The sequence below is a fragment of the Desmodus rotundus genome, chromosome 7 (assembly GCF_022682495.2).
Source record: "Desmodus rotundus isolate HL8 chromosome 7, HLdesRot8A.1, whole genome shotgun sequence".
NCBI lineage: Eukaryota > Metazoa > Chordata > Mammalia > Chiroptera > Phyllostomidae > Desmodus > Desmodus rotundus.
This window is the reverse complement of record NC_071393.1, coordinates 91,703,999-91,992,356: the sequence shown is the minus strand read 5'-3', so window position 1 is coordinate 91,992,356 and position 288,358 is coordinate 91,703,999. Positions and strand designations below refer to the sequence as shown.

The 288,358-nt window shown below is 38.3% G+C and overlaps 2 protein-coding genes, 1 long non-coding RNA gene and 1 pseudogene across 7 annotated transcripts; 1 reads left to right on the top strand and 3 right to left on the bottom strand.

Moving 5' to 3' along the window:
- Positions 1–48,860: 48,860 nt before the first annotated feature.
- LOC123480520 (uncharacterized) lies at positions 48,861–56,802 on the bottom strand. The gene is made up of 3 exons (XR_006656556.2): positions 56,716–56,802; positions 54,311–54,444; positions 48,861–51,274 (listed from the first exon to the last, which is right to left on the bottom strand). It is a non-coding gene; the product is annotated as an uncharacterized lncRNA (long non-coding RNA).
- A 7,555-nt stretch (positions 56,803–64,357) lies between these two features.
- C2CD4A (C2 calcium dependent domain containing 4A) lies at positions 64,358–67,919 on the bottom strand. 2 transcript variants are annotated; one of them, XM_053929141.2, is made up of 2 exons: positions 67,738–67,919; positions 64,358–67,230 (listed from the first exon to the last, which is right to left on the bottom strand). In XM_053929141.2, the coding sequence occupies exon 2, from the start codon at positions 67,183–67,185 to the stop codon at positions 66,082–66,084; it is 1,104 nt and encodes a 367-aa protein (XP_053785116.1). In that variant the 5' UTR covers positions 67,186–67,230; positions 67,738–67,919; the 3' UTR covers positions 64,358–66,081. The 2 variants fall into 2 exon arrangements, with proteins under 2 accessions (XP_053785116.1, XP_053785115.1); XM_053929140.2 differs by having other exon boundaries at positions 67,638–67,821.
- A 7,194-nt stretch (positions 67,920–75,113) lies between these two features.
- VPS13C (vacuolar protein sorting 13 homolog C) lies at positions 75,114–251,375 on the top strand. Of its 4 annotated transcripts, XM_053928698.2 has the most exons (85): positions 75,124–75,551; positions 86,937–86,980; positions 89,081–89,123; positions 92,158–92,253; positions 93,647–93,748; positions 100,157–100,219; positions 109,176–109,241; positions 109,514–109,623; positions 112,553–112,612; positions 114,951–115,010; positions 116,108–116,188; positions 118,173–118,230; positions 119,700–119,827; positions 120,830–120,936; positions 121,494–121,665; positions 122,882–122,944; positions 126,910–127,039; positions 127,557–127,651; positions 133,304–133,446; positions 134,285–134,477; positions 135,433–135,547; positions 136,169–136,305; positions 137,262–137,385; positions 138,756–138,873; positions 141,455–141,584; positions 142,399–142,477; positions 144,826–144,965; positions 148,397–148,550; positions 150,557–150,636; positions 151,782–151,841; positions 153,271–153,433; positions 154,547–154,663; positions 155,295–155,398; positions 155,593–155,760; positions 156,243–156,547; positions 158,078–158,225; positions 158,756–158,864; positions 162,359–162,495; positions 165,194–165,350; positions 166,786–166,865; positions 167,295–167,354; positions 168,010–168,166; positions 169,648–169,764; positions 171,262–171,365; positions 171,760–171,927; positions 173,171–173,475; positions 174,369–174,516; positions 179,930–180,080; positions 182,882–182,991; positions 185,601–185,770; positions 187,099–187,358; positions 188,469–188,698; positions 190,089–190,181; positions 192,376–192,741; positions 193,091–193,177; positions 194,441–194,596; positions 194,763–195,027; positions 195,782–195,942; positions 196,961–197,082; positions 197,583–197,877; positions 199,466–199,855; positions 201,483–201,587; positions 204,523–204,687; positions 206,388–206,516; positions 206,798–206,931; positions 209,110–209,236; positions 212,819–213,054; positions 218,709–218,850; positions 219,902–220,042; positions 221,769–221,850; positions 221,965–222,034; positions 222,689–222,800; positions 222,918–223,031; positions 225,524–225,663; positions 227,653–227,734; positions 228,698–228,811; positions 230,021–230,096; positions 230,477–230,640; positions 231,902–231,947; positions 234,346–234,469; positions 235,778–235,892; positions 240,903–240,991; positions 247,671–247,794; positions 249,107–249,190; positions 249,447–251,375. In XM_053928698.2, the coding sequence occupies exons 1-85, from the start codon at positions 75,452–75,454 to the stop codon at positions 249,546–249,548; spliced, it is 11,271 nt and encodes a 3,756-aa protein (XP_053784673.1). In that variant the 5' UTR covers positions 75,124–75,451; the 3' UTR covers positions 249,549–251,375. The 4 variants fall into 4 exon arrangements, with proteins under 4 accessions (XP_053784674.1, XP_053784672.1, XP_053784673.1 ...); XM_053928696.2 differs by lacking the exons at positions 100,157–100,219; positions 109,176–109,241 and having other exon boundaries at positions 75,161–75,551; XM_053928699.2 differs by lacking the exons at positions 240,903–240,991; positions 247,671–247,794; positions 249,107–249,190; positions 249,447–251,375 and adding an exon at positions 236,616–240,896 and having other exon boundaries at positions 75,114–75,551.
- On the bottom strand, positions 127,685–131,852 carry LOC112311586 (large ribosomal subunit protein eL36 pseudogene; annotated as a pseudogene).
- Positions 251,376–288,358: the final 36,983 nt, after the last annotated feature.

Genomic DNA, 288,358 nt, shown 5'->3' with positions numbered 1-288,358 from the left:
TTGGTAGTGTGGCCTAATGTAGTAGTAGGTGTCCTGTAGGGTCCAGGGGCACAGCCTCCCCTATCACCCAAGCTGGGTATTCAAGGTGCACTCTCTATGCGGGCTGAGTACACTTTCCTTTTGTAGTTGAAACTTGGTTGCTGTTGGCAGATCAATGGGAGGGATTTACCCAGGCCAGACAGCTGCAAGGACTGGCTGACCACTGACCACCAACCTCCACCATCCATGGAGGATGAGCTATGCAGGGGCAGGGTGATGGTACCCCAGCATGGTCTGTAGCTGTCCACTGGGTGCACTGACCCTGGGGTTTCCCAGATGGTGCAGGATCAGCTCCCACCTTTGTTTTGCCTGGGGTACCCAACCTAAGCCCTAAAGTGATCTGAGATGGCTGCTACTTATGCTGGGCTTGTTGATTCCCAGGTGAAGCCAAGCTATGAATCTAATCTGGCTGCCATTAGGGCTCACTGAGGCCAGCTGTTGCTTGTTTGATAGGATTTAGGAGCCAACACCAGCCATTCTTTTGGAGAAGCAGCTTGGGTGGGCCTGTAAATTTGGTGAGGAAGAGCCTCTGGGGATCTCCAGGGCAGGTCAAACAGTGTTAGCTGGGTTAATGGAGACTCAATATATGGCACCAGCTTACTGGCTCTGTGGAGGTGGGTTTAGCAAAGGGACAATGGCCTCTGCTTGCCTTGATGCCAGACACTTCAGTTTCTCCCTGTATGCCACCTTTCAAGCTTCTACCCCAGTGCTGCAGCTCAGAGGGAGTAAACCTTAGTAGGTAAGTCCATGCGTGGGTTCTGTAAGAGGAACTGCCTGGGGATCCAGCAGTTTCTTCCACAGACTCAATCCCCACTGGTTTTTGCAGCCAGAAGTCATGGGGACTTATCTTCCTGGCACTGGAATCCAGGGCTGGGAGGCCTGGTGTAGGGCTGGGACTCCTTGCTCCCGAGATATCCCTCCCATGTGGGTGTGGGGCCAGGCCATTCCACATCTGTGCCCCTCCTACCAGTCCGGATGGATGTGGTTTCTTTAATTCTGTAGTTGTGAGACTTCCACTCAACTCAATTTCGTAGTTGTGAGACTTTCATTAAGCTCGATTTCTGATGTTCCTGAGTGATGTCCTATATTTGAGTTTCAATTTTGACGCGGTGGTGCGAAGAGGTGGGCCGTGTCTGCCACACTGCCATCTTGACTGGAAGTCCTCAGCGTTGTCTTTTCTAAAACACTGGGTGTTAAGATGTCAGAGGTTAAATAAAATAATAGCATTTAGTCACAGGAAGATTCATAGTTACAGGGGTAGAGACCCTTTTGTTTTAAAATATAAATTGAACCTCCCTTCATTAGCTCATACAGATAAGTATAACTTTGCGGACTAGTTTTTACATACATCTGCGGTTCTAGCCTTAAGTCTGTACAAAGGTCACTGTACTGGGAACATGTTTGGGTGACTGCACTAAATGACACAAACAAAAGAATTACATCTTTCCATTCCACTGGTTGTACACTGCAGACTCCATCTGCCATGTTCCAGAGAGAGAGGAACAACAGCTCAGCTGATGTGTGCTTCTAAAATCCAACCACTCCCACGAGTTTTTCATCATTCGTGAACATCAAGGGCTTGATAAGATATATCCTCATATGACCAGATACTAATATTTATTCTGACAGGGAAAATCCATGTTATTTTATTTGGCAAAAAGAAAAGCATTGGTTTTTCAGATTGGTAAAAAAGAACCACTATCTTCTGTTTCTGTCTGTGTCTCAGGAGACAGTGCTTCATTTGTCTCAACTGCCCATACAGCGTCCGGGCCGTTGTCTCTTCCTCCTCCTGGTCACCTGGACCAGAGCCACTGTATCTTCCTCCCTTATTCAATCTGCCCTGCACAGCCGTCTTCACCTGATCAAGTTTTTTACTTCTAGACAATGTGAGGTTTACAGAACAATCACCAAAACAGTACAAAGAATTCCCAAATACCCTTCACCCGGATTCTATAAATCTTAACATTCTACCGTATTTGTTTATATTATTATAAAGTTCCTTTATGTAGGAATAAAAGGAGCACTTCAGTATGTATTTCCTAAAAATGAAGATATTCTCTTCCATAATTCCCTCATAGAAGTTGGGGAATTAATATTAGTTCAATACTATTAGGAAAGCCTACAGATTCTATTCAAAATTTTTAATTGGCCAGTAATAGATTTTTTTTTTTAAGGAAAAGGAAATCCTGGATCATAAGTTGCATTTAAATGGTGTCTCTTTAATCTTCTTTAATCTCAGCAGCTTTTGTGATCTTGATATTTTTTATAAGTTCAGGGCAGTTGTTTTAATACCACATTTAGATTTGTCTGATGCTCCCTTGTAGTTAGATGCAGGTTGTGCATTTCTGGTAGAAGTGCCACAGAATAACGTGTCTTCTCAGTGCATCATATTAGAGGCAGACATACCAATTTGTCTTATTACTAGCAATGCTAACTTTGATGGCTTGATTAAAATAGAGGTGTTTATCAGGTTTCTGCACTGTAAGCTTATTATTTTCCTCTTTTTAATTCATCTCTATGAGCTTCAGGTAGTGGGGAAAAAGTGGGAGGACGGTCAAAGCAAACTACAGTCTTATCATCACTGACCTTCCTTTCCCCATTCTGCCCCCGACTTTCCATGCTACACACAAGGGGACGTCTGGGTGCCCATCTCTAGGCTGATAGTGGACAGTCACTAATTTTACCACTCTCTGCAAAGTTTACTATAGGAGGCCCTTGTTTCCAAAACTCCCTTAACTTAAAAATTAAAGTCTATATAAGTAAAAAATAAACAAACAAACAAACAGAAAAACCCAGACTTGATGTGGTGAATGATATGGGAGAAAAAAGAAAGACACAAGAATAAAGTTCATATTTTAACTTTGGTTTTGGTTTACTAAATAAATTAATAAATATATGAATGGATAATGTGTCTCCATGATTTTGACAGTTCACAGTACAGTATTTTGATGCAGTGTAGTTTTGATTAAGAACTAATGGTTCAGAGATATTGCTTAAGGGTATAAACCTGCAGTTACAAGACAAATAAGTTCTGGAAACCTAACACGCAGCATGGTGACTGTAGGTAATAATGCTATGTTATGTATTCAAAATTTGCTAAGGGAATAGATCTCCAGTGTTCCTACCACACACACACACACACACACACACACACACGAATAGTAACTATGGGAGGTGATGGATTCATTAATTAGTTTGATTGTGGTAATCACTTCACAATGTATACATACATTAAAATAACGCATTGTATACCTTATGTGTTAAATATAAACAATTTGTATTTGTAAGAATAAATGAAGTAAAAAAATATTTAGGTGACAGCTCAAAAAGGCTCTGATTTGTCTCCAATTGGACACTTGCTCAACTCATTATTCTCATTTGATTATATTTTCTTTTCCTGGGACCAAAGTATGGTCCTTCTGGATTTATTACACAGTGGCTCTGGAAGCCCTTGGTGGGTGTTCAGGGCCATCCCAGCACTGTGGTGGGCAGTGCTGTCAGTGGCTCTAAGTTGGGAGAAAGGCCGTCCCTGCAGAGATGGACAGAGCCTCATAATATACTACCTGACGTGAATATCATTGCTGTGCTGGGATGATCGGATTGGGTAATATGTTTTCTTTATTCATGATGTTTTCCAGAGTTGAGTTTATAGTTTAAAAAATAAAACACAGTGCTCAATTTTACAGAGATATGCCTTAGAACTTGAAAGAATGATCCTTAGAACTTGAAAGAATGATCCTTAGAACTTGAAAGAAAGAACTGGAAAATACTTAATCTGGATAAACCTCAGCTCAGTTGACATTACAAGATTATTTTAAAGATCAAAGGAGATGAAAGGGTGCCCATAATTGCCTGGAAACTGAAGTGGAGGCAGCTAGGGAGTAACCGTGAGCTGCCAGGGGCCCACCTGAGGGCAGGGAACAGACGAGGGAAAGGGTGAGAGGCAGGCAAACCTGGCAACATGGATTTGTGGGGATCCACTTAATATTAAAAACGCGGATAACGTTAATAACTAAAATTTAGTGTGTGTTTTCTGTTAAGGTGCCATTCAAGAACTTTGCATGCATAATTTTCTTTAATTCTCACAACAGTCCTCTACTCATGAGACAGGCGTGGAGAGAAATCAAAGCCTAGATTTTCGAGTGAAGCAATTGCAGAGCCAGGCCTATAACCCAGGTTGTTCGAGGTCATGGTTAAGAGCATAGATTTTGGAATCCAGCTGTTACTCTTCTCCATATGAGCCTTGTGACCCTCAGAGATTTACATTTTTCTCTGTGCCTCAGTTTCCTCATTTTGAAATAGGGATGTCATATCATCTACTTTGGTGGTGCAAGTGGACAGGGTGAAAACAGGACGGCTGATGGGTAGAATGAAGGAGCCCAGGAGCAGCTATGTCTGGGTGCTACTGTCAAATGACGTCATTGGGGTAAGGGATGAAGGCGGGAAGGAAAGGAGAGTGTGATCTGGGATGAGATCAGGACTGTTGAGAAGGACGATTTTCGGCACTGCTTTTGGAGGTTTGATCTGGGTGGGGTGTTGCAGTTTTAAAAAATACCATTATTATTTATCAATTCATTCTGAGTACCAAGCATTGTTCTAAATGCTTTAAATATACTAAGGTATTTCTTCCTTGTTTTTGCAGATGAGCAAATTGAGTGACAGTAAAATCTAGTATGTTGCTCAAGGCCAGACGACTAGGAAGGGGCTGAGCCTCCATTTGAAACCAAGCAGGCTGGCGTGAGAGGTCAAGGTCTTGCCACCAGCTCCTCTCTGTGGAAGACCAGACGGGAGGGCTGCGGTCCTGCTGCAGGCTGGGACAGGCGGGTCGGGGAGTTGCGGGACAGTGAGATGGTAAAACGGAGAGGATTTAGAAACAAACTTCATCCATCTCACCATGTTCTTCCAGGCACTAGCCTGAAAAAGAAAATCCCACACAAATCAAGGCTCAGAGAGACTGTCTTAATGCAGTTCACCCTGCACCAGGAATCAAACAAACGTTTTCTGAAGATGGCTATCTTAAGGACACTTTAAAATAAAATAAGAAGTAGCTGCATTCTTTGAAAGAAGACAAAAACACATTAGTTAACAGAAGAGGATAAAAAACATGAAGGGCCATGAATGGAACAACTGATGGAGTTTTGTTTCCATGTAGATCACATGACGGGAAACTCCAAACAGCTTAATCAGTTCTGCTTTTTGTGTTTCCATTCACCGTAATGAGGCCATGGCCACAATGTCGTTTTTGTTCCAAGGAGTAGAGATACAGAAAGGGAGAGGCGAGAAAAGCGTGAGGGTGGAGGGCGGAGAGGAGGGGAGGTTTTCTCACGTCCTCAAATGTGCTGTAGTCTGTACTGTGTTTTCCTTCTACAACAGGCCGCTGCTGGGCTCCTCCTGTTTTAAAGAGAAGTTGGGGTTCTTCTTGTTTTAAAGAGAAGTTGGGTTTCTTCTTCTTTTAAAGAGGAGAGAATGTTTATGGAACATTAGAGAAAGTTTATGGAGCACTTACGCTGTGCTACCTTCAAGGCACTTAGCATGCTGTGGGAGAGAAGGCATGACCACAAGGCAAGACAAACTGGAAGCTCTCCGACAGAGGCAGATGTGAAGGTGAAGGCTGATTAGATCTGACTTTCAGGGGCCCCCTCGGGGGGCTGGGCTGTTCTGCTTTCTCCCTCTGTGATGTGAACTCAGTTCACAGGGGCTTCCCTTCTACCCACATTGAGGGCATCGTAGGGAAGGCGACGCAGGTAGAGAATTCGATTTTCCTGGAGGTTCACTTAGAGGGCTGAGTCTGCTCAGGGCACGGGGAGGCCTGGACTGACAGAATGGTCCCGGGGTAACCTGTGTGTGCCTGGGAAGCCAGATCCAAGCCAAGGCCTAGAATGTAAAAAGGGGGTTGACATCTTGTTGGAAGGTTGGCTTACTGGGGGCTGGAGAGGGCACGTTCAGTTTCAGGGTGTGAGGAACAAGGGAAGAGAGTCTGGTGAGGAGGAGGGTTGGGGGTAGTGCCTAGTGTAGGATCTGTGCCCACAGAACAGTTGCAACAGGTCTGCTTCCCTATCTTCTCCTCCACCCTCTCTGTTCCCAGGAGCCTATATGGGAACTGAATATTTGTAAAATGGAGTCTGTTTTTGCACCTTCCTGTATTATACACCCTGAGATGTTTTTATCATTTTTGCTTGTTCCTCAGTTGTGTTTCCACAAATTTCAGCTTTAACAAACTTTCTCTATTTCAACCTCTCTTCCCCAAGCCAACCTTCTTCCTAATTTCTTCCTAATTACTCTTAAGGGTAAAGGCAAGGTTTTTATGTAAAGGAACACTTCAAGAATCCCTACTTGTAATTTAGCTTTTCTTCTTTTATTATTATTTTTTTAATTTTGCTTTTTTTTTTAAATGGATTTTTCTATTTATTTGTGGGAGGTAGAATGACATCAGACTACCTGAGCCTCCCATTAAGGCTCATCCACTTAATACCTGTGTGACCTCAGGTAATTTACTTAAATTATATTAATCTTAATTTTCTCACTTGCAAAGTGAGGCTGATAATAATAACACTCACCTAATTTAGGATTGCCCCAAGAATTAGAGATAATACACTCAAAAACCCTTGCATATGCCTGGCACATATTAAGCACTCAGTGATGGATAACTATTTATGTTGTCTTAAAAGAGGTCCTTTCTGTACATTTTAACACCCTGGCAAATAACCCACAGCAAATACTGGGAATTTGTAACTCCTACATCGTGAGAATCACTCAGAACTTATAGAGCTTTCAGAAATGTCCTGTTTTGGTGATAAGGAAGTTTAATATTTCATGGGTTGTTTGGATATAAGAATCAAAATAAGCTCAGTTTTCATCGTGACATGAGGTCTTGTTTAGCGTCTGTGTTAACACAGGAGAATCAAATTTCCACGAGATCAGGATTCACGCTGTGTCTTGCTGATTACTGTATCCCCACACCTAGAATGGTACTTGGAACATGGTGGGCATTCAATAAACACTTCCTGATTAATAAATGTCAGATTATTTCTAGTGAACTATTTGAGGAAGCAAGGAAATGTGTCTGTATCTACGTATGTCCATTCTTTTTAGATCTCTGACAGCATTGGTAATCACACTAAATGTAAATAAATGAATGCCTCCTCTTGGGGGCCCGTGTGAGTGTCAGCTGGTGGACCAGGGGAAAGCTTACCGTGTGACATGTTCTGGGAGGCCCAGGAAAGAGTCATAGAATTCCCATGGCAGCCAAAGAACGGCTCCGAAGTAGCTGAGAGCTGCCAGCTAGTCCACCATGGGAGTCCTGGTGTCAGAACCAGGAAGAAGTTGAGTGAGGGGACCCGGTGGCCAGAGGCCACGGTGAGGTATGACCATCTGTGAGTGAGGCCAGTTCATAAAGACAACCAGATGAGGACCACGAAGCTACTGAGCAGTAGATCCAGCCACCCCTGACCATGGCTCTTGGCACAGACACCTCCCCACTGGAAGGAGAGACAAAAGGTAGAAAAGGTGGCAAATCTTGAACTGAGTTTAAATCTGAATTCACCATGTTTAAATATGGAATTACTGGGTTATCTTAAACCCAACACACATATGCACACACTATATGCAGGAATCCTGCTAGACAAAAAACTTTCATGATATCTAAAGTATTTGAAATCATGTGATTTCAAATGGGCACCAAAACAAAATCTTAAAACTGTGCTCCCTAAAAATGTTGTGAATTGATTTGGTGTGGCAGGTGCCAAGGGCACAGTTAATTTGATAACTGATTATTTATCAGAAATGCAGCTGCTTGTTGGAGTTATAACCAGGGTGAACTTTGGTCTGAGTTGGCAGTTTCTAGAGAAGCAGGTGGCTGAGGAAAAACCTAGGGTTGTGTTACATAAGCCAGTGTCTGGCTTTGTTTTCAATGGCGTATTATGACATTGAGGGCAATGACATGCAGTGGCTGCAGGTGCCACTTGAGCAGGTTTTTGGTGCTCACATGGGTAACATGAGACCCTTGGGTCTCAGTGGCTGCTGTATCTTAGCATCTTGTTGCTCTTGTGGCAACAAAATGTGTTCAGCTGTAGGCAGAGCATGTCGACTGGAAATCTAGGTTTGGGGATACTCAGGAGTTCAGGAGGACAACTGGGTACCATGAATAGGAGGCTGGGGATGGAGGAAACCTCTAGTCTTCAGAATTCAGTGGGAAATAATACAAAAATTGACACCAGAGCAAGAATTGATGTATTCCAAAAGAGGACTGCTTGACACCTCCGCAGGTCTGTTATCAGACCTGGGGCTAAACAGGCTTCTCAGATGCATTGATGCTGAACTCCATAATATGTGGCTGGTCTGGTTAAGTTTTTTCACATTGGGTCAAGATAGGGCTTTGGAGCTGGGAGCAGGGAGGACCCTGCTGGTGCAGCCCCTGCAGCTTTGGCCAGGAAACGGGCTGTGTGCCAGAGTCTGGAGCAGCATCTGTTGTTTTGAATTGCAATGTAACAGTGTGATAAGAGTCCCACAGGCCTGGGTGCCCTATTGCCCCAAGACTGCTGGTCAGGGACCATGTTGCGTATTTCTTTCTGTCAAGCACATAATTTGTGTCTTTGTTGATGCCCAGGAAATGCATGCTGTGAATTGGTGGGTCTTGATTCCTTCGAGTTACAAAAAAGATTGAAAAATCACCTTCTAGGTGGTTTGCTAAAATCACATGATTTTAAACACTTGACTTTAGATAGCATTTAAGAAAAGTTATTTCCCTGGTTCCTGCCTGACAAATGACAAGAGAATAATCATGGAGCTGGAAGCTGGGTCTAGGAGTTCTCACTGGGAAAGGGAGGTATATGAGACAGGGTGGCTTGTGGCCAAGGCAGGGACCATGAGGGACACTTTGGAGATGCCCTTGCTCTTTCCTGCCACAGGCTCCCATGGATCTGGACTCCTCTGGAAGATGACTCTAAAGTCAGTGGGGGATGCCAGCCTCTGCCCCACATCCCAGACCCTTTCCATTTACAGCCATGGCTCACATGTCTTTCATTTGAGGTTTTGCTCACCAAGTGTTCCATGTCCCCTATCTCCCAGAAACCCCATGCTCAAGGACCTCTCTCTGCACTGAAACTTCTAAATCCCACCAGCTTGAGTGCATAGGACAAGGCCCAGGACTCCTTAATTCCCCGTGATTGTCATTGTAAGGGAGGTCTAGACTTTGCCTTGCCATGAGTCAGAAACAACGGGAGAGAGGGGGAGATTCTCCATTTGGGCTCAGGAAGGCCAGAGTATTTGGTGTGGCCTCCCCTCTGAAGCCCCTGTAGGGACCACAGCCAGAAACTCCAGATCAGGGCTGGGCCCAGAGGAGCTGATTCCCTCTGCCTCCGGATCAGTGATGGAGGCAGAGGGAATCAGGGAATGGGTATGGGTCTTAGCGAGAGCCTGAGGTCAGACTAAAATGGGTGAGGGTTGGAATGGAGGGTGGGGTTCATCGGGTAAGTTGGCTCAATTCAAAGGCAAAAGGTCCAGAGAGACACCAAAGCTCTGTCTGACAAGATCATGGTTCTCTTTTGAAACAGTTCTGTCTTTAGAAGGTGGAAAGAACCTATTTGAAGGTCCTAGTGCAGAATCTGAGAAAAAGAATTTAGATTTACACCTGCAGGGATTCTTTTGCTGTCTGTAGCCTCCATGTTATTGCCATGGTCCTATCTCCCGACAGCCGGTGTGCAACGTGCAGAGTCCCAGCCAGCATTCAAGGGGCCTGGTCTCTTCCCTAAAAAGCCCCTTACCTCTCTGATCCTCCATGTACTCACCGAATATAAAATAGGACTGCAACGAGGCTCTCAATGAACTGTGAGAACCCGATGAAATGAAGTAAGCCAAGGTATTCATTCCTTAAGCCCAAGGGCCAAAACCATTGTACGAGAAAGAGTTAATTCCCCAGCTATGGAAAGATACGGATCTGGAGGGGTTGTTGTGCTCAGAGATCTTGTGGAAAATTATTTCACCTATTTGTTTTTTCTCTTTGTGTCAGATAATAGTAGGGCCTCTGAGGCCAAGTTTTAAAAAGGTAAAGAAAGACATTAATGAAATGTCTGATAGACTGGGAGCAGAACTTAGTTTCCTGATAAGATATTTACATTTCCACTGCATATTAATGGACACGTGTTTTAACAGAGGGAAAAAAAAGAAGCTTTCAGGTCTTGATAACAAATTACCGTACTTTTCCATGTGCAATGTGCTCCTGTGTATAGTTGTGCGCTCAAGTTTTTGGCCTGCACTTTCAGGAAAAAAATCTTTCATTTTAATTTTTTAATTTAATTTTTATTTATTTACATTTAGAAACAAAACCAATTATGATATTCCAGGGTATTATTTTGCATATGGACATCTATTGCTTTCTTGAGTTACACTTTTAGTGCATAAGTGTAAATAAAAGAACTTTATTTTTTTGATATATTTATTGATTATGCTAATAAAAGAACTTTAAACATTAATATAGATACAGAGTTAGTACCACCCATGTATAATGCACATCCTTATTTTTCCCTCACAAATTTGGGCAAAAAAGTGCACATTATACATGGCAGAATATGGTACCTGAACCACATTTCCTAACCAACTATCTTTCTGCTTGCCCAGGGAAACAAGGGCTCTGTTGCTATTGATTTTTTTTTTTCTGGCTGGTTATGTTGATAATCCTATTACAATCCCACCATATTTTGTAAATAGTATCCTTATGGGATATTTCGAACAACAAAGGTTTTAAAGAATTCTGATGACGTAGCTGCACAGCCGGTGTCACCAGTGTGGACTCGTATCCAGGTGGAGATTTGTGATGGACTGGAGGCTGGGGGTTTAACCACAAATTGTCAAAATGCGAAGGAGAATGACAGAAGATGTTTGTTAATTAAAATAAAAAGAGCTCTTCGAGAGATGGGTTAACCTGAATGAGAAAAGTTTTCCAGTGTCACACCGGGGGAAGATCTGATAAAACCACCAGGAATCCTAGTAAAATTTTTAAGAAGAAGAATAGCAGAAGTACCATAAGTTTGGGGGTCTCCAGTTATAACTAATATGCCTTTATCTGTATTGTTTTTATCAAAAATAAAGTACTGAAGTTATTTTAATTTGAAGGCTATGCTAACATTGCTGGAAGTTTAAAATTAGAGGAGTTATGTGCCACATTTCTGCTACCACCTTGCCACAGCAGTTAGAATCTTTCACATTCCCTTCCGTGTTTGTCCGTGTGCTTGCTGTTCAAAGTTACACTTGTATGCTTCATACCATGTTACACACTTCCACACTGTTACAGTCTTCATACTACACTTTAAAAGGACATATTTTATTTTTTGCTTTCTTCACTGGTTTCTTCCCCTTGTCCCACAAATATATTCAGATGTCTTCATTGTAAAACATAGGTTTTCCTTAGCTTTTTATTTTAAATAAAAAGATTCAGTATATATTGCCAAGTGAAAAAAAAAAAAAGCAAAGCTCAGGGGGGAAAAAAACATGGAAGGCTGCTTGCCCCTTAGAAGGAAGACATCCTCTTTGGTGGAGGCAAGTTATTGATTCTTGAGATTCCATTACTTAGGAAGGGTTATAATTCTACCAACGGCAAAGCTTTTGTGCTCTTGTTAGCAATTTTTTTGGCAGCTTTCTCTTCCCCCTAGGAATTCTTGTCTTCCCCAAATTGCTTCTTAATCTAATGAAAAATTATTTCCATGTTCTGCCCTGGGAGTCACATTAATAAAGTCATAGCCTCAACTTTCTAATTCAACATCTACTATATACCCATTGTTAGAGGATACACTGAGGAATATTAAAATTTTTAAGAGTTGCAGTGGAGAGAGAAGGACAGAAGACAAGAAGGGTCTTTTTTGACCAGCATTACCTGATTTCATTTTCCTCTGACCTTGCAAGTGTTTAAAGATGATTTTCTCTTTTGTGGATTCTTGGAGGTACTAAAAATCCTTTCCCTGCCACCCCCTTGTTAGGGGTGGATATGTGTCTTCTGGCTAGTCACAGGCAAGCTGGGGTCCCCATCTGGACCTGGGCAAACTCCAACTCATACTTGGACCTCCAGTTCAGCCCACTCTGCTGCCCGAGACTGCTTCCGCCAGCCTCTCTTCTTTAGCTGTCTCTCCCACAAACGAAGCTCTCTGAGCAAGCCTTTCATGCCCCTAATGAGGCTGTAGGGGGAAAGAAATCTGCCCCTCCACCCCGTCCCCACACCCCTTCCTCTTTGGAGTGGGTGCTGGGACTCAGCACACTGGCAGTTCTTGCAAGAGATGCTCCAGTTTCCAAGTTCCCTCTAGCTCTCCCAGTGCAATTCCAAGGTTTGCAAGAGCTACCAGGGTTTCAGCCACCTCCTTTGAAAACAAAATCGACACTTTGCCCTGCTGCTGGCTAAGTAACATGACTCGTTTTTTTCACAGTGGGGGCTTGGGGTACCCAACCAGGTTGCACTGGGAGATAAGACAAAAATAATAAGCTCACTATGTCAGGTTCTAGACCTTTTACATAAACAAAGCCTTGAACTCCTCCAGTAAAGATAGGTTTCCAGCCTCTGTAATCCCTTCCTCTCCCACTGGGGTGGGGGCTGTCGTTTGACTTTTGCCAGACTCTAACAAGAACTCTACCTTGACTTTTGCAATGCTGACATCTGACCTTTTGTTATTACTTTGAGGATATGATAATCACATCCTCAGTGAAAAAGTCGGTGTTGTCTACCATGACAGGCTAATATAAACTAGGTAACCTTGCTAACATTGAGGGGTTTCCCCCTGTAAATATCTACTGTGAATTTATTTTTATTTTTTATTTTTGCCAGCTGGTCCTTCTGAAGTCTCACTCCTTTGAGCTCATTTAAAAGTACACTTCTTTTCTTCCCTAAAGGCTTTTGTCTCTGAAACTTCTTTTCTCAAATCCCACATAGCTGTCCAGTATTTCACATTGGAATGTGGGAGTGACGGCACCTACTCTCTTGGAATGTCGGCCAGAACTGAGACTGACATCATTCCGTGGTTACTCCTGGCTGCAAGAGAGGTTGAGGCTGGGATTCAAAGATGGGTCATTCGAAGCCAGTCCATTTTCCACCACGCTGTGGTCTGCTGGCTGTCATGGAGTTAAAGTGTCCAAGTTTCTCCTCTCAGCTCAATTGGGTTTAGACTTTCACCTCTTCTGGAGCAATGGAAGGTGTCACCAGTGCCTCCATTTCCCTTCGATGACTTCAGGGAAGGAGGCTACGGGAGGCAGTTGTTATAGTGTCTCTGTAATTCCATCCTGGAAGAACTTCAATGCTGGGAAGAAAAGTCAGTCAACACTAACCTAATTTTACAGATGAGTTTTAGCTCAGTTTGAGATCACCCAATAGTGTCAGGCCCTACCTGGGTTCCACCTTCTGCAATTTGCTCTCCTTCCATAGCTGGGGGTTGCTTATTTGTACACACAGGATTCACCTCAACCTCAGTTACCTGGTCCAATCTAAATGGAGGCAGGTGATCTTCAACCACCTGTGTTCTGGTGGCTGAAAGTCCTGTGTTCAGTCCTGTGTTCTGGGCACTGAGACCCTCTTGATGAGCAAGTGCACTCTGCCTTCCCATATACCGCATTCTTTTCACTGAGCCTTGACCTTGGTCTCTATACATAAACCTCTCTTCTAGACAACTTCCCTGAACCCTGTTCTCTTCAATGGACTTTGACCCAGAAATCGGGGAGAGACCTACCTCTTCTGCCTGTCTCAAGTTTGTCTCCGGCCTCCACTCACTGGTTGGGATGCCCTGATAGTATCACGTGAGCCTCCTCCCTTCTCCTCCATTGCCAGCACTTGCCGGGCTGCGCCGGATGGACAGCATACCCGCTCACCAGGAGGAGCCTTCCTGGGTGCTCAGTTCTCAGAGGCTATGCTCTGCTGGGCTCTGGGATCCGATACAAAGCCTTTGTCTCAAGTACTTATAGTAAGCACCTCCATGATGTCTCGTTATCTAAGCAACTAGCAGGGCATTTTTTCTTAATATGGAGGTGAAGAACATATTATATATTAATGATTTTCCAGTTACCTGCCCAGGTGGGACTGATTTCTTTTCCACTTTGCTTCCAGTTGGCTATTTTTTAATGATTTTATTTATTTATTTATTTATTTATTTATTTATTTATTTATTTTTAGAGAGAGAGGAAGGGAGGGAGAAAGAGAGGGGGAGAAACATCTCATCAATTGCCTCTCACATACCCCCAACTGGGGACCTGGCCCACAATCCAGACGTGTGCCCCAATAAGGAATCAAACCAGTGACCATTCGGATCTCAGGCCAGCAATCCCGAGAGCACTCTTGCTAATCCACTGAGCCACACCAGCCAGGGCCCAATTGGCTATTTTTAAAAGTTGTTTAGTTTCCCACTCACTTGTTGGTGCCATAACTTCAGTAAGGAGATAGGACAGCCATAGTACGAAGGGCAGTTTGAAGGGATTATCAAGAATCGTAGTGTCCGTTCTTTTCATTCCAGTCTCTATTCCCACCTAACAGCCTCATCTCACATACATTTTGTTCTTAGACCTGTGGGCTGGATGGAGCAGAACGCCTTCAAGATGATGTGCAATAAGAGGAGTCCAGATAGAACCATCCCTGGTGGAAGGGCCCCCATTAGCCTTTGTGAATGGAGGCTGCTCTTCCTTGTCCAGACCAGGTGCTGTCACACCACTGCCTTGCTAGCATCGTCCATCAGCTCTGCCATTTTTCAGCTTGGGCCTCTCCCCTGCTCACTCCAAGATGCCTCCTGGCTCAATACTGCCTGTGTACCTCTACTTGATACCTAGTGCCCAGATCTACCTGCTGTACCTCAGTGTGTCTGTGCACACCTGCTCCCTGCACCCCAACCAACTGAGTCTGACCTGAAGGGTTGTGAGCTTACTATTAGCTGAGCAGAATTAACGTTAGCATAATAGCCCTGGCAAGGTGACTGAAGGGCAGTCTATCTGTCTTTATGCATCTCAACCTCATTTTTTAAAATGAGGTGTGCCCTGAGGATCCATGGTGTGCAAGGTACTCTGGAGACCTGATAGCTCACAGCCCGGTGAGGGGAGCAGACTTGGCCAAATAATTGCCATTCAGTGGGATAAACTGTGGTGAAGTTCATTTACAAAAATTGATGGTGACCTTAAGGTGGTCTCTTTTCCGGGTGAGGCATTGTATGGGGTCAGGCACTGTGCCAGGTGCTTTGGTTCATTCGATATGAGTTTAAAGTGGAATGAGCACCATGATAGTTGTGTATGCATGTCACACATGTGTGTGCACTCACTCACACATCTCCTAGAGCCAAATGGTCAAAGCCATTTTTCCTCTCTGTGATGCCAGGTGTGGGAGCAAGAGCACAGGATTTAGTCAGAAGTGTTAAATTCCCCTCCACTGCCAGGTGATTGGGAAAAGCCACTTAAATTCTTTGAGTTTTGGCTCCTCATCTTTGAAACAAAAATGAGATCCTGCTTCATTAGGTTGTTGTGAGGATGAAGAGAGGTAATAGATATAAAAATAACTTTGTAAAGCCTGAAGCCTGGAATACATGTGACTTGCAGTGACTTCGGCCAAGGGTCGAAATGCTTATTAGAGCAGGTTCACCCCCAAGACCAGTCTCATAAATGCCTTTGGCTCTTGGAGAACTTGAGGCGCAGCCCACGCCTTGTGTCCTGCCCACACCTGGGTGGGAACTGCCTGCCCTGTGGCTCAAGTTGCAGGGGATGTCGGCTGCTGCTGGGAAACCAAGAGGAGGCAGTGAAGAGGAAGGGGCAGCAGGCCAGGAAAAATAGGAAGTTGGTGCATTTGGACAATGATGGGGATTTTTTTTTTTGGCTGGGAGATAAAATTGTTTTTGTTAGTTTAAGGGCTCATGGCAGTTGTCTGAATGGGCCTTGTTTATAGATGGCTCTAGACTTTGAGACCTGGCAAATGCTGGCACTAAGCAAAATTGAAGTGTTTTTAACACGGAGGAAAATCCCCTAAGTCCTGATTATCGCTGTAGTGCCTGAGTCTGCAGAAGGAACAAGTACCCAGGCCAGGACATACCTACCTGAGGAGGTCACAGAGGTGCTGCATAGGCCCTGTCACTTCTGCTGGGCTTTTGCAGAGATAAACCTGGGGGGTGGGGGGACCCTGAGAGCATCAGGGTAGCCTATTCCTCTCTGGTCTGCAGTGAACCACCCCCAACCACTAATCAGGCATCAAGGTAAGGGTTTGCCATGGCCCCAGGGCATCAGGAGTGAGTTTTTAGGCATAGACTCTGCACCTCTCTTGTTGATCAGCTCTCCAATCCAGGGGCAAAGTCCTTTGTGAGCAAGCCTAGTCTAACCCTCTCTCAACCTCATGTCCGCCACATGCCCTTCACTCTCCGCCATTCCCTGATCTTGCAGGAGCCCTTTTATGTCTCCATCCCTTTGCCCTCACTTGGCACACCCTTCCCCTCTCCTGAACCTGCTGACTTTCTCATTTGTGACCCACACGTTCTATGAAGCCTTCTCCATGCTCCCAGGTAGGTTTTACTGGCTTTGAGACTCCTCAAAGACTCCTATTGAGACTCCTATATATTGAGACTCCTATTACAGGATCACCAGAATAAATTAGAAGGGTCTTAGGCTTAAAAATGCAAACAATTTTACGTTTACATGTTAACATGAGGATTCATGAGTATGACTGATTGGGATAAAGGGGAGAAGGGAGCTTGCTGTGCACTTCTGGTAATAATCACAGTTACACCCAGATAAGCTCTTGACAAAGGAAGTGCTTACCTTAGCAATGACCAGCTCCCCAGCTGTGCTAAGTGTTCAGTGGAGTGCTGCCAGTTCTGGGAACTCGGGATGCAAATGTTCTGTGTCCCCGAGCAGGAAGAAGCTGCTCCTTCTCTTTAGGATGCCTGAAATCTGTCTCGCTGAGACCACACCTGGATGAGTAAAATTGTGCAGGTGTTTTCTGGCTTCCTTGTTCTACTCCCAGCACTCTGGATCAAAGGTAGTGAAAGGCAGCAATTAAGTACGCTTGGTTTTCATTGAAACTCTTGACATAAGTATGAGCTCCTTGTCATTAGGTCTAACCCAGCGTAAATGAAATCAAAATACATCGTAGTGAAGCAGCAGAAGTGGGAGGACACAGACAAAACCTTCAAAGGGGTGAACGGGAGGAGAGGAGAAAAGCAGCAGGTGATAGCTAGAGGAGGGTTAGGGAAAAGGGAGTTGTTTTAGGTTTGTTTGCTGGTTTTGTTTCTGAAGACGAGAGTGATTTAGGCTATATATGCAATGGTTTAAAAGGTTTTAAACCTTTAAAGGTAGAGGAGAAAATATTCTCCAGAATATCCTCAGTGACCACAAGGCCAACAACCATTTAAGCTACTATTTCCAGAACTCTCCTTCAAGATCCATATTTTCAACCACCTACCTGACTTTAGCCTTATCTCTGATATCTTAATTTCTTAAACAGAGAATTCATTAGTGTAGTGAATTCATTAGTGTAGTGAATGAGTATTTGGAAGTTAATTTAAAACCACGATCCCCAGTATAGGAGGAGAGCAAGGTCTGTTAAAGCGAGAGGTCCAGAGCATAGATGACGTAAGGGTTAATCTTGTATAGACAGGAGTGGGGTAGTCATGAATAAGAACAGAAGAAAATTAATGTACAAAAGACAGCATCTTCCTCTGTGCAGTAGCTTGCCCGTCATTTCACATGCTGGGCATCCATGGGAGGGGAGGCTGCTTCTCAGGCTTCGTTGAAAGGAAGTGTGACCAGGTCCCGTGCTCCACCTATTGGTCAGTTGAATTTGAAGAACTGGTCTGATGTAGCCGTCTCTGCTAACTCCTCAGGCTGACTTCTGTGAAAGCAAGCCTCTTCTGAGCTGAGCCTAGAAAAGTTGCTAGCAGTGAGGCTTGCCTTTGTGGACTGGCACGGAATGATGCCCAAGTGAGTCTCCTTGGCATAAAGGGCTGGGAACAGAGTGGACACATGAGAGAGAAGATCGTCTGCTGAGTGTCAGGAACAGAGAGGGGCTAAGGATGCTGTGCCGTAGGAGAAGTTGCCAACCAACCATCCAAAACAGTCGCCTATTTCACTGAGGCCCCAACTGAAGTCCCCCTTTTTTTTTTTTAAAGACTTTATTTATTTTTTGATAGAGGGAAGGGAGTGAGAAAAAGAGGGAGAGAAACACCCATGTGTGGTTGCCTCTCACGCACCCTCTACTGGAGACGTGGGCTGCAACCAAGGCATGTGCCCTGACTGGGCAATCAAACCAGTAACCCATTGGTTCTCAGGCCAGCACTCAATCTACTGAGCCACACCAGCCAGGGCCCCTAATGAAGTTCTTAACCATTCTCTCCATATATAAAGGGGAGATAAAAAGCAATTTTCTGTCTAAAATATCACAACTTCTTTAACCCATACTACTGAAAAATGACTATACATCTATATTTTCCCAGGGACGCACGCATTTCAAATAGCTTACCTATAATTTTAGTGACTCAGGAACAGTCAATACTTGTACTGTGGTGCTTAACGTTGCAAATCATTCTCAGTAAAATACTGAAAAACAAAGCAGTTTCCTAACCCCTGAATATGCTTACTTTTCTTCTATTGAAGGCTTTATCTTAGCTGTTTTGTTGAGAAAGACGTCAAAGTGCAGCGGCTACTTCATCATAATGGTTCAGAACACAGTTTCCGGAGAAAACTCTCAGAGGGAATCCTGATTTCACTGTTATGGCCACGTGACCTTGCGAGCCATTCAAGTTCTGTGAGTCTCAGTTCCCTCATCCTGTGCAATCTGAAATATAGTAGCAAAGGTCCCACAGCAGTGTTGTGAGGATGAAATGAGACAATTTTGCGAAATATTTTGCAAGGTTCCAGGATCTAGTATATACTAAATGCATCTTGGCCATATATAACACGCGTATTATAAATGTTAAAGGATACTGGGTAGTCCATGAACTACTAACAAATAAATCAGTTTAGAACTTAAAAGGGATGCTTGAGATTTATACCAGGATGGCAAACATCCAGGCTGTTTCCCATCATTCTTTTTCACCAACACCCATGACAGATATTACTAATTAATTCCAGAAATCTTTCCTAATGCCACACTGTTAATTAGCGTCAGAGCCTGAACAAAAATATTCTCTTGTTGCATTGTTCACTATACCTGTTGCTGTGTAATTTATAGCTTTATATAATATAAACTCGTAAAAGGATCTCAAAATCAAATGCTCTTTGAAAGAAAAGATTATTTGGAAGAAAAATTTGTGGACTGAAGAAAATGGGAAGTTGTCTATCTTTCGACTCTTTGCAATCTTGATTTTTGGTCATGGTTTGGCTAATGGAAGAAATTAACATGCTGCAGGAACCACATGTTCTGCACCTTTCCAAGAGACTTTGTTTGCTTACTTATTCGACAAACATGTATTTGGTGCCAGCTTTGTAACAGGATTTATACTAAGCACTGAGAAGATAAGATGACCCGAATACGAACTTTACCCTCAATAAGCTCAAGAAACAGTGGGGGAGACAGACATGGACCCAACTGCAGGCAGCAGGGGCACACACTTCAATAAAGACACGGGCGGGGCCCCGGAGGAAACAAGGTGGTCCGTGCTACCCACCCAGGGGCGTGGGAATCAGGAAGGCTGCCTGACCTGACTCTTCAGCGAAAAAGTAACCTCATAAGCAAGAGATTTGGGAAAATGTTAGTAACTGATACTGGTAAACCAGAAGGTGCATTTTTGGATAATGACATATTTGCAGACTTGAATTTACTCTGTTAAAAATTGCTCTTAACAGCCTATATATTAGTTTTGTTAAGAAAAGGTCATAGTAAATGTTGTTTCCTGCGCTAAGACTAATGGCACAAAACAATGTTTGCCACAGTCACATTTTCAGGAGCAGAGTATTTCATATATTTGCCTGAGAGGCAAATACACTTCCTCGTCTAACAGACTCTCTTTGTGTGTGTCTGTAGGACGAACGTCAGGGAGTTCAGTCTGACACTGGGTGAACCAGCGTGGCTCAAACCTGCATGAAACCACATGCAAAACAAAACCGACAGCTTATTCTGTTTGATGTCATGGCCTTAAAATCACATTTGTTTACCCTCCTTCTTTTGTTGTTAAACACACTCTGGTGATTGGTTTGCTGTTTAAGTAAGGGGGAAAGATAAAGAGCCTCTATCCCGAAAACACTGGGTTATAAACTGACTCATGGAAGCTGCAGACCAACCACCCCAATGCCCTTTGGTAAGTGGTGATCAGTAAAACCTAGCGCCAAGCAGGTTGCCCAGCTTGTTAAGGCTGATATTGGCAGACGGACTTCTAAACATGTTTTTCCACTCTCTTTGGCAGGGACAAAGGGAAATGTGTTCATTTAAAAAGGTCAAGGAAACCAAGCTTGACTGGATCCACCCTGATGCGTACAATGGCAAAATGTCATTGACCGAGATTCTGCGCTGAATCAAGGTCATTAAGAGATGCTGACCCAGTTTTCACACCGCCTTTACTTTCTTTTTTGCTTTTGGATTGCCTGGGTTACTGTGGGTACTAGGAAGCAGAAGTCCCACTGGGTGGGAGATGTGGTGTGACTTGCCCACTGGCTCCATGAAGAACCTGTGAGATGAAATCTGAAGCTGAGCCTGGGATACTCTTGGATAGTATCAGATGTCGATTGGACTTTTACCCCCTATTTTGAGGAAATTTGGCTAAAACAAATGTCATTGTACCCAGCACTAGTTCTGAGCACCTGAAACCATTATGGGGTTGGGGACAAGACTGGAAGTTGAGATGGAAGTTGAGAGGAATGACCTCACTGTGAGCTACGGTACAAGGTGGGGTGGACAGGAGTGGACTGAGGTACACGGCACCCCGGCACAATAACAGTTTACGCTCCTTCAAAGAGTCATTCATTTAAAGAAGCGGCCTGTGAACCTAATACAAAATAATATAAATATAAACTATAATTGGAAACAATTTTAATTAAAACAAATCCCCCAAACAACGGCTTGCCTGGGAGAAGTGAAATGAAGCAGTTCTGTCGCCACCAAGAGCCTCTGCTCTCTTGGCCTGGGCAGGTGAGCTCTGGATCCAAACTTGTAGACCTCGCTAGCAAGCCCGAATCCAACGGCAGGCAAGGTACCTACTGCCTGTTGTTACCACAGCACACACCTTGGGGTTTTATGCACTATGTCAGGCCTCTTATCACATATGGTGGCACTGAGGGGAGTTGCAGTAACTACAACGTTCTCCACATCATTGCATTTCTGGTGGGACTTCAGTGCCCCTTATAGGGGCTGCCCTGGGGTACCAACTGGCTGACCCCTCCCCGCTATGCTGAGGGGCCAACTAGTAATGAATGCCAGGGAGGAAAATCGTGGGTGCCTGTTCTGAGTCGGCACTGGGGCTCAGCCGCCAGAGGGGAGGGTTCTCGGAGGGCTCCCAGGCCCGCTGAGCATGCGTGGGCCAGCCCGAAGTCCTGAGAACAGAAGAGTGGCTGGGAGGTTGAAGCACCCACCTCTAGCTCTGAGGCTGGGCTCACCAAACAACGGTCTCATTGTGCTGAGTGTAGAGTACAACATTTTAAAACATGATACAAATACCAATTTTAAAGAAATGTGAGCCTTGACATTCAGAGCTTCTCACATTAGTGACAAACTCTTCTGTGTTAAATTTTGGCCATTGACTTCATGCCACTTTCTCTACTTTCCTGACCCTCTCTCCTTTTATTCAGCACACATTTACAGGGCATCCACTCTGCGTCAGCACAATTCTAGGCACTGGAGGTGGGACAATCAGGAGGAGAAGCCCACTCTCTGCTCTCCTGGACACTATGTTCCAGTGAAGGGACAGACAAAAACAAAGATGTACAATATAATATGCAATATATAAGATAACATATTGCATTATATTTATATATTTCTAAGGCGATGCTGAGTCTCTGACCTAGGAGGAGGGAAGGAGGGGCCAGAGAGAGGTGTCCCTTGCCTACAGTGCCTCCTCAGGCTTAGAGCATGAATTCCTTTCTCTCCATGAAAATGTGAGCTAGGGAGTAAGTGTTCCCTTCAACAGGAGCAATGCAGGAAGCGTGGGTGACATCAGAGGCTGACACTTGTGTCCTAGGTGAGCACCCTGGCCTTGTGCTCAGCCAGAGGGGCACTGTAGTGTTGCTAATCCCTCAGGCTGATCTTACATACCCTGGAGGCCTGTGTCTTGAGCAGGGTTGGGCTGCAGAGAACCATGCCAGCAGTAAGGGGTGGCCGACACTCAGGTTTCCTGGCCCTCTCTGACTGCCTACACACCTGTTAACTCTGGAAATCAGTTGTAGCAACATGGTGGGGCTTCTCCATCAGGGATGACTTTGCACTGGATGGCAGAGTCACCTTATAGGTAGTGAAATGACTACAACCCTGGCCTTGCGCTCAGCCAGAGGGACCTCATCTCTGGTGACCTGGCTGGTGACAACTAGGGAATTCAGGGTGAGGGGAGGTAGGGTGAGGAGGAGCGAATGAACATAGATGGGGCTGACGCAGTAAAGCGGCATCGGGAGGGGCTGCTGATGAGTAGGTGGTTACTTTTGGGGGGTGATAAAAAGGTTCTGGAATTAGAGAGTGGTGGTGATTGTACAATTTTGTGAATATATAAAACCATTGAATTGTACCCTTTTCAAGCATGAGTTTTATGGTATGTCAATTACATTTCAATTAACACCAAATTCAGCAGAAAGTAGTCATCTGACTTCAGCTCTTACATTCTTCCCATCACACCACAGACACCGCTTACTTACGTTATTTTGTTTCCTTATTTTCCATCAGAGGAGAACACCTTAAATTCAAAACCATTTGAGCAATTCTGCCCCAGGGTTTCCAAGGACTCTGGGTTCCACTTTTGCTATAGGATCAGTCATTTAATCCCAGTTTGGGTAAAAATAAGAACACTACGTAACAGAAATTCCAGGCACCTATACACAATAGCACAGTGTGAATTATCATAAGAACAACAAGTTTCTGAATCATTGTTGTGATGAGTAAGTGGACAGAAGGCAAGTAGGGTCTCAGCACTGATGGAGGTGAGCGCTGAATTACAGTTTACAAACTGCTGGATTCTGGAGGGGCCAGAGAAGGGCTGCAATTACAGTCAGTAACCCCGTATTCTAAACACAGCACGGCAGAAAGAACCAGCTTGATAGAAGAGAGAAGGGAAGGAAGCACATTGCGCAGAAGGTGAAACTCTTTTTGGGAGGATGAAAGGGTGTTCTACTGCTTCCTACCACCACCGTAATACCTGTAATCCATTGGTGTGTGGAGCCTCACCACCATAAGCCCGGGAATTACTGGGAAATTCAGGTAAGGAATCTTCTGGCTAAGCCACTTAATACTGTTAGACCTAAAGGAAGCCACATCCCCTCCATAAACCTCGATTGCTTCACCTTTATAGTGAGGGTATTAATAAGTCACTCCTGCTAAGGTTGTTATGAGAGTTAAATGAGACACCCCATGTGCACACTGCCTGCACACAGTAAGATGTCAAAACTATGGCAGCTCTTCTTGGCTGTGAGGCGGCTGGGGAGGTATTATGGCCTGACTTGACAGATAGAGAAACTTCAGCCAGAAGAGTGATTCATGGCTTCTTAGAGATAGAACTAAGGGAATTCCTGCTTTATGGCCTGGCCCAGCAGGCTGTTGATATTGTCTTACAGATAATATACGAGGGAGGTACCCGAATGCAAAGCCAAGGACGGAGCCCCCAGAGCTACTTTCCAGAGAGCACAGGTTACAGACTGTCTCCTGACTTATCTTTTTTTTTTCTTTTAATTCTCACTCAAGGATAGTTTTTCAGTGATTTATTTTCTTTTAGAGAGAGAGAAAGGAGGGTGGGGAGAGAGAGTGAGAGAGAAACATCAATGTGAGAAACATCAATTGATTACCTCCTGCACACAGCACCCCGAATGGGGATCAAACCCACAACCTAAGTATGTGCCCTAACTGGGAATCGAACCCTCAACCTTTTGTTGTACAGGACGACGCCGCAACCAACCTAGCGACCTGTCCAGGGCTCCTGCCTTGTCTTTTGAAATAGCAAGCCAAGCTGGCTTAAGACATGCTACCCTGCTCACCAGTCCTGCTAGTCGAGAAATCCCAGGCTCCCTGCTGTGACATTGGAGGCCCTGTAGAGATTGGCCCAGTGCACTGCCAGGCCTCCCTCCTGCAGCTCCTTCCCTTGGTGGGCTCTCCGCCTTTCCCTTCACGTGCCATGCATGTTACCCTACATGCCTTAGCGCTAGCCGGGACCTCTGCTTAGATTGCCTCTACCATAAGTGGTAGATGATGGTTTCCCTAAACCATCCTTAGAGGTCTATTTCAAATGCTGCTGCCTGGAGAAGCTTCTTCACTCACACAGCCCTCATTAGTTCCTCCAACCACCATGCCCACGTGGCGCCCAGACATAGATACATCAGTGATGTATCTATGTGCCTGAAACCCCCAGAGGATGGGAGAATTCTGCAGTCAAATAATTCAAGGCCTTGGGAAAACAGAATTTCAGACACCGAAGTCACAAATCAGCAAAAAACCTTATTTTTCTTTTTACACTTAACTAAAATAATAGGAACTGTACCACTACGAAATCATCAATAATATTTTTGTACATTAAGTAATAATTCCTTAGAAATGTTTGAGGATCTGCCTCCATTGCAGTTTTAATGGTGGGCTTATGTACACATTTACTTCATATGCATAACTAGAGGTATTTTTTTTCCTTCTCTGATTTTATGACTTAAAATGGGCGACTCTTTTCATCAGTACCCACCTTGTCTCAGAAGCCCACTTAAATGCACATGTTAACTCTCTTCCTTTGCATGAATGGGGAAATGCAGGTAAATGCCAGGGTTTACTTTTTCTTGTCTTTTTTTTAGGCTTTCCCCAGGATGCTTTGTAAATACTTTTCCTCCTGCCCTGCCATGTGGGCTACCATCCTTTTCCCTCAGCAGCCCTTTTGTTTTTCCTAATTATATCCAAGAGAGTGACATGTGATTCTCTAGTTGCTGAGAAGGCGTGTAGAAGGAAACATGCAAATCCCCAAATCTGGCAAGTGGAAAATGCATCACTAGGATGTAATTACCTTAATTATCTTAACTGGGGACAAGAGGGAGAAATGCTGATTGAATTATGAGCAAGTTACATGTAAGAATCTATCTCCCTGCTCTTTGAGAACATCCAGCTCTGTATTTCTAGTGCAAGGCCTGGTTCATACAGATTTCCTAATAAAAGTTTGTCTCATATTTCACTTCTTTCTCTCCGCTGCGTAGAATTCCATTGTGTAAATGTACCATAGTTTTTTGATCCACTCATTTGCTGATGGGCACTTAGGTTGCTTCCAGTACTTGGCTATTGTAAATTGTGCTGCTATGAAAATTGGGGTGCATAGGTTCTTTTGGATTGGTGATTCAGCGTTCTTAGGATATAATCCCAGCAGCAGAATTGCTCGGTCAAATAAGCCAGGCAGTGAAGGACAAATACCATATGATCTCACCTTTAACTGGAACATAATCAACAGAAGATAAAAGCAAACAAAATATAACCAGAGACATTGTAGTTAAGAAGAATCTAACAATTGCCAGAGGGGAGTGGGGAGGGGTAGTGGGGAGAGGGGTTTACAGGAACTACTATAAAGGACACAGGGACAAAATCAAGGGGGAGGGTGGAGATGGGGGAGGGAGGTGGGTTTGGCTGGGGTGGGGTGGAAGGTTGGGGAGAAAAGGCAGACAACTGTAATTGAATAACAATAAAAAATTTTTTAAAAAGTTTGTCTCCTAGATGAATGAACAAATAAATTTGTAAAATAGAGTCAGGATGACTAAAACACAGGATAAACTTAGCCTTGAAGAGCTATAGTAACTCCTGTTTTTATTTGGTTCAGAGCAGGAAGAACAACAAAAGCACCAGCCTATTGTTTGGGGAAGATGATGTAATGTTTACAGGTGACAAAGAGAAAACACAACTGTTTTTCAACTTTGCCACTCTATCAAGATTTCCTTGATAAAATCTACAGACTGAAAAACATGGGGACCAGGAAATGGAAGCTCAAAATATGGAAAAGAAAGGCAGAAAAACACCTAATTGTTTTGAATAAATTCATATCCTGGTTCAGGCAAATTACATACAAATAGACTAGAATGCCTGTCGATTATATTTGGGGATTTATGGGAAAGAGGAAAGTCCTAAAAGATTGGAGACAGGAAAACACTGCCCAAATTGTCATAAAGGTAAAGAAAGTGAAGCCTAGAGACTATGCAACTGATTGTTAAATGGATGCTTTGCGACCCCAGTTCAGTGCGTAGACCTTCACCAAGAGCCAGAGTGGTTCACTGCGAGCCAGGCCCAGCGACCCTATTTCCCTTTTACACAGGACAACGGGCAGGTCCGATCGGTGGTACCCAGCAGGCATGGGGTGCCTGGATTATAAGAAGGCGTTAAACAGACGCTTTCATAATAATTTTGGCACAAGATGAAGACATGCTGATTGAATTAGAGAGACTGATCTGTAAGTTTTTGAAAGATGGAGAGATTGATTGAAGAATGGATGACAAATTGGAAGACTTAGATACATTCTAAGAGCTTTCATCTTAAGCAGACATATTCAGTGTTCATATCAATGACTTGGATTCATGCCCTATGTCTTATTAAATGTGAATTTTATATAAAAATGGATGATGTGAGTTTGGTGGTAGAATTAAGGCCTAAAATAATTTCAGCAAGTGCTACAGTGGCCTGATTTCAACAAGGTTTTAAGCATTAACTATCCTAGCAGAGGGTGGGAGACATGAGGTGTGAGGGTAGTCCATGGGTAAGTGAGTTAGGGCTTTAATTGATAACTAGCTCTGTGAGAGCCAACAATATGTTCCAGCTACCAGAAAACTGAATTTAAACCTCCGAATCTTATTGGAAGTATTAACATCCAATAACCAGAAAATAATGAATGACATTTTTAAAAACAGGAGTATAGTGTTTGGATAAAAAAATTCCATCCTTTGTTTTGTGGGATAGACAACATCTGGACACGGGGTTCAGTTTTAGGTGGTGCAAGTTAAAAGGGACTTTGACACACTGGAGGACATCCCAGGGACGGCCACTGGGATGACCTGGGGCCCTACATGCACCCTTCGAGGAACTATTGAAAGTCCTGGGAATGTTAAGCTCCTAAAGGGGAAGACCTATGGGAAAATGAGAGACGTTTTCATGAATCTGGATAAAAAGGCCATGACTAGAGGAGAATGAGAGTGGGGCTCAGGGCAGGGAGGACTTGCCTGAGATACTGGGGTTCTCACAGGGCAGGAAGATGGCCGGGCAATTGTGGCAGGACCAGGTTCCATTCCAGCAGGTGCTGGAGGACTGGAGGCATGGACCAAACTGAAGTTTGGAGAAGAACTAGGTCTGAACTCAGGGAGGTCAGTATAAACACCAAGCCTGGGGGGCGGGGGGCATGGGGACAAGGGGTCATGGTATGGGCTGTAGAGCTAAGAGCTGGGAGTCCAGTGGAGATGCGACCAGAGCAAAAGTGGGTAGAAGCAGGTATTGGGTACAGTCTGGGCCACTTTAAGGACCAAATGCGGGGGATGAATGGATGGTGTGTTGTATTAAAGGACCAGCAGTAGGATGGACAGACATCCATAGGGCAAGTAGCTGCTAACAGAGGGATAGCAGTGCCTGCTCTGTGTTCATGTGGGGTGATGATGGTAACTGAAAGGGTGAGATGCAAGGGGGTTGCAAGTTAATTGCCACTTGACAGTTAGACAGGAGGAATGAGATAATCCCAGGCAGTGGAGACAGTGACTAGTGTTCACAAGCTTTGAAGCACGAGTGACTTATGTTTATTTATTTTATTAATTAAATATTTTTATCCCCACCCTAGGGCATTTTTTAAACTGCTCTTAGAAAGAGAGGAAGGGAGAGAGGAAAGTAGAGAGAGAAACATAGATGCGAGAGAGAAACATTGGTTGGTTGCCTCCCCTACATGCCCCAGCCAGGACTGAACCTGCAACCTAGGTATGTGCTCTGACTGGGAATTGAACCCGCAACCTTTCAGTTATGGGACAATGCACCAACCAACTAAGCTACACCAACCAGGGCCAGAGTGAGTCAGGTTTAAATCCTGGCACTGCCGCTAGTCAACTCCGTGTCCTCGGGCAAGTTCATTTAACTTCTTGAGCCTCCCTTTCCTCTCCAGTGTGAAGGGGACAATGATGCTGAATCGCATGTTGTCAGGGGGAGTAGTGGATTCTCAGGTGCCTTGCTTTTATGTTCTCCTTTCTTCTTTTTCATTTATTTTCTTAACTGTGGTGGCCTGACTGCAACTGAATGCAGTGCCTTGTTTCTAAGCCATGTCAGGGGCAAACACTCCTACAGGAAAATCCGACAAAGAGGGTGGCACCAGGGTTGACAGCTCTGTGCCTGGCAGGTCATGGCCACCAGCTGTCCTTCCAGGGTTGTTATTTCAATAGACTATCCCCTTGTCCAACAAATGGAATACAGTCTCTGGCAATGTGGTAGTTGTACCTAATAACCCCCTTCCCTTCAAGGGAACTACCGAGAGCTTCAGGGAGTTAGTTTAAATGAGATTTGTCTGTGTTTTCTTTTCAGAGGGCAAGGTGTCTCTAGACACTAATCATCTTCCCCTTATTAGCAACCACGTAGGCCAACTTTCTTGCCTTGACCACATCCCCTTTCTTCTCAGACTGTTCCCACATCCCACCATCCATGCATCCCACCCATTCAGCCAATAAGGTGGCCCAGACTGTACCCAACACCTGCTCCCACCCACTGTTGCTCCAGTCCCATCACCATTGGACTCCCAACTCTTGGCTCTATGGCTTGTACCATGACCCCTTGTCCCCACCGCCCCCACACTTAGTGTTTATAGAGACCTCCCAGAGTTCCAACCTAGTTCTTCTCCAGACCTTGGGCATTTTTCTGTTCTCCTCAGTTCATGAATAGTCTTGGTTCATATTTTTAGGAATGCCTTGGAAAAATATATACACCTTTTCAAAATAAATAAACATACTTTTGAAATGGTGAAGAAACAAAACCTTAAATTCAAATGCATATGTAGAGACCACACCTCCCAGCATGAGGGAACACACCTTAGCAGCACTGGTGTGCACTGCATGAATGATGCAAAGCTTCCTTCTCATCCTGTGCAAGCTTTTGGTCTTCCACTTTGGGGGCAGTGTAGGCAAAACTACTTGTACATAGAGTCATAAAATCAACCCCAACAATAATCAGGCAAGCTTTTAAGAAATAATTTAGAGTAGTAAGGAGAGAAGCTAACTGGATTCTAGGGAGTTTGGGTTTTCCTGGAGCCCAGGGTATGGCCACCGTCGACCCTGGGGAACATCAGCTCAGGTTTTTACAGACAGAGGCTTTGAGGCTTTCTTTTCCTGTGGTGGAACCCTGGGTTGTGTGTTCTGTCTCCCCAGTTGTTCCTCCCAGTTTATCTGCATGCAAATGTGGGACCGCCCGGTCCTCCAGCTGCTGCCTCGCTCTCCCAGTCTGCCAGCCTCCACCTTGCCTCACATCCTCTCCATCCTTGCTGCCCGTCTCTGCCCCTCCTGCCAGTCTGGATGATTGCTTCTTCTTTAACCCCTTGGTTGTTGGACCTCTATACCATTTGATTCTCTGTCAGTTCTGGTTATTTTTTGTTTTTAAATTTGTTGTTGTCCTTCTTTTGGTTGTGTGAGGAGGCAAAGTGTATGTACCTATGCCTCCATCTTGGCTGGAAGCGGCCGAAAGCCATTTAAATAGTTGAGGTGTGAACAAAGGTAATTCAAAGTTTAATAATCATTCCTTTGTTCCATGATTAGAAAATGTGGGCATACCCTTTGAAAACAGGGCTTCACACATTGGAAATGATTTGTATTTAATGCTCATGTTTACCACATCTCAGCTCAGCAGAGAGAAAACAGCTCATCGGTGACTTTAATATTAATATGTACAAAGGGAAACATGAATAGTGTTTGACTCAAGCAGAGAACATAAAATAATGACAGAAATGTAAGTAAATTATTCTCACAGTGACTCAGTAATTTTGAGGCCCCACATGAATCATTTGTAGAGGCCATGCAAATATCAATACAGGAGACATTGTCCCAAACAGAAGGACAAATCTGACATTCTGTAATAGCTCTCTTTGTTATTTATGGTCAAAGACACATGATCTTTGGAACATGTAATTTTATTGCTGAAATCTATAAAGGCTGGCCTCCGGCCAGCGCTTAGAATAGCTCTTGCAACTATCTGGCAGATGGAGAGATTATTGCCACAAGCCTCCTGGGCTTGGCCTTCTTCTCTTGGCACAGACTCAAACCTGGCCCCTAAGCCCCCACCTCCCACCCCAGTCAAGAGCAGAGCACCCCTTTCCCCACATTACTGAGGGGCTTCCCCAGCACAGACCCAGCACTTCCACACATTGGTGCCATGTATCTTGGCTTCTCTTTTTCTCAAACACCAAACCAAACCAAAACAAACCAACCAACAAACAAAAACTCATTATTTCTCCATGCTTCACAGCACAGGCTGAGTCATAAAGACCTCCAGTCATTTCAGGACTTTTCCACAGGGGAAAGGATTTCATGCTGACTGCATGCTGGTGTTTCCCACTGCCTCTGCTGCGGCGTGCAGGGAGCCTCCTGGCACTGTGGGGCAGAAGAGGCTGAAGGTTAAGTTTTCTTTGTGGTTCTGCCACTAATGGGCTGTGTGAGCTGGGCAAGACCTGGTGCTTCTCTGGGCCTTGTTTCTCCCTCTGTATTGGGCTGGGATTGGGTAGGGATCAGAGGCTTCCAAACCATTGAGCAGAGATGCTTCAGGGGATCTGCAAACTCATTGAAATATTCAAGTGTCTTTAAACAGTAATAACACAGCAAGAATAATCAAATAGACCACATTCTAATTTTAACCATAGAAGAGATGAGCACATTAATTTGTGGTTCCATGTAAACTTATTCTGTAGCCTTGGAAAAATCTTATCTGGACACGTCCCGTGAATACATTTAAATATCTTATAGATGTGCACCGACCTGCACAGTTGTCGGTGCTCACAGGTCTTATCTCAAGATCAGGGCTCTGCACGTAGTGAGCAGAGCTCCTGTGTGCCACGCTGGATCCAGTCCTTGCCAAGCTCAGAAGCATCTGCCTGGCACACGCTCTTGTTACAGAGTAATTCTCACTTGTGCCATAATTAGTGAGTGCCAAACATGTTTCAATGTGAAAACACTATGTTGTTGTGATTTCTGGGTGCTTATTGCCACATATATAATCTTCAAGCTTTAGGGACAGATTTGTCATGGTGTCTCCTAAGGTTGAGAGAAAGTTGTTAAAAGGGTGGAACCATTTAACAGTTACCCGTGTGGCGGGTCCTTCTTGAGCTGAGCAACCGAAACAACAAGTTATTGTAGATAGAAAAATACAACTTTCATCTCATGTCCCAGTTTCAAAATAGTCTCTTGTTTATACTTTTTTCAGGTTATAATAAACAAAAGTTATAAGTTTGAATTAACATAAATTTATATTACTAAAATATATGTATATATTTTGCAAATATCAGGATCCAAGGTAAGATTTCATTTGAAAGAAGAGAGATGGTTCCTCCTAAAAGTGTTTGCAGCCCCCTGGGAGGATGGGCCTTTCCATTTCCACCATTCCAGCTGAGGCCGCCCCTGGAAGAGAGAGATGCCCATTTGGTGTGATTAGGGGCCATTAGAGGGGTCTTTGGTGTTGATGTGGTTTTCTTTACCAAGAGGCAAAGTCTTCCCTGTCCTTGATGAGAGTGAATAGTTATCATGCCATGCTTTTAGAAGAAACTTCCAGAGAAGTAGCATTAGGTGGGAAAGATCAACATTAGCACCTTTCCAGAGTGTTGGTTTTGGTTTCAAAAATGGAATAGAAAAGGGAAATTTCCAGGACAATGGAAACAGGAGTTTTCTGATATTCCTCCATGGTTTTGACAACGGAATTTTTGTTCTAATTCTAGAGAAGGTAATTTCTTGGTAATCAGGTAGGGTGGGAGGCTCAGGATTTATAGAGTACCAGCTATGAGCTCACTTTGCTAGGGGACCTTGTCACATGTGTGATCTCTTCATCCTTGCCACAATTTTGCAAGGTAGTTACTGTTATTTCCAAATTACAAGTGAGGAAGTGGAGATGCTGAGAAATTATATAATTGGCTGTAAGTATTCTGCCTGGTAAAAGGTAAATGGGGATTGAGAACCTGGCCTTTGCTTCACATTCCACAGTAAGGCAGAGGAGAAGCCCCGTAGCCTTCCTTTGGCTCTAACTAGAAGGTGATTGTGCTCACAGCCAAGATGGATAGACACCAGATGAAATTGGAGGTGGCAGGGTATGCACCGTAGAGCTGAACTCATTAGTACTTAGGTTTGTCCTTTGCAGGGAATCACACTGCACCCTGAGCTGACTCACATCTTCTGGTTTCCCCTGGAGAAAAGTAGATGGAGCCCCTGGGAAGGAGAAGTTGAAGGGGAAAGCCAGATGAGTCTGATTCTCTGAACCTATTCTTGTGGAACTTTATATTTGTTACTGATTGATAACAGCCACAACAACTCTTTCTTGCAGCCAGCTCATTCTAGTTACTGATTTAACTGGGGTGTGGTAATGCATGTGGCTGCTATTCCATACACAAGGCTCTGCAGACGTCATGTCCTGGTGGGCAGAGGCTGCCCATTCCCACTCCCAGCACCTGACACACCAGTGCTCAAGCACAGTTACTCCCTGCAGAGATGGGCCCCAGAAAAGTGCACTAAAAAACCCCAAAATCTCCACTGGTAATTTTATTGTAATACAATCAGGGTTGAGACCCACTTACCTAGTACCTAATAGATGGTCAATTTATTTTTGTTGAGCAATTTAGTAAACAAAGATCGAATGTGCAGTGACCATGGAAACGTGCCACGCAGATCTCCTGCTGTAGGAGTATAATTAGCTGATGGCCCCAGCTGTGGCCTCTTTGCATCCAGCACTGTGTTTGCACAAGACCACACTTCCTGTGGGCTGCTTCCCATCCGTGACAGAGCACGGTGGGGGTACTCGTGGGGGCCCATTCTGTGAGATGCAGGACTCCTCTGATGGGCAGCTTTGACCTGAGGATACCCTACCTGGATTTTGTCCCCCAAATTCATATGTTGAAGTTCTGCCTCCCAGTACCTCAGTATGTGACTGTATTCAGAGATAGGGTCTTTAAAGAGGTCATTTAGTTAAAATGAGGTCATTACAGTCGGCCCTAATCCAATATGACTGGAATCCTTGTCAGAAAGAGGGGGTTAGGACACAGACCTACACAGAGGGAAAATGACGTGCAGACACAAGGAGTAGACAGCCATGTACGTGCAAGAAAGACCTTAGAATAAAACCAATCCTGCCAACATTTTGATCTTAGACTTCAAGTCTCCAGAACCGTGAGAAAATGCCTGTCGCTTAAGCCATCCAATCCATGGTCCTTTGTTTTGGCAGCCCTACTAAACTAATTTCAGCTTAACCGAAACATTCTTAGAACTGTGCTGCGGTCTGAGCCTCTTCCACCCCCAGCCCTCCTGTGCTCCCTCTCCCCTTTCACAGGTGGCACACCGCGCTGGGGCCTGAGGGCTCCACCTCCTCAGGCTCCCCCGACACACAGGTGTTTCCCGAAATCAGCCTCTTGGCTATCATCTGCTTCTCAGAGAACCCAAACTACTACAAATGTGAAGAAAAAATTATTTGCAAATACAATATCTTCCTGAGATTTTTAAGAAATAAAATCTACTACTAGGTGATATATTTGTGGGGGGGGAATAATAAGCCCAAATGTTTTTTGGACATAAGCCCCTCTTGCCAGTATAGCCAGGTTTCTGCCCTGACCACATTTCCTGCCCTGATATTCTGGGTGCCACAGCTGTCTTGGGCTGCTTGGAAAGGGAGAAAGGGAAGTGACCTCCATCTGGCCAAATCAGAGCATGCCAGAGCTGGAAAGGACCTCAGAGATGATCACACAAGCCCTGCCCCTCACCTCACACCCGGGAGACTGGGTGCACAAAGGGGTGAGTGTCCAATGGACTCATCTAGGGTCACAGAACTGACAAATGAAGCGCTACTGGTAATTCTAGGGTTGCATTTCTTAGCATGAACTAGAGGCTATTATTTAAAATGATGTATTTGGATAACATATGAGTTACTAGTCACTTCTACTGCTTATCTCTAGTCCTGTTAATGAAATACTGACTTTCTACAGACCAGTAGGAAAGATGTCTTTCTCCCTTTCACCAACACCTGAGGCTATTTGCAGGTACTCAGCTTATGCAGAATGAGAGTAGGTTGACTTTTCATGAGCTGTCACAGAGGGAAAGCCTGGCTCAGTAACTTGAGGCCACGATGTACCCATAGCAAGAGCAAGGCCTGCCTTCGGATGACCGCAAACGGAGGAGAGTCTGCCTCTTCGCCCATCCGTCTGCAGCACATCTCACAAGCCCTCGTTAGCTTGGGGCGGAGCTAGAGACAGAGGCTTAGCTTGAGTCCAAGGCCCCAGACCATTCCTATTTCTTCAAAATCATTTGTTAGTGAGTGGCGTGTGCTGTTAATATGGGAGACAATCCTCATTGTTAGTGAAATGGGTCATCCTCTGCTTTCACACTTCTTTCTGAAGCAGAAGGCCAATTTAGAGCAGAATCATAGGATAAGAAAATCCACAATTCCTGGGTTAGAAGAGGCATCAGGGCCCAGACACTTTCTTCTGAAACTGACAACTTTACAGGCAATGATGAAGCAGAGCCTGTCTTCCAAAGGAGGGCATCCAGCCACTGTAATAAAAGTTTACTTATAAAAACGGACAGCTGGCCTGCAGGCTGTAGTTTGCCAGTTCAATTTTTTAAAACATTGCATGAAATATTATTTAACTTGTGGTTGAGTTTTTGGTGCCCACTCAGATTTCACACACGAGGTGAGTCCCAGCTCTGGGGTACCTATTGCTTTATGTCCAGCATTCATTCCCCTCTTCCCTGGTACCATATGCCAAGTTTCCTTTGCAAGCAATCCCCCTGTCTCTATTCTTAGCTACGTGGTTTGGGTGAGATCTACCCTACCCCAGTTCCAGGAATAGGCAGTGATTGGCTTAAACCAGGCAACATATCCCTTCCCCACAGGATGGTTGGTTCAAGGGGTGAGCAATTAAGCTTGGCCAAGAAGAGTGAACTTAGGACTGAAGCCGAGAATGCAGGAATACAGACCCTTTCTCCTCTTGGGTTATGGTGTGAAATTGTATGGCCAGGAACAGCTGGGACCACTAGAAGTGAACTTGAGACTCCAGGCCACCCTCTGGACCCTGTCGTCAAGGAAATGTAGGGGTGGATGCAGGTTCTGTGAGGTCTATAGCTTACACAATTTTGGCATTCTCTTCAAGAAAGCAAACACATAATTACAAGTACATGAGAAAGTATAAAAGTGAATTCACTTGAATGAGAGAAGAAATCATAACAAATCACAAATTGGAAAGACCTGACAAATGCCATAAACATCACAAAATCTGGGTAAATAGCACACCATTTTATTAATTAATATCTGACACACCTCTCAAGTACTTTTTCCATGTTTTTGGCTGCATATGATTTGATCTTATCTTTATATGACAAGATTTAGTGATATTTTTAGATAAAGGACAAAAAATACTCTTTGTTGTTCTAAATATGTTTACTGATTTTAGAGAGAGGAAGGGAGAGAGAGAGAGAGAGAGAGAAACACTGATATAAGAGAGAAAATCAATTGGTTGCCTCCCATACACACCCAGACCAGGGACTGAAACTGCAGCCCGGGTATGTGCACTGATGAGGCATCAAACCCCCAACCCTGTGGTGTACAGGAAGACTCTCTAGCCACTGAGCCACCCAGCCAGGACATACTATAGTCTTTCCTTTAGTACGGATGATTAAAGTATTTTAGTAACGATAGTGTAGAAAAGTTTGTTTCAGTGTCCTTACTTGTTGTCGGTAATGTCATGCAACACTTTTAGAGTTACTGTAAATTATGGGTAGCTTTAGCTTCATTAGCTTCGTGGTAACTCTATCTCTTATCTACTTCCTTTCTCCAACATAAATTGTGTATTAGATAATGTCTCCCTGCCTCCTAAGATCTATGTAAGACTTAAGCTCAAATCCTGTTCCAGACTTTGTAAAACGTAAAACGCCCTCTCCAAGGTTTCTGGAATACCTAGGTAGGGCATTATATACTTGTGGTAGATATTTTGGGGTAGCCCAGCATCTATTTTTGGTCTCCGCCCCCCCCCCCCCCGCCATTATGTAGTTGGATGGGACCTGCCTCTGAAATTCCAGATTGGAGCACATACCCCATAGTCAAAAGCAGCAATTACACTGCATTCCTCCCGGCCCATCACCTGTGACTCTGGGATGGGCGTGAGACTCAGAGTTTTCCGTACTCTATTAGTCTGTTGTTAAAACTTGGGGAAGAGACGCTTACTCCCTCCTGAGAAAGTGTGAGGTCTGAAAAAGTATTCCAAGCATCCCAAGGATTGCAGGAGTATATGAACTAGGTTGGGGGGAGAGAGAAACTGAGCTAAATTTAGCCTTCTCTGCTACTTTTGCAATATTTGGGAAAGAGAAGTCATGTTCCATTGTGAGACCAACAGATGAACAATGTTAGTCAAGGTTACTGCCAAAGGAAGGAAGACACTGAAAGGGAACTGAGGAGGATGAATAAAGAGCAGAATATGATTCTCTTAGAAAGGGAGAGACATCTAGCTTCTTGACCTTTTTTTAAATCCTCACCTGACGGCATTCTTTTTTCATTGGTTTTTATAGAGAGAGAAAGGGAGGGAGGGAGAGAGAGAGAGAGAGAGAGAGAGAGAAATACTGTGAGAGAGAGACATTGATCAGTCACCTCCTCACATGTGCCCCAACTGGGGATCGAACCCAAAACCTGGGCATGTGTCCTGACTGCAATGGAATGGGAATGGAACGGGAATGGAATCTGCAAACTTTTGGTCTATGGGACAACACTCCAGCCCACTGAGCCACACCAGCCAGGGCCAACTTCTTGACCTTTAAAGGTAAATGATGGGCCTAGCCAAGGGCAAACAACGTGGTGTCTTTATAGCCAAAAAGGTTTATAAATATTAGCCAATGGCCCATCTACTTCAAGTCACATAGAATGTTTCAGTCGGGAGGGCCTCTCTTATAAGCCAAGGTTTGAAAATACTTGGTTTCATTACTAAAAAATACATTTCATATTCAATGGGAGTCTGATTTTTTATTTTTTAAAATCCTCACCCAATGATATGTTTATTGACTTTAGAGAGAACGGAAGGGAGAAAGAGAGAGAACATCGCTGTGAGAGAGAAATACCAATTGGTTGACTCCCATGTGCACCCCATCCAGTGCTGGAACCTGCAATCTAGGTATGTGCCCCGACTGAGAATCTAGCCCAAAATCATTTTGGTGTATGGGACAATGCTCCAACCAGGGCCTGACTTATAATTTTTATTAATCTTGCTTATGAAACTTCCCATGCCATGGGGAATCTTTCTCATTTTCCAACTGCTTCACTTAAAAACATTTTTATATACCTCCTCTCTTTAGTTTCAAAAGTGTATGTCCCTCCTCCTTTCAAAGGTTATCCCTTCTACCAGTGCTCTTAATCTCATTCCCTCATGGACAAATTATTTCAACCTTTATGAAAGCTCCCAGTACATGCTTTGTGCAAAATATATGTTATTTCCCCTGAATAAATGAAACTATGGAAAAAATTGATGATTTTCCAACAAATTATTAAGGATAGGTGTGACAAGAGTCCATGACTTTTGGACCCTAGACCCAAGAGACTTCTGTGCCCATCTTTCTCAGTCAAGAGGAAGTCATTAGTGGAACTCACCTCCCAAATCCAGCTTTCTCATATTTGACAGGAGAGCTGTAACCATAGCAACTCCTAGCCACAGTGGATAGAATGCTACACAGAAAGAACCCACACACAGCTGATTAAATATTTGAGCAACTCATTTTGTAATGTGACTTCACTAAGTGCTTACCTATTGCACCAAAGCTGTTGGCAATTAGAGGGCCCAGAAATTGCCTCAGAATGCAAAGGCATATCCTTCTCTGCTTAAAATAGAAAAATCACTAATGCTCTCCCGAAGGACGCACATAGAGATGTTGGGACATATGCCATGCTTTAATGACTCAGCCAGAGAAAAGTTCATGTCAGTTGGACTGCTCTGAGGTTGCCCAAATGTTGTAAAACATGATTTAGCACTTGTAAAGCATGATTTGGAACTTGTGTTCTGGTGGTAAAACCCCATGAGTGTAGCAGCTAAGGTTGGGGTTTCATTCATGGTAAGTTCCTGGAGAGCTTATGAGTTATCCACAGCTGCTTGACTTCCTCTGACGTCAGTGAATTAGGCAGACTTCCTTTTAAACACATTTTAAAAAAGAATCTAATGAGTGAGAATTTTCCGCTCATGTGGAGCATGAGTCTGGGTCATGACCAGAATTTTTCTTTTTTTTCAGGAAATGGAATGGAATGGCATAGAATAGAAAATATCAGCATCCGTCACATGTAGTAAGAGTAAGGAATATTCCTTGCAACATTTGTTTTGATTTCATACAGGAAATGTATTATGATATAAATATATTATTTATTGTGAGTCATGCTAAAAAAAATAGAAAGCCACTGAGTTTGAGGGCTCTTCTGTTTTTAAGGTGATTTAACCAAATGTTTGTCTACATCTATTGCCACAAACATTTCAGTGAAAATGAAATACTGTCACAGCTCATTTTGGTAATAACACCTACTGTTTGTTGGATACCTATTATATCCTGGCAGTTTGGAAGAGGCTCGATATCCCTATTGTAGCATTGAGAAATCTAAGGTTTGAAACTGTTAACTTTCAGATGTGATGTGTGTACAACATCACATCACCAGCAAATATCTCACTCTAAGCTCCATCTCCCTTTTCTTATGCATAGCAATTTAATTAGGTATAGCATTTTAATGAAAGAATTATTAAGTATAGCATTTTAATGGAAAATAATGAAGGCACTCTTAAAATCTGTTGATCTGGGTTTGGGAGAGATATGGGCCTTTTGGATTTGATTGCTAGAAATTTGCCCTCCCCCCCCACCCCCCCAGGAATCTGGACCTATTGGGAGAATGCTGGGAAACAGGGGTAAAAAGGTAGATGTACAGCTGCCTAAAGACTGACTCAAGTGATGGAAGGGAGATAAAAATTGGAGGCATTATGCATCAACTTTGAAACCAGAGAAAGGTGCCCTACATTGTATGCTTGGAGGAAATTCTGTCACATGAGATCACCCAGGGCCAACCCATAGCTCTATTTATTCAGAAAGTAGCCCTATGTCATGGAAAATCCTAGCTCATCTCCCTTGCTGGCTCCTACATTTCTTAATTGGGAGCAGCAGTTTTCAACTGGTACGCCACAAGAATTTTTAAAACATGCAATACCTAACTATTTAGTCAGGGCCACTGACCTCTTTTCCCTTAGACTGTCAAACAAAAAAAAAGGCAACAGCCAACACAACAATAGTTGTCCAGTGAGAATGAATCAAAATTATAGCTATTTTTTGTCGGATAGGCAAAAAATGTATTTTTTTGGTGTGCCATGGAATTTTAGTAATTAGTTTATGTGTTCCATGAGATGAAAAAGGTTGAAAATCACTGATTTAGAGGGTTGATAAACTACCATCTCTAGCTCTAATCTCTCCCTCTACCTCCTTATCAACACATGCCAAGAGACACCCGTGTGGGTTGGCCTATCCTGGGCTTGCTTGCTCTTAGGAAGTTTCCTTCTGCTCTTCCCCTTCTTCGCTCTGTATCCCTGGGGAGGAGGGTTATAGAGAGCAGAGTAGCTGGGTCGGCAAAGGTAGCTGATCCCTGCAGGTTGTTTCTCAAGTTCCCACACCAGCGGGAGGTACAGGTAGAAGAGATTGGTGGGTAGAAGGGAGAAGCTGGAGTATTTATTCGACTTCCTCTAACTCAGGGGGCATCTCCGGCAGCAGCTGTGTTTCCTCAGTGGCTCCAGCTCCTGTAGGACAGGCCCACCATAGTCCCAGTTTCGCCTGTCTGTCCCTCATCTAGAGGTCGTAGTGCTTGCCTGCTGTAGCTAATCTCTGAGTTGCCTCATCACATTTTAGTGGCTCTTTGCTTTTACAACACCTGTGTAATTTGTTCCCTCATTAAAGTCCCATGGTTTTAAATACTCAGGGTCATTTCTGTTTTTCTGGTTGATCCCTGACTGGTACAGGGGCGTGGGCGGGCCACAGGCCCAGAGCCATGTTCAGAATCCTAATTGGGTTCAGTTGGAACACTTTGCTGCATGTTTACCTGATATAAATAACTACAACCAAGTGAGTGGATAGACAATCAATAAAGTGTCTGAGAAAATACTAACATGCAGGCTCTGGGCCTTGGATGACCTAATTCATTATGGGCAGCATCACAACGGCTCTCTAGGTCTGATGCTGTGTGGTGGCCTGACGTCACTGCTGGGAGCCCAGGGCTCGCTGGACCTGCTACCACAGTGGGAGGAAGGGAGGAAGCTCTCCACCACCACCTCCACTGCCCTGTACTTAATTGCTGTTTAGTGACTATAGGCCAAAGAAAGGTCTGGCCTGGTTGTAAGAAGGACAGGAACCCGGACACCCGGGGGGATTCCAGCCAAAGTGTATTCTTCACCTGGCCTTGGCAGTTTGTTTCTTTTGATTTTGTAACAAATGACTTATGTGCAGAAATAAAATTCATAGGTAGTTAAACCTACCTATGCTTCTAACTTAAGAAAAAGGAATGTAACACCACAACTATAATACAATGGAGAAATAAAATAAATGCAATGATGATGAAATATATTTTTACATGTAAATGTAAGGTACGATTTCTCTAGAAGACATAATGAATTGGTCAGGTGATTGCACTTGTGCATAATAAATGAGTTGGGCTTTAAGAGAAAGAACCAGATAAGATACCACTCAACTTTCAAGATGTACAGGAAGTGAAAGAGCAGTAAAGGACACTGAAGTAGGAACTAGGGTTAGGATACCTAATAACAGCAGACCAGAATTATTTATCTGTGATAAGAGAAAGCGGGAAACAACCGTAATTGAAGTAGGAATAACATGCCGAGATAAACTACGCGCTGACATAGTGGAGGAAAGGAGGAAGTCTCACTAGTGAGCTGGGGCCTACTTTAGGTGTAGCACCAGTATTGCCTTTGTTATGAGAGGGGCTGAGAAGTGACATAGTTTCATGGAGAACACACTTCCTATCTTGAAATCCTGCCCTGGGTGGAGCTTATTTTTATTCCATCTCTAGTACATTATAAAGACTCTGGGGACCATATACTTCAATAAGTGATAAAGATAGACTGGAAAAAAGAGCAGTGACTCAGGAGTAGACAGTGAGGGTCGTTACTAGGGTAAGATGGAAAAAAAAAAGCACCCTAAAATAAAGCTATAATTTCAATACAGTACTAGATTTCCTATCATTGTTCTAAATAATTATAATAATGATGATAAATTTTAAATAGTAAAAACTTTTATTAATGAAATGCCATGAGATTCTTGCATTTAATGTATAACCATATTTTAATAATATTTAGATAAAAATCTGCTAAATCTGCTAAAGGAAGTCTCAGATCTCTCATTACACTTTTACATGGGACAGCTCCAAGTGCAGACTAACACAGGTGTGTACAGCACACAGCAAGCATGTGGCATGATTCCCCACAATGATGAGCATCTCTTGGTATACTTCCAAATAAAACAAAGAACAAATGTCCTTTGATTTACATAAAGTTGTATTCTTGGAAAAATCAGTGTACATATTAAAACACAGCAGAAACGATTTCATGTTATATGTAAAACAGGGGTTGTAGGCCATATCAATATAAAACCGTTTTTTCTACTATATGAATACCAGGTGTAACATTAATGAAGCCATACTTGAGAAAGTTCTTTGTTGCATGGGACTGCCCTGTTGCTTGTAGGTCATTTAGTATCCTCAGTCTCCCCACCAAACGTGGACAGTGTTCCTCCAATCATTGTGCTGACCAAAAACTCCTCTTCAAATTAACAAAATGCTCCCCGAAATATACCATCCCACTGAGAACCACTGCTTTAACCCATGAAATGATCTAATCTGCCTGTTCCCCAGTGGTGTCATACACAGCCCATCTCCCCTCTCTCCCGCTGTGGGCAGCTCCAAGGACTGGGAGGATAGCTGTTCCCCAGTGCCTGGTTGATGGGCTTTCTGGGATGTGCTCAGCTGCTGTGGCTCTGCACATTATTAAAGGCCCACTCTCTCACCTACACCTCCGTTTGGGAACGGTGGGGCGCACATAGAGTGAGGAGCAGACATTTCTGTCTTGTGGCACCTGAGATGATATAATGTGAGTGTATCAGCCCCTAAACTTTTACCGCAAGTGTGATAATTGCTAATTCAGCAGGATTCTTCTTGCTGCCCCTCCCCCCTTCCAGTGATTTAAGGGACTTTGAAGTAAATTAATAAGCACCTATGAGTCATCTGTTATGTGTAAGGCTCTGTGCTCAGCACTGAGAAGGAAATATAAAAGAGATCAAGACATAGCCCCTTGAGAAACTCGTAATTTAATTTTGTGGAAAGAGAGCGCACTGTACATTGCCGTGGTTGCTGCTTTTATTAGCAATGTGATGTTAGATAATTTACTCGACCTCCCTGCAGATGGTTTTCCTATAGAGACTCAACTGGTCTTCCAATATCACAGTAATTGCATGACATATGAGGATCTGGAGAAAGATAAGGCAACATAGGTCTGAAAAATGACAGGGGCTTGCATGATTTCCTTCTACACAAACACAACCTCTTTAGAATCTGAGTCTTGCTGGAAAAGTACAACCTCTTGCCTTTTAAGAGACTTAATTTTAATGTGGGGCCAGCTGAAAGATATAGCACTTTTTAGAGTGTCCATCAAGCATTTTCTCCTAGTAATTTCCTGGTGAGTTTCTCTTATTTTTCAGCTGAGAATGTACACAGGATGTGCCCTTCTCGGAGAAAACTACAGGCTGTGATAAGGAAAAAATGATGGGTTTAATTACTTCTTCAACATAAATATAGAATCTTCAACACTGTACTCATGATTCAAGTGCACTAATAAAGTTGCCCCATCACGGGGAGATGAGCAAACCATGCAGAAGTCCCTAGGAAGCCTGGCATGGGATCCTTCACTGTACTAGTCAAGGGTCTCCATTGCAAACAATTGAAACAGACTCTAGTCATGTAAGCAGAAAAGGAATTTATTGGCAAAATATTCGTTTCATGTAGGATTTCTAGGAAGACTGGGGAATCAGTCTTGCAATATGAGGGAAACAGAGAATCTATGTAGTGAGCAGAAGAGCTCAGGGCACACCCACTACTCAGTGAGTCCCGATTAATGAAGATGCTGGCACAGCCACCTTATGAGCCCTGATCCTGGCACTGCTGCCACTGCCACCACTGTCCCCACTGCCATGGAGAGCCTGTGCCACTGTGCCATCCTCTGGTCCTGCTTCTCTGAGTCCATATCTGGAGACGTCTGATTGGCCACGTGAATTGGGGCTCCTGCTGTAGTTACAAAAGAGGCTGGCAAAGTGAGTCTGGCCCTTTGGGCTTCTGCAGTGACAGCTAGGCTTTGTGTTCTACCACGCCTTAAACCCGAGGGGATTCTGATACCTAGGAGGACGGTTCAGATGCGAGGTCGTTAAAGACATGCAAACATTTATTTCTCTCAGGGAATGATTAAGGAGAGTAATTGGATCACGGATGCGTTTTATCTTACTTTAATCTTCATCGCTTTTTAAATCTTCATTCCTTCTTTCTAAAAAATGTTTAAAAAATCCAAGCAGCATTTGGCTATGTTTCCTCAAAAGCATACATTTGGAAATAAGTGCCTTTTTATTTACTTAATTTTTAAAATTAAATTTATTAGGATATCATTGGTTAATCACATTATGTAAGTCTCAGGTGTACAGCATTCTAATAGCTGTATTCTTGGAAAATCAGTGTATATACTGTATACGCTCTTGTGTGCTCGCCACCTGGAGTCTAGTCTCCATCTGTCATCTTGTATTTGGCCCCCTTTACCCTCTTCATTCTCCCTCAACCCCTGGCCCCTCTCATGACCACCATTCAGTTGTGGGTAACTATGAATTTGTTTTCTTGTTTGTTTCATTTGTTTATTGTTACTTTTAGTTTTCTATCCCACATATAATTGCATGTATTATAATTCTTATATTTTAACAATGAAATATCAGAAAGAAAAGTGAAAAGAAAAATAACAATCCCATGTCCAATTGCAACAAAAAGGATAAAATACCTAGGAGTAAATATAACAAAGTGAAGGACTTGTATTACAAGACTGTTGAAAGAAACTGAAGAAGGTACAGAGAGATGAAAAGATATTCTGTATTCGTGGTTTAGAAATATTAACATTGTTAAAATGGCCATATTACCTATACATATCATGTTCCTTGCTTAAAGAAGCCAAGACCTGGGAATATAAATTGATTCAGCCACTATGGAAACAGTATGGAGGTTCCCCCCAAATTAAAAATAGAACTCTGACCCAGCAATTCCACTTCTGGGCACGTACCTGCAGGAAACAAAACACTCGGCTGAAGAGATGTCTGCACCCCCACGCCCATCGCGGCGTTATTTACAGCTAAGAAGTGGAAACTACCCAAGTGTGCATCAGTGGATGAATGAATCAGGAAAACAGTGTACGCTTACACACCCAGAGGAATAGTATCTGACCATAAAAATAAGGTGATCCTGACATTTGCGAACATGGCAGGGATGAATCTTGAGGGACGTACGTACACGAAGTGAAATGAGTCAGACAGAGAAAGGCAAATACCATGTGACCTCATTTATATGTGAAATCTGAAAAAACAATGACCTCATAGAAACAGAACCAGATTGGTGGTTGCTAGAGGTGGGGGCTTGGGATGGGCAAAAGGTACAAACTTCCAGTTTTAAGATGGGTAAGTTCTGGGATCTAATGTACAAGAGCACGGTGACTATACTTAACAATACTGCATTATATATTTGAAAATTGCCAGGAGAGCATCAAAGTTCTCATCCCAAGAAAAAAACTGTCATAAGTGTGTGATGGATGTTAACTAAACTTACTGTGTGCTCATGTATTACATTTATTACATCATTACATTGTAATATATAATGAAATAATTATACAACTCACCATAATGCAGAATCAGTGGGAGCCCTGAGCTTGTTTTCCTGCAACTAGATGGTCCCATTTGGGGGTGATGGGAGACAGTGACACCCAAAATGTGTTGCTTATGTCCAGTCTACTCTGTAATCTCGTTTTGGTTGCTGTCACTGCAGAAAACCTTGCATCACAAAGACAGGGTGTTGGAAAGGGAAGCAGGCTTTTCAGTGCTTTTGTGGCAACCTCAGGATGTTCCACCTTGACTTTAATCAGAACGTATGGAGATTTGCAATTGTCTCGAACACACTTTCAAGGGCACCATCATCTGCAATCTCAAGCAGCTGTTCCTCTTCTAGCACAGACAAGGTCGATTCACCTGGCCAATTCACAAATGGGTATCGGATCCATTCCTTCCCAGTTCAGGGGTCTTTTGTCGTTGGGCAGTCATGCTCAAACTCTTTTGAAAGCTCAGAGAGGTGATCATGCACCAGCTGGGAGAGAGAAGGCCCTGGCTCAGTGTCTTTCAGAATCTCTGCTAATGTTTGACACATGTCAAACACATGTCAAACATCCCCGTGTTCACTCATCGCCCCCACAATTCCAGTTTGGCTTTGAATGCGGTCACTTTATCTGCTGACTGGAACACAGTTGTCGTTCTCCCCTGAAGGGACAGATTGAGTCCACTGCGCAGGTTGAATGTGTCACAGCAGTAAGCAAGTTTTTCGACCCATTCTGTGACACTGAAATGTGCTGCCAGTGGTGACTGTTTTTCTAAAAGCGATCTCTGCAGCGGCTCTCGTAACTCAGAAACTCTGCCAGTGATCTCCCTTTGGAAAGCCATCTCACCTCTGTGTGTAAGAGAAGACGAGTGCTCTGCGCCCATCTCCTCACAGGGCTGCGCGAATAGACATGAGTTAAGGGCAGGTACTTAAACATGGCTGATGATTTTAATCACATCCTGCAAAACACCGTTAGGTTCAGGTGACATTTTCCAGCACTTCCCTATGGATGGAACAGTGCACAGACTCACATTCAGAAGCGACCTCTTCGACCCAAGTAGTGACACCAGCAGGCTGTCCAGTCATGGCAGCCACTCCATCCATGCATATACTGACACAAAATGACCAATTCAGGGTCCTGATGTGTAATCATTCAAAGACTTGAATAGTTCTGCAGCTGGGGTGTTGGTTGGCAACAAAAGTGCACATAGCATGTCCTCATGCACATCCTCCCGAAAAACGTATCACACAAAAACAGGCATTGTCACCTTGTTGTCAACATTGGCAGACTTGTCAGCCCGGATTGTGAACGATGGGGATTCATTAACCCTCTCTAAGGACTGTGCCTCAGTGCCCTCTGCTATCTCATCGGTTCATCTAGTGCTGGCGCTAGCCGAACCAGGAACACACACCACCATTTGAACTGCAGCTTCTCCTAAAAGGTCACGACAAGTGTCCTTAGAGCAGGCAGGATCAACTCTTCCCCCATAGTACAGGGCTCCTTAGCTTCAGCAATGTGGTCGGCCAATAAGAATGATGTTCTCAGTTCAGATACATTAGATGAAGTGGTGGCCTTCGATAATTGTTTCTGTTCTTCACGTTCACGTTTTTTTTTCTTTTGAAAAACTCCAAAGGCTTGTCTTTTAACTCAGGGTGCTTGGTCTCCATGTGGTGAAAAGTTTTGAGGGTCTCATGGCTTCATTGGATGGACAGTCACCCCATATTATACAAAGTGGGCTTGGAGAATGTGAATCACCTGTTGCAATAAGCCCATAATTTAAGTGGGATTCTTGGTGTTTTCTTTTAAATGCAGCTTTCTTTCTGCTGGCAGTCTTAGTTTTCTGCTGTCTCATCATTGGGTCTTTCCCCCTTTTCAAAGAAGCTTCCCAGCGGTGTTTGTTTTTTACTCACTTTGGCTAGGGTTAGCACGTGGGCTTCCCAGAACTGTGACTGAGAGAAGTGTGCAGTGCGGGAAACAGGCGTGGATGGAAGTGGTAAATAAAACAAGGGGCAGGCCATGCACAGACTACAGTGAGTGTCGGAGCCTGCCGCTGGATGCCACTGTACAAATGAAGTACAGCAACGCACTTGCCACTATAATGCCTGCCACCGGATGCAGCTTCATGGTCACTTCCCACTCAGTGATAGGGTTTGACATGAATCTGCAAGCAATTGGTTTATTATGGTCTCCGTGCAGTCAAACCTCTCTGCTAGTGATAATCTGTATTTGCAGCCGCTCCCAGCATCAGCATCACCACCTCAGCTCCACCTCAGATCACCAGGCACTAACTAGATTCTCATATGGAGTGTGCAACCTAGGTCCCTCCCATGCGCAGTTCACAGTAGGGCTCGCGCTACTATGAGAATCTAATGCTCCCACTGATCTGACAGGAGGTGGAGCTCAGGCAGTAATTCGAGCTATGGGGAGCAGCTGGAAATACAGATGAAGCTTTGCTTGCTCACCTGCCACTCAACTCCTACCCTGCGGCTTGGTTCCTACACCCCTCAGCCTGGTACCGATCCATGGCCCAGGGGTTGGGAACCCTTGGTATAAATTTCAACCATCGAAAGGATTGTTGTATTTTGAAATGAGAATGGAATTAATTATATTAGTCCTAAAACAAAATTGTACTTGCATAGACGTCAACGTTCACTACATTTTCTTTCGGCTCTGGCAGTCACATTATGGCCCCACTACACACGTTTGGATTTGGCTTTGTTCTGTCATGAGGACGGAGGAGGAAATGTCAAAGCACATCTGTGCTCTCCTCTAATGGCAAAGGCAATAAGCCCTCCAGTCGTTGCGTGGGAACCTAAGTCGTTCCTCCCTAATTTCGAAGTGACCGAGCAGTGGCAAGACCAAATCGTACAGCGCTAATTAAAAAGTTAAGAAGGACATTGGTCACTGTATTACTCTAAAATTCGGAGTTCCTCTACTGCTACCGCAATCTGCCATTCTCTCATTAGTTACCCCTCAGGACATTCCTGGAATAGAGTAGAGCCCACCGGGGTGACTTACAATAAAGAAATCGAAGATCCTGCACCCGTTTCACCAGCAAGTCCAGTGCTTCTCTTAAAGCGCTTTGATCTTTGTCAGCCTTTTCGGCAGAGCTTTTGTCCCAGCCAGCAAAGATAAAGGTCTGTCACAGTGCTGGGCAGCCCTTGGATGCGGGGCCTCTTTTTTAGTCCAGGGGATACAGAGGTCTTTGTTAGAGTCATATAATATTATAAGTGTATGGACTAAATGGGAATTTATTTTCCGTGTTCTAAGGCCAAATGAAAATACATTTTCAGTCATCTCCTTCCACAGAAAATTTCCCTTCTTTGACACCAACCAGACTCAATAATATTTTAAATCCTCCTTTATTTAACATCCTAGAACAGTGATTTTCAACTGGTGTGCCACAAGAATTTTTAAACCATGCAATACCTATTTAATTAGGGGCACTGGCCTCTTTTCCCTTAGATTGTCAAATAAAAAATTGACAACAGCCAACACAACCATAGCCATCCAGTGTGAATGTATCAAAGTTATATTTATTTTTTTGTCAGATTAGTAAAAGTATAATATTTTTCTTGGTATGCCACAGAATTTTAGTAATTAGTTTATGTGTGCCATGAAATAAAAAAAAGGTTGAAAATTGCTGTCCTAGAGAAAGAAGTACAAGAAAGAAAAGGCACATACCATAGATTAATCATAAGTCAAATACCACCCATGTCAGGAAATGAAACATGTTTACACCACAACCTGCACACAAGTATTTCTAGCAGCTCTTTTCATAACAAAACTGAAAACAACACAAACGGACACTCAATCATTAGGTGAGTGAGTGAATAAACAAACTATAGTGTGTCCATACAATGGAATACTACTCAGTAATAAAAAAGGACTAACTATTGATACATGCAACAACTTGGATGAATCACCAAAGCATTATGGGAAGTATATAAAAGAAGGAGGTGTCAAAAGGCTACATACTGTATGTGGAGGATGGTGAAGGCTGGCACCAGAGCTAAGGTTGAGTGCTTGGCAAGGCCGCATTCGACTGCTTGCATCTGCAAGGTGGATCAAGCCAGCAGCAACAGCAGTGGGGACCCTCAGGGGTTAAGAAGGAGATAGCAGAATGCGGCTGTAACTTTTGCAGAAGAAATATTTATCATTTAGATAGCCTGGGAATGGAGCAATTATGCCTGCAGTTTTCCCCTGAGTCTGCAAAACGTCCTTGAGCTTTATCTAACTAACCCTTATAAAATAAACATGGAGACCACGTTCAGGGTCATTGTCACTCCCTCAGAGGACAATGCCCCACCTGGCCCCCACTTTTCCTTAAACCGTCTATATCTGTGTCTTTCTTAATCTCCTATCGCCCCTCCTCAAGGACCTCCTCCCCTCGCTGGTCTTGGCAACTGTATAATTCCGTTTATGTGATGTTCTTGAAAAAGCAAAACGATGGTGATAAGGGACAGATCAGCGATTGCCAGGAGTACAGGTGTGGTGGAGGATGTGGCGGTGAAGGGCTAGCAGGAGGGAGTTTTTTTGGGTGATAGAACCTCAGAATCCTGGTTGTGGGGGTGTTACAATCTGTACGTGTGTTAAAATTCATATACTGTACACCAAAAGAAAAAGTCAATTTCACTGTACGGTAACTTTACGAATTAAGTTGAAAGAAATGGAACAGGGCAAGCACCCAGAGCCCTCCTGGTTCCCCTTTCAGTGCCTACCCTGCCTTTCCCCGAAGAGAGAAGGATTTATTCATTGATACTTTAAATACTTTATATCACCTGCTCTGGCCAATCAATATGCTTAGATCTAGTCTGATCGCTTTCCGGCGCCCAGCAGTGTTTTAATTCCAGGGACTGCTCAGAAAATCACAGAAGTTCAAGGGCTGGAAGTGCTGACTTGCTTGCATTTCCTGCTCCAGCAGATTTCATTCAAACTGGTAAAAGTAACATAGTACAACTTTAAGAAATGTTTATTGAATCAGTAAATAAAAACTTGACAAAAGCTACAAAAGATACTTTCAAACCTGCAAATCATATGAATCCCATTACCACCTTACCCCAAATCATCAAAAAGAGAAACTTTTTACAGATGAGAAAATCATCTGTAAATTTGCTGTGATAGCATTATATACCATGAAATGAGTTTTTGAGGCATATTCATTACAAATTTACTTTTGACAACTTGCATCACTGTATCTATAGCACAAAGTTTTCTCTCTTCCCAATATAAAAACTAGTTAAGGAATTCTGTAGGACTAGAAAATTACCACAACTTAGTATTAAACCCCAGGCAACTAACAAAAGGAAGTTATAAATTTAAGAATGATCTGACTTACAGTCTCAAATTTGTTTTATATTGACAAAATATCTTCTTCACTTCTTTGTTGCTTTGGTTTTAAGCTTCCAAGCTGATACACATGGTAATTTTTCTTTCATCACAAAGAATGTTATTTGGTTATTAAATTTATGTACCCAGGTGTGGCAAAGTAAGCTTGTTTTTATGTACTAAGGGTGGGTGTTGGAGGACTAACATCTGTTGTTTTTGTCTCCCTTCCCTGCCGTCTCTCTTTGGGGACAGCACCCCCTTCCTGAGATGAACTGTCCCTCCACTTCTTCTTGTAGTTCTTGGTACCACTGCCAACTGCTGTACCCTTGGTCACAGTGATTGGCCAAGAAATGCCACATGACTAAGCCAGGCCAGTCAAAGGCTTCCCTAGGGAGTGTTTGCGTTGCTCTTCTTTCCTCTGGGGTCACTAGTCAAGTTTGATATATGCTGGAAATTTTGACACCACGGTCTTCACCCGCTTACCCCACCACTCCCTGGAAAAAGCCAGATCACAGTAGGAGAGGAGAAGATGGAGACAGCGGGGGAGGGGGGGTAGAGAGAGAGAGAGAGAGAGAGAGAGAGACATAGAGTGTCGTTGCTATAGCTAAGCTTCTTTTGAAGATCCAAGCTTCTGCCCCGTTTGACAGTAGTTCCCTTGCGCACCTTCCTGCCAGTGTAAGGCAGCAGTTATCCACACCCTGTAACCGATCATAAACAATAATAGTAAGGAGAACAACAGTGAATACTCAGTGAACTTGTCGGATGTATTAAGTTTGCTAAGCCCTTTACCTCCAGTGTCATATTTTGTTCTCACAACCAGTACAGAATTTTTATAGATTCAATCACTACTTCTAGTTTATAGTTGAGGAAACAGTCACAGAGAGATTAAAAAATATGTCCAAGTTCACAAACATAGTAAGAGGTGGAGCTGGGATTCAAGTGGAGAAAGCCAGATGCCAGAGCCTCAGCCAGGTGTCTAAGCTTCCGATGAGAGAGAGATGCAGACGCAGGGATTAATGCCTCCTCCTTGAAGCCCTCCAGCATTACACAGGCTACACTGAATTTCTGTGTCACAGCTTTATTTGTGCATATGGCCACTTTATCAAGTAATTAACGTGAGAGGCAAGACAAAGTTGTGGTTGAGGTCTGGGTTCAAGTTCTAGCTTGGCCTCTTACTAGCAGTGTGACCTCAGCCTCAGTTTACTCAGTTGTAAAGTGGGAATAAATATAGTACCTAATTCCTGATTAAACATATGAATTAAGTATTAAATATGTTAATATATGCAAGGTATTTAGAGCAGGATCTGTCATATAAAAAATAGCTATGTAAGTGTAGGCTCTTATTATCCACATGTTCTCCAAACATACTAGCTGTCCATGTTGCCTCCCCAAGTGGACTTTAAGTTCTGTGAATCCTGGGTCCCTTGCTCACCTGCCATCCTAAAGATGCTGGTGTCGCAGGGATCACACAGTAGGCACTCACGGGTTAAATGCTTGTGGGCAAGGCCTGCCATGTTTTAACTCAGTGTCTCCACTTGTAAGCATTATTAAAGATACATAGGTAAAAAAAAAAAAAAAAGCCCATTTGGAGTTTTGCTTTTATTCCCTAAAATTATATTATCTATGTCAGTGGAATCCTCCAATTAAATGTTTCTGTTCTATAAAGATAAAAAACGCAGACCTGAAAATCAGGCATACTTTCTAGGGAACTTCCCACTCCTGGCTCAGCATTTGGAAACCTGCCCTTCTTCCCTGCAACCACTCCACAGGAGGTGACTTAGGGAGGAATGGGAAAGGGAGGGGGCCAGGAAGGAAACGTGAATTCCGAGAAAACAGTCACATCCTTTAAAATATCAGGGCAAAATGAGGCACGTCCCTCCAGCTGACATTTACACTTTATTGAAGAGATGCAAACAAATGATTGGATATGGGGCTTCAGCCTTTATTGAATCAGTGTTAATTACTCTCAGGGCTTAGTGAAATCACAAAGATCACCAGGCTTAAGCTTCTAGAGTCAACTTTGAGATGAACAGCCTCCTCATTTGTCAGCTGGTGACAGCCATTAGTAGATAATTTCCCTCTGCAAGAGGCCTCGCGTGAGCTCATAGGGCCGGTTGCAAATGTTTTTAAAAAGGAAAGAGTTAAATGTTAGAGGTGACCAGAACTGGCTTCAGAACCTTCATTTGCCTCCCGTAACTGTGTGACATTCCAGAGTCTTCTATTTAACATGGACATGAGTCACACCTGCTTTTCTGCTTTGACGTTAGAATTTGAGATAATATAGGGAAACCCCGTAAACTGTGCCTTGCAAATAGGGAGTGCTGAAAAAGTAACTTTCATAAAAGGTATGGTGCCAAAAGGCAATAGACGAAACAGTGGAGTAGATGTTACCAGTTTTGCATTCAACAATTATTTCCTAACTGAGCAGATTTAGGCCAGGTTATAACCAATTTAAGGATTCATACTTAAGAAATGGAGTTTGCTCTTCAAAACATTCATAATGTTTGGCCCTGGCTGGTGAGGCTCAGTGGATTGAGCACCAGCCTGCAAACCAAAGGGTCCCGGGCCAGGTTCCCTGGTGCAGGGTACACGAGAGGCAACCACACATTGATGTTTCTCTCCTTCTCTTTCTCCCTCCCTTCCCCTCTCTCTAAAAATAAATAAAATGTTTAAAAAAAACATTCATAATATTTGAATGAATGTTCAATGAGCTCCTTTACCAGTAATGTTTTCTGTTCATGTTTGTATTTTCACTGGTGCCTTCTGAATATAATGTAAGAGGGAGGTTTAAAATGGGGATAAAATGTGTAATAATACCTTCTAGCCCTGTGCCCGTGGTAGACTTAATTAATCAATTAGAGTAGTTTTTTTCTTGTAGAACCTGGATGTGGCTTCTCTATCCTCAATGCGTTGCTCCAGGTAGCCTCAGAACTGATCACATTTGATGTTTGAAATAAATCCTATTTGACATCCTGGCTTAAATTCGGAGTATTCCAAAAGTAATAGAAGCCTGTGGGTTAGATAATTTAGGCATCTGGGCTCTCTGGGCCCCTCAGATCATATCATCAAGCAGCTGCCTGTAAGATCTGACTAAAGTGAACAAAAACAAACATCCATCTACTCTAAAACTCTCTGAAATTTTGCTGCTTATAATACTGTTTAATTGTGGAACTTTTGCCATAGATTTGAATCACAACAACCTACTTCCTCTGAGAAGCTGCTATATGGGATAGATGGGAGTATCACGAATACGACAGTGCAGGAAGCACAGAGGCAGCCTGTGGAGGGATCTGGGTCTTGAGGTGACAAGTGGGTACTGAACCCTTGATATCATCATCCAGAGGAGAAGCAGGGATGGAACCTGCATACCAGGGACCACCTGCCTCAGTGAGGCACGTGAGGCTATTCTCAAAGCCAGAACTGCTGGTGTCGGGGTGAGTTTGGGGTAGACTTTAGTGATGATTTATAAGCCACAACATTTCTCATTATCCGAAATGTGAATGTTTAGGCTGGAAAAAAGTTAAATCCATCATATCATAGGGAGGTCCTTGAACGCTAGTGTGCGAGCTCTCCTGGAGATGGGCACCAGAGCCAGTAGGGAGACTTGCAGGTCACAACATCCACAGATTGGCCAACTGTACTCCTACAAGTCAGGGGCACTCCAGGGGGTACCCCGGAAGCAGCTGTAGGACTGAGCAGGAGGCTGAGGGGTGGAACTTGGACATATTTCTCACCATTTCCGCAGCTAATGCCCTGGTCTGAGCCACCTCGTTTCTGGCCTGAATCAGGCAACAGCCTCCTAACTGTTCTCTTTGCTTTCATCCCCATTGCCATCTGGTCTCTTCTCAGTGCGGCAGCAGGAGCAAACCTGTTAAAACAGAAGTCACACCAGGACACTATTTCTTGGCTCAAAACCCTTCTGTGACTCCCCATTTTACTCTGCATAAAAGCCAAATTCCTGGCAGGACTCTTTAAGGCCTTGAATAATCTAGCCCCCCATTACCTCTCTAGTCTCCTCCGCCATTATGCTCCCCCTTGCTCCCTGCACTCCTGCCATCCCAGCGTCTCACTATCCCTCCAACGTGCAGCACCTTTGCCCAGGCTGTTCTCTGCCTGGGTTGCTCTTCTTCCAGACAAGTGCTTTGTGGTTTCCTTACTGCCTTTTAAAATCTTTGTTCAAACCTTTCTTTCCCATGAGGCCTTCCCTAACTTTCTTCTCTGTTTCCCCCACACCAAGTGGGCACTCTGGATCCCCCTTCCTCTGGTTTACTTTTCTTTTTTCTAGTATATGTATCACCTTCTAACATACCACCTAATTTGTTGATTTACAAGGTTTCTTGTTTGTCTGCCCCTCCGCCCCCTACCGTTGCTAACAAATAAGTTCCATAGGGGCAGGGATATTTGTCTGATGTTTTTCAGTGATGTTTTCCAAGCATTGGAACACTGCCTGGCACATAATAGCATTTCAAAAAATACTCGATGAATTAGTGAATGAATGAATGAATGAATGGGTTTCTGGGCCCACCACCTCTTCGTCAACTAGAGCAACTTCATCTTTAAAATCAGCTTTGATGTTAAGCTTCTGCAAAAAACTTCCATTTGAAGAAAAGATTCAGCAGCTAAAAGGTCGATTCAGAAAGCACCACTCTGGTCCAGTCCTCCCTTTACATAGATGGGGAAACCTGGACCCAGAGGTTCATACATCCAGTTAGAGCAGAACTGGAAGACAACTCATGTCTCCTGATACAATCTCAGCCTTCCTCAGTCTGTTTCACACTCATCATTCCCACCTAAATGCCTTCCCTGCTCCTGCCTTAAATCTTTACGCCTGCTTTTAGAGAAACGGCATTTCTCAATTAGTCTAATCAAGAGTTTCACTGCTAGGATGCAGTAACATGAGCTGTGCCCTGTTCCCCTCTCCCCCCTTTTTTAAAGCTCTGATTACCGCAAGTGACAGGTTTATAAGTAGGTGATAAGCTCAGATTTCTAATTCCAGCTCAACCACCCCAGGTGTGATTAAGTTTATTGATGCTGTTATTACTAATAAATCACTTTTTTTTCTTTCTGGCAATGCCCAGTTCCTAGAAATTTTGCAAGCATTGCTCGCATATGCAAAGGTGAATGCAGTGGTAAACATCGCCATCTGTTCTGTATTATCTTCCCTCAAACCTTCCCCACCTCCCCACTCTTCTTCTCTCCTTTATGGCATCTTACCGGGAAGCAGCTGGGCAATCATCCAACCACAAAGTGGCCATTGTACTGTTTCCAACTTTAAATAAAAAAGAAAAAGAAATTCCACATAGGAGTAGCGAATGTGTACTTCAGTGAGATTTTGTTGTTCAGGAAACAGTTTGACAAAGAGGAGCTACAGCGTGATGCGCTCACAGCATTGTGATGGCGGTGCTCCCTGCAGGTGTCCTCATCTACGCGCAGGCTCCGATCTCACAGAACAGAGGCCCTTCGGGTGTTTTATTTAGAGATCCATAAATTATATGGGTTTCTAGATTGTTTGCTCAGTAAGGCTATTGGAATTATCTACATATTAAGTGTTTTTAAATTGGCAATTTAACATTTTTATTTTTTCCTTATTAAATCCCTCAGTTCACACTTAAGCCTATTTATAAAAAGAGAGGACAAATTTCCCTTTTATTTCAGTATTAGGTTCATCCCAGAATACTGTTTGAAATGATCTGAACTCTATTTTTTTAGTTTACCAATTTAAAAAAATATATTTATTTATTTTTAGAGAGAGGGGAAGGGAGAGAGGAAGAGAAGGAGAGAAACATCAATGTGTGCTTGCCTCTTGTGTGCCCCCCAGAGGGGACCTGGCCTGCAACCCAGGCAAGTGCCCTGACTGGGAATTGAACTGACAACCCTTTGCTTCGCAGGCCTGCACTCAGTCCACAGAGCTACACCAGCCAGAGCCACACTCTTACACATTTAACAAGAAAAAAGATAATCTAGAGCAAAACAAAAATACATAGAACAAGACTTTGTACGTGCAGACAAATAACAGCAAAAACAATGCAAACAGCAGGAGAATAAGATGGTTTATGGTAAAAAATATTTATCAAATGATATACTTTCAAAACAAAAATGTGTAATGACTTTATACAAAGACTTCAGTCTAATTACTTACCATGGAGTGCACCTCCAAACCAAGAGGTCTAATTGCTTCATACAAAGACCTAAGCCTCGTGATCTAAGGAAGTGACCTAAGCAAGGCACAGACCTACTTACTTATAATAAGCAATGACAGCTCAGTGAAACTAGTTAACACTTGGATTGTTGGTCAGACTCAGTCACCTGGCAACAGATTCTGAAAGCCCAATGGGGTTGGACACGGGGGCCCAGTGGGTGCCCATGTTGGCCCGATGGTTCCCTGGAATACTGCCAAGCCAGTTTTCAAGATGACCTTAGCAAACCTCCAGAAGCATTAAAAGATCATAAAAGAAACATTCAATATGTGAAAAAAAAATTTTTTAAGCTGAATTTACTGCTTACTATAGTAAGAGAGAGCTATGCTGAACAGGCACACCCTTTCTGAGTACGGTCTGTTAATACGGTAGAGGAGTTTGGAAAAGCATGGCGTTCGGGACTGGAGGCCTTTTAGAAGCATAAATGTGTTGAAGTTGTCTGCAGAAGCTTGGTTACAGAACGCTGCTGCTTGGCTGTCACTCACAGGAATGTTTCTGAAATGAGTTCATCCCTGACTGGCTGCCCTGATTGGATTGGCCTGCAAAAGCATGTTTACCTGGAGCAGGTTAGTTAAACAGGTTTAACACCAGTTTTGGTGTCTTCTCATTACCATGGTTATACAACAATGAGTCTTTTCCTAGTTAGTGGGACTTTTTTTTCTTTAATCCTCAACCCTAACTGGTAGACTTACCTTAGTCGAAGTCTAGATTGTGGGTCTATTTACCACTATGGACCTTATTAAGTTTGTGACATTTCTTGAAAAAGTCACTTACTACTAAACATCAGGCTCCTCCTCTGTATGCTATGGCTAATGATACCTACTTCCAGGATTATTTTGAAGGTTAAATGTTATAATGATTATGAAAACTCTATAAATTATGAATATCTTGAAAATACAAAACACACTTGAAATCCTCTCATAATTTGATAATATGTGTGGAGACGGTGCACGCCCTGTTCCTCAAGACCCGACTTCAGTGTTCTTTCCTCCGAGAAAATATCCGCGATTATCCAAATCTTTACTGATCTTCCCGTTCTCTGGATCTTGACATTTATCATCTGTACCGTTCATTTTAGGACTTGTAGTTATTCCATCTTGATTTATTCACTGTAATTTCTGGTTGTTGACCTTATTTTCCCAAACTAGTTTAAAGTTACTTAGGGCAAGAATCTCATATCTTTCTTAACATCAAGGACTATCAGAGCCTGAGAGCTCAGGATCCCAGAGCCCGTAAGTAGTAGCAGCATGCACAATCCAGTGCGAACCTGTACAGACGTAGCTAATCAATCACAGAGCTCTCTCCCCCACCCTCCCCCAGCCCAGGCCTTTGTATTCTGAATTTCACCACAGCACTCTTGGCAGCCACTATCCCTGCAGGGTAGCTTACACTTAGAGGAAAGCTGCTAGCTATCCTGGAACTACTCCAACTCTGCCATTTCCACAACAGGAAATTAAGACCTAAAGGGGGAGTGACTTGCTCTTGGAGTACAGAACCAGAACCAGTGTCTCTTCTTCCTTGTTCTCATTCCTTCTTCAGTGTCACCAAACACGCTGCACTGTTAGTATGCCCAAGGGTGCCCCACACAGTTGCTGAGCTCAAACTTGGTGCTCGACAAACACCGATGACCATCTTTCCTAGGGCTGAGTTTACTCGGGTATTTGGAAAGCAGGGCATTTCCCCAACACTATTGACATTTTGATTTAGTATCGTTGGGTTGGCCTGGCATGGCAGCTTAATTCATGATTAAGAATTATCTAACATTTCAGTTCAAGTTTTTCGTTTTCAAACTCTTTCTTCTATAATGAGGTCCACAAAGGATATCCCAAATCTGTTAAAGTACATGTTCCCCTTCACCGTTTGCCAAAATCTGCACCATTCATACAAATGAAAAGAGTCACTAATTGCACAAAACACCCCTGGTTAAATATTGCAATGGGAAAAATCCATCAGTCACATTCACAATGAAAATTAGATTTAAAAAGCATGAGTCTAAAATCACATTTGCAATGGAATTAGTTTATTCTCCTCAGATTATTTAATACTGAGTTTGATGCCTTGGAGCTAATTGTTCTTCCTGGTTCTCTCCCCAGGCACTTAAGTGGGCACTTAATAAAACAGCAATTAAAGGAAGTAGATTTTTTAAAACCCCAATGTAAATAGCATCTTTGCTCTTTGGGGGCTGTTATGTAAACCAGACCCTGGTGTGAGAGAGAGGGGAGGTCCTTGCTCAATAGCAACACAAACCAGCTGATCCTTTTAAAAAGAGTTTCTAATACCCATTAATATGTAACAATAATAGTTTTAGTTACCATAGTAACCAAGCCATCCTCATTCCTTTTCACTTGCTATGTCGTCTCTGGGGAAACTGTGCCCTCTATAAACAACTTCAGTTCTTTAACCACAAGCGTGAAATTTAGAAATTTTCTTTCCCTCCCCCCACAGCCCTTCCTTTCCCCATTTCACTTTGGAAAAGAAAATACAACCAGCCAGAAAGGTAATTTTTCAATATGTATTAGGAGCCATAGCAATGTTCATAGCCTTTGATCCTATAATCTCATCACTTAGAATTGATTCTTAGGGAAAAAGTCAAAAGAAGAAAAGTAAATAAATCGGGAAGAGTGAAAAAAAACTCAAAAAATAAGGGAATACACACATAATTATTGTATACATACTTCAAGGGCAATGATACCAAAGACGAGTAGAAACATGAGCAACTCTTAAATTACAATCATAAAAAAAGTAGAAAAAAATCGGTATGTGTATATACTATCCTTGAAACCATGTAAATACAAGCATACTTATAAACAATGGTTGGAAAGTAAGTAGTGGACAACGACAAAAAATAATTTAAATAAAAGTGGCAGGGGAATGGTTGTGTTGTGGTGATCATTTTCCAAAATGTTTTTAATAATACAAAAAATGAATTGTCCACCAGGGTAGTTAGTATTATGGCAAATGAAAGCAGAAGGCGCTCCAGCTGGGGAGTTAGGAAATGCCACTAACCGGCAATGTCTTCCTGGAAAACCCTTCCCTCACGGATCCTACTTTTTTCATCTATAAAAGGAGGATGCTGAGCAATGTTTTTGAAAGTTGACTTGTAGTTTTAAATTCTATTATCCTTCATGGACTTTCTACTTCATTTAAGTTGATGTTAGAAGTGTTTTAAAATGTTTGAATATGGCAAACATTTGTCAAATTTCAGGGCTGTGGTCCAGGAAAGACAGTTTCAGGCTTAGAGAGATGTGCTGTATAAAAGAAAAAGTAATATATCTGTCCTGGTTCAAAACTGGTCATAAAGCTTCGATTTATCCACTCTTCAGAAAAGCTCACATTTCTAACCTGCTGCTTATTACATAGTTAATCATGCAGTAAAATATATCCAAAGGCTGGGGAAATAGTGTTATCCAAGAACCATGTGATATTATGAGTGAATAAATCATAACTGTTGACAAAGGATGAGCTGCTCTCTTCTAATTGTTTCAAGGCACAATGATACCTGTAGTTTAGTTCTCTGTGCTAGTAAGTCAGCAAGTCAAAGTTATCAACAGGTGGCAATATGATCACCAAAGATACTCCCAGGAGCTGTTGGGGACCAAAGAAGCAGTGTTTCCAGGACACATTTCACGTACCTTGGATCCAACACAGTCCCTTATGCAAGTCTACCATTCTCTCTTTTCTCTTTAGAACCGATTCCAGCCCACCTCGCGGGCACCCAAGGTCTCGCAGAGGCTTTGTGGTCATACACACGTGGCTCCAAATCATCGTCTTCCCCGTTGCCAGCTGTGTGACCACGCGCCTTCCCGGAGCATCAGGGCTTACTTATAAAGTCCTTCCTCACGTAGCTGTGGAATAAAGAGATTGAATACTTAATGTGTCTCTAGCATAGTGTTGAAGTTAGTGAGTAAGAAATTAATGTCAGAACCTTTCTCATTTCCCGATTCCATCTTTTTAAGAATCGTTGTCTAGAGCACTGTCATTTGTAATGATTACTTTGGTACTTTGTAATGTTTTTCAAATGATTCATAGAAGTATAACTTACCTACTAAATATCTTAGATATAGGATTGCAGCTACAGGTTATGCACCTATCGAACGGTCTAGAAGCTTGCAGGGGAAGTCCAGTAACATCATCCATTATGAAGAAGCCAAAAATAGAACTAAAATGTATTGAGTGGTTCTACATAATAGGGACTGTGCTGAGGACTTTGAATACATTATCTCCTTTAATCCTCACAAAAGATCCCATGCTGTGGGTAATATTACTGCCTCTCTACTAATGAAGAAAAGACATTTAGAAAGGCTATTTAACAAGACCCAGTGACACAGGTAGAAACGATAACTGAGATCTGGAATGCACATCTCTCTAAGTTGGAATACAAACGCTTCTTAAAACGTGAATTTACTAGTAACGCCCAGCACTAGTAAAGTTGCTAGTACCCAGGGCCCATTATTCAATACCAGCTTTGCAGGTGAAGTAGCTTTCTGACCAATAACTGTAGAAACTGGCTCTGCAGCAGCGCTCTAGCTCTGATGTCACTGAAGAGCTCATGTTTCTGCTCCACCAGCTGCTGCGTGATACAGAAAAGAAAGGAGGGATTGTTGACTCCTTACCAAAGGTGATCTTCATTAGCCTACCTAGAGGAAAAGCAGGTGTCTACAAGCCCCATCTCCATTCAGACTTTTCTCTAATGATACAATTGTTATTTCCTTTCAGAGACTCTCACAAAACTGGATCCTGTGCAAAGATAAATTTCTTTTATATGCATTGGTTTTATTTTTTTGTAATTTTATTTTCTTAATTTTTACATCATTTTTATTGTATTTTTCATTGCTATTTATTCCCCCCATACCTCCTTCCACCTCCACCTACCCCCCTTCCCCTCTCAATCACCACACTGTTCGTGTCCACAAGTTCTTTCTCTCTGTATTGGTTTTAAATGGCAAAATAAATGGTTTTGGGGAAGAAAGTCAGTAACTGTTATTGAACTTTAAACTATTTCATAGACATTGGGGTTTGGATGGGTGTGGGTAGCATACTTTTTATGGGTTTTACCTCCAGGAACTCCACCAGGTTCTTATGGTGAAGAGCTAGCAAAAATCTTAGTAGTGACCATTTTGAAATACTCTCAGTGCATTCTCCATAACAAAAAACTACTTTATGGGCAAAAATATTTTACCAAAACCTTATTGACTTTGGGAGAAGGGCAACCCAACTCTAACCTATGTATTAATTCCATCTCACCTAAAGAAGAAAAAGTAAAAAAAAAAAAATTGTGACGGTCACAGCCCAGGGACAAAGGCCCATGAAAAGACTGAGATCTAATCATAGGATTATATACTGCCTCCCCACCCCAGGATTTATAGTACTATACCAACAGGGTTTAATGTTGTATCAGTGGGTAAAGGCTGGAAAAGCTGCAAGGCAGATACCCTGTTTAAGAAGGTATTCTTAGGGAAACCCAAAGACTACAGATAAGACAAGAACAAGGACACTAAAGGAAATCAAAGCCTCAGGCACCCACACCTATAGCAAGCAGTAGACATAGCATAACTCTGCCAGATAAATATAAACTCTCACACTGAAAGCCTATTTACCTCAGTTACTGTTATCCGGTATGTCACGTCTAGCTTTCAATAAAACATGATAAGGCATGCTAAAAGGCAGGAGAAAGTAGTCTGAAGAGACGAAGCAAAGACTTAGAACCAGACTCAGATATGCTACAGATTTTGAAATGATAAGACAGGGAATTTATAATAACTATGGTTAATATGTTAAGGGCTCCAATGGAAAAGTAGAAAAGGTGCAAGAACACGTTGGTAATGTAAGCAGAAAGATGGGAAAAAATCCAAAGGAAATTCTAGAATTGAAATCCTTTAACAGAAATGAAGGAAGATTCTGATGGGTTCACCAATAGACTGGATACAGGCAAAGAAAGAGTCAGCGAGCATTATGATATGTCCATAGAAGCTTTGTAAATTGAAATATAAGGAGAAAAAATAATGAAGAAACTCCCCAGCAGAGAACACCCAGAACTGTGAGATAATTTCAACAGGTGTAGCTTATGAGTGGTTGGAAAACCAGGAGGAGAAGAAAGAATGGAATAAATGAAAGAGTTGGTTACCAAAGAACAAATACAGGAAACTAAGAGACCACCAAGGAGCATAAATACCAAACAATCTACATGTAGGCATATCTAATGCCAGAACTCAAAGATCTTAAAGATGTGTGCTAACATCAGATTCTATTATACCCACATACCATATATTATGGCTTTAACATTATAGAGACCCTTGGTACCCACTTTTTGCTCTGTCTTTTAACATTTTTAAGTGTCGTTACCAAAAATAGCATTTTGACCTAAGTCCTGGAGAAAATATTTATTGCTTGTTGAAGTCTGTGTAAAAGAAAATCAGATTCTAGAGAAGTAACCTTCTAGTCAAGTTTGAGCCACATTAAAGCTAACATTTTAGGTGCAGAATGCATTATCTTGGCAAAACCAAATGCCAGAGCTGTTCATTTTATCTTTAAATTCATACTTAAGTAATGCTTTTAAAACTGGTATACTGCCAGTCTGTTTTTCTTTGCACACACTCATATTCAAGAGGCAAGACTGTGCCCTATCATTTGTGGAGAAGATGCACATGCCTAAAGCCCGGTGAGAAACATGACCACTCTTAACAGTTTTCTGCAACCTGCATGCCATTGCCACACACTCCCAGCTTCGTTACTACCGGGAAAAGTTTTTCTTCTATTTTCTTTTTTAATACAAATATTTTTGGCACCTTCTACATTCAGGTAGCTATATTTAGTTATTTTGTGATGCAAATCTTCATTACAATCTGATGCTAGCACACACCATCAAGGTTATTGGGTTCTGGTATTAGATTGGTCAGTTGAGATGGTCTTATACTGACAGACCCAGTTACAAAACACATGAAGTATCCACTAGAGGGCAGCAAAGCACAAACCAAACATAAATGTGTATGTGGGGTGGGAGGGTTGGGGGGTCCAAAGCTGATGTTATCACACACCAAAAATTTATATTGCAAAGACTTCTTAAATGCAAAAAATTCAAATTAGTTCAGTGATATAAAATAATTTATGTACAAATGTTTCTCCTTTTATGAAACTAGTGATCCAAGGTAGAAAAGCAAAATGAGAATAGAATTGGTTCCAGTCCCAGGAGGGAGCCCAGCAGCAGCTCGCCCTGGCCTCTTTTACTGATTGTGATTTGAGGTACAATTTGCCTCTCTGGTCCTTTTCTCTGATACACAGATTTGCACAAGATGATTCTTACTTTTTTTTTTACTTTAAAATTCCACTGTTTTGTGGTTTATGATTCTATTTTAGTCATTTTAAAATTATGTTGTTCAGGCTTTTACATTACTTGACCAACCATAACTTGATGATGTTAGCTGAAATCATTTGGAAATACCCACTGTTATTTCACAGAAAATTCAGGTCCCTGAAATGCACTGATTTACCTTCTTAATGAAATCACACCTCTGCCCCCAAACTATTATTTGTATATAATCTAGTGACAATAGTGATTGTAATGTTTTCTGGAGTAAGATTTTACAATTTAAGCCATCAAAGTATTTTTATTTGCAAAAAAAAAAAAGCAGAAAAATGAAGCCCAACAATCGTCTTGTATATAGCCAAGTGGTTTTCACTCTCCATTTATCTCCCTTTTAGAGTATTGTATGTGTGGAGTCAGTATTACTTACTCAACCAAAGTTCTAAAATGAGGAAGGTTAATTATTTGAAAAAATAATTGTTGCCTTGAAGGCCCCCCAAAATGGTGACTTTGAGTACAGAGGAGCACGTGATAGGTCTGAACTGCTGTGGGTCCACCACTCATTTGGTCGACCCCTCCTAGCTTCTGGATGCGGTTGATTTTGACAGTCAATGAATTCACAGTTACTCTTCACATGTACTGTGATGCCCAGCACAACAACCCATTTTCAGTTTGTACCTGAGTTGTGACTGCAATGGAAACTCTCTAAATAACATTTTTCATGAGCACCAATGGATAAAACTGTCGACAGTTTAATGAAAGCAGAAACCATTTCTGCATAAAGTCTGATAATGTAGTCACATTTAACATCATACCACACATTTAAATATTTTCACTTAGGACACATTTTCCTCCTGTGTGCATTGGAAAGGAAGAAATATGCCTGGCTGGCAAAGAATGTGATGGATGAAGGAAAATCATCCTTTAAAACAAATTAAACCTATTATTATCATCAAAAGTCAGAGGTGGAACACTGTTGTGGGTACACTCTTGACTTCTTGCCCTGACACGTTAGCATACGTGGTGCCAATACGACTGGCACCCCTTCCCCTTTGGAGGCCAAGTAGTTTTCAGAATCTTAGACTCCGCTCATCTCAATGGGTGAAGTCATTATCAGGAGAGAATTCCTCATTTGACTGACTTGCTGGGACACAGGAGGGTGAGGAATGTGAGGAGACCCCAACCTCAGCATTCACGATGTTAGCTAAAGCTGCATTCTCACAATACTAGTGAGGTGAGCCCTTGAGACACTGCGGTATTACTTACAGAGAGCAATGAGTACAATACTGGTTGAGCAGGTGCAAACCCTGACTCTGCTCCCCATTCTGTGCCTCAATCTCCTCATCCTAGAATGAGATTGCAATGCCTCCTTCTTAAGGGGGCTTTTAAGAATTGCAAGTTAATACTTGTAAACTATTACGTTATTTAAGCTTAGAATACGAAAATGGTTTTAATTCCTCCAATGCTTTTCGAACAAGATGTTGCCAAGAGTATCAGCTTGGAATTCCAGCTAATTCTCTGTTGAACTTGGACAAGTCACTTCAACTCTTGTTCTAATCTAGGGCCTTAAACAATGCTTCAAAAGCAGTAAGTCCTCTAAAATGGTTTCAGGGGATGTTGTGGGATGAGCAAACGGCAAAGGGAGGAGAGTGGAGCAAACAGATCGACAAGAAACCCTCTGGTTTTAAGATTTCATGTATCTCCCAATATAATTGTACAGAACAAATGAAATGCAATTAATCACCTATCTGCATTTGGAGATCCTACTGCAGAACACCGTGCCATTTGCTAAAAAACAATTTTGAATGTACACAAAATACAACATCCTTTTCCGTGATAATTAATGCAGTATAATCTCGGAAATACCCACTGTTATTAATACCCAATATTACACTTAAAGGCTTCAGTAGAGGAATAAATGACATTTCGTACAAAGCGGCTGCCAGTGTCCGAGAGCCCCCATCAGGCGGAAAGCACCCCGCGGGCAGGGCCTGAGTCCTGGGCGCCCTCAGGGCAGAAGGAGGGAGCCCAGCAGCAGCTCGCCCTGGCCTCGGCCGTTCTTCTCAGCCTTCACACGCACGGCCAGGCGGCGCAATTCGTCCTCCGAGAGTCCGTCGAAGCAGAAGTCCTGGTCGAAGACGGCCTTGTGGCTCCCGCGCATCACGGCGCTGCGCAGCTGGCGCGTCTTGCCGGGTGGCTGCAGGACCAGGCTGACACGGCAGCCGAGGGCGCGGGGCTCGGCGGCTCCTCCCGCCGGGCCCTCAGGGTGGAGCAGGCGGAGTCGGAGGCGCCCGCTGGCCGGACTGTACTCAGCAGCCAGGCGCAGGGCGCTGCCGGCGCGACCCAGAGCCACGGTGCCCTCGGCTTCTAAGCGCTCTGGCCGCGGGCCGGGGGACAACGGAGGGGACGCAGAGAGGGCCCGGGCCGGCGACCCCGAGCCAGCGTCGCGCTCTTTATTCTCATCCTCGTCCCCGCTGGACACAGAGCCGGCGCAGGCTGGGTCGTGACTCCTCGAAGTCTTCAGCGCGCGGTTCAGCAGCCTTTCGGAGGCGTGCAGGAGGCGGTGGCCGCGGGAACCCAGAGCGAGTGTATTGCCGGGCGGGCGGGGGCAGCCGGGAGCCGCGGGGGTGGTGCCTGGGGCTCTACCGGAGGGCTGGAGGGGGGCGTCTCCTCCACAGCCGCGGTAGGTGTGGGCCCGGGGGTGGAGCGCGGGCGGGGCGGCGCGCTGCGGCGGGAGCCCGGCGGCTCCAGGGTCCCCGAGGAAGAGCGACTCCTTGCGGCGGGTGTGAGGACTTTCCAGCAGCGCGCAGAATCCAAAGGCGGTGCGCGCGCGGGGCAGGTGAGGCAGCGAGAGCGCGGCCTGCGAGCGCGGGTCCCAGTCAGTGAGACCCGCGCCGTCGTCCGCCCCTGCTTTTTTCACCCAGGAGTTTCGGAGTGCAGTCAGGGCGGGGCAGGGCGCGAGTCTCGGGGGTATGCAGAACTCAGGGATGCTGTCTGGGGTGAGGACGTTTGCGCACAGGGCCGGGGTTCCGCCAGCCCGACCCTGGAGACGCCAGTTTCCGCCCCGCAGGAGGCGCGGGGGGCCCAAGCGGTGTCGCTCCAGGCACGACATCAAGAGGCAGGTGCCGGATCTGGGCGACTGCTGGACCTGATCTGCCTGCAATGTACAAGCGCATAAGGGTTGTCAGAGTGAGCCCCACTCCCAAGGCACAGCAATTACTTTCTCTATTCTTCTACTTTTGGGGTGCCTTCTCCTGCCTCCCTCGGGACTAGGTAAACTGTGTCCTCCCGCTCCCCCACTAACCCTGCTGCTATTGCAAACTTGTTTTGGTAACTGAAAAGCAATCGTTCTTCTTTTATTCTGTCTCCATTCCGTAGTCTTGTACACTAAGGAGCTTATTGCTTATTGCTTTAATCTCGATCTATCCTAACTGGCCCGAAGCGGAGATTCTCAAAATGTTGGCCTCGCGCTGTCCTCGTTGCCAAGAGGTGCTTTGCTTGTGCAACTGTTTCCTGAATCCTTGGATTACTGCACTAGTCTTCAGAAAGAATTAAAATAATTACCCCCTCCAGGACGTTCGGCTTGGTCTCCCTTTTTAGGCGCAAAGAACCTCGGATGAATCAAGGAGGAGTTAAGCAAGGTCTGGGGTCCCATGTAATGTACCTGAGATCCAGCGTCCGATGGGTCTCGCACCGTTCTGCTTGCGGCACTGACCCGGAGGGACTCGCAGCCTCTGGGAAATTCAAAGGGCGCGCGGCCGGGTTCAGTACTAAAGTACAAGGACAGCCGGCCTGAGCCTTTATACCTGGGGCCTGGAACGCCCGCCAATGAGCAGGCTGGAGCGACACTGCTTGGTAACCTGACTCCAGGCCTCCCCCAGCCGAGTTTCTTCTGCCACGTGGCTGGGTCCGCTGCGCAAATTCAAGAGATGCAGTTCTTTTCCTCTCCTGCTTGGGGTGGGAAAGAAATTCCCTCAGAAATTCTGAACAAGTTTTATTTCCTTGCGTGCAAAAGAGGGCTAAATCTTTACTATGTGGCAGAGTCGCTGCGAGGATCCAGGGACACAATGACTATGAATGCACAGCCCTGCACTCTACATCCACTACTGAGAGAAGATGAAAGTCGCCGTTGGCTTATTCTTACTTAGTACCATCTCCCAAATTGGGCCTTCCCGTGCCCAGCTTTCCAAGTCTCTTAACTTGTTTTCTGGTTTTCCTTTCTGATTTCACGTGATTTATCTTTGTTGATTATAAATCACTCTGCGTACGGGAACTTTATGGGGTGGCTGGAAATATTTCACATCTTAATCTGGGTGGGGTTACAGGAGTGTATCACTATGTAAAAAATCATCTAGTATGCATTAATGATTACGTATAAGATTTTATATATCTTATACCTCTATTTTCAAAAAATCACGACCCACTTGAGGCCTACGGGTCCCAGTCCGTGTGCCCTGCTAGGCCATCGGTCCCTGCTTTTTTGACCCAGGAATCCCAGAGTGCTGATTTTTGATTGGGAAAATATATTCCTGAATAAAACTGGGCTGTTGGAACCATACTCTGCAGGCACCCTGACCACATCCGGCTTTCCTAGGCCGTGCCCACCTGAGACCCTTTTCTTTCCTTTTGAAACTTACACGTGTTAATTCAGTATGAGGGCTGCTTCCAGCTAGCTCAGGTTAAAAGAGATCTGGAGCATTTGTTCAGTGTTGCGTGTATGTAAGATACTGCCTTGCCCATTAATTTCTTCTCCAAGTAATTTGTAATAAATTAAATCGAATTCATGCAAAGGTGATTTCAGGATGGGATCATGCATTTTTATTTACAGGATATACATACACACACAGGCACTATGTTTGATGATTTACGTAAGTCTCTAGAATTGTCACATAAACCCTGCAAATTATGATTACTCTTAGTAACTTATCCAAGTTCACAGAGTAATGGGAAATGGAGGAAATGATACATACTAGTGATCGTAAATGAGTTGTTTGGGGGAGTAAATAAATCTGATCATGTGAAATAGCACTGTGCTTGTCTGGGACACGGTAAGGGCTAAATACATAGAAGCAGTGATCATTATTACTAATAAACAGAAGGGAGGTTGTAGAATGTAGTGATTAAGAAAACAGGGTCTGAAATCAAATTTGGTTTTGATTCTAGAGTGGTTGCTCCCTCTGTGACCTTGAACAAGTTACTTAACCTTTCTAAGCCACAGTACCAAAGGTAAAATTAGGAGGTAGAGCCTTTGGGAGGTAATGGGATTAGTGACCTTATAAGAGAGACCCATCATCATCATCATTACAACCTACCTTAGAGTTGTGTGAGTATATCATTAAGACAATGCATATAAAGAATTTAGCATAGAGCCCCCGACATACACAGTGTGAGATATTTATTATTGTTACTGAAGAGAGCAAAAATTCATTAATTCAACTATTCATTCAAAGCAATATTTACTGAATGCTTCCTGAGTTCCAGCCACCACACTAGGCAGGTGGATCCAGGCTGTCCAAGATCACATTGGCTATGTACATCGCTCAGATGAGGAATGAAATGATGACGGTGAAACATTTGAACTCCATATGGCGAAGGCAGGAATGAGAAGAGACTATTGAACATTAATTATATGTTTAGTCTAGGGGGCAGGGTTGGTGAGTCCCTGGGTTTACCAGGACCTTGACTAGCTACTTAAGGTCTTTATATCATCTCCACTCCTGGTCAAAATTCTGGAGCCAGTGCTAAATCTGTGGGAGAATAATTACCAAGTTATATACTTGTAAGTCCCGTGCATGTGTTTTGACTTAACTTTTCTCAGAAGGCAAGATGCTGTTCGCTCTACATGTGAGAGCCCAGAGAGCTCTCGGTCAAAATGGTGAGACTCACACTCTGAGGTGGCTGAGAAGTTGCTAAGAAAGCCTATGTGGTGGTGGGAGAAAGGAAAAAAAGCACCAGGGCATGAGAAATGATGCAGGGGTGAAGAAATACATACTTTGGAGTGAATCTGTCCTGGGTTCAAATCTATTATGCGACTTTTTAGCTATAGGACTGTGGGAAAGTTAATTAACCTGTTTGAGCCCACATTGTATAATGGAGGTAATAATACTTATCACATGAGATTGTTGTGAGGATCAAAAATGCATGAAATCCCTCTCACACAGTAAGTGCTAGCTAACAGTTACCAATTATTGTTATAAAGGTTTGCTTGGCCAGGGATTAGCTGATTCACTAGTAGATTCCTTTAAAAACAATTCTCTTCTTGGCCAACTATAGCGTACTTGCTTTATTTTTCTTAAGATTGCACCATCTTTGATAACACTTTAGAAGCATTTCCTGTATAAGATTTCTTGAAACAGCTGAGAGGTGCCCTTGCACGGCTAGTCAGTGTGACCGCAGTAAGCCTTATGTTTAACTTACTTTGGAAGCATGAGCCATGTGGTGCTTGGGAGGATGGTGTAAAAGCGTGAGGCCCTGTGCCTGGAACACACAAATCTACTCAGAGGAAGACGATGGTCATTCTGAGCTCAGAGCCGTAGCCATGGGGACATCCAGTGATGGAGCCGGCGGCAAACAGTTCTGTGACGTGAGCATAAATAGATCACCAACCATTGAGGCCAGAGGTGCTGTTGGAGTAGAAAGAAACTGAATAATTTAAAACAGACTTAAGAAAAATATATAGAAGGTTGGATGCCAAGGGAAACAAGAATGAGAAAGTTTACAACCCAATAAAATGCTGGAATTGTGACTTATCCAACTCATTCACTAGCACTAGAGTATGGTGTAATGGAAAGAATGCAGACCAGAAGTCAGGACACTTGGGTTTTAGCTCTGATGGTCACTAACTTGTGGGACTAACTTGTGGGACTTAAGCAAATCCGTTAATTCTCTCTTGCCACTCAGTGTCTCCATCTGACAAATAAGAGGGTTGGATTAACCAGATGATACTTGTTTTCCCCTGGCTCTAACACTTTCATGGGTCATGGGTAAGGGGAAATAAGAATTTCTTATTTTTCTATTTCTTAAGAGCATTTATTTATTTACTTTTTAGAGAGATGGGAAGGGAGAGAGAAGGAGAGGTAGCAAAACATCAATGTGCGAGAGATAAATCAATCAGTTGCCTCCTGCATGCCCCTCACTGGGGACCTGGCCCACAATCACATGCCCTGCCTGCCTGGGAATCAAGCTGGTGACCTTTCAGTTCACAGGCCAGCGCTCAAGCCACTGAGCCACACCAGCCAGGGCATATCTTACTTTTCTGTATTTAAGCAAGAGTTGTGACTTTTTAAAGTGTCACTAATTTTGACTTTTGTTTTTAACAGAAAAAGCTATTTTGCTCCTTTGTGTTTATTGCTTGATCTCTCATTGTGCTTTAGTTTTGCAACTGCCTTTCCCCCCCTCGGTATTGTTTCTATTTTTAACGGAGGGAGGGAGGGAGCAAGAGAGGGAGAGAAACAGCAATATGAGAAATAGACATCATCCGTTGGTTGCCTCTCCCATGTGCCCCGACCAGGGCCTGAACCTGCAACCTAGGCTTGTGCTCTGGCTGGGAATTGAACTGGCTACTTTTTGCTTTGCCAGACGATGCCCAGCCCACTGAGCCACACTGGTCAGGCAGGGCCCTCTCATTATTCTTGGTGAGAATTAACTTAAGAACTATAATTACTAGAATGTTCCTTTCCTTTAGATAACCTCTGTATCCAATTCTGGGAAGTGAGCATAAATAGATCTTTGGGTATTGAGCTACACAGTGGTGTTTCTTGACATTAGTTATAGTTCATTTTGGGTAAGGACTGTAATTTCTTCTTCAAGAACGAGGGACGTGTTCCATTGTGTAAATATCCCATGGTTGTTTTATCCACGCGTTTGGATGGACACTAGGGCTGCTTCCATATCCTGGCGATTGTAAATAATGCTGCAAGTTCTTTCAAATTAGTGTTTTGTGTTCCTTCAGAATATTCCCAGAAGTGGGATTGATGGGCCAAAAGGCAGATCCATTTTTAATTTTTTGAGGTATCTCCATACTGCTTTCCATACTCGGCCCTAAAAAGGAAAGTTTTACCCTTTGCAGCAGTATGGATGGAGCTGGAGATCATTATGCTAAGTGAAACAAGCCAGTCAGAGGAAGACAGATACCATATGATTTCACTCATATGTGGGATCTAATGAACGGACTGAACTAACAAGCAAAACAGAGACAGACCGCGAGCAGGATGACGGCTAAGGTGGGGATGCTGGAGGATGGAGGGACTGAACAACAAGGAAAACGGACTACTGCACGTGGTCAATAGTGGGGTGACTGCAGGGGGGAGGGTGGTGTAGGGGCTAAATGGTAATGGAGAAACACAGTAAAAAATTTAAAAAAATCTTTGAGAAAACCAATAATAAATCTTATATGTATCTATAATTACACTTAAAAAAAGAAGTAGGGAAGATTTGGGGCATTACTGTGTGCACATAATAATCAATCCCTCAAAGCATACTTAAAAAGGAAAATATTAAAATTCAAAAACTTTTAATACTATATAGTAACTGCATTATTTGTAGTGACAATTTTGAGCTGATTTTTCCACCCTGAGATTTTCAGTTCCATCATTAACCTTTCAAAGTAAGAACTCTGAGAAGTACTACTAGCCCAGCGGTGATTTAACTATAGTTACCGAAAGAGAAAAGGGTGGCAGTGCTCAGGGAGCTGGAGGAAATTAACGCCTGCCGTGTAATTTCGGGTGAGTCACTTAATATTTCTGACCTTAATTTCCTACAAAATGGGAATACTACTACTTGCCTTATTTATCTTACAGATCGTTTGTGATGATTACATGAAAGGACATACCTTGGCATAATAATGGCGTGAGAGCTCATGCTGTATAACTGAAGAAGTATAATAAAATGGAATAAAGAATATAAATGTACCCACATGCTTTATTCTTTCAAAAGCATAAAGTGGCATAGAAGTACAAGGAATTATTATTGTAGAAGGATTAATGTTTTCCACTTCTCCAACCAGATCCCACCTCTGTTCCATTTACTTGATCTTTTTATTCTGCCTGTGGCATCTTTCATATCTTGTTACTCATCCATTGTTTCTAAACTTTTTATGATGCGTGAGACCAACCCAACCAGAACTTATGTTTTTTTGCATTCCCCTCAGAGCATAGTTGGTGGGAGTGTGCAAGGAGAGAGGGATTGTTGAAGGACAGGTGTGGACCAGGAACAACTTGGGCACAGATTGAGAAGGGCTTTCTGAACACTGTAAAGTTATTGGGTGGTTTTTTTTTTTAAGATTTTATTTATTTTAGTGAGAGGGGAAGGGAAAGAGAGGGAGAGAAACATTAATGTGTGGTTACCTCTCATGCACCCGCTACTAGGGACCTGGCCTGCAACCCAGGCATGTGCCCCGACTGGGATCTGAACCCGAGACCCTTTGGTTCATAGGCCAGCGCTCAACCCACCAAGTTACACCAGTCGGGGCTACTGGGTGTTTCTGATCAGGTGACTAACCTGAGCTCACCTGTGCTTTGCGGAAATAGCTCCAGTGGCAGGGTGCCGATGGTTGGTGAAGGGCAACACTGAAGGCCAGAAAGCCAGTTAGATGGTGATTGCATGGTTCAGGTGAGACATAGAGAATTTGGGAACTATGGCAAGAGCTAAATGGACAGCTTTGGCTGTTAATAGGTTGTGGATTGTGAAAGAAAGAAGTGCAAAGTGGCTCCTAGGTATTTTGTGATTGAGCTAGGAAAAACAAATGGTTAAGAATTCATTTTCTGGAAAAAAATACAATAAAGATTAAATAAAAAAAACAAAAAATTCATTTTCTGTGTGCAGGAATGGAGGACAAAGGTGGATATTGATAGTACTGGTTAGTATTGGTTCTTTCTTTTATATCCATTTACATAAAATCAATTATAGACATTTGACTTTGTTTTCTTGTCCAATAGACTTTAAATTTAAGAAATTTTTCTTTTTGGTCCTTAGTCCTTTCAGGCTGCTATAACAAAGTTTCATAGACAGGGTGGTTTAAAAACAATGCAAATTTCTCTCTCACAGTTTTGGAGGCTGCGAGGACCAAGATCAGGGTGCCAGCCAATTCAGTCCGGTGAGGGCCCACTTCCTGGTTCTTAAATGGTGGTTTTCTTCCTATCTTTTCACATGGCAGATGGGGGAAGGAACTCTCTGGGGTCTCTGTCCTTTGGGTACCTTCCATTCATGAGGGTTCTGCTAATCACCCACCCAATTAGGACCTCCCAAATGTCCCAACTATTAATATCATCATATTGGGAGACAGGATTTCAGCTTATGAATTTTGGGAGGACACACATTCAGCCTATAGCAGTTGTTTAAGAACAAATCACACATAGTTTCTCAGATGTAATGTGTGGAAAAGCATTTCATAAATGCTAGGGACTACAAGGAACCTATCATTTCTGAGGTTTATTAGCTTACTGTACCTCCACAGCTTTTTGAAATATATTTTAGAAAACAAGTCCAGTTCTCTAGAGAATTAAATTTCCGTAACATAAAAAGTTCTTTAATTATAAAAGCACTCCTTTCAATGTCTTGCTACATCAGACAGTTCAATGATAGCATGAAAGAAAATGACATGTAAATAACCCACCTGTGCAACCCGCATGTAAACTAAAAAAAGGAAGTACCACAGTTTGTTCTTTATTTTCTTAATGAGGCAGATAACTAAGGAGTGGTTTTGAGTTAATTAAGAGCGAATCAAACACAGAGGGAGTAAAAGAAAGAGTTAAGAACAAAATGCAGATTCAGTTCCCATTCTATCTGCCACCTCCTGGTGCGGCTCTGTTCCTGCGCCTCCCACTTTTAAATAGTTAAAAGTGTGTTTTAAAGAAGCCCAGGGAAGGGGAGACCTTGCCCGAGGCGGGGTTGATCTGTAGCAGAACAAGCGTGCAGAACCTCCCATTCGCCACCCGAAGGGGTGTTTGCTCAGGTCTGAGAAGCGCCCAGCCCGGTCCGCGGACCCGAGGCCAACAGAAGGCGAGGGCGAGCAAGCAGGGCGGCCACAGAGCTGTCCCTGTGCTCAGTAACTCCTGCCGGCCTTCCATTAGTAAAAATCCTTTTTCTCCAGTATAGGCGCTCGGGTGCAGCCGCCAAGGCAGGCCCCAAACCGGTTTCTCCGCCGCCCCTCCGCCCGCCCTGGACTGGTCGGCGCGGAAACCCGCACGAGGACGCGAGACCGGCGCCGGGTCTAGGCACCGCGCAGTCCCCGCCGGCGGCGCGCCTGCGCACAGGCCGGGTCACGCGCGCGGCGGCGGGGCGGGCCGGCGCCGGAGGGGCTGTCATTCGCCGAATTTTCACCGCCCACCGCTGCACCCGGCTGTTCCGGCGCCTCCCTCTCGCGCCGCCTCAGCCCCACCATGGTGTTGGAGTCGGTGGTCGCGGATCTGCTGAACCGCTTCCTGGGGGACTATGTGGAGAACCTGAACAAGTCCCAGCTGAAGCTGGGGATCTGGGGCGGTAAGCGAGAGGGCGCGGCCGGTGGGTTACCGGAGCGGCCTAACGGGCCCACGGTGCGGGCTCCCCGCCCGGGCTCCAGCCCCGGCCCTGCTCCCTTTGCCGCCCGAGACCCCGCCTCCGAGGAGGGCGGACGGCGGGGCCCTCTCTCTGGGCGGCAGGTGCGAGGCGCCGGGAGGCCTGTGCCTGCCTCTGCCTCCTCTAGGTCTCGGGTGATCCGGTCCGGCAGGGGAGATCGGCAGGGTCGCGCTCGCGCTGCCCGGGGTTCTGAGGCCCAAGCCCCTGCCCTGTCCCGCCCTGCCTACCTTGGCGGGGGGGGGGTCTCCCCTCGCAGCCCTCAGCATGAGCCCTTCGGCTCCATAGCGTAAAAAAACCTTTTCTGCCCCTGTGCCGCGTGGAGTGAGGATGGTTGCGCGGTCGCACACGTTCAAATAAAGTGTCATCAAGGAAAAAGAAAATTGCGTTTCGCAGTTATCTTCGCTGAAATTTTATAGCGATTTGGACCTGGCTTCGTCCCCTGGGATTGCAGGGTTTGGGAAGGGATGGGCAGGGAACACCATTGCGAAAGGCGTGTCGGCAGGGCTTCTGGTTTTTAATACTGCCAGCTTCCGAAGAAGTGATTTCTTCTCATCGCGTTTACTTTTCCCTCAAAGAGAAGAGGACTTTCAGTTTTGTTTTGGAGCAATAGAAAGGGATTCGAGCCACGACCGGAAGCCTCGTTAATGAGGTGCATGCCCAAGAATATGCCAGTGTGTCTGTCTGTAGGGGTTAACGTGGATAGAGGTAGACAGTAAGTAGTATGTTTGCACTCTTAACTATTTGCAGTAATAACGCGTCAAGCTTTGGGGACATAGGTAGGGATACTCTCTAGCTCTACCGAAGACTTTTGGGAATTTTTGTCAGTTTTGGAAGGAAATCGAAAGAATGGCTCAGAAGGATGGAACTGCTCTTAATTCAGTCAACAAATAGACTGTGGCTGTTGAGCGCCTGAAATGTGGTTATCGTGAATTGAAACGTGCTCTAAATATAAAATACACACCAAGTTTTGGAAATACTGAGGGGGAAGAATGTAATATATCAATTTCTATGTTGATTATGTGTTGAAATGATAGTATTTTATATTGGATTAAATACAGTGTAGGAAGGGGGAATCAAAGAAAAAACAACCCAGAATTATCTTCTGGGGGGCGGGCCCCTTGTACCGGGCCATCTGAGTGTTCAGGATCCCGTCGGTATCGGTGAACCAGGCGGCCTTGTTGGGAGAGACTGGGTTCAGCGTCAGTGGGTTTTTTTGGAACACCCTTTCGACACGTTTGCCCATTTCCTGATGGGTAATTTACTAGGCCCTCTCCATGCCGAGCCTTTGGCAGATTTTGACCCGGATCTCTCCCCAGAGTGCCTTTTTTGTTTGTTTGTTTGTTTCCCTGATGAAAAAGTCCTCAAAGGGAAACATTTTGTTAATGTGGAAGATGTGAAACAAACGGAAGAAGCACTAGAAGGCATCGAAGTCAAGGAGTTCAGAAACTATTTTGAGCAGTGGAGAAAAGTCTCGATAGGTGTATTACATCAAATGGAGAGTATACTGAAGGTGACTGAAGTTTAAGCATGTAAGAATAAATGCACAATTTTTAATAAATAAATTCTGGTTTTGGGGGTCCCTTCTTGTATTAAAGTTTATTCCCTGTGTTTCTTTTTACCTTAAAAAACAACCTGACCCTTGAACATGTTTGAACTAAGTGGGTCAACTTACACTCAGTTTTTTTAAACCTGTCTTGTTCAAGGGTCGACCGTAATTACTTGTGTGAACAGTATGTATTTGTATGGGCAGTGTTGTTAAGAGAACCATGGAGTGCTACCTTGAAGTGTGCAGCGGCCTGCTTTTAATCCCGATCATTTGGTTCAGTGTGGTTTGCCCAACAATACATACTTTGTTCACATGCACCAAGGAAAGAAGGAGACATTTAAGGAATTAAATATCCAGTGTCTTGTGCAGGAACCAAGTATTTCTTCAACATACTGTGAAATAATACAAATTATTCCTTCTAGTTTGTAAATGTTACTTGAAATCTGAAAAGGCACTGGGCATTTAGGAAACCTGGATTCTAGTTTGTGTTGGACAAGCACCTTACTGGGCTTTAGTTTCTTCACCTGAATTTAAACTTTAATAGAAAAAAATCATACCAGATAATATGACATTCATATATAATCACTATTCAGAATCACTTAGTTATAACGTTGTGCCCTATTTACCTCATAATTTTTTTAAAAGAAATAAAGTTTATTGATGATTTTGAAGATTTCCTCCCTACCAAATCTTATTTTCCTTTTTATTTTTCTTCAAAATTAGGGATTAGAGTAGGGTCTGTGCACTGTCAATGCTCTGTAATTCTAATGTAAATGTTTTTTACTGTGAAAATTTGAAGTACACTGCTTGAAGATTTTGAACTTTTTCACAACTGAAATTAAAATGCCATAATTTTACTTCATTTACCCCACTTTTTTTGGCAAAATGTATGAAAACAGACTTTTTTTTTCATCTCATTTTCTTCCTTTTAGAATAAAGTATTCTGCCAATGGCCAACATCAACTTCATAATAGGCCTGAGCAAATAAACTTTTTCTTTTTCAGGAATCATATCCAACGGAAGTCCAATCAGAGATCCCTCAACTCTATGAGTCCACTTCTGTAATGTTTTGCTGCCTTTTATTTTTGTGGTGGTTATAAAGGAAGCTCTAAGTCATGACCTTTTACCGTTATTGCTCAGAATATTTTATTCATAACACAATTGCCGCATTAAAGTAGAAAGGTAAAATATGTGAGTTGGCTATTTCTAGTCTTTGAAAATATCCTTGAAGAAATTTAGACTTTTTATGGTTAACAAGTGAGAATATTAAGTCAATTTAATAAGATAGCTGATCTTTATACATCCGTGGTATAGACAAATTTGATAAAGAATTGGAATTTTTACATAATCTTATTTGAAAGCTATTTGCTCTAGCAAATAAGGTTTATATGCCATAAAGTATGGCTTTTCCAGTTTTTTTTGGTGTTGTTAAATTTTAACATCTTGAGAAAGGGAAGAATTCAACCGGTTGCATTTCACATAGGTGATCTTACTATTCCAAATGATAAACTAAGTTGATACTTCTTCACTGGAATGTTTGGCTAGGCTAAGGCAGTGATTTTCAACCAGGGATAACTTTGCCCCCTCAGGTAAATTAGGCAATGTCTGAGACATTTTGATTGTCACAATAAGGGGTGGAAGTATGCTACTGGTATCTAGTGGGTAGACCCCAGGACAAATAATTATCCAGCCCCAAATATTTGTTCAGAAACCCTAGGCTAAGGAAAATACTGAGATTGTTTTTGCATTTATAGGAGACCATCAAGGGGCTGACCAAGGTGTAGAAAGAAGTAAATAAGGACTTAAAGAAAGTGTATCTCATGCAATTTATAACTAAGAAACAGATGTCTTAAGAAGTGACTGAAAGATGCAGTGTTAAAAAGGCATAATCTTTGCTTGGATGAAATCAGGAAGTAGTTTTAAGAATCAAAATGAAAAAGATTGTGCTGTATATACATTCATATCTATGCATATACACACACACACAGGTACATACATATACACATGTATATTTCACAGTGAAATCCACAACGAAAAGTTGCAGAGTGAGAAGGATGGGGAAATTACCTGAATGTGTAGAATCAGGAAGTATTATGTGGATATTATCTTTAAATTGGAGAAGCATTCTTTAACTGTCAGTTTCCTTATCTGTGAAATGGAGAAAACACTGTGAGATAAAAAAATGTGAAAATGCTTTGTAATTATAATCATTAAAGTGTTAATGCTGATAGAAATAGTGATACTAAACAAACCTAGCTGAGTGATGGAAAACAGCCTGCTTTGTTTTACCTTATTTTCATGAGTATGTTTCTTCTAGACTTTAGACTGTAGGTTTTTCATAGTCTGTAGTGTGATGATTTTGTGTAAAGTCAACACCATGTAGATAAACATTTCTTATTTCCCAAACAGATTTCTTAAAATAAACAAAACCAAACTATTTGCATTTAAATTTACATTTAAAATGCTTTTATTACCTGCCAATAATACTTTGTAAGTCGGGTTTTCAAAGTTTGAGAAAAGTGCCTTGTGGGTATATTGCTGCCTACGCAGCTAGGAAGGTTTATCTGGACATGTTGCACAGCCCTTGGCGGTTTGAGGTGTGTCCAGGATATAATTGTTTTAAGAGTAACAGATATTTGAAAAGGCATGTTGAAACATCAGATCTTTGACGATTTGGTTTAAGTAGTAGTGTTTGTTATGTAGAACCTTTGTCAATTTGATTTTTCAAAATGATTTACTGTGTAAAGTCAGGAAAATCCTCCATTCAGAATTCTGTTTCTCTTATTTCCATTTGACCAGTAGAATGTTACTTATAAGCCTTGATGTGTTGGATGTCAGGTGTGGCTATAGGGACCAAGAATAGTTGCCAGGTGGAGTGCTCTCATAGTTTGAAGCTCTGCAAACCAGGCGGAGCCTGTGCTGATTGATTACCATACTTGTCCTTCACCTCACCTGCCAGTTATTGTTGGAGAGGAGCAGCCTACGGAAGGAGGAAACCTGGGATCTAATTCCATCTTCGATGCTGTCCAAGTGTGTGGCGTTTGGCAAGTTACTGAACAATGATCACTGGCTTCTTTATATAAGTGAGAGGGTTATTCAGGGTAATCTTTTCTGGCTTTAAACTTTTGTGATTTGAACAAGTTCAGAGCAGCGTGTGCTGCTTCATTAGATAACACTGCTACTTGCTCTACTTCTACAGTAGGAAATGGTAGTCAAATAATGTATCTTTCTGTTATGTTCTTCCCTCAGTACTGGTGAAGAAAGGCCACAGTCATGAAATATGACAAGATAAATGAGGATAAATTGCAATCTTTTGGTGATGTTTGCAAATCCAGATCTATATATTATACTATCTTAATAGGTGGCTGTAGGGAGCAAGAAAAAGCAGGCCCCTTTGCTTCTTTTTAGCTTGACACATAAAATATGGCACATCTAAGTATTTCTAAACTTGCAGAGGAATAGAGGAATTTTTTTAGTCCTATCGTCCCAGTCAACACTTGATGTATTGAAGTCCACGTTTCTTATTAGCTTGTCTATAGCATGTAAAATAAAGAACAAAAAGTTCAATATTGTAATGTATATGTTTAGGCTCAGTTATCACCGGTTAAAGCAATGCTTAAAAGTTTACATTGAAAACACCTTTCCACAGATTTAAATAGCATCAAACATTTAAAATTTACCCCTTTTTTGGAAATAAAACTGGAAGTTGGTACTTCGGTAACCTTTCTGCTTTGCCACACTGCTATGAGATCCCTGAAGTACACTTGAAAAGGGGAAAGTTCCGTGGTCACATGGCAGACTTCCAGCTTTCTTTGCCCAGACTTGTTTCAGTAGGGAAATGGAAAGAGTGAGAGTTAATTGTTTCCTCCCCCTCTCCCACTTTCCCCTTCCCAGACAAAGTCACTCTGAACTCCTATTAAAAGGTGTCTAGATTGGTTAGTTTGGGTTGAATAAGTTACATTCAACAGAAATGAATTGCTACAATATTTCACTAAAACATTAGTTATTAAAATAATTTGATTTATTCTTAAAACAACTGATCAGTCATTTAGCTCACTTCTGTGGAAAATGAATGTTTAAATATTTTGATACTTTTAAATAAATTGATGTTTATTTTATAGATACATAAAGGAAATCTTTAAAAATAAATACAAAGCACTACATATTCTTTTTTTCATTATTTTACAGTATACAGAGCTCGTTTCATATTCTAGGGCATGGCATTTTTGTTTGTTGGTTTATTTATTTGTTTTTAATCACAGTTTTGGAATAATTTATGTGTTTTATTTTAGGAACATTGACCAGGCAGTCAGGAGACATGGGTTTTTGTTCTTAGCGCTGCCACAAATTAATTGTATAATTTTAGGCTTTAATTTCTTCATGTACAAGTGAGAGGAGATTAGGTTTTAAAGATCTTTATGGTCCTAAAGGGTCCTAAATCATAACTTGTGAATTTTTGTCTTTTATTTTAGGAAAAATGCAAATTTTGAAAAAGTACTAACACGGCCATTTCACAGTGTTAGCTTCTGCTTGTGTGTTTTCCACTGTGGTACTATACTGATGCAAACCTTGACTATCCAACTTTCTGGTTATTTTCTTGTTAGTTGCACTGATTTTAGTTACCATTTTGGTTTTTGAATTTCTTCACACTCTTAAAATACAAAAACCAGAAGTGAGTCCACCAACTACAGGACTCTTAATGCTGAGTCTAATTCTTATATGGCATTTTTTTTTTCCTTCAAGGGGGATAGAATTGTCTTCTGAATTAAAACCCTTTTTGCTGTGCTATTTTTTTGCAAGGGGGATTGTGTGATGTTCTGAACACAGCATTGGCATCAGATTTGAGGCCTGGCTCTACCACTTACTACTGGGGTGTCAAACTCATTTTCACCAGGGGCCACATCAGCCTCGTGGTTGCCTTCAAAGGGCCAAGTGTAATTTCAACTCCTTAACAGCAAAGGAGTAGTTACATTTGTACAGTCCTAAAATTATTTCGGCCTTTTAAAGGCAACTACGAGGCTGATGTGGCCCCTGGTGAAAATGAATTGGACACCCCTGACTTACTAGGTTGACTTAGTATTCTTAGACTAGTCATTCAGCCCCTCTAAGCCTCAGTTTCTTTGCTTAATCTACCTGTCTTGCTTCCTTCACAGGAGGCTGGTAGGATCGAGTAATGTAAAAGATCTGAGAAGTGTTCTCTAAAATACAGGTTTATAGTCTTATGGTTGTTTCTACCCCAGTATAATGTGCATCCTGAATCAATTAAGTCAATATTTATGGAGCACCTACTATGAGGAGAATCAGAAAGGAGTTTATAAATCAGGTTGGGGATTTATATAGTTCAGCACCATAAGAAAGGTACAGCTAAACCTCTGTGAAAGTTCAGACAGATTATTTCTGACTGAAGGTATTGGACATCAGCACTATATTTCTTACATTTACTGCACAGGCTCTTATGTGTTTTAAAAGCCATTCTTGGACCGAGGCAGGCTTGTTCCATAGTATGCCAGGACCATTTGATTTTTATGCATAAATATACTAACTTGATTATTTTCTATAATTTAGCAAACATTTCTTTTTCTATTATGTTTGTTGAGATGACTCCAATTCTGCTTACCTTGGTGTTATTTCCTAATTTAATGGATTTACTTCCATTTCTGTGTTCTGGTTCACTGGTAAAAATTACTAGATAAATTTTGATTTAGTATTTACCCTTTGAAGGTACTTAAAATATCCTTCAAGAGTAGCTTTGAAACTTACGTGTTTTACTCTCCAGCCATGTATGCTCATCCAAAAATGTTTCTAGTTTATTGCTGAGAACTATACAGGGTCAAAATCAGAAACCTTCTCTTCTGAAGCACTGACTACATTTACTGCTTACTCTCACCCTTTAGGCCTGTGAGTCCATCATAGAAGAAAATTACTTCGTAGAATTTCCTTACTTGTTTGTTACCTTGGTCTCTTCCAAACTGTACGGAATTAGAGATGCTGGATTGAGGGTTTGGCTTTAGTGCCTTCTTTGCTGGCAGAGTTAAGTTTATCCATCCCCACAATTATTCATCATTTCCCCCACCCCACTTTTAAGGTTAGACACAAATATTTACCCTTCTTCCAGTTCTCCAGGAACTTCCTATGGCCTCTATGTATTCTTAGCCCAGGTAATCTGGCTATGGCAGTACGTGACTTGCAGGTGTATGAAATTATGATGTTAATCTTGATGTAGAAATGTAAAGTAAATATTAACCTTCTCCTCAGTATTCAGTTAAATATAAAATGGTTGATATTTAGGAAGGGTATTTAATTTTAGGCTTCTAAATTATCTTATTTTAACGGAATTTTTGACATTCATAGGCTAGACGGTGAAATTCTTACGTACGCATCTGCAGAAGAGCACGTACTTCAGTGGAAGAGTAGTTGTTAGCACAGAGCCCTACCAGCTAAGGCATCTTCTACTGGTTGAACAAATGAATGCACTTTCCCCCTGGTGTTAATCTGAAATATGCTGCTGTTCCTCCCCTTTTCTTTGTATTAGGACTAGTGGCTCCTCCTTCAGTGCAAATAATTTTTTGAATGTATCATTCTTATTTTATTGTTATATTTACTGTTTGTCAGATAATATTCCCATTTTTCAGAGAGGAAGTATACATTTGTTTGCTAGATGCTAAGTAGCAGAAATAGATATTTTTTATGTGTCTGTAGATAAGATAGATATGAGATATACAAGCAATTTATATAAAACATTGGGATCATATTGACATTAGAATTTACCTTTGTTTTGTTTTTCCCCATTATAATTTGTATAATTTAATAATATAAAAGTAGTATCTGGTTATTATAAAAACTGAACGTACTGGAAAACATTAGTAAGAAAATCCTTAAATCCTAGCCCCTAGTGATACTGTCTTTTTCTTTATCTTTCTAAATATACTTGTTCAACTCTGTTAGCCATATTGGAAGTTTTCAGTGTTTCACATCTTATGTAAATACCGTCTACTCATTAAAGAACCAGAGTGCCGCAGCAGTACCGACAGCCCACTTTTTATAAGGACATTTATATTTTTATACAAATTATGTTAGTGCCTTAACCATTGTTAAAAAAAATGCTTCACATGTAATGCAGATTACTTCAGAGCCCTTCTGGTGGACACTTGACCCACTAGTTGAGTATCACTGGGTAGAACAGTCAAAATTTATGAGCAAGTTTGCAAGTCTCCATATGGGCCTTAGATCTTGTTAAACTAGTTTGGATTGCTTTAAATACGTATAGCATCTGTGCAGATCCCGTCTTTTGCTTTGTATAGAGTTCCCAATTGTAATTTTTTGTAATTCATTATCTGAAAGGATTAAATCCAGGAGTATTTTTCTATTCTATGTAGTTTTTGTTCACATGTTACTTAAGACTTTTTATCTTCAATTCACAAACACGTCAGTTTTCCATGAGTACTTTAATATCCCTACATTTGGTTAGTGACAACATCTTAGTCAATTCTACTTCCAAAATAACATTTTACTCTGATTCTACTTCAAACCTGAAGTTACTGCCTATTTCCACTTTTAATTTCTCTTCAGTATATTGTAGAAGCTACCTGGCTGCCTGTATTTTTTTTCTTTCCTTTTCTGTCCAGTAGTAGAAAATACTACTTAACTGCAGTTAAGTAGTATTTTCTTCCCATTTCTTACCTCCTTGTCTCCTTTAATTACAGTTTTCAACAATTTATTTTAGAAAAATGTAAATACACACAGAAAATGAGCTTTGTTGTGTGGAGATAGCCACTGTGATTATAGTGTCCAGTCTGACAGTTGTTTATTCTCTGTTTATGTGTGCATATGTAATTTTTAAATTGGATTGATGTGGGCATTTTTTAACCTTTTTAAAAATTTGATGTTTTGTGAACATTTTTCCATATTTGTCTATTTTTTCCTCTATTTTACAGATTTATTATAATTTATCCTTGCTTCTTGGACATTTTAGCTTCTTGGAATTTAGTTCCTTAGGTCCTTCCTCCCTCCCTCCCATCATCCATCCTTCCAGCCATTCTTCCTGCTATTATAACCAATGTTGCAATATCCTTGTAGCTAAATTGTTTGGACAGTTTCATGGTTATTTTGAGGATTCTAGAGTAATGGTTCTAAAGCAACTCTGATTTTGTCATCTCTGTTATACATATTTCGTCTCTCCGTTGTCAGCAGTCTAAACTTTTCGTCCTAAGAACTGTCTGTCTGTCCTCTTCCGGGCTTTCTGACTTTATCTCTCTATTCTTCTCTCACACCCTCCAGCTCCACCAAACCTTTACTTGTGGTTTCTAAAATGTGTCTTACTCACGGATGTCTGCTTGCCCTCTTTTCTCATCCACCTGGTAAATATTTCTTCAGCTTTCTAGCCTAAGCTTTCTTGTGAAATTCTTGATCTCCTTAGGCGCAGAGTGAGGTGGTTCCTTCTTTGCATCCTGTAAACTCTTAGTTTACAATAGAATATTTCCAAAATTTTAGAAATTTAGTCTCCTTTGCTAGGCTGTGAGCTCTTCAATAGAAGGGATGTTGTACTAGTCACCTCTTTCTGTCCAGGACCTAACTCAGAGTGGGTGCTTAATAAATGGTTGAATAAATCTGAGGTCTGGAGAAAAACAAATCTCTAACAATGGCATAATAAAACTAAGTATACTTTTAATTCACTCCAGAATACTGTGAGGAAAAATTTACTTTATTGAAAAATATTTATGGAGAATATAGGAAGCATAGGATTTTTTCAAAATAAATGTGGCATGAGTGATGAAGAATATATATATAAAACTGAAGAATTTATGATTATATTTAATGTTGAAACTATAGTTTTATTAACCTTGAGAGATGTAAGTGAAAGAAAGGCTTTTGCTTACGTTTCTATGTAAGAATATTTAAATATCGTGTATTGACAAGTATAGGTACAGTATTTAAAATTTGAGTCATGTAACAGTATTATTATGGCTTTAGTTTTACAACTTAACACCTGAATATATTTAAGAAAAGTTGGATTAATTAAAGAATGTTAGAACCAATAATCATTGGGAAGGTAGGGTGTTTAGAATTTTTAAAAAAGGTTTTATTTATTTATTTATTTCTAGAGGCGGGGATGGGAGGGAGAGAGAGAGAGGGAGAGAAACATCACTGTGTGGTTGCATTTCGCATGCCCCCTACTGGGGTACCTGGCCTGAAACCCAGGCCTGTATCCTGACGGAATCAAACCATCAAACTGGCGACCCTTTGATTCCCAGGCAGGCACTCAATCCACTGAGCCACTCCAGCCAGGGCAGATATTTAGAGTTTTAAAACATTAAAACCAGATTCCTGTAGAAAACATTCATTGACAACATAAAGAAAAATTCGTGAGTTACAGGATCATCGATCTGTTCTAATAGTCTTCTCTTTATGTCCTCGTTTTGAGATTTTGGCTTACTCATTCAACATGCTGGATTCTTTTTTTTTTTTTTTTTTTTTTTGTTCTAAAGTTCTTTCAGTGTGAAAGTCTCCAAATTCTGTCTATTTAAACTGTCCATTTAAATGTTAGGCATTTTAAATATTTTGTAATTTCTTTTGCATTGGGCTGATCTAAAATATGTTATAGCTAATAAGTCCTGTCCATGTATAGCAAATCTTTTGTGCTAATAGCTTTTTAAGTTCTTGAAGTTTGCTTTGTCATCATTGTCTTCTTAGCACTTAGCACAGTGTTTGGTACTGACAGGCTTTCCTCACTGGTATATTAACTATGTTTTCTTCTTTTTTTAAAGGTAATGTGGCTTTAGATAACCTACAGATAAAAGAAAATGCTCTGGTAAGTTTAAACTGTATTTATTACTCATTTATTTTGGTAAAGTCTTAGAAACCCTTCGTTAGTCAGTGTCTGGTACCAGGTACCAGATACAGTGGTTGAGTCGCTCAAAGAAGGATTATTTGTTTAACTGTTTGCTGTAGGAAAATCTGATGTTAAAGATGTATAAATTTTTTTCCTGCTGGTCAAAATTGTATGTCTTGGAAATGGAATGTTTTTCCTTGACCTAAGTTGACTGTGTAGTTTTATAGTAGGCATTTGTCTTACTGAAAAAGTTTCTTCAGAATTATCTTTGTTTTTCAGCTAAGGGCTTGATTTTAACAACTTATCTAATGAATAATAGTATTTTGGAAATATATTAAAAGTCCAGTCATATAATATTATGGTAATATTAAGAGGTTAAACAGATTTTTTGGACTTTAGCTCCAGAGAGTAGTTTGTGTAATTTACTACTGAGCTAAAAACAAAAGAATACCCCATTCTCCCAACTCCTGACCCCCTGTTAAGCTTTAGCCAATGTATTAGACTTAATTTGAGTGTGTGAAATCACTTAAGAATTAATTTGTTCTTTAATTTATTCTTTAATTTAGTAGGTCACATTTCTAATTAACCTACAGTATGTTTTAAAATCCTATCTTTGACTTCTGCCTGATGAACTGTTATGCGGGAGAACATTATACATAGAATGCTTCCATGACATGTCCCAGGGAGGCTGATTTGGGATATTGAAGATGCTAGGAGTAGGACTTTGTCACAAGGAGTAGTAACATTTAATTTTGTTAAAAAGTTTGACATAGTGGAAAGGGCATGGACCTTGAAGTCTGGAAGATTTGGGTTTGAGTGGTAGCTCCACCTTTTACCAGCTCTGTGTCTTTTGACAAGTTTCTTAAGTTATTTGAGCATTAGTTTAATCATCTTTTAAGTGGAGTTAATAATACAAAGCAATATAATATCGCTGCCTTTGTGGCTTGAAAAAGATGAGAGGTAGAGTCTGGCAAGTAGTGGGCATTCAAAATATTTAAATTTTCTTTCCCTCTCTATATAGGGTGCTACAACTTTTAAACATCTCAAAATTTAGAACTTGATTCTATTGCCAGAGATGGGAATAAAGCTTATTTTTCTCTATTTATTTTATTATATTTATATTTTTTTCTCTATTTATTTTAGAAGGAAATAAGTGTAAATAGAGTTGCGGTGACAGGATGCGTATTTAACCCGCATAGAATTGTTATGAACTCGGTGTTAATTGTTGTCTAAAGTACTGCATTTCATTCACCAGGTTTTGATAGTACCAGTATGCACTAAGGTGCACCTGACAGAAAGGCTACTCTGATTGGTTCAATTTTTAATAATTCTAAAGACTCAAGTGATCACCGTGAATATCAGTTACTGTTTAGTACTCCGTGCATAAAAAAGTTATACTTTATAGTGGTTTGGAATCTAGAAAGTGAAAGTTTATTATTATTGATCGGTAATTATCACTAATCTACAGTAGATGCTAATTTGGTTACTAATATGTTGGGAATCTGCCTTTTCTTTAAAGATTGTTTTGTTTATTCATTTACTAAATACTATTTGAGAAATAATTTTTTAGTTACTGTTTTCAACCTATTTACGGGAAGGAACTCTTCCTTTTCCTGTTCTAGTATTTCAGATAAATGGTGTTCACCTATTACTTTAAAAGTTTATGGGATTTCCATCTGGCTTGGTTTGGTTTATTAAAACAACCAGTTCACCTAATTACTTTCTGGTTTTTGTGTGCGTACATTTTTAAAGTATATTTTATTGATTATGCTATTACAGTTGTCCCATTCCCCCCCTTACTCCCCCTCTGCCCTGCATCCCCTCTGTGAACTTTTTTTTTATTGTTCCTATTTATAATGTTGCTTTTCTCATGAATTCTTTCTTCAAAGTCAAAGTTTAAGTTAATAAAAACTCTTTGTTTTGGCTATAAAACATCCTTTATGAGTTATTTAAATATAGAAAATTTGTTTCATGTTTTTCCTTAGGGATGATTGTGTATTTAAGTGATGAGACAGAGGTGATTTTGAGGGAAGGGCTAAGAATTCAAGATGTCCTTGAAACTTTTTTTTCCTTCTGCAGAGTGAATTGGATGTTCCTTTTAAAGTCAAGGCTGGACAAATTGGTAAGTACTTCAGTCTCAATTTGAGTTATTTTTAGTCCTTTTAGTTTTTATTTTTCCTGTGTTATTTAATTTAAAATACCTTTTTTATCTTGAATAAAAAAATGTGAGAGTTTTTTTGACTTATTTTGACTAGAACTTTTGTAGTTCTGAACCTAATGTGTATAGTGTATAGTACATATAAACTTCAAAGTTTTTGACAGTAGGGTGGAGACTACCGTCCAAAATGGAAGGATATTTGAACTGCAGTGATACCTTTCAGGGTTCGATTCCACTGTACAAATAATTGCAAAATTGGTATGCATATTTTGTGCTTTTTCTTTGTATGTGAAAGTAGCATATTCTGGTAAATAAAATTTAAGTGTAGCTTATTTTTCTCATGTTTTATTCAACCATTTCACTTGATATATTATGCAGCAATGTGGTATGGAGGATATGTTTTGGTAAGTAGAAAGTCTTTCTTTGCAGCTAAACTCTTATACTAAGATCATCCATAACTGAGCATACATTTCTCGAAGAAATTTTTCAGTAGTAAATTTAATCTGTGAAGTCCACTTGTTCATACTACCTGATTTTTACTTTTTAAAAAATACAAACTTTAACTCTAGATGACATACTGTTATATTAGAATTTTCACTTATGCCACCATCGTCCTTTCCACTTTGACTTCCCTGCTACTTCACCATGTCACTTTCCTTCTTCATATGTCATTGTATTCAAGGAAGGCTTGGCTTTCACTACTCTGGCATCTCTTAACAATTACTCGAATACTTCAGTTCGAGTCCAGTTTTTATCACTTATATCTGTTCATTTTAATATAAAGTAACACTTTCATGTTCTTGTCTCTCTCTTTTAAATTCTTATTTATTGACTAAAGAAAGAGAGAGGGTAATATAACTAGGTGAAGAGTAATATAGCTAGGTGAGTTTCAGTGGAATTCAGGATAATGAAGGATGAGAGGATAATGGCTTAGGGTAAATGGACAGAAGAATAGAGAGCAGACAATCCCTTTTTGGTATGCTAGTTAAAAGGGTGTTTTCTACTTTTTCAGTCTTATGCTCACCTAGAAGGTAATCAAATCAGTCTTTTAGTAGTTTATGAGATAATTATACATATATATATATAGTATCTGCTATAAATATAGTTGGTACTCACTGTGAATGAAGCCACCAGACTTAGGCCCTGACCAATATGGCTCAGTTGGTTAGCTGTTGTCCTACAAAGTGAAAGGTCCCTGGTTCAATTCCCCGTCAGGGCACATCTGGGTTGTGGGTTTGTTTCCTGATTAGGGTGCATAGGAGAGGCAACCAATTGATGTTTCTCTCTCACATTGATGTTTCTCTCTCTCTCTTTCTCTTTCCCTTCCCCACTGTCTAAAAATAAAAAAATTAAAAAAAAAAGAAACTCAGTAGGTTTAAAAGTTGAAGAAAAATAAAAAATAGAGAAGTAATTTGAGCTTTTAACCCTGGGAATAGATTCCCAGGTAAAACTGGCTTGCCTGCATAAGCCATCCAGGTGAATCAAAATGTTCTTACTTACACTGCATTATTTCTCCTTAAGCTTGTTACACTGTTGAACAATTCTTTGAACTTTGAGCATCTTTATTTAAAACTGCCAGTGATTCTGGTGGTGTAAGTAGCTTAGTCATTCACATACTAGCCTGATCTGGTTGAATCAGAATTATTTATTTCTCTGAAGTGTCTTGATCAAAAACAAGAGAATTAGGGCTTTTTAGGGTTGTTATTTTAAAAATTGTGGTAAGAGAAGGTGTTTGGTTTCAGAACATGGAAAATTTTGGGTATTAGAAAAGGTTTGGATAGAATTGCTCTGGCATTGCTGGGGACAGATCAGGACATTGGCTGCTTGGAGACCCCGAAAGAGGGTATACTAGAGATTGGGAAATGAGTAGAGAAGGGGGTGGGGGATGCCATGAAAGATGGTGAAAGGCTTAATAGAAGCACTTTTATGCACAACCATGGACATCGATGATAATACGGGGATTGGCTGGGGGAGGGGAGAAGGTGGGCCTGGGGGGAGGTAGGGAAAAGGAGAAAAAGCAGGAGCAACTGTAACATCACAAAAAGTAAAAATAAAAATAAAAGAAAGGAATGTGGAAAAATACCAAAGACAGATTTTGCCCATTTTAAAATTTAGCTGAGAGTGTGCTCTTTTTGTCTTCTCCCTACTGCTCTGCATAGCCTTTCCCCACAAAACCCCAAACTTGGCTTAGTGACAGTTAGAGCCAAAGTTCATCTATATTATGAGTAAAAAATTTTTGCAGGCTAGTCTCTGAAGGATCTGATAATAATACCATTCATTGTTTCTAAGAGAGAAAATGTGTTCTTTCTAGTGATTTGTAAGTAGAAATTTGGAATATAATTTGTCTGAACTGTCTGTAACTCATAATGTTAATCATAAAACAGCATACCTTGCCTTTAGAGCTGGCCTCATCCAATTGTAGCAATAGGCATACTATCAAAGTCCTTCCCCTCCTCCCCTCCTTTTTTTTTTTGGTACTCTGTTGCTGCTTCAGTTCCTGGGATCTAGTGCAGATACTATTTTACATTTGAGCTGTAGAGATGTACTTACTGATGTGTATAGATGAGCATACACAGCATTCAGATCATCATCTAGCTGTTGGATGAGGAGAGTACCGATTCAGGTTCCCGCATCCTCACCGATGACCTGGGTGGTCTTAGGCAAGTAATTTAACCTCTCTGGGACTGAGTTCCCTTTTTTTTTAAGAACTGAAGTAATAGCTGCCTTATTCTTCTTACAATTTGGGAATATAAATAAAATAATAGTTATCAAAAATTTTGAAAAGTATAAAGCACAATGTGAATAGTCACTTCTAATAGTAATATAATATGGAAAAGATGTTTGTAAACTTTAGTGTTGAATTTTTTCATTTTTTTCTAAGTGATAAACTATATGCATGACCAGTTTCCTTATACTTTTTCTTTTAATGGAAAGTGAGAAATGTGTATCTTTTTGCACAGCCAGATAGGAGTTTAAGGTTGAAATTATGTTTCTGCAGATAAATTAACTTTGAAGATTCCTTGGAAGAACCTTTATGGAGAAGCAGTTGTTGCAACCCTAGAGGGATTATACCTGCTTGTCGTTCCTGGAGCAAGTATGTTACTTTAGGCTGTAACCATTTAGTGCCATCACAGGGAAACTGAATGTTACATGGGTTAACTATTTATTATGTCTAGCAAAATAGAAGATAATTTAAATAAACAAATCATATACATACATAGGCATGTGTCTACAACATGTATATTTTACATATATACCCACATATATATCATCACATTTGTATATAAAATAGTTTTATGTTGGTGGAAAAAATAATTTCAACCATTTTTTAAATTTATTCTGTTCTGTATGAATAATTATTTTTTAACTAAGGCTTCCTACTAAGTTAAGATACATTAGGCAGATTTACAATGGGGGAATGAAATGAAGTAAAGTAAGGTTTTAAAAATGTACTGATGTGCTAATCTACAGGTTTCAATATTGAAAAATTTTCCGCATTATGTTTCTTCTGATTTTGAGTGATACTCTCTCAAAAATGTATGCAAAATAGGTAATTTTTAATTATAAATTATAGTATTTTAATTTTAATGAATGTCTTAAAACTGTGATGTTTATTTAAGTAATACCTTTCATCACTAATATTTTTTTCAGTTGTAAGAACAATATAATGTTAAGGAAAGTTTGGGTATTTTAGGGAAAAACTTTATTTTTTCAATCATAAAACAAACAATTTTTCTTTCTCCGTTTTGCTTTATAGTCTTTACCATATACATACTTGATTTGATCTAGCATTTATCCCATTATATGTTCAACATGGAACTGGCTTTTTTACTTTATGTGTTTTGATATGTTTCAGTTTTTATGGTGACAGTTTTGAAAGGCTGTGATATTCCACTGTGGGCTGCCCACTGTTTTTGCTATTACAGTGGATATTATAACTGCCTCCTTTGTACAGATATCTTCTTTATTCTTTGAAGTTATTTCCTTAGGATACATTATCAGAAATGAGATTACTAGAAAAAAAGGATATGTATATTCATGATTGTTGATACGTATTCTTAAATTACTTTCTAACAGTATTTTTATCTGTACTGATACGAGCTGATATTGGATATTTCATATTTTTTGTAGTTACTCAAAATTTTACCACTCATATATAACTGGACGTATTCTGATGTATTTTCTGCTCTCCCTGTTTCTCCCTTTTACTTTTATACTCACTCTTTTCTTTACTTATCCTTTTTAATATGTTTTTCTCCCTTTGAATTCCTTTCTTCCCTTCTTTCCTTTTTGATATGAGCTTTGTAAAGAAATAGAAATCACTTATTGTTTAAACTTTTTGTAAAACTAATCTAAAAAATGCAATTTTTTTTTTGACTTAACAGAAAATGACATGTTACATACACACAATTATGAGGCTGACTGAACTTTTCTTATTTATTTATTAACTACATTTCTTTATTTGTGAATTAACTGTATACTTTTAGGTATTAAATATGATGCTGAAAAGGAAGAAAAGTCTTTGCAGGATATTAAACAGAAAGAGCTGTCACGAATTGAAGAAGCCCTTCAAAAAGCAGCAGAGAAAGGTACATAAGTTTATGTTTTAGATAAACGTAGATATACCTGTATTTTAGATACATTCAGTGCACTGTTAACAGGAAGCGTTTATAAACCTTCATAAACTGTAGTTCCAAAGAAAGAATCTTTTTTTAGAATTATATCTCAAAACATTGATGAGAAATATGTTAATGACTCACATTAAGGAATTGTTGCCTTTCTCTGTGATTGTTTCTCTTGTTGCTAAGGCATTTCTCTTCGGTCTCTCAAAATGTATGACAAATGTTGAGTAGAAATGACAGAAATATTTAGATATAGTAAGGTTTCTTTTGTAGCTTAAGCTGCTGATATCTAATTGAATCAAAAAGAAATCTGTCTTTAAATAGCTTGCTCATTAAAATTCTTTTTTTTGATATATTTATTGATTATGCTATTACAGTTGTCCCATTTCCGCCCCTTCACTCCACTCCATCCTGCCCACCCCCTCCCTCCCACATTCCCCCCTATAGTTCATGTCCATGGGTCATACTTATAAGTTCTTTGGCTTCTACATTTCCTACACTATTCTTACCCTCCCTCTGTCTATTTTCCACCTATCATTTATGCTCCTTATTCTCTGTACCTTTCCCCCCTCTCTCCCCCTCCCAATCCCCTATTGATAACCCTCCATGTGATCTCCATTTCTGTGGTTCTGTTTCTGTTCTAGTTGTTTGCTTAGTTTTCTTTTCTTTTGGTTTTAGGTGTGGTTGTTAATAACTGTGAGTTTGCTGTCATTTTTACTGTTCATATTTTTTATCTTCTTTTTCGTAGATAAGTCCCTTTAACATTTCATATAATAATGGCTTGGTGATGATGAACTCCTTTAACTTGACCTTATCTGAGAAGCACTTTATCTTCCCTTCCATTCTAAATGATAGCTTTGCTGGATACAGTAATCTTGGATGTAGGCCCTTGCCTTTCAGGACTTGGAATACTTCTTGCCAGCCCCTTCTTGCCTGTAAGGTCTCTTTTGAGAAATCAGCTGACAGTCTTATGGGAACCCCGTTGTAGGTAACTGTGTCCTTTTGTCTTGCTGCTTCTAAGATTCTCTCCTTATCTTTAATCTTGGGTAATGTAATTATGATGTGCCTTGGTGTGTTCCTCCTTGGGTCCAGCTTCTTTGGGACTCTCTGAGCTTCCTGGACCTCCTGGAAGTCTATTTCCTTTGCCAGACTGGGGAAGTTCTGCTTCATTATTTGTTCAAATAAGTTTTCAATTTTTTGTTCTTCCTCTTCTCCTTCTGGCACCCCTATAATTCGGATGTTGGAACGTTTCAAGATGTCCTGGAGGTTCCTAAGCCTTTCCTCTTTTTCTGAATTCTTGTTTCTTCATTCTTTTCTGGTTGGATGTTTCCTTCTTCCTTCTGGTCCACACCATTGATTTGAGTCCCAGTTTCCTTCACATCACTATTGGTTCCCTGTACATTTTCCTTTGTTTCTCTTGGCATAGCCTTTGTTTTTTCATCTGGTTTTCGAACAAATTCAAGCAATTCTGTGAGCATCTTAATAACCAGTGTTTTGAACTGTGCATCCGATAGGTTGGCTATCTCTTCCTCACTTAGTTGTATTTTTTCTGGAGCTTTGAAGTGTTCTGTCACTTGGGCCTTTTTTTGTTCGTTTTTTTTTTTTTTTTTTTTTGTCTTGGCGAGTCTCTTACTTAAAGGGGCGGAGCCTTAGGTGTTTCTGGGGCGGGGTAACGCTGGTTGCTGGGCTGTGATGCTGTATGTAGGGGAGGGGCTGAGAGGGAGCAATGGCGCCTGCTCTACTCTCCACCAGATTTCAGTCACTCGCTGTGCTACCCACAATCAAATTGGGCCCCTCTGGTGCTGGTTCCCGAGTGGGTGGGCTTGTGCACGCCCTAGGCCCCCGTGGGTCTCTCCAACGACCTCTCCTGTGAGGCTGGGAGTCTTTCCTGCTGCTGCCCCAACCCCCATGTGCATTTTCAATCAGAGGTTTGAGGCTTTATTTCCCCCTCGCTGGAGCCCTGGGTTGCATGGTCTGCTTCGCTCCCCGCAGTTCTTCCCAGTTTATCTATGTGCGAATGTGGGGCCGCAGGGTGCTACCCGCCGCTCTGCCTGCCCGTTCTCCCCGTTCTCCACCACGCGGAGTCCGGCCCTCTGGGTTTATCTGTGCGCGAATGTGGGGCTGCGGGGTCTGCTAGTGGTCAGACTGCCTGAACCGTTTGTCCCACACTCCGCCAGTCTCGGTCCCGCCACAGCCACGCGAGTCCTCTCCACCCCGGTGCCCATCTCTGCCCCTCCTACCGGTCTGGATGAATGTTTCTTTTTTATCAACTTGGTGTCGGACTTCCTTGCCGTTTGATTTTCTGTCAGTTCTGGTTGTGCGAGGAGGCGCAGTGTGTCCACCTACGCCGCCATCTTGGTTCTCTCCTCATTAAAATTCCTTATGATACTAATTCCTTTTGCCCCAAGGATTTTCTGTTAAGTAGAATTATTTATTATTTTACACAAAATTACTAAAATACATATAATATGGAGTTGCTCTTAATGGAAGAAATTTTTAAAAGACTAAAAATATTTTTCCTTTTTTCATACTTAAGCATATTTTGTATTTTTGTTAAGATTTTATTTATTTTTAGAGAGAGGGGAAAGGAGGGAGAAAGACAGAGAAAGAAACATCGATGTGAGAGAGAAACATTGATCGGTTGTCTCGCTCATGCCTCCAACATGGGACCGGGCCTGCAACTGAGCCATGCACCCTGACTGGGAATTGAACCACCGACCCTTTGGTTTGTGGGACAGTGCCCTACCCACTGAGCCACACCAGTCAGGGCAGCATATTTTGTATTTCTGCTAAGCTCAAGAATCTATATTTTCATGTAAAGCTTTCTTCTATTCCTTTTATGTGCCAGATAAAGGAAGGTGGGAATGGTTTTATATTATGACAGTTCAGTATAATTATTTCTTTTTATTCACTTTTAGTTAATTAGCATATGTGGAAATAGTATTATAAAAATGAGGAGAAAAACTTGAAGAGCACTAGAATTTAACGTTTTCCTTGATACAGTTTGGATTAAATGTATTTTCTTGACACACACATATTCATCAATAGTTACTTTCACATATACTTAGATATACTGATACAACAATTTATTTGATATATATCATGAAGTTATATTTTTCTCTTTTGAGAAACAAACCCCAAAAGCCCTCTGTTTTGGGGGAGGGGGATGGAAATAAGAGATTACTTAAAAAATATTGTAATGTTTCTAAACACTAAAGAAACCTGTAAGAAACAGCATGGTATAGTAGTCTTATTTTAGTAGTTGACAGCTTAATTGACAAAACTATACCTGTTACACATTTTGTGTTGAGTATGTATGACATTTTTATTCCTGGGTCTTCAGTGCTTAGAAAATTTACATGTTTGGGTCTGGCAGAGATGCAAGTATGGATTATTTGATATTACTATAGGGGATGAACATTTGTAGTATTAAATTTATATCAATAGAACTATGAGGCTTATATAATATATAATAATTACACTGTAGCTTGGATGATAAAAATTAAGTTTTGAGGAGAGAGAACTAAGATTCAGAAAGTGAAACACAGTTTTAACATTATTAGATTTGTCAGAAAAGTGTTTTGAGTAGATAGAAGAGATGAATTTAGAATTGGGGAAATACGTTGATAGAGATTGTTAAGAAATATAGTTAGTTATCTTGACTGAATATAAATATTGTTTTCTAGTTTGTATGAATAGGGGTCATCTCCTTTAACACAATATTATTCACATGAATGATAGAAGACAACGTTGGCCTTTGAGGTGCTTTGCATTTCACCATTATTAATAGTTATTACTTAATCATCATACTTTGTTTATTTTTCAGACTTACTATTTTCCCAAATACTTTTTGATTTTAAAAGCACAAAAGCACCATCATACATGTATAGAGATTCATGTGAGAAGAGGAAGTGATTCAGTTCTAAGCAGCAGATGATAAAATGAAAACAAAGGCCTTATGCTGATATGCTCTAAAAAACCCTTTTAATAATTTGTTTCATTTGGTAAAACAATGCTGCCCACCATCATGTGGGGAAAAAAGAAAATTGAAATATAACTATGAGTTCATTTCTAGAGAATTTGTGTACTTGTAAAAATAAACTTGATGTTTTTCTCCTTTCATTTCATTGTAGTAAGTTTATTTTCCATGAAAGTCTATTTTAAAGTAAAAGATTAAATTCCTTGTGAGGCCAAAGGATTCTCAAATACTATAGATTGTGTATTTAAACCCTTAAATTTATCAAGGTAATATACACACACACTTTATAATCAAACAGTTTTGCCAAAAAGACTTCCAATGGAAAATGTCAGTCCCTTGTTCCACCCTTCTCTACGCTTTAGACACACTCCTTAGAGAGACTCATCATTTTAGAAATGCTAACATTCTGCCCTTATCCCATTTACTAACGTAAGACATTACCTGGGATTTCCTATGGTAGTCAAGGGGTTTACCTCTTTCACCATGTCCTTCCACCCTCAATTTCCTTCCCTGTTTCTTCATAATATAGTTCTGTCATAATTTTTGGCCAATTACTAGTAAAAACTTACAGTATTATGACAGTATAATTATTGTTCATTGCCTAGGTCAAATGATGGACTATGATTATATTTCCTTTCTTATGCAATCTTGTTTTTTTTTTCATTTGTGAATGCTTCTTTTTCTATTTGCTTAGTCTTCTGTGTAAAGTTGTAATTCTTTTCATGTGTTATTTGAAATCTGTTATATGACTGTCATCTTTCCCAGTTGCCCAAACCCATTTATTGCTTTCCTCCCCTGTTCCCCTTATTCTCATGGAGATCTTCAGTTGAATTGATTGTTTTTTTAGTCCTGCTACACAGTTGTTATCCTGGGACTGGTCTTCTTTGATCTTCCTTGTTTAATTAGTTGTTTTCTGGGTCTCTTGCCTTTTGTTCCTTTGTTTTGATAGAAAATATCTAATAGTGTTTAAGAAAGGATGCACTGGATGTAATTTTTAAAAACCCTTTCAAAATTTTATTTTGTATTTGTATTTTACTTCCACACCTGCTTGATTTGGCTGGAGATAGAATCCTAGTTTTAAAAGTAGAATTTTGAAAGCAGTGCCTTTTAGGTACTTTTAGGTACTGTAAGCCTTATAGGAACTTGTGAGAGGTCTGATGCAAATGTGCTCGACACATTGTTGGAAACATAAAAATTAGAAAATCCCTGAGTCCTACTGTCTATGACCTTATATTTTAGGGGGGGAAATGAGACGTGTATAATAATAAACAGGAGAAGATGTTGAGTCCCATCAAAGAAATACAGATAGAGTGTTAAGGAGTTCAGAATGGGCATAGGTTTAGCCAAGGCGATCAGCACAGACACCAAAGGTATATGTTTCAGCAGCGTCTAAAGGATGAGTATGCAGAAAGGAGAAGAGGGCATTCTAGGCAGACAGGTCAGTGATGGTGGAGAAGTATAGAGCATGTATGGGAACAGCTAGGAATTTGGGAATTTGCTAGAGTGTAGTTAGAGGTAAGTTAGAAAACTGTTTAGGTCAATTTTAAACTATTTGAATGCCATGATGATGATAATGACAATGATAGCAGCTACCATTTATTGAGCACTTACTGTTTGCCAGTCATTCTTCAAAATGCTGTATAGAAGTTGACTCATTTAACAATCATAACTCTGTGGTATAAAAGCTGTTATTATTCCCATTTAATATTTGAGAAAAGCTGAAAGTTAAGTAACTTGTCCTATGTCACACAGCAAGAATTGATGGACATTCATGTAGCCCATGGGAGAGTCAGTAACTTCCCTTTGCTTTCTTTAAAAATCCCAGGCGTGATGTGATGAGAGCTGTTTGAGGAAGGTTAAACCTGCTGTGTCTAGGCTGGATTTGGGGCGGGGGAATGGGAGATGATACTATCTAGTCATCATTAACCAGGATGGATAGAAAGGATTCAGATGAGACAAAAGTAAGGTGAGTTCATTTCAGCTAACTCTAAAATGAGTATAAATATGAAAGTTATATTTCATTCTGAAAATGGACAAAGCGGTAGTCAAAAGGGGAACGAAAATAGCAGACTTGCTCTGTTTGAAAATGTGTCAAATAATTTAATGAGACATTAGCCATAATTGATATTTGTCTGCCTTGCTTAATTTGAAATTATTACAATTTTAGTTACTGAGAATTTTTGTTTTAATATTATGAAAATAGCTTTTATGTTGAAATAATAAAAATGGTGTCATTGAATGTTACCTTAGAAATAAATCACTTTGGTGCCACTGAATTTTGCTTGTTCTGTTACATTTCTAAGTCTTTGAATTAAGTTTAGACATGTTTTACATGTGAAATTAAAGGTGTCATTTAAAGGCTTTGCATTTTGGTTATTGCTGCCATGCGGATGCAGGCGCACATTCAGGGGAGTTCATATATGGCTTGGAAAACTTTGTTTACAAGGACGTCAAGCCTGGTGGGTATGCATGGTTAATTATATTTAACTATATAAAAATTATATTCCTATCCATGCTTGTGCTTGTAATGGAGTCCATCTGATGACATGCCACCGTTTTAGAAAATATGGAAATGTAATTCATGTTTTTCTCCTTTCCCATCATTTCTTTTTCCTGCCTTCTGCAGTCATTTATTCATTCACTGTACATTTAGTGCTGTGATCGTGCTGAAGGTTCATGGGGTAGGACAAACACAATCCACTGCTCTTGTGGAGAAGCTTACAATTTGATCTATGGATAACTTTCCTTTTAAGAAAATTCTATGACTTTTTTATTGAATTATTGATATGATTGACATACTACATTCTATTAGTTTCAGGTGTACAACGTAATGATTTGACATTTGTGTACACTGCAAAGTTATCACCACAGCAAGTCCAGCCACCATCCGTTGCCTTAGGAAGTTACAAAAATTTTATTTTTCTTGTGAAAACAACTTTCAACACTTACTTTCTTAGCAACTTTTAAATTTGCTGTGTGGCATCATTGACTATAGTCACCATGCTGTACATTATGTCCCCGTGACTTATTTATATCTGGAAGTTTGTACCTCGATCTCCTTCACCCATTTCATCCCCCAGCCTCCCTTCCATGTGGCAGCCAGCACAGTTCTCTGTATCTTTGAGTTTTTTGTTATTTTATTTATTTATTTTTTAAGATTTCACATATAAATGAAATCATATTGTATTTATCTTTCTCTGTCTGATTTTTTTCCCTTAGCAAAATCCCCTCAAGGTCCATCCATGTTGTTGCAAATTGCAAGATTTCTTTCTTTTTTTTTTTTTTTGGCCGATTAGTATCCCATTGTTTATATATACCACATTTTTTCTATCAATTCACCCACTGATGGACATTTAGGTTGTTCCCATGCCTTGGCTGTTGTAAATAACACTGCAGCAAAATGGGGTGTACATATCTCTTCAAATTAGTGCTTTTGTTTTTTTTTCACTGAATATCCAGAAGTGGAATTGCTGGGTCTTGTGGCAGTTCTGGTTTTTCTTTTTCAAGGAACCTTCATACTTTCCCATAGTGGCTGCACCAATTTGCCTTCTGACCGACTGTGCCTGAGGGTTCCCTTTTCCACACACTTTTGCCAACACTTGTTATTTCTTGTTCTTTTGATAACTCATTCTGATATGTGTGAGACGATACCTCATGGTGGTTTGCTTTGCGTTTTCCTGGTGATTAGTGATGTGGAACACGTTTGCATGTGCATATTGGCCATCTGTAATTCTTGTTTGGAAAAGTGTGTCTTCAGATCCCCTGCCCGTTTTTCATTATTGAGCTGTATGATAAGTTCTTCATATATTTTGAAGAACTTAAGTCCATAAGCATGGAACATCTTCCATTATTTGTGTCTTCAATTTCTTTCATCAGTGTTTTACAGTTTTCATTGTGCAGGTCTTTCACCTCCTTAGTTAAATTTTTTCCTAGGTATTGTATTGTTTTTGATGCAATTGTAAACAAGATTTTTTAATTTGTCTTTCAGGTAGTTCATTATTAGTGTTTGCAAACACAACAGATTTTTACATGTTGATTTTGTATCCTGTAACTTTACTAAATTTATTTATTCTAACAGTTTTTTGGTGGAGTCTTTAAGGGTTTCCTTTTTTTATTTTTAATAATGTAAAGTATTATCATTTTTTAAAAAGATTTTATTTATTTATTTTTAGAGAGAGGGGAGGGGAAGGAGAAAGAGAGGGAGAGGAACATCAATGTGTGGTTGCCTCTCACATGCCCCCCACTGGGGACCTGGCCTGCAACCCAGGCATGTGCTCTAGACCGGGAATTGAACCGGTGGCCCTTTGGTTCACAGGCCTGTGCTCAATCCACTGAGCTATGCTAGCCAGGGCTAAGGGTTTTCTCTATATAAAAACATGTCATGAGCAGTTAGTGAGTTTGACTTTTATCTTTTCAATATGGATGCCTTTATCTCTTTGTCATGCCTAATTGCTGTGTCTAGGACTTCCAATACTGTGTTGAATGAGTGGTGAAAGTGGGTGTCCTTGTCTTGTCCCTGGTCTTAAGGGAAAAGCTTTAAGCTTTTCACCATTGAGTGTGATATCTGTGGGCATGTTATATATGGCCTTTATTATGTTGAGATATGTTCTGTCTATATCCAGTTTATTGATTTATTTTGTATGTTCAAGTATTTTATTCATATTTCATTTTACATAAATGGAATACCATAAACACATGTGTGCCTAGCTTTCCTCATTTAATAGGCACAGCAAGGGGGAGGGTAGAGGTGGGGGAGGGAGGTGGGACTGGCTGGGGTGGGGTGGAGGGAAGGGGAGAAAATGCAATTTATTGATTTTTTTATAAATCATAAATGGGTGTGGAACTTGTCAAATGCTTTTTCTGCATCTGTTGGAGTGATCATATGATTTTTATCCTTCATTTTGTTAAGACGATTGATTTTGTGGATGTTGAACCGTCCTTGTGTGATTTTATAATTCCCACTCAATAATGGTGTATTATCCTTTTAATGTATTGTTGAATTTGGTTTGTTACTACCTTGCTGAGGATATTTCTTGCTGAGGATATTTATATCTATGTTTGTTAGGGATATTGGTCTGTAATTTTTTTTTCTTTCTGTGGTGTCTGTCTGGTTTTGGTATCAGGGTAATGCTGGCTTTATAAAATGTGTTTGGGAGCATACCTCCTTTTTAAGTTTTTTTAAAGAGTTCAAGTAGGATAGGTATTAAAATCTGCTTTGAATATTTGGTAGAATTCACCATGAAGCCATCTGGTCCTGGACTGTAGTTTGTTGGGAGTTTTTTAATTATTGATTCAAGTTCCTTACTAATAACTGGTCTATTCAGACTTTCTCTTTGTTTATGATTTTGTTTTGGAAGGTTGTATGTTTTAGCATGGAGATACTTATGGCTCATTGTCCAGTTTTGTTGGTTATCATTGAACCACCTTTCTGTAGTCTGCCATGGGCAATGTTATCTGATCCTACTAGGAGTAACCTGCCCCCAAGATACAAATGAATTTCAGTGGTCCATTTAAATATGCAACAAAATCATTGGATAGCACTGTTAAAAAAGGCGAACTTATAAAGGTTACTATGAATGAAAATCTAATTATTTCAGAGTTTCTTGTTTTTTCAAGAAAGATGTTAGCCTGGGTGAAAAACTAGAGTTGGAATGTTGATGATTCTGAAATGAAAATAATTTTATTGATGATATTTTTATTCAGTTGGCTAGAACTTAATGTGTACTTTATGATCCTTTCATCATTTTACTTTCTAAATATATATTCCTTCTTATTTGATGTCATTTCTTTAAATTGTAGAACCATGGTTCTCAAAAAGTCAAACTATTTCCATAATAATACTAAGGCATTATTTGATTTTTTCACTGTGTTGACTTTGGTGCTGATGGTACAAAGGGAATATTGAGTAAAATAGCTGGCTGCCTTAGCACGAATCACCGCAGTGGTCCCAAATAGTGCTCCTAGCCATTATATTTCTGACTCCCATGTGCTCACAGTAAAAAACAAAATAAAACTAAACAAAAAAACCCCAATTTCACTTACAAATGCCATTGATAGAGTAGGAAAATTTTAATAAACTTCAGCTCTCGAGTACATGATTCTTCAATATGTCATGTGACAAAAGAGGAAGTGTAAGATAAGTGTCTTAAGGAAAGCACTTGGTAGTTATTTGTCTTGCTACCTGAACCAGTTGCTTTTTTCAAGGAGAACCATTTCACTTGGAAGAGTGACTGACATTGGGTGTTTGGAAGATACTTCAAAAAAACAAGTTCATGGTAAACAACTGGCAGTATTTGTTGCCATGATAAGATTAGAGCTTTTGAGCAAAAATTAGAATTATTAGGAAACTTGTACTTGCCACCATAAGCTTGACAGCTTCCTAGTACTTCAAGACTTTTCTGATGAGATTGCTAGTGATATTAAAAAATGTGATTTTTGATATTAAATAATGAAATGACTCAACATTTGGAAGATCTGCATAGTTAATCGAAGTAATGTTTCCATATTACCAAGGCATGATAAAAATTTAGGAATGTGTAAAAGTCCATTTAAAGTGCAAAGTGATTTTAATTTGGATGAAAAATTTATTAATAGACTTTTCAGATCACAGATGAAATCAACCTTTAAGAAACAACCACTTGTTGAGTTTGGGTGTAGTATTCATAATTACATGAAAAAATGCTTCTCCCTTTTACTATTATATATCTGTAGTGAAATCATATTTTCTTCATATGCTTCAATCTAAACAACATAACAGATCAAAGACAGAAATGTATATGCAAATCCAGCTGTTTTTCACTAAGCTAGACATTAAAGAGATTTGTAGGAATCTAAAACCATGTCATTTTTCTCATTATAACTTTTTGTTTGGAAAACATTTATTTTTCATAAATATATGTTATCTATACTGTCGAGTAATGGTTTTTTTAATGAGTTAATAAATAAACATTTAAAACATTTCTTAGTTTTGACTTCCATTATAGAATTATCAGTAGTTTTAATCCATACCAATAAAAAGATGTTTATGGTTCTCAAATTTTATGTGTGCTAAAGGGGCCCCGAGACCAAAATATTTGAAACTATTGACCAAAATATTAGAGAGTGATTGGGAATCATACACTTATTATTCATCAGATTAAATAGACTCTTTCTCTAAAGAAGTGTGTAATACTCAGATTAGATTTTGAAACTATATGGACAGAATAAACATGGTGAGACCAAAGGTGGAACACAGCACTAGAACAAATGTGAGATCAGAAATACAATAGGGAGGTCAGGTGAGAAGAATGAGTTATGGGAGAATCTAAACCCATTCAGCTGAACCTCTATCTCTAAAAGCTGTTCTAGACAAGTGGGGTGATTTTTAACGTTACTCTGGCTTTTCCTTCTTGTTTCTTTCCAAATGGTATTTCTTTGAGAACTCAATCTTTTTCTAAATGTTATAATTATGAGTGACAAAGATTTAGGGATCATCACTATGCAAGAAATACTGGTAATAGCAAAGTCCACATTCTGTTATATATTTTTTAAATGTTTTCTTCTTGAAACTCAGGTGTTTAAAAGAAGATTTGATACCTAGCCTTCTCAAACTCTTTCAAAAAATAGAAGAAGGGGTGATACTTACTAATACATTTTATGATGCCACCAAGTAACCTGGATAACCAAAACCTTGCAAGAACACCACACAGACCAATATGTCTGAATAATACAGATGCAGAAATCCTAAACAAAATATGAGCACATGAAATACAACAATACATTAAAAAAATACTATATCACGATCAAGTGGGGTTCGTTCCTGGGGCACAAGGATGGTTCAACATACACAAATTGATCAGTGTAATGTGCCACATTATCAAAACAAAGGATATAAATCATATGGTCTTATCAATAGATGCAGAAAAAGCATTTGATAAGATATAATATCCATTTATGAATAAAATACTGAATAATATGGTTATAGAAGGAAAGTACCTCAACATAATAATGGCCATCTATGACAAACTCTCAGCCAGTTTTATACTCAGGCGTGAAAAACTGAAAGCTTTTCCTCTAAAATCAGGAACAAAGATGCCCACTCTCACCAGTGTATTCAGCATAGTCTGGAAGTCCTAGCCAGAGCAAACAGGCAAGAGAAAGGAAGAAAAGTCATCCAATTGGGAAGGAAGGAGTAAAAGTGTCACTGACATTATCCTTTATATAGAAAACCCTAAAGCCCCCCCCTCCCAATACTATTAGAAGCAATAAACAAATTCAGTGAAGTTGCAAGATACAAAGTCAATGTACAAAAATACACTGCTTTCTTTTATGCTAACAATGAAACTTCAGAAATAGAAATGAAGAAAATTCCTTTTGCAATTGCAACCAAAAGAATAAAATAACCTAGGAATAAACTTAACAAAGGATGTGAAGAACCTATATACTGAAAACTACAAAGCATTATTAAAAGAGATTGAAAAAGACATGAAATGGAAAGATGTTCCATGTTCATGGATTGGAAGAATTAGCATAGTTAAAATGTCCATATTACTGAAAGCAGTATACAGATTTAATGCAGTCCCCATCAAAATCCCAAAGTCATATTTTAAAGAAATAGATCAAAAAATGATCAGATTTGTGTGGAACTACAAAAGATCCTGAAGAGCCAAAGCAATCCAAAGCAATCAAGAAAAAAGAACAAAGTGAGAGGTATCATGCTACCTGACTTTAGATTATAATACAGAGCTATGATAATCAAAACAGCATGGTATTGGCAGAAAAATAGACACACAGGCCAATGGAACAGAATTGAGAGCCTAGAAATAAAATGTATATGGGCAAATAATGTTTGACAAAGGAGCCAAAACCATACAATGGAGAAAAGAAAACCTCTTCAATACATGATGCTGGGAAAATTGTAAGGCTACATGCAAAAGAATGAAACTAGATTGCAGTTTGTCCCGATTTATGAATTATTTCTAAGTGGATCAAAGACCTAGATAAAAGATCTGGAACAGTAAGTTACATAGAGGAAAACATGGGCACTAAACTTAATGGACCTTGGTTGTAGATAACATTTTATGAATTTGACCCCACAGGGAAGGGAAGTAAAAGCCAAAATAAATGAATGAGACTATATCAAACTAAAAAGCTTCTGTACAGCAAAAGAAAACAACAACAAAACAAAAGGCCAATTGACTGGCAGATAATATTTGCAAACAACAACTCTGACGAGGGTTAATATCCAAAATATATAAAGAACTCATACTACTGAACCTCAAACAAACCATCTAATTAAAAAACAGGCAGAAGATCTGAACAGATACCTCTTCCAAGAAGGCATAGAAACAAGACAGGTTATAACAAGTGTTGGAGAGGTTGCGGAGGAAAAGGAACCATCATTCACTGTTGGTGGGAATGTAGACTGGTACAGCTGCTGTGGAAAACAGTATGGTTGTTCCTAAAAAAACTAAGAACAGAGTTAGCATATGGCCCAGCAATCCCTCTTCTGGGTGTCTACCTGAAAAACTTGAAAACACTTATTTGCAAAAATAGTGCGCCTGTATATTCATTGCAGCTTTATTCATGGTGGCCAAGACATGGAGACAACCAAAGTGTCCTTTGATAGAGGATTGGATGAAGAAGATGTTGTACAATATATACTATGTAATTCTACTCGGCCATAAGAAAAGAGGAAGTACTGCCATTAGTGACCACATGGGTGGACCTTGAGAATATTATGCTAAGTGAAATAAGTCAGAAAAGCCAAGAACTGTATGATTTCACTCATATGTGGGATGTAAAACTGAAACTCATAGACACAACACTATGGTGGTTACCAGAGGGAAGGGAGTTGGGGGTAGCAAAGGATATAGGGGACCAAATGTATGATGACAGGAGAGTTGACTTTCATTGGTGGGAACATAATGCAGTCGGCAGATCATGTATCATAGAAATGTGCATTTGAAACCTATATAATCCTATTAACCAATGTCATCCCAATAAATTTAGTAAAAAAAAAGCCTCAGGCTTTTATTCTAGAATCCAGGATTTTGTTCTTAGTTTTTGTAATAGGAGGGCTATTTGCTTTAAAATATCAAGGAAGAACAAATTTAAAAATCCAAGCAACTTTTGTGTATATTCTTTTAAATACATGTAACATTAAGTGGACTTACATATTTTATTATAATCAGATGTGCATTTTTTCTCATCTATTTGAACAGTTATATGCTCTGTGCCCAGATACTATGATAAACTCTGTCCTTATGAAGCCTGTGGGCACCACAGTTGTGCAAACACTCCAAGTACAGTGCAACCACTACTTAATAGAAGTCTAGTGAAGGAGTAGCTGGCCTGGAGCTGCTTGGAACTGCTTGGAATAGTCAGAGGCTTCACATAGGCATTATTGCTGGACCTGAGATTTGTAAGCTTCCTGGGAATTTGCCTAGTGATCAGGGAGGGCACAGGGAATGACACATGTAGAGACATTAGGCATTGGAAAGTTTTATTTTGTCTTGGAAAGTATAAATATTTCTGAAGTATCCAGTATAAGGATGAGTGGCAGGGATGGAACAAAATAGGGAGATGGAGTCAGGTCATGAAAGGACCTTCTGTCTTTTATTTGGAAGCCTGCCTTTAAAAGAATTTGAACAGGGGACTAGCAAGCTGTTAATAGTGTTTTAGAAGGTAATAGTCTTGTAGTAGGATAGAAGGACGTTTACTAGGAGTAGAGTGGAAATTAGAGGTAGAGGAGGCTGTACAGTAACTTCCTCAAAAGTACAGAGTAGAGTTGATGTCTTGTTGACTGTAAAGACTTATAGTTTCGATGAGATAGGTGCTGGGTAATGCCATAAAATGAGGGAGTGCCAAATAAAAGAGGATTAGGTTTTAATGATTAAGCCAGGTGCAATGTACAGTTCAGTGTACATTTTATGCCCTTTTCGTATTTATATCCTTAAGTCATTAAAGGATTTTTCTTTTGAGATCTACCATCCAGAGGAAGTCATCGTTGGCAACCTACCCGTTCATCACATTTGTATTCCTTTGTCCCTACCACATGTTAATCAAAAACTTTATCTGAAAAGTTTTATATTGTGTCGTCATTACATTTCCAATATTTTGGTAACACAAATTAAAATTAAACTTTGTGTTGTGAAAATTCATAAATATTATAAAGGGCATTGCGTATGGATATTTTACCCAATTTTTGTATAATTGTACCTGCCAAGTTATTTTCTAGATTAAAGAAGGTTGGTTATTTTAGACTAAGGAAGATTTGTGAATTTCTATACTGAAATAATGGATTAGCTTAGAATAAAGTAAGGTGAATTGTACTAGAATTTTATGTCAGGAAGAATTCTCTTGCTTTCTTTTCTGTCCTCTAGTCTGCTAACTTGAATTTTATCCTTTTCTCACTAAAATGCTTCCACTGAGAAGGACGTAAGCGTAAAAAGCACAAAAAACATTTTAAGAAACCTTTTAAAGGTCTTGATCGCTCAAAAGGTAGGTAAAAGTAGTTTTTATGCCATGTGTTATTTATACACATTGCCACTTAATTTCTGTCTTCTAAGGTAAAATGAATGTTAGATTACAATGTAACTTCAAAAAATAAATGGGAAATGCACATTCAAATCTAAAATAAATCTAAAATAAAACAAGGGCACTAGAAAAGGGTGTAATTTCCATTGAGTAGTGCCTTAGCTATCCTTTGGTCATTGATTATGAGGTTTGTGAGAATTTCAACTCTTATGCTTGTATATTTCTATTTTTTGTAGATAAACCAAAAGAAGCCAGGAAGGATACATTTTTGGAAAAACTGGCAACTCAAGTAATTAAAAATGTACAAGTAAAAATCACAGACATTCACATTAAATATGAAGATGATGTAAGTAATTTCAGGTTCCTTAGTTTAGATTAGTAATTAAATGTGTATTTTATATTAATTTTGATATGTCCACATATGTATTATTCGTGCCCAGTTTTAAATCCAAGGTTGAGTTTTTCCTGATGAGTGCACTACCATTTCTCTTTTCCTGTGTTAGGCTTTTATCACGGGACACCTGCGAGTGTAAATATGTAATAAAACCACAATATGCTACTTTCTAAAGCTTATGAGATTGCATTTTGAGATTACATATGAGATTGCATTTTGTCGTCAGTATTTATTTTGAATTTTGTTTTTCTTAAGACTTATATATACTACTCTAACTTTAAGAACTAGTTTTTTTTATACTGACAAAGAATTATTCCAAGAGATGATGAATTACCAATTACAATAGTAGTTGGTAAAGAGGGGACTAAAGCCCAGGTCACGTGACTGCTAGTCCCATTGTCTTTATGTTCCATCAAGTTGGCCTGAACACCCACATCTACTCAGGTACATGGGCGACGATATATTTGAAGATCTATATTTATAACCCAAAGTTTAATATTAGTTGATTAAGAACTGTTTTACTGATTTTATTGATTTATTGATTGTATTAATTTTAGTTAAAATGTACCAAATATTGCTTTGTTTTAAAGTTTGAAACATATATAAGAAACCTTGAGATTTTTCATTTACCTTAGGAATTGGAAATGCTATTCTATTTTAGACAACTCTATGAGTTGGCATTCTTTCTTGTTTTTAATTTGCTTTTTAAGTTTGGATTAAATTAAAGCAATACTGACATAGGTTTTATTTCCCTTTTCTGATAAATTTCATATGTAAATTAATGTTCAGTAAGACATACTTGTAGTTCTTCTTTAAAGATTTTTTTTCTTTAGTTTTTTAGTACATATCATCTCTAACTTATACTTTTGGTTTTATCTTTTGGTTTTACATAGTAATTAAACTGAATTTTGTTAGTAAATAAATGTTTCAAAAACCTGACTACTCATCAGTGCCCTTATGTAAAGCAAACTTAGGAGAATGAAATCTAGTCAACACATCATGGAGAGAATTATTCTTAAAGCTAATGGCTTATTGATGAAAGAGAAACCTCAGTTGGAACTTAAACTAAGCATTTGTTAATGACCAAGTACAATTAGAAAAGTACATTATTTCTCTCTTTTTAATGAAAAGAATACAGAGATGCACAGGAGTGGTATAAATAACATCATTTGTGTTTAAATTGATGCCATTGACAAAATATATTAAAATAATCTAAAAGGAAAATAATTTTAAGATGTAAAGGAATCTTCATTGTCGATTCATCTTTCAATGCAATTTACATTTAATTTTTATACCTAGAAGAATAATGAAAAATATAGTATAGGAAGTGGGAATAAGGAAGGTTGGGTTGGCCAAAGAGTCCAGTTAGTTTTTTCCATAAAATAAAAGACACATTTTTCATTTTCACCAGTAACTTTATTGATTTGGATATTTTGAGTATGTTGGCTATCTCCCACTATTGGCTTCTAGTGGGTAGAGGCCAGGGATGTTGCAGAACATCTTCCAGTGCATAAGACAGCCCCACAGCAAAGAATTGTTTGCCAAAAAGTCAATAGTACTAAAAACCTTTGCAAACCTCTTTCACATGTTCAATCCAGTCACAGCACCTCCTTCATACACTGCACAAATCTTTTCTTTTGCATTTCAGTTGTGTTTTTTACTTTTCTTGAAATAATAAAGCATAATATACCAAAAATGTTTGTATTTTGTTCCACCTTCAGTATTAAAATGGCTGCACAAAAAGTCACCAATTTTGATAGGTTTTTCTTTTTTAAATGCATGCAGGTTGGACAGCTGTCACAATACAATCTAACAAAATGTTTTTGAATGAAGTTAAAGACAACTAAGCACTACTAGAGCCATTGTACAGAAAAAACTAAACAAACTTTTTGGCCAACCCAACATAATAATTTATTACAAAGATGCTCATTGGGTGGTAGTAGTTTGTAATACATTGGCGACTGAGGACTTATTTATGTTTTATTGAAGTTCCTTCTAATTAGCAACAAGTTATTTTGAGCCAGTTATCTGCAGGTATAAAAAGATGAGTGTGGGAATAAAGGAAAATATGTTGCCACAATCATAATACATCTGATATTAAAAACAAAGTTCAAAAAGCTATTTGTACTTTTCAGCTCTATCACATCCTACATATTTCCTATTTGAGAAGGGTTTATGTGAGTAAACCCTGGATTCACTGTTGGGTGACTTAGAACATTGTTTTTCTTCTTCTTTCTAGTTTCCCTAGGTTCTGTCACAACCAAAAAACGATGACTTGGACATCTTTTAGGTGTCTAAAACAATGATACTGTACACACTGTGCCGCAGTTTAAGCACCGTGGGTAGATTCAACTTAGGTATTGAAGATCAGAAATAGAACAAAAGCTTAATATTGTCAGATTTGGGGTTAAGAGACTAGGGAAATTAAATATTAAGAATCTTGGGCATTTCTATCAAAAGAAATTTTTGAAGTGTCAAGGGAATTAAAACTTAAAGAGATAGTTCACATGTCTGAGTGTGAACATCTTAACTGTTTTAGAAATAATTTAGTGGCAGTGTTACTCTCTGTGACACTTTGTTTTATTTGTGAAATACATAAAGAGACTCTTAACTATGGGGACAAGAATTTGTTTAGTTGTAGTGAGTCTTCTCACCTCCAGTAAGAAAAGAGTTTTGCTGGGAAGGTGTGAGTGTCATGCCTACAAAATATGGATAATTTCAGCCATGTTATTGCCTTCTTGCCCTTTCTTTTTCACAAGTCCACTTGGTGTGTGTGACTTATTAGTAAGCTAATTCCTCTGTGCTGCCTATTGTAAAGAGTGGAGCATGGACTCACCTTCACCATCAGTCTATTTTAATGTCAGCTTTTCTTCTTTGATAGATTACTGATCCAAAGCGGCCTCTTTCATTTGGTGTCACGCTGGGAGAACTTAGTCTGTTGGTAATGTTGCACTTATTTTAAATATTTGTGGAACTTGTAAAATATTCTCAAGTCATGGGGTCAATTGCTTAAAATCAACTCTTGCTACAAATAACTATTGTATTTTATGTATCATCTTTCTAAAACTTTTCTAGAAGTTCAAAATCTTTAGTGATTACTATTACATTTTCTAATTATTTTGATTTGTCTTTGAATTTAACAAATACCCAAATATCAATATCAAACATTCTAAAATATAAAAGCTGTCTCTTAAACATGTGAGAAAGCAGGGGAAGATAAATGTTTATAGAGTCATGTTCTTATTCTTGGTTAGGTAAACGGAATTTCCAAGTAACTGATATGTGTGTGTATCATCTGAGATGTGTATAAGTAATGTATTTTGATTAAGTATTTTATATTGCAGTTTGGTTTTTCTCTTAAAGGTCTTTAAGGATGGAGAGTGTATATATCCATATTAGCCATTTTTTTTTCCATTATGGACAACTAAGTGGTAGGAAACATGTTTTAAAGTTAAGGACAGTAAACAGTAAGTCATACTGGGTACATGTTTGCCTTATGGTTAGTTATGTGGGTAGAGTCTTAGAGAAAGAAGAGGAGAAAATGAAAGAGAGGTGGACTGGCAGAAGACCTGAAAAAAGGACATGTTTACATGGAGACCCTAAGAAGAAATGCATACAGAGGTAGAGATACACTCTGAGTGGAAGCCCAAAGCAGAAACATTAAAGAAAAAGAACGAGAGAAACAGGAAAGGGAGTCAGGAAGCTAATGTTTAATGTTCAGTTTGTCTTCTGCATATTTCCAAAGTGAATTTGAAGTAACTTATGATCAAGAATACCTTTAAGGAAACCAAAATCTGTGTCCTGGAAGGTAGAAACATACTTGTGAGAAAACAAACAAATATGAAATAGTCAGATACTTGCCATTGACTAATAATGGACGGGCATACTAGTGCATGAGAATGATGCCTAGCATTCTTAGTGTGCGCTGTTTGATTCTCTGTATCTTTGCTCAGACTTTTCATGCTGTTTCCTCTGTATATATTACGCTCTTCCTTTGCCTGCCCGGCAGTTCTATTCAGATTTTAATATGTGTGTGAAATAATTAGCTTGTCTTCTTTCTTGTTCCTTTTTTATATCCTTCTTAGAATTTATCATTCCTTCTTTTATGCTCCTCATTATATTTTATGAAAGCACCTGTAACATGTTATTGTACTGGTTACCATGTTGGGCTCCTGCTACTAACATTCATTCATTCACTGATGCAGTACAAAATGAAATACAGTATTGATAAAATAAAGCATTTGGCACATCGGCTGGCTGAATTTCGGCTGGCTGAATTATTTCTTGCTTCAGTTACTACATTGAGTGTTATAACAACAGTAAACTTACCTCTTTTCGTGTCCATACCATTCCTTTCTCCTGTCTTTCCAATTATAATTGAACTCTGTGAGTAATCTCCCCACCGCTGATCTGGATCCTATCCTTCTCCATGTCCTCAGGAGCCCTCCTGGCCTTCATCTCTCTCTTCTTTCAGTCAGTTTCCTTCTCTTTCCTAAATCTTCAACTCCCTTCCCTCCACCCCCCCTTCCTCCCTACACCACACTCCTTTTTGTAAGCATTTAATATATTCAAGTGTCTCCTTACAACAAAAATTTAAAAGCCTGTTCTAAACCTTCTCCTGTTCCACCCAGGCCCCATCTAACTACCTGCCTTCTCTTTCTCTTTTTTCTAACTAAACTTTTTGAGAGAATTTCCTGCCTTTTCTTTCTTTCCCCGCCTCCTGCTGACTCCCTACCCATTGTACTCTGACTCTAATACTCCACCGAACCTGTTCTTAGAAAGTTCATTGGTAGCACCCTGGCTGTTAGATAAGTTTAATTTAGTTTATTTCATGGCAGCATTTGGCATTGCTGACCGTGCTGATTTCCTGAAAACATGGTCTTGCTATGATTTCCATATTCTCATGGTTTTCTTCCTACTTTGCAATAATTAATTGATTTTTAAAAAAGAGAATGTGGACCTTTTTCAATAGCTTATAGGCAAGCTCTCTGTTATTATTCTTACCCAATTCCTTTCATACTTCAGACACATAGTAGCTCAATAATTATTTTCTGGGTGAATTAAGTCATTTAAATTAGAACCTACTCAGTTCTGTTTTCACTGTTCCTTTGATTTTTATCTGAAAGATATGTAAAAAACAGATTGCTAGAGTGGCCAATATGAGTTATATGTGTTTTCTCTTTAAGTTATTTTGTTACGGTTTCCAAATATTAGAGTATTATTTTGAGATTCATATATATACACACTTTATTTCACAGTTAATTCTTTTTTTCTTTTAGACTGCAAATGAATACTGGACTCCATGTGTATTAAATGAAGCAGAAAAAATTATATATAAGGTATTAGACTATATTAAAATTTCTTGATTTTCTTAGGTGTGAACACAGTGTATTTTCTTGAGAAACCTTGATGGAGCAGAATGTACCATTGGAGTGTGAGTTGAACATCTAGAGTCTAGTTTTGGTAATGCTACTTAATATACCACAAGTCATACAACTTTCTAAAACCACTTAACTATTTTGAGGTTTAGGTTCTTCACCTCGCATGTAAAGAAACTGTACAAAATGAACATATCCCAGCTTGTATTTTATGGAGCATTAGGTAATTGAGATACTAGATTTGTAGAAAAATATTCTGTGGTCAGGTAAGATTGCTGACTAAAGTATTAAGCCATACATAGTTAAATAGGTATATTTCATTTTGTTTTAAACTACAGAACTCCACAATACTTTAAATATGCTAATAAACATTGTGAATATTCAAGAGGGTTATTTAGTATGTAGCTTTCCCCACCTGGTTGATCATAGAAGCCTCTCCCCTCACTCCCTGCTGTGAATAGCCATTCATATCCATTGGAGGAATCATAGTGTTTTATTCAGCAAAACATGTATAGGGGCTGTTAAAAACTAATTTCTTGCCCTGGCTGGTGTGGCTCAGTGGGTTGAGCACTGGCCTATGAGCCAGAGTTGCTGGTTTGATTCCCAGTAAGGGCGCATGCCTGGGTTGTGGGCCAGGTCCCCAGTAGGGGTGCTCAAGAGGTAACCACACATTGACATTTCTCTCCCTCTCTTTCTCCATCCCTTTCCCTCTGTCTAAAAATAAATAAATATCTTTAAGAAAACCTTAATTCTCAATAAGTATTAGATAATTGAATGAATGGATTCCCTTGGAAATAGTGTTCCTGGAAGCACAGTTTAGCAAATACTAGATTAATAATAAAGTCTGAATAACATGCATATATTTGCCCCCATTTTTACACTTAGCCAAAAGGCTAAGAAGCTATTATTTTCCCCATTTTTGCATTACTTTCTTTCTTTTAGAAGTTCAAAATGACAATTGGATAATTTTGGAATACCGAACATGAGAAGAATCTTTAATATTGATTCATAATTTCAATGTATTAGTTGCTTGATCTCTTTCAATTTTTCTTTTATAGCTTATCCGACTTGATAGCCTTAGTGCCTACTGGAATGTAAACTGCAGCATGTCTTACCAGGGATCAAGGGAACAGATTTTGGTAATTTCTGTTTTTACCTAGAAGAGCTAACTACACTCTCTAAATTTATTTAACAAAGAGATTTTTAATGAGGACAAGATAGCAGTCTTTTGTTGACGTATATGTTAAATCAGAAGTACGAAACACAGTATTTGGTATCTAGTCTGTACTTGAAACAAGCACTCTTGTTTTTGAAGATCTTTGTGAAATCATTCACTAGAGAGTGAGATGAGAACCTATACTATTAAATCAAAACTGCATTTATAGCTTTTATTGGTTTGGCCAAAAAGTTTGTTTGGTTATTTTCCCTATGGTGGTTCTAGTGGCACTTAGTTGTCTTTAACTTCATTTGAAACAGTTTGGTTAGACTGTGTTGTGAGAGTTGTCATATCGGCATGCATTTATTTATTTTTAATTGTTGACATGATTTTTATCTGTTTAAATTTTACTGGGAAGTTTTGAGGGAAAACAGTTTATAAAAACATATGACAGTTTTTTTATTGTGTTTTCTTCCATTACCACTTAGTCCCCTTATTGAAATTGGTGAGTTTTTGATTAGCCATTTTAATACTGAAGATGGAAGAAAATGTGTGTGGTTATGTTAATCGATTTGATGTTTGGGTTCCACATAAGTTCAGCAAAAAAATCCTTGACCATATTCCCCCATGTGATTCTCTACTTAAACGTAATGAAAGTGTTCCATTTTTAAAACAAATTGTAACAGGCAATGAAAAGTGGATACTTTACAATAATGTGGAATGGAAGAGATTGTGGGGACAAGCAAAATGAACCACCGCCAATAGGCCAGTCTTCATCCAAAGAAGATGATGCTGTGTTTATGGTGGGACTGGAAGGGAGTCCTCTATTATGAGCTCCATCCGGAAAACCAAATGATTAATTCCAACAGCTATTGCTCCCAATTAGACCAACTGAAATTAGCACTTGATGAAAAGCATCTGGAATTAGTCAACAGACAATGCATAATATTCCATCAGGAAAATGCATGACTGCATGTTTGTTTCATGACTAGGCAAAAACTGTTACAGCTTGGCTGGGAAGTTCTGATTCATCCACTGTAGTCACCAAACATTGCGCCTTCAGATTTCCATTTATTTCAGTCTTTACAAAATTCTCTTAATGGAAAATATTTCAGTTCCCTGGAAGGCTGCAAAAGGCACCTGGAATAGTCGTTTGCCCAAAAAGATAAAAAGTTTTGGGAAGATGGAGTTATGAATTTGCCTGAAAGATGGCAGAAAGTAGTTGAACAAAACAGTGAATATGTTGTTCAATAACGTTACTGGTGAAAATGAAAAATGTGTCTTTTACTTAAAAACTGAACTAACTTTTTGGCCAATCCAATACACTCTCATTTTGATAGCATCTGGTCACACAGTGGTGTTTTACATGAAAATAATTACTTGAAGAGTATTGTATCTACGGCCATACCACCCCGATCGTGCCTGATCTCCTCTGAAGAGTATTGTAAATAAAGACGATACCTTTCAGATCTAAAGACTATATTCTTAGCAAATGTTTTAAGCATTTGTGATGATAATTTCCTAAACAGTGAAAGATTACCAGTAATTTAAAACTTCCATGTGCTAAGCCATGTTTATTTACTTAGAGGAGAAAAGAACAGTTGAATTTTGGAACTGAATTATTTCTAAGATTCTGTCTCTTATTTCTCAGATACTGTAATACAAATAATTTGCCTTTGTCTAGAAATTGAGATCCATGTTCATGGACATTTACATAAATATGTATTTTTAAAGTCACAATGTTACAATGTTTCTAGATACTTATAATTTTAAAAAAATTCTCTTGTGTATTTTATTCTAAGGACATATATCTGTAAATAATGTTTAGTGTTTTTTTTAATGGGTTACTAATTATAAAGAGGGAAATAAGGGTAATGATTTAAGACCAAATATTTATTTTTGTATGTGTGGCTGAGTATGTGTGTATTTTATTTTTAATTTTTATGTAATTTAAATTTTTTGTATAGGATCAACTGAAAAGTGAAATTCTTACAAGTAATGATATACCCCCAAACCACCAATACAGTAAGTAATGGTAAAGTTCATTTCATATTATAGGTAGCTTGTTATTAAATGCTTTATTTTAATATACTTTTTCTGATAAAATTACTTTGACAAAAAGTATTTTATACCTTAATTTTATCATATAGCATGTTTGGATTAAAACTAATTATTTAGGAATAGCTATAACACACACATTGCTGGAGAGAAGGACAATTTGGCTGTAGTTCACTGCCAACAGCTAACCCCCCTTGACCTCCATGTTTCCCTCTTACTTTGTCGTCATTTTTATTTTAGAAGTTAGCCTTTCTTTGCTTTGCTTTGCTTAATAACTAGTTTTCTGAGATCTTGCTATTCAGGTCACCTCTAGCATGTCATTATTGTAGTGTTAAGACAAATGAACCACATTAGAGATTTTTTTTAAGTGAGTTTTTCTTGGCAGCCTCACTATAATTTTAAATAGATCTCTAACAAATCTGCCTGCTTATTTAGCTCCTCTTTTTCTCCATTTCCATTTCATTCTGAAGAAGCTGTTGGCTTGTTTATATTTAGTATGCCCCTTATGTCCATTCTCCAAATTTGTGCCCATGTTCTTTTGTATTCCATATTACTCTGCTTCAGTTCTTGTTTTCTTCGTATTCTTTCACAGTGGATTGCCATTGTATGAGAGTTGGTACTTTCTCTCTATGTTCATTGATCTCTCTGTTTGGTGATGACAAAGTGTTCACGTGTTGCTAGTTTGTGAAAACATTTTTACTCATGAAAGACCTAGGAAAAATCTACAACTTCATTCTTAGGCATCTTTCACTTATAAATAACATCTAAATTAGTTAAAGTTTTATACTGTCATGCTATATACTATATAAGGTACTGCAATTTATATAATTTTAATACTATTCATAGTTAATGTTTATCATTTTACTTTGCTCTTTTATCTTCCCTAGTACACCTTTTCATACTACTTCTCAACTTCAAGAATATTTCCTTTAGTTTATTCTAAGAATTTGTGCAGTGATTGTCTTGAAAATTATAAAATGGTATAAACAACTTTTTTCTGGGTAGTGTGAATGTTATTCCTGGTTCTGTTCCTAAATTCTGCCAGTGATTAAATAAGAAATTAATCAGGTTTTGTTTCCTACCTTGTATTAATATTTTAAATGAATAATAAAATCATTAAATGTCTTGTAGCAAGGAAGAGAAGCCTAATTTTACACAGAGTGTGAATACCAAGAGTAGATTGGTTTGTATATTGGACATTTCTTACTTAGAAGCATAGAACACTAATTACCTTTTTGGGGATTCCACTTTAACCATTGAGCTTGACAGTTGGTACAATGCAAATAAATACGTAAATATTTTTTTGGTAGTTACTTTTTTACATACTTTTTTTGATCATTTTTCTTTACTTTCAGGGTAACATTGTTTTTATAATTATTTACAATTGTTCATGTGTCAGAGCATATAAAAATATCTTACTTCTAATGTGGTATCAGTTTTCCAGCCAATATCAGCCTCTGCAAAACTCTACATGAATCCTTATGCAGAAACAGAGCTCAAAACACCCAAACTTGATTGGAACATAGAAGTCCAAAATATTGCTATTGAACTAACCAAACCTCAGGTAAGATTAGTTGGAAATTTCTAACTTTGATTAGCCTCGAATCTTGACTGCTTTTGTCATTTGTGATTATTCCTTTTCCATTGTTCTGATGGTTCTTTTGCTTTGTTACGTTGAGATTTGACTTGTAAAAGTAGATGTACTATACATATGTTTAAAAAAGAAAGTATATATCAAATTTAAGAAATAGTTTTATTTTATCTGATATTTACCTCATTGATGGAGAATCTTACCAAATTGTAGTGAATGACATTACTTCCATTTAATTCGCAATTGTTGATGGAGATTTTAATGTGTTTTTTTCCTCTTAGATTTTAATAGCAGGCACTCATTAAATATTGTTTACTTATTCTTTAGAACAACTATGTTGACAGACTTTTCTTTTCCATTTGTTTCTTAAGTTTGGTCACATGCCCAGGGGTTTGGATAACAGACCTGGAGAAGTGAAGGAGGACAAGGATTTAACTAATTGAGCTTTTGGCTCTATGCAGTCTAATAAAAATACAATGCAAGTTATATATGTAACTTTAAATTTCCTAGTGGCTACATTAGCAAAGTAAAAAGAAAAGATGAAATAATTTACAAAATTATTAGCATTTTCTTTAACCTATCTAGAATGTTATCGTTTTAACATGTAATCCATGTAAAAAGTTAAGGTATTTTACATCCTTTTATTTTTGTATGTCTTTGAAATCTGAGGTATATTTTACACTTAAAATGTATTTAAGTTCAGACTGTCCACATATTAAGTGCTAAATAGCCATATGGTAACCCTTTGGTAGAAATGCGTTATGAAAAATAGAGAAGAAGCTAGACTTGCCCTTCTCTTTTTCTTACCTGTAGTCATGTTGTGTGTGTGTGTGTCCCTGTTTGAGCTACTGTGTTTACCAGATACACAGATTTGTTGTATTGGTGGTCAGATGGGCAATTAAGTAGCTTTATCTTACTTAAGTGTTTATTCATGTGTGCAGTCTAATCAATGTAACTTTGTTTTTGTTTTAATAGTACTTAAGTATGATTGACCTTTTGGAATCAGTGGATTACATGGTTAGAAATGCTCCTTACAGAAAATATAAACCTTATTTACCACTTCATAACAATGGTCGACAGTGGTAAGTTAGAATTTTTGTTTTTTAATAAGAAACATGTAATCATAAAGTTAGTGGGTCTCAGAGTTAAGACACCTTTGAAGCTGTGTAATGAAGCCACTTTTTTCTTTTATATAGACATGAGATGGGTATCTTTTATGTTATGTTCTTGTTACTTTTTTTTATAAACACATTCTTTTATACTTCTGCTCCCAAATTATTTCCAAATTTTTAACTTAGTGTTCATGACTTTCAACATTTTTTGGTTTTAGTTCCCTTTAGTCATCCAAATGGACTCAATGTTAAACCATGTGGGATACTATCAATTTTGCACAACATGTCATTTTATGCCTTTGAGATTTTGCTTTGATAAACCCTCTTCCTGGAGTGGTTTGTTCATTTCATAATCTATTTAAATAAGAGAATTGTACTGGGGAATTGAAGTCTTACTACTGAGCTGTCACAGGAAAACAGTTAATAACAATAAGTATAACAGGGTAGGTCTAAAATGTCAAAGCTGTTTTCTTGCTTTTTCTTAAACCTTTATATTGAGATGCACATTAAATATTTTTGATATGCAGGTGGAAATATGCAATTGATTCTGTTCTTGAGGTTCATATAAGAAGGTGTACACAGATGTGGTCATGGAGTAACATAAAAAAGCACAGGCAGTTGCTGAAGAGTTATAAAAATGTCTACAAAAACAAGCTAACTCAGACTAAAGTCCCAGAAGAAATACAGAAACAAATTCAGGTATATCTTGAGTATATTGGTGAAAGGAATTATTTATTAAATCATTCTTTAATGTTGTCCTTTTAAATTTAATTCAATTAAAATATAATTGTATTCAATAAAAAGAATAGTGCTTATCTTTTTGAGAGAATGTTATGGGAAAATGCGTAGTATTTTTCCCAATTTTTTTGTTTAATCTTTATTGTATTTTTCTCCATTACCCTTTAGTCCCCTTATACCCCCTCTCCCCGCAGCAATCATCACACTGTTGAGCCTTTCCCATTCATCCTAATATCAGATAAAATGAGGTTACTATAAACTGTTTGGAGAAGTATGTTTGGTATTGGTAATAATATTTAGAAAATCAGCATCAGAGCTGTTTATTATTAGCTAGAAGTACATATATTATTAGGTTACTGGCTTTTTAAAAAGCAAAGTATTATAAAAATAGCTTTTATTTACAAGATAGAAATCTTATTTACCTCCTTTCAAAATATAGAAAAATACCACACTAAATATATAATTTACTTAATATCATCTAATCTGCCACAAATTCATAACATAAAGAATTGGATTCCTGTTATTCTGAAGTATGTGGCGATCATTAGTATTATATATTAGAGAAGCAACAGGTTTTTTAACATCTCAGGGCTCGTGTTCTCACGCATGTAGTGGAAACGGCATCTGTTGTACAGAACTGTGAGGTGCGCATGAGAGAACACACAGAGCACCTGACACACAGGTCACTAGTACATGCCGATTCCTCTTACATACTTTATGTAAATTCCCCAAATCAGTTTCTACTTTAGATTATGTGTGATTTGCAGAATTTTACACTTAAAATTTTGTCTTCTATAATGGTGCCTTTAGCATAGTGCTTGGAAAATAATATAGAATTGAGGGAGTCAGAAGAACCATAGTATAATACCTAAAACAAGTCCCCCTCCTAAATATTCTTGTTTCCATTTGCATTTTTGGCTATCTGTGTATTGTAATAGTCCCATTAAAGTTCTCACTTCTGTATTCAATGGGGATTTACTTTCTTGGAAAACTTATTTCTTAGATTGCAAAAGCTAATGTAAAAGCCAAGTGCATGTTCAAATTTATACTTAACTTTCATTAGATCACAAATACTGTTTGTTGATGGACTAATAAGCCTAGATATCATAGAAGAAAAAAATACTCTTTCTTTCTAATGATCATTTTCCTTGTTTAAAAGTGTCTCTTTATTTTATAGGATTTGGAGAAGACTCTAGATGTTTTTAACATAATTTTAGCAAGGCAACAAGCACAAGTTGAGGTAATTATTTTTGTTAGCTGATTTTATGTTTTAAACATGTTAATACTACTTTAAACCTAGGATCAGGAAATCTCAGTTTCATGGGAAGTTCTTGAGACTTACTCAAATGAGAATAAAACTTGAGTTTTTAGAGCTTAATTTTGTCTCAGGAGGAAAAAATTGAAATACTGGGGATAAAAAGGTGACACTAAGGGCAAAATTAAAAAAAAATTTGTAATAAAAAATTTAAACTCCCTGCCCCCCCAAAGCAAGTAAATAAAAGTCACCCATAATTCTAACAGTACACAGTGCTGACTGTAATGTTTTGGCGTATAGACTTTTCATTTTTCTTTCATGCATCTTATTTATGCTTCTTATCCCCCATTTTTTTCACTTTATCTTTGGTTTGTCTTCTTTTCACACCATTCTTTCCTCCTTCCCTTCACTGATCTTTTCTCTTCCCCCTCTCCCTCCTTCTCTCAACCTCTTCTTTTTTCCAAAATTGGAATCAACCTGTTTATAATGTTTAATAATTTATTTATGATTTATCCCAGTGACAATCTTCCATGTTATTTTTATTATTCTGTAACATGACTTATTTTGGTATTTAAAAAATAAATTAAAAATATAATACAACTCATTATAGAAGAGTTAGAAAATAAGTCCAGGCTGGTGTGGCTCAGTGGATTGAGTGCTGGCCTGCGAACCAAAGGGTCACTGATTCGATTCCCAGTCTAGGGCATATGCCTGCGTTGTGGGCCAGGTCCCCAGTAGGGGGTGCATGAGAGGCAACCACACATTGATGGTTCTCTCCCTCTCTTTCTTCCTCCCTTCCCTCTCTCTAAAAATAAATAAACTTAAAAAAAAAGAAAAGTTAGAAAATATACACAAAAAGCTCCACAAAAACCCAAAATATTTAGAAACACCCTTTATGTCACATACCAAAGATAACTATTGTTAATACATTTCTGTATATTCTTTTAGTCTTTATTACACTGATAGATCTCCGTACATGTACTTATGTTTTTAAATGGGTTTAAATCATATCGAGTGCCTATTGTAGTCAATATTCTGTTGGGGTTTTCAGCAGCACTTGGATTAACAAGATTGTGCCTAAGTCTGCAATGAACTCAAAATATTGGTGGCTAAGAGTTGATTTCCTTTTGCTGAAGCTTTGTATGCATAAAATTTTTAAGTAAAAAGTTTAGTGATAAGAAAGAAAATAGTAGCTAACGTTTTTTGATGTAATTTACTGGTACTGTTAGTTCTGTGGAACATACTATTATCATTTTCAATTTATATCAGGAAATTGAGGCATAGAGAGATTAAATCATCTAAGTTTTACTTAACATCAAAAGTGAAAAACTACACTAATCTTCTGTGCTGAGAAAATAAAGAAGTTAAGTGTTATGTCATATAGAACATAAACTAATCAGCTATATATTTTTTTCCCAATACATTTTGACTGCTGAAAATGAATTGGTAAGCTTGACAGAAGGTAGTTATAGCTGAGATATGACTGGGACCTTTAATAGATTTGTGGAAAGATGCAGACCTGTTCCCTTATTGTTTATTTAATGTCTATTTGATAAAGATAACTTATTTAACTTGGTTTAAACTGAGCTGTTGTTACTCAAACCTATCCTTTTTACTATAGAATTCAACTCTTTTCTTTTAATTTCTGTTTTTTTGATGATCGCACTTTTTGGTACACATAGAGGCTGGCAATATGTTACCAAGTCACTACCAATTTAAAATACTTAAATTATCTCCTGGAAGAAAATATCGGCAGTAAACTCTCTGATATTGCTGTTAGTATGTATTATTTTGCATTTGTCTCCTTGAGCAAGGGAAACAGAAGAAAAAATAAATAGCACTGCATCAGACTAAAGAGTTTTTGCACAGCAAAGGAAACCATCCACAAAATGAAAATACAACCTGCTGATGGGAGAAGATATTTGCCAATGATACATTCAGTAAGGGGTTAATATAAAATATATAAAGAACTCATACAACTTACACACAAAAAACAAACAATTCACTTAAAAAATGGGTAGAAGTCCTGAGTAGACTTTCTCCAGAGGATGTATAGATAGCCGATAGACATAGGGAAAGATGCTCAATGTCACCTATCATCAGAGAAATGCAAATTAAAATCCCACTGACTTCACACCTGTCACCATGGCTATTGTGAATATATTGACTAACAAGTATTGGCAAAGATGTGGGGAAAAGGAAACCCTTGTGCACTGTTGGTGGGATTGCAAATTGGTGTCACCACTATGGAAAAAAAGAGTATGGAAGTTTCTCAGAAAATTAAAAGTAGAACTACCATATGACCTGACAATTTCACTTCTGGGTACTTATCCATAGAAATCCAAAACACTTAATTCAAAAAGATACCTGCACCCCTGTGTTCATTGCAGCTTAATTTACAATAGCCAAGATATGGAAGCAACCTAAATGCCCATCAATAGATGATTAGATAATGAAGAAGTAGTACATATGTACAATGAAATATTCTTTGGCAAAAAAAAAAAAGAAATCTTAACGATTTGGGACATTGAGGGACCTAGGTGGTTTTATGCTAAGTGAAATAAGTCAGACAAAGAAAGACCAAACCATATTATTTAATTTATATGTGGAATTTTAAAAACAAAAGAAGCAAACAAACAAAACAGAAACAAACTCAAAGATGCAGAGAACAAACTGATGGTTGCCAGATGGAAGAGGGATTTGTAGGCTGGGTGAAAAAGGTTAAGGGATTAAGAAATACAAATAGGCAGTTACACAGTAGTCACAGGGATGTAAAGTACTTTCTAAGGAAAATAATAATAATGTAATGATTAGGTATGGTATCAGGTGAGTGCTAGATTTATGGGGGGATCACTTTGTAAGTTATATAAATGTCCAACTGCTATGCTGAACACCTGAAACTAGTATAACATTGAATGTCGATATTTATTAAAAAAGGAAAAAATGAAATAATAAATTAATAAAACAACTAGTTAGCTTTTGGGGGCACTGAATAGATCGGCCAAAGTAACATCCCAAACAAGGAGTATTTTGTATTCAAAGTCCATAGAGGCCTACCAGGCACTGTGCCTCCTAAAAAAAAAAAAAAATTGAATTGGGAAATTATTAAGAGAGAGTCTAAATGCCTTACCCTTTTATTATCTTTATCCTTCTATTTTTGATTTTTGGTTCTTATCTGTATTTCACTGAGAAGTAGGCAAAGACAAGGAGCAACAGAAAATCAAACCAGGATTTTTTGAGAAAACAGGATGAAATGAAATTTGAGGACTATCTATTTTTATTTATAATTTACCCCCACCATATCCATAGTTAGCCAGCCAGCAGTGTGAGTTCTGAAATTGGAATGGATTGGAATTTGAACGTGGAAGCCTTATTCTTTCAGCCATAGTGGCCCTTTAACTTAAATATTTGAAAGATAATATTACTCAGAAATATGCTGTCCTAGTGGCTCCTTAACTTAAAAATTTGGAAGAGCCCTGGCCACTGTGGCTCAGTTGGGAGTCATTCTGAAAAGTAAAAGGTCGCTGGTTCTGTTCCTGGTCAGGGCACACGCCTAGGTTGTAGGTTCAGTCCCAGTCGGCATGTACCAGAGGCAACTGATTGAGATGTTTCTCCTTCCTGTCGATGTTTCTTTCCTCCTCCCTTCCCCCTCTCTAAAAAGTAAATAAAATCTTTAAAAAATTTTGGAAGACATATTGCTCAGAAAAATCTAATGTTTTGAATCCTTGGCTATATTCTTAACAAAATGCAACAAAATGCTATTGGTAAGTATGAAAAGTAAGTTAATAGAGTACATTGATTACATGTTGAATATAATTTCAGAAGGAATTGTCTTTCTTGACTATTTTTAACCTAAAGTAGTGTTTAAAAAAGTTAACCATTGTTCTTACCTCACTACACCTGAAAATGAATAGGATGTTTACTTTAACTTTTTAATTTGTATTTTTTAGGTGATTCGGTCTGGGCAAAAATTAAGGAAAAAGCCTACTGACACAGGGGAGAAACGTGGAGGCTGGTTTAGTGGGTTTTGGGGTAAGAAGGAATCTAAGAAACAAGATGAAGAATCTTTGATTCCTGAAAGTAAGTTCCAAGTCAGGTCATTTATCATACACTGATAAGACAAAACTATATAAACTGTATTTTAGTCCATTGAATTTTATTTCACAATTCTTTTGAAATAAAAATTCAATGTAGTGAACATATAAGCAGATACATCAGGCTGGCACATTTCTGTGTTTATCAAATTAAAACAAAACTTTTATATTTTTCAAGAAAAGTTATTTGTTTGAGATTTAAAAAGTTGAAATTCAGAAATCACCACATTTAGAATTCCTAATTGTTACTTTTTACATGGGTAATTAATTAGAAGTTTCACTTAGTTTTTAAAATACTTAGGGAATTCTAAAATTCTTATAGGACACTGAATTCCCTTATATTGTGTGTGTCTGCTTTTTTTTGATCTAAAAATTATCTGGCTGCTTTGCTTTAGCATTTGTTTCTATTGATTTTAGGGCACTTGTTAGTTTGGTTTAATTTTTTTATTGTATCTGTAAAACTGAAGCAATTGATTTCTTAAAATACTGTCTTTTCTTTGTAGCTATTGATGACCTTATGACTGCAGAAGAAAAAGATAAGCTCTTCACAGCTATTGGTTATAGTGAGAGCAGCCACAACCTAACTTTACCCAAACAGGTAATTATTTAGGTCGTCAAAGAGGTATTTTGTTTCATTTTATTGTGCTATCTTGTGTTAACTTGTATTATCAAATTAATTTTTGTGAGTGGTATAAAATAATGGTCCAGTTTAATATCTAGTTCTTTTAGAACCATTTACTGAAGATACTATATTTTCTTCATCAGTATTCTTAGCTCCCTTATAAATATTAATGGACTGTATATGTATGTGTTTATTTCTGGGTTCTTGATTGTTTCCGTTGGTCTGTGTATCTATTTTTATGCCAGGACTATATTGTTTTGATTACTATAGTTTTGTAATATAGTTAGAAATCAGGAGGTTTGATGTTTCTAGCTTTGTTATTCTTTCTCAAGATTGCTTTGGCTATTTAGGATCTTTTGTGGTTCCATACGAATTTTAGGATTGTTTTTTCTATTTTTGGTAAAAGTACCATTGGAATCTTGATAGGGATTGCATTGAACCTATAGATTACTTTGGGTAGAATTGACATTTAAGAATATTAGTTCTTTCAATCTATAACTTCCCATTTTTATGTCTTCCTCAACTATTTTTCATGTTCATTTTATAGCACAGGTGGCAGACAAAAGGCCCGTGGGCCAAATCCGGCCCTCCACCTTGTTTTATCTGGCCCGGCACCTTGTTTCTCCCCGGTGGCAGCGCCGAGCTCCTTGCCCCTAGTTAAGGAGTAGTTACATTTATACCGTCCTAAAGTTACATTCAGCCCTTTGAAGGCAATCGTGAAGCTGATGTGGCTCCCAGTGAAAATGAATTTTACACCCCTGTTTTATAGTTTTCAATGTACACATTTTTCACTTCCTTGGTTAAGTGTATTCCTAAGTATTTTATTATTTTTGATGTTATTGTAAATGAATTGTTTCCTTCATTTTTCAGATAATTCATTTTTAGTATATAGAAACACAACTGATTTTTGCATTTTGATTGTGTATCTTGTAACCTTATTGAATGTATTCATTAGTTCTAACATTTTTTTGGTGGAGCGTAGTATTTTCTATATATAAGATGATACCATTTATAAGCAGAGATGTTTTTACTTTTTTCCTCCTTTTTATTTGCCAGATGTCAGGATGACAGTACTTACATCTTCAACAGTATTTTCTTTTCTTTTTTTTAACCCTCACCTGAGGATATGTTTATTGATTAGGGAGGGAGAGAGAAAGAGAAAAGAGAGAAACATTGATGTGAGAGAGAGACATTGATTGGTTGCCTCCTCTATGTGCCCCAACTGGAGCTTGAGCTGCAACCTAGGTGTGTGCCCTCACCAGGAATCGAACCTGCTAACTTTCGGTGTACAAGATGATGCTTCAAACAACTGAGCCATCTGGCTAGGGCGTTTTTCTTTTTTATTAAATTTATTTGTATGCCTTATTGCTCTGGTTAGAACTGCCAATGCTGTATTGAATAGAAGTGGTGAGAGTGTATAGCCTTGTCTTGTTGCTGATCTTAGAGGCAAAGCTTTCAACCTTTCACCACTGAGTATGAGATGTTAGCTGTGGGCTTGTCTGATAAGGCAGTTAATATGTTGATGTACATTTCTTCTATACTAAACTTATTGAGAGAGTTTTTATTATGAATGAATGCTGTATTTTGTTAAATGCTTTTGCTTCATCTATTGAAGTGGTCAGGTGCTTTTTATCTTTCATTCTATTTATGTGATGTGTCACATTTACAGATTTGTATCCTTGCATCCCAGAGATGAATCCCACTTGATTATGGTGTGACCCTTTTAATGTGCTTCTGAATTCAGTTTGCTAGTATTTTGCTGAAAATTTTTGCATATGTATTTGTCAGTGATGTTGGCCCGTAGTTTTTGTTTCTGCTAGTGTTCTTTTCTGGCTTCGGTATTAGGGTAATGCTTACCTTGTAAAATGAGTTTGGGAGTTTCCCTCCAGTAACAATTTTTTGGAAGAGTGTGAGAAGGATTAGAATAAATTCTTCTTTAAATGTATGGTAGAAATACCAGTGAATGCATCTCTTTGTGGGCTTTCTTTTGTTGGGAGGTTTTTCATTACTCATTGAATCTCCTTACTCATTATCATTAGTGTGTTGGCATTTTCTATTTCGTCATGATTCAGTCTTGGTAGAGTGTATGGATCTACGATTTATCCATTCTTTCTAGGTTGTCCAGTTTGTTGAGGGATAGTTTTTCATGCTAGTCTCTTTTAGTTTCTTCTTTTTTTTCTGAACAGGTTTTATTACACAGAGGGGATGAGGCTCAGTCTTGGCTGCTGCCTTCCTCATGGCTGTGAGGACATTGCTCAGCTCCTCTCTCTTCCACTCGGCCCAGATGTGTGTCCCCACCCTTTTCTTGATGAATTTCAGGGCCCTCTTGTCCTTAGAGACCTTGAGCCGCTCCATGGCTCGCTGCTCATAGGGGACAAAGGCACACAGCTTTCAGATCATGTCCCGCATGAACTTGGTGTGCTTGGTGAGGTGCCCACGGTGGCAGGTGTGCCTCGGCTTGCTTACGTTCTTTGTCAGTTTGTGGCCCAGTTGAGGCCCATGGCCATGGGGCAGCGGACAGCTATGGCTGCTGTTCCTCAATGGCGGCTGCAGCTGCAGGGCTGACTCTGTCTTGTAGTTTCTGTTGTAATGTCTTCTCTTTCATTTTAAAATTTTACGTATATGAGTTTTCTCTCTTTTTTTTTCTTGTTTAGTCTAGCTGAAAGTTTGTCAATTTTGTCTTTTCAAAGAACCAACTCTTGGTTAACTTTTTTCTAATGTTTTTCTATTCTCAATTTATTTCTGCTCTAATTGTGTCATTTCCTTTTTTCTTCTAACTTCAGGCATTTTCTTCTAACATCAGTTTGTTCTTTTCTAGTTTCCTGAGGTATAAATGTAGATTGTTTGAGATCTTTTTTCCCCCTTGATGTAGGCATTTATTCCTATAAATTTCCCTTTTAGAACTTCTTTTGCTGCATCCCATAAGTTTTTGGTATGTTGCATTTTCATATATTTTTGGTCTCCTGATATATTTTTTTCTTTAGGTTTCTTCTTTGATCCATTGGTTGTTTGGGAGTGTGTTGTTTAATTTCCATGAACTTTTGAATTTTGTAGCTTTCCTCCTGTTAATTGATTTCTAGTTTCATTCCATTGTGGTTGGAAAATGTACTCTATATAATTTATATCTTTTTGAAATTTTTGAGATTTGTTTGTTGGCCTAAATTGTGATATATTCTAGAAAGTGTTCTATGTGAATTTGAGAAGAATGTTTATTCTGCTGCTGTTGGATGGAATGTTCTGTGTGTGTCTGTTAGGTTCCTCGGCACCTAATCAGATTGTTCAAATCCACTGTTTACTTACTGATTCTCCGTCTAGTTGACCTATCTGTTGTTGAGAGTGGGCTGTTGAAGTCCCCAAGTAATACTGTATTGCTGTTTATTTTTCCTTTTTTTTTTATTTTTTGAAAACTTTATTGAATTTATCACAGTGACATTGGTTAATAGAATTACATAGGTTTCAGGTGTACAATCCTAGAATACATCATCTGTAAATTCTATTGTGTGTTCACCACCCAAAGTCAAGTCTCCTTCCATCACCATTTATCTCCCTTTTACCCTCTTCTACCTCCTCCCCCACCCCTTCCCCTCTGTTAATCACCATACTGTGGTCTGTGTCTATGAGTTTGTTCTCTTAATCCCTTCATCTTTTTCACCCAGTCCTCCAACACCCCTCCCCCTAACAGCTGTCAGTCTGTTCTCTGTATTTATAAACCTGTTTCTATTTTGTTTGTTATCTTATTTTGTCCATTAGATTTCACATACAAGTGAAATTATACGGTATTTGTCTTTATCTGACTGGCTTATTTCACTTAGTATAATACTGTCCAGGTTCATCCACGCTGTTGCAAAAGGTAGGATTTCCTTCTTTTTTTTTTTTTTTACGCAGCTGAGTAGTATTTCATTGTGTAAATGTACCACAGTTTTTTATCCTTTCATCTGCTGGTGGGCACTTGGTCTGCTTCCAAATCTTGGCTATTGTAAATAATACTGCAATGAACATAGGAGTGCTTATTTTCTTTCAAATGTTTTGGGTCTCTTCGGATATATTCCTAGAAGTGGAATCCCTGGCTCATAGCTCCATTTTGAATTTTTTGAGAACACTCCATACTGTTTTCCACAGTCACTGCATCAATCTGTATTCCCACTAACAGCTCATGAGAGTTCTCTTTTCTCCACATCCTCACCAACACTTGTTATTTGTTGATTTATTGATGACAGTCATTTTGACAGGTGTGACATCTCATTGTGTCCCATGAGATTTGCATTTCTCTGATGATTAGTGACACTGAGCATGTTTTCATATGTCTGTTGGCCATCAGTGTGTCCTCTTTGGAGAAGTGTTCATTCAGGTCCTTTGCTCATTTTTTAAATTGTGTTGTTTTTTTGGTTTTGAGTTTTAGAAGTTCTTTATAAATTTTACATATTAACCCTCTGTCACATGAATGATTGACAAATACGTTCTCCCGTTCAGTGGGTTATCTTTTAATTTTGTTGATGGTTTCCTTTATTGTGCAAAACATTTTAGTTTGATGTAGTCCCCATCATTTGCTTTTTTCTCTTGTCTCCCTTGCCCAAGGAGATATATCAGAAAAAATATCACTATGAGAAATGACCAAAATTTTACTGCCTATGTTTTCTTCTAGGATTTTTATGGTCTTGAGTCTTACATTTAAGTCTTTCACCCATTTTCAGGTTATTCTTGTGTATAGTTTAGTTCTGTTAGCCTACATTAAGTGCTCCAATGGGTACATAAGTATTTACAATTGTTATTGTATATCTATTTGATGGATAGACCCTTCTGTCATTATATAATGTTTTTCTTTATCTCTTTGGACTGATTTTAACTTTAAGTCTTTTTTTTCTGATGTGAGTATAGCTGCCTCCGTTTTGTTTTATTTTGTTTTTGTTTGATTATGCTTGTTTGTAATATATTTTCCATCCATTCACTCTCAGTCTGTTTGGCCTTAAAGTTAAAGTGAGTCTCTTATAGGCAGCATAATGTTTGATCTTATTTTTTTTAATCCATTCTCCATTCTGTGCGTTTTCATTGGAGAATTGAAACCATTTACATTTAAAGTAATTATTGATAGCTAAGGGCTTACTATTGACATTTTGTTAATTGTTCTGACTATTTTGTAGATATTTTATTCATATTTCTCTTCTTGCTATGTTCCTGTGGGGTTTGATGAGAATCATCTCCCTGGTTCTCTGCTTTACCTCTAGTTTTGACTTACTAATTTTGGGGCCAGGAGTTTTTTAAATGTCTTATTAACTCTCCAAAGCCATTAAGCAAATGTTCTTTATATGTTGTCCAGTTTTTTGAGCCCAAGGATTGATCTGAATTAGCTTGCTTTAATGACATCTGCTGAATTAAATCTTTATGCCACAAAATATTTTATCAAGTTGCATTTTTATTATCTTTAAGAAAAATTAGTTTCGGATTTTGTAAAAGTCCTATTTGAGCAAGCAATTTGCATTGAATTTTCTCATGTTACTTTTTTACAGTGAGCACATTGGTACAGAAACCTCCAATATTGTTTTATAGATCACTATAATTCAAGAAACTAAGTAAATTACTAATTAAAGGAGTCATTACTGAAACTTTAATAATTTTTATTCTTTTGTTTAGTATGTTGCTCATATAATGACACTGAAATTAGTAAGCACTTCTGTTACAATAAGAGAAAACAAAAATGTCCCAGAAATACTAAAAATTCAGATAATTGGCCTTGGCACCGAAGTATCTCAGCGACCAGGAGCACAAGCACTTAAGTAAGTTTTTAAAAAGCTATTTCAAATTTTATTTTTTGTATGACTTTAGGCCCCATAAATGTAGTGTTATTTAGTGTTAAAGGCTGATTAGTAGTAGTCTTTCTCTAGTTTTGTGTGTGTGTGTGTTTGTCAAGATTAGTCATTTTATATTTGAGTTTGTTTTGTTATGGAATTACATGACAAGCTCATCGTTTCTTCTTTCCTTTATAAATATTTATTGAGTACTATTTAGTTTATAGATTTGATGCCATAAAGGCTATGGGCACAAAACTTTCTGTTTTCAGAAAGCTTATGCTGTAGTTGACAAGAGAGGATATTCAAAAAGTTAATAATTTAAGATCTATATAGCATATCAGAGAGCTCATAAGTGAAAAGGTACTGTGAAATTAGATACCTTATTGTTAACATCACACAGATTCAGTTGTGGAAGAGAAAAACTTGGCCTAAGAGAACTGGGGCTTAAACTAGCTGAATGGAAAGCACTAGTGGAAGGAGGGGGGCGTTCAGGGTGACATGAAATAGGGATATGAGCCTCATGAGTTAAGTATAGTTTATATTCATGCCACAGTGATCGAAAGTTCTACAGTGTTCTGGAATTGGCTAAAGTTGATTTATGAGGATGACAGGGACAAAAACCAAACCAAAAATGGAAAAAAACCCCACCTCAGATTGTGAGGGTTATTGAATGCTAGTCTAAGAAGTCTGGACTTCAACTCTGTAATGGGCATGGTTGGGACTCTCAGTGGAGTATTTTTAAAGGAAAATTTGTGTTTTAAACCATTATATTACAAAGGATTTTGTTTATATCACTTCTTTTTTTCCCCTCATTGGATTGTAGGGTGGAAGCAAAATTAGAACACTGGTACATAACAGGTCTGAGACAGCAGGATACTATACCATCACTTGTGGCTTCAATTGGTGATACTGCATCATCGTTGCTTAAAATTGAATTTGAAACCAACCCAGAGAACAGTACTGCTGACCAAACTCTTGTTGTTCAGTCTCAGCCTGTGGAGGTCATCTATGATGCTGTGAGTGCAAAGAGAAAGTGAATCTTATTAAACCCGTCTTATATATCTGACATACGGTTTTCTTATATTTTCTCTTTCGTACTTATTTACTTAGCAGCCAAATTTACTAACACTTTTTTCTTATTTTAAAAGCAGTACATGTTTATCATTCAATTTTGATTTTTTTAATATGCTATAGGTTGTTTTCTGCTGTAAGTCTGTGTTTATTGTACCAACTACTCCCAATTGTTACATGCTGACTTCCTATTCAAGTTTATTTTTGCTTATTCTCCTTTTCTCCTCAATGTTTGGAACCAATTCAAAGAGCCTTAGAAGCAATTGAAAGAACTTTATATATTGTTTATATTGGAAGAAAACATTAGGTTTTGTTGAAAGCATGGGCTTGCTTGCGTTCTGTGATAATAGCTCCATCTTTTACTCATACACTCTTAACTCATCTCAAACTAGCCAACAGAATGGGCACGGTTCACTACTCATTGCATCACTTGCAAGTTGCCCCACCTTGTTGTTGAGATCCCCAACTTATTTTTACTCTACAGTTTAGAAGTGGTTGTACACCGTGGGTACATTCACGATGTAAACTGGATTGTTGTACATCCAGTCTCCAGTACCAATTCCATCTTGCAGAATGTCTGATTTTTTACACTCAAGTTTTGGATGTAAGTAAGGGCTCAATAGCTTTCCTATTTCTTTGCAAACTTCAAAGCGTAGGGGAATTTAATTTCAATATAAAGAAGTGGAGTTGCACATTCTAGCCAATTGGAGGCTAAAACCAGGGATACCACAGAACATATTTAAATACTTTCACTCTAGAGGGAGATGAAGTAGGGTGGAATATATTTGGAGGTACCTCCTCATTTCAAAGCCCAGTTGTTTAGAATTAAGTCGAAAATTTAAAATTTATAATGTAGAAAGTACTGTGTAAAATATCCTTGTATTTTAAATTGCTTTACAGAAAACCATTAATGCAGTGGTTGAGTTCTTTCAATCAAATAAGGGATTAGATCTTGAGCAAATAACTTCAGCTACATTGATGAAGCTGGAAGAAATTAAAGAGAGAACAGCTACAGGTAAAGAATTTGCCTGTCTGCCTGAGCATCAACTAAATGCTCGATTTTTTATGTATTCAAATGTAAATATTGTATTGAAAACAGTATAGGTTGCTTTTTTCTTTGTTTTAAATTCAGGCTATATTTTACAGTGGAATTGCATTGTGGGTACATGGTTTACCCAAAGTCAAATATACCAACTAGGCTGACTGAGAAAGAGAGTAATATGGGGCACAGGTGATTCTCTCTGCCATTACCTTTAAGAACCTGCACATGAGAATGAGCTTGAGGTGGAAGACACCCCTCTGTCTCTGTTCTTAAGAAACTGTGTGATACATAAGATACATACTTTTGTACAACATTGCGTCTGCACTGATGCTAACTACGTTATCTGCTTGCTTAACTAAAGAAATAACGAATTGTTCTACCTCCGGATACAGTACAGCTATGTTGGGTTTACTGTACTGTATGAAGACATGATTGATTGTTTCCCATTAACCATATACAATTTCACTTCACATGCTGAATTGAAAGTGTAATCTGTGAGAAGTATCCTTCATAATACTTTTCAATTTGTATTCTTACTGTTAATAATAGAATTATATATTTCATCTTGACCTTCTGATCTTTCTTTTTTTTTAGGACTTACACATATTATTGAAACTCGAAAAGTCCTTGATTTAAAAATAAATCTAAAGCCTTCTTATCTAATAGTTCCACAGACAGGCTTTTACCATAAAAAGTCAGATCTTCTCATTTTAGATTTTGGTACATTTCAGGTAGGTATATATACATTTCTGTCTATCCATTTTTGGTCAGCTTGGTACCTAGCTGTGTGATAGTTCATTTTTTCCCCTCAGATTTACTTAAACTTAGACTTATTTCTTCTTAGTATTTTGTGAGGCCTAACTTAGATTGATTATTTTATATATGCCATATGGATATTAAAAAATAAAAGAAAACCCTAAAATTTTTTTATAATGGTAGATGATTTGACCTTGAGAATGGATTACTGTTGTCTTTTTGTAATTGGAGAAAAGCACTTATAGTTTTCAAACACTCCTAGGTTTCCAGAGATTAGTTTCAGAGTGTTATTTGTTAATTTTTATATTTTGATGTATGAAATGATACACATATGAATATGTTAAACCATGGCCAGCAACTAGATAGAGTAAGAGAACTTAAGATTTTGTTTGGGCATTGAACCTCATAGAAATCAAAGCCCCTGAGAAAAAATGGAGATTTAAAAATATATAGTCCTGAATTAATCCTTGCTTCTTTGGAAGATGGGAAGAAAGGAAGTAGAGATTGGAGCTGAATTCCAATGGACTAGTTATTCTAGGTATGCGCTGGGGAGAAGAAGGAATAAACTCTGCTATTTCGTCTTGAAGAATTTAGGATAGGTGGTGGGGGCCTGAGTCATAAGTGTCAACAACTCCTGAAAGCCAAGAGTCGCATGTGTAGACAGATTATTTGAGGTAGACAGATGTGCAACTGACTTGTTAGTGCAGATGTGCTGAGTAGTGTTTTACTCAGACATAAGAGAGATGTAGGCTGAAATATTACATTTGCAATAAAATATATGCAAATAATTATCAGAAAACTAAGCAAAATGTGAATTTATTAAGGGTACTGTTTTCATTTTAGTTAGGTTTTAAGAAAACACAGCTGAAGTATGTTGTTGATTTATGTACTTTTCTGTTAAAAATACTGAGGTTTTTTCCCTCCATTTTAGCTTAACAGTAAAGATCAAGGTTTGCAGAAGACTACAAATTCATCTCTGGAGGAAATAATGGATAAGGCATATGATAAGTTTGATGTTGAAATAAAAAGTGTGCAACTACTGTTTGCAAGAGCAGGTAATACGTGACTCAGTTTTTAGGATCTTGAAATTATGATGGGTAGCTTTGGTAAATGTACGTGTGTGCGTGTGTATCAGCTCCGGTGACATTTTGAACACATATCCTGTTGATTTCTTAAGAAAATCAAACAGGAGAGCCTTGGTGCAAATCCTGTCACAGTTACAAATAGAGATTAAAAATCTGGCTATTCTTCTCAGGGTATATAGTATGCAGCACCCTTTTAAATTAAATATAGTCATTGCTTTCTTTTTTTTAAAATAATGTGACTGTGAAACTGCCCAGAACACAAAATGGAAGTTGCTATTGGCTCAGTTCCTCTGTCCCAGTGTTACGGGCATGTCTCAATGTTGTTCTTCTCCCTTGCTGCCTTTATTTTTAAATATTTTACTATATCAGCCTAGTCCTTATTTCTGAGAAGTATGGCTATAGTCTTAAAACCTAAATGTAATTAAGTTATTTTTCATAAACTTTGGTGTTTTCTACTGCTTAAGTTAAAATGACTGGTGCTCTATACTTCTTTAGTTTCTAGAAGCAATAAGCATTTCCTAAATATGCTTGGGTATATCACTTTGTAGTAGGTCATTAATGGAAAGGACAATTTTTGTTTGTAGAATATACAGTTACATCATGAGTAATGAGATTTATTAAAATGTAATATATAATGTTGTACTTAGTTTTTTTATATTAGGAGACTATTAATTCCTTAAAGGGAAGTACCTACACAGACCATTAAAACTGCCTTTTCTGTTGTAGGTACTTAGTAATGATTGCTTGAGTTACAAGTGATAAAAGATACTCAGTCATTGCCATCAATTAAGATTATGTGTAAGATCCTGTTAGTCATTGGAAAGTCTGTTTAGGGGGCCTTCCTATTTTAAGAAAAGTAATTATTACACTTTTTGTCCTGAAAATTTTCTTGGTAAAACTTAGTTTTTCTGTAGAATTGTGTGCTAAACTAGTGTAATTGCACTTAGGAATTGCAGAAGCCTCTTTTATTCTGTCATTTTTCCCAATTTTTTTCTTATTTTTTTCACTGCAACAGCCCCTCTGATCTCTATTATTTTGTAATCAAGGCAGTAAATTTCTGAGTTTTTCCTATTGGCTTTAAAATGAAAGATGTAATAAAAACATTTTTCAAATAAATATTTGAATTATTTTTATATCACAGCCTTTAACTCCTGTCAATCTGTATTTTAAAAATATAGGTTATTTAACTTATATACTAAAAGAAGTAAACATTGGCATTCATTGAATATGCTTATTAACTATTTTGTAATAAGTTAGAGTATTTCCCACAGAATATTTGTTGATCTAAAAATAATTATTTAATAAATTAAAATAGTCATTAATTTTGAAATTTTTTTAAGAGGAAAACTGGAAACAGTGTCGATTTCAGCCTCCATCAGCTATGCATATTTTGCAGCCTATGGACATTCATGTTGATGTGGCCAAGGCAATGGTAGAAAAAGACATTAGAATGGCCAGGTAATGTATGCATGTCTGTTATATTATAAAATCAACAAGATGAACTATATCTGCATGAGTGTCTGGGTTTTCAGAAAGAAAAGCTAGATTTCTGAAGAACAGAGAGAAATGGTTATTTTACAGCAGAAATACATTTTTAAGAAAACCTTTACGTGATTTATATGTGACCTCTCTTTACATTCTGTAAAAGTTGGTTATCCCTGCGTTTAAATGGATTGAATCCAAGGTCCAATATCAATGAAATAAAATCTTCAAAAATTAGAAGTTTTTTAAATTATGAAACCATATAAAATCTTGAGAATAAGGGAATGAAAAGTAGAAACTAAATTTTTGATTTAAGTAGATAATCATGAAATAGTATGCTGCCTTCTTAAAAATAGCCTTATTGAAGTATTATTGACATTCGGTAAGCTGCATCTATTTAAAGTATACAATTTAGTAGGTTGTGACATACATATATGAAACCATCAGCACAGTCAAGATAATGAGCATATTTGTCATCTGCAGAAGTCCTTGTGCCCCTTTGTATTTCCTCCTTCCCATTCCTACCTGCCAACTTCTCTCCCCTCAATCCCTGAACAACATTGATCTGCTTTCTGACACTATAGATTTGTTAAAGTTTTCTAGAATTTTATGTAAATAGAGTGATACAGTTTGGTTTCTTTCATTTAGCATAATCTGTTTGAGATTCATTCATGTTGTGTGTGTCAGTACTTCATTATCAGATGGATGTTAAACCAACCTTGCATTACTGGAGAAACCTCATTTGGTAATGATGTGTCATTCTTTTAAAATGTTGTTGAATTTGGTTTGCTAAAATTTTGTTATTAGGGTTTACATCTTATTAGGGATATTGTTCGGGGCTTTTATTTACTTTTTTTGGCATCAGAATATCAGGGTAATGTTGACCTCGTGGAATGAGTTTTCTGGAAGAATTGATATTTTTCCTTCCAGTGAAGCCATCTGGGCCTGAAATATTCTTTCTTGGGGGGAGGGTTTTAACCAAAAATTCAGTTTCTTTAGTAGATACAGATTTATTCAGATTATCTTTTTTTTTTTTTAACTGATCTTTGGTAGTTTGTCCTTTAAGGAAGGAATTTATTGTTGAGTTTATTGTCATGAAATGTTTACAATATTTCTGTATTACTGTATTAATACATGTAGAATGTGTAGCGATGCTCTCTCTCACTCCTGATGTTGAAGTCATTTGTTGATGTTGAAGTAACCTTTTCTATTTTTTTCCTGCTTAGCCTAGCTAGAGGTTTATCAATTTTGTTGATCTTCTGAAGGAATCAGCTTTTGATTTTAGTTGTCTTCTCTGTTGTGTTTGGTTTTTATTTCATTGATTTCTACTCTCATATTTCTTATTGATTGATTTCTTGCTGCTTTTGGTTTCATTTGGTTCACTTTCTTAGTTTTCTAAGACAGAAGCTGAGACCATTGGTTTGAGACCTTCTTTTCTAATATAAGCATTTAGTGCTATAAATTTTCGTTGAAGTATTGCTTTACTATACCCTATACATTTTGAATCCCTTCAGTCAGTGAGCTGGGGTATTTGTAGGACTTTCCTCATTTGTTTCCTATCTTTCAACTGTCCTTTGTTGACTGAAGTTCAGTCTCTTTGAGATCATTGTTCGATATGTTTTGTTCAATTTTCTAGCTATTTTAGATGGGAAGGTTAATCCAGTCCCTCTATTTGTGATACTTTTAGTTTTATGTAATATTTCAGAAATAATAAAGAAGCATTTTATATTTTTATAGTGCTTTTCAATTTACAGAGTACTTTTGCAGAAAGTTCAATCTCTTGAGGTAGGAACAGCCAGTTTGACTCTGTGAACATTAGTGATTTGTGCATTGTACAGAAAAATCATTCTTCAGTTTGTGGTTGGGCATCTGTCAGCCACAGCTGTTTGCTGTAGTTAGTTAGGAAGTCAAAGATAAATGACAACCTGAAAGAGCTTTATGAGCAGTGAACAGCTGCCACAAAATTATTGAGACAAACAAACCTAGGCAGTTAGGTTGAACAGGGAAGCAGAATAGAAGTAGCTGCTGAAAAGTAAGCAACTGATGAAAGCACAATAGTGATTCAGCTGTGAGCAAAACAGATGTCCTCAATGGAATTTAAATTTTAATCAGAGTTGACATAGAATAAACAAGTATGTACATAATATGTCAGATGCTAATAAGTGCTACAGGAAATAAAGCAAGGCAAGGGGATAAAGATTGATGGGGCAGATCTCTTTGATGTTCATAATGAGAAATCTCTGGTAGCAGAAATGCTGAAGTATATAGAGTTTTAGGTTTTAAAAAGTAGACAATTGTGTTTGAAAATATTTTCATCCAAATTAGTGAAGAAGGATTGGCTCCTTAAGGAGGATGCATTTAAATTATCTGGAAACTTAGATTACGTAGAGCCTCCTATTCCCTGACAATATTGACTAAATGAGGCGTTAATGTCATTACATTACAATGTGTCCAAAGTAAATTTGACCCCATTATGTAGTCTCTTCTCTAATCTCTTCCCCCCCCTAATGTAGAGAAGTGAGACCTTAGAAACCATATCATCAAATTGTATTTTCAGATTTAAAGTATCAGGAGGGCTTCCTTTGATGCACGTGAGAATTTCTGACCAGAAGATGAAAGATCTGCTGTGCCTGATTAACGGCATCCCCTTGCCACAGAACTCGTCCGTGCAGTCTCCTGAGAGGCTGGTAAGTGGCTGTAATGAAAATGCCAAATCTCTTTACATCTGTATTTATGATGAGTTTTGTTTAGCTTTCTGTGAACTGTTTTATTTTTCAATATTTTTAGGGTCTGTTTATATTTTTGGTGCACTTTTGAGGTTTAATTTTGTGGATTCTATAAAGAGCTGCATAGGACATTGGATGAGTAACGACTGCAGCCTATTTCCACTACTGTTTCAGAGTGGTGGAAGGTTGGTTTTAGGGAATCAAAGGAACAAAAATAAACAAATGAAAGGAAAAATATCTTTTAAATTTATGAAATGTATTTTATATAAAACTAGATACAGAAATCTTTATAATGTTGCCAAATAAAATGATTGGTGTAAAATTTACTTATATGTTAGACTTAAAATTTCTAGGTCACTAATTGTAATTGAGCTTTACAACCTAAAATAATGTTGGATTTTCACACTTAAAATTAAAATTTGAGAGAGTCAGTTAATACTTATTCCATTTTCCGGGAACCTGTAATAATGATGCAGTTTATATTGGAATAGATAGCAACTAAGTGACACAGAATGATATATAGACTCATCTACTAGAGTTGTACATTGTTTTGCCCTTATAACTGCAGGTAGCAGTATTAACAATTAGTAAACTCCAATCAACCATTATTTAATTGATTGCATAAGGTACTTTGATGGAAGAGTGGTATATTTTATGTGTATGTGTCTTTCCATCTCTCTCCGTCCTCTATTGCTTTCTCAGTATTTGTGTTGTTTAAGTACATTTAATCCAACTAAATTAGTATGTTAAGAAAACTTTTTGTATTATTTTCTAGGTATCCTCAATTCCCATTATTTCAGATAGGACAAAAGACCTAATTGGTACATCACTGTTGCTGGATGGAGTGGAATCAGGTAAGGAAAGTAATATGTTTTTTATTGAACCAAGCCTATATATTAGTATGTGGAGCTCTGGCCGGTTGACTCAGTTGGTTGGAGCATTGTCCCATGCACCAAAAGGTTGCGGGTTCGATCCCCTGTCAGGACACATACCTAGGTTGTGGGTTCAATCCCTGGTTGTAGGGGTGTGTATGGGAGGCAACCAATTGATATTTCTCTTTCACATCGATGTTTCTCTCTCTTCCTCTCTCACTTTCTTCCTTCCTCTCTCTCTAAAATCAGTGAAAGCATGTCTGCAGGTGAGGATTAAAAAAATTAGTATGCCAAGATAAAATCTTCAGAAAATAAAGGAATTTTGAAAGTGTTAGAGTAATTTATTGGTTTTAGTTCTAGTTGCACTACTAACCAACAGTGTAACTTTAGGTCACTTTTTCCTTTAAGCCCAAGTTTCTTCATTTGATTAAAAGGATTTTTGTGAATGACAATGCTTAAGATTTTAAATAAGCTACTTTTTTTTTTTTTTTGCTCCAATCTGGTACCTGAATGTTCTGGTAATAAGTTGGGTTGTATATGAATGCTTATGTAAGGCTGGTGATCACCTTAATATAAAGGAAAAAGGGAGATGAAGAAAAGACTGTCCAAACACAATTGACTGATGTAACGCAAGTGTTGGCAAGTGCGGTGTGTAACAGAGAAGTGTGCCACACTTACCAGGAAAAGGAAACCCTGAACAGCTGATGACTACCCTTCAGGGTTCTTCCCGGCTCTCCTTCTGGTATAAATTAAATGTGAACATGTTTCAGGCATCACAAGACAGTCTTCTCAGGGTCTTATGCATTCTTCATAAGATGAGTTTCTAGACAAGCTGTCACAAAGTGAGACCCTGGATTTTGATGTTCCTGTACTAATGAAAACACTAAAGTCAATCTAGAGTTCACCAAAGTTTTATCCGTATTCAGTCAGATCCTGTTTAAATATAATACGACTGATTTTTATGTTATTAAACTTATTCTGACAGTGTACAACATAATTTTCCCTTCTCTAGGGATTCTTGGTAAGACTATGTATTACAAGAATACATGTGTTACTGTGTTTCCTCTGGTGCCCCAGTTACCCAACATGGAGGCAAACAAGAATTGAGATCCTTGGAATGAGAAAAGAGGAGGAGCTCATAGTGAACTTTGTCTAAGTAGTTTCCACATGAAGTATAAACATTTCGTTATCAGAAAACCCAGCTATACCTAGTGTTTAGATTAACTCCAGAAACAAATGTGAGATTACTGTGCTCTGCTTAGTTACTATGTTGATAAATACAAGATTAGTAGGGGGAGAAATAAATGTAAATTTTAACTATAGAAATTTCTGGTAGTGATTATATTCATAGTTCTAGGAAATATGAATGTATGTAAAAAAATCAAAGAACCCATACCCAATTCTTTTCTCTAACTCTGGCCTAACTGATCTCTTTTTAATTTTGAACTGGAATGTAAGCTTCAAGAGGACAATGGTTATGTCTGTCCTTATCTCTCTGGTGTACTTAGTGGCTGGTACTGACTGATACATGACAGATGATAAACCAGTAAATATTTTATTGAATATTGAATGAATGAACTAAAATGAAAAAATTAGGGCAGTTTGATTTTATTTATGCTTATCACTTGCCAGCTTGAGTTACTTTGGGAGATTTAGAAAAACACTGAAACTACTGGGTTGGACAAAAAGTTCTTTTAGTTTTTTCTGTACAATGGCTCTAGTAGTGCTTAGTTCTCTTTAACCTCATTCAAAACAATTTGTTAGATTGTATTGTGACAGCTGTCATATCAGCGTGCATTAAAAAAAAACAATTGGTGAATTTTGTGCAGCCATTTTAATATTGAAGGTGGAAGAAAACATAACATTTTTGGCTGTCATGCTTTTTTATTTCAAGAAAGGTAGAAACTCAACAAAATGCAAAAAAGATTTATGCAGTATATGGAGAAGATGCTGTGACTGATCGAACATGTCAAAAGTGGTTTGCAAAGTTTCTTGTACTATTGGCATTTTGGCAAATAATGCTTTGCTGTGGGGCTGTATTATGCATTGGAAGATGTTTAGCAGTGCGCTTGGCCTCTGCCCACCAGAAGCCAACAGTAGGAGATCGCTGATATACTCAAAATCATCAAATCAATAAAGTTATTGGTGAAAATGAAAAATATGTCTTTTATATTATAGAAAAAACTAAAGTTTTCTTGACAGAACCAATATATTCTGCTTCTGAATATTAATATTATATCTGATAAATAAATTTCATTTTTGAGAGATTTGAGTGTTTTTATACAACTGTCAACGCACATTCAAGTCAAATGAATGTCTTCTTTCTTTAGAGTCCGATGATGAGTATTTTGATGCTGAAGATGGAGACATACAGACTGGTAGAAGTATGAAAGGATTAGAACGAAAAAAAGTTGCAGAGGTCCCAAATGAGGAGCTCATTAATCTTCTACTAAAGTTTGAAATTAAAGAGGTATGCGTATTTATTTTGTCTATAAATAAATATATTCTTGTTATCACTATCCTTGTAAACTATCGGAAACACTAAATATATGTAAAATATGGTATTCATTCTTCCTCAGTGTTTCTTACTGACTGCCTTATATTCTAATGTGAGGTTATGTACTAAGATATGTCAAAAATATCAGATTTTTTAAAAAGATTTTATTTATTTATTTTTTTAGAGTGAGGGAAACGGAGGGAGAAAGAGAGGGAGAGAAACATCAATATGTGGTTGCCTGTCATGTGTCTCCTACTGGGGACCTGGTCTGCAGCCCGGGCATGTGCCCTAACTGAGAATCGAACCAGGGACCCTTTGGTTCACAGGCTGGCACTCAGTCCACTGAGCCACACCAGCCAGGGCCCAATATACCAGATTTTAATTGTATATACAAATCTAATTATTATTGGTATTTATTTAAAGAAAGATATGCTCTGTACCATTAGTATTTTTTTACTTTTTTTTCTTTCATATTCCCATCCAAAATATCAGAAAATCCCCTGACTCTAACTTCAAAATCCATTCAAGTGATTGCTCTTCTCTTCCACTGCTACTGCACTGTCCAAGTCACTATCATCTCTTGCTTGAACTATGTCAGTCGCCTCTTAACTCTGTTCTCTACACAGCAGCCAGAGTAATCCTGTTAAAATAAAATTCAGATGATGTCATTGCTCTGCTCACAGCCCTTCTCTGGCATCCCATCTCACTCAGAGCAGAGGGCTAACTCCTTCCTGTGGCCTACAAGGCCTTTCATGTGGCTTCTTTGACTTCATCTTCAATTCTTTTCTGCCGTGCTCACTCTACTCCAGCTCTGTTACATTCATTCCTTCGGTAAATATTTATCAAGTGCCATCATGTACCAGGCATTGTTTTAGATACTGGAGCTACAGTGGTGAGCACAGTTCTTGCCTCATATTGCTTACACTTGCTTTTTGATCTCCCTTAAATATACCAAAGCACATTCTTTGTGCTTGCTGTTTCCTTTGCCTGGAATAGTCTTCCTGCATGGCTTGACTCTTTATTTCCTTTAGATAGCGAACTTTGCTGTGTGTAATGTACACTTTTTGCCCAAATTTTTGAGTGGAGAATGAGGATGCACATATACATGGATAGTACTAATTCCATATCTACCGTATTTTTCGGACTATAAGATGCACCGGACCATAAGATGTACCTAGGTTTTAGAGGAAGAAAATGGAAAAAAAAATCCCACTCCACCCCACCCCCCTAGCGAGCCAGGTAAGCTACGTTTGGACTATAAGATGCACCCCGATTTTCCTCCCAAATTTGGGGGAAAGGTGCATCTTATAGTCGGACAATACGGTATATAAATGTTTTTAATCCTTTTATTTATGCTTATGTGTTAAAAAATGTAACTCTACAAAGCAGTAACAATATTTGTATGTAAAATAATACCCTGGAATATAGTAATCAGTTTTGCTTCTAAATATAAATAAATAAAAAGTTAAATTAAAAAATTAAAACAAAAGATTGTTTTCCTGAAAGTTTGGGCCAAAAACATGGGTGCACATTATACACAAGAGTGCATTATACACAGCAAAATACGGCATTTACTCAAATGCCATCATATTGAAAAGGCCTCGCCACCCAACATGAGATAGCAACCTTTATTTTCCTGTACTCTCCTTAGACAAAGGCCTTGTCTGTCAGGGTCACTTCTATGTGTTTAGTGGCTGGCGCAGCCTTGTACATGGTAGATAATGCCCAATTAATATTTTACTGAATACTGAATGAATGAACTAAAGTGATAATCAGAATCCTTTTAGAAAAAACATGGTAGTGCTTTTTGAAATATTTTTCCCAATTTGACTTTCTTGTCATTTTGAAGTTTTAAATGTTTCTGTAGTGAAATTTATCAAATCTTTTCTTTATATCCTAGTTTAATATGTTTAGAAAATTATTCTTCATTGCAAAAAATATTTACTGATGATTTAATATTTTTTTATTTCATTGCTTTCATGTAAATCATCAATGTATCTCACATTTATTTTTGTATGTCAGTTCTGTATTAAATATCTTGCTGTACTATAGTTTCTGTTTTTCAGTTGTCATTCCTCCTGGTTTTTCTTAAGTATATAATTTTATCACTACTAATACTAATTTGTGCTTTCTTTCAGCATTTATATTGTTCTAGTTACTATTGCTGCCTCACAGTTTACCCTAAAATTTAGTAGCTCAAAATAGCTATTTTATTTTGCTTAGTTTTGCAGGTTAGGAATTCTGGAAGTGTGCAGCTTAGTAAGTTTTGTGTATAGTCTTTCACATGCTTATACTCGGATTTGACTGAATGCTTTAATGACCTGATGTATCAGAGGGGCTCAGAGGTGTCTCACTCATGAGACTAGCAGTTGGTACTGGCTGTTGGCTAAGGAGCTCAGCTAGAATTGCTGACTGAACGCCTACTCATTGCCTCCTGAGAAAGGTAGTCTCAGGGTAAATGATCTTTTTGTGTGGCAACTAGCTACCCTCGAGTGAACATCCCCTGGTGGAAGTTTCATGGCCTTTTTTGACATTGGAAGTCATTGTAGTATTACTTCCTCCGTACTCTATTGATTAAGAGAAATAACAAGCCTGTCCATATTTAATCCTCACCCAAGGATATGTTTTTATTGATGACATAGAGAGGCAGGGAGGGAGAGAGAGAGGGATGGGGTGGGGGGGTTGAGAGAGAGAGACAGAGAGAGAGAGAGAAAAGCATTGATATGAGAGAAACATCAATTGGTTGCTTCCCATACATGCCCCAACAGAGGCTCCAATCTGCAACCTAGGTATGTGCCTTCACTGGGAATCGAACCTGAAACTTTTTGGTTTACAGGACCACACTCCAACCAACTGAGTTACCTGGCTAGGCTGGGACTACCCAAATTTAAAGGGACAGAGACCTCCGTCTCTTGATGGAGTATTAAAGAACTTGCATGTTTTAAAAATTGCCACATATGTGTTTTATTTTTCACCTGCTAAATTTACTGGCTATCATTTCCAGAATAAATTTCAATAGTAGTATAATAGCAAATATCCTTATGTTGCTTTTTATGTTAATGGGAATGTTTCTTGTATCACCAAACATGATTTCTTTTTTGAGATACAGGTTTAAGAAAATCATGTTAAGGAAGAATCCATACATTCTAATTTTACTAAATTTAAAAATATAAATCACTAATGGATACAAAATTTCCTCATTTTTACATAGACATTTTTATATTCTCAATAATAGAATTTAATATGGTGATTTCCAGTCATGGTAAATAAGAATCAGGGTAGACAAGTGTGAGCAAAATTTCTACTATTCTCATGATGATATGTATGAAGAAGGATTTTGTTTTTATATTTTTCAGTATGATTCAAACTATTTAACCTTTCTTTGGCTGTTCTGATTCTTTTAGGTGATTTTGGAATTTAGCAAACAACAGAAAGAAGAAGATACAATTCTAGTATTTAATGTTTCTCAGCTAGGAACAGAGGCTACAATGAGAACATTTGATTTAACTGCAGTATCTTACCTAAAGAAAATCAGCTTGGATTACCATGAAATTCAAGGTAGTGGCCTTAAAAATGGAAATGATGATAATATAAGTATAAAACCACTTTTGAGAATCTGAATACTTTCATTTATATAATAATGTTTATAATAAATAATAGGTATCACTGTTCTATGCATTTTTCAAATAAAAGCACATTTATAACAATGCTATGAGGAAAACAGTGTTGTTGTCTCCAGGTTCCAGGTGGGGAAAGTAAGGCAAAAGTTCTTTATATAATTTATCTAAGGTCGTTCATCCTAGCTATTGGCTGAACCCTTGAAATCTGGCCTAGGGTCTGTTTTCTTAACTATTACTACCGTCTACTTCCTTAGAGAGTCCATATGAATCTCCTTTATATGGGGAATATCACTCCCATTTTGGAAAAAATGGCTAAATAAAGGGAGATTAGGTGGCTTACTCAAGATCATGCATCTTTTGAATGGCAAAATTTATTTCTGGGCTTATAATATTGAAGTCCTTGTTCTTTCTATTGAATAGGGTTCATATATAAGAAGCAGCACCAGGTTATAAAAATAAAAATGGTGAGATGTAAAATTCATTCTTTCAGAACTGCTTGTAGTTTATTTTAGTATATGTATACATCTTATGTGCATATGAGATATATAAGAAATGAAAGAATGGGTGAGTCCACGGTAATTAAAATTACCTAATATTTGCCTAATATTTTAGTCAAATAAAAGAGCTATTTTAAATTTTTTCAAAAGTAGTTGAAACTAAAATAAATCTCAGTTTAGTAGAAAAATGTCATGTAATAGTAAGTTTCTATAAGCACTGTGTTAAGATGGAGTTTATATTACTATTTTAAGGGAAACAAATACAAATATTGAATATATTTGTTAGGCTATTTTTTCCTTTAGGGAAACTTAGTTCACTTAGTTCAAGGGAAATGAGAAGTCTCAGAACAGGAGTTATAGAACTACAAATAATAAAAGATGGATTAAATGGTGGATAAATCTCTTCTCCCTCCACAGCTTCTTGAGGCAGTTCCATGGTACATCTACCTAAGGATATAGAAGACATCTGCTAGTACCTGCTGTTTTTAAATTCGAAGAAATTTAACAATTCTATTTCCCTAAAAAATCTTTTTCTATGTAAGCCTTCTCTTAGGCTAAACAAAGAAAAATTATTTACATTTTTTAATATGAAGGAAATATTTGTTCAAAGAATTTTAGAGTTCAATAGGGTATTACATATATTGTAGTCCAACCTCCTTGTCATATAGTTGAGAAAACTGAAGTTAAATACCTTTTGATAAAGGAAATGAACTAGAATTCACATTTCCTGATTCTTACACCTTACCAATGCATATATGGCCTTAAAAAATCTTGAGAAGTTTTTATTGCTTTTTAACACAGGTGTAAAATAAATACACATGTTTCTAAAGTAGTTGGATGACAGAGGTAGGGTAAGGATTTGGATTGGTTTATTTCTTCACCAGTGATGACCCTAGCATTTAGTAATCATGAAACCAACTGCAGATAGTCTTTTAAAGCCTGGCTCAGTGCTTCATTCTCTTCCTAGTGGGAAGAGTGCAGAGCGGAGTCTTTTGGGGAGTCCTGCTCGGGATGGGCTATATCCATGGCCAGGGCAGGCAGGAGCGGGAGGAAACCCATGAAAGGACCTCTTGGTCTTATGTTTCCAATATTCTGCAAACAGCTATTTCCCATTAATCATGTTGGTTAGGCGGCAGAGAACTCACCTGTCTTTCTAACACGAATCTTCCAAAAGTAGGACATGGAAGAAATTGATTAAGTAATTGTATTGGAAAAAATTTATCCTTCAGTATTTTTATTTTTTTAATTTTTAACTTTTTCTTTTTATTGAATTCATTGGGTTCTCACTGGTTAACAAAATTATGCACGTTTCAGGTGCTCGATTCCAGAACACATTATCTGCACACTGTATTGTATGTTCACCACTGTAAGTCATAAGACATCTAGAAAATTTTAAACTTAAAAAAGAGCAATTTGTTTGAAAACATTTTTCTTTTTTTTAATCTAGGATCCAGAAAGAAGCCCCTTCACTTGATTAGCTCTTCTGACAAAACTGGATTAGATCTTTTAAAAGTGGAGTATATTAAGGTATGGGCCATAGAATGTTTATGCATTGGTTGAATACTTCAAGCTATCCTCTAAAAGGAAAAAAGATGACAATAGATTACTGAAAGGCCTGGGTGTGTATCATAGGTTTTAATCACAAGGACATTTACTATTTCTCTTTCATTCCTACACCTTCTTTCTTTTTCACTTAACTACAAAAGTAGACTAGAATTTTTACAAAGCCACTGAGCATCTTATCCCCAAAGATGGAAGCCTGGGTTTTCCCAGGAGCCCTACTCCTAACTTCTAGAGCATACTAGCCTACCTACATTCACTGTAAATGTAGGCTATATTTGGCTGAGTGTTCTGTATCAAAAGGGATAAAGTTAAATTGGATTGGGTTCAGCAGAGAACTGCAAGAATTGGGAAAGGACTCAAAGATTTATCACATGAGAAATGCTGAAGGAAGTGATTGTATTGAGCTTTGTTTAAGGTCAGTTGATTTGTTTAATCGTTGGACACTCTTTATTGAAATGCCTTTATGTGTCAAATTCTGTTAGGTACTTCGGATGGAGAGATGAACACTAGTAGGGAGATAGGTAAAGAACGACTAAAATGTAATGTGATGATTCTTTAATAAAGAAGAGCACAAAACATAATGGGAGCAGGGAGGCAGGGAGACTGGCCTAGCCTGTGACTCCTCACATAAGGTAAAACTTTGAACTTACTGTGAATACTACCAAGAGCAGAACTTGAACCAATTAGTAATTATGATGGGTGATTGATTTCCGATTCAGTATGAAGAGCTCACTAAATCAAAGTTTTCTAAATACTGAATTTGTGAGAAAATGAGGTTTTCTCTCACCGAGGATATCATAAAATAGACTTGCCAAAGACTTCATAAGGGGTTGCAGCACTCAGTGCTCGATGGGCTAGATGAGGTTTAAACCTTCCAACCTTCAGAGTTCATAAATCTGATCCCAGCTGCATTTTTGCAAAAGTAAATGCTGTTATGCTCTCATATGTTTGAAGAGGACAGATTTGTACTATGAAAATAAATTATTTGGATGTAACTCTAAAATGACAATAATATTAAATATATAATGTATATAAAATACAGTTGTAACAATATAAATGAGTTAATTAGAAATCGTAAATTATTTGTTTGGTATTAATTTGTTTTTTAGGCTGATAAAAATGGACCTAGTTTTCAAACTACTTTTGAAAAAACTGAACAAACAGTTAAGGTAAGAAATTCTACTAAAGTAATATATCCTGTTTGAAAATAACCTACTCTGCAAGTCTCCAGTATCCTTGAAGGAATATTGACTGGGTAATTTGATGAGGTAATCAGGAACCAATAACGTTATAAATAAAACAAATAGATACCCACCATGCTCTGTTCATGATTCAGTGTAGTAAAGCCTTTGTTTTGAATTACTGTATTACATCCTAATTATTTCTAAAGAAGGAACTGTTATAGATGAAGGAACTTCCATTTACGAAGAACAGAGTTTTAATACAAGCTGGATAACTGTTGTTTAAGGCAGGGCTGAGGAAGCGTGTGAAATACAGGGAGAGATGTTGAGTACTTCTGGGGCATACTGAGGTAGTTGGGCAGAGGAAGAAGAGGCCAAATGAGTTGTGGGCTACATTATAAAGAAAATGAAAGAGATGAGTTTACATTACACTTTAGAGAGAGAGATGAGAATCTGTTATTGTTAAACTTTCTTTTTATAATTTTTATAACCACTTAAGTGTTTTGATGTAATGAAAAGAAATTCTTTTGTATACACAAAGATATAAAAAAAATTTGAATTCGCTATTAGAAAACCACGTATTTTTGAAAGCAATTTATGTTGCTGTCTTAGCTTTCTGGACTCATTGGTATAAAAAATTAATATTTTTTTCTATGTTATATATTCTTTGGTTTTTCTTTCTTTCTTTATATATATTTTAAAGATTGTATTTATTTATTTTTAGAAAGAGGGGAAGGAAGGGAGAAAGAGAGGGAAAGAAACATCAATGTATGGTTACCTCTCACACACACCCCGCTTGGGGACCTGGCCCGCAACCCAGGCATGTGCCCTAACTGGGAATCGAACTGGCAACCCTTTGGTTCATAGTCTGGCACTCAATCCACTGAGCTGCACCAGCCATGGCTGGGTGTTTTTTTATTTGATAGGTCCATTATTGTGGTTTTAGAAGATCATTTAGTGATTGAGAACTGACTTATATACTTTTTATATTTAAATCTCATGAATGTCATATTTTCAGTCATTCCTTGCCTTCTGGAATTTCATGGTCTAATTTATCTGTTTTTTGGAATCATAATAAACAGTCAATTGCAGATCCAAAAAACCATAAATATGTTGAATATTGGGTTGACTCTGACAAGCATATTATAGGCTCCATGATCAATTATGCTAGGGGAATAGAATAATAATTAGGTTAGTTTGGTACTCAAATGACCCCCTGAAGTATGTAAGGGTAATTTACTCTCTGTGTATCCCTATTTAAGGGATATATTGTGAATATTCCTATCCTATCTGTTCCTTCCAAGTTGTGGAAGGCAGTTACGTAAGCCTAGCTGGAGAAAGGCCTTTTGGGTCAGGCTTGAAGACTACCGGTATAATTGGCCTAGGAAACTAATTTTCCTCTTTTAAACATTTCCAGGTGGCTTTTTCATCTTTAAATTTGTTGCTACAAACACAAGCTCTCCTCTCTTCTATTAATTACTTGACAACCATTATTCCATCAGATAGCCAAAAGGCGGGTGATACCAAGGAAGTACAGATTTCAGCTGAAAAGCAGCAGAAAAGTTCAGCTCTCCAGAAAGGTATGAAAAACAGTTTTTTAATTTTTTTTCTTGTTAGTAAGAGTTTTAGAATTCTAGAGCTTAATGGGTAATCTAAAGAGACCATCTAGTTTAGTCACTTACAGGCTATTTTACTCACTTTTTTGCTTTTCTTCAAACTCAAGCATTTGAGGGTACCTGATATATAAACTAAATATAATTAATACTTTTGTTTGTAAAAATGTCTGTTTCTGTTCTTATATTGGTAGTGGTGGGAGATGACTTTAGGAGGGAAAAGACCTCTGTTTACACTGAGTTTTACATACCTTCTCAGTAGCTCCTGAAGGGGTTCCCTAGAGGCTTAGCCTTCCCTGCCATTATACAAATAAGGAAATCAAAATCCAGAAACATGAGGGCAGGGGCATAAGGTTAGCATGTAATTGATCAAAAGCCTAGATTTTCCTTCATCTTCTTTTTTCTTTTTTGTTGTTCAAGTACAGTTGTCTCCATTTAAAAGCCTAGATTTTGGATCAGAGAGAACTCAGTTCAAATGCTGACTGCTACTTAAACTATGTGACGATAGGCACATTACTGAACTTCTCTGAGTTTCAGTGTCCTTATTTTGTTTAAATTTTTTCCTTGTTTTAAACTATAAAAGTGACACGTCACTATTAAAAATGAAAACTCACAGAATATATAAAGCAAAAAAGTATTTGAAATCTTCAAGAACTTGAGAATTTTATAATTTTGGCTTTTGTTAATTTATTGGGGTGGCATTGGTTAATAAGATAATGTAGGTTTCAAGTGTATAGTTCTATAATACGTCATCTGATTATTGCATTGTGAGCCCACCACCCAAAGTCAGATCGTCATCACCATATATATCCCTTTCCGCTTTATTACCCCTCATCCCCTTCCCTCTGGTAACCACCATACTGTTGTCTGTGTCTATGAGTTTTTGTTTGTTTTTCTTATTTGCTCATTTGTTGCTTTCAGCTTTATATCCCATGTATGAGTGAAATCTTATGGTTCTTTTACTGACTTATTTTGGTTTTTAAAAACAGAATTGTGGCTCACTTAATATAGGGAAGAAACCTTAATAGAGTTTAGATCATTAGGAATTCACTGCAATAAAATGCTTTGTTTTATTCATAGTGATTGTGTCCTCTAAAGATAGTGACATTATTGACTTCAGGCTGTTTGCCAAGTTGAATGCTTTCTGTGTGAATGTTTGTGAAGAGAAGAATAATATTGCTGAAATCAAGATTCAAGGTAAAGTTCTCACAGTATTGAAATTTGTTCAAAAGATAAGGTGTTTTTTAAAAAAGAGATTTATTTATTTATTTATAGAGAGAGGGGGAGAGGGAGGGAGAGAAACATCAGTGTGTGGTTGCCTCTCATGTGACCCCTACTAGGGACTTGGCCTGCAGCCCAAGTACCTGCCCTGAGCGAGAATTGAACTAGTGACCCTTCGGTTTGCAGGCCAGCACTCAATCCACTGAGCCACCCCACCCAGGGCTGGAAAAGTAGAGTTTTTGTCTTCATTCATTCCAAACTGGAACTGCATCTACTAGTCTGAATTTAATTCATGAAACTTTTATAGCTTCCATGTAAATGACTGGATATAAGGTGTAAAGGATTTACTAAAATCCCAAGGTAATCTGTTAGCACTAGATGTAGTCTTTTCAGAGGGTTGAAATTTCAGTATTTTTTAATGAGTTTACAGGTTCCATTGTTTATAAAACTAAAAATATGTAGTTTTGCAACTTAGTTATCAATTGGGAGTTCAAACATTGTTAAATTTATAAGTGTATCACCCTGTAAAGTAAAATTATGCAATGCAAAGAAACAGACTAAGACTTTGTTAGATCTAAAGAAATGATAATAGTAAATTTTTTTTCAGGACTCGATGCCTCTCTTTTTCTTCAGTCGAGAAAACAGTCTCTATTTGCCAGACTGGAAAATATTGTTGTCACAGATGTTGATCCTAAGACAGTTCATAAAAAAGTAGGTGATAATAAATAATTAATATGTTTAATGACAATGTGAAATGTTATTTTAAAATATATAGTTAAAAAACAGTGAAATATATATTGATAGAAAAATGTTTCTATAATGATTATAAATATAAGTCCTTTGTAAATGGAGTTTTATTTTGTTGTTTTCCTCTTGGTGAATACATGTAAGTCTCTGCTTTTCAGGCGGTGTCAATCATGGGAAATGAAGTATTTCGTTTTAATTTGGATTTGTATCCGAATGCTACTGAGGGAGATTTCTATACTGACATGTCCAAAGTCGATGGAGTGGTGTCACTCAATGTTGGCTGCATTCAGATTGTCTATCTGCATAAATTCCTCATGTCGCTCCTGGTAAAATCACTATTTATATATTGACTTTTCAACTTAGAAGTAATAACTCTGATAATTGTGATTGCACAGCTTACAAACTCTGGATTTTAGGGTATGCATTGTTTTGATTGTAGATGTTATTTATGCATTAATGTGGAGGTCAGAACCTCTCTTTAATAGTTAAATTCTCAATCATTTAATGATTTTTATCTAAAAGTGGAATTATTTTTGCTACAACATAATGAAGCCAAATTTTCAAGTATAAAGACTATTAAAAATATTTTTTTCTCTTTTCCTCAGCCATATAACTATACTTATAAGCCCTTCTCAAGTAGCACATAAATACAGGTAGATAATTAGTAATTCCTTTCTAACTCTAGAAAAATAGCACTCAACTGAAAGTTATCTATTGGAAAAAATTAGCACATAAATAAAATGAATATGGTATTAATGGCCTGCATGTCCTCTGTTTGAATTTCTCCTTTTATACTTTGTGTCCACAGAACTTCCTGAACAATTTCCAGACAGCCAAAGAGGCTCTGAGTGCTGCCACTGCCCAGGCTGCAGAAAAGGCTGCCACGAGTGTGAAAGATCTTGCCCAGAGGAGTTTTCGGGTTTCTATCAATATTGATTTGAAGGCACCAGTTATTGTCATCCCTCAGTCTTCCATTTCCACCAATGCCGTAGTGGTAGATCTGGGGTTAATCAGAGTTCACAATCATTTCAGTCTGGTGTCTGGTGAAGACTACTTAAACCCTCCAGTAATTGATAGAATGGACGTGCAACTAACAAAGCTTAAGCTTTCTAGGTACACTCTTTTAGTAATTATGAATTTAAATATTATTTAATGTTTCCCACGCAATTTTATGACCATGAAGTCCATAGCCAACATATTCTATTGCACAGAACAGTTTTTAAAAATTAACTTTTTATTTTGAGAAACCTTAAACCTTTAGAAATGGCAAAAATAGTATCGTGAATGTACCCATTATTCTTCACCTAGATTCACCAATGGTTTCTGTTTGCTCTAATTGTATGTACACATTATTATAATTTATAACATTTAAAAATTTTTATTTTTTATTGCGTGTAATGCACATTTAACATTACCTGAGTTTCAGGTGTACAACATGCTGACATGACTCAGTACTTGTGTATGTAGCAGTGACCCCCATAGGAAGTCTAGTTTAAACATCCATCATCACACATAGTTACAAAAATGTGTTTTTTTTGATGAGAACTTTAAAGATCTGCTCTCTTAGAAACTTTCAAATATACAGTACAGTGTAATTAACTGTAGTCCCCATGCTGTACATTATGTCCCTAGGACTGACTGACTTAATAACTGGAAGTTGAAAGATTTTTTGCTAAACCATTTGAGAAGAGAAATCTTAAACACTTTAGCGTGTGTTTCCTAAGAACAAGGATATTTATCCCCTTACATAACCATAATGCAAATGCCACGTGAGTTCTGCAAATTTAACATTGATATAATACTGGCCTCTAATATGTAGTCACTATTCACGTTTTACCAGTTGTTCCGAGAATGTTCATTATGATAATTTTCCCCTTGGTCCAGGATCACACATGGCATTTAATCGTGCCCTGTGCCACCAGGGGTTGTGCACTGATAGACGCTTGTTTTGGAATAGCTCTTCAGCTTTCCTTTGTTTTTCGTGGTAATGACAGCTCTGAAGATTACAGTCTAGTTATTTCATGGGACGACTGTCAGCTTTTCTTTTGTCTGGTGATCTTTCATGATTTAATTGACCTTACGCATTTCTGGGAGGAATACTGTGTGAGTAATGATGTATTGCTAGGGCTCATGCCCGAGGACACTTGCAAGTCTGTACATAATTTGTTTTAAAATCATTTTATATGTCATCCAAGGAGATTTAATTATCCTGAATAAAAAAGGAGTGATTACACAGAAAGTCCAGAAAATAATCCTGGTAAAGAGCTTTAGGAAACTCTTTAGGAAATGCTAACTTCGTCTTGCCATTTTTTTCTTTAATCTGTCCCAATGCACCTGTCACTTTTCGGACAATTGTATTTGATGATTCTCCCCATATCTTCAACAATATGAATTTCTTTTTAAAATTTATTGTCACCTATCTTAAAGAAAAGAGTTTTCTTAATGGCTGATTATATAACATATATTTTAATCCGTCCTTGCCAGTGCACTATAGATTAAGTTAATGATAGATTGAGTTTAGAAAACACACAGCATAGTTCCAAATTAGTGTTAGAGTAGCACCTTTTGACTTCGTGTTTTTTAATGATATGTTGCATTTCCTCCCTACGTTTATGCATACATATCAATTATATTTTTCATTAGGACAGTGGTCCAGCCTGGCATTTCCCATCCTGATATTCAGCTGTTGCACCCAATTAATTTGGAGTTTTCTGTAAATCGGAATCTAGCTGCATCTTGGTACCACAAGGTGCCTGTTGTAGAAATTAAAGGACATCTTGAGTCAATGAATGTAAGTATGGGAGTTTAAAACAATCTTTGTTACTGAAATTTTAGACTCTGAAGACTTTCTTTGTATAAGTCCAAATGAAATGTGGAATTTTTTACTGATTGATATCTAAACACCACTAAGGTAATTACAGCATCAAGGGAAATGCCTACTTGTTCTATTTTAGATGGCCTTTTTATTTCACTCAGATTGTTGTTTAAAAGTGGAGTTTGTGTGTTCTTTTAATTTGTCACTTTTAAAAAAAAATTATCAGATTACTATACTCATCAACTTTCACTTAAGTATCATATAAGTGGATGAAACTGATATTGACTCATAAATCACATTATTTTTCTTCAGATGGTTTCTTATTTTTCAAAATAAATATTTTAACATGAAATAAGCACTGAAATACTTGAGTAGGTAATGAATAGATAATTTTTCAGTCGTTTTAAAGATTATTTTATCCTTAATGTTTTGTTATGTTCTATATTAAAATTGTTACATTTAAAAATGAAGTATCTTTATTTTTCTTTTACCTTAATATGTTACAGGTTAATCTAAATCAAGAAGATGTTAATCTTTTATTTAGAATACTAGCAGAAAATCTTGGTGAGGCTCCTGGGGACTTGAATAAAGTGAAACCAAGAATTCAAGAGACAGGTAAGAGGTTGACAGTAGGTGGCATAATACGTGTGTCTATTTATTTTTCAGTGGAGTAGGGGAAACAGACTATAAAAATGAAGTAAGCAAGTGTATGTTTATGTATTGCAATTTTTAGTAACAAGAAAGCAAATAAGATGATATTGAATACAACCATAGTTTGCTTTTTAGTTAAGGAAATAATTAGTTTTATTTTCAGACTTCTAAGTTGCATGATGTAGGAGGAGGCCAAAAAGGAAGGTTTCAAATCAATGGTTGATTCTTAGAATAATGATTAAATTTGCATTTATAAAAAAAATTTTAAGTTGGCACTAGGCTATGGTAGCGTACTTGTTCTGATTTTTAAACAAGGGTTAGTAGTAAAATATGTATAAGAATTGAAATGGTTGATAAATTTCCACTCAATAAAGATACAAAAAAAATTGTACTTTAATAAAAATGCAAAGAGTTTAAATTATTAGTTACAATGGTCCTTTTGACTTAAAGGCAAAATAACTACCAGATTTATTAAGCTGTTTTATATGTATGCATATATACATACACATATATAATTTTTATTATTTCAAACAAATGGTACCATCCTATGTGTATGTATATGTGTGTGTGTGTGTGTGTGTATTTCTGCACTGTGCTTTCTTTTTATCATCATCACACAAGGACCTGCTTACTGGTTTTAGAAAGGGGAAGGGAGTGAGGAAGGGAGAAGGCGGGGGGAGAGAGAGAGACAGACAGGCAGACAGACATTGATGTAGGAGAGAAACATTGATTGGGTGCCTCTTGTATGCTCCCTGTCTGGGGACAGAACCTGCAACATAGGCATGTACCCTGATCAGGAATCGAACTTGTGACCTCTCAGTTTATGGGACGACGCTCCCGCCAGCTGAGCCATACTGGCCAGGGCTGCACTTGGCTTTTTAAAGAATTAGCAGTGTATCTTAGCGTTTATATTTATATCTGTCCATTCTATATCTATACCTATATACTACATATAGAAGAATTGCCTCATCGTTTTTAGTGGCTGCCTGGTATTAATTCTGTTGAAGTATTATAATTTATTTAGGAAGTTCCCATTGGTGAACATTTTAGGTTGTTTTCAGTCTTTCACCCCTGTTGCATTGATTGTCTTTGTACATACACTTTTACAGGTGCATGTGTGTGTGTTGGAGAAATACCGGGACTACTGGATTAAATACTTTTAAATTTTAATTTTAATTAAATCCATAATAATTTATGCATTTAATAAATGACAGACCTTGCCAGTTACCCCACATAGAGCTTGTACTACTTTTGCGCTCCCACCAGACCATTTTTGTGTGTATGCCTATTGTAACAGAGCGCTTTATCAGATTTTGAAATTTTTGCCAGTTTGCTAAGTGATAAATGGTATCTCCCATTATTTTTTTCATTTCTAAAAATCTTTTAAATCTGAACCTAATATAATGTCATATGTAAGTTACATCTTAATTAAAATAAAAAACAAAAGAAAAATACCCAAAGCTAGGTGTAAAACCCTTTTTTTATTGTATGTATGGTAATACATGTAATAAAGCACACAAATCGTAAGTGTACAATTCAGTGAATTTTTACATGTGGCTTCACCAGTATAATCACAATGATTAAGATACAGAATATTTTCAGTGTAGCACCCCAGAAGGCCTCCGTATGCCCCTTCCCAGTCAAAACCAAATGCCTACCCTGCCTCCAACTCCACCCAGAATTAACTACCTTCTAATTTGTAGTGCTATATGTAGGTTAGTTTTGTCTTTTCTTGAATTTCTTATAAATGGAATCATACAGAATTTACTCTGGTGTTTTCCTTCTTTCATTCAACATTTCATTTATGAGATGGATCCATGTTGTTTGTAGCAGCGGTTTGCCCTTTTTAGTCCTGCACTGTATTCATCGTACAAATGTATCAAAATTTCATGAATAAAGTTGCCATGAGTGTTATTATAAATGTTATTTGAAATAGATAAATACTGTTTTTATTTGGATATATAGCTAGGGGTAGAATTACTGGGTCCTATGTTAGTGTATGTTTAGCTTCAGTATTTTATTCCAGATTGTACCAAACAGATTTTCGAGTGGTCATACCAGTTTACTTTCCTAAGAGCAATAAGAATATGAGAATTCCAGTTGTTTCACATTCTCAGCAGTATTTGAAATTGTCAGTCTTTTAAAATGTAGCCATCCTGATGATAAACAGTGATATCTCTATGGGTTTTATGTGTTCCCTAATTACTAATGAAATTGAAAACGTTTTCATAGGCTATTTGCCATTTGGATATCCTCTTTTGTGATGTTACTATTCAACTCTGTTAGCCATTATATTTAATAAGATGCTTGTCTTTTTTCTGATTAATATATAAGAACTTTTTATTCATTCTGGATACAGGTTTGGTGGTTATATGTGTTATATGTATATGTGCAGAAATATCTTCTCCCTTCTGTGATTTGCCTTTTTACTCTTTTAATGAGTTTTCTAAAAAATCATCAGTGCCTTTTATTTTCTATTTAAGAATCATTGCTTATTCTAAGAATTGCTTTATAAAAGTAAAATAGTTGCTAGAATTATTTTCCCTGTGTCACATTATATTTAGAACAGTGCTTGGCATTAGGCAATAATTAAGAAATCTTGCCCTGTGCATTACTTTCTCAAACGTAATAACAGTAATGGTTTTTCATCTGGGTTTCTGGTATAATTTACACTGGGTAAGGTAATGAATCTGTAGGAACTTCAGTTCGGTCATCGGTGAAATGAGGACAATAAAGTTTTTATCTCAAAAAGTTGTTATAAGAATTAAATGAGATAATACATGTACAGTCCTTACTACAGTGTCTAGCACAGAGGTAAGCACTTAGCAAGTGATAGCTGTTATTAGTAGTGTGTATTATAGTTTAGAGAACATTTTTATTGCATTTTAAAGTGTGCAGATTTCAAGACATTGTATTTGTATAGCTTTCCTTTTGCTTCTTGGTGTGGATAAGAGGCTCTAACCACACGCATTTTTTTTCTTTTCTAGCTTTAAGTCTTGTTACGCAACTCATGATTTATCCATGTAAAACTCCATTCTGTTTGTAAAACCTATCAGGATGTTCTCTCTCTCTGGTTTTCCACAACCTCTTTTCTTATTCCTGGAATGTCTCCTGTGTGTGAGGAGGTCTACTTGAACCATACTCCCCTATTGCACTTTGCATGACCTCCCATAACGATGGCATGCCAAGTTCTTTGCTTTCTGTGCATTTTTATATTAACATTTGTTGACTTAAATGTGACTAGGTATAGCTTGCTTATTTTGTTTGTTTGTACATTAAAGTATATGTCTCTTCTACCAAGTCACGAGCTTTCTAAGGGTTGGAGTTGTATATTACTGAATAATTTGTGGATTTCCAGTGGCTGCACCAGGTCCAGAGTATTTGCATAAGTCCTCAGTGAGTATTTGTGGAAGAAATGTGTGAACAGAAGTGACTGAATGTCTTTTAAATACCTTTAGGTGAAATTAAAGAGCCACTTGAAACCTCTACATCACAACAAGATGTATGTATTTCACAAAGTACTTTAACAGCTGGAGTAGAAGAAATTGGATCTGTAGACATCATTAATATGCTGCTGAATTTCGAAATTAAAGAGGTATGTAATTTGCATCTGCTTTTATAAAGTAGTGTGAATAAATAATGGATATTTAGAATTACCTCTACTAAAATAAATGTGTAGATTATTGATATGAATGAAAAAACCTTACATAGCCTATTTATAATTTGTATGTAGCAGTAATGTTTCAAAATTTCAGAGTTTGTTAAAGATAAGTTATATTTGAGGAATATAATATTTCATAGTGAAAATGATAGCATGCCTGTGACATGCTTGTTAAAAGATTTTAGGATAAATGGAATATGGTTTGCTTTGGATTTCATATAGGCAAGTCAGGGAAGGGAAAAGATGACAGAAAAATCCTATGTAAATTTTAGAAATCCTTACTAGAATAAAACACAATATGTCTACATTTTAAAAATGTTTCATTACCACTTCTGGTTTTCATCTGCAGATTATTATTATTTTTTTTTTTACTTTTTATCTTTTTTTTTTTTTTTGTATTTTTTCCATTACCATTTAATCCCCTTATCCCTCCCTCCCCCCTGCAGTCACCGCACTGTTGTCCATGTGCAGTAGTCCTTTTTCCTTTTTGGTTGATCCCTCCACCCCTTAAATTCCTCCCCTTCAAAAGCTGTCGTACTGGTCTACGAATCTGTCTCTTTTGCTTGTTAGTTCAGTTTGTTCATTAGATGCCACATATGAGTGAAATCATATGGTATTTGTCTTTCTCTGACTGGCTTGTTTCACTTAGCATAATGTTATCCGTGTCCATCCATGCTGTCACAAAGAATAAAATTCTCTTCTTTTTATGGCCAGCTAGTATTCCATTGTGTAAATGTCCCAGTTTTATCCACTCTTGTACTGATGGACACGTGAGCTGCTTCCATATCTTGGTGATTGTAAATAACACTGCAATGAACATAGGGGTGCTTATGTTCTTTTGAATTAGTGTTTTGGGTTACTTCAGATATACCAGTATTCTTGGAAGTGGGATCATGGGGTCAAAAAGCAGATCCATTTTTAATTTTTTGAGGTATCTCCATACTGCTTTCCACGGTGGTTGTACCAGTCTGCATTCCCACCAGTGGTGCAAAAGGGTTCCCCTTTCTCCACATCCTCGCCAGCACTTGTTTGTTGATTTATTGATGATTGCCATTCTGACAGGTGTGAGGTGGTATCTTATTGTGGTTTCAATTTGCATTTCTCTGATGATTACTGTGATGTTGAGCATCTTTTCATATGTCTATTGGCTATCTGTATGTCCTGTTTGAAGAAGTGTCTATTCAGGTCCTTTGACCCTTTTTTAATTGGATTGTTTGGTTTTCTTGGTGTTGAGTTTTGTAGGTTCTTTATAAACTTTGGGTATTAACCCCTTGTTAGGTATATTGGGAAATATGTTCTCCCATTCTGTGGGTTGTCTTTTTATTTTATTGATGGTTCATCTTCAGATTCTTGAGGGAAGATTAAATGTATTTTCCTCTTCTGTATTTACATATTTAAGAAATATTCATTGCATGTGCGTAGTGCTAAGGATGCAGAGGTAAAAGGCACAGACTCTCAATACAAACAAGAAAACACCAATTAAAATTTTTGTTAGTGCTCCCATTAAAGTTTGAAGTTGAAAGTTAAAGCCTAGTTGAGCTTGTGGCAGTGATGGTGAGGAGAGGGCATCTAAGCTGTCTGGGAGGGTCAGGGAATATTTCCTGGAGGGAGTGGCATTTTGAACTGAATTTTTAAATAAGAGTAGGATACAGTCTCAGAAATGGGGATCAGGAAGGGATTAGGACAGGGTCGGAAAAAAAGGAAAAAGGTGTGAAGACATGAATATGTGATAAAGCATAGTGGATACAGGGACGTGAAAGAACTTCCTCCCAAATCCCTTCATCGTTAAATTGTTATATAGAGGTTTTGTTCTTTCTCTGAGTTCGAAATAATAAACTTTTAAACAAATGAGTTCTACTTTTTTGATATGAAATACATGTTTTGAAACTAACTTCATGTTAAACCTTTGTTGTTTTTCTGGTTAATATTTATAAAGATTTTTAAGCTTTGACAACATAATGAATCATTCTATTTGCAAATGGGCTTCATTAACATATATATATAGAAAAATCTGTAAGTCTTTTTAAATATCATCTGTAATACATACCATTACAGTTCCCTTTCCTTAGGACAGTGATTGGGGTAGGGGGAAGCAATTTGCACTCTCTCCCTCATGCTGATAGTTGGCATTGTCTGAGACAGTTTTGGTTGTCACTGCCTGGGGAGATGGAGAGCCACTGGCAACCAGTGGGTAGTGACCAGCGATGCCGCCAAACATCCTGCAGTGCACAGGACTGCTCCCCACCATAAAGAATTCTCCAGCCTAGAATGTCAGTGGTGCCGAGAATGAAAAACCTTGCCTTGGGGTAGTATAAAAATTCACCGTTCATCCCCCCCTTTGCAGATAGATGAAAGGCCATACGTCAGACTAGGACTTCTTCTGGGAATTAGGGAGAAATACTTTGTTTTCAACTTTACCTTGAAAACCAGTAGCTTTAAAAATCTGAACAAGTAAATGTGCTTTCCAAAGTAATTAGCAGTAGGCAATTTCTAGGCACAAGTGGAAGTAAATTCTTTATATTGTGTGATATTTTGGGTTATATCAATCACTATGGATGGTTATTAAATTGTTGAGTAATTTTCACTGTATATTAATGAAATGGTTTGTGGTAATACTGGTACTTTTTTCTAGGTTGTGATTACTTTGATGAAGAAAGCAGAAAAGAAAGGAAGGCCTTTACATGAACTAAATGTCCTCCAGCTAGGAGTGGAAGCTAGAGTTAAAACCTATGACCTCACAGCTAAAGCTTATCTAAAAAAAATTAGTATGCGATGCTTTGAGTTTACTGGTAAGTGTTTTTGTAAAAAGTCTTTGTAAATTATCCATGTGATAGGCAGATAGTCCCAACCTTTTTATCGACAGTAGCGTATTTGTTAGGGTCAGCATAACTATTTAGTTTAAATTTATTACATTAATACAAAGGTATTTGATATTAAAAATTTATAATCTATAAGTTACTTATCATAAATAAGATTATACCTAAATATGTGTATTTAGCATGAAATAGAATATTGTATATCTAAAAGAAAAATGAAACATTTATCTTCAGTATCTATACATAATACTTTAGTACTTGTAAAAGGCAGCATTTCATTATAATTATGCTCTGAGAACTGATATATTAGGACGTCAGAAACGAGTACAATACAATACAGAGCCCAGGGTCCCTTTTTGAAAAGGTGAGTTAATTTACTAGGAAATAAGTTTTTGTTTGTTTTTTTATTTATTTTAAAAATTATATCAGTGTTTTAAATTTGTTTTTAATGACATCATACAGGGGTGAGCAAAGTAGTTTTATAGTCTTATGGAAAAAAACATGCAGATTATAATTATTACAATAGCTTTATTAAATAACTGTTTTGCATACTTACAACTGTAAACCTGCTTTTGCCCACCCTGTATATGTGTAAAAATAAAAATTAAATAATACACAAATGTATAGAGAACACCACTGTGTAGTCTCACTCCTTACACCAAATTAAATACTACGTTATCTTTTAGTGAATATCCTTGCCCTTTCAAATTCACTTTCTAAATTGGATCAAGCCAACTTTTAAAGTTGCCATGGGTGTTTAAAGTTTATAGGAACTCTATGGATAACTTGAAGTAAAGCAAGTTTATATTGAGAATAATCCCTAGTTATGTATTTTATAGTTTTGTTCTTTAATATATTCTGATTTGTTCAAATGTGTAATACTAGTAGTACCAAATGTTACAACAGTTTTAATTGACTGGTGCTGGTTTTTGTTTTTTGTTTTATTTCTTTTTTCTTTTTTTTAAAGCCAATTTTATTGATGTATGATTTATGTACAGTGAAATTCACCCTTTTAGTGTACAGATCTGTGAGTTTTGGTGAACATATATTTATGTAACTGGCTGGTCTGTTTTAACATATGTTTGAAATGTTTAAAGGACTTGATGGGGGAATGCTAGTAGGGGGATGGAGGGATTGAGCAAAACAGAAAAAGAGGGAAAAAACTCATGGACAAGGACAACAGTGTGGTGATTGCATGGGAGGAGGTGGCTGAGGGTGTGGGGGGATAAATGGTGGTGGAGGGAGACCTGACTTGGGGTGGTGAACACACAGCACAGTGTACAGATGAGTGTTGTGGAACTGTGCACCTGAAACCTGTGTAATGTTGTTAGCCAGTGTCACCCCCCAGTACATTCCATAAAAAGGAAAAAAAAAGACTTAATGAATTATCCTCCTTTTTCTCTTTTAGACTCCAAAGGAGAACCTCTTTACATTATTAACTCTTCTAATATAACTGATGAACCCCTTTTGAAGATGTTATTGACAAAGGTACCTATTTCATTTCTAGGATTTTTTAATATATGAAGTTATGTAGTTCCTCCATATTTAATATTTCAATTTTCTTCCTTAAAATTTTTATTCTAAAAGTGGGTGATTAAAGTGAATTATGCAAGCATCTGACAATTCTGGATAATCTCAATAACCTTTTGAGTTAACCTTTTGGTTCTGAATAAGTGGGAGCATATAAAGTTCCATTGTCATTCAAAGAAAAATTTGTTTAATCTGGATATACTAGCACTTTCCTGTACATGTTGCTTTTGAATTTTTGCTTCATAGAATGTGAGAAATGCTTATGTGTGCAGTTTCTTTTGCATGTTATTCTTTGCCTTTAAGAAATGTTTATAGTATTGAAAAGTAAAGATTATATATAATTTTCAGTGTTTGCAACCCAGTGGTTTAATCCTCCACTATTTGTAGGCAGACAGTGATGGACCGGAATTTAAAACCATTCATGACAATACCAAACAGAGACTGAAGGTAAATCTTTTCTAATTCACTGTATATTAAAGAATAACTTAACTTAGCTTTATAGCCATCTTTAGTTGTGAGATTATAAATTCTAAAATTAAAATACAGGTGGCAATAATAATAGCTCTAATCTTGTAGGTAAGAGAAATGAATATAGAATTGAAATAAAATTCTTAACAGTTGATTGGATTTTCTCCAAGATCATTTGTTTTTAAGATATGAATTCATGATTACTTGTTGAGTACACAGATAATATACTTTTTAAGGGAATTTCGTTCACTACGGTCATTTGGTAGAAGTGTGAAACATTTGAATTATGTATTGATTTTAGGATTAGAATAAATTTAGGGACAAGGCTGACAGCAGGGCTCAGTGTAGACATTGTTCACAGTCCGTTTAGTATTGGTAGTTTGTCTTGGAAATCATGTGTAATGTGACTGACCTAAGTAAGGCCTGATAATACTTCCTGTATTTTTAGTAAAAACCCAGTAAGTCCTACTGAGGTTAGAATTACCGTAAGAATTGACATTGTAATAGTGAGTTCTTTTTTTTTTTATTTCTTAAGGCCCTTAATTGAATGATTCTTGTGCTACTTGTGTATTCTGAAGCATAACATAAAAATGTTACCATATCTGAAATCTGCCTCTCTAATTGTTTATCTTAGGTTTCATTTTCATCCTTAGACTTAGTACTTCATTTGGAAGCTTTATTGTCCCTCATGGGTTTTTTATCATCTGCTGTTCCATCCTCTGAACCTTCTGAGAAGGAACCTGAGCTGAAACCACTTGTGGGAGAGTCCAGAAGTATCATTGTCAAAGCTGGTATTAACTTTTGAGTCATGGCCTAATAATTTCTGTCTGAATTTTAATAATCATATAGCATGTACTTTCAAGCTAAGGTAAATATTGAGCACCTTAACTCTACAGCACCTCTGGCAGATTAGGTTAGTTACAAAAGAAAGCACACTGTATCCCTTTGGTATTACAGGGTAATTTAGGGAGGAATTTTGTTTTTTCAAGATTTTACTTATTTATAATTTTTTAGAGAGAGGGGAAAGGAGGGAGAAAGAGGAAAGGAGAGAAACATCTACTGGTTGCCTCTCACATGCGCCCCAGCCGGGGACTGGGCCTACAACCCAGGCGTGTGCCCTGACCTGGAATAGAAGCAGCAGCCTTTTGCTTTGAGGGACAATGCTCAACCAACTGAGCCACACTGGTCAGGGCTAGGGAGGGATTTTAAATAAATGTTTAATATTAATCATGTGTTTATATTTTATTTCACTTTTACATAAATTTGTTTATATATTTGCACTGATATCTCTGCGGCCTTCACACCATGAAAGTGAGAAAGGAAGAAATTAAAATATTAATATAATCATGCATAGTAACGAAGGTCCATTTCAGTCAGTCAGGTGAGCCTTCCATGTGCTCAACGATTTTAGGTGCTTTTGCAGGGCACAAAAAAATTAATCCAAAGCAACAGTCTTCCAGTTATGTTGTGTAGTTGGTTTTTAAGGTTTGATTATGCTACTTTAACTCTTAAGGGAAAAAAATCCCTTTATTATCTTGGTGGTTAAGGATTGGTGTCCCCATGCTTTTCCATTTTATAGGAAAAGGTTTGTTTCCCTCAAGCAAGAAAATATATGCTAGGAAAATATATGCTGAATTTATCAGTCAAGACCTGGACTACAGTGGGTTAAGGGGATCTACTTGAATGTGACTCTTATACACATAAAAATGTACAAACATTATAAAAATTTTTTTGTTTCTTTTTTAAAATTTCAGGTCTTTATGTTCATTTCTCATAGAGTTTATTTTAGGATTTTTCATGAAGAAATAGGGTGCATTCTAGATAAATTGGTTCTATAGTTAATAACATGTATGTGTCATAATTAAATGTATTTTATTAACTATTAGTATTTTAGTTTTTCATGAAATACCCTTTTATCTAATATATGATATGAAAAGGATTCAAAGTCAAAATTTAGCTTCAACACCATTCTAGAATTTGAACGTAGAGAATTTTTTTCCCAGAAGAAAAATTATACTAAAGTTTTCATCTAGCAAATTGTACTTTAAGGTTCTAAGGCTGCATTTATTCTTAATGTGGAGGGGAGCATGCCATTTTTTGTCTGATGGATATTTGAAAATTGATTCAGAATCCATATAGATTACATATAATCTTAAGGCCTTTTGGTCATTCATAGATCCTAATATACCTTTATTTTAGTGAATTTGAGATGATTTTGCATCTTATGTCATCTTTGCACTTAGCTAATCACATGGTTTCTGTTACTTTTCAGTGTCCAGCAGTACTTCTCAAGATGATGTATTTGATTTAAAGATCATAGCTGAATTAAATTCATTTAATGTCTTGGTCTGTGATCAGAAGTGTAACATTGCAGATATTAGAATACACGGTAAGCAGTAATTCCTTGGTGCATGTATTTCTGTTTCCCTGCATAGACCTCTAGGAGGAATGAGCTTGTGTGTGGTAGATTTTTCATTAGCCATCTTTTGGTTTAATAATATTGAAGACTCTTGGAAACTTTTCAGAGTTGTGCGTTAAAATGTTAGAATTAAATTTGTTATGATTCATGCTGTTATGACATAGTTCTATCTACTTAAAAAATTTCATAAGTCTGAGGCTTAACCTCTTTTGTTCTGTTTGCATTTTCAGAATAATAGAACTTTAAACTGTGAAATGTGTGTGTAACATGATATCTCACTGGGTAAAGAAAATGTCATTATCCTTACTGTTATATTCTGTGCTTATATGGCATCAAGAAAAGAAGTTTTTAAAAGAAATTTTGTAACTTTTACCCACCATCAGCTTGATATAAGGATGAGTTCATATACCATATTTTTCAGACTGTAAGACTCACTTTCCCCCAAATTTGGGAGGAAAATGGGGGGGGCTGTCTTATAGTTCGAATGTAACTTACCTGGTTCACTGGGGGGAGGGGGAAATATTATGTTATTTATGTTATTAAATATTTTACCACATTTTTTGCTTCAAAATTTTTTTTCCTATTTTCCTCTAAAACCTAGGTGCGTCTTATGGTCCAAAAATACGGTATTTCCATGAGTTCTGGACCCAGTTGCCAAGGGCCAGTTTTGGCTCTAATACTGGCTGACCTTGAGCAAATTAATTAACCTTCCTGTGCCTCAGTTCCCTTTTCTATAAAATGGAGATAGCTATGATAATAATTTATGGGGTTGTTGTAAGGATTAAGTTTACACATTTACACATATTAGAAAGTGCCTGGTACATAGCAAGCAGTTAAAAAAAAAGGTTAAAATCAGTTTCATTCAACAAATACTACATTATCTGTTTTATAGTTGATATGGTAATGGTTTGGGCTTATTATTGGTTCTCAGCTGCAGGTATCTCTACTGAGGAGCTGTTTTAGAAATGATTATGCCTTTAGAAATTATATGAATGACAAAAAATGTTTTTGGAGAGAAATCTTAGAAGATTGCATTTTAGATAGTTTATTGTGGAAAGAATAGGACTTACTCATCAAATTATATATTTATTATATTGTAATTTATTATTAGAGCAATAGTGTTCATAATGTAATGTTTATGAAATGGCTGTTTAATGAACATTATGTTTCTTCCTGAATGACTACTTCTGATCTCGCCAATGCATAGGGTAATTGTATTTGGTGATCTGTAATTAATTTTCCTTGAAAATTTTTTTTAATTTTCACAAGTTTTATTGATGAGATACCCATAGCACTTAAAGATATAATCTTACTTAGGTATCTCACACATAGAAGTTGGTACTTTTAATATGTCTGATAGTGATTAATTTTTATTCATTCTGTATCTTGGTGGTATATTTCTGAACTTAAGTACCATCTAATTAGTTCGCTTGGATTGGGTGAAAAGTTTGTAAATGTTTCCCACAGGAATGGATGCCTCTGTTTCTGTGAAGCCAAAGGAGACTGACATGTTTGCCAGACTTCAGGATATCATCGTCACAAATGTGGATTTGCTATCCATTCACAAAAAGGTAATTAAAAACAAGGTGTCTATATCGAAATTTATTTTTGTCCTTTGGGTTTCAGATGCCTTTATTTGTTCAGTATGCACTTACTGTCTGTCATGTGTCAGGTACTTTTACAGGGATTGGACATGAAGATGGTCATAGTCTGCTTTCGCATTGTAGACTAGGTGATTTGTAAAAGTCATTTATGACCGATTAAGTGCTTGATCTCTCCATTGATAAAACAGATTTTATAGATACAGGAAAAAGTGATTGTCACGTATAATGTCTTTAATAATTTGTTGAAAGTTGATTTTAAATGGCATTTCTTCATACATCACGGATTCTGTAATAAGGACACATTTATAGTATAGTGATGCTGCTATTTTGATGTAATAACCAGTTAATTTAATAATTTCAGGCTGTCTCTATTTTGGGAGATGAAGTCTTTAGGTTCCAAATGACTCTCTATCCAAATGCCACAGAAGGGAAGTCCTATGCTGATATGTCTAAAGTAGATGGCAAACTTAGTCTCAAAGTGGGTTGTATTCAAATTGTTTATGTTCATAAGTTCTTCATGTCTCTTTTGGTAAGTTCATTTTTTAATATATTTATTTCTTATTGAGGCCCCAAATATCTTTGCCCTAGATAGTCAAAATTTTTATAGGGTTGTATGTAAACACTCAGATGCTGAACAGAATATTATAGTTAAGCAAATCCTTTACATGATGGATAAACAAATGAGTTTTTGTTAATGTTTTACACATACAAACTACTGTGCCTAAACATTTTCGTAGTTAAATATTTTAAAGTACTTTTTAGAAAATGTAGGGCTTGTCAGCGTTGTTTGTTTTATGGAATACCCTTAAAGGTATTGAGCTAAAAGAATTTTTAAGGAACTCATCAGGCAATTTGAAGGACTGATATTGGTAACTTACAGCTTGTGGTTATATTATTGATCAGCAAGGCCAGGATTTTTTTTAAATTTAGTTATTTATTTCCATGTAACTGTGGTGGGCTAAATATGCCTATGCCTGTTAGCAAGGCTTAAAATTCAAAGCTTACAAGTCATTGATTTCTACCTAAATTATCATGTTTTATTTTTAAGGAAAGTAACTTATTTGGAGTAAGGGGAGTTTAAGTTGCTTTGTATTATTAGCGGATGGAGTATCATGAATATTACTTTTAAGAATGATCTTTCTTCATTGAGAAAAATATTTTCTCAAATATTTTTTCAGATTTTTTCAAAGTCTGTTTATATTTGAAATTGAGATGAAATGCATCTTACCCTAAATAAAGAAATTTTGGCTCTTATTAATGATAGCAAGATTTTAGACATTGAAGCATCCTTTGCCTGAGTACACTTAAAAAAATCTTCAGAAATAAGGTGGTAGAACTGTCTAAGGTGGTAGAAGTGTCTAAGAATAACTTTATTCCAGTGACTTAGAGGTATATATTTGAACTTAATTTGGGAATAGTAAAGTGCTCTCCTTCATCTCTTTATTTAAATTTGAATTTAAAATGACCAACATTCATGAGTAAAAAGGAGATTTTAAAAAATTGTTACCAAAATTTTTCATAAGGACCAAATAATTGTGAAATACATAAAATGAAAGTTAAAGGACTCTTCTTTCCTAGAAGTAATTATCGTTACTATCTCAGAGTATATCTTTCTAGATTTTACTCTTTTCAAAAACAAAATCATAGATAACATCTCTTTTATATTATCTTTTATTTAGTTTTTCTTTTTAAAGTAAATGATTTTGAAAGTTTTATCTTTTTAGAATAAATCCTGTTTTGGGGGAACTCTAAATATAAGTCTCTTCCAACAGAACTTCCTCAACAATTTCCAAACTGCCAAAGAAGCTTTGAGCGCAGCCACAGTACAGGCTGCAGAAAGAGCTGCTTCCAGCATGAAAGACTTGGCTCAGAAGAGTTTCCGCCTTTTGATGGATATCAATTTGAAAGCACCAGTTATTATCATTCCTCAGTCTTCAGTGTCACCTAATGCTGTTGTAGCAGATCTGGGTTTAATCAAAGTTGAAAACAAATTTAGCTTAGTTCCTATGGAACATTATTCTCTTCCCCCAGTCATTGACCAAATGAACATCCAGCTCACTCAGTTGAAACTCTCCAGGTATAAATATATCATCCAATTGTGGGTAACTTAGTATAAATAGAATTGTCATAAACTCTTTCCAGGGGTAAAATTCTCTGGTGGTTTGTGGTTCTCATTCCTTATTTTTTCTAAATATGAAACCTTGACTGTTGGTGTTTGGTCAGTAGTTAGTGGCAGCGTACCTCGTAGTATCTGCATTTTATCTTATTCAGTTTATAATGTGTTTTTTTATTCTATAAAAATTCCTATTAGAAAATTACAGTTTATTCAGTAATACTTTAGATTTATTTTTATTTATATTTTTACTTTGCACATAACTATTTCATATAAATGGGAGAAAACTTAAAATTTAAGATTTATTTCTCATTTCTAAACCTTGCCACATTTGGGAATTCTCAGTGAGGTATATAAAGGATTATTGTATACAAATGGGAAAGTGTTGGCTCTGTTAAATTACAAGAGTACTTATTTGGTGTGCAAATGGTTGTTACCAGGCAAGCTGGAATTGAGTGTTACCATATTTTTGCTTAACTTCTAGGTTTGGTGAGTTTTTCCCTTTTAAGTTTGGAGAAGTACCAATACCATAAAACTAAAGGCTAATAGGCTACCACTTTCTTTGTCCTCCATTTTTAGAAGGGTGTGACATTTGTTTTTAACATTGCAGTATTCACTGTTGTCAAACGGTCCTTGTGAAAGATAGTTAATAGTGCCGTAACCATACTTGGTGAATTTCGTGTCTTTGAAGTGAGCGTAGGCTCTGTTTTAGAAAGCTCTGCATATAAACTTGATTTATTCTGATAGCAGCCATTACTGTTTGGGAAAATCATATGTGGAAACTTAAATAATATGAGAGTCTTCATTTTAAACTATAAATTTCAAAAATGTAAAATAAATCCTTACTTATTTTTCAGAACTATCTTGCAGGCTGGCTTACCACAATATGACATTGAAATTTTAAAACCAGTCAACATGCTTTTGTCTGTACAGCGAAATTTAGCAGCAACGTGGTATTTGCAAATTCCAGGGATGGTGATAAAAGGAAAACTAAAACCAATGCAGGTAAGTATGTGTATAAAAATATGTGAAGATTGCTAGATAGGCGTTTATTACTGGTCGTAGCGCAGTTCTGGGGTACATCTGAAGTGAGGATACCTTCGAAGGGAGTACGTACACTGCAAATAAAGTCATCCAGTTTCCTGCACTTTCCTTTATTTCATTTCAGTCAAACATTTGGTAAAGCCAGTAAGAGGTCTGAGCTAAAACCTGTTGGAGTCTACTGAAAATATTATTGGTAATTTTGGAAAATAAAGTTTTAAGGCAGTTGAATTATGAGTATAAAGTGATATTTAAATACTATATTCACAGCACCTTAGTGGTATTTTTAATTTATAAAAGCACTCTTTTAATTAGAAAAGTGGACATTTTGAACATGTAAATGCTATTTATTTGATAAGCATGTAAATACAGCAGTGTTTTTAAAAGTGTAGTTGGCAGATTATGTGGAGACTCACAGGAAAGGATGATACTGGTTGAAGATGGTCGTGGAAGTGTCGGAATCTTAGATTCTCGTGTGCCTGTGTGTGAAATTGTTGAAGCCAAACAGTAGGGGATAGGGTACTGAAGAGAGTGACTGAACAGAGTGTGTGAAAAACAAATAAAGGTTTAGTACTTCAGTGATTTTTAATACCTGTGGTTAGTTTGAAGTTAAATAGAAAAGATCAAAGGAGCTGAGTTCTACTGGGGAAGAACCTAGAATTGAATTTTGTTGTAGGAATGTCCCTGTGTATAGTGTGAGCAGATACATCATATGAGGAACACTGTCTGTTCAGGGTATTCACAGAGAATTCTCTATTCCAGAGTATGGGATGAATCTTAATTTCTCTCTCACTGTTAGGATATTAGATCTCCGGGCTAGTATTTGTCCCATTTTTCTTTCTTTCAAAGATTGAAAGCAGAAGTTAAATTTAAATGTCTGTCAGTAGGAGAAAGTGGATCCAATTCTGTTAGATTCATACAATGGACATTAGAAAGTAAAGTAAAGGAACTAGAACTATACAAAGCAAAATGGATACATCTTAAACATAATAATGAAAAAAATGAGTTGCAAAGTGATAGTGCCTTTCTATGTCACTTCAGATTTTACAACAATCAAGCCAATGAACAATACTCTATATTGTTGATAGTGGTAAATGTAAGAAAGTGTTCATGGAAAGAATAATTCTCTAGTTCAGAATAGTATCTTTCTTGGAGGAGGAAAGGAGAAGGGAGTGGTGTCTCAGGGAAGTAAACACAGGGCTTCAACTATATCCATAATGGGGAAAAGAGATCTGAAGCAAATATGGCAGTTTGTTGAGGTTCAACTTAGCTAGATGGTAGGTACAGTGGGAGGATTATAGTATTCTCTATGCTTTTCCTTTATGTTTTACATATTTCAAAAGAAAACAGTATCATCCGACAGTTTAACATCAAAGGATGATCATCACTCTTAACTAAAAGGACTCCCATTAAATCAAGAATGCAGCCATAGTGGGTGTGGTTTTCATTTCCTAATTGACAGAGACGCAGGCCTCTTTAAACAACCTCTCATTGTCAGAATGTATATTATTTTCCTGGGTCCAGAGTGCAGCTAAGAAAGGGTATCAGGCAGGTGACATCAAAAGTTGTTTTGGGTCGATCAGCTTGACCGTTCTTTAAGAACTGTGGGGCTACCTCTCACATTGTCCTTCAGAGTTAGTGAAGGTCAATCTATGTATATGATGCACTTGCTCTTTTCGCCCAAGGAAACCAAATGATGTGGTGAAGTTAGCTGCTGTTTCAGGCAGCTGTATCTTGGTTGGTATCACGAGGATGAACACACAAGGAAGTTCCAGGGAGTTAAAGCAACACCTGTTATCCGAGGGCTGGCTTGGGGCAAGCAAGTAGTCCCTAGTTATTATCTCATGCTAAAACATCTCCCTATTTTTATTTAGACTGGGAATGAAGCCATTTCTGTGGTGATAGGGGCCTAATTTGGGGGACAAAAGGTACTGGGTGCTCAGAGGAGAAAGTGCTGCGAATGCACACATGCTTATGTGAATTTGTGTTTAAGTACTTGAAACAGGCCATTCGAATCACTGCCTGGGTAAGAAAAATGTACAAAAGATAGAAGGATTAAAGGGTTTAATGGATCTTGACAATTAGTGGCAGCTTTGTTCTGCTTCATGTTCTGCAGCCACCTATGAGGAAGAGGATATTATTCATATTTTAAACATTAAGAAACTTGAATTAAGGAAGCTAAGGAATTTGGCCAACGATACAGCTTGAAAGTAGTAGAGTTGATAGAGCTCTGCCTGACTCAAAAGCTCTTGTTTTCTTTTATTCCTTTCTGCCTTATTACCCTTTTATAAAATTAGGAGATGAATAAGACACTCATTTCCTGGCTTGTGTTTTAGCTTTAAAAGTACTTGTAGATGCATTTGTTACTCTTCTAGAGGCATTTCTTGATACGTTAAACAAATGTTTTGTGTATGTCCAGATTTTTATGTACTGAGAATAAGAGCTAGATTATAGGAGAGCATCTTTTTACCTGTTGGTGGAGTCCAGAAACTGAAACAGTACTCTTCCTGTATGGAGTTAGGAGGAAAGTAAATAATAATATGCAGGAAGGAGCTGGTACTTGATGAGAAGAGAGAGAGGCAGAATGGAGATGAGGTGGTTAGGAGTGGGGAGGGCGGCACAGTTCCCGGAACGGGATGAAACAGATACAGCAGAAGGGTGATGGAGTGCCAGAGGCAGTGGCTTGAATATGGGCGGAGGCAGAAGTGTGTTTACACACAGGAGTAAAGTTTCATAATGATACAACACGAAATACTTCTCTCTTGGTATTTATAATCCTAACTCTTTTAAAATTTAATTTATTGGGGTGACATTGGTTAATAAGATTATATAGGTTTCAAGTGTACAGTTCTATAATATGTCATCTTATTAATGCATTGTGTGCCCACCACACAAAGTCAAATCTTCTGTCACCTTGTATTTGACCCCCATTGCCCTTTACTATCTTATCCTCCTTCCCTCTGAAGCCACCACATTGTTGTCTGTGTATATGAGTTTTTGTTTGTTTTTCTTGTTTGTTCATTTGTTGCTTCAGTTTTATATCCCACATGGGAGTGAAATCATGTGGTTCTTAACTTTTTCTGTTGACTGATTTCACTTAGCATCGTGTTCTCAAGATCCATTCGTGTTGTCACATATGGCAGTATTTCATCTTCTCTTACGGCTGAGTAGTAGTCCATTGTACACATGCACCGCATCTTCTCATCCAGTCACCTAACAAAGGACACTTCAGTGTTTCCATGGCTTGGCCGTCATGAGTAATGCTGCAGTAAATGTAGGGGTCCATACATCTTTGTGAATGAATGTTTTCAAGTTTTTCGAGAAGATACGCAGAAGAGGGGTTTCTGGGTCATATGATAACTCTATTCTTTATTTTTTGAGGAGCCTCCATACTGTTTTCAGAGTGGCAATACCAGGTTACACTCCCACCAGCAGTGAAAGAGCATTCTTTTTTCTCCACAACCTCTCCAACACTTGTTATTACAGTATTCATTTTGTTGATACTAGCCATTTTAACAGGTGTGAGGTGGTATCTTGTTGCAGTTTTGATTGGCATTTCCCTAATAGCTAGTGAAGTGGAACATCTTTTCATGTATCTGTTGGCCATTTACATGTCTTTTTGGGAGAAGGTTTGTCTGTTCAGATCCTCTGCCCATTTTTTAATTGAATTGTTTGTTTGTTTGATGTCAAGTAGTATGAGTTCTTTATATATTTTGGATTTTAACCCCTTGTTGAAGCTGTTGGCAAGTATTTCTCCCACTTGGTTGGTTGCCTTTTTGTTTTGTTGGTTTCTTTTGCTGTGTAGAAGCTTTTTAGTTTGATTCAGTCCCATTCATTTATTTTTGTCTTTACTTGCCTTGCCTTTGGAGTCAAATGCATAAAATCTTCTTTAAGTCCAAGGTCCATAATTTTAGTTCCTATGTTTTCTTCTATGTAACTTATTGTTTCAGGTCTTATATTTAGATCTTTGATTCATTTTGAGTTCATTTTTGTATATGGGGAGAAACAGAAGTTTGGTTTCATTCTTTGCATGTGACTTGTAAATTGATTGAATTTGCCAATGAAAAGGCACAGAGAAGCAGATTGGATCAAAAAATAAAACCCAATTATATGCTGTCTTTAGGAGACATTTCTACCCTGCAAAGACAAATACAGACTCAAAATGAAAAAGTGGAACACGATTCTCAAAGGAAATGGCATTCATAGAAAAGGAGGTGTAGCCATACCTATATCTGACAAAATAGATTTTAATATAAGGTAATGAGCCCTGGCTGGTGTGGCTCAGTGGATTGAGCACTGGACTGTGAAGCAAAAGAGTCACCAGTTCAATTCCTAGTCAGGGCACATGCCTGGGTTGTGGGCCAGGTCTCCAGTGGAGGACGTGCAAGAGGCAACCACACATTGATGCTTCTCTCCCTCTCTCTTTCTCCCCCTCCCCCTCTCTCTAAAAATAAATAAATAAAATCTTTAAAATAGAAAGGTAACAAGACAGACATGGACATTTATAATGATAAAGGGAACACTACATCAAGAAGACATAACACTTCTCAATATATATTCACCCAGTCAGGGAGCATTAAATGTATAAAGCAAGTACTAACAGAACGAAAGGGAGAAACTGACAAAAACACAGTCAGAGTAGGGGCCATTAATACCCCATTGACAGCTATAGATAGATCATCCAAAAAGAAAATCCATAAAGAAATATTGGCCTTAAATGACAGATTAGACCAAATGGACATAATTGACATTTATAGAGCCTTTCATCCCAGAACACCAGATTGCACATTCTTCTCTAGTGCACACGGAACATCCTCAAGGATAGAGCATATGTTGGGACATGAAACTAGCCTTAACAAATTTAAGAAGATTGAAATTATACCAAGCATATTCTTCAATCACAGTGCTTTGAAAATAGAAATCAACTGCAAAAAGGAAGCAAGAAACCCCACAAATATGTGGAAAATAAACTAACTCCCCTCCCCCCTTTTTTAAGTTAGATTAGTGATTTTCAACCAGTGTGCTACAAGAATTTTTAAAACATGGAGTACTAGGCTATGTAGTTGTGGGCACTGACAACTGGTTGAAAACAACTGTAGTTGTTTTCCCTTAGATTGTCAAATGAAAAAATGGCAATAGCCAACACAACTATAGCTATTCTGTGTGAATGAATAAAAAGTTTTTTTGTCAGACTGGCAAAAAAATATCTATTTGGGTGTGACTCAGCATTTTAGCAATTATATGTGCTTTGAGATGAAAAAGGTTAAAAATTGCTGAGGTAAACGAACAGTTAGTTTGAGGAACCCTAAGTTGAAACATTGAAATGATATTCTGCATTTTTATTACTCTATATTGACAACAACTTGTTGGTTTCTAGGTTGCTCTCAGTGAAGATGATTTAACAGTTTTAATGAAAACTTTGCTGGAAAATCTTGCAGAAGCTCCTTCACAGCCAAGCCCTACACCATCTATCCAGGAGGCTGTAAGAGTCAGAAAAGGTGTTTCAAGTGGAGCTGACCACTGCAAAGGTATAAATGAAAATTTTTGCTTTGATTATGAGAAAAATTAGTGTTAATGCCATATTTACATTTACTTCTTTTAGTTGCCCTGCATAATATAGCATGAATGGATTCAGCATTGTATCAATGTTATTTACTGTGGAAAAGATCCCAGGGGAAGGAGGTGTGCTCAGTGTCTGCTGTAAGGGAAGGGCTACATGTTGTAGCCCGCTTGATGCATGTTTGCCTATTACTTGTGGAAGCTGAATTTGCTGACCCCAAGAGGCACTGTGGTGGCACACTGTGAGAGAAAAAGCTAACTGGTCATGCAGCAGAGTAAGGTCCCTAAATAATTAGGGGGGAAAAGGACTTTGGTGTCCTACTCAGATGACTGGCCCAGGAGAAAGGAAGGTATTCTTACATAGTTAACAGCTTTATCTACTTGGATTTATTGGAGAATGATATACATTGGTACCTCGCTACTTGGTGGCTTGAGAACTTGTCAAATCTGGTACCTGTCACGCTTTGATGAGAGAAAGTGTTTCAGCGCTTGCTCGCCACACTCTTCGCACTTGCTAGAACTTGTAGGAGTCACAGTGACACCCCACAAGAGAAAATGCTTTATTAGTCGTCTCTTGCTCACCACTCCTCGGGATGAATTAACAATAAATACCGAGGTACCACTGTAGTCAGATACATAAGGGAATTTTCCAGGTTATTAAAATTGAATCTTCTAAGAGCACTGAACCTTTTAAAATTCAGCCATTTTCAAAGGATAAGTTTTCTAAAATACAAGGTTTCTTCTTATTAAATGGTTATATAGAATATAATTTTACTCTTTTTCATCATTTTAAGTCATTGATAGAAATATTATCTTTTATTAGACTGTGAATGGGTTACTATTTCCATGGCTAAAAAGAGTTGAAGTTCTCCTTGCCCTTAAAATAAATGTCCCTAGACTGTTGTACTTTTATAATGCTTTGATCAACATCTATGACACCTGTACAGCTGCCTGTTAACAGTACCATACCAACACTGCTTCTGCTGTAATAAGGACCAGTGTGTTTTGAGATAGCAAAACAAATGGTTGGAGCAGTATGCAAAATAAGGTTTTTGGTTCAGGTGGATAGTCATGAGTGCTATAAGAGCTTGATGAGACTAGCATCGTCTCCCCAGGTCAGGTTAATGCCACCGTGTAGACAGATTCCAGATAAGCAGGCTGTTGCTATGGTTAGACAAGAACTATGTACATAGCAGGCAAGCTTTATGTGATTAATGCTCTCATATGTTCAGCTGTGGTCAACATGTATTTGATTCCAGATATTTGATTAACGTGATATTAGGTTGATCAAAAAGTCCATTTAGTTTTTTCTGTAAAATAAAGTACACACTTTTTCATTTTCACCAATAACTTTATGGATTTGGACATTTTGAGTATGTTGTCTGTATCCTGTGTAGTGTAACATTGATTGTTCTCAGTTAATGTCTCAATTTGACTGCTATCAACATCAACTTGTCTACCCAACCATGGCACATCAGCCAGCCAGAAATCTCCAGCACAAAACTTCACAAACCACGTTTGACATGTTCATTCAGTCACAGCACCTTCTCCATACACTGCACAAATCTTTTTTTTGCGTTCCAGTTGCATTTTTACCTTTCTTGAGATAGTAAAGCATAATATGCCAAAAATGTTACCTGTTTTCTCCCATCTTCAGTGTTAAAATGGCTACACAAAAATTAACCAATTTTGATTAGTTTTTTTAAATGCACACTGATATGACAGCTGTTACAATACAATCTAACAAAATTGTTTTGAATGAAGTTAAAGGCACCTAAGTGCTACAATAGAGCCATCTTACAGAAAAAAAAGACCTAATGAACTTTTTGGCCAGCCCATACTTTGGAAAACTTGTGAGTTCAGATGAAAGCTACAAACATAGTGAATATTGGAATGTAAATTATTTTCAGAGAAGTAAAGAAAAAAAAACCAGCATTCTTCAACTTGGAGAAGACTTTGTGTGGTTAAAGTTCTGCAGCAGTGCTTGCTGTTAGAGTAACTTTAAGAACAGGCTTTCCTATAAATGACCAAAGAATAGAATTAATCCCCAAAGAGATTATAGAATCACTTTGTAAGAGTGATTGAAATATCTCCCAATATCTTTTTAGGATATTGAAAGCAATATCTGTTCTTACCTGTCTAAAAAATTTCTGCCTAAAGATGAGGGAAAAGACTAAATTACCTCTTGAAGTCTCTCTCATCTCAAAATTCCAAAGGCTCCCTGCCCCATATTAGATTTCAGCTCTGTTTGGCTCTGTTATTGAGTTATGTTATGTCCTTCTTGTGAAGGTAGTGGGTTGTGTGATACGGTAATTAAAGGTAGGTAGAAGTGCACTGTGCTAGCAGAGAATCTGGCACTGACTAGCCGTCTATTTTAGGGCAAATTATTTTACTTTTCTATGCCTCTAGTTTTATAATCTGCTGAGAATGTCTTGTAACCAATTACATGAAATACCTTGATAATTGTAAATTACTCTATAATAAGTAGTCTTGCTCTGGAAGGGCTTTTAAAAAATTTTGTCTTGGTAGTCTTTGCAAGACCCCCTCCTTTTTTTAAATGTGAATGATCTGCCTCTGTTATTTTGGCCTGTACTAAATGTATATAGAATAAATCATTGGCATTTATATTGTCTCATAATATGATTTAAAGAATTCTAAAAAGTGTGATATAAATTTAGAATAATAAGTTATCCCAGCTTTTAAAATATAAATAAAATCATACACCTACATAAAAGTTTTTAAATTTTTATATTTATGTTTGAACCACCAGAACAAGATTTGACAGACTCACAGCTTTCTGTTGACCAGAATGTCACTCTCCAATTTGACTTTCACTTTGAATCTCTTTCCATTGTCCTTTATAACAGTGATGCCAACCAGGTATGTACTGCATTTCTGTATTGAGAAATAAATCCTCAGCCTTTTACTGAATTTTAGAATATTGACATTTTTGATATGTCTGTTCATTAAAAAATTATATGTGTATAAAATTCTATTTGGACTAGAGAATACTTTGTACATTGGTCTTGTTCTTTGATTTCACTTTGTTACTTTTTTTAATACTACTAGGCTTAGGAACTTTTTTTCTAAATAACATTAGCACTAAAACACTTTGATCCATCACTAGTTAGAAGAATCTTATATATGAGTAATTAATTATGTGCACAATTTTATTATATAGGTAAGTATATATATATACATTTTATATGTAGTAGATATATATTCAGGATACTCATTAATGAATTGAAGAACCAAGGTCCTGTACCATAATGATCTGAACTAAATAATGTATCAGTGGTATTTTATTTTTTATTTATTTTTCTTTTTTTTCAAGATTTTATTTATTTATTTTTAGAGAGAGAGGAAGGGAGGGAGAAAGAGAGGGAAAGAAACATCAGCCTCTCACATGCCCCGCTACTGGGGACCTGGCCTGCAACCCATGCATGTGCCGTAACTGGGAATCGAGCTGGAGACCCTTTGGTTCGCAGGCTGGCACTGAATCCCCTGAGCCAGACCAGCCAGAGCCATCAGTGGTATTTTAGAAAGCTATTTTCTTCTGTAGATAGTGTCTTTTAATAATTATTTTTGGTTATATCAATTAATTATATTTAATACCATAATACCTTTGCCATATGCTAATACCCATAATTTATATTGATTAATACTCATAATATTTTCTGGTTGTGGATATTATATCTGTTAATATCCATTTATTTGTTATCTTACATTTCATATTGTTTTCTACAAATTATATAATCATATATTGTTACTGTTGAACCTTGACTAGTATTTGTCATTTGTACACCGAACTACCTTAATTTTTTTAATGTTGATTAAAAGATGAGAAAATTTACCTTTCTGGAAAATGAACAGTTAAATGTCTTCTTTATTTCACTTAAGGTACCATCACTTTTCTGGTTACCCAGCTTTAGAATCTCAGTGTCTCCTTTTACTTCCCTCCTTGTTGACCATTATTCATTTAGACACTAATTACTACGTTTTTTCTTTGAACATTTGTTTTTTCCTGTCGGTTCTCACTGCTGCTTCTAGTTCTATAATGGTTTCCTTGTTTGTTGCTCTTTTTCCTTTCATCTATCCTAGACATTGGTACAAGTTCACTTTCCTAAATGACTTTTATGTAGCCATTTACAGTTTCCTATTCTACTTTAAAAACATAAAAACATTCAGTGCTGTGTAAATTTTACCTTACTAAAAAAAATTCAGTGGCTTCAAATTGTGTACATCAGTAGCTGTACCACAAACATCAATATATTGTGATTAGTAGATAAGTCACAGGCCACTTCTCTTCATAATTACAAATCAGAAGTTTGTGAATTATTTACATTTTTATAAATTAAAGTCATTCCAAGTTTGTCAATAATAATGTCATTTTGACCCATTTGCATGCAGCGCGCTCTCCTAAGTAAGAGAAGATGTGGAGTTAATCGCATGTCAAGAATTAATTGCAAATCATCAATACCCTCATAGAAGTGCCCTCATGGTCTGCAGTCAGCTGTTAGGACTCATGTTCTTTACTTAACTGAAAACTGTTTTTTCTTTTTGGTTACTTGGTTAGGTTTTAAAGTCTGGGCCTACCTACACAATTTTGAGCTATGTTTTGATGACAAAGATTGAGGTCCTTTTTCCTATAAATAAAATTTTAAATCTTTAGTTTGGGAGTTGAGACCTTGATTAGGCCTCCATAATTCTCTCCAGCCCTTATTCCCTGCTGTTCATTAATTGGACTGTTCAAGCCTAAGCAGCCTGTACCTTGCACCTTCCGAGCATCTTGAATTTTTGTTCCCGTTCTCTACCTATCTAGAGTGTCTTCTGCACCCTCATAGCCTGTCTAACCCCACTCAGTCACTGAGGCTCAATTAAGTTCTCACCTTCATGATTTTTTTCTAGTCCATAATGATCTCTTTGACCCTCTGAGCTTTTGCTGTTTATATTCTTTACCTTTTCACTTATTATCCTTTGTGGAATATGGGAGGATGTAATTATGAATAAGTGACTACCTGTCATTTTTTGATCATTTACAACTTATAGCATATCCTTGTGATATTCCCTGTAATGTATCTTTTTTTCAATTAGGATACAAGCTCACTTAGCTTACCTACCATGCCTTGCCATTCTTGTAAACCCCATAGTTTCTATCATGATGTTTTTCACAGAAGAGCTCATTAAGTATCTATTAGTTAGAATGATTGATTGACAAAAATATTTCCTTATTATTTTTATTTGCATTGAACTGATAAATTTTTATGTATTTACTATTGTTAAGTATGAGCACACACATGTGTATTTATTCATATGTAGGTATATACTCACAAGCAATTATTCTCTCTTTTGTTGTTTGTGTTTTAACACCCATTCTTTTAAAATTTGTGATATTGATTTGCCTTTAATTTCTTAATTAAGAAATATGTTTATAAGTATTTACATAATATTTAAAGATAATTTATTCTTTTGCTTGAAAAATACCACAGGAATCCAAACTTTCATTTCATAATGACAGTTTGCGGCTTGGTGAACTCAGACTACATCTTACGGCCTCCGCAGGGAAGATGTTTAAGGATGGCTCAATGACTGTCGGCATTAGACTTAAGTCCTGCACCCTTGATGATCTCCGAGAAGGCATCGAAAGAGCAACATCAAGGTTGGTCATCGCTGAATTGCTGTACATTATTTAAGCTTGTCATCACACCTGGCATTGCTACCAGGTGTTGATTGCTTGGGGTTATCAAAAGAGGTCTTTGGTCATGCTGCACTTTGAAGAGTATCAGGAAGTAGTGCTGATGTCAAATTCAGTTGCTTTAAATTTGAATTAAAGAGAACTTTAATAATAAAATGGAATACTGTCTTAAAAGCACGAACCAAGAACTGTAAGAATTTTAATAGTTAAATCCACGTGGTAATAATACCAAATCCATTGGTAGTATGTTGTTCCAAATTGTTCCCAGTAGGCAGAATCTTTTTTAAAAATCTTAAAATTATGTATAATTTTACATAGTCTTATGTAAAATTATATCTAAATTTTTTGGTTTATTTATTTTGTCTCTAAACAGTTCTCTGACATTTCTTTTGAAGTTTTAATACAAATGGAATCCCTAGCATTTGTACATTAGCAACCTATTTTTGAATGATTAACTCATATCAGCCTGCTATAAAGTGGGAAATATAACTTTAATATCCTAATTATGTTTTTATTTCTTTCCCAAATAATGAAGCAAAATATTTTTGTTTTTTATTTCTTTTTGTTGTTGTTTTTTTGTAAAAAATTTATGCTGCTACCTAACCTTGGACTCCATTGAAATACATACCGAATACTTCTGAGCCCTTTGTTTTTCTCAGAGATGAATAAATGAAAAAATAGTGCTATCACGCATCCAGCTTTCCTAGTTTTCACACTTTGTGTTTGAGGTTGCTGTCCACAGCTGTCTGGGTAACTGTGGTTAGAAGCCGTCATGTGTCTGGTAGTCTCCTCTTTATAGCACAAGTGAGGATGTGTGGGAGCTATAACTGTAGTAACTTGATAAACACTGGCTGATCTGAGTTGGAGTGAATAGTTTTGGACTCAAATTATATAGAACGATCTTTGGAGATAAACTCTTTGAAGGAGGTTGTATTTTGTGAAACAATCTAAAGAGGTGCCTCTTAATTTTTGTGGGACCCATTAATGTGTTTAGGTAATGGCTGAAATTTCTTCCAACAGTCATCGAGTTGTTTTTCTAGTATTGCATTATGATTATAAAATATTTTGTAATTGCTCAATAACCTGAATCTTGCTGTAGAGATTAGGAGACCATGTCTTGAATGCTAATTAGTTAATTAGACTCTAGTTAACAGTGGCCTGTTTCTGTTTGGATTAGAAACTGAAAGGTGAAAGAAAGATATTTTATATATATATATATATATATATATATGAAATCTTTCATTTTTAATTATTTTAGCAGGAGTAAAATAATGGGTATGTATTTTTTTCAGAATGATTGATAAGAAGAACGACCAGGACAACAACAGCTCCATGATTGATGTAAGTTACAAACGAGGCAGCAATGGAAGAAGTCATCTTGATGCTGTTCTCGACAAGCTGTATGTGTGCGCCAGTGTGGAATTCCTGATGACCGTAGCAGATTTCTTTATCAAAGCTATGCCTCAAAGTCCAGAAAATATGGCAAAAGAATTAAAAGAATTACAGGTTCAATCACGACAGACTTCTACAGCAAAAATCAAGATAGAGAGAGGTAAGTGGAGTTTCTCATAGATGACAACTTGTATATTTTAACAAAAGTCACAAGTAGGGAAAAACAAAAATGGGAAATTTAAGAATGTAAAATTACTCTTTCAAATTTAAACATATTTTGGGGGAAAGTTTTAGGATTAGGAGCCAGGAAACCTCTGTTCCCAGTTCTGCATTAACAGTTCTTTGTTCATCCAGAAATAGAAGGAGTGAGTTAATCTGTGCCCGTGGTTCCCCTTGTTATAGAGGGGACTCTTTTATTCAGAGAAAACATTTCAATAAAATACTTTGCATATTGAAGAGCAGTTGAACAGACAAAAAGAGAAGGTGGGGTATTGGAGGACAACATGCCTGTGGACATCCCCTTAGACTCCTTCAACTCCGTTTGCGAATGTCTGGTCTTGGTGTGCACTGAAGCCACTTCCTGCTGTGTTAATTGTTTATTCCAGCATTACCAAGTAGATCACTCATTTTCCGTGTTGTTATAATTGTCTAAGGTCAGGCATTTTCCTCTGTAATGTGTAACTCAGCAAGACTGGAAAATTACCATTAACTGGCAAGGTCAGAATTTTGTTTTTCCACTTACCTTTATTAAACAGTGATCGTATCTCATATCTTTCTATTTATATACATATATAATGCATTTATGCTGTAGATTGTATGACACTGACTACAGTATGTATTTTATGGAAAAATCAATGTAAACAAATAATAATGGTCGGTCTACTGTATCATGATCTCTTATCCTCTTCCTGATATTCTCCTGTCCTGTTTTCCCTTCCTTGCCCCTGTAGCATAACCTAATAACACACACTTATGTGCATGTACATGCACACACCTTAATTCTGACAGAGGCTTCAAAACAAAATATTCCTGCTAGGTCAAAGAGGGAATGATATTCTGATAATAGGAATCAGCTTGTATTATCCTGCACAATTGGCATTTGTTAATAATCATTTGTTATTAGTATGTATCAGTCAATTACTAATATTGTTCACTTTACCATATCCGTTAAAGCAGGATACTAGAAACAATTCAGCAAAAGCAGATAGCATATCCTCAAGTGACAAGATTTACACTACCGCTTTTTTGATTCCTATTTTTGTTGCTTCAGATGATTCTGTAAGTCCAACTATGACGTTAAAGGCCAGGATCACAGATCCAGAAGTGGTGTTTGTTGCCAACCTGACAAAGGCTGATGCCCCTGCTCTGACAGCCTCATTTCTGTGTGACTTCTCTCTGTCAACATCCAAAGAGCAACAGATGATGGAAGCTTCTGTGACAGATCTTAAAGTGCTAGCTTGCCCTTTTCTCAGAGAAAAGAGAGGAAAAAACATTACCACAGTAAGAATTACCTTATATTTTAAGCTTAGATTGAAGATGGCAGGAATGGTTGATTTCATAGAATACTAGAATGTGAAAACTGTAGGACTTCAGAGATTGCTTACTACACAGTTGAGGTTATAGAGACAAGGATGTTAAATTCCAAAAATGTTGATTGATTTAGCCACTGTTGCTAGTGACAGAACTGGGACTCCCTCCAGTCTCATTTCTTTTCATTATACCATCTTCTGTTGAACTGAATTTAAAAATTAGTACAGTCATTTCATTTATTCCCTAAAGTACACCCAATGAATGAATGAATGAGTGTTAAAATCTCGAAGCTGACAATGAAAAATTCAATTAGAATTATGTGGAGTTATGCTGTATTAAAAGTTATCTTCACTTGTATTTTCACATTATTGTTGAAAAATTATTTTAATTAATTTAATTACACTGATTATTTCTTAGTATTAAATTGATAATTTTATATTAAAGAAGATCACTATATTATGCAACCCACTTGCATTGTTGTTTTAAACTAAAATTATCTGTGGACAAAGTGACTTGATAAGAAATGCAGTGCTGGGCTTAGTCTACACTTTATCATGAGACATTCTTAGCATAATCATTTTCTTTTCATATGTCATAGAAGGCTCTATTAATGACTGTATTAAAATCTCATCGTAATGTTTTTTTAAATGAAAATTGATGTAGTACTGATTCCCCCATGTAATGCAGGTGCAAGGTTATTTTATTTATTTTGTTAATGATATATGAGAATATGGGCTTCATAGCTTTAATGAATCACGTTTGAAAACTTGAAATTTATTCTGATAGAGACCTTATTATATTGAAGATCGACCTTTTATTAAGCAGTCTGGAAATCGTTCATTTACTTAGCTCTACCATAGCTTACCATACTCTTTTTTTTTTAAAGGTTAAAATACCAGTTTATTGAAAATAACAATTTCAAGTGATTTAGCAGTCATAAAAATTTTAACGACATAACCAATTTCATTTCCTTGTGTACCTCTTTGCAAATGTAAGATCTTACCATAATCTTCAGCTCATTTTTATAGGTGTCTTAAAAGTAGATTTTACAATGAGCGTCATTTAAAAGATATTGCAGCAAAAGGAGACATTTCAATTTCTTATAGTAAATGTGCATCATTAGTTAAGAATTTGGCATAAAGGAATTGAGAATTGCTTAAACTGCTTTAACAATGTTCATAGACTTGCACTAGTTTAGAAGAGTTCTCACAAGAGATTGTCAGCTAATTTGCTGTTTTGCTTTTAGTATAGTAGGCTGTAGTTAAAAATCTCAAGCTAGTAAGTAAGACATATTCTTGCGTGGTTGCATATATAACAGTTCTATACTAAGGAAATGTGAATTTCATCTATTTGTTTCTAGGTCTTACAGCCCTGTTCTTTATTTATGGAGAAATGCACATGGACTTCAGGAAAACAAAATATAAATATTGTAGTCGGAGAATTTATAATTAAGGTTAGTACATATCATATTACTTGGATGAACATTTATTCTTATTTTTGTAACAATATCATTTGGTATCTCATAACTAGACCATTATGCTAGTCACATACTCAGTAATCAATACCTCTAACGTTAAAATAATTTTTCTTTAATGCAAATATTTGTTTCTGTTTTCTTTGGAAGTATGTTCAAATATCTACAAATGTTTAGGGTAGTTTTTATCAATTACATTTCATGTGTGTGTTGGGGAGATTGGGTTTTGGGGGAAGAGAAGAGATAGGGTAGAAAGGGAAGGAAAGGAAGGATGGAAAAATGAGATTTTTATTATTTATAGTATGTTATTTTTAGTCTTTAACGTATAATTTGATTAACGTAATCATTTTGTGATTAAGTGTTTTTTAGCTTGTAAAATATTTGTAATGCCAAATATATTCTAGAAATAAATTATTGGGATTCCTTTTTTTTTAATATCTTACATTTAAAGATTGGAAAAACAATCTGTCTTCCCCATTGGCATTCATATTTTTTAAGTATGACTTCATGACCAGTTACATATGGAATACATAGAATGATTTCCAAAAAGTTACTTTTCTTTTTGTCCAGAGGATAGAAAAATGAGGTGGCTAATACCAATTCTTGTAGTAACTTTATACGTAAATAACCAATAGCAATTCAACCAAGACTCAAACTAATGTTATTTGAATTACCATGTAAATAACAATATAGTTTTAATATTTAAAAATACTGGGTAGTTTAGATTGTATTTTGTTAACAGATTGACTTTTTAAAAGACTTAAAGTAGTAAATAAGGGGAAACTCTGAATTTGCATGAACTTTATCTAAGACACTGGGAAGGTTGTCTTTCTATTTCTTTGTTTATCAATTTATTTAGTCAACAGAAAAATCGCCTGTACAAGGCACTGGGGATACATAGTCTCTGCCTTCGAAAAAGTTAATGACGTGAGAGAGAAAGAAGTGAATCAGTGACTCCAGCTTTCAGTGCTAGAGGCATGCATAAGGTGCTGTTGGGAGCACAGCCAAGGGTCCTCTAACTCAGACCAAGACATCTGGGAAAGCTGTCTGGAAGTTGGGCTACGTGAACTGAGTTTTGAACATCTAGGAAAGTTGGATGGGCAGGGGGTGGTTATCCATGAACTGGCAGTACACACAAAGGCAGAAGTGTGAGAAATCCTTTAAAGGACTCAGAGGTGTGCCCATGTGGCTAGAGAGGATGGTGTGACGGAATTGTAGGGCTGAGAGCAGTAATTACAGGTGACATTAGTAATGTAATGGGGAAAAAAAGAATTCAGTTAATAGGTAAGGTTGGGAAGCAGTATATATTAGATTCTTCTTTTAGCAAAATAGTCATATCTTTAGCATATTAAATAAGGGTTGTGAGAATGAACAATAAGAGAATCCATTTAACTTATTTAATCCAGTATTGCCAAACTTTGGGAAATCCTGGCTAGCTAATTGATTAGATATTGGGACACAAACAGCTTTGTGCCCTAAGCTAAAGAGAGTTTCAGTTTCATCTTGAAAGTTATGGGAAGCTGTTGAAGACTTTAAGCACAGGAATGGCGTGCCCAGATTTAGATTTTAGAAGAATCATGCTGGTGGAAATGGGGAGGGTAGGCTCGGAGGGTGTTGACTGGGTATAGAAGACATAATTATTGTAGAACTAAGGCATGGTGATAGGAATGAACATGTGAGCAAAGATACTATCCAAAGATAATAAGTAGTAGAGTTTGCAAATCTTGGGGTATGTGAAAGAGGATCATGGGTGATTCTCTGGCTTCCTGTTTCAATAAGATAAATGAAAACCGTATCTATGAATCTTGGTGAGGATCACATACTTTGGTTTAGTTATTGCAGCTAGTTGAAAATGAAAACTTCAGTGACACTTTTGCATTTTTCTGGTCACATAACACTATTTTACTTTGAACTGATCAGTGTAACTTTAGGTTTTGACAATTGATGTATAAAATTATTTACTTAATTCCAGAGTAACCTGAGCAGAAATCATTGTTATGAGGGTAGTTGACTAGACACATGATTTTCTGTGTTCTCTCTTGTTTTTCTTAGTTAAGAATTTAGTATATTTAAAATTTTAATTAGTTACTTTTACACTTATGTATTTTATATTAATTCTTCTCATCTGGTAAAGAGTTCACTCTAAAAATCTTCTTGCTTTCTTTTTTTAAAGGTTTCTCCCATAATACTTAATACTGTGATGACAATCATGGCTGCTATGTCTCCAAAGACAAAAGAAGATGAATTCAAAGATACATCTAAGGAGACAGAAAATCTTTGGGGTGTCAAATCTATTAGTGATTATAACTATTGGTTTCTTGGTGTTGACATGGCAACAGAAATAACGGAAAATTTCAAAGACATTGAACATCCATTGATAGAGGAAAATTGTGCTGTTGTTATAGAGTCAGTTCAAGTTACCTTAGAATGTGGACTTGGGCATCAAACTGTACCTTTATTATTGGCGGAGTCAAAATTTTCAGGAAATATTAAAAATTGGACTTCCCTCATGGCCGCTTCTGCTGACTTGATGCTAGAGGTATGACCGCATTATTTAGTAGCTCCAAAACCAACTTTTCAGAAGTGCAATTACAGCACTAAGATGTGACCTTTTTTGTTGGTGCACGGCCATAAATTTTAACATTTAATCTGTAGGTATGAAGTATTATTGATTTGTCACTAATTTTTAAAAGTTCTTTTGCTAAGTAATTTGTTTTTGAAATTAAAGTAAGAGAGTAAGGGAAAATGTACCCTCTTTATATATAGTCTTTGTGTCTTCAGGGGTGTTGTTAAAATGGCTATTGACATATAACAATATTTTCCTACTGATTATAGAAATGAACATTTAAAGTTGAAAGCTGACTTACTATAATTCTGTGCCTTTGCAGGTTCACTATTACAATGAAATCCATGCTGTTTGGGAGCCACTGATTGAGAAAGTGGAGGGGAAGAGACAATGGAATTTAAGGCTTGATGTAAGGAAAACATAAAATATCTTTGTGTAGAATGACACTGTGTACATTTCTCTGTATTTTTTAGTGCAGTGATTCTTAAGGTGTTGGTCCAGGATCCTTGAGGCCCTTTTAGGGAGTCCGTGGGGTTCCAGACTCCTTTCATAATAGTACTCAGAGGTTACAGACCATTGTCATTCTCATTCTCTCATGAGCATACAGTGGAATTTTCCAGAGACTAAGTGATATTGCAACAGAATGAAAGCAGAGCAGAAAATGAGAATCCACCTGTCTTCGCTTAAGGCAGACACTAAAGAGAGCTGTTGGTGTCCCTCTTCTCACTGTATAGTTTAATAGTTATTTTCTATGAAAGTATTATTTATGTTAACTTGTTATTTTTAAATGAATATTTAAATTTTTCTCAGTTTCAGTTTCTGCACTTGGTCTTAGCCAAAAGGCTGAGAGCAATTAGCTTCAGTTTCTAATAGAGTACATATTGATAGATACAAAATGAATCTCTTTGCAGTGATTTGAGAACTGCTTTTCCAGTTCATGAATTCTTTTCTGTTATCTCTTTATGGTGCTTCTTGAGAACACTTCAGAAGCCTGGATTTTGAAGTACGTTTTTCTGTGTTAACAGGAACATGAATTATACACCCTTAACAAATGTCACAGCACACCTCTCTGGCACCCTGACAGAAGTGTGAGGCACTGAAATGGAATCAACAGATTCTTATTTTAAATGCGAGTAGTCAGCTTAACCTGTGTCCCAATTCCTCTCAGTAAAGTAGAAGTAGTATTTGTGACCTGCCTCTCTCTGACATAGTCAGGCTACCAAAGAATGTTTTTCACAAGGCTTTTGAAATGCACTTGAAATAAAAACTATGATGGAGTCTGATGGCTGGTTGGCAGCTTACCATATTACTTATTTGTGGGTATAACTGGTAAAAAATAGAAGGAATTCCAGGTATCACTCCAATAAGGATCCGTTTTAGATGTCAGGTTCACCTTAGATTGCTCATCAATGCATAACGACCAGTAAGCCAGGCGGCTTTGGGTAATAGCTTTCGTGGCCCAGCTCTAAACACTTCCCCATGTACTTACACACTGAAAGGAAGCGTGCTGATCCACGTAGAATCAAAATGCAGCACTGAATATTTTTGAAAGTGAGACTTGGGGAGCTTTAATATAAAGTGACTACTTTAGGAGAATTTAACTGTATTGAGAGTATTTAATTTTTTTTATCAATTAGCTAGTAACTTGAATTTATGTTATATATCTTCACAGGTAAAGAAGAATCCAGTCCAGGATAAAAGTTTGATGCCAGGAGATGACTTTATTGTTTTTCCTGAGCCACAAACAGCAGTTCATATTTCTTCAGGAGATACAATGAATATAACAATATCCAAAAGCTGTCTTAATGTTTTCAGTAATTTAGCAAAAGTATGTTTGGTTCTTGTTTGGAATATTTCAAATGGAATTTTAAATTGAAACATATGGATTATTTTTGTTGGTAATCAAAATTAGTTTCTAAAAGGTGTAGTCATAGTAGAATTGTTTTAAAAATTTTCATCTTGCAAAAATTTTGTGACGTTGTGTTCCTTTCCAGGGTTTTTCAGAAGGCACCGCTTCTACTTTTGACTACTCTTTAAAAGACAAGGCTCCCTTTACAGTAAAAAATGCTTTGGGTGTTCCCATTAAGGTACAGCCCAATCATAACCTCCGAGTAATGGGCTCCCCTGACACAAGTGCGATTTATGATGTTGACGCTGGTCAGAATCTGGAGTTGGAGTATGCCAGCATGGCACCTTCGTGTCAAGGGAGACTGTCTATATTGAGCTGTCAAGAAAGCTCCTTCTTCACGCTGACCTTTGGTATGCTATATTTATTTTACATTAAGGGCATCTTTGGAATTGATGGTGTGGGCTTATTTTTGACAAAATATGGAGAAAATACTGTTTTGAAGCTATCTTGGGAAACAACATTTCTAAAGACTTGAAACATATTTGATAAACTCTTGTCTCTTGTTTTCTTCCTTTAAACTTGAGAAAGTTAAACTTGATTAATTTAAGAATTACCTTTGAAAATAATTTCTAGATTTTTTGTTTTTATTTTTGATTATTTTTATGTATTTTTTTATTGTTCAGTTACAGTTGTCACAATGTTTCCCTCATTGCTCTCCACTACCCCGCCTCTCCTTCAGTCAGTCCCCACCCTGTTTTTAAACAATACAGTATGTGCTATGTTCCAAAAAGGGTGGAAGTTCAATGAGGAGAGAAAAAAACTATATTCAGAAGTCCTAAAATATTGGTAGTATTTACCACTATTACAAAGAAAAGGTGACATAATTCCTGTATAGTGGAGGGGATAGGAACAAGTTGGATTTTGCTGGTTTGTTTTTATACATTCAAAACCCCAACAGAAATTAATTTTGGTTCCAAAATATTTATAATAATAATTAATTTTCTTTCTTTGTTAGTTCCAGTGTCTTAGACAAGCATATTGTATAGTCATTTCTGGCATGAGGGTGAATACTCTTGTCATTATTTTGAGTCACTCATGATTATTCTAAGAGAAATATGGTTAAACTAATATTTGGAATGCTTCTCACTTAATTCTCTGCCTTAGTGCCTTATGGATATACAGAAGTTGCAAAAATCCCTATTGCCAGACCTGGTCGACAATTGTATAATGTACGGAATCCCAACGCTAGTCATTCTGACTCAGTCTTGGTACAAATTGATGCAACCGAAGGGAATAAAGTAATTACCCTTCGCTCTCCTCTTCAGGTAATGCATTAAAGTGAATTATATCCCTTTAAGTGTATCTATTGATTAATACTAAATCATTTAGGTGAATATAGGAATACAGTAAAACTTCATTAGGTCAATACCAATTATTCAGAAATAAATAACAGATTGAATGGCTGCTGTTTCCTATCCAACTTGCTTTCATAATATTCTTTATTTTAAATGTCTGATAAAACAATCTTGTTAATTTAAAGCTTATTTTTCTTCCCGTGTTTAAAATTAATGAAGCTTTTCGTTTATTCTTGTAAAGATTCAGAACTGAACAGTTTTATATAATTTGGTTGTCAGGATAACATTCCATTTTGTTTGTTATCAGTTGGGATTTCATTTTTCAGGTATATATGAAGGCATGTTGGAATGCTCTCCCTTCCCACCCCCCCCAAAAATATGTTTTCATATCTTTTCTGTATAAGTATTTTCTTTTATACCTTTGAGGCTTTATCCATTTTTTTCCTTTTCTGTGCATTATTGCAGAATTGAGTATATGGTCAGCAAAAGAAATTTCTTCCTACTTGTAACATCAGATAAAAATGACAGGATTTGAAATTTTGGCCATTGTTAGCTCTCAAGTTTCCTATTAGCTCCAGCCTACATCACATTGCAGTCAAGAAAAGAGAGTTGTACTGCTTTTTCTTACACTTCCTGTGCCATCCTTTTCTGTATAGTCACATAGTGCATCGATAAAAGGTTGTAATGGAGAAAATAGTATGGCTGACATTTTCAGATTAACATATTTTGGAAAGATAACATTATACACAATAAACATCAGCATGTAATTCATAGAGCCTGTGGATATCATAATAATTTTCTACTGCCACTTAAGCATCACGTTTCATATATATATAGCACCTAAATGTTCTAAAAAGTTCCCTTTACCAACAAAAATGTCTTTCAATATTGGGCTTGGAATTCTATATCTAAAAGTAATTGTGTGCAGTTCACATTTTTCTTTTGAACTTCTATATCATATTAAACAGTGTATGTTTTTGTCCAACAGATTAAAAACCACTTCTCTATTGCATTCATTGTTTATAAAGCTGTTAAGAATGTTAAGCTGTTGGAGCGCATTGGAATAGCAAGACCTGAAGAGGAGTTCCATGTTCCTTTAGATTCATATAGGTAGATGCTTCCTTGAATATATTAAGCTTTAAAGGTGTATAATATATTTTTGATTCTATGAATTGGGGACTTATACTTTAGAAAAGATAATCATATTTTTTTATCTAAAGATCTGTAAAAATCAGCTTTAAGGCACATAGGGAGTTACAGAGAAATACATTTATATTATCATTGAATTTACCAGATGAAAATTTCTTGTTGTATATATGATGTTTTAGACTTTTCTTAGGCCTATTTTTAATAGATTGCCTTTGTATTTGAAATGACTTTTTAATAAATTGTCATTATTTATGGAGAGTTTTTTCTCCAGAAAGTTCCTCCATCTGTTTGCATTGTGACTTAGCAAGTTTCTTAATCTGTTTTAGCATTGGTTTTCTCATCTGTAAAAATAGGGACAACAGTGCTTATCTTGTAGAGTTATCAAGAAGATTTAATGAGTTTCTTTTTCTTAAGTTCTCAATAAAAACTTTTTTTCTCCACCTTGTTTTCTTTTTCTGTAGATGTCAATTATTTGTTCAGCCAGCTGGTATCTTAGAGAATCAGTACAGAGAATCTACCACTTACATTTCCTGGAAGGAAGAACTTCACAGGAGCAGGGAAGTCAGATGCATGCTGCAGTGTCCATCAGCAGAAGTCAGCTTCTTACCTCTCATAGTCAATACAGTTGCCCTGCCTGATGAATTAAGCTATATATGTACGCATGGGGAAGACTGGGATCCAGCTTACATTATTCATCTTTATCCTACCCTCACTTTGCGGAATCTTCTCCCATATTCCCTACGATACTTACTTGAGGTATGTCTCTTGCATTTTGTTTGATTTTTTTTATTGCATGAACTGAGTTCTAGTTTTTTAACAGTATTTTTAGTTGCGGTCAGTGTTTTACGTAGCATACTTAGGAGTTAATAATACTACTAACAGCGAAAATTGGTACAGCATCTTTTCTGTGTCAGCCACTGTATTGGGTATTGTAGATGTATTAACACATTTCATCTGTATAGTGAACTCCCAAAATAGCACTCTTGTTAGGCCCATATTCTGATGAGGAGACTGAGTCACAGTGGGGTTAAGTGACAGGCTCAAGATCCCATAGCTAATAAATTGTTGATGTGGAATTTGAACATAGGCAGTTTGGCTCCTTTTCCCTACCACCTAACTCTGCTGTATCTGCCATAAATTAAGAACCATAATTTATTTTGTTTTATTCTTTTATAATCTTTTATTTTTAATTTATAGTTGACATACAATATTACATTAATTTCAGGTATATGATATAGTGATTAGACATTTAATAACTTATGAAGTGACCACCTCAATAAATCTAATTCATATCTGATGCCGTACATAGTTAACTATATTATTGACTATAATTAAGTAAAAATCATTTTTCTAAAGAATAGAAAAAAGCCAGTGAAAAAATATTTCATGTTAATTCTAAAGTTAATTTGATTGATTGATTTTTAGAGAAAGAGAGAGATTGATTTGTTGTTCTACTTATTTATGCATTAATTGGTTGATTCTTATGTATGCCCTGACTAGGGATTGAACCTGCAACCTTGGTGTACTGGTACAATGCTTTAACCAATTGACCTACCCAGCCAGGGCTCCAAGCCTAATTTTAAAGTTAATATGATTATTCGTTCTAAGTTTCTATTCAACCTAAAAATTATTACCTAAGAAAAAACAGGGAGCATTTTCTAGCAGTGAAGTATGATAAATACTTTTAAATTTCTATGTATCATACATTTTAACATACAAAAGTCTGAAAAGTGTTCAGAATCTAACTTATTTATTTTCCTTTTTTGAACATTGAGCCAAACCTGATCTGTGGATACTAAAATTAATTAAATGAAATGAATAGTATTTATGCCAGGGAAGCTTTCAGTAAGAAAGCCTAATTTGTTATGTTACTATTCATTTAAAAAATAATCCTTCCTCACTTAGATAGCTTGTCAGAATAGTTTGATATTACCTTTCTTATTTCTATTTATGTGGGAACCAGTAGGCATAATATGTGAATGGAGGATGAAGCTGAAACCCAGGCAGTTCAATGACTTCTTTAATGACATAAATAGCCAGGGTTCCTAAATCTAGCCTTTGATTCTCAGCATTGGTCTGACTTTTCTCAAAACTTACTGCTATCGGTCTACTAATGGCCAGAAGACAGTTTTTGCCTTTGGCTAAGATTTAGTGTTTTCTTTTTAGCCTGTAGTGATTATTGGACATTCATAATGTGTAAACATGACTTTATTGAAGACTGGTCAGCTGGTAATCTGAATCTAGTAGGTTATTTAGCATTTTTATAACATATGATGTTACTATTGCAAAAGTATTAAAATATTGCTAAGCAAATTTATTTTGTGTGTGTGTGTTTTTTTTTAAGGGAACAGCGGAAGTTCATGAGCTAACAGAAGGCAGTACTGCTGATGTTCTGCATTCAAGAATCAGTGGAGAAATAATGGAATTAGTTCTGGTGAAATATCAGGGCAAAAACTGGAGAGGACATTTCCGTATATATGATACACTTCCCGAATTCTTTCTTGTGTGTTTTTCTTCTGACTCCACAGAAGTGATGACAGTCGACCTGTCGATACATGTCAGACGAATTGGCAGTCGGATGGTGCTCTCTGTCTTTAGTCCCTACTGGCTAATCAATAAGACTTCTCGAGTTCTCCAGTATCGTTCAGAAGATACTCATGTGAAACATCCAGCCGATTTTAGGGATATTATTTTATTCTCTTTCAAGAAGAAGAACATTTTTAGTAAAAATAAGGTGTGTTTTTGTTGCTATAATAAGTTAAAATAAATTCCTAATTTGGAAACTAGGGAGCCATTAGTTTTCCCTAAGACCATGTTTAACCTCTTTGCTAAGTGCTATTGTAATGAATTAGGTCCAGGGAGACTTTCAGTGAATACATAATGAAGTGAGATGTTAGGAACTAACAACAGCAGTCTCCAAGGCAGAGCTAACACTTTTCTCTAGTGCACCTAGAATTATTTATGTTCTTGAAGTAGTGTTAAGTAGAAAGTTTGATTTAACGTAATTTATCACTGATGAAACAGCATTTCAAAAACCAACAGTTGAATTTGGTGAGTATTACCTGAGCGCTTCTATATGTGAAGGACTAAGCCAGACCTTTGAGAGAGGAACTGACACCTAAGCCTGTTCCTTTATGCTCTGGTCCCTTCTTTCTTTTTCAGACTCATAACTTGGTATTGCTTGCCACACACTTCACAAGTACTTACCTGTAGGCCTTTGTATATGCACCCTCTGCCTAGAATGCCTCTTCTCATATGCTTTCCCTCTCTGCCTCATCTTTCTGGTTATCTGCTCTTTGTACTGTGGCATTCTGCTCAGGTCTGACATATGTGAAGGATTTTCTGACCATCTAAAGTGAGGCTGGATGTCCCATTTATGTTCTCTTAGATCAGTGGTTCTCAGATTACTGTGTGCATTAGAATCACCCCTAGAAAGCTGTTAAGATGGATTGCTTGGTCATACTCTCTGGGTATGGTCTGGGTAGGGTCTGATAATTGCATTTCTAATAAGTTCCTAGGTGATGCTCCTGTTGCTGGTCCAGGCACCACACTTTGAGAACCACTGTCATAGAGTGTTGGTTAATGTAATAGATGGTATTTTAGTAACAGTTTATGTGTCTGATCTGGTTGTTCTCAAGTTTTCTATAATATAGTTGGGTAGGTGGAGCTTAATACAGGAACATAGTTAGGTCTCTTCTATAAATCCCGTAGCCGAAAGTAAACCTTTAACCCTGTCACTGCCATAGCATTTTGTTCCTCTTACACGGCTCTTATCACACTCCAGTCTTTTATTCTGCTTATCTCAATGCCTTTTTAAAGATTTTTTCGATTTATTCACTTGAGAGAGAGAGGGAAAGGAGCATCGATTTGCTGTTCCCCTTATTTATGCATTCATTGGTTGCTTCTTGTGTGTGCGCTGACCGGGGATCGTAGGCCAACACTCTAACCAACTGAGCTGTCTGACCGGGGCTCACAACGCCTTTTACTTAGCGTTTGCTGAATAATGTTAAAGGCATACATTTGTGCTAAAACTTAATTTCTTAGCTCGATATCATAAGTCTGACACTGGAAAATATTTTTCATTATAGGTCTTTTTTAAAATAACAAACTCTCATTGGTATAAATTTTTAAATTCACTGTACTCATTGTGTAGGTGAATGAGAAGATCAGAATATTGCTTTTATTGTATTGCCTCCCAGGGATTCTGTGGTTCTGTTACCGATTTGCAGTATGGCTTGGATTGTATTTTCTGTGTCCCATGATGCTAAATAAATTTCTAGTGGTCTAGCAACTTTCCATCAAGTAAAATTAATATAGTCTTTTAGGCTTCTTAATGTGATGGTATGTGTTCTCTGTTGTAGGTACAATTAAAAATTTCAACTAGTGCCTGGTCCAATGGTTTTTCATTGGATACAGTGGGAAGTTATGGGTGTGTGAAGTGTCCGGCCAACAATATGGAATACCTGGTGAGATTCTGTTTATTTATTTCCCTTTGCCTTTATTCATATTTTCTTCAGTAAACGAGCTGGATCTGAAGGGGTACAGAAATTTGAATTCACAGTATTATGTGAAGGACTGTTATCTCTACAAATTTCTGTGGCCACTAATAGCATGGCAAAACCAGAATTTGTCAGACATTAAGAAGACACTGAGTTGAATCTTATCCAAGTAATTAAGCAACTTGGTAAATACTCAGCACATACTAGAATCCTTCTTCCATTCCTCTCTTCTGCCAAACATTTCTTGAATCTTAAATTTGACTGAAAATTTGAACAGTCTGTTGCCAGTTGACCTGTTTAGTCCCACTTTGAAATTTTTACCTTGTTTTATTAACAACAGAGATATTAAATGCAGCAAAACTTGAGCCTCTATAGTAATAAAACAACTTATGTTTGGAATGTTAAAAAATATAGAATACATATAAACTTAATTTCTTATTACAAGTCATCGTTAGTTAAATTGCTAGTTGGTATTTCTTGAGTTGATTTTTTGATGGAGCCAAATTAAGAAACCATAATATTTATTAGTGAGAAGATAAGTTATAGTGGTTACTTTAAGAAGTCATATTTTAAAATATTTGTAAAGTATATTTTATTGATTATGCTATTACGGTTATCCCAATTTTTTCCCCTTTGCCCCGCTTCTGCCCAATATCCCTTTCCCTCTAGCAGTCCCCCCCTTTAGTTCATGTCCTTGGGTCGTGCATATAAGTTCTTTGGCTTCTCCATCTCTTATACTATTCTTAACCTCCCCTGTCTATTTTGTACCTACCAATTATGCTTCTTTTTAAAAATATATTTATTTTTAGAGATACTGAAAGGGAGGGAGATAAACACTGATGTGTGAGAGAAATATTGATTGGCTGCCTCTTGCACATCTGCACCTAGGGACCTGGTCCACTGCCAAGGCGTGTGCCCTGACTGGGAATTGAACTGGTAACCTTTCTGTCTGCAGGCCAGTTCTCCATCCATGGAGCCACACCAGCCAGGGCCTCAGTTATGCTTCTTAATCCCTGTACCTTTTTCCCTTTTCTCCCCTATCCCCCTCCCCACTGATAACCCTCCATGTGATCTCCATTTCTATGATTCTGTTCCTGTTCTAGTTGTTTGCTTAGTTTGTTTTTGTTTTTTTAGATTCATTTGTTGATAGTTGTGAGTTTATTGTCATTTTCCAGTTCATAGTTTTGATCATCGTTTTCTTAGATAAGGCCCTTTTCATATAATAAGGGCATGGTGACAATGAACTCCTATTCCTTTACCTTGTCTGGGAAGCACTTCATCTGCCTTGGAGTTCTAAATTGTAGCTTTGTTGGATAGAGTAATCTTGGTTGTAGGTCCTTGTTTTTTTTTTATGACTTTGATTACTTCTTGCCAGCCCCTTTTTGCCTGCAAGGTTTCTTTTGAGAAATCAGCTGACAGTTTTATGGGAACTCCTTTGTAGATAACTGTCTCCTTTTCTCTTGCTGCTTTTAAGATTCTCTCTTTATCTTTAATCTCTGGCATTTTAATTATGATGTGTCTTGATGTTGCCCTTATTGGGTCCAACTTGTTTAGGACTCTGTGTGCTTCCTGGACTTGTATGTTTATTTCCTTCTCCAAACTAGGCAAGTTTTCTTTCATTATTTTTTCAAATAAGTTTTCAATTTCTTCCTCTTGTTCTGGCATCCCTATGATTTGAATGTTGGCACGTTTGGAGATGTCCCAGAGTCTTATTCTCTCCTTGTTTTTTTGAGTTCTTGTTTCTTCATTCTGTACTGGTTGACTGTTTATTTCTTCCTTATCTTACAAATCATTGATTTGAACCCTGCTTCCTTCCCTTCACTGTTGGTTCCCTGTGGATTTTTCTTTATTTCACTTAGCGTAGCCTTCATTTCTTCCCTTATGCGTTTGCTGTAATACATGCAATCTCTAAGCATCTTTCTCATCAGTGTTTTGAACTCTGCATCTGATAGGTTGGCTATCTCCATTTCACTTAGTTATTTTTTTGGAGTTGTGATCTGTTCTTTCATGTACACCATATTTCTTTGTCTCCTCAATTTGGGAGCCTCCCTGTGTTTATTTTTGTGTATTAGGTAAAGCTGCTCTGACTCCCATCTTTTTGCACCTGTTATGTTGTAAGGAGTGGAGCCTTAGGTATTTGCCAGGGTGGGGCAACCCATGAAGGCTGTTTTGTTGCAGTGTATGTGGGGGAGGGGTCTGAGAGGGAACAATGCCACTTGCTCAGCTACATTTCCAGTCTCTTCCGCCACTTCTAGTGTGCAACTGGCATCCTTCAAGTTGCTGCCCTGGTGTTGGATCCCAGAGTGGGTGGGTTTGCGTATGTTCTAGGGCTATGTGGGTCCTTTAAAGAGGCTCTCTTGATAGACTGGCAGTTTCTTCCACTGCCCCAACCCCACTGGTTTTTACAGCCAGCAATTATGAGGTTTTATTTCCCTGGCAGTAGAACCCTGGGCTGTGCAGTCTAGCCTGGGGCTGGGATGGCTCACTCCCTAGGTGTCCCTCCAGGTTTTTATCTACCACAGGTGAATGTGGCAGTGCCCATTCCTCCAGCCACCACTGCCTTGCCACTGCCACACTGTATCCTCTCTGCCCTGGCTCCCCATCTCTGCCCCTCCTACCCATCTGGATGAATATATCTTCTTTAAATCCTTGGTTGCTGTACTTCCATACAGTTCGATTTCCTGGTACTTCTGGTTGTATTTTGTTTTGGAGTTAGTTGTGATCCTTCTTATGGTTGTGCAAGGTGGCAAAGCGTGTCTACCTATGCCTCCATCTTCACCAGAAATCTGTTTTAAAATATTTTAAGTAGTCTTTGTGTGAATGGTGCGTGTGTGTGTGTGTATTTCAGAGTTGTTGTATAAAATATCAGGAAATAATAAGCTTGCTTGTTTCCTTTTCATAGGTTGGTGTTAGCATCAAAATGAGCAGTTTTAATCTTACAAGAATAGTTACTTTGACTCCTTTTTGTACCATTGCAAATAAGTCATCATTAGAACTAGAAGTTGGTGAAATTGCATCTGATGGTTCAATGCCAACTAATAAGTGGAACTATATTGCTTCTTCAGAGGTAAAATTTTGGTTTAATGTAACTTGCTCCTAATATGTACAAATACCTCTAGACATATAAGTAAGAATGTACATACCTTTCTTTCATACTTGCTTTGCTGTCATGTTAGTGTTAAATATATCAGCCAACTTTGACTTTGCTTACACATTGTAAACATATGTTAAAAAAAGAAAATTGTTGATGATTATTTACTATTAGCCAAGTGTGTATGGTAACACTAATTCTCTAGTTCTTCCTTTTTTTTAAAAAAAAGATTTTATTTATTTCTTTTTAGAGAGAGGGGAAGGAAGGGAGAGAAACATTGATTGGTCTCTTCTCATAAGCCCTCAACCAGGGACCTGGCCCGCAAACTAGTCGTGTGTCCTGACTGGGAATTGAACCAGTGACCTTTTGGTCTGCAGGCCAGAACTCAGTCCACTAAGCCATACCAGCCAGGGCTCTAGTTCTTCCTATATGTACGGAATGTGAATACAAACATAATGTACTGTGTATTGTCTCAATAATCAAGATAATGAGTTCTGTATTCAAGAAGCTTATAATCTTGTTAGAGGGCTTAAGACTCATAAATTAACAATTGGAAAGTAAAGGTAGTATATGCCAAGTTATAGGTGGTTGTAAACTTCTGAATAGATTAGCTGGAAGTTCCTTGAAAATTTCCCAAAATTCAGCCCCTTACTTTACAGAGAAGAAAATGTAATCTCATAGTGTTCTAAGGTTAAAGAGGGCATTGGATGTTGAGATCATTGTGGTCTGTGTGGAAGGGGAAAGTTCCATAGACGAGATTGGGTCTGAGCTACACTTTGCAGGCTGAGTAAGATTTGAATTGGTGAGGAGAGTGGGGGAGAGGACAGGTTCAAAGACAAGCATTGGTGCTTCGATTTGCTTGTTTTTAGCCAAACCAGCCTACCTTAAGGATAGAGCCATTCTATTCATCTCAAAAAATTTTTAAATCATTTCACGAAAAGTTCAAGAGGAAGGATTCCAATCATAATGTAAACAAATTTAGAGTTCTAAGAGGCATGTGCTTTCCAAGGCACTTAGAATGATCTCCACAGACTTGGCAACAAATAAATGCTCGTTATCTTTTTATCTTTGATGTGGGTTTGATAACAGTAGTACTTTTATTCAGGAACAGAATTTACCCAGTATTCTGTAACAGAGAGATGTTTTCACTAGCTAAAATATCAGTTTTACTGGTAAGAAAAGTGAGGCTCAAAAAGGTATATGATTTGATTAAGAACAAAGAGCTGAGAGGATAATGTTTAGTATTCCAGCAAGATCTGTGGTGTTTTCTTCTCTGCCTTTAGTTATCTTTCTGGTTTACTTTGAATGATATACTGTGAAAGAATTCATGGTGCGTTAAGAAATTAAAGTAAGAGGTACACAAAGATTGTGTTATTAAAATTAAAGTTTTTAAATATTTAAGACATTTGAGGCATTCTTAATCGGTAAGTTCTAAAGTTCCTCATATTGTAACTATTTCATAATGACATATAGAGTAATATAGATTCTTCTGATGGAGTTTCTTTGATTTCATAAATAGTCATTATATTATCAGTCGTCTTAATATGAGATGTGGAGGGAATATTTTTAAGAAAGTTAGTAATAATTGAAACAGGATGCTATTTAGAAGTGAAGATTTAATTAGCCACTTATTTATACCACAGAATTGTTTTAAGACTGATATTTTATATTTTCAGTGTCTTCCGTTTTGGCCTGAAAATTTGTCAGGCAAACTTTGTGTGAGAGTAGTGGGCTGTGAAGGATCCTCCAGACCATTTTTTTATAACAAACAGGATAATGGCACTTTATTGAGCTTAGAAGATCTGGTAAGTTTTCATGTTTTAAAATAAAATATTTTTTATTTTTTAAATTTTCATTAAAATTTTTTATTAAAACATGCCATAAAATTTACTTGTAATTATTTGAAGGTACTACTGTATCAATATGTAATACCATCCTTAATTTCATAAGAGAGCAGAGCCAGTCTCTTTTCAGTGAGAATTTAAGAAAACAACCTTTTTGTGTTTACATAGCTGATTGAAATTCCAAATGTAAGTGCAGAGTAAAGCAATACTTCAAACATACTTTTTTTTTTTTCCTATGATAGAATGGGGCTCTCTTGGTGGATGTAAACACTGCTGAACATTCAACTGTCATAACCTTCTCTGATTACCATGAGGGATCTGCACCTGCCCTAATAATAAACCACACACCATGGAACACCCTCAAATATAAACAGAGGTATGGTGGAAAAGAGTTCATGGAAAATCTGATTTGCTTTTATTGGTCCAGCATTCCTTTTGGGAAACACTTGAGACTGAATGTGTTCCACATTCCAAATGTTTTCAGAGATTAGAAAGGTAATGTGGAACACGTGCTCTGTGTTGCTAGTACCCTAAGCAGGTTTTGAGACAGGTTTCTGTAATCAAACACACTAATATTTCTGCAGCAAAAGTTACGAATATTTATACCAATTGGGATAAATAAAAATGATTAATAGTCTCACATCATTTCAGGTCAGATTTTGCTGCCAGAGGACTGTTGGCACCAAATTTAGAGCAAAATCTTTGGACTTTTGGAGTCTTTTAAATTTTAGAATTGCATATAAGGAATTACGAACCTGTTTAAACATTATTTTTCTTTTGTAATCTGATGATGCTTAGTGAACCTCTTCCTATAAATTTATATCTAAGATTTTTTGTTTTCTTTTTGGTGGGGATAGTAAAAGATTAAGTGGGTGGACATTGAGTAGATAGTACAGACTGATAGGAATTCTTTTGGTCTTGCCCATGCTGTCATTTGGCTTGGATGATACCTGTGTTGCAGCCTGTGAAGGCCAGACAGGTTCACGGAATTTGGGCAGACAGAAGAATATTCATGGAGCCGTGGGGATGTCTGATATGCCTTTATTCAAGGGTGGGCTATCCACGCATGTTGCAAGCTGCGAGTACCCCTGCATGTCCCTGTGTGCCACCTGTCCCCTCTACGTGGCACCCAGCTGGGAGTCCCTACCCTCTTAAATAATAGAACACAGACAAAACCAGCAGGATGCCAACAGATATTATGCAACAGAGCTTCATACTGTGCATGCAAGCCCACTCAAGGCTTTGGGAACAGTTTATCAGACCCAGTCTGGAGGCTATGAGAACACTACTTATCAGGCCCATTCTCAAGGTAATGGGGAAAGCGCTTCTCTTAATTATCCAGACACCTGGGTGAGGAAGCCAGACTGCCTCCATTTACCTTATAATACCATTATGTAATGATAATTTTATTTTTATTTCATTTTATTTTTTAATTTTTATTGTTATTCAATTATAGTTGTCTGCATTTTCTCCCCATCCCTCCACCCCACCCCAGCCAAACCCACCCCATAATTTTAAACTGTTACAATATACAATATTTTATATTTGCAAAGAATTATAAATCTGCATTGTTTTATTATCAATTTTACATATATAATTATTTGTAAATATAAAATAATGCCTTTCAGATTTGTCTGTTTGTTTTTTAATTCTCACTTGAGGATATGTTTATTGATATTAGAGAAAGAGGGGAGGGAGAGAGAGGAAAGCAAGAGAGAGAGAATCATCAATTGGTTGCCTCCTGTACATACCCCAACCAGGGATCAAATCTGTCACCTAGGTATGTGCCCTGACTGGGAATGGAACCCCCAGCCTTGTGGGGTAGGGGACAGTGCTCCAATCAACTGAGCCACCTGGCCCGGGCCGGGATTGGGTATTCTTAACTCTCGTGGCTTGGGTTGAATTCACTGAGAAATTTAATTAAAAGTGCAGACTGAGATTGAAACCTAAGTGGGTTACTTTTTTTTTTAGTTCTGTGGTAAGTTTTTTATATTATATAGACCAGTACTTCTTAAACTTTAATGATCAATTTCAAAATCTCCTGGAAATCTTGTTAAAGCGTTGACTTTGATTTAGTGGGTTTAGATGGGGTCCAGGATTTTGCATTTCCAGCAGGTAATGCTGATTCCACTGGCCTGCAGACCACACTTAGAGTGGCAACTGCATTTTCTTTCCCAGTTATTTCTTTCTTTGCACCTCATACTTTTTTTTGAATTACATTTGATTAAAAAGCTTAAATTTAAGCACTGCTGCTGTTCATAGCTTTTTCTACAGGTGTGTGCTCTCATGCCGGTTTGTTTGCCTCAATGAATTCCATTGGCGTGATTTTACCTGCATCGATTGAGCATACTGCAGCCTCAGAAAGGGCAATATTCCGTTACCTCGGGCTTCAAAGCCACTCATTTACTGGGCATTTAGGGTACTTATTTTTAAGCAGAGTTGTGTTTTATTAACAAAGGCAATTTTATAAGATTTTTGTACCAATCCCTACCTCAATAAAACACAGGTCTGGGTTTCTTGAGATATTTTAATCTTCCCTTGGTTGTGTTTTCAGTGGGACACAGGAAGAAGTGGAATTGCTGCCAAGACAAGCTCGACTGTTTGCCTGGGCAGATCCTACTGGTACCAGGAAACTGACATGGAGATATGAAACAAATACTGGGCAGCAGGATCTCCTAAAGGTATCATATGATGTGAATGAGGGCAAAGGAAGCAAACAAGCTAGCTTCACACAATTATCTTTAGCTTTTGAACTAAAAATGAATTGGAAATATTTCAGAATAAGTTACTTTTGAATTTCAGATTGCAAATAGTTCACACCAATATTTTATCTTAGATATGTCAAAATAATGTATTTACTATTTAAAAAATAGGCCTTCTTCATCCTGCCCAAGTGAAGACCAACAAAGTACTTTATTTTTTTTACTTGATTTTAAAAGGAAGGAATTTTCAGGCTAAATGAGAAACAGCTTTATTCAGAACATGTGCTATCACTGTTGGCTGTGAGGTTTCAGGCATGCTTTCCCAACCAAGGCCATCTTTTGTTAATTAAAGGAGTCTTAGTGTATGCAAATTCTCCCATATGAATTTAGTGAAATATGTATTGAAGCAGTATTTTGGTAGCTAAATTAATCATTTGTTATTTCTTAGACTGTTAGATTTTGAGAAGGGCTTAAGAATGTATCTGCCAACCTTTCTCTGGTAGAAATTGTGCTTGAGTAATGATCAATCATCTAGTTTCTGTAGGAATATATTCTATCATGAAAAGTTCATACATGTCATATTCCATTGTTTGATAATGCCCGTCATTAAAAAAGCTTTCTTGACTTTTGCTTTAGAATGGTAATTGTCCAACAGTGACTGAATTACCCTCTCCTATGTTTCCGCTGAAATATCCATAAAAATGGGCCTGATAGTTCCTCTGTTATAAAACTCTGGGAGAGGTTTTCACCATGACGATTTGATGACAGTCTGTTGGCTTGCTTGTGGTATACCTTTTAGAACAGAGAAATTCTCAAGATTTACAAGTGGTAGAGAGAGGCTTAAATTAATTCTCTGACACTTTTAGCTACATGGCTCAAAGACACAGGACCTCTATCAGGGGCCTCTGTACTATATGGTATTATTTCCCCTCTCCTCACATTTAATGCTACTCAGCAACTCAAATCCAAAAAAATTGTATGTAGACACCCGAGGAGACAGTGGCAATACGTCCTGGGGAAGAATAGCAAAGTCTGTATGTTGAGTCAGATTCATAAGAATACAGGTAGTGTGAGCTGGGGATTGCGGTTTTTACTGCTTCTCATCTAGTATAGAACCAGGCAGTATGAAAAGTAGCTAATTACACCTCCATCGAGAGAAAGTCTGCCAGAGTACAAAAATTGAGCTAAAAGCAAGGCAGTTTTCCATTTTTTGTCTATTTAATTGATCTGGAAAGGAAGTTCTGCTCTGGCCCTGGTGGATGGGAAAGGGAGTTCAAAGAAAATCCAAACATTATTGGCAAACACTAGGTCTGAACAGGTCTTTTCTCCTTAAGTATGAACAAACCAGAAAAAATTAACATGGGATTTATGACAAAAATACTTCAAGAGAAAAATGTAACATTACCCTATAAATTCAGAGGGTGGTTATACCTCTGGAAAATTTTTTACTACACGAGGACCAGAAGAAAATTTTCAAAATGTGTGTCTGGCATCCTCCACTGAATTATAAAGAAAGGACAGCTGTGAAGTAGGGGAAAGCATGGTGAAATAAAAGCCAAAGCCAACAAAATGAAGAGACATATGAGTGGAGAAACAGGGTATATTCTGTGTGTTTTATTTACATATGTACGTGCATATATATATGAATGATATGTGATAGATATATATTATTTAATCCTAAATTTTAATTTGAGAAATAAAAGATTATGGTTTGGTAAAAAAAACCCCTATTAATTACTAGAATTAAAATCAGTGGTAAGTGAATTTTAAAACAATTGAGAAAATGAAAATAAAGAAAATTTTGCCATTAAGAGAAGGAAGCGTAAGGTAGTATATAAGTAGCAAATACCTCTTGTTAATTGTATATCACATATTAATGTGTTTCATATATTATTTCTATTTTTATTGAATGTATTGGGATGACACTGGTTAACAAATTACACAGGTTTCAGGTGCACAGTTCTGCAGCACATCATCTGTACACTGTATCGTGTGTTCCCCAGCCCAGGTCACGTCTCCCTGATTAGAACGTAGAACGGCTGGTTAGAATTCAAAATCAGATCTGTCTGACTTCATAGTCATGGACTTTTCGCACTAACCTCTTCTTCTGTCAGTTATGTCAATAAGTGAAAGTGGTTTAACTTCTTTTAGTAAATGACAAAAAACCACTTAGATTAAATTAAAAAATAGTATCTACGCTACTTGGAAGAGATCTATCTTAACCAAACTAACACAGAAAATTATAAGCATAAAGACACAGTAAAGATTTAACAGGCAAACAGATGTAAAAAGAAAGGAAAGTTGTTGATTTTGATTTCTGAACAACTCCAATTCAAAGCAAATACTGTTAAATAGAATATGATAGCATGACAAAGAAGGCATGATAGCTCTAACATCATGCAATGAGTATCATTGCATCAAAATACAAAGCTTAAAATGCTGGAAGTCAAATGAAACAGTTACCTGAGGATATTTTAACAAACCTCATTTAATTTTTAACAGATCACATAAATGAAAAACAGATTAGAGAATATTTAAATTTCTAAGAATGAACCAACATACATACCAAATTTTGTAGTTTACAAAAAGAGAATTCACTGTCTTAATAGGTATGTCTGAAACACTTCACAATTCAATTGCATATTAGAGTTTTAAAAAATTTGATAGGCTACTTAGACATATGTTAAAAGCAATAGATAGCCCTGGCTGATGAGGCTCAGTGGATTGAGTGCTGGTCTTTGAACTGAAAGGTCACCGGTTCAATTCCCAGTCAGGGCACAGGCCTGGGTTGCTGGCCAGGTCCACAGTTGAGGGCTTGGTGAGAGCCAACTGATCGATGTTTCTCTCACATATTGATGTTTCTCTCCCTTCCTTCCCCTCTCTCAAAAATAAATAAATCTTTAAATTTTAAATTTTAAAAAATAAAAGCAATAGATAAATTTTAACAGTAGTAAAACTCACCTATTTCTATAGTCTTGGTAGCTTCCTTTATTTGTTTTTTGGGTTTTTTTCCCAAGAAAGGATGAGATGGAAAGCACATAGTACTGCCTGTTGAAATGAACTATGGTTATATTTATGTCATGCCCAGAATGAAGAGCAATCATTATTTTAATCTCTGAAAACACCAAATAAATCAAGGCTCATATTTTTCAGGGCTATATGAGAATTTCAGCCAAAATTTACATAAATGTTTGCAGTGTTATAAAATATTAAAACAAAAATTAGTTTCACCTGAGATCTGACAAGCTTCTGAACTGTTCTGTTCTCCGTCTTGGAGACAAGTAAGCATCTTACTGCATTGGTGCCACTGAAGGCTTTTCTTGTTCCTGCCAAGTGCCTTTTGAGCACCAACTCGGTAACTCAAACTAAGGGTTAAAAAAATGAAGCACTATCAGTCATTATTATTGTTTGAAAAAATTGGTGCATGTTTTGAAATAGATTATAACTTTAATTTGTCATTTTGATGGTTAGAGTTTTCCTACTCATAGTCCTGCTTTTATAGTTCATGTTTATGTAACAAAACCATTTGTGGGTTTAATATAAAGTCTCTCTTTTCCCCAGGATGAACGTGGACAGTTTCCATATGATGTAAACAGCCAGATACACTGGGTGTCATTCCTAGATGGGCGCCAGAGAGTTTTGCTTTTCACTGATGACGTTGCCTTGGTTTCCAAAGCACTGCAGGCAGAAGAAATGGAGCAGGCTGATCATGAAATAACCTTTTCTCTTCACAGTCTTGGGCTTTCACTGGTTAACAATGAAAAGAAGCAAGAAGTTTCATATATTGGGATAACCAGGTATGTAAGAAGGAAGATAAGGCATCAGAAATCTTTAAAAAGACACTGAGTTCATAGTACCAAATTTAATGAGAATAAACATTTACTTGTTCTGAATTTGATATATTGTATATTCTTTCAGGAAAACTTAATTGAACAGTTGTTTTTACGCTAGTTGGTTGAAAAACACGTAAGATAGAAAGATGACTTAGATAATGCCTTTGCCCTTATAGTACTCATCCTCAGGTGGGAAGGAAAAGATTTGCTTCTTTCTTTGTGGTTTGTATATATTTTTCTAAATGAATTATAAAAACACAGAGAAATGCTACAAAAAAGTATACACACATACAATGGAAATACAAAGACAGAAGCAACTAATTTGTCTTGTGCAGTAGAGGTTGGAGAAACTGTCATGGGTCTGGGGAAGCCAACATCAGTGCGTCAGATAAATTGGGAAGAAGGTCCATAGAGAAGGCAGTATTTGACATGGGTACCTAATTGTTAGTGGGTGGTTACTTAGAACTTTTTAATAGTGGTGGGACCAGTTATTTTTCTCTGGTTCTGCTTATGCCTGTATAAGAAAAGTATTTGAATTTATTTATTTTGTTATTTCTAATTACACTAATCTTGGTAAAAGTCAGGATTTTGGGAGGATGATGGGTGGAATGGTTAATGTGACCATGTATAACTAGTATAGAATCTATTGATATTTATGTGTTTAGTGACGTAAAAAATTGAGTTAATAAAGAGAGCATGTATATAATATACTTTGTACAACACACAACAGATTAAGCTTTCTATAAATGCTATTACAATACCATTATACAGTATTAATACATTTATATATGAATAATATTCTCTTGGTTATACATTTTAGTATTGTGTAGTGTTTTTACACTAAGTAGGAAAATCATTTTTAAATCATGTAAATCCAATTTTCTCTCTTGTTCTCTGAGATAACATATTTTTACTCTAACATTGTATATGCTGTTATTGTGTCAGATTGGCCTTTATTTATAAGGACATTTAAAACGTCATCGAAAAGAACTTGACTACCTTTTTTTCTGGCACTGTGCATTCAGTACACATTCAGTAAGGATGTGTACTGAGGAAAAGTAAGTCAGTGACATAGTATTTTAAAATAGACTTAGTTTTTTGAGCAGTTTTAGGTTTACAGAAAAACTGAGTCTATAGTTCCCATACACTCCCCACATTTTCCCTATTTTTAACATCTTGAAATAGTACATTTGTTGGTATTGATGAACTAATAATGATACATTATTATCTAAAGTCCCTTGTCTGTGTAAGAGATGCACTTTGTATTATAAATTGTGTGGGTTTTGACAAATGTATGGCATGTATCCACCATTACAGTGTCATGTAGATAAGTTTCACTACCCTAAAAATCCCCTGTGCTTCATCTGTTCATCCTTACCTCTCTTCCCTGAACCTCTCATTTTTTTACTGTCTCCAAAGTTTCGCCTATTCCAGGATGTCATATAATTGTAATTATATAATTGTACAATTTTTAGGCTTTTCAGATAGACTTCTTTCACCTAAAAATGTCCTTTTAATGTTCCTCATTTTCTTAAAACTACAAGTTGGTTTTATTTTACTTTATTTTTTGTATTTTTTCCATTATCATTTATCCTTCTTATACTCCCCAGCCCCCCAGTCACCACACTGTTGTTCATGGCCATGAGTGCTTTTTCGTTTTTGCTGGGTCCCTCCACCCTCTAACTGCCGCCTCCAACCCCTCCCTTTAGAGCTGTCAGCCTGCCCTCTGTCTATGAGTCTGTCTCGCTTTGCTTGTTAGTTCAGTTTGTTCATTAGATTCCACATATGAGTGAAATCATATGGTATTTGTCTTTCTCTGACTGGCTTATTTCATTAGCATAATATTCTCCTTGTCCATCTATGCTGTCTCAAAGGGTAAAATTTTCTTTTCTTTTTTGTTACGGCCAATCAGTATTCCATTGTGTAAATGTCCCATAGTTGTTTTAGCCACTCATCCATCTACGGATGGAGACTTGGACTGCTTCCTTATCTTGGTGATTGTAAATAATGCTACAGTGAATGTAGGGGTGCTTAATGTTCTTTCAAATTTGTGTTTTGGGTTTCTTTGGATAAATTCCCAAAAGTGGAAATGCTGGGTCATAAGGAAGTTCCATTTTTAATTTTTTGAGGTATCTCCATACTGCTTTCCACAATGGTTGCACCAGTCTGCATTCCCACCAACAATGCAAAAGGGTTCCCCTTTCTCCACATCCTCACCGGCACCTGTTTGTTGATTTATTGATGATTGCCATTCTGACAGGTGTGAGGTAGTATCTTACTGTGGTTTTAATTTGCATTTCTCTGATGATTACTGTGATGTTGAGCATCTTTTCATATGTCTATTGGCTATCTGTATGTCCTGTTTGAAGAAGTGTCTGTTCAGGTCCTTTGCCCATTTTTTAATTGTTGTTTGTTTGTTTTTGGTGTTGAGTTTTATAAGTTCTTTATAAATTCTGGATATTGACCCCTTATCAGATGTATCATTGGCAAATATGTTCTACCGTTGAGTGGATTGTCTTTCATTTTGTTGATGGTTTCCTTTGCTATGCAAAAACTTTTTAGTTTGATGTAGTACCATTTGTTTATTTTTTCTTTGGTTCCCCTTGCCTATGTAGATATATCAGAAAAAATATTGCTACAAGAAATGTCCAAGATTTTACTGCCTGTTTCCTTCTAGGAATTCTGTGGTTTTGTGTCTAAACTTTAAGTCTTTAATCCACTTTGAACTTATTCTTGTGTGTGGTATAAGCATATTTTTATGGCTTGATAACTTTTATTTTTATCACTGAATAATATTCCATGTCTGGATATACCATACTTTGTTTATCCCTGCACTGAAAGATAATCTTGGTTGCTTCCAAGTTTTGGTAATTATGAATTAAGTTACAGTAAACATTCACGTACAGGTTTTTGTGCAGACGTAAGTTCTCAACTCATTTGGGTAAATACCAAGGAACATGCTTGATAGATCATATAGTAAGAGTGCATTTAGTTTTATAAGAAACTGCCAAATTGTCTTCTAAAGTGGCTGTACTAATTTTGCATTCCCACCAGGAATGAATGGCGTTTCCTGATGCTTCACACCCTTGCCAGCATTTGGCATTGTCAGTGTTCCAGATTTCGGCTATTCGAATAGATGTGCAGTGGTGTCTCGCTGTTTTGATTTGCAGTTCCCTAATTACCTATGATGTTGAGCATCTTTTCATACACTTAATTGCCATCTGAATATTTTCTTCATGAAGTTCAAATCTTTTGTACAGTTTTGAATTTTATGTTTTCTTTTATTGTTGACCTTATTTCAGATGTCCCCCAATCTTATCCTTAAGTTTTAAGAATTCTTTTTATATTTCGTGTACCAGACTTTTTCCAGATACTTTTTTGCTAATGTTTTCTTCCAGTCACTTTTTAAAAAATATTATTTATTTATTTATTTTTAGACAGGGGAAGAGAGGTAGAAAGCGAGGGAGAGAAACATCAATGTGTGGTTGCTCTCACACACCCCACAATGGGGAACCTGGCCCACAAGCTAGGCATGTGCCCTGATTGGGAATCGAACCAATGACCCTTTGGTCTGCAGGCCAGCACTCAATCCACTGAGCCACACCAGCTGGGGCTGTGGTTTGTTTTCTACTTTTTTAATAGTATCTTTTGCAGAGCAGTAGTTTTTAGTTTTAATGAAGTTCTGTATCAATTTTTCTTCCATAGATTGTGCTTTTGGTGTTATATCTTAAAAGTCATTGCCACCTTGACCTGTGTGGCTCAGTTGGTTGGTGGTCATGCCCCAAAGTGAAAGGTCACCGGTTCGATTCCTGGTCAAGGCACATGCCTGAGTTGCAGGTTTGGTCCCCAGTCAGGGTGCATATAAGAGGGAACCTATCAATGTTTCTCTCTTCTCTTTCTCCCTCCTTTCCCCTCTCACTAGAGATAAATAAATAAAATCTTTCAAAAAAAGTTATTGCCATACTCAAAGTCACTTTGATTCTCTCCTTTGGTATCTTCTAGGAATTTATAGTTTTGTGTTTGAAAATTGGGTATATAATTTTTTTGAGTTAATGTTTGTGAAATGTGCAAGCTCTGTCTAGATTTATTTTCTGCATGTGAATGGCCAGTTGTTCTGTCACCATTTATTGAAAAGACTGTCCTTTCTTCATTGAATTGGTTTTATTTCTTTTCAACATTGGTTGATTATGTTTGTTTGGGTCTATTTCTGGACTCTCTATGCTGTTTTCTTGATGTGTGCCTATTCTTTCACCAGAATCACACTTGCTGATTACTGTAGTGTTACAGTAATCTTGAAGTCAGGAAGCGTCAGTCCTCCAACTTTTTTCTTATCCAATATTGTGTTGACTCTTTTGAGTCTGTTGCCTTTCAATATAAATTTTAGAATCAGTTTGTTTATATCCACATAATATTTGGCTGGGATTTTGGTTGGGCTTGCATCATATCTATAGGTCAACTTGGGAAGAACTGATATCTTGACCATAGTAAGTCTTTGTATATATGTACATGAACATTTCTATTTATTTAGATCTTTGATCTCTTTCAGAAGACTTTTATAGTTTTCCTCATATAGATCTTGTACAAATTTGTTAAATTTTGTTTATACTGAAGTATTTCATTTCTTTGATACTAATGGAAATGTTATCATGTCTTTTATTTAAGTTCCAGTTGTTCATTGCTGGTAGAGAAGAAAGCAGTTGACTTTTATATATAGCTTTATATCTTGAAACTTACTAGTAACAGGAGTTTTTGGTTGATTCTTTGTGATTTTCTGTATAGACATTCGTGTTATCTGAGAACAAAGACAGTTTTATTTCTTTCTTCCCAATCTATCCACCGTGTACTTTATTTTCTTGTCATACTCTGTGTACCTTTTACTATATTTTCTTGTCTTATTGCATTATCTAGGATTTCCTGCACAATGTTGAATAGGAGTGATGAGAGTGGATATCTTTACTTTTTTCTTAGCCAAAAATCATCTAGTTTCTGACCATTGAGTATAATGTCAACCATCGGTTTTTTGTAGCTCTTCTGTATCAACTTGAAAAAGTTCCCCTTTCTTCCTAATTTGCTGCAGAGTTTGTACCATGAATTGTTGGATCTATGTAATTTATAATAGGTATTTTATTCATTACCTTCTTTGACTCTGGTTCCCTAAACACATTATATAGTGTGGACATTGTAAACACTATCAACACTGACCAGCTGCATAGATCAAAATATGATGAAGTCATATTTTACCGTTATGCCAACAGTATAATCAGGAATTAGCAAAGTATGGCCCATGAGCCTGTCTAACCCACTACTTGTTTTTGTGCAGCCCTTGGTCTAAGAATGACGATTTTATATTTTTAAATGGTTGATTTAAGTCAAAAGAAAAATTACATCTGTCACATGTGAAAATTGATTAATGTTAACTTGTGATAGAAAAACATTTCCCCTTGCTCCTTTACTTTATGTTCTTTTATAACACAGATATATTTTGGTGTTTAAAAAAATCTCTTATATAAATACAATTCTTATAGAAGATTGATAGTTGTAATAATTTTGAGTTGAATGACAGTTCCACAAACTGAAATATATATTGCTAATTTAATTTTCTTTATGAATTATTTTAGTTCTGGTGTTGTTTGGGAGATGAAACCAAAACAGAAATGGAAGCCTTTTAGTCAAAAGCAGATAATGTTACTGGAACAATCCTATAAGAAATATCAAGTAGAAAGAGAACATGGCTGGATTAAACTAGACAATAATTTTGAGGTATATCAAATTTTTTGTTTTGTTTTTTCTATATGTATTTTGTTGGTGGTTGTGGTAAGTAAAATTTCATCGTCCAAGTAAAAGTCAGTCTGTAGAAGCCAACTTATTAGTAAATAAACACTGTTTATTAGTAGGATTGGCATGGCATGACTTAACATTAGTACATTTTTAATTAAAATATACTGTTATTAAGTCATATACTATGATACATCTTTATAATCTCTTCTATTTACAAGGCAGATCGTTTCATGGAATTTGTTTTGTTTTTAGTAAGGTTATGGAGAAATTAAGATTGCTTGAGACTTCTGTATATATTTTGAATAATACCCATATGCATTGCCTAATAAAGGCTGTACAAAATTACATATTTTAATGATGGAAAACCTATAGAAAACTCACTCAATTACATTTATTTAATGTGAATGATAATTGGACATGGGTAGATGTCCACAAATAAAGGGGTTTTTCTTGGTCCTTACAGTGTTGATGGTGAAAGTCACTTTGCTGCAAGAAGACCCCAGAATCTTGACTGCAGTTTCAGGCTTGTTCTGATGCAGTCACACAGTTTTGGTTACTCTTTGTCTTTGATGTCTTAATGGTTGAGTTCGCATTGGTCACCGGATATGCTCCCCACCCCCACTGCTTCCCAGTAAATGTCAGCCATGCTCAAAGGAAAATTACAGAACTGTACAGTTAGTGTTAGACATAAATAAGCCATCAACTATTAATTGTTTAACTTTGTTAAAACAAAGATTAAAAATTATCTAGGATTATCCAGTACTACTGATGTTTTTAAAAAATAACAAACCATGGCTTATTTTAAGAATAGTTTATGATATTGAAAAGTTCCCCAGTTGTTTTCTTGTTTTCCTCATAACTTTGGAAGAAAAGTGATGATTCTTATTCAGACATTTCAGCTATATATTACCTGAGGTAGATAATTTGGTGACACAGTTAAGATATTTTGCCTTTTCAATTTGTGAAATCAGTATTTAAAATGGACTACAGTGCTAATTCCCACTCATCACAAACACATGTGCTTTTTTCCTAGGTCAATTTTGATAAAGTTCCAATGGAAATGCGCCACCCTATTCAATGCCCTATAAAGCGAGATTTTTTATCAGGAATTCAGATTGAATTTAAGCAGTCTCCTCACCAGAGAAGTTTGAGGGCCAGGTTGTATTGGCTTCAGGTAACATCGTCGTCCTCAAATCAGTATCTATACAGACAGTTCCTGATTTATGTTGGTGTGAATTACAATTTCTTGACTTTACAATGGTATGAAAGCAATAAGCATTCAGTACAAACTCTACTTTGAATTTTGAATTCTGTTATTTTCCCACACTAGCGATATGTAGTACAATACTCTTGTGATGCTGGGCGGAAGCAGCAAGCCACAGCTCCCAGTCAGGCACATGATCACGAGGGTGACAATTGGGACTCCACAGCATAGTACTAAATGTATTTTTGACTTACGATATTTATTGGGATGTAACCCCATAGCCCCATCCTAAGTGAAGGAGCATCTGTATCAAATCACTTTGGGAATTTTGGGGATGAAATTTATTTTACTAAGTTCAAACATCTATGGTAACTTTTGTTTGTATGTTTATTCTTCTCTCAAGTATCCTGTGTATTCAACAGACTTACCATTGAAATCCAAAAGCCTTGTCACTGTTAAGATTATTTAATTTGACTAATTAGCCTGCAGAAGTATTGCCTTGCACTGCAGTCGTTGTTTTTACTCCTTTGAATTTGTCATGGGAGCCCCCAAATCAGATTTTCTTTTGTCAGTCTACATGGGAATGACAGGGGGCTTTATTGGAGGTTGTTTTGGCTGTTTGTTTCCTTTTTCCCTTCTTCCTTCACTCTCTTCCTTTTACCTGCTAAATATTATTTAGGACATTTTTATTCTTTTTCTTCTCTCCACTTTTCCTTTGATTTCATATCCAGTCTCCACTTACATTTTACTTAAGTTATAGATAGTCAAAATCTCACATGATACCCTGGCCAGGTAGCTCAGTTGGTTAGAGCGCCGTCCTGGTACACACCATGGTTGAGGGTTTACTCTCTGGTGAGGGCACATGTAAAAGCAACCAGTGAATGCATAAGTGAGACAAGTCAATGTCTGTCTGTCTGTCTGTCTCTCTTCTCTCTCTCTCCCCCCTTCTCCCTCCTTTCTCTCTCAAATCAATAAATAATTTAAAAATTTTTTAAATAAAATAAAATCTCACATGATCCATAGGTACAAGTATTTCCATTAATGGTGTACGTGCTGTGCAATGTTAATGCAATAGTGAGGATATTTATGTTTCTTTATATAGAAAAACTTGCCTTTGCTGAGGTATATAAGGTTTTATTTATTATTTTTATTTTTATTGAATGTATTGGGGTGACATTGGTTAATAAAATTATATAGGTTTCAGGTAAACAGTTCTACAATACCTCATCTGTATATTATATGGTGTGTGCACCACTCCCAGTCAAGTCTCCTTCCATCACCGTTTATCTACCCTTTACATTCTCCCACCTCCCCTCACTCTGCTTTCCCTCTCTTTATCACCATACTGCTGTGTGTGTGTAAGGGTTTTTTTTCTTAATCCCTTCACCTTTTCACCCAGCCCTCCTACCCTCAGCCCCCTGACAGTTGTCAGTCTGTTCCCTGTATCTATGAGTCTGGCTCTATTTTGTTTGTTAGTAATTTTGTTCATTGGATTCTACATGTAAGCGACATCATATGGTATTTGTCTTTCTTGTATTTCCCTGAGCATAAAACTCTAAAGTGAAACTTCTAATAGTACCACATATACATACAGGGACTTAATTATGATGAAGTTAGTAGCATCTGTAATATTGTCTCTGAAACTAAAAGTTTAAATTATTTTAAATCCTGCTGAATGAGTTGTTCTTTTTTTCAGGTTGATAATCAGTTACCAGGTACAATGTTTCCTGTTGTCTTTCATCCTGTGGCCCCTCCAAAATCTATTGCTTTGGATTCAGGTAAAAAACAAAAAATAAGTTGAGGCATAATCTATTTATAAAAGTTAAGTAAATATTACTTTTACCTGACATAAAGCTTGATTGCCACCTTCTTGTTTTCCATCTTCCTCTTAGAACCTAAACCTTTCATTGATGTGAGTATCATCACAAGATTTAATGAGTACAGTAAAGTCTTACAGTTCAAGTAAGTAAATACTCTCTTATTTATCTAAAGGAATTTAAAATGAGAATCTACTTTGAAAATAAATTTTACTCTTTAGTGACTTCTATATTAAAATTATTTTCCACCTGAAATACTAATCCACTTTTGGTCAAGTAATTTTCTATGTTGAACCTTATTTTTATAATAGCCTCCATATATTTTGGTTTGCAGCCCACGCTCAATCCACTGAGCTACACCTGCCAGGGCGGCCTCCATATATTTTAAAGTACAAAATTCCGTCAACCACCTTCTTCATTTTGTAACTCCAGTTAGTATACATATAGTCAGTGAAATATAAATGATATATATGTTTGTGACGTGTGTTCTTTAAAGCAGTTGCTGTAGACTTTAAAAATTGGATAATACATGCTGTATCGTCTATTTGCATTTATCTGTTCTGTAACATCATAAATGTGGGATTTGGCATTCAAATACTAAGTATTACCTTTAATGAAATCTTTACTTCAATGAAAAAAATCTCAATCTAAGTTTACTTTGATCTTGTTAACATAGCACTTTTTAAGAGATGAAGGAATAAGATCTTACTGTTGCTTTTGGCCAAAATCAAAGTTTAAACATTGAAAATTACTAGGTTGGATATAAACACTTTTTTATTTCAAAATTTTTTCCCCTTAGGTATTTTATGGTCCTTATTCAGGAAATGGCTTTAAAAGTTGATCAGGGCTTTCTGGGAGCTATAATTGCACTATTTACCCCAACAACGGACCCTGAAGCCGAAAGAAAACGGGTAACAATTTTATTTCTTGGGAAGATTATAAAATTTGAAAAATTAGGTCAGTCATTCTTTGAAATAACTGTAGTAGAGAAAAATTAAAATAGAAATTCTTGATTTAATTTTTTTCAGACAAAGTTAATCCAGCAAGATATCGATGCTCTAAACACAGAACTAATGGAGACTTCAATGACTGATATGTCAATTCTTAGTTTCTTTGAACATTTCCATATTTCTCCTGTTAAGGTTTGTTGTAATTATCATTTTGAAAATTTGACAGAATTGTAGAACTTTTAAAGGGTCTGTGTACAATTTGTGGGTTTTAATTTGTTGCATCAAATATTCAGTGAGACTTTTGTGTGGGTTTTAATTTGTTGCATCAAATATTCAGTGAGACTTTTGTGTGATAAATTGAAATAATTAAGACAGTTCTTTGTAACATATGTACAACCATAATTCTCAGAGAGAAACCGCTAGAGCACATTCTCTAGTCTTGAATTAATAACCCCTTTATTCAAGGAAGAAGCTGACAAAAGCACTTCTTAATTAAGCAAGAAGTGCTCGACAACATTTAACGTTTGGGTGCGCTTTTTAACTACTACACTGTGTAAACAGAAAGCTGTAATGGGTGCCCTCACCAGCTGTAAAAATGCTGAAGTAGGTGTTACACTGTTGATGTGGTGTTTTTCACCCTTCCAACATTTGATTGTAACTAAGGGAGTAGAAAATTGGATACCTTTCACTTGCCTGATTTTGTACTTTATGAACCCATTTCCTTTTCTTCTTTTGTTTTTCGTTTTAGATTTTATAGGGGAAGGTGACTGCTCAGGAAATTCACAAATGCTATCAACCATAATGGTCTAAACTTGTGTAATGGGCCAGATTTACAATTAAGTAACTCTTTAAAATATTGATGATCCATTACATTCTCAAAAATTGTCCACAGCACGCTATTTTTTAACTGCATTCACCAGTCCATTTAGCTAAGTGAGGGATATATAAAATGGAATTATTTTAAATTGGCATATTGGTTTGGTGGTATCAGACATTTACAGTGTTAGGTTTAAAATTGATATTGTTTTATGTGGTAGTTTATACACAATTTCTCTTTAATTAAGTGAAAATAAGTTATTTATTAGAATGAACAACACCTTCAACAAATACTTATTTAATGTCTGCTATCAAAGTTGCTGTGAGAGGTACAAAGTGACTTCATGGAGTTTATAATGTAGGGGAGTATTAAAGATTGATAAATTATGTTTTAAGGCACTCTGGGAATTGTGCCATCAAGTTGAGTAAATAAGATCATGAACCATAGTTATTTTCTTTTTAAAAATTTTTTTTAAAGTATTTTTTATTGATTATGCTATTACAGTTTTATCAATTTTTCCCCTTTATCCCCTCTCCAACCTGTACCCCCCAACCCTCCAGCATTCCCTCCCACCCCATAGTTCATGTCCATGGGTTGTACATAGTTATTTTCTTAATTCATTGTGACTTTGCCCTAGAGAAAGGCTGGATCTCTCTCCACCTAGGCTCACCTTTCCTGGATCCCAACACTCTCCAATCTGCAGCTGGGCAGAAGTCCACATCAAAGAAAAAACCTAACAACCAGGCTTTCCTGGCCTTACCCCAAGTTTGCTCTATTGAGTTCAATATTGTTTAGGTAAAATGCCAAGGGAGCTCTGGCTGGGTGGCACAGTTGGTTGGAGCATCGTCCCATACATCAAAATGTTGTGGGTTTGATTCCTGGTCAGGGCACATACCTAGGTTGCAAGTAATCCCAGGTGAGGGCACCACCAGTCTATGTCTCTCTCTCTGTCCGTCCCTCAAATCAATAAACATATTCGCAGGTAAGAATTTTTTTAAATGCCTCGGGAGCGGCAGAGTGAGAGAGTCATCTGCTGTATTTACACAGGGGGTAATTTGACCTGTGTTTCCTGGCACTGCTGTGCTAATGATACAGCACAAAGTAGAGTAAGCTAAATGGGAATGTGAAGGTCTCATATTTAAGGACTGAAGTGGAGGGGTCTGTGGAAGCTGAAAACATAATTACTGCTCCTTTAAAATTTTATTTAGCAACTTGATAATTGTTGCCATAATTGTCACTTACTGTTACTTGTTATTGTTGTAATTATAACAATTGTTCTAATTATTGTCATAAGTTATTTACCTTATTTGGATGCAAATAAATGATCATTCATTATCATTATCTTGACTGGTAATCTACTTGTGTGCCTTTTGACATGTTTTTCTTCTTAAAGTGGTTATGCTATCTTTGTAAGTGTTTTGGGCCCCTCCATATAAACACAGTAATTTATACACTGAATAAAATTACAGCTCTAAATTTCAATAGACTAATTTGTATTTTATAAGAAAATATGAGCATCAGCTAATAATGAGTTATTCTATGATAATTATGTGCAAAGTAACAATAGCTTTCTTAGGACTCTAATGAAAGATACAACATTTGTTTGTATCTAAAATATACAAAAGATAAAACAGGAGGAAAATTGGGACAACCGTAATAGCATAGACAGTAAAATATAATTTAAAAAAGATTTTTTATGTATTGTAGAATTGTATACCTGGAACCTATATAATTTTATTAACCAATGTCATCCCAGTAAATTCAATAAAATATTTTTAAAAGAAAAAATAAATAAGTAAAATATCTGGTTTCTACATATGTAAATTTGTTTTTAGCTTTTATTTTTTGAATATTATTTTTCTTTTAGTTGCATTTGAGTCTGTCTTTGGGTTCCGGAGGTGAAGAGTCAGACAAAGAAAAGCAAGAAATGATTGCGGTTCATTCCATCAATCTGCTATTGAAAAGCATAGGCGCTACTCTGACTGATGTGGATGATCTTATATTCAAGTAAGATTTATGTTAAACATGCATTGGGAGGCTTTTGTAGTGAGGTTACATTTCTGGATATTAATTTTCTCCATTTGTGCTAGAATGTTAGCTTAGGAAAATGATAATTCTTACTACTTCTTGAAGTTTGGTCCCTGTCTATTTATTCTCTGTTGGTATGCTGATTTTACTCATGAAGATATAAAGTCTTATGTTTTCTGCAGGTATTAATGTCTTGATGATACATTAAGTGGAATAAAAAATTTTTAAAGATTTTATTTATTTTTTAGAGAGAGGGGCAGGGAGAGAAAAAGAGACGGAGAGAAATATCCCTGTGTGTGTAGGGGAAACTTTGATTGGTTGCCTCTTATATGATCCCAACCAGCACCCCGGCGGCAGCCCAGACATTTGCCCTGACCAGGAATTGAACTGATGACCTTTAGGTTTGCAATCCAGCACTTAACCCACTGTGCCACACCAGCCAAGGCTAGAATAAAAATTGAATTATTTTAGTAGTATATTATATATTGACCATGTTTTAAAACAATTATATTTAGAAATATGTAGCTACAGAGTGAGAATTCAGTATAATCATAAGGCAAAGCAGATAATAGCTCCTTGCACATCTAATACTATAATATTTAATAAGTGCTAGAGATACGTATAGTCAATGACTGTTTATGGGATTGAATATTCATTGATGATACTGGTACAAGTAGTTACTTGGAGAAAAGACAATTTATATCATTTCCAACTCACTTGTTCACTATCAAATTTCATAGAACTCAAAGAATTAAATATAAAATGCAAATTGAAAAAACGAAGAAAAGACAGAAGTTAATTGCTATCAAATCTCTGAATAAAGGAAGTCTAAGCAGTAGAAACACTTTAACAAAATCAACGAAAACAATTAAAAAAAAGAATTGGGAAAATATAATGACAAAAAGGATTAAGACTCTTAACACTGATGAGAAAAAGCTAAAGATTTCATATATTACCAGAGGACAGTAAGACATAACTCACAAAAGGGAAGATACAGTGGCTGATAGAGATTTGAAATACTGTGTTTTATTGTTTATCAAAGAATATATGAAAATTAAAGCAAATCGTCAAAGATTTAAAAGCACTGACTGGTGTGGCTCAGTGGGTTAGGTTCGATTGCAAAGGCTGCAGGCTCGATTCCAGGTCAGGGCACATCCTGGGTTGTGGTCCAGGTCCCTGGCTGGGGACATGCACGAGGCAGCAGATTGATGTTCTCTTGCACATGGGTGTTTGTCTCCCTTTTTCTCCCTCCCTTCCCCGCTCTATAAAAACAAATAAAATTTTTCTAAAAAGATTTAAAAGTATGAGCAATCCTAGAACTAGATGGGGTGAGTCTGAGGAGTTGGTACTTAAAAAAAAATTGTTTGCATGAATTGAAAGGGATATATATCCACAGTCTTAAATGTTTTTAGTCTTTCACTCAGTAACTCTTTTTGGGGAAATTTTGTTTAAAAAATCTTTAAAATGAACCAAAGTGTTATATTCAAAATACACATGGCAACATAAATCATTATGTCAAAATTTAGAAATGTTTCACAGTTAAAGAATTGTTATGATACTTTCCACAAAATGGTTATGTAGAATTTTGAATAACAAGTATTTATCCACAATGTTTCATATAAAAATGCATATAAAATTTAAATGTTTTTAAATTGCATAGGAAAGAAAAGGGTTCAAAGTGGTAATCAAAAGAAGAAAAAAACTTAAAAATCCACTATGTGGTAGGATTATGGTTGACTTTTTTAAACCTTCTTACTCTTTATGTATTAATGAAAGACTTTTATGAGAATGTACTATTTAAATAATAATTTTGTTACCATAATACTAAGATATCAAAAATAAATTATATGTGGCAGATGTGCAAATCTAATTGTGAAAGAATCAGCAATGATTTCTTTATCGTTGAAATTTGTTTTCTTTTTTCAGAATATAATCCTAATGCTTTTGAATTTTTCTTTCTTTTCCTAGACTTGCTTATTATGAAATTCGCTATCAGTTTTACAAGAGAGATCAGCTCATGTGGAGTGTTGTTAGACATTACAGTGAACAGGTAATTTCCTATCATAATAGTTCATAAGGAATATGTGCCGTAAAATATTGGAACAATACGTTTGCATATGATTATACAGTGTGTAGTAATGTTTACCTAATTTAGCTCAATTTACAATCTCATTACTTAGTAGTTTTCTTGAATGGTTAATTTCAATTTCTTTTAGTTCTTTCCTCTTTAACATAACCTTTAAAAGTTTCTTCTAGTGCCTTTTTACCTTTGCAATTATACATTTACTAACTTTGGGAAAGAATAGTGATTTAGGAGTCATTACCCTTTATTTCTTCAATGACTGCAGTTTCTAAGCATAGTCTAGTAGAATTGCCAGAGGAATTCTAAGCCAGCTTCCTCCTCATGCCTCAGTTACTCTTGGTTCAATGTGTATGCACAGAGACACAGAAGTTGTTTCAGGGCACTAGGGCACCATTGGTACACGTGGTCCTCTGCTGGAAAGGCCTTTCTCCTATGGTGTGAATAGACATTATGGTTATTGAATGTTCAAATAAGCATATATATTCTTATTTGTTTCTTGTTTTGGTTATTATTCCTTATGTAGTTTCATAGTAATAGTGATAACAGTACTAAAACTAAATAACAATTACTGAATTATATATTCATTTAATATGCATAATCAGTTATGCAAGGTCAGTATAATATACCTCCCGTTTTACAGATGAGAAGACTGAGGCCTCCAGAGAATCAGTGACTCGTGCAAAGTTATATAACTGCGAAATAGCAGGCTGTGCCTCAAGCCTAGTTCCGTGTAATTTGAAAGCCCCGTGTAAAGTACTAGCATATTGCCAGGCACATTGTGAAAGGTCAATTAATGAACATAGTGGTGGTTATTCTGCATAGTAGTATTCCTTTAACAACCTAATTTAATCAGTACTCTCCCTTGTTCCTGTTGCATCATAATGTTGTTTCTTCCAACAGTTGTAAAGGAACTAAATTCCTTTTTCTTAGTTCTTGAAACAGATGTATGTTCTCGTGTTGGGCTTGGATGTGCTTGGAAACCCATTTGGATTACTTAGAGGTCTATCTGAAGGAGTTGAAGCTTTGTTCTACGAACCCTTCCAGGTATTGGGGTCTTTTATTTATATTAAGTATAGTTATAGAAAAATGGTGTTCTCTTCTTTTAATTACAAATAATTTGCATTTAAGCTGTATCTGGAAACAATAATATTCAGATAACAAAAATAAAACAGCAACAAATGAACTAGACATACAAAAAACCAGAAACTCATAGATGTAGTAAGGTGGTTACCAGAGGGAAAGGAGTATAGGGGGAGGGTGGGGGGAGGTAGAGAGGGTAAAGGGGGTTAAATATCTGGTGACAGAAGGAGATTTAACTTTGGTGGTGAACACACAATAATGCAATTATACAGATGATGTACTATAGAATTGTATACTTGAAACCTATATAATCTTTTTTTAATTACTTTTTTTATTGTTTAAGTACAGTTGTCTCCATCCCCCACAACATATACCCCCCCACCTCAGCCATTCCCACCTCCCACCCTCCGTCCTACTCCCCTTTGGTGTGGTCCATATAACCTTATTAATCAATGTCACCCCAAACAATTTAATAAAATATTTTAAAATATATCAATTATGTATTTTCATTTAAAATTGCTTGAGATGACATTAAAAAGTTGTTTTAGAATTAATTCAACACTTCTAGTGTCTGGGCAATAAAACATGTCCACATTTTCCAGGCTTTAGTTGTACTTGTAAGGAAGAGTGCTGCATAGATTAAAACCATTTCAAGGTTGTTTCACCACTGTGGAAGGAACTGCTGGGGCATGAAAAGTTGACTTTGTTTCATGTGCAGACTTTACTCCGACCTGTCCTCCACCATTTAAAGGGTCCAGGAGCCCAAAGCAGTGAGGGCGTTAGAAGGACAAAGCAGAGGCAGTGGATGGGAGAAGGGAGCCCGTGCTCTGTGGGCTGTTAATCTTGTTACCAGTGGGGCTTGCTTTAGCATTCTGGGGGGACTTGGCACTGAGAGGCCAACTTCAGACTGTGACTGAGGCCAGTGATTTATTCCTGTCCACTTTTTGTCATCGTAAAGTGTATGTTGAGATCATATGGGTTGACATGTCTTCAAAAATGGTAGGTGTTCCATCAGTATTTGGGATTGAGGGCAAATACTGTGTCATCGCAACATTATGGCTCTTTACAGATTCTGTATCTTCATGCAGACTCTGGGATACTAGATTAAAAGTCTTAAACTTGTTTAGATTTTAAATAGCACTTTTTTTTTTTTTTTTTTTTTTTTTTGGCCAGGGTGCTGTACAAGGCCCTGAAGAATTTGCTGAGGGGTTAGTAATAGGGGTAAGAAGTCTCTTTGGACACACAGTAGGTATGTATCACGTATATATGTATATGTATATTTTATTATAATTATTAAGAATGCACTGTTTATGAAAAACATTACTGTATTTTATAGAGATTACTGATAATCCCTTTTAAAAGGTATGTTCTCTTGTTCTTAAATGGAAAATGATTTAACACTGATTTGCTGGGGGTTTTTAATATGTCTTTGTATTGTTCAGTCCACATGTTGATACTTTAAATAGTTTTATTTCTCTTCATGGTAAATTGGAAATGAGAAAAATAAATTTTGCATTTTTGTGTATGAGACTTTTAAGCAGCTGTTAGTTTAAAGCAATCCCGTGCTATGTATAGTGGTAATGCTCTTGAAAGAAACAATGTGACTGACCTCTCTGGGCCTTTTGATAGGTGGTGCAGCAGGAGTTGTATCTCGAATCACCGGTTCTGTTGGAAAAGGTTTGGCAGCAATAACATTGGACAAGGAATATCAGCAAAAAAGAAGAGAAGAAATGGGGCGGCAGCCTAAAGATTTTGGAGACAGCTTGGCCAGAGGAGGAAAGGGCTTCCTGCGTGTAAGTCTACTCCTGAATTCTTAAGAAGCTCTCAACCTTTATATACCTTAGAATGTATACTTTTGCAATAGTGCTTGTAAGTCAAGTTCTGTTAGAGTAACAGTAGGGATAATTGTGGACTTTTCTGTGTTCTTTTTGCTCTTGTTCCCCATTGTCATCATCAGATCTGTCCTCTAGATTGCAGACTTAGTTTGACACTTGGGTTGGAGTGAAAACTCCGTAATGTGGAAGGGGAAGAAATAAAGCAGAGAAATATGGTAAATGTTGGTAAGTGGGGGGAGGAGTTGTTCTTTAGGGCATCATCAATGGACCATTCTATAAGGTAAGTAAAAAAGTTGGGATATAAACCAGGAACTGCCATTCACTACTTTTAAGTACTTTAAAAATTATACATGTAATATATGAATATGGTTTAATTATAGGTAATATATGAATATTCTCCTTTTAAGAACTATAAGAACTGATAACTTCTAATAAGTAATGAAATCATTGAAAGTAAGGCTATGAGTAGTACTCTTTGATCACCCTTCACCTCTTTGCAGGGGTATCTGATCTCTTCAGTAGGGTCTATATCCTTCAGTTCTCTTTCTGTGTGTTTATATAATATGCAGGTAGTTTTAATTACTACCATTACTTGACAATTATTAAGAATGTATAAATGTTACTATTTTAAGTTTAGAAATTTCAGAAAGCTGTAACTGCTCTGTTTGTGTTAGTGATTTGTAATTTGTATGTTGTCTCCTTGGAAGTGCTTTATTTGTCAGATTATTTGTTACCTCTCAGAGGTCCGTTCATTGTCAATTTTCCACATTTTCACTAAGTTAGAAGGTAATCTCATTAAAATTATAAGTAGATATTAAGGAATATTTGGCTCAACTCACTCATTTTTCTGACAGAGAAAACAAGATTTAATACCTGAAATTAATACAAAATAAGTAATTATGTGAATGTAAACTGTAATTGAAGAATAAAATTAAAAATAAAACAAAAAATACTGTATGAAATAACAAAAAAGAATCTTTCCACCTGCTTTACTGTTATTTCTATTGTCAAATTTTACTTCTGCAAGGTGCTTTCATTTAACATTTGCTGTGATAATTTTAATAATCATGATGCTCACCTCTGTGTACATGTTGTTCTCATTAAATAAGTACTCACGGTTTAAAGTCTTCTCTAGTATATCTGTAGAGACCCCTAGTGGTTGACTTAAAATTAAGCACCTTCCATTCAGGTTTGACTTCACGATTGATTTGTCTTTCAGGGAGTTGTTGGTGGAGTGACTGGAATAATAACAAAACCTGTAGAAGGTGGGTTGAGAATCTTTCCTTGTTGTACAAGGTCTGAAGAGTTCATTCATGGTAAACATAGTAGATTTAATGCTACTAGGTATTTGACGGGGAGAACTTCCGACTAATTTTGTGTTCATAGTCCTAAATTGTTGTTTAATGAATGTAATGCACTTTCCTCAGAAAGTGGAGGGGTTAAGTAATGCACTGTAATTTAGACTTTGAATGCTATTTTAAGCAGGCCCATAAACTAGATTCTTTTGGGCCTTTGATAGCTACTGACTTATTTTTATCATATTTTAAAAAGCACTTTACTTTAGCGCAATATCTATAAAAATCCCAATTGGCTTCTTTGCAGAAGTTAACAAGCTGATTCTAAGATTTATGCAGGACCTCAAAGGACCCCAAATAGCCAAAAAAATCTTGAAAAAAACAGAACAAAATTGAGGACTTGCACTATCCAATTTATAAACTTACTATATAGTTACAATAACTAAGACAGTGTGATACTAGTGTATGGACAGACATAGGTAGGTCAGTGGAGTAGAACTGAGATTCCAGAAATAAAACCTTACATATATGGTTCACTTATTTTTGAGAAGGTCACCAAGATAATTCCATAAAGAAAGAATAGCCTTTTCAACAAACGATACTGGGACAACTGGAAATAAATACAGAGTTTATACATATATACCCAGCAGTTCCACCCCTAGCTACATATCCTGGAGAATTAAAAACATGTGTTCACTAAAAACTTGGACATAAATATTCACAGAAACATTATTCATAATAGCTAGAAGGTAATAGCAACCCACAAGTTCATCAATGAGTACATGGATAAACGAAATGTGGTGTATTTATACAGAGAGACATTGTCCAGCTATAAAAACAAGTCAAGTACAGATGCTCCTCAACTTATGATGGGGTTATGTCCTGACAAACCCATTTTAAATTTAAAATATCATAAGTGAAAATGCATTTAACAGTGTACTGCAAAATGTTGGTTGTTTATCCAAACGGTCACACAGCTACCTGGGAGCCGCGGCTCACTGATGCTCTCCAGCATCATGATACAGTATCGTACTGCATATTGCTAGTCCAGGAAAAGATCCAGTTTCAAAATTCGAAGTACAGTTTCTACTGAATGGGTACTGCTTTTGTACCACTGTGAAGTCAAATATCGTAATTTGAACCATTTTAAGTTGGGACTATCTATACTGATAAAAGTATAAGATGGATGAACCTTGAAGACATGATGGTGAGTGGAACAAGCTAATTAAACATACTACATATTGTATGATTCCGTTTGCAGGAAATGTCCACACTGGGCAAATCAATAGATAAAGAAAGTAGATTAGTGACTGCCTGTGTCTGACTGATAGGAGGAAGGGGGTAAATTGCATAGGATTGGGTGGGGAAGGGCTGGGGGAAATGGGGAATGATTGCTAATGGACATAGGGTTCCTTTTTGAGATGATACAAATCTTCTAAAATTGATTGTGGTGATAGTCACACAACTCTGAATATACTAAAAACCATAATTTGTATACTTTAATGGGTAGATTATATGGCATATGAATTGTATTTCGATAATGTTCTTATATATATATATATTTTAAAAATTCACTGCTTGAAAAATTTCCTGATGGTTAGCCTAAAAAAAAGAATATATTGCCCTGGCTGGTGTGTCTCAGTGGATTGAGTGCCAGCCCATGAACCAAAGGTCGCCAGTTCAATTCCCAGTCAGGGCACATGCCTGGGTTGCAGGCCAGGTCTCCAGTGAGGGGCACATATGAGAGGCAGCCACACATTGATTTTCTCTCCCTCTCTTTCTCATTCTTTTCCCCTCTCTCTAAAAATAAACATTTTTAAAAAATTTTTTTAATTGTTTTTCAAGTACAGTTGACTCTGTTTTCTCCCCACCATTCCCCCCCAGCCCCAGCTATCCCCACCTCCCTCCCCTGATCCCACTCCACTTTGGTTTTGTCCATGTGTCCTTTATAGGTGTACCTGAAAACCCTTCTTCCTTTCCCCCCATTATGATCTTTTTTAAAAAAAGACATTTTCTGGTCAGCTCTTAGAGCTTCTAGTCACAAGTACTGACTCAACTCCTGAATCACTGGTTGTAAAACTGGAGCGTGCCTCAGGGTTACCTGGAGAGTTGATTGAAGCCCAGATTGCTGGACTGTCCTCCCAGAGTTTCTAACTCAGTAGGTCTGGGACGGGCCTAGTAATTTGCATTTTTAATATACTTTCAGAACCACTGTTCATCATATTGTCATTAAATTTAACTTCTTTAGAAAGCCAGCTTTTAGATGCTTCCCATGTAAAACAGTTTGGGATTTGGCTTAGGGTTCTGTTGTGTTCAAACTTGATTATTTTAAAATATCTTTATACATTCATTGTCTGGTTTTATGAAGGTGCCAAAAAGGAAGGAGCTGCTGGATTCTTTAAAGGAATTGGAAAAGGGCTTGTGGGTGCTGTGGCTGGTCCTACCGGAGGAATCATAGATATGGCCAGCAGTACCTTCCAAGGAATTCAGAGGTAACTAAGTATATTATATGTGCAAGGTATGTGTCTACGAGGGGGGGACACAAAAGCACCTGGAATTTATTTATAAAAAATTGTGTATTTATTCTTACATGTTTAAACTTTAGTCACCTTCAGCGTACTCTCCATGTGATGCAGTACGCCTACTGAAGATTTTTTCCACTGCTCAAACAGTTTTTGGACTCACTGATTTTGATGCCTTTTTAGTGCTTCTGCAGCTTTGTGTTTCACCTCTTCCACATCGGCAAAACATTTCCCTTTGAGGACTTTGTTCATCTGGGGAAACAAAAGAAAAGTCTATCAGGATGAGAAAGGGTGAATAGGGAAGGAGGGGCATGGGAGTCGTGGCGTTTTTGGTCAAAAACTGCTGAACACTCAGTGTGGTCTGGGCAGGTGAGCTCATAAACCAACTATCATGAAATGGACAAACATGCTGAGTCTTCAGAAATAATTCACTGAAGCCAAATGCAGCCTCTGACAACAACGCCAGCTGGTACACTGATAACAGGTGGATTCCTAGAACACTCACCTAATAGGGGAAGCCTGTACTACAAAGGGGCCTGCCCTCTAGAAGATAATTCCATATTTTGGGGGCCCCCCTTGTATGTGCTAATTTTTGCTAGGAATACATAAATGGGTAAATATTTTGCCTGCTCTATGATAGGTTCACAATACTTATTACATGCTAGGCACTGTGGTAGACACCAAGTACACAAAGAGGGAACAACCTGCTATATGCCTTTCTTTTTCTTCTCTTTTTTCTTTATTTATTTTCACATTTTTTATCATTGTTCAAGTACAGTTTTCTCCACTTCCCCCCCTATACCCCCACCTCAGCCATCCCCATTTCCCATCCTTGATCTTACTCCGCCTTAGTTTTGTCCATGTGTCCTTTATATATACTTGTTCCTGAATACCCTTCCTCCTCTTCTCCCCATTCGCCCCTCCCACCTCCCCTCTGGTTACTATCAGCTTGTTCTTAATTTCAATGTCTCTAGTTATATTTTGCTTGCTTGTTTGTTTTGTTGATTAGGTTCTTAAGCACTGTACTATGTTCTGTATTATATCAATATTTGATAAAAACACAGTAATTTTAAATAACCTGCCCAAAATAATGCAAAAAGCATTAAAACCAAGTCTGTCTGACTCCAAGCTCCTCCATTTCTTCCAAAGAAAAGAAATGTCAAATAAAATAAAGGTGTCTTTATTAAACATAGTACAGTGTTTCATCAACATATGTATTTGTATTATTTTGAAAGATTCTCACATATTTTCTTACACTTATTCTGGTGCCTTATACAGGGTAGCAGAGTCAACTGAGGAGGTGTGTAGGCTCCGTCCCCCTCGCCTGATCCACGAAGATGGCATCATTCGCCCCTATGACAGGCGGGGGTCCGAGGGCTGTGATTTATTTGAGGTATAAATTCTGTTCTTCATGGTCAGGAGTGAAATTTGATTTTAAAGATTTCTAGGATCAGAATTTCATGGGTGGTTATTAAAGTTCCTGATTCATGAACTTCTTTAGGGACTACACAGGGAACATGGTTTGTAGAATAGAATTTGATTATTTGTTTGTTTGTTTTGTTTTAGTGTTAATCTGCTAAATGGGAATAACGTAATTTTTTTTCTGTACAGGAACAAAGGTTTTTTTTGTACAGAAAGAATAACGTTAAAAGAAGTCATAGGCTTTATTACTATTTGTGCAGCAGTTCGTTTAGTTAACATTGTTAACTTTGGTTTCCTGCTTTGTAGCTAATTACTGGAATTTCACTGCTTCCTTTTCTCTCAACCAAGTTAATTTATCTGGACTATTCTGTAAATCTAGATTTATTCAAGTAAATAGAAGCTGGAGGAAAGAAAAAGATTATGTACAATTATAATATTTTCAAACCTTAAAAAAATTAAAGTTTTTTGGCTTTTATTTCAGTTTTAACTTTACTGTATTTAAATAATATATACCTCTATAAATATACTCCCATGATGAGCTTTCCCCAAAATAAATTTATTAATGTTTCTTACTTTGACTTTAAAATAGAATGACTCTTCATTGTTATTAGCCAGTGGTTTTGATTATATGTGATTACATTTGATTTTTCTGCATGCTTCTAACTTTATTTTCTTTCTTTTTCTGCCTACACAGCAAGAACTGGAAATACAGGAGTAATTGTCTCCTATACTACTACTTGATTTCATCCTTAAAAATCAAAACAAATTTGTGGTATTAATTGACTGTCTTTGATTTATTTAGATCAAGAGTCCATTTTAATGAAGTTTTCTTTACAACACTCATCTCTATCTGAACTTTTTATTGTAGTGGCTTGACTACAAATGAAAATGGTGGTATTTGTGATAACACTTTACTGGAGTAAGAGATCAATATAAAACAATAAATGATTCAGGAAATCGACTCTCTTCTCCATTAGTTGGTGAAAGACTTTGTTGAACTCAGAAGCATACACTTTAACTGTCATTTTGAAAATTTTTTCTTTCTTATGGTATTCATGTGCATTTCAGATAAAGTAAAAAAAAAAAAAGGAAAATTATGTCCAATCCATTATGTGTTCTTATGTTTATGAATCTTGATGATGGAATTATATAACATTGTTTCACAAGTCACCCTAAATTTACCCAGCTTATTAGAATATTAACTGGGGCATATGTTATGTTATTTTTATTTTTATTGAATTTATTGGGGTGACATCCGTTCATAAAACCATACATATTTCAGGTGTATGGTTTTACATTCTCTGCACACTGCATTGTGCGTGCATCGTGGGGAATATGTTTTAATAGCTGAAGTATCTTTGCTCTGGGTCTGTCGTTGGACCTCAAATAAGAGTTGGCACATGAATTTTGAGAACGTGCTCCCTTAATCTCTTGGTTTTTCACTGGTACTGTTGGTACTCTTACTGGATAAATGGCAGTCATTTAATAATTATGTTACATACATTCTCAGCCTTTAGCATTTATACTTTTCAAAAATTGAATCTCTTTGTTGGTTATGCTAATTTCAAAGTCACATTAGTTTTAACTACTGTAAATAAAAGTTGAACATGTATATTAGGCAAACTGCTTATGTTGCTCTTGAATTTACAGATATCTTTATTTTTAAAAACCAGCCCTTTTTGCTTTTAAGTCCTTAGAGAAGATTGATTAACTTAGTAAGAACAAACTAATATAAATGGTCATTTTGAAATTAATGCCCCCATAACTGCTTTTCAGAATAAGTTATGTTTTGATTTCTTTTTTATAAATGACAGAAATTTTTAATTTGATTTAGCAGCATCTTATCAAGCAACTTTCATTCTTCTCCCCAAAACTGAAACCAAGGTATAAACTTGGATTTAATGTGTAGTACCCTTGAAAAGAGTGGAACTGTTAGCATATAGCTGTATATACATGTATATTTTAAACCATAATTATTTTTAAAAAGTTAAGTGCTTCATATTTAAAACAAGCACTTTAAAGAAAAAAGAATGACATCTAAAGACCAGCTTAAAACTGTAGATGACAAGCCTTTCTCGTACCTAGATAATTGAGGACTGGTAAAAATGTTGCTGCATACACAGTTTCTGTAAGAACCAGACACAAGAACTAGTTCAAGATGCTGTCTTACACCAGCACTAATAATTACCCTTCCTTCTAAGGTAAAAGTAAGGGTTCTTAATTTCCCTGGATGTATTTGCAGTTTTACTAAGACTTGACTTTTGGGAAATTGTATAGCTTGTTAAAATTTTTTTTCTTATTGTTTACTTTTTGTTTCTTTAGCTCTTTATATTATTAATCTTTTTTCTTGTGATAATCCTATTTACAACTGCTTATCAATAAGCACAAAGCTTGAAGAAGTCTTATTATTTTAACTAAATATAGTTATCTTGTCTGATTTACTAGTTTTTTTAGATATCAGACAACCTTTTAAACTTTAATATGTTGTTATAGTTACTGGAAGAAATAGAATGATTGTATATTAATGAGAGGACTTAGCAGTTTTTCTCAGTGAGTGGCAGGGGTAGGCATGGAGAATCAAGAAATTTAGGCTATTGTATCCCTTACCCCTGTTGCTACAATCAGTTATCTATGATACGTGTATTGGTTATCTAGACTGTGCTGGATATACAAGAGAAATTAAGAGTGTCCTTAAGAGACTGTGCATAACACAATGTGTAACTATTAAACAGCACTAAAGTACAAAATTATTTTCTCTAGCCCTTATTGTTAAATGGCTACCTTCTAAATAATTTATTTGGGGATCTTTTGATTTCCTTCATTTTCTTTTTCTCCTGAGTATTGCTCTGTATTCTTTAATGCTCCTCTTTGAAAGTTATTAAATCATATACTGTGTCTTTATAGGATATAGTCTTATGTTTATCCTCTATTTTCCTAGAATAATTACTGTTTACATGAGTGTGTTTGTTTGTATATATATACAGACACACATATATACATACATAGGTGTATATGTGATATATGTAGCCAGTTTTTATTTAATATTCATCTTGGTTTGCATACTACAATGATATATTTAAAATGTTGTCTCCGCTTTTTCATTTTAATTATATTTTTTCATGTTTATAGAAATGCTTCATTCTTAATTCTTGTATTACCATCTGTTGAGGTAACTGTGTATTGTGTGTTTGACCATTCCCAGTTCTCGACATTAAAATTGTTTCTGTTATTTTAATAACAGTAATAATGCTGTGATAAACATCATTATACACAGTGCTTTTTCATATCTTGTATTATTGCCTTAGAATTTACTTTTAAAATTGAATGCATTGCTAAATACTGTAAATTTCTCAAGTTACATTTTGGGAAGGGAGTGAATATTTTGTTAACTAATCTGCTGCCATCAGTGACTGAATATCTTAATCTGAATCTCGGAGTTTAGTGGCTGTTAGTAGTGCTGCAAACAAGGTTTCTGTAGTGTATTATGGTGGTGAATTATACTTTAAAAGCTTTCAATGGATTAAAGATAGCAGTAGATTGATAACTAATGAAAATGCATAAAAGGTGGAAAGTTGGTAGTATTTTTTGTATAATGCATCTCAAATCTAAGTATTTTAACATATTTTAAATTTCAGGCTGAATATATTTTTCATTTTCTCTTTATTAAAGAAATTAGGTTGTAGATGTTAAAGGATTTCAGCTAATTCACACAGGCACGATTTAAAACAACTGACTGTTAAACTCCACTTCTCTGAGTTTATTCCGAGTTCATTTTGAAGATGAGACCCCCGTTCCTTGGGGATTCATCTTTGTTCATTGCTTTTCATAATTATCAAAGAATAACTGGGAACCAAGGACTTTTAAAAAACATGTCTATTTAAGCATTGAAATAATAGCAAGTATGTTTTCTCTCCTTGTGATTATTATTGATTTTATTATCCTTTTAATAATATTGGTGTTGTATTTTTGATTATTTTTAATTATAAAATGTTAAGATCTGGGGGGGTGAAAAATGTTAAGGTCTTATTTAGTAGGTATATTTATGTTTTGTGTTTTTATATATATTATCTAATTTTTATCGTATATTATAGGTAATGTTAATAATATTTAGCATTTGTTATAAATAGTAACTATTTTGTTGGTTTTTAATGTGTTAACTAGTTCAAGACACAATAGTTTCGAGAGAGATGAAAAAGTAAATGTATTTTAATGTACTATTTATACTTGAATTATTTTATGCTTGTAATTGTCTTTAACAATAAATTATAAGTTATTTGAAAGCTTAGAAGTTCTTTGTATTAATATTATTAAATTTTTTTCTTTATCAGGGACATAATTTGATAAAATACATATACTGCTCATGAATATTTAATCTGTAAGGCTATTAAAAACATTAAATGTCAGTTATCTTGGAATTTTATTATGTGGATATCTACCTCTATGTAAAATCAATGGTTCTTAACCTTTGAGAGCGATCACAGACATTTTATAAAAATCTGATGAAAAATATGAACCATCATCTGAAAGAAGTTGCAGAACTACATTTTTAAAATTTTATATTCTATTTTGGATAATTCGTAGTCCTCCAGAAGAGCTGCCATGGAGCCCAGGTTAAGGACCCTGTAATGCTAGCGTCTGCTGTTTATATTAGCATATGTTCATGTTCTCGTGAATGAGAATGTGTGATTTCTGGTAAATGTTCTAAAATTTCTAAGTTATTACGGAACAAAATGTTAATTTACCAGAGGATCACTTAGTAAGCATGCAATACATATTTGTCTTTTAAGGAACAGTAGAAGTTAATTTATGTATACTTGATGAGTATCTAACTTTACGTGCGAATATGTAGAATTGTGCTTTCCGTCCAGTAATATTTTCCTAACTAGCATTGTTATTAAAACTAGCTAATATACAGTATTTGAAATGCTATTTGGACGCATGTATTACCCAAATCTTAAGTCTTGTATTTTTTTTCCCCCAGAATCATATCAAAAAGCTAGAAGGAGAGACTTACCGATATCACTGTGCTATTTCTGGAAGCAAGAAGACAATCCTTATGATTACAAATAGGTATTAACTTCAAGTGACATTCTTCCAATTGTAAATTATATAGACCTTAAGAATTTGGAAGACTAAAATGTTAGAGGATGTGGAGAACTATACTCCAACTGCAAACTGTTCATTGTCCTAGACTCACAAAAACACAGATCCGCATGGGACCTTTGAGGTCATCTGCTCTGACTCATTTTGGAGTTGCTGCAGCTGCCACTCAGCGTGGCTTAGGGGCATCCAAGTTACACAGCTACTGAGAGATGGGCTCTAGAATAGACGTCATGGAAGTGCGGTAGTGATACACTTGTGTGAGAATTATAAATCTAGTTATGGAGGGTGAATTCATGAGTCGTTTTTTCTCACTATGTTTTATTTTGGATGATTAGCATACCTTTTTTAAAGGATGTCATTTCTATGGGGGGTTTTTTCCAGTTTTGTTCTAAATATTTTGGGAGTTATAGGTAGTTGTTATAAATAAGAGAACTTTGACCAAACTACTGTTTTATTTTCCTGAGATATTCCCCTACATCACGTATTCTAAAATGACAATTATAGATTAATAATTTTCAAAACTTTTTAAGTTATGTCTTTTTGTAGGACTAAGGCAAAGTACTTAGAGTAGGCAAAATCTGCCTTAGGTTCCCTACTAAGGCATTTAAATATATTTGGTTAGGAAGGAGAGAAAGGAAACCTAAAATAATAGGATTCACACTTAAACCTACAAGCTATATATCTATTAGATTAGACCAAAAAATAGTGTTTATTTGTATTATGTATTGTATTTAGCTGCAATAGCAATGTGTTAATTCATTTTGAAATTGTGTATCAAAATTGGGCAATGTAAACCAGTTAAATTTTTTTTTTTTTTTGGTAATACTTAGTACTTGTTTGATTAGTCATTTGTGGGAATGTCACTGTATACGTTAATGTATTACACATATGGGTTTTCTTTTAAATAGTCACTTACAAAGCCTTTCAGGAGGTGATTAGAAAAATATCATTCCTGACCACTACAGGGACTTAGTCTCCTTGTATGGACTCTTTCTAACAGGAATTTCTTTGATTAAGATAGTTATCATTATGCTGATTTGTTTGATCTTTAATGATTACATAAAAATAGCATTTCTTCCAAAATCAGCATTTTAAAAAATAACTCTTAATTTTTATTGTTAAAGTTATGCTTATTCATTATAGATAGTACAGTTTAGGAGCCAACAAAATTTCTTTAGAGCCAGATATTAAAAATTTAGCCTTCAGCCCGGATGGGTGTGGCTCAGTGGGTTGGGCGTCATCCCACTAACCGAAAGATTGCCGGTTCAGTTCCCTGTGAGGGCGAGGGCGCATGCCTGGGTTGTGGGCCAGGTCCCCAGCTGGGGTTACTGTGAGAGGCAACTGATCAATGCTTCTCTTGCACATTGATGTTTCTCTTCTCTCTTCCTCCCTTCCCCTCTCTCTAAAAATAAGTAAATAAAATCTTTTAAAAAACTTCAGGCTTCAAGGGCCATCTGTACTCAACTCTGCCCTTGTAGCAGGAAAGCAGCTGTGGATAATACGTAAATGAACAAGGTGGCCATGTTCCAGTATAATTGTATTTACTGAAACAGGCCCCGGGCCTGATCTGGCTTACAGGGCCTAGTTTGCCCACTCCTGATACAGATAACAATTAAGAAAATGAGAAACTAAAGCTGTGGTTTGCCTTGGACCGAGCTGGTTTGTACTTTTTGTCCCCATGTAATTATTAGTGGCTGTCCTTTTCATTATTAAAAATGTTCTAGTTTGAATAACAATTATACGTTAACCACTAAAAATAGCCTTTACCAGCAATCCCTTTACGCAGAGATATTAGCTGGTGTATCAGGGTTTTGCAGTATATGTAATTTATAAAAACTATGTACAAAGCAATGCGGCATGTGTATTTAACTAACCTGGGTCTTTCACTTAATAGTGTGTGTTCTGGTCATCTTGCCAAACAATTAAATATTCTTTGAAAACATGATATTTCATGACTACATGACATTGTATTTATGGATACATTACCTTATTCCAGTGTTGCCTAAATATTTGACATTCAGTTTTCTCTTTTCCAATATTGTATTATTGTAAGTACATCTTTGTAGCTAAGTATTTTTTTATAATTATTTCCTTCATGTAAATTCTTATCAGTGGGATTGTTGATTTAAAAGTTGTAAAGATTTTTGAGGCCTTTTTATTTATTGCCATTTATCAGAAAGGCTGTATCAGTTCTTTTACATACAACTAGAAGCATGTTTTGCTAAGACTAGGTGTTACTTAAACTTTTTTGTGTTTGCTAATTTAATGGGTAGAAAATAATTTGTTTTAGTTAGCATTTATTTGATTGCTAATGAGTATGAACATTTTAATACATTCATCATCCATTTATATTTTTCATTCCATGAATTGCTTTTTCATATCTTTTACTTGTTTTTCATTATGTTAACATTTTGCTTACTGAGTTTAACAGCATTGTATAAATTAGTGACATTAGCTCTTTGTATCTAATGTATTATTAACACTTTAATGATTATTGATTTTTTCAATACAGAGGGCTTTTAATTTTTTCACATTGAAATTTATCCAAAACTTGATCTCTCTATATTTTTTCTTAATCAGTTATTAGAAACGAAATATGAGTTTTCATGACCTAAATTTATTAGGTAGCTCCACTAGTTGGTCCTAACTCCTGTGTAATATTTTATTTTAGTAATCTTCATTAGGAAACTGTTCTCTGAGCAGACTTTAAAAAAAAATAAAACATCTGTCTTAGTCTGTTTGGGCTGCTGTTTCAAAAATACCATATTCAGGTGACTTAAGCACCGAATTGTTATTTCTCACAGTTCCGGAGTCTGGGAAATCCAAGATCAAGGTGCTGCCAGACTGTGTGTCTGGTGAGGGCTCACTTCCTCGTTCATAGATGGTTCTTCTCACTGTGTCCTCACACTGACAGAAGGTGCAAGGGAGTTTTCTTGGGCCTCTTTTATAAGGGCATTAATTCACAAGGACTTTATCCTCATGACTTAATCACCTCCCAAAGGTCCCACCTCAGCTAATCACATTGGGGGTTATGATTCAGCATATGAATTGGGAGGGGCAGGAATGTAAACAGTCAGTCCACTGCAGCATCACTGTATAACATATAGGGACACAGAGATGAAAGTTGCGTCTTCTGTTCCCTCCTGATCTGCGGGGGGGGGAGTACAAATGATTGATGACATCACAGTGTAATAGGTGCTGAGATAAAGTGATGTACAGAGACTGAAGATTCTTGGTCCAGTAAGGTGGGAGCCAAGGTGTCACAGGGAGGGTGTTAGGGAGCTTTCTAGATGAGGAGGTACTTAAGCTGAGTCCCATGGAGTATGGAGCTGTCATACAGGTAAGCAAGAGGCAAGCAGATACATAAAACATTATGGCACTTTGAATAATAAGATCAGTTTGGAATGTTTGGGTAGTAGGATGTTCACAGGAAAGTGCTGGGAGATGAAGCAAGAGTCATAGATGTCTGTTTATACTCTCCGAAGGGTTGAGGCTTCATCATTAAAGTGATGGGAAATCACTAATTTTTTAAAAGTAAAGACTTACTGTTCAGTATTGCAGCTTTTCACACAGAGATATATGTGCATGGAACACAGATAAGTCTCTGGTGTTCTTTCCCACTGAAGGCTTCAAAACAAGGAGTAACATAAAATGTGTGCTTTAGAAAGATCTCTGGCAGCAGTCCGGATGCTGGGTGGATGAGGATCGGAACAGAGGCGAGGAGGCCAGTTAGAGACTATATTAGTGTTCTTATGCTGCACAACAAATTACCATAAAATTAGCAGCTCAGAACAACACAGATTTATCATCTCAGTTTTTGCAGGTCTCCAGGCCTGTGTGGCGTGGCTGGATTCTCTGCTTAGGGTCTCTGGAAACTGCTGGGAAGAATCCCCTTCCAAGCTCTTTTAATGTTGTTGGTAGAACTCAATTCCTTGCAGTTGAAGGACCAACATTCCCATTCCCTCCATCTCTGTCAGATGGCGGCTGCCCTTAGCTCCCAGAGCATACCTGCATTCCATGTTATATGGTGGTCTCCATTGCCAAACCAGAGACAGGACAGCACTTTGAATCTCTGACTTCTCTGTCTCTAACCCAGATTTAAAGGGTCAGGGCCACCCAGATAAACTTTTTTCTTAAAGTCACCTGAGCCATACAACAAACCTAATCATGGGGGGTGAAATCCATCATATTCATAGTCCTGGGGATTATACAGAGTTGTATACCAGGAAATGGAGAATCTTGGGGCACATCTCAGAATCCTGTCTACCACAGATTGCTGTTGTCCTGATAGGAAGTGGTGAGGTCAAAACTAAAAGAATGAGAACAGATACAAGGGAGTAACCCTGGGAGACCAGGGCTTGGTGACTCATTGAGTGTGGAGGAGAGGGGAATGCAAGATAGCTTTCTTGCATTTGGGGATCAAGTAGCAAGAGTGGTGGTATTACTGTTTATAGCAGCTTGAGGGAAAAGACCATTTTGTTTTGTTTTGTTTTTGAATTGACTAATTTTGCTGTAGCTTTGAGATGTCAAAGTACAGATTCCTCAGTAGCAGACACACAGATATAAACCATTGGTGTTTGGATAAAGATTTGGAGTAGAGATCTTGGACCCTGGGTGTGTCAAATAGAAGATGACCAAGATTTGAGCTCTAGTAAACGCAGAGAAAGAAAATTTAAGGTAGTAGAAAAACAATGTTATTCCTGGCTGGCATAGCTCAGTGGATTGAGCCCAGGCTGTGAACCAGAGAGTCGCTAGTTCGATTCCCAGTCAGGGCACATGCCTGGGTTGTGGGCCAGGTCCCCAGTGGAGGCCATGTGAAGGGCAACCACACATTAATGTTTCTCTCCCTCTCTTTTTCCCTGCCTTCCCCTCTCTCTAAAAATGAATAAATAAAATCTTTTTTAAAAATGTTATTGTTTGCCCTAAATAAAAAAGTGTATATTACTGGTATCGTCAAGAGAAGAGAGAGTTCTCAGACAATCAGAATGGTGAATTGCATTTGACACAGTGATTTGTAATGGTTAGCTTTCGCTCTTCATCTATCATCTGATTCTCCACTACGACAGGGGGTGGAGGGGGTGGAACCCAATTCCTATAGACCGGGGGTGGAGGGAGTGGAACCCAATTCCTACAGACCATTTGGAATGTGTAGGGAATGGAGGGCGTCACAGTGGTTGGAGGGCACTTAGTAGGCGGGGGCTAGGGATGCTGAACTTTTTACAGTGTACAACACAATCCCACACAAGCCCCAAATTTTAATAACACCTCTGCTGAGAATTACTATGCCACAGGCCTGTGTTGGTTCCTGTTCTCCATTGGTCACCAAATTCATCCAACTCTACCTTATAAACATCTAGAATCTAGCTCTTTTTCCTCCTCACAGCCACAGCCTTAATTGAGGCTCTCACTGATTCCTGATGGGACTATTAAAATAACTTCCTGCTTTGATTGTCTATCCCACCTCTGCCCCGTGGCCACCGGAGTCAGGACTCTAAAGTAAAATTTCATCACGTCGTTTTTCATCGCCTGTAGGTTAAAGTCAGAATTTCTTAAAATGGCAAAAAAAAAAAAAATCCTTCTAACATCTGGCACTAAGCTAATTTTTACATCTTTGTATATACCTGGTCCTCTAGCCAGTCCTCCACATTCCTCAGGTAAATCTTCCCTTTTTTGTACCATCATATATGCAATGCACGGTTCTCTGTCCGTCTGGACTTGAATGTCCCTTTCCCACCTAGAAAACTCCTTCTTTCAAGAATCGGCTCTTAGGCCACCTACTGTACCAGCACACTCAGCCCTCATCTCCTGTGCCCCCCAAATTACCTATTGTACTTACCTGTCTGTGCTGTCGCATTTATTTCATGTTTATTTCCCCTGTGGCTGCTAAGTACCTCTCAAGCAGAAACTCTATCTTTTTGTTTCTCCAGCACCCTAGATATCTGTAGAATTAACAGGTCTACTTTCCTAGTTTTGCTTTCTGTTGGAGAAACTTTAGAGTCAAGTATAGTTATATCAGTGATTAATCTGAATCACACAGTGGGAAATCAATTTGCACACTCTTTAAAGATTCTGTTGTATTTTTTATTGCTATTGAGTAAAACAGGATACTTAAACTCTGTGATATATAGTACATTAGCGTTAAAGCATTCAAACCTGATGATATTTATTAGTAGGCCAAGCGTGAATCTTTGCTGACATTTGAGGTTTGTATGACATTTCCTGCACGTTCATTCCTGAGTGGAAGGCATAAGTGATTGACAGTAAAGAGCAATTAATAATTTTCCAAGTAAGACATTTCCAGGAGCTTCTGCCTTTATTGCTTCCCAAATGAGGAGAGTATAGCCTGTTTCTATATGTTTAAAAGATTACTTCAGTTTTTTGTCAATTAAAAAAAATGACACTTTAATAAATTTTGCAAGATTGGCAGAAGCAGAATTTTTGAAAGTCTGCTTTGTTAATTGGTAGGTGCCATATTTGCTCATTATTTGACAGTTATCTAGACGTTTTTATGTGAAGTATACTATTTTTAATGCCAGATTATATTGTTTACTGAGTACTACCTATCCCTTCCATCAGAGTGAAATACTAGAGATAATCATTAACGGTCTTTATCACTGACTGTAGTTTTATTTCCTTTGTGAAACAGGCGAGTGCTGTGTGTGAAGGAAATGGAGATCCTCGGCCTGATGTCCACAGACTGGCAGTGTCCGTTTGAGGATTTTGTGTTTCCTCCTAGTGTCACTAGGAATGTGCTAAACATTTCGGTTAAGGTAAGAAAACTTGAATCACATTTTTAGAGCCAAGAATTTGTTAAATGAGGGGAAATGAATGCTTTTTGACCCATTTTTACAGTTGACTACACAAGGTATTTGAAGGGTTGTTATTGTTACTTGTCTACTGTACCCTATTTTCTGACTGTCCTTGGTTTTGTAGAGGGAAATTTCAAGTCTGTCTACGGAACGAAGTAGGGTGCTGGTGCTTCCTTTCTGGGAGAATAAAGCATTAGTAAATAAAAGATACTTTTAATTTCATGTGGATACCTATTTTGCTCTGTCTAATCTTAGATACTTCTGGAAAAATTCCCTTTTTTAGGCTTTTTGGAAATTATTATAATATTATGTCTAAAACACTCACGTTTTAGAATATTTGGCATTTGTAGAATGCCAAAACCTTTGAGGTATATAATAATACTTTCAAGTCTTTCCTTCCCACCATTTTCTGTGGAAGAACTTTTCATTACATAGCAGGTAATTAACAAAAAGGATAGCCCATCTTTTTGCTCAGTTCTCAAGACTCATTCTACTTTGAAATACGTAATTTTTTATTATATATGATAATAAAATATATTTATTTTTACCTCTTTAAAAGAAACTAAAAATTGTCATTCTGCAGATGATAATTTCTGTACTATATTTTTTCCTGAACAATAATGATGTTATTTATCACTTTACTGAAATTCCTGAAAAATAGTTATCATGAAAATTTAATAGAGATACAAATACTGATTTTTTTAAGTTATATTTTCTTTCATAGAAGCTTACAAATGAAAGAAACTATGAAACTATACCATTTTATATTTCAGTTTTCAGTGTCAAAATTTTATTAAAGAGTGCCTTAATAAATGAAACATAGTTTCAAGCTAGGAAAGACTGTGTCACTGTGCATATACATTACAGTTCCTCGGTTTTCACTTTTCTTTCACATCAGTGGTATGAATTGACTCAATGTGTTTTACATTATATAAGAATTTTATCTATCAGCTAAGAAAATGAAGAAGGGTTTTTTGATTTGTCAGATGTGATGAGTTATCAGGTGGAGTTTCTGGAGGCTATTTATCATAGCCTGCAAAAAGCCATTATTTTACACAGATAGCTGTATACTCACCCAGTTTCATAAATTCTAACAGCTCACATATGGAACCGCTGTTCTTGTACCAAAATGATTTATCTTTTATTCCATCTGACTGTGTGTATTCTGTATGCTTATAAAATAGAGTTGACATTTAAGAAGCATCCAATTAAAGGTTGTGATTTTTTTTCTTCCCCAGAATAATTTTTTTTGTCATTCTTTCTTTTGAAATAGGATCAGGGTCTGTTCCACAAAAAAGACAGTGCCAATCAAGCCTACGTCCGGAAGATTCACCTGCAGGATGCCACCACGGCAGAGGTAAGCGGTTTCTTTCAAAGAACATCTCAGTTTTTTAGCTGAAAGATTTTTAAAAAATCTGTTATAGTTAACAACACCCATTACTTCTCCCAAAAGATTTTCCAGTTATATTTGAATGGATATATAAGGCTAAAATAATACGCTGTGAGCTTAGCAGGTCCAAAGAGTGCTCCAACTCTCGCCTTTGCACCTTTCTCCTCCATCCAATGAGCCTGTCCTTCTCTTTACCATTTACAATAAATGTCTTATTTTACAGAGAGCATGTCATGCCATCGAGGATGCGCAGTCAGTGAGACACCAGCAGAAACTGATGAAGCAGTCATCACTGAAACTCCTCAGGCCCCAAACGCCATTTTAATCACAGACCCCAGGGGGCTGCTACTAGGAGAAAACCAGCCATTAGTCTTGTCTATGAATCGCTGCTCTTTTTCTCACCGAAGAGAATTTTTAAAGCAATACTTTAGTTTTTTAATATTTTTGCTAAAATAGCTAGGTATTGGGTTTTCCATGTTTCCCCCTTTACTTTTGACTGTAATTTTGTAGCCATGTGTATGTTAATAATCCACTCTACATTGCCCCCTGAATGGGTCAGACCTTCAAAGAAATACCACTTCAGACTCTGAGTGAAATTTCCATTAATGTTAAAATTGTGAAGCAAAGGATAATAGGTTTGTTTTTTAATTAAATGAAGTCCTTACTCAAGAATAAGAAAGGAGCTTAGAAATGAGTAATGTTCTGTGAGAGGTTTTGGACAAATATCAGATACTTTATTCAATAACTGAGCTGAGAACATTTTTGATAAACCAGGTGATACACTAAAGGCCGAAATGATGTTTCCTATTTTCTTTTCATGAAAACATTGTCCTCCTAATAAAAACGTTTTACTTTGGTGCTTATTTTTCTTCCTTGTACTATAATATAAAGACATATGGAAAAACCAAAACTTCAAATATCAATACTCTGTTCTCTATAATGTACCATTTATAAAATTTTGGAAATTACATGCTCTTTCAAGATAAATCTATATGGCACAATTATAATGTGCTGATCCATAAAAATATTGCACTTTGTTTTCATGACTTAGAAATACGAAAAAATTCATATTTTATATAACCAGAAATTGTTTTTTATGAGTTGAAATATTTTAAGGGCATTATAGATTAATACTTAATTATAATGCATACCTAGAAATGTATTTTCAGTACTTATTAGGAAGAATGAAAAATCTCTAGTTGCTTTATATGTACATAAAATAAGACACAACAACACTGTGGAAAATAATTGGTAAATGTGTTTTTTCGGAGAGCATGCCTGTGGGAATCGTTTCAATACAGTATTATTTTTGTCCTTTTCTGCATCTTGTTTATGCTGTTCAAAGATACACTGCCTGCGAAAGCTTTTTAAAAAAATTCTCAAAAGTACTTAATTTCCTTGGATAAATCTTTAAATTTGCTCATGTTTTTTAACATGGCATTTACCTCAAATCACTGAATTAATTACGAATGAAGATGTGGACACACTTGGTTTGCTCTGTTTTTGTTGACGTGTGTTAATGTTTCTACTATCTTTATTCATGTTTCTTACGACTGACCTTAAAGTGTTTAAATTTTTTTCTAGTTATTATTTACTGCAGATTCCAAAAAAAGAGGAGGTAATAACTAATTCCCTAAATTTTTGATGTTGGATACAGGAGGGTGGTCTTTGCCTTTTCCACATCATTATTTTTTTTCTGTGAAGAAAAGTATTATATATAAAACTTCTGGGATTAAACAGAATTTATCAGTAGTTAATTTTTGTTTATTAAAAGCAGCTGTACAAATAGAATTTTATAGCAAATAAGCTAGTATTTTGTGTTGTAAAACTGAATCAGGAATCTCAGATATCTAATTATGTTTTCATATGAATCACAGTTATTGACAGTGTCCTTTAAGAAATTGTATTTTACTGATGATATATACAAAACATTGAACTAAGAAAAATTTATAGAAACCTATAAATTCACCATCTCTGAAAATTGTCAAATATTGATAACACTTTAATTTGATTTAATCCCCTGGGACATAAATAATTTATTGGTTAAGTGTAATACTGTCTTTTCTGTTTCTAAAATGCATTCAGAGTCCATTATTTGCGTATGAACTACTGAGAGAAATAAAACATTTGGTATATTATTTACAGATGTGAAGACTTTGTGGTTTTGTGTTAAATATTACAGGTGTGAGAACTTTGTGGGTGTGTAAGTAACATTTGTTTTTACTTTGTGTGTCTTTCCCCTGTCCCCTTCCGACCCCCTGGTAGTGAGAAGTTAGGTGAATAGTTACAGAGGGTTCCGACAGCTGCCTGTCTGTTCTATTTTATGTGTTTATTTTATTTACTAGATTCCACATATAAGTGAAATCATAGGGCATTTGTCTTTTCTCTGACTGAGGAGGGGAGGAGGGTGTGGGCAGCTGGGTGAAAAGGTGAGGGGATTAAGCCAAAAAAACCCAAACAAAACCCAGCTCAGACACAGACATCAGTATGGTGATCATAGGAGGGTAAGGGGGTAGGGAGGTAGACGAGGGTAAAGGTGGGTAAATGGTGACGGACAAAGACTTGATTTTGGATGGTGAACACACAATACAATATACAGATGATGTGTATTATAGGATTGTACACCCGAAAGCTATGTAATTTTATTAACCAATGTCACCCCAATAAATTCAATTAAAAAATAGTTATGGAGGGCTTTATAAGATGCTAATCAGCCAACAGTTTTCCTGAGGGTACTGAGCCCCTTTACCACTTTGGCTCTCGGTGGCACAGAAGGACCACAGGAAGAATACAGAGAATGTATCGGGTTGGCCAAAAAGTCTGTTAATGATTTTTTCCATAAGATAAAAGACACATTTTTCTTTTTCACCAATAACTTTATTGATTCAGATAGTTTGAGTATGTCGGCTATCTCCCACTATTGGCTTCTAGTGGGTAGAGGCCAGGGTGCTGCTAAACATCCTCCAATGCATAAGACAGCCCCACAGTGAAGAATTATTTCGCCAAAACATCAATAGTACCAAGAAACTCACAAACCACTCTTGACAAGTCGGATCAGTCACAGCAGCTTCACCATACACCGCACAAATCCTTTTTTGCATTTCAGTTGCATTTTTACCTTTTCTTGAAATACCAAAGCATAATACACCAAAAATGTTGCGTATCTTCTTCCAGCTTTAATATTCAAATGGGTGCACAAAAATTCGCCAATTTTGATGTTTTTTTTAATGCACGCTGATATGACAGCTGGGACAATACAATCTAACAATATTGGTTTGAATGAAGTTAAAGACAACTAAGCACTACTAAAGCCATCATATGGAAAAAACGGACTTTTTGGCCAACCCAAGGGCCCAGCTGCCACAGTTGGAAATCACAGCTGGATTTTCGTGAGGACATGCCTTTTATGGTTTCTGTCAGACGCTGACTGTGAGTGACAAGGATACCAGGGCAGGCCCATTCCCAGAAGACGTAGAGGTCCTCTGACAGCTGACTGGCTTGAAGAATCTTAACCAGCTTTGTGGAACCAGACTGGATGGGAGGCTTCTGCCCAATTAGTCTTTCTGTCTCTGTCTTTTTTGGTCGCATCACCCACCTCCTTTCTCCACTGGGGAGATCAGTGGAAAGGTTTCCTTGCATGTGTTTTGCGATATAGTATCGTTTGGTTTTGAATTACGAATGAGAGGACGCTATCATCTTGTTGGTGCTTGGGGTCTCTTTGTGTATGGATCTGGTGCTGCCTGTGTCTGTCTGTTTACCAGTGCTCCATGTGTGTTTCTAAGGTACAGCCATGACTAAAAATTAATGTTCTGTACTTAAACTCTCCAAGAGCAACAAAGACCAATGCCAGTTAAAACAGACAGTCGCAGTCATTGCCAGAGCTGGAAGAACCATCTTTTTATTGGGGAGGAAACCAAAGATTCTGAAAGGATAGGAGATTACTCAGAATCACCTGTCCTCAAGGGACAAGTCCTTTGGGTTGCGCATCACTGCCGACTGCCCACTAATACTGAAGAAAGTGGGTTGGCTTAGAAAAGCAGCTGAAAGTCCCTTAAGCAGAGGGAGCACTTTTCTAATGGTAATTCTCCCTATAGGGTAAGAATTTAGGCCTATTGTTCTTGAATTCATCCCTGAAAGTTTCTTCAGCTAAGTCTGCAATATTCAAATACTCCACATTGTGGGACTCTTTGAACCGAAAAAGCCTTCAGAAAGGCTTTTTGTTTGTATTATTTTTGCACAGTGCAGACCCAAAGTCCCTTACCAAAATTCAAATAGCTGTGAAAACCAAAAGGCTTTTCATAAGTCTGAAGCAAAAGACATTTGACAGCAAAATTCTGAACCGAACTGACATGAGGCTAATTGTGGTCTTTATTCTATTAGCGGCAGCAAGATGAATGCATTTGATTAAGGGGCTGCAGCAGGCTCACTGGAGGTGTGTGAGTTACTGGCGTGTGAGGTCGATTGCTTCCTAAAATTTGAAAGGGTTTGTATTCTGAAACGCATCTGGTCCCAAGAGTTTCAGGTAAGAGATAGTAGATTTGTATGCCCTCAAAATTATCAATTTATTTAAGTTGCTTCTCAACTTTCAGAAGAATCATAAACTATAGGAGGAGACATGAGGGACAGAGCCCTCCCCCCCCCAGACCATGCTAAGTTCCATTTTACAGTGTGCTGCAAGGTATTTGGATGACGTGTTCAAAGTAATCGATGTTGACAGAGGAAACTGAAATGCTGTCATATGATGATAGCGCATCATAAAGATTTACGGAAACCGGAGAAAAAGTGCAAGCTGAAGAATATAGTCATGATTTCTGCCCCCACCCTTGTCTATTAAGGACTGTATTTTGCCATGTATAATGCACACTTTTTTTGCCCAGATTTTCGAGGGAAAATAAGGATGTGCATTATACATGGATATAATAAGTACATAATCCCACGTATGATGTGCACAAAAACGAGAGTGCGCATTCTACATGGCAAAATACGGTAGATATCTGGTAGAGTAAAGGTTTTTAGAATTCACGTCTAGTGTGAGAGTCATTAGAGTGGTAATGAAATAAGCCAATGTGATTCTCTCTGGGTTGGCAGTATTATCCACTGAAATAATAGTGGACACGTTACAGAGAAGATTTAGTTCTGTAGTATTCTGTTTAGCTTGAAGAACAACCAGGTGACTTCCCCAGAAATTGACTGTCATGCTTAATTTTTCCCAGTTGTGGTTTAAATTATGTGCTAAATAATTTTCATCAAAATTAGATTTCAGATATTGGTCATTGGGTTTTACTGTTTTTGTAGACGACTTTGATAACACCAGTTTTTCTCTCCAGCAAACCACCTTCCTCTTTTGTCATCTTCATTTAAGCCTTTCTCCTTTATACATTATTTTCTCTATCTTTTTTTATGGTACCTCTCTAAATATTAACCTGGCCCCTCCTCTAAATGTTTTTTAGAGAATTCTTACATATGACCTAATATTATCATGGCAGTTTACTAGGAAACATGGATTTTCAGGTATAGAAATTAGGAAATAAAAACTTCGGAGATCAGACATGAAACTCGCCTCTATTTCTTGGTGTATCAGGTTGATGCTCTAACCAACTGAGCCACCCAGCCAGGGCCGTCACCTCTATTTCTAATGCACAGCCAGATTAGAAGAATCAAGTGCATGGTGTTCTACTATAATCAAACCATTAGAGAGTTCACAACTAGTGAGGGGCTCACCAGGAAGAAATCGTATCTTTAAGCACAGTGCAACATATTATGGAGTAATAATGTAACAAATGGGGAGGTGTTTAAAGATGGCAATTTGGATGGAAGCTCTAACTATTAGCATCACCAGAGATGCTGCTGCAAATCAGTTCAGCAAGCACTTGATGATGATTTAAATTAAGAAGCCACACTTGAACAGGGTGCACTTCTCCGCCCTCTGGAGGGCTGTTAAAGATTCTTAATGTTCTTGGACACTTTGGATCAAATCTCTAATTCATTCAATTCAGGGCGATTCACACTTTCAAAAATAGTTTTAAAAAAGGTAGGAGGATATGAATTAGCAGATTAACAGAGATCTTTTTCAAAAAAGATTTCCTGGACTCGGCAATCATTTGAATATCAGTAACTGGGTTATGGAAGTAATAGATTTTTTTTTTAACCAAGATAATGGAGTCATACGCGAGAGAATCTGGAATAAGTTGTAAGGTTGATGTGACGTTTTAATGTATCTGAAATTTCCGACCGCAAATACATTGCAGGAAACAATTGTTTGCCCGTGTAAAGATGCTATGGTTAAATTTGGAGACCTAGGAAATGCTTCTTTTGAATTAACCCCATATAAGCAGTAAAAACCTTGCATGACTATTATTACAGTCCAGATGGTGAATGGATAGTATTGAAAACTCTTATAAGGGCCATTGAGACATTAACCATGACTCACTGGTGAATAAGAATATATTGCCCATTCTGCGTGAAATTAATGACTCAATCCATTAATGTTGCATTATAATGCAGTTCTTTCAGAAGCACCAGTAATGCTTGTTTTTATAAGCGGATTAATTTTAATATCACTTTGGAAGGAAAATAATTCACTCGAGGGCCTTTGTTTTAGTTGTATTTAAGTTCGTAGAATTATAATAGTCCGTGACTGGAAGGTTCTTATATTCAACATAAATCTGTTTTCCTGTGGCTTCCATCGGTTGAGCTCAGTCCCAAATCCTGGGGCCATCAGACTGAGAATGACCCTTCTTCTGCATGTACAAGCCTGTATGTGTGAGCGCTGCACCCTTAGACCTGAAGGGTGGCCTCATGTCCTCCCTTCATTCAGTAAATCATGTAAGTCGAAGATCTCATCGTTTTCTGCCTAAAACATCCCTGTTTAGACATAACTTCGCATCATCCCATAATCTCAGTGGCTCTTCCCTAAGCAGCAGTTGATCCGCACCTCTCTCCATGTGGCGCACCGGTCTGAATGAGTGCTGTGGGGACCGTCCAGGGCAGAGAGGCGTTGGGGCAATTCCCTACTTTCTGCCAATTTTCTAAGAGTAATAAGCGTCCCAACCTTTTTAAGTAATTACATAAAACAAACTTTCCCATTTTGTAATACTTTTCCCCTTATTGCAATCTACTAATCCAGTCACTTACACAAGAACATTGTTATCTCTTTAATCTTTTTTAAATTAAAATCGAGTGAATTTATGTAGTATTGTAAAGTTAAAAATCAAAAGACCATGAAAAAAAAATTCCTTCACCTCTGTTTCTTCATTTGAAAATAAGACCTTCAGACCAGATCTGCCTTCTTGTGATTCCTATGGATTTTACAGATATTGAGAAAGTTATGAGTTTTATAATTGTTATGTTGAAATGTGAGATGTTACTCAAGGATTTCTCACAATATCCCTTTAGACATTAAATTCATATTTTAAACAGCGAGTTAAAAAAAACAAACCTCGAAGACTTTAACAAGAACAACAAGAGGGAATGTGATACTGTTGCCCGCCCGTGGAGAGCGCAGGGAACTGAGTGCCGGAAGAGAGCCGCCCATGACCCGTGAAGAGACACGGCCACGCCTGGAGTCCGGCTCTTGCTGTGAAAATGGAGCCCTGCCCTTCTTTCTGAGAGGCACACGCTCAGCAGTGCCCTTCGTTGTCTGAGGACCCGTGCTGCCTGATGCAGTCATCGCTCAGGCCAGGTCAACACCGGCTGTCCGGAAGGTACCACTGCAGTGGACTGGAATGGACTTGAAACTGTAACCCCCAAGTTAATGGTATTAGGAAAGGGCTTTTGGGAGATGATTGGGTTATAAGGAGGAGGCCCTCATGAATTAGATTTGTGCCCTAATAAAGAGACCTCGAAGGTCACATTTTGTATGATTCCTTTTGTGTTAAATATCACTTTCCTTCTTCCATCATGTGAGGACACAGCGAGAAGGTGCCACCTCGTCTGTGAAGAAGTGGGCCTTTACCAGACACCAAAGCTGTCAGCACCTTGGTCTTGGACTGCCTGGACTCCAGAACTATGAGAAATAAATGTGAGTTGCTTGTAGGCCCCCACATTAATGGTATATTGGCTCTAGCGTTCCAGATGGACTAAGACAATCACCCTCTCTCAGGAAACCCCCTGCTGGCCAACCCTGTCTTCTGAAATTGGATAAAGGATTGCATATGTTAACCATGTGGATTAATTTGCATGGGTTAATTTACCACATCAGAAAAAGGGTAGGTCACTGCCAGGATTAGAACCTAAGAAATTAGGAAAAGAAATATCCAATAAAAATATTTAAAAAGATAGTTAAAAATAAGTCTTAAAATATTATATAGTTAAAGAGAAGGATGAAAGGCAAGTTACAGAAAAAAAAGAAGAAGAACATTTGGATAAGAACCAAATAGATCTCCTAGAAATGAAAAATATTGAAATAAAAAGCCAATGGACAGCCACAACAATAAACATAGCTGACGTGAGAATTAGTGAACTGGAAGACAGGACTGACTCGATACATTTCCTGGAATACAGGAGAGTATGCACAGAAGCAACACAGAGAGTGAGAATGTCCACTCTGTTGGGTTGGCCAAAAAGTTCGTTTGGTTTTTCCTATGATGGCTCTGGTAGCACTTAGTTGTCTTTAACTTCGTTTGAAAGAGTTTTGTTAGACTGTATTGTGAAAGCTGTCGTATCAGTGTGCATTTAAAAGACATGAAAATTGATGAGTTTTTGTATAGCCATTTCAATATTGAAGATGGAAGAAAATAAGCAACACTTTCAGCATATTATGCTTTATTGTTTCAAGAAAGGTAAACACGACTGAAACACAAGAAAAGATCTGTGCAGTGTACAGAGAGGGTGCTGTGGCTGATTGAATGTGTCAAAAGTGGTTTGCAAAGTTTCGTGCTGGGATTTCTCACTGGAGGGTGCTCCATGGTCGGGTAGACCAGTCCAAGTTAATAGTGATCAGGTGGAGACATTAACTGAGAACAATCAGCATTCCACCACACAGGAGGCAGCCAACATACTCAAAATATCCAAATCAGTAAAGTTATTGGTGAAAATGAAAAATGTGTGAGTGTGTGTGTTCTTTATTTACACCAGCGAGGATTTCTTTCTTTATATTTCTTTTTTTAAAAAAGCATTTACTAGAACTTCTGCCTCCCATCTCACTTTCTGCTGGACTACTAAATCACATTAATGCCATATGCATTTTAATTTGCATATTTCCTTCAGAGCTGCTTTCCTCTCTAATTTTCTTTTTTAAAATGCTATGCCATATTTGTTTTTATTTTTATTTTTTAAAGTATTTTTATTGATTATGCTATTATAGTTTTCCCAAGTTTCCCCCCTTTATCTCCCCTCCACCCTGCCCCTCCAACCCTCCAGCATTCCCCCGCCTTAGCCCATGTCCTTGGGTTGTTCATATAAGTTCTTTGAGTCCTCTGTTTCCTATACCATTTTTTATCTTCCCCCACCTATTTTATGCCTACTAATTATGCTTCTTCCCTGTACCTTTCCCCCCTGTTCTTCCCTTCCCCCTCCCCACTGAACTCCCTCTGCGTGATGTCCATTTCTCTGATTCTGTTCCTGTTCTGGTGGTTTGCTTAGTTTTTGTTTTCATTTATCTTTTCTTTTACGTTCATTTGTTAGTAGTTGTGAGTTTGTTGTCATTTTACTGTTCATATTTTTTATCTTCTTTTTCTTAGATAAGTCTCTTTGACATTTCATATAACATGGGCTTGGTAATGATGGACATCTTTAACTTGATTTTATCTAGGAAGCACTTTATCTGCCCTTCCATTCTGAATGATAGCTTTGCTGGATAGAGTAATCTTGGATGTAGGTCCTTGCCTTTGATGACTTTGAATACTTCTTTCCAGCCCTTTCTTGCCTGCAAGGTTTCTTTTGAGAAATCAGCTGATAGCCTTCTGGGAACTCCTTTGTAGGTAACTGTCTCCTTTTCTCTTGCTGCTTTTAGGATTTTCTCTTTATCTTTAATCTTGGGTAACTTAATGATGATGTGCCTGGGTGTGTCCCTCTTTGGGTCCAACTTCTTCGGGACTCTCTGGGCTTCCTGGACTTCCAGGAGGTCTATTTCCTTTTCCAGATTGGGGAAGTTTTCCTTCATTATTCATTCAAATAAGTTTCCAATTTCTTGCTGTTGTTCTTCTCCTCTGGCACCCTTATGATTCGGATGTTGGAACGTTTCAGGTTGTCCCAGAGAATCCTCAGCCTCTCTCCATTTTTTGGATTCTTGTTTCTTCGTTCTGATCCAGTTGGATGTTTATTTCTTCCTTTTGTTCCAAATCGTTGCTTTGAATCCTGGTGTTGGTCCCTGAATATTTTGCTTTATTTCATTTTGGGTATCTTTCATTTTTCAACCAAGCTCAAGCAGTTCTGTGAGCATTTTGATTCCCAGGGCTTTAAATTCTCCATCAGATAGGTTGGCAATCTCATCATTGATTAGTTCTGAGGTTTTGCTGTGTTCTTTCATTTGGGCCATATTTCTTTGTCTTGGCACACCTGATAAGTTGTAAGGGGCAGAGCCTTAGGTGTTCACCCAGGCACAGCAACCTTCTTACCTGTGCTGTGTGGTGCTGGGGGTAGGGGTGGGGGGCAGAGATGGAACGGTGCAGCTCGCCTGCACGTCTCTAGCACACTTTCTGACAGACTCTCCTGTGAGACTGGAAGTATCTCCCACTGTGGCAACCCCAGCAGTAGTCCACAGTCAGCTCTGAGTCTCAGTTTTCCCCTTAAGTCAGCCCCTCCCGCGCAGCTCTGCCGAGCTAAGGCAGTGAGCCCTACCTCTCAGCTGCCTGACTGCGGTTTTTCTGAGTTGGCCTGCGTGGTTCCGCCTTACCAGTCTGGTGGTTCTGGTTGATTTTTTCTTTAATTCCTTGTTTGTCGGAGTTCCATGTGGTTTGATTTTCTGCTGCTTTTTGTTGTTTATTGATTTTAGATTGGTTGTTATCCTCCTTTTGGTTGTGCAAGGAAGCAAAGGGTTTCTACCTACACCTCCATCTTGACCGGAACCAAAAATTTGTGGTTTTTTAATGGAAAAACTCGAAGAACTTTTTGGTCAACCCAGTATTTCCAATCCATATATATAAATTCCCACCCCCCCCACACATATATGTATATATGAGTGATTTTTTTTGTGTGGAACTTGAAAAGCTGTTCCAAAAATTGACATGGAAGAGTGAAAGGCCAAGAATTTTCCAATCGGTTTGAAGAACATCAAGTGGAGGGCATTTTTGTTCCTTCAGATTGTAAAGCTCTCTACAAAAACTGTGGTGCTTAAGACAATGCTACATTTTCCGAGAAGTAGGTAGATAAATGAAACAAATGGAGGGACTAACAACAGACCCATGTATATAAGGAAATACGTAATAAAATGATAAGAAGAAGAAAATAAAACATGATTCTTGCTGTGTAAGTCCCAAGCATTGTTGTGATTTATATATTCTAATTCATTCATCCTCCAAGGTGACTATAAATTCCAGTCTAGCACAGCAGCATCACTCCTAATAGCCAAAAGGTGGAAACAACTGAAATGTCCACCGAGGGATGGATGGACAGACACGTGGTGGAGTAAACGCACGCTGCAATGTCGGTCAGTCACAAGGAGGAATGGGGTACCGATACATGCTGCACAGGGGAAGACCCTCAAAAGCATTACAGTAAGAAAGCCTGACACAAAAAAATTACAATTTGTATGGTTCCTTTTATATTAAATACCCAGAATAGGCAAATCTACAGAAACAGAGGCAGACTGGTGGTTGCCAGGGGCCGGGAGAGCGGCAGCAATGGGAGCTACTACTCAAAGGGAGAGCGTTGGCCTGGGGTGATATGAAAGCAGTGGAACTAGAGAGAGGTGGCGGTTGCACAACACTGTGAATGCACTAAATGCCCCCGAACCGTGCAGTTCAAAATGGTTAAGAGTTAATATGAATTTCACCTCAATAAATTTTCAGGACCTGAAGAATGCCAAAGACCCAGATGAGCAAGGAAATATTTCCCCCAGAGCTTTCAGAAAGGAAGGCGAGGCACCTTTGTTTTAGACCTCCAGAAAAATGATGAGGACTTTTTTCCATAACTTGTACATTCTACCCAAATTTAGCTGATGCCCCGTGTCCTCTGGCAGGGCAGGTCCCTCCCTGACCCAGAGCTGAATGTCCTTGCTCAGCATGTGACGAGATGCCACCTGGCTCAGAAGGGATGAGAGGAGGGAGAAAGGAGTCATCACCCCAAATACATCCTCATTTCATTGAGTACAATAATGAGGACTTTATAAATCGGCAAGGACAGACTTCGGTTTTAAACCTGGATAATCATTCAGATTCACACCCTTCCTATTATGTAGTCGGTTGAAAACTGGAAATATTTCCCATCTTTTCCTCCTGATAGATTTCTCAGGAGCTAAACTGTTTTGTCCTTTCCACACATGAAGACTTTTTTCTTTAAATATCTCTTTGTTCTATTTCTCCACACTGGCTAATTTTCAATTCCCCAAACATTTTCACATTCACGTGGAGGAAAAGCCATCAGCCATCTTCTCACACTAAAAACGAACCTTAAAAAGAAAATAAGCTTTAGATGTTACAAATAAAAAATAAAAATTGCACCCAGACACACACATCCAGACACAAACATACCAGTTTCAGCCAGCAAGAATAAACTATTCAATAAATATTCCTTGGGAAATTGATTTATTCATATGGCAAATGTAACATCGGATTTCTTCCTGCTACCACACACTAAAGTAAATACCAGCAGTAGGAGACCTATGCCCAAAGCAGCACTTTAAAACTTATGGAAGAAAATTCAGGAGAATATCGTTATGGTCTTGGGAAGCTAGAATTTTCTGTGAGAGAAAAGGTCATTAAAAAGTTAAACAATGCCCTGGCTGGTGTAGCTCAGTGGATTGAGCGCAGGCTATGAACCAAAGGGTCGCCGGCTCGATTCCCAGTCAGGGCACATGCCTGGGTTGGAGGCCAGGTCCCCAGTGGGGGCCACGGGAGAGGCAACCACACATTGATGTTTCTCTCCCTTTCTTTCTCCTTCCCTTTCCCTCTCTCTAAAAATAAATAAATAAAATCTTAAAAAAAAAAGTTAACAAGCCACAAACCAGGAAATTATATGTACAAACCTCATGTATAAATGACAAAGGGTTAATATGAAAACTATATGACAAACTCCTCCAGCTCAGTAAGAAAAAGAAAACACCTAATAGAAAAATGGGCAAAGGCTCTGAACAGACAATTCACAGAAGAGGAAATGAGAAAAGTAGTCAAGAATGTGCACATTGGAACAACAAGATGTCCTTTCACATCTGTCAGATTGGCGAAAACATGAAGTTGGAGAACAGCTGATGTTCCACTGGTCGGGCTGATGTGGGCACTGGGGAACAGTGCTGAAGGGGCGTGAAATGCCTGGAGGGAGCAATTTGTCGCTCCCACCACAGCTGAACATGTGTAAAATAGCAATTCCACTCTAGGTATCCAATCTAGAGAAACTCTCAAGTAAGCAAAGACAAAATAGGTAAACATGCAAGGATGTTCACTGCAGCACTTTAAATTTAAAAAAAGGAAACAACTGTATCAGTAATAGATTAAAAAACACACAAGAATACTAGACTAGCAGCTATAAGAAATGAATGCTTTCTTTCTCTGCACACACAATCTAAAAACCAAAATATCGGAAAATAAGTTGCAAGAAATTTAAGGCCCATGAAAATTACACCTGCCGACTTCAGGACGCTGATTATCTGGGGGCAGGAGGAGTGAGAGAAGAAAGGGGAGGGGAGAAAGATGGGCTTTAGGTGTGTCCAAGACGATGTGTTCATTCAAGATAAAAGGGAGTGAATGACCGCAAAAATGCAATGTGTTAGCATCTGTCAAAAACAGGTGGTAAGTATATGTGTGTTTATGGATTATTTTTCACACTCTATGTACTCAAAATATTTCATATTTGAAAGGAAGGAAGAGGGAGGGAGAGGACGGAAAAAGGGAGGGAGGGAGAGGGAAGAAAAGAACAAAAGAGAAAGAAGGAAGGAAAGAGAAAGAAAAAGAAAGAAAAGAGAAAGAAAGAAAAAAAAAACGAGGGAGGGAGGAAGGAAAGGGAAAGAAGCATGGCCTTGTGGTCATGATACTATTTGAACTGAAGAACTATGTTAGCACAGCTGGGGGAACTGGACACCCTGCCCCACCTTGAACTGAGCCCTGAACGCAGCAAGGGCTGTCGCAGACCAGAGCCCCACAACATTCTGTAGAGAAAGGAGTGACCTGGTGAGAAGGCAGGCTGTGAGCCGAAGAGGTAGCTCTGGGTGTTGGCAACAGACCAGGGAGATAAACAGGAGAGGGCTCCACCCTGGGGGTATCTGCTGAAACGCAGTGAGACTGCATCCCTGCACCTGCCTGCTGACTCCCCACACTCCACCCAGACGACTGCAAAAGAATTATAAAGGTATGGCTCTCCAAGCGGAGGACAGCAATGGGAGAAGTCTAGGAATTTGACTGTAATCAATTTATTTTTTTATTTTTTAATTATTTTTTAATTATTTTATTGTTGTTCGGTTACAGTTGTCTGCATTTTCTCCCCACCTCTCTACCCCACCCCAACCAAACCCACCTCCCTCCCCTGCTTCCACCCTCCTGTCCTTTACTATAAGTAGTTCCTGAAATCAATTTAAACAAACTGGGTGGAGCAGACCCATAGAGGGTTTGGTGGGGGTGGGGGGTGCCCAAAAGCAGAGAGAAGCTAGCTGATCGTGCTGAGGAACCCTGGGAAGCCTTCTAAAGTAAGGAAGGCCACATTTGGGGTGAACTTGTTAGGCTGCAGGTAGAAATGAGCGGCCAGAGGGAAATAAAGGCAGAGCCCCTGCCATTACAATCTAACAAAGAACTTAATACAAGAGGGTGGAAGCAAAAGGAAGACGTGTCTCACCAATTAACTCAGCAGTCCCGAGCTCGGTTTGATAAGATTGCCACAGTCCGGAACTTCGCCAGCACGATGGTGCGGGAGGGGCAGGAGTCCTTGGGCCTGTGCTGAGGTCAGGGGCTTCTGTAACGATCTCACTAAGACTGCCTGCCTGCCAGCCATTCCGAAGGTCTCAGCGGGATCGCACAGGAGGCAGAGGGGGCCTGTGCTGGGAAGGGGGCCTCTAACAATTTCACCAGGACAAAGAGCCTTTGCTAACTGAGAAAGAAAGCCTTTGTAGCTGTACAGTATTCTCAAGATTTAGAAGGGGGAGAAGGAGGGGTACCTGGAAGCTCGCTTAGGTATGTAACCCCTCAACCTCAATAGTCAGCATACTTAGATTAGCTAAATACCCACTCATCGTCTCGGCTCAAGTATAGAATAAACCTGCTAACAAACTTACAACTTCATCTCCTCTATGCGTGGGGCATTTAGACTAGCTGGGTGCCTGCTTCCAGCTTTGTGCTTGTGTATATTTCATCAATAAACTCGCTATCTCATTCCCACCATACGACATGTTTGTCTCTCAATTGAATGTCTTGGGAGCCAGAAAAGAGCCGATGCGGGGAGGGGGGCCTCCTGACTAGGGTCTCTCTCCGCATTCATAGCAAACTGACAACAGGAGGGTTCACTGAAAGTCTTAAAATGAATTCTGTAATGAGACCCCCACTTCTCCCCAGTCGTCTCCTGAGCTAGCTGATATCTTTTCTTTGGACTTTGAAGGGTGTGCGGGTGTGATGTGTGTTGGGGGGCGGGTGCAGTTGGACCCTGGAGAAACTGACCCTGAAGGTTCTGGCTCTGGGACCAGGCCCAGGGGTGGGCAGTATGAGATGCTACACTGACAAAGGGAAGCAGTTAAGAAAAAATTACCATTTTGATTAAGCAGACCCCCAGCCCCTGCTTCCTGCCCCTAGGATCCCCCAGACACTGGCCCTCAGGCCCAGAAACCCAGAGATGAAAACCAGTATTTTCTTTTTCCCCTGAATAAACTGATTCACATGAGATTTTTGAGATTTTGAGATTTTGAGATTAGAGATTTTTGACATTTGAGGTCTCCGGGAAAAGTGGCTGCGTTTGATTCTGACCGAGGATGTCTGCTGCAGCAACAGGGCACCGTGAACTTGGGAGATGAGGCCATCATTCTACAGAGCAGTGACCTCCGTCCAGGGATAGGAGGGGCCTGCCCAGGAGAACAGTGAAAAGAAGTCAGATTCACACCGCTGCGTGTAATGTAGGCGTCTGTTTTGTTTTTTTCCTCGAAGATGGAAATACTATGAAGGATACAGTAAAAATGCAGTCAACATAGGTGGCAGGGAACTCCTAGGGAGAGCCAATTCTATTACTTTCTGGTACAAATGGCTCAGTAACAGAAACTAGGCTATCAGGGGTGGTCTGGCCAGGGCTCTGGGGGACCCGCTTAATGAATTGAAGTTGATTCATATCTCATATACCAAACGATTGTCAATTGCTGCTTCCAAGGTAATTGAGAATGCTTGAAAGGTAATTTAAGTGGTACTTAACACTATTAATTAGCTCTACCTAACTTTTTTATTTCATTGATAGAATTACTTTGGCAACGTGAGGTAATGAGGTTTTCTGGGTAAGGAAGCGGTTCTGGATCTCGGACTGCCTGCCTGCCTGCCTGCCGGGGGGAACCGGGTCCGACTCGGGAAGCTTTGACCTCGGGGAGCGGTCACGTTCGGTAGCCCCGCCCTCCTGCCCTAGCTGGCTTAGCCACGAATCAAACATTTCACTTGCAGATCTCCCTCTTCTAAAGCAGAACCCCCCCAACCCCCCACCTTTTGAAACAAACAGGCCTTAGGGCTGATCCAATGACTTAAGAAACCAGGGCTTTGGGGCGGTTAGCTTGTTGCTTCTACACACTTTTGCTTTGGATTCAACATCTTTGTCAAAACGAAGATCAACAGGGATAGCGTGGCCTCCTAGAGAAAGACGATGTCCCACCCACTTCCTCAGAGGAACCTGGGCTCGGTTTTCATCCTTCCTGTGACAGAACTACGGGCAATGCCTGTGCAGAGGAAATAGTGGCCGTCCCCTCAGAATGGCCCTGGTCCTCACGGGGCTGACGGGCTCAGGGGGCGAGCCAGGGCAACGCTGCCGCGCTGCAGGGGCTCGGGCCAGTCTCCCACCAGCTGCCCGGCGGTCCACACCGGATTCTCGCTCCGGTTCCCCTGCCGCCCCGCCCCCTGCCCTCTTGTCTCCGCCCCCTTTCGAGTCCCCAGCTGCAGAGGGCAGCGACTCCCAGCTCGCCCACCGAGCGTCCGGTGGGGTGCACCGTGCTGCAGGTTGTGCCAGTATGGACCGCCCCGCTCGGAGACCGCGACAGCCGGTGAGCTGCTGTGGATAGAGAAGGTCGATGCTGTTTGTCGAGCACGGGCTGCCCTCCTGAGCTGCGAGCGCCCCCGCGGGCCCAGCGCGCCGCCGCCGGAGACCAGCAGCGGTTCTCGGCCTAGAGCGGGTCTGGGCCGCGCCGGCCTCCGCGAGCCCGCTGCTTGGAGGCAGCGGAGCAGGCTGGCTCGGGAAGCCCTTCCCGCCCGTCAGTGGGTTGAGCAGTTTGAACTTTGAGGAAAAAGCCCCCGTTGCAATGAGCTTGGAGTTCTTTTAAAGAATGGCAGGTACACTTGTCCTTGGTGAAATTTAAAAACTTTTCTAGGGATCAAAACCACAACCCAGAAGTTGTTAGCAGAGGTCAATTAAAGGAACATTTAGTGAGCGCGCGCCAGGGGCCAACCCCTGCGCCAGCTGCGACCCAGGGTAACCAGTCCCTGCCTCCTGGGCCCTCGGGCCTGGGGAGGCACCAAGGTAAACAAGAAAGACTCAGATCTGATGAAACTTCGCAATTTTCATTGCTCTTGAAATTGTGAGAATGAAGTTTTCTTATTTTCTTGCAATAAACTTATATATTAATATGTGCATAATTATTATGAATCTAAGCACACTTGAATCGTATATACTTCAGAATTAAATTATGGAGCACAGTCTTATTAATGCAAAAGTGATATGGATGGGCATGCTGATGGATTTAGTTACCTTTTATAAACGCTGAATTGGCTTCTTGAATTAAAATAATCACATGTGTCTCTTGAAAAGAGATTCACACTGACAGTTTATAAATGCTAACTAAATTCCTTCCAGCCCAAGCGGCCAGGCCCTTCAACTGGAGGCATTTAATTTTAGGAAGAGTGAAGTTTAAGATTAATTAATCATAGTAAGTTATTTTTTACATTATTTATAGTGTTTTAGTAAGGGTGCCAAAGAAAAGCCACAGTCTTTCTTCAGAGAGCACCTGTATGTGTTTTCAAACCTGTTATTCAGAAGCTGTGCTTTGTGGTAAATTTGGATGTTGTGTGTTTGTGGGACTCCTTACCACCGTTTTGTGCACAGTTTGACTTTGGTCCTCAAGATTCAAAGTGTATTTGTATCATTTGGACTGGACACATTTCTTTTATAAAGGCATCTTTGTATGAAAACCTTCTGCCGAATGTCTACACTACATCATTTTCCTTTTAAAAATTAAAATATAGTTAATATACAATATTATATTAGTCACATCTGACACTGTACAAGGTTATTATGATATTGTTGACTATATTCCCCATGCTGTACATTATACCCCCTTCACTTATTTATTTTATAACTAGATATGTGTACCTCTTATTCCCCTTCAGCTTTCTCATCCTTCCCCTCACCCCTTCTGCTGTTCTCTCTGAGTCTGTTTGTCTTGTTTTTTAGATTCTACATATAAGTGAAGGCATATGGTATCTGTCTTTCTTTGTTTGATTTATATCACTCAGCACACTACCCGCTGGGTCCATCCATGTTGTCACAAATGACAAGATTTCATTCTTTTTTCTGGCTGAGTAGTATTCCATCGCGTACATGTACCACATCTTCTTTGTCCAGTTGTCTATCGATGGACACCCAGGTTGTCTCCATATCTTCGCCATTGTAAATAATGCTGTGGTGAATATACATCCTTTTCCTTTTAAGCATTTACTTCAGTTGGACCTTTCTGATTTGAAATTCTGTTTGTCTTAACTTTTTTTTTTTCCATTCAATCAGCATCTTCTGGTTTAGGGCACTTAGAAGTGGGTTTTCCTTGCCAGCATTTACAGCATTTACCCAGGAGGCAGGAAAGCAGAGTGCAGAGGTCCTGGGCTTTTGCAGCAGGCGGCTGTGAATCCCTGCACAGTCTTTTAGTGGCTCTGCTTAGTTTCCTTCACAATCAAATGGAGATAATACCTGCCTCAGAGAGGTGTTGAGAAGATTAAACAAGATTATGTGTGGGAACTGTCTGGCCTTGTGCTCAATGCTCAGAGGAACCAAGTAAAAAGATAGCTAATAGTTATATCCAAGTGATCTTTGATTTTATAATTTTCACTCAATATTTCTGTTAAATATCCATATTCAAATACTGCTATTACATTTAATAGGTTGTACCGGTATCTAAAACCATGCCAAAATTAACTGCAAAAATCTGTTATATACAAATATTCATAACCCTTACATAGTGCTGAAATAATTCCATTTTAATGACAATTTTTAATTTACATGAATATGTAGGCCCACCTCCGTGCATGCCCGCAAAATAGAGCAGACTGCATCTCCTTGGAGCATTACTGGAATCTGGTTCATAGGAAGGGGTGTGCGCTGCAGGATGGATTTTATGCTTTAACGGGACTAATAAAATGACCAAAATGCGTTGCAAAGGAAGTGATGCATTTAAAAAAGAACAACCCTTCTTTGTCTCGGTTTCCAGACCTCCTATTTGAAAGGGCTTCGCCTGGATTCAATGCCCAGACTTGAAAGTTCCCTGAACCAGGAGAACCATGTGGGAAACACATCAAGGGAGTCAAGCTTCCCCAAAACCAAACTTCATTGTTTTTCTTGGAGGTGGAGAGAGCTGCTGTTCAGAAAAATTTCCAAGGTTTCTGTGATTGGTTATGAATTGAAGGTCGTTCCCTGAACTGGATGGTAGGAGCCACCGCAGCCCGCCTGCCAGTCAACGTGGAAGCAGATGTGTGCCGGCACTTCTGCAGCAGAGGAAAGAGAATCTGGGAGAAAAAACCTCACTTGGCTCAAAATGTTCAGGTTTCATTTTGCAAATTTCCAGACTGTCTTTTTCTGATCTTCCAGTAGAGGGCGCCCAGCCACCAGCTGTACCAGCGCTCCAAATAGGGGTCTTTTCTCATCCTCCTCCCAGGAGACAGTTGGGGCCAGCTACAGACTTCGGAGGATTCTGGGTCCATCGTTGGGTTCAGGGTTCCCTCTAGAAGTGACCCTTCGACTCCATGAAGAGGGTTGGGACTTGTGAAAGCTGTACACGTCGGGGCTGGAATTTCGGAAACCCCAGTGAAGATTTTTCATTTTTCATTTTCTCTTTGTTTAAAGAAGGCACTGCAGGAATGAATTATGATGGATCCCAGGGTTTTGGGGATTTTATCTTCAGAACCCTGATGGTCAGGCCCCTCTAAGCACATATGTCCATATGGGAGCAATAGACTGGAATATTGGAGACCAGAACTCCAGAAAATCCAGAACAGATGTTTTCCCTGATCAGGGTGGGCTCTCTGTCACAGCCCTGCTGCTGGCCCCCTGTGCCCTGCCAGCATTGCTCCTGCATTGGCATTTTATGGGTGAGGCGGGTTGCACTTGTCTTGAATTTTAACTAGCAAGTTGGTCAGTGGTCCCTGTGCTGTGGGTGGGCTCCCTCTCAGCATGCTCCCTAAGCGGGGCTGTGATGAATGTCTGCCAGTTCTGTCCTGCCCACCCCATTCCTTCTTTCTCCTGCTGAGGACCTCATTTTCAGCAGCCTGCCCTGGTATGAGTTATTCCTGCCACTTTGAAACATTTGATGAGAGTAACCAGGAGCCACAGTCCCACAGCACTTGATGCTTTACAACATACTTTTGCAAACATTATGTCACTGGATACTTCTACACCCAAGAGGCCTGACTCCTATCCCTCCCACTTCACAGATGAGAAAAACAAGGCACAGAGCAAGTAAGTGCTGAATGAGGACTTGAACTCGCATGGTTTGATTCAAAAGGGATTGCTCATATGTTTTTCAGATCTTGGTAGCAGTAGGAATTTGGATTTGACTTCACAGATGACCTTCTGCCTCCCTGGCCTTCACATGGGTGTGTGGTATCAAAAGTGTGTGACATTCCCTCCAGATACTCTTCAGAAAATGGCATTGATGCATTTTCCTGGGCAGGTTGAAGGGCATCATTTCTTGAGGCAGGAGGATGAGCCGGACGAATCCTGGAGGTGGCTCCTAACCATTCTGTTCTGTAGAACAAAGCACCCAGAAATAGACAAACCGCTCCCTTTTAGCACATGATCATTTGTGGATAATTGTGTGAAAACAGGCAATTTACAGTCCAATTAATAACTACCTTGGAGTCTTTTAGGAAGTGCTCATTTATATTATAGATTAAAAATTCTATTTGTCTTGAGACCTCATTGTTCCGAAGTACAGCTTCTGTCCCGCGTGAAGAATGAAGTTCTTCCTCTGGCCACAGGGTGGCGGAGTGACTTAAGGTTCTTACTTTCAGTTTTAGGACAGAAGCTCAGCTCCAAAGTGAGCAAAATAGAGCAACTGAGAGTTGGCTCACAGTGACGTGGACTTCACATTTATCAACCTGTTAAAAAGGGAGTAGAAAGAACTCTGTTTCCAGAGTACCAGTGTCTGGAAGTACAGGGGATGACCAATTCTAAAGTAAAGGGGCTTCTTGGAAAGAGTGCTGAAGGGCTGAGGCAAACCCACCGCAGTGGCCCTCTGTCCCTTTGACTGGCAGATGCTGAGTGAAGTCTGTCCGGAGGAGGCTCACCTTTAGGAATTCCAAAACTATTGCCTTTGCCCCCCTCTCTCTGAACTTCCTTTCCTGAGCTCCACTTTTATAGATTATTTGCCCCCCTCCCTTTTTTTTGCTCATTATGTCTTAGGGAAAGTGTTATATAAACTTGGGGGGGGGGAACAATGCACAGTCTGGTGGTGCAACAACCCATTTCTGAAGCCCAAGGCTGGACGTGTGTTTCTGACATGTGTGGCTGCGTTAGGGGAATGGTGAGAGAATATTTAAATCTGGTAGCAATTTGGACCTCTGGGACGTGTGGCACAGCACACACCCCCACACACAAGACTACAGATGCATCTGCGTTCACAGACGCCTGCCCTGTGCACCACGGCGCAGGTGTGCGCCCTGGGCCACTCACTGTGGGCCTTCCCAAGCTCCCACAGGCAGGGGCACAGGGCAGGAGCCTGACAGGCCCCACTACTGCCCACCTGGGAGCTCTAGGTTTTCACCTCCTGCAGTTGGGCCAAGCCTCGGGCGCTGTCACATGAGGACAGCAGGGGTTAGTGCCGTTAGCTCTAGTCATTTGAGCAAGATTAGCAGGATCAAAGTTGCATTTCAGTGTGGGGAGTTTTCGAGCACGTCTTGAAGGGTGGAGGAACCTATAACTTTTATTGTAGAAGTGATTATTCAGTTTCTCAAATTTGAGGTCACGGACATGTATGTGTGTGAGACGCCCCCCCACACACACACATGTAACACACATTCCTTGAAATGGGGAGGTAGGGCTGCTGGAGTCTCAGAACAGAGGCTGTATGTATTTTGCTTTTCTCCGACATTTGCTTTTATGCCAACATTGGTGTCTTTCATTTATTAATGTTTTATAGATATTCAAAGAACACCTACTATGTGCCAGGCAAATTAGCATGAAAGTGGGTCATGCTGGAAAGGCAGGCCCCGGGGGGCCCTATTTTGGTAGAAACCGAGCAGTGCTGTGCAGTGGGGCTGAGAAAGCGGGCTGGGGCGCGGCTGCCTGCTGGGGGTCCCGGCCCAAGCCTTCAGTCTGCATGTCGTTGCTTCCGGCTCCTCTCCCAGCAGGTGGGGTGTGGTAGTGCCCGTCCATACCTTGTTCTCAGGACCAGGTAAGTGACTATCAAGGGCTTTCCACCTCACATGTGGAAGGAACTCAGTAAATACATAGCCAGTACCATTGTGACTTTTTCTGGTCAACTAGAGCTTCCCAAGATCCTTTTTAAACAAATCCTTGTTATGTGCTTGTGTACCAGCTAACATGGGGACTAAAGGTGAACTGGACATAGATGCTTCTGTTTGGGGAGCTGAGGAGGTATGTCATCGTGGCCACCGGGGAGGGGGAGGTGGTAACAGAATGAGCTCAGAGATAAACCCGTTGTTCTGGCCTCCTGGGCTTGGGGCAAAGATGAGGGAAACCTGCTGTAACCACTGACTCTGACGGGGTTGCCTCACTGGGAGCCGTGTCTTCCTGAGGTGTCACTTTTATGTCTTTTCAGAAACAGCAATCCCTCAAGGACAGCATGACCTTCAGAAACACAGAGGGATGCCTTTTCTGTGGAGAAGATTTTAGGGTGTAGGGGGTTACCTCTAGAGTTGGCTAAGCTCCCATTTCTGGGGTAGCCCAGGCCAGGAGCCCCTCTCAGGGCCCAGAATCAGGATGCAGGTCCATGCCAGTGCCTGTGGGCAAAGGCGCCCCTGACGAGGTATTGTCCGCACCTTTCAGCTGGGACTTGATGGAGCTGTGCCTTACCCAGGTCCTAAGAGCTTTATTGCTGAAGGTATGTGGGGAGGAGCCCTGAGCCTGGAGTTCACTTGGGGTAAGAAACAGTGACCCTCACACTCTCAGTGGGGGGTAGAATAACTTCCACCAAGGGCGGATCCGAAAGGCTGTGAGCTGAATTCCACCCCGGACTTCAGGCTTCCCTAAACCCAGGACCATGGGCAGGTGGGTGACCCTGTGCACAGCTCAGTGCATGTCCGCTGGGGGAGATATGGAGAGAGGGCAACAATGAGGGTGAGTGCCCAAAGCCACAGCCTCAGGTGGCAACAAAATACAGGAGGGGCAGGACTAGAGATCTGAGAGACTTGAGGTCTTGGTTCGTTAGTCAGGTGCCCTTGGCAGATATTGCACCCCGCGGAGAGCTCAGTTTTCAAGTCTGTAAAGCAGGGGGAAAAACCGTAGTTTTAAAAATTATATTTTATTGATTATGCTATTACAGTTGTCCCAATTTTTTCCTCCTTTACCCCTCTCCACCCAGCACCCCCACTCCCTCAGGCAATCCCCACACCATTGTTCATGTCCATGGGTCATGCATATAAGTTCTTTGGCTTCTCCATTCTCTATACTGTACTTTATATTCCCATGGCTATTCTGTAACTACCTATTTATATTTCTTAATCCCTTCACCTTATCACCCATTCCCCCAAATACCCCTCCCTCTGACAACCACCAAAATGCTCACAGCATCCATGATTCTGTCTGTTTTTCTTGTTTGCTTAGTTTGTTTTTTAGATTCAATTGTTGATAGATATGTATTGCTATTTTATTGTTCATAGTTTTGATTTTTTTCTCAAATAAGTCCCTTTACCATTTCATATAATAATGGTTTGGTGATGATAAACTCCTTTAGTTTTTTCTTGTCTGGGAAGCTCTTTACCTGCCCTTCAATTAAATGATAGTTTTGCTGGATAGAGTAATCTTGGCTGTAGGTCCCTACTTTTCATGACTTTGAATATGTCTTGCCAGTCCCTTCTAGTCTGCGAAGTTCTTTTTGAGAAATCAGTTGACAGTCTTATGGGAATTCCTCTGTATGTAACTAACTGCTTTTCTCTTGCTTTTAAGGTTTTCTCTTTATCTTTAACCTTTGGCATTTTAATTATGATGTGTATTGGAGTGGTGCTCTTTGCACCCATCTTGTTTGGGACTCTCTGTGCTTCCTGGACTTGCATGTCTATTTCCTTCACCAAATTAGGGAAGTTTTCTTTCATTATTTTTTTCCAATAGATTTCCAATTTCTTGCTCTTTCTCTTCTCCTTCTGGCACACCTATGATGCAAATGTTGGAATGGTTGAGGTTGTATCAGAGACTGCCTACACTATCCTCATTTTTATGGATTCTTTTTTCTTCTTGTTATTCTGATTGGTTGTTTTTTGCTTCCTTATGTTCCAAATCAGTGATTTGATTCTCGGCTTTATCCACTCTACTGTTGTTTCCCTGAAAATTGTTCTTTATTTCAATTAGTGTATCCTTCATTTCTGACTGGATCTTTTTTACACTGCTGAGGTCCTCACTAATTTCCTTGAGTTTCCTTGTAACCGGTGTTTTGAACTCAGCATCTGATAGATTGCTTATCTCCATTTTGTTCAGTTTTTTTCTGGAGTTTTGATCTGTTCTTTCCATTGGGCCATGTTTCTTTGTCTCCTCCCTGTGTTTATTTCTATGTATTAGGTAGAGCTGCTATGACTCCCTGTCTTGGTATCATGGCCTGATGTAGTAGGTTACCTGTAGGGTCCAGTGACACAGCCTCCTCTGTAACCCAAGCTGGGTACTTGAGGTGTGCCCTTCGTGTAGGCTGAGTACACCCTCCTCTTGTAGTTGAGCCTTGGTTGTTATTGGCAGGTCAATGGGAGGAATTTACCCAGGTCAGTCAGCTGCAAGAACTGGTTGTGACCACTGACCATTTACCACTAACCTCCTACACTCTCTGTGGAGTATCAGCTGTGCAAGGGCAGGGTGGTGGCTCCAACATGATATGTAGCTGTCCATTGAGTGTGCAGGCTCTGAGGTTTCCTGGGTTGTGCAGGCCATGGTCAGCCCCCTGTGTTCTGCCTGGGGCCACCCTGCATGAGCTGTACAGCAATGTGAGATGGTTGCTGCTTGTGCTGGGCTTGGAGATTCTTAGGCAAAGCCAAGCTGTGAATCTAAGCTGTTTGCTGCTAGTACTTGGCCTGGGGCTCACTGAGGCCAGCTGTTGTTTGTTTGATAGGATTCAGGAAATTGTAAAGCATGAGCCAAGACTAGCCATTCATATGGAAAAGTCACAGTTAACAGTTTGGGTGGGATGAAGTCTCAGGGGATCTCCAGGGTGGGGCAAACAGTGTTAGCCAGGTTGTTGGAGTCTTAGATATGGCACCTGCTTGCTGGCTCTGTGGGGGGAGGACTCTGAAAAGGGACAATGGCCTCTACCTGCCTTTCTGTCTGGGAAAAAGCTGTTCCCCAGCTCTTGCCTTGATGCCAGACACTTCAGTTTCTCCCTGTATGTCACTGGTGCCTTTCAAACTGCTACCCTGCTGCTAGAGCTCAGAGGGAGTGAGTCTGCGTAAGTCCTTGTGTGGGTTCTTTAAGGGGAACTGCTTGGGACTCCAGAAGTTTCTTTCACCAACTCAGTCCCTGCTGGTTTTGCAGCTAGAAGTTATGGGGACTTACCTTCCTGGCACTGGAACCCTAGGCTGGAGGGCCTGACATGGGACTGGAACTCCTTGCTCCTGAGATATCCCTCCCAAATTTTTATCCACCACACATAGTTATGGGACCAGCCTGTTCCATGTCTTCACCCCTCCTATCAGTCTGGTTGGATGTGGTTTCTTGAAGTCCGTAGTTGTCAGACTTCCATTCAACTCAATTTCTGATGGTTCTGAGTGACGGTTGTTCTATATTTTAGTTGTAATTTCAATGTGTTTGTACAAGGGGATGAGCTGTATTTACCTATGTCGTGATCTTGACCAAAAAACTGTAATTTAAAAAAAAACTTCTTTTTCTGGGCTTGGCCAATGTCAGTGAATCCTGCTGGTGTGCCCAGGCCACTATGATCCCTGGAGAGAGGCATCTCCCGGGGACTGACCTGTGTGCAGTGCCCACCTAGATCATCTCAAGGCATGCCTTGCCTGCTTCTAGCTCTGAGCCTCCCCCCAGGGGAGGAGCACTGGGTGGCATCCGCTGGTTGTCCGTCCTCATCACCTGCCCTTTCAGGAGCAGCCTCCCGGGCAATCTGGGAGTCATCCAACAAGCTTCTCCCTTCCTCAGTCTCCCACCTGAGTCTCCTGCTCTCATGTGAGCCCAGGGCATCCCCACATGGGTTCCCTGTTGGGGGGCTCACATTTTCTGACAGCCTTACCCTCACCCAAACCCACAGGTTCCTCAGTTTCCATGAGCTGGACAGCTGGCTGATTGGACAATGTAGGCCTCAAGGTAGAATCACCCAAGCAGGGCACCTGTCCTCACTGGTTCTCCATCCAAAGCACATTTTCTGCAGTGCCTTATATTTTAGGGTTGTATAAAAGGAAATCTTTGGGTGCCATGACAGGGCCATCGGACCGTGTGGGAGCCCTGGTGCTAGCTTTGCTGCCTGCTGTTCCCTCTCAGCCATCTCCATTCGAGCTCTCAGGCAGGGCCCTCACAGGTCCCCTGTCCCTGCACCTGCCACCCTGTCCCTTCACATGAATCATTCTCCTGCAGGTCCAGCTGACAGGTGCTTCCTGTTCCCAGGTCCTGGCTGGGTTCAGGGAATGTGGTGGTGACTGAGATATGTCACTGTCTTCAGGGCACTGGACTGGGGGAGAGAGATGGACTTTAGATCTAGCCTCATTCTTGCATCTGTAAAATGGGTTTCTCTGGACCCCTCAGCTGAGCCACACCAACCATCCGGCCTGTCCTCAGGCCCACTGATGCCAGCCATCGTTCATGCCCGTGGACAAGCATTCACTGAGCACTTCCTGTGTCCCGGTGCTGTCTGGGCACTGGGGGAATTGGAATGAGCAAGGCCATTTTCCACATGGAGCTTCTAGTGCAGTAGAGAAAGAGGGGAAAACTAAAATGACATAAATGATTATATATGTAGTACAGCAGTGATAGTTACGTCATTGTCATCCTTGCTACTGTCCCATGGCTTCCTGGGAATGTCCGGGATGTGTCTCCCATGGACAAGCCCATCTGCCTATTTGGATGTTCTAACGCAGCCCTTCTCCACCGGGTTCCTCACAGGAGCCACAGAGCACAGAAGAGGATCTGAGTGACAGTTTTCTCAGCTCTGCCAGGGATCCTTCACAACTAGGGCCATTCAGACGCAGAGGAGAGAAGTGAATTCACTCACACTGGTGCCTTAGGGCACTGGGCCTCCCCCCACCCCCTTGCTTCTTTGTGATGAGTTCTTCCATTTTCCATCCTCTGAAACTTGGTTTCTCTCGCTCCCTGCCTCTTCCAAACCCTTTCCTTTTAAATTTCCTTTCTTGGATTCTTGCTTCTATTCTTTAGGTTCCTGAGCACACAGGGAGAAACAGAAACACAGGGTGGGGGTAGGGTGCTTTCATTAGTGGTGGGCGATGATTCTGCTTGATTTGAAAACCTGCATGTGGAAAGAATTTTTTTTTCCAGGTTAGCCATTAAGGAGAAAATAAAATTCAGCAAATACCTGCACTCACACCTCTCCCCCTACAAGGCTGACTTTGCTAATAGAACACAGCTCTCTGTTCTCTCTCCCATAGAAGCAGCTTCTCCGTACTGCCTTTAAGGTGCTTTCAATTTAGCATTTTCAATGGATAATGCAGTGCACATGACCCAAACCTCAACAGGATACAAAGGGGTGTACCTGGAAGAGGACTTTCCCCTTTCCTGGCTTCCCAAGCTACCTCACCTCCCTCCCCAAGGAAAGCACCACCACCCTCTCCTTTCAGTCTTTCTTGATTCAGTTCTCCAGGCGACCACGACTGATGGATCAGGATTGACTGGTGAGATAAAACAAATTGGCCATGCTGGGTGAGGGGAACCGGGGCAGAACTGTGGCTGGGCAGAAGGAGGCCTTCTGGCTTATTCTGGTGGGCTTTGTGGGCTGAGTGCAGGAACAGAGGCTCTGCTCATGGGGGACGGCCCTGGGGCCGATGCTTTGCCTCTTTCTCCTGTCTGCCTGGTGCCCAGCCACTCCTGCGGGCCAGTGGACCCTGTCAAGTTTGGGCTGAAGCTGTGGCCCATAATCATGGGAGCCCAGGAGCCCCGCCCTTGGGTGGAGTGCTGGGAGGACAAGGAGATAAGCAGGATTTTCTTCCAAAAATGCTTGGCCACGCTCCTGCTCCTGCTTTGATGTTGAAAGGGGCTCTGCGGGTTGAAGACAATGATTTGTTATTGTTATTGTTTAATATTCATCAAGTGCCTGTAATGTGTTGGATGACATTGAAAAAGATTCGTGGCTAAAAATTAAATTTGTTGTAAAATCAAACTGAGCTCAGAACTGTCCTGGTGCCTCCAGGTCTCTGGCAGGCCAAGTTCTGCTTTCTTCTATTTGTCCCCAAGCATGACGTCACAAACCAGGAAAGAGGAGCCCCCAGCAACGTAGGCCTGCTGATAGTTCTCCTTATAGAAAAAGCATCTATTTTCATCTTTTCCCCCACCTCAGGTTAAAGACAGGACAATACTACTGTTACCCTGAAGGAGAGAGCCAAAGAAAGAAGGTGACCTAAGAAGGTGACAAAGTCAATCAGAGCAAACACCATCCTGGAGCCAAATCTGTGACATCAGTAAAGCTGGACTTTATTCCTCTCCTCCCCTTTCCCCTGGTTGGGATGCTCTCTCTCTGAGACACACAGAGTCCTATTCCTCCTCCCCTTTCATTTTGACCAGGGGCGTCACACTCATTTTCACCACGGGCCACAGCAACCTTGTGGTTGCCTTCAAAGGGCTGAAATAATTTTAGGACTGTATAAATGTAAGTGCTCCTTAATTGTTAAGGAGTTGAAATTACACTTGGCCCTTTGAAGGCAACCACAAGGCCTTTGTGGCCCCCGATGAAAATGAGTTTGACACCCCTGATTTATACTAAAGAGGAAATTGCTGGTAGCTAACATCATGGAGTGCTTGCCATGTGTCAGACACTGTGCTAGGTATCTTTACCTCCACTGTCCTTTGTGGCAAAGCTGTCATTAGCCCCATTTTACAGATGAAGGACATGACATTCAAAGTTATCTAGTTAATAGGTTGGCGAGGAGTCCAGGTGCTTGACAACTACCCTATAGCACTGTAGTACCACATTTGGGATGTGGTACCCTTTAACAAAGCAGAACAGCTTTGGCCCCATGGGCTCAGCGCTGGCTGAACATTAGAATCACCTAGGGGTTTTTGAACCATGCCAATACCTGGGCCCCTCCCCTGAGATTTGGATTTAATTGGTCTGGTGAGGGAGGGAGTAGCGTTGGTGTCTTTAAAACACTCTCATAGGACTTGGCCGAGCCCCCAGGGCTGAGAAACTCTGCTGAGAAAGGCCAGAGAGGAGGGCAGTGAATCCTAGGGAGTGATGAGGGTTGCATTTGGGAAGACGACCTCCAAGGCTCAGACAGTAGCAGCTAGGGCTGTGCTTACTAACGAAAGGTGGTCTGGAGCCCTGAGAGGTGGTGCAAATGAAAGCTTTGTTCATCCAGGGGGAGGGCAGGGTGTGGCTGTGCCAGCTGTAGTTCTGGAGCTCAGGGACCCATTCATTAAGCAGCATCCTCAAGGTGGCCCTCAAAGGAATCTACATCAGGGTGGGATGCAGCAATTTGGGAGTAGTGCTGTGGCCGCCAGGGCCTGCCCTTTGTTTTTCCTGATCCCCCCACAGCCACCCCAGGCAGTAGCTGGCTTGATGGGGAACCACTCTGAAGGGTCCTGCTGTGCCAGGGGAGGAGGGTCCTGGGAGCTAAGCCAGGAAGAGGAAGAGGTCAAGGTGGGAGGGGAGCAAGAACATGGCACAGGAGAGACCTGGAAACGAGAATTTGAACCTTTGGAATTGTGCCACCAGCAGGGAAAGCTCTGTACAGTGTGGAGAACAGTAGGTCTAGATGTCAGAAGGACCATTAGTCTGTGTGCGCTTGCTCTCCCAGTGCCCTGTGGCATCCACATTAGGTAGTGAGTTTTCTTCTGTCCTGTGCCCCACTAGTCTGTCCTCACTTGTAAGGGGACCAGGTGGTTTGAGTGTCTTGTTTACCTCTGTACCCACTGCCATCCCCCGACCCCCAGTGCTTAGGCATTTTCTTATAAGGCATTAGTCTTATTAGGCATTTACCTGTTTCAGATATTATAATCATTGTGCTATTGTGATGCCTCATTTAACATTTTTTACATATTTTTACATATATGTATAGATCATTCTGTTGAATACATTCTTAGAAGTGAGGTTATCTGTACCAGAATTCACCTACATTTTGATCTTTATAAGCATTACAAAATTAACTGCAAAAAGATAGTACTAATTTATATTTTCAACTCCATTTCTCCACAACCATGCCATTACTTGATACTATCATTAGAAAAAAATTTTGCTGGACCTATGGGTGAAATGATATTGGGATGGCCAAAAAGTTATTTGTTTTTTTTCTGTACGACAGCTCTAGTAGTGCTTAGTTGTCTAACTTCATTCAAAACAACTTTGTTAGATTGTATTGTGACAGCTGTTGTATCAGCATGCATTTAAAAAAACTTACCAAAATTGGTGAATTTTTGTGCAGCCATTTTAATATTGAAGATGGAAGAAAATATGCAATATTTTAGGCATATTATGTTTTATTACTTCCAGAAAGGTAAAAACTCAACTGAAATGCAAAAAAAAAAAAAAAAAAAAAGGATTTGTGCAGTGTATGGAGAAGGTGCTGTGACTGATTGAACGTGTCAAAAGGGGGTTGTGAAGTTTTATGCTGGAGATTTCTGGCTGGACGATGCTCCATGGTCGGGTAGACCAGTTGAAATTGATAATGATCAAATCAAGACATTAATTGAGAAAATCAATGTTATACCATGTGGGAGATAGCCGACATACTCAAAATATCCAAATCAATAAAGTTATTGGTGAAAATGAAGAATGTGTCTTTTGTTCCAGGGACAAAAACCATACGGACCTTTTGGCCAACCCAATATCTTGTTGAATATGCATTCCATAGACCATCTTTTTGACATGAAATTGAGCGTTTTGTCATGTGTTTATTGGCCATTTAAATTTTCTTTTCTGTTCATATCCTCTACCTATTTTTTTCTAAGACATGCTTGTATTTTCTTACAGGTTTGTTGCAGATCCTTTGTATAAGACGTGTAAACACTCTGGGCATCGTACCCTATGCTACTGTATTTTTTACTTTTTAAAATAAGGCTTTAATTTTGATTTGGTAAAATCTGTTAATTCCTTCAGTTTTCTGTCTTCCTTTGATTTTATGTAATGGTACCATTGTTGCTAGATTCTTTGCCCATATTCTTAATTTATTTCAATTAATGCAGCAGAAAGCCAAGAATAGTGTCTAGGACCTCAGAGATAAATAGGGAAAGAGTGACAAAGTTTAAAAAAAAATGTAACACAAGAGGCACATAAATTTCATAGGTTTTGCCCAGTGGAAGCCTGGCCAGATTTTTCTTATAGGGGAAATTAATGCAAACAGCCTTCCATTCTTTTCTTACCTTCTCTGTTCATCTTTGGGTTTGAAAAGACTAATTATGGAAAATGTGGCTTGACTGTTCCAGCTGTGAGCACCCTGTCTGCCCTTTCTCAGGCTTCCCTGGGTAGGCCCCTGCTGCCACAACCAAGTGGGATAAACCTGTAAAAAAAAACAAACAGAAATTTACAAAAAGACAAAGAGGCCACCTGTGGTGGTAGAAAGTGAATTTCTAGTCACTGAAGATGATCAGACTTCTTGATGAGATTTTTATAGAAAGATGGGGTCCCAGGTTCTGATGATCTGTAAGCCCCCTTCTAACCCCGAGATTCTGATTCCGGGTCTCAGCATGGAATATATTTTAATGGGAAGGAATATCATATAATGGGTTTGATAGTAATAGGACTGGAAGTCGTAGAAGAAGAGAATGGGATTGTAGCAAGTTTTCACTGGTGCGCAAATCCCGACCTGGAGGGCTTGCTGCTGAAGAGGGCAACAGGAGCCCTATTTTAGGAGTGTGTGGATAATACTTTTTCAAGGCCTAGCACAAAGCTGGCATGGAGGCAAAATCCAGGAGTGAAGGAAGACTCAGCCATCTGGGCATCAGCCGGAGTCTCAGGCAGCTAAAAACAGATAATGTCTTGTCTTGCTGACAACTTCATCTCCAAAGGGAGAGAAAGCAAGGAGGCAAACTGGTAATTGGGACCAGAAGGAATCTATTTGGAGTAGGAGAAGACCAGAACCCCGGAGGACTGTGGTCTCTGTTTAGAGTGGGGCTCACCATTCATGAGTGAGCAGGACCGAGTCCACAGGGTCGGAGGGAAGAGGGGTGATTCTTACCCTCCGAAGGCTTAGAAGATGATTCTGGTTATAAGGACAGGAGGCTCTGTAATGCCATTCCGCATATGCAGTTATAAGTGACCCAGAAAGAAACCAGGACAGCCACACAAAAGAGGACAGGGGAATGCAGTAGCCAGGGTTCTCCAAAGAAACAGGACCAAGAATGATACATGCACATAATTCATTTAAGGATTGGCTCCCAAGACTTGGGGCGGGGGGCTGGAAAGTCTGAATGAAGTCTGTAGAGTGAGCTAGCAGACTGGAATCTCAGGTAAGAGCTGACTTTGCAGTCTCGAGTCCAAGTTCTGCAGGGCAGCAGGTTGGAAACTCTGACAGGGCTCCTATGCTGCATTATTGAGGAGATTCCTTCTGCTTTGGGGAATCTTACACTTTGCTCTTGTGGCCTTCAACTGATTAGATAAAGCCCACATACATTATGGAAGGCAATCTGCTTTACTCAGAGTTTACTGATTTAAACATTAATTTCTTCTACAAAAATTCCTTCCCAGAGACATCGAGACTGGCGTTTGACCAAACAACAGATCAACATAGCTTAGCCAAGTTGACCCATAAGTAACCATCACAGGGAGTGCATGACCCAGGGCAGATGCAAGAACTCTACCATGCTGGAAGATGCGTCCTGGGAGGGTGAGGGTGGGAAATGGCTAAAGAGCTACCTAGAGACCATGGTGGGGACACCGGAAATTAGTGTGCAGCAGGTGGATGGGGAATAGAATATAGCAGGGTACAGGCCACTAATCTCTGCCTTTGCCAAGGAGGAATCTGTCTCACCTAAAACAGATGAAACAAGCATATAAGAGAGATTAGAGGCTGAGACGAGTTGCAGCTCAGGGTGCTGGAACTTCCTGGAGACGTGATCGGTGGTGAGCTCCTGTCGGGGTTTTAGAGAGATCCCAGGGAGCCAGAGGGGAAAGGAGGTCTTCAGGCCAGTATTTGGCTTTGCATAGAGGGAACACACTGGATATACATTGCTGACCAGTTCCTAAAATAAATGGCAGTCCAGCGGTCTGAGCATTTAGAAATAAGGGGTTGCAGAGTGAGAGTTGGCCTGGGGCTGCAGGATTGAGACGGCACGTGTGCATAGGCACTCCTCACCCGCAACCCTGGGCGCAGGGCTGTCTTCATTCATGCTCCACAAGTATCCCTTCTGGGGCCTGAGCACAGTCAGAGGGCAAGGGGCTGGCCCACAATCCCACAGCTGGAAAGATGGGACTCGAGTATCAGTGAACCTCATATTCTTTCTCTACCTCTGCTGCAGGGTAGGCAAACCGTGGTCATGAGCTGAATCGGTCCCCCAGCTGTTTCTGTGTGTTCTGTGAGCCAAGAATAGACTTTTTTAAATGGGGAAAAAAAAACTACAAGAATTATATTTTGCAACATGTGAAAATGATATGAAATTCAAATTTCAGTGCTCATAAATAAAGTTTTATTGGGACACAGCCATGCCCTTTGTTCTCATACCGTCTATGGCTGCTTTTGTGTGAGAACAGAGTTGAATGGTTGTGACAGAAACTGCCTGGCCTGCAAAGCCTAAAATATTTGCTCTCGAGACCTTTATAGAAAAAGTTTGTTGACTCCTGGTCTTCAGCGGCTTGGTTAGTTTTCCTAGGGCTCCTATGTGAACAGCTACTGTCCTACCAGAGAAAGCTATAGAAACATGCCAGACAGAACCTGGGAACCCAAAAGGAAGAGACATTTTAGACATTGGCTCAGCTTCTGTGAGGTGAACCCATGGAGCCCAAGGAGAGAAGTAAGATGGTGAAAGATTCTGGGATTAACTTTAATCCCATTCTGTCTTCTAGATCATGGGCCTGGCGTTCAGGAGGGCCTTTGAAAAGTCTCTTGTGATATCCTGTGGATTTAATGGGAACAGTGTGGACTTGACGATAACAATTAGAAATGTCTGTTGTGGGCTGATTAACTGTACCCATTGCCAATGTGAGCTCTTTAGTAATAAATGTGGGGCCATGTCTTTGAGCCTGTGCTACCTAGTATTTGTAGCAAATGTTTGGATAAAGGCAGAGAGCATGACTATGCACTCCAAAGTAATCCGAGGCTGGGTATATTAGCCGTTGAAGTCAGAAGACTGGGAGTTTCACGTAAACTACGAGTGTGAAGCAAATGTAGTCTTAAGACTAAGAAGAGAAGTGTGTGTCCAGATGAAGAGAAACCACAGGACTTGCATGGCGTTGAATAGGTGTCCTGCGAGCATCATGTCCAGTCCTGGGCTCTGCATTGTAGGCAAGACCTTTGTGAGTGAGGCCTGGCCAGGGTGATCATAGGGCTGGGAATGATGTCACATGAAGAATGGGAGAAGGCACCAGGAATATTTGGCTTGGGGAAGAGAACCTAAATAGGGTATTTTCTGAGTTGGGTTCCCCAGGGACTGACCCCGAGACAAGGGTTGGGTGTGTGTGTTTTATTTGTGAAGTGTATAAAACACTGTAAAAGCTCTGGGCAAGGGACACAGGGAAGGGAAGACAGCCAGTGAAGGGTGTGCTATCCAGCCAGCTCCCACTGTGGGTGACTGGGCTTAAAGCTGCAGAGAAACTCTGGTCAGTAGCGTAGAACTGATATTTCACTGGTCCCACCCAACTTGTGAGGGACCTGAGGCCTTTGTGTGCCAACTCCCATCTGTTACTGACTGAGGGCTGTGCCCAAGGGTCTATCCAAGGCTTCGGAGAGAGCCCCAGACCTAGAGATGCGACACTGGTGTGGGAAGGCTTGATGAGCACGATACCAGCATGTGGGCCGGGCAACGGAACTGTCTTCAGATATGTATCGGACGTGTAAATGGAAATATGAGTGTGAGCGTAGATCCTCACCTGAGGGTCTGCTTTTACTGATTTTAGAGTGAGAGGAAGGGGGGAGGGGCAGGAGAGACAGAGTCAGAGACAGAGACAGAGACATCAGTGTGAGAGAAATCCAGTGATTGGTTGCCTCCTACACCTCCCTGACTGGGGACTGAACCCACAACCTAGGTATGTGCCCTGACCAGGAATTGAACCTGCAACCTTTTGGTGTGTGGGATGACACTCCAAGGAATGGAACCACCCAGCCAGGGCCTGTCTTTGGATATCAGAAGAGCTGTGATTGGTTGAGAAACACAGGAAGCAGATTTCTTGCGCATGCTCCGTGGGCTGGAACCAGGCCTGGGTAAGTGGTGGGGAATTGCAAGCTAATTCCAGTCCAGGACTCTGATTCCCTGCATCAATGTTGATGAGCAAAGTTGAAGGGCATTAAAGCCTGAGTTCCAAATCAGCCCCTCAAACAAAAACATTAATGCCAGAGTCGGTGGGGATCCCGCATGCCCACTCGTCTCTCGGCCCCTCAGCTTCATTTCAGAGGCGAAGGGGCCCCGGGGCTTCCCACCCCTCCATGCCGTCTCTCCCAAGCCCTCTGAGCTGGAGCTCAGCCGCTCATGACAGAAGCAGCTCATTATTTTGCTGCAGTTGACTTGAAATCTGAAATCAATCGGGTATCAGATATGCAGTCCTCAGTCTGATACCATTTTTCAAAGGCACAATAACGTTCAGAAATGACACTGCATTTCCTAATTATGAAATTCTGTCATTGCTGCTCAGTCTAGGATGACTTGGCTGCAGGGTTTTCTTTTTTGTAAGGTTTAGCATACGCTACGATTATTTTAAAATTGCTTTGGAAGAATGTATTTCATCAGCGAACTACGAGCATGCTTATTACTGAGGTTTGGAGGCAATTTGAGAGGAAGGATAAATTAGCACGGACTCCGGAGGCCTCGGGAAGCATGCACCCCTTTGTCCCCACTGCTTCCTTCTTACCACAGCTAATAAAACCTCTCCAGGCCAGGGCTTCCAGACTCTTCCTCCCACCGCACCCTCAGAGGATTGGTCAAGATCATGAACTATCTGGGGACTGGAAGTGACTGGAAGTGTCTACCACAAAGCCTCTGCTCCACCTCAGAACTGTGGAGCTGCAGAACTTCCGAGAGGAAGGATGAAGAAGGAGGGAGCAGTTAAACCAAGTGCTCCCTGAAAGCCAGGGCTCCTCAGACCCTTGTGAGCTCCACAGCCAGAGAAGAGCTGCTGTAGATTCTGAGAAGCTGAGGCTTTTTTTTTTTGCTCAGGAACGTGGATGCCTCTGTGGGTAGTGGGACTGTTGAGGGCGCTTCCAGCATTTAAAAAGTCCCGCACAAATCACTGACACACACAAAGGCACTGTGGATCTCACAAACGTTATGCTGAGGAAGAGAAGCCAACACAAAAGGGTACATGTTACGGATTCCTTTGATGTTACCGTTCTGGAACAGCCCAAACTCATCTCTGGTGGTGGATACGGAACAGCGGTGCCTCTGGAAAGATTAACAGGAAAGGGATAGGAGGGGACATTCTGGGGTGACGGAAATGTTCTCTTCCTGGTTAGGGTGTTGCCCCATGAGTGTATAGGGTTTCAACATTCATGGGATGTACACTTAAAAAACACCCCATGGTGACTGACTACTTCAATGAATGTAGGTGGAGGCTTACAGCCCACGCCAGCCCACCTCAGGTGCCCACCAGTTACACAGCTGTCTCTGGAGGACACCGCTTCATGGGTGTTTACACTTTCTGTTAAGAAATGAAGTCACAGAGGCCTCCCATCCCTGCTTAGGGACCTGCCCTGTTAGCCTAGCCATGAGTAAATACCTAAATACTCCCCCACTCTCTGGGGAAGCAGCAGGCTTTCTGAATAATGTATTTAACCTAGAGCCCACCCCATCCCTATCTCAGCAAGGAAGTGACTGGCAGTACTAGCACAAAGTCAATGCAGGAGGACAGCTGCTGATAACACACACATGCCACCTGGGGGCTGGGGTGAAGGGAACCACCTCATTTGTATGAGTAGATACTTCCCAAGGAACTTTTTACTTTCTTTCTTTCTTTCTTTTTTTTTTTGTAACAAAGACCTCCTCACATTGACAAATTATGAATATGCAGAAAAGATGGTGCGAGACCACTTCTTGTCTCTGAACTGAGGCCAGTTTAATTCCTAGGACTCCAAGTCACTGGTACTTTTCTTGCATTTTCAGCAGCACCTGAAATAGATCTCACTTCATCTGAAATGCAAAAGACTGCAGAGTAGAAAGCTCACCCCGTCTCTGATCCAGGCAGAGTCTTCTCAAGCCTGGTGTTCTTTTTTTTTTTCCTCCCTTTCTTCGAAATACTGTCTTGCTAAACCCACAGATGGGGATCAGAGCATAAGTAGATGCATAATATATTACCCAAAATATTCCACCCAGGCATCTTCTTTTACAGGTCAGGAGGACTCACAGATGGAGTCTTCTAGGTGACCACATTTCCATCCGAGAGAAATTCTCTCTCATAATTAAGATTATGTCAGCATTTCCATTACAGAACCTGGTGGTAAAATCCACTTTGAAGTGGAGCTTCGATCTAAAGCTCTTGGTAGTGGAGAAAACTACCTAAAAGCTCCCTCTGCCTAACAATGGTTGTGCAGCCCATTCCCCTTGGAAACCAGAGAGGAAAATGCGCTGTAAGTCGGAGGTGGGGGCACACTATTGGTCAAAGGTTGGCTGGGTAGAGGAGGTCTGCCTGGGCCCTGAAAGTCTCCTGACCTGTGCCCCACCCAGCAGGAAGACTCTGAGCGCAAGCCGGTGTTCCCTATGCCGATTCCCTATGTCAGAATCTCCCGGGCGGCACCTGTTCTACATGCAGAGCTGTGCCCTCTTAGGGCACAGTCTACCTGTCCCACTTGCCCCACCCAACCGAGAATCTGGGATGGGGTCTGGGAATCTGTTTTGTACTAATCAGCCTAGATGGTTCCTTTTCCCAGGAAAGATGAAGGCTCCTAATCTAGGCTTTGCTGTTTTGTTGCTGGTGACCTTGGCCAGATACCTTCACCTGAGTATGCCTTGTATCCTCCTTTGTAAAATAACACCTAACCTTTATGATTGACTGTTTATCACATGCCATGAATGTCCTGAGAAAGTCTCCTGAATGAGCTCATCTAAGTCCTCACAGCAGTCCTATGAGGTTGGTACCATGATTATCTCTACTTTTAGGAAGAGTAGGAGACACAGAGAGGATAAGTAAGTGTCCCAAATCACACAGCTAGT

Coding starts and splice junctions, on each gene's coding strand:
- VPS13C (XM_053928698.2), top strand. CDS start 75,452: ATGGTGTTGGAGTCGGTGGTCGCGGATCTGCTGAACCGCTTCCTGGGG. Junction 195,943..196,960: donor CCCTTCGCTCTCCTCTTCAG/GTAATGCATTAA, acceptor TTTGTCCAACAG/ATTAAAAACCACTTCTCTAT. Junction 213,055..218,708: donor TCATATATTGGGATAACCAG/GTATGTAAGAAG, acceptor GAATTATTTTAG/TTCTGGTGTTGTTTGGGAGA.
- C2CD4A (XM_053929141.2), bottom strand. CDS start 67,185: ATGTCGTGCCTGGAGCGACACCGCTTGGGCCCCCCGCGCCTCCTGCGG.